This window comes from Lithobates pipiens, unplaced genomic scaffold, assembly GCF_037356315.1.
Source record: "Lithobates pipiens isolate NorthernLeopardFrog02 unplaced genomic scaffold, aLitPip1_a1.2 Scaffold_22, whole genome shotgun sequence".
Lineage (NCBI taxonomy): Eukaryota > Metazoa > Chordata > Amphibia > Anura > Ranidae > Lithobates > Lithobates pipiens.
The window spans coordinates 179,412,227-179,700,584 of record NW_027507784.1 but is presented as its reverse complement, the minus strand read 5'-3'; the positions used below and the strand labels follow the sequence as shown (position 1 = coordinate 179,700,584).

The window sequence follows — 288,358 nt, the reverse complement described above, 5'->3', positions numbered from 1 at the left end:
AGATTTAGAGATTTCTTCACAGATCTGTACCGCACAACTACAACAGACCCCACTGACCAGGGAATGACCTTCCTTCATGGTATCGCCCTTCCCCAACTGACGACTGACCAGATTGACCTTCTTGAGGCTCCCCTCACCACAGACGAAATAGCCTCGGCTATTGCCAGTTTTGCCAGATCCAAATCCCCTGGCTCAGACGGCCTCCCAATTGAGTTTTACTCCCAGTTCAGTGAATTTCTTACTCCAAAGTTGCTCATGCTATTTAACCACCTTTTTGACAACTTTTCTTTACCACCGTCCATGAGAGAGGCAGTAATAGTACTCATTCCCAAACCAGGGAAAGATCCGGGCTATCCAGAATCATATCACCCCATATCCCTACTCCAAACTGACATTAAAATCCTTGCTAAAGTACTGTCACTGAGATTGAATAAAATTATCCTTTCTCTAATACATGTTGACCAGGCGGGATTTATGCCAGGACGTAATACATCCTTCAACTTACGCAAGTTGTTTATTAACCTGCAAGCCGTGCATAGGGAGGCAGGATCACGGGTAGTAGTAACCTTGGACACGGCGAAAGCATTTGACTGCGTGGAGTGGGGGTACTTATGGAAATGTCTCAGGGGTTATGGCTTCGGGCCCAAATTTATTAAATGGGTGCAACTTCTATACCAATCACCCACAGCCAGGGTGTCGGTGAACGGATGGTCCTCCGAGCAGTTTGACCTCAGCAGAGGCACAAGGCAGGGCTGCCCCCTTTCGCCGTTGCTGTACGCCCTGGAGCCATTAGCCATATCCATCCAGGACAATCCGGCAATTAAGGGACTAGGCTCCGGTACTCTGATTGAGAAAATCAGTATGTACGCGGACGACACCTTGCTGTACCTGGCCGACCCAGGCCCCTCCTTGCGTGTGGCAATACACATAATTGAGCAATTTGGGACCTTTTCTGGGTTAAAAATTAATTGGGAGAAATCTCAGAGTCACAAGCCATGTTACCTCTTCAAAGAGTTAGTACCATTAAATACCTTGGGGTACAGGTGTCCAGAATATCGGCAGACTACATACATCTAAATATTGAACCCCTTATATCATACGTGAAAACTAAGCTCAGGATTTGGGCTCACCTGCCACTGGGAGTATGGGGGAGAATAAACTTAATTAAGATGATTCTACTTCCCAAAATTTTATATGTGATATGGCACTCCCCAACATACCTACCTTTGAAATATTTTAAGACTCTAGAAGCCCTCCTTAAACCGTTTGTCTGGGGTCCTAACAAACATACCGTATATACTCGAGTATAAGCCGAGATTTTCAGCCCCTTTTTTAGGGCTGAAAGTGCCCCCCCTCGGCTTATACTCGAGTCACCGCCGTCTGTCTACACGATCAGCGTGTCGTGCAGACAGACGGCGGCCATTCCATTATTCAAAAGCCGCGCCTCCCTGTCTGTGATAGGCGGAACACTCAATTTCCCAGCAGTCAGTGGTCCGCCTATCACAGACATCCGCTCATCCTCATACTACGGACGAGGATGAGAGGCTGTCCGTGATAGGCGGAACACTGACTGCTGGGAAATTGAGTGTTCCGCCTATCACAGACGGAGGCGCGGCTTTTGAACAGTGGAATGGCCGCCGTCTGTCACAGACGAGAAGAGGTGCGGCGATCCTGGCATGTTTTTACATGCAGATCGCTGCAGAAGGACAAAGGCACAGGACAAAGGCACAGGACAAAGGCACAGGTATGGACGGACACACAGGGATGGACGGACACACACACAGGGATGGACGGACACACACACAGGGATGGACGGACACACACACAGGGATGGACGGACACACACACAGGGATGGATGGACACACACACAGGGATGGACGGACACACAGGGATGGACGGACACACAGGGATGGATGGACACACAGGGATGGACAGGCATGTCTCACCCTCGGCTTATACACGAGTCAATAAGTTTTCCCGTTTTTTTGTGGTAAATTAGGGGCCTCGGCTTATATTCGGATCGACCTATACTCGAGTATATACGGTAAACTGGCATGGCAGGCACTCAAAAACCCTACAGACCTGGGAGGTATGGCATTGCCAGATCTCCACTTATATTATCTTGCGTCCCAATTGTCCCAATTGTACCACATAGACAAGACAGACAGAGAGCGGTTCCTCCAGCTGATGTGCCCCAAGTGGGCCAGATGCACGGAAGATTCATTGTATGTGATAACAGGCCCTGGAAATGCTGGCTTGCGGAGCGGGGAGAAGGCCCTATTGCGACAATACAGGCGTGTATGGGACATCGCTTCTGCCAAGCTGGGGATTCCCCAATATAATGATTTTACCCCATTATGGCACAACAGGACCCTACTTGAGTTCTGGGCACGTTTATCCACCTGTTATGGTCATGCCCCAAAGTACAGGGACTTTGGACACAGATAGTGATATTCCTTCATGACGATATGGGCTCTCCGGCCACGCTTGACCCAAAAATGTGCCTCCTAGGACTCATGCCAGACTCGACCGACAGGTACACAAAGGTATTTCTGCATGAGACGCTATTCATAGCGCGTAAGGTAATAGCTAGGAAATGGATGAGGACTTGCCCCCCGAACATAGCAGACTGGAAGGCAGAAATAAACAATACCCTCCCATATAAAAAAATGTATATACAGTGGTGTGAAAAAGTGTTTGCCCCCTTCCTCATTTCCTGTTCCTTTGCATGTTTGTCACACTTAAGTGTTTCGGAACATTAAACCAATTTAAACAATAGTCAAGGACAACACAAGTAAACACAAAATGCAATTTGTAAATGAAGGTGTTTATTATTAAAGGTGAAAAAAAATCCAAACCATCATGGCCCTGTGTGAAAAAGTGATTGCCCCCCTTGTTAAAACATACTATAACTGTGGTTGTCCACACCTGAGTTCAATTTCTCTAGCCACACCCAGGCCTGATTATTGCCACACCTGTTCACAATCAAGGCATCACTTAAATAGGAGCTGCTTGACACAGTAAGGTCCACCAGAAGATCCTTAAAAGCTACACATCATGCCGAGACCCAAAGAAATTCAGGAACAATTGAGAAAGAAAGTAATTGAGATCTATCAGTCTGGAAAGGGTTATAAAGCCATTTCCAAAGCTTTGGGAATCCAGCGAACCACAGTGAGAGCCATTATCCACAAATGGCGAAGACATGGAACAGTGGTGAACCTTCCCAGGAGTGGCCGGCCACCAAAAATTACCCCAAGAGCGCAGCGACGACTCATCCAAGAGGTCACAAAAGACCCCACAACAACGTCCAAGGAACTGCAGGCCTCACTTGCCTCAGTTAAGGTCAGCGTTCATGCCTCCACCATCAGGAAAAGACTGGGCAAAAATGGCCTGCATGGCAGAGTTCCAAGGAGAAAACCACTGCTGAGCAAAAAGAACATCAAAGCTCGTCTCAATTTCTCCACAACACATCTTGATGATCCCCAAGACTTTTGGGACAACATTCTGTGGACCGATGAGACAAAAGTGGAACTCTTTGGAAGGTGTGTGTCCAAGTATATCTGGCGTAGAAGGAACACTGCATTTCATAAAAAGAACATTATACCAACAGTAAAATATGGTGGTGGTAGTGTGATGGTCTGGGGCTGTTTTGCTGCTTCAGGACCTGGAAGACTTGTCGTGATAAAAGGAACTATGAATTCTGCTGTCTACCAAGAGATCCTGAAGGAGAATGTCCGACCATCTGTTCGTGTACTCAAGCTGAAACGACCTTGGGTTCTGCAGCAGGACAATGATCCTAAACACACCAGCAAGTCCACCACTGAATGGCTGAAGAAAAACAAAATGAAGACTTTGGAGTGGCCTAGCCAAAGTCCTGACCTGAATCCTATTGAGATGTTGTGGTATGACCTTAAAAAGGCCGTTCATGCTCGAAAACTCTCTAATGTAACTGAATTAGGACAATTCTGCAAAGATGAGTGGGCCAAAATTCCTCCAGGACGCTGTAAAAGCCTCATTGCACGTTATCGCAAACGCTTGGTTGCAGTTGTTGCTGCTAAGGGTGGCCCAACCAGTTATTAGGTTTAGGGGGCAATCACTTTTTCACACAGGGCCATGATGGTTTGGATTTTTTTTCACCTTTAATAATAAACACCTTCATTTACAAATTGCATTTTGTGTTTACTTGTGTTGTCCTTGACTATTGTTTAAATTGGTTAGATGTTCCGAAACACTTAAGTGTGACAAACATGCAAAGGAACAGGAAATGAGGAAGGGGGCAAACACTTTTTCACACCACTGTACACTAATAGAGGATGTCCTGTGAAATACTATAAAATCTGGGACAGGTGGCTGCAGGAGTCCAACACTTGCTTTTAACCTGACCTTTGCACTGCGCACAGGAAAGTAGATGACTCATGGATTACCAAGCCCATGGGTGACAAAGCGAGTCCCAATATACCGAAGGTCCATGTTCTTATTTATCCCAAGCATTTCCTGGATATGTTATGATGTGATGATAAAGATCTGAGCTGGAGACACAACTGTTACTTGAAGTCATGTATGATATGTACCGTGCCTGAAACTGTACACTATAACATGTATGCACTGTCAACTAAATAAAACCTGTTGATTTAAAAAAAAAGAGTTAGAAGTATTTCAGTTTATATTCTATTTATGGGGAATAAAAAATTACTATTATTTTTTTTTTCCACCTTTAGGGCCAAATCCTACTGATGACTGTATTCCATGGATAAAATTCTGCAAGGTATTTGCTTCTGTTGACTCCTTCCTCCCCTGTTTTCTGTAATTTGAGTGTTTCCCTTTATAAAAGAACACAACCTAAGGGCTTTACTGGTTTAATGTATTTCCTTTGCTGATTGAATGTTTTTCATTATTTCAATAAAAATTAAGCATCATAGCAATTTCCTATGATACTTGCCGTCATCTAGTATCCAAGTGCAATATTTTCTATTTTAAATCAATGAAAAACATTCAAGCAGCACAAAACATAGCCTATTAACATTCATTTTTTGCCCCATTCCCATAGAATGAATGTACACGCACTCACCATAGGCAAATATCTATGCTTTTTTTTTTTTTTTTTAATATAAATACACCCCTTTGTAAGTGCACTCTTGAGATTCTGACTTGATTGGTTTAGACAAAACTCATAATAAACTTTTTGTATATTGTCTATATTTATTGCGCTGTTGCAGTGTTTTTCTTTTTATCAAAAGTTGATCACTGGTAGGCTTAACTTAAACTAACTTAAATTGTATAATGAATATATGTGTGTAAGACATTGCAGCATCAACATTGCTCGATACACTCCTTGAAATTATTCAAAAAATATTTTTCTGTTATGAAGACTGACTGTTTTAATGTAATCCTATTGCTTTTAGGAAAATCTTAATGATAAGACTTTTCCATTTTGGCTTTGGATTGAGGGCATCTTGGAACTAATTAAAAAGCATCTATTATGCCTGTGGAATGATGGGTGAGTGATTGATTAATTATATATTCGTACCCCTTCTTGCAGTTATTTCAGATCTATAATAGTGATATATTAACATCAGTATAAACCCTATCCCAGGCATGTCCAAAGTCGTGACCATGGGCCAATCGCGGCCCGCATTCCGGTTTCGGACGGCCCGCCTGGTAATATATATCTTTCTCATATATTCACCGACCAACACAGCTCCTCTCTGTAACTAAATGGGTTTGTTAGCCTGCCACTAGGAGAACTAGGCAAAATTGTAACACAATACACAGAATTGTCAGTACCCCCCCAGGGGGCGGACCCTGTGCTAACAACCCTCCCCTCTGCCCCAGCAGTCTCAGGTTTATTTTGCCTAGTGAAGGAGAATGACCTAGGAACCATGCGGGCCCTTTGGTCCATTGTTTTTTTGATGCAGGATTTATATTTTTGTGCAAGATGAAAGATCCTGTGATCTTCTATCAAATGCCGGCTGGGTGACAGGCTGGTTGAGTTATCCTTGTAGTCCCCCCAGTCCGGCCATCGAGCGTGTGCAGGTCGCAGCTAAGGCTCGGCAGTCCACATCATACCTCAGCTCCAGAGGTGGTCAGTGAGCTTCAAGTCTCCGGGGTATACATATGACCGGCTACTGATGTCTGGATCACAGTATACCGGGCCAGCAGCCACCCTGTAACTGCACAGGAGTGGGTCTGCGATGGAATGTCTCCCAACTCTTCAGGACTGGTAAGTACGGCTCTCCCTGCTTCAGGGGGTTGAGCAGCTGGACATTCCCTGGGAGGTCAATTCGGGGGCCACCTCACCTCCTTCTCTTCTCTCCCACGTCCCTATCTTCCCTCCCCCCCATGTGCTGCAGGCGGTGTGTGTATGGGGTTCGCTAGGTCTCTCACCTGGCGGAGGTCTGTGCAGCTAGTGATGGTCCTGGTCCCAGTGTGGGGGGGTCCCAAAATGTGTCTGGAGGTATTTTTGCTGGTTGTATGCAGCGCTGTTCTATGATTTTTCTTGTCACCGCATGGCGCTGTGCGGCGGCCATTTTGGATGAGGGCAGAGCAGGTTCCCCTTGGGAGCCTCAGCGGGCATTTTCTATGAGATTTTCCTATTAGTAGCATTGGCGGCCATTTTTTTGCAAGCCCGAGCGATCTTTTCACTGCAGTTCTCTTATGAGAGCACTATCACATGTTGTTTCCTTTTCACCGCTCATTTCTACAGCTGCTGCCGACACAGTTTCTTCACTCTGCACTTGGGTAACCTCCTGGGGACTACAGGCACAGCTAGTAACCATCACAGAACGCCCCGGGGTGGTGAGTCTGGCGCTAGGAGCCCCCACCCCCCCCTCCCCCCAGGCGGCGGCAGCAGAAGGGTGGGACCTTCACTGTCCTAAGTCCCCCTTCAGGTGGCAGACAGGGTAGGGTCAGTATGCCTTCAGAAACTGGTGTTTCTTCCCCCGAAATCAAGGCTATTGCAACCGGGTCACCTGCGGATGGCGCTGTGCCCATGGACACCCTGACGGCAGTCCTTAACTCTTTCTTTGTAAAAATAGAGGCGGTGCGTGGAAGGAAAGGTGCGCGTAAAAGGCCCCCCCCCCCTGTCCTCTGGGGAGAGCTCTGATGCCCTGCCGACCAGGCATCCAAGAAAGCCCTGACGGATCTTCCCTTCCTGGGTAACCGGCTCTTTGGAGCCTCGTTAGATGACATTATTAAGAATGCCACGGGTGGTAAGAGTACACTACTCCCATAGGCCAGGAAGGCTAAGGAGCCACGCCGCAGGCAAGGGCGCTCTTTTTCCGCTTACAAGCGGCTTTTTCGTCCGCCCGGTGCTTCGGCAAAACGTCCCCAGCCCGACAGGACGCCCACGGACGGTCAAAAGTGTCCCTGGAACCGCAAGCCTAACAAGCTTGCGAACAAAAGTGCTACCGCATAAAGGTTTGCCCCCACCCACATCTCGGGTGGGGGGTCGCCTTCGGGAGTTTGCAGCCCGGTGGACCTCCCGGTTATGTGACCAATGGGTCAACGACCTGATTTCCTCAGGCTACAAGATAGAGTTTCTCTCTTGGCCGCCAAACAGATACCTCCATGGGATTTGAACCTGGTGTTGTCTGCACTTCAGAAGCCGCCATTCACCCTTTCACCGAAAGTGGTCTTCCTAGTGGCCATTACATCGGCCAGGAGGGTTTCAGAATTGACAGCCTTGTCCTGCAAGTCACCTTATCTGGTCATCCATAGGGATAAGGTGGTGTTACGTCCGCAACCGTCCTTTCTACCGAAGGTGGTCTCGGATTTTCATATCAATGAGGACATTGTATTACCATCGTTGTGTCCTAAGCCGAAGCACCCCAAAGAGGTGGTTCTTCACGCTCTCGACGTGGTTAGGGCTCTGAAAGTGTATTTGTCTGCAACGGCTCCCTTTCGGAAGTCAGACTCGCTGTTTGTTTCAGTGGCTGGTCCAAAGAAGGGTATGGCGGTTTCGTCTGCCACCATTTCCAGGTGGATCAGACAGATTGTAGTACAAGCCTATGCCTTGAAGGGGCAGGTTCCCCCCTTTTCTGGTCACGGCCCACTCTTCACCTGATACTGCATCTATCCCCCGCCGCATCTGTATTGAGAACTGAGTGATCAAACACTGCTGATCGCTCAGTCATCCCCCTTCACTCTGAGCAGATAGTGGTGGCTGTCAGTCACCGGCTCTCTGCTCTGCCCCTCTATCACTCATTGGAGTTCTGGGCTGGGGAGGGAACAGCTGTTTCATTCTCTCAGCCCCACAGCTGAGCAAGCTCTTGGTCCAGACATCTGGGTGTATCCTGACTATAAAGCGGGGACCTTTCCCCAGCCTGGACTGGCTGAGTGTTTGCTGAAAATGCATCACAGGAGTGCAGAACAAAACGCACTTCAATCCACGGGAGGATTAGGGCCAAAAAACCTTTGGCCTTACTTCTCCTTTAACTGCTGTTTACCAATTAATTTGTAAATACAAGCAACTAGATCAGTGATGGCGAACCTTGGCACCCCAGATGTTTTGGAACTACATTTCCCATGATGCTCATCCACTCTGCAGTGTAACGGAGCATCATGGGAACTGTAGTTCCAAAACATCTGGGGTGCCAAGGTTCGCCATCACCAAACTAGATCATTTTACACAGGGCTTCTTCAAACATATACTGCTATTAGACGTAAAGGAAATATCCTGTACTATTAATATTACAACTTGAAAAGTGAAAATGACCATCATTGTCAGTTCATGAATTCACTGGTGGTCAGCATTCTCTTCTCTTTTCACAGTTTCTAGCATAATCTGAGAACATACAGTATATGCTGACCATATCTTCCATATGGTACCATAACGTGTTGCAGGATGAGATACACTGGCTTAATCGTATCAATTCAGAGCTGATTCATATGAAGATAATATGTGTACATTTTGGGTGTTGCATAAAAGCAGCCCATTTACTTTAATTAGTACTTTAAATACTTTAATATCTATAATTAGTACATCTCTGCAAAACATACTAATTTGCTCATGTTATATCCCTTTACGGTACAAGAAAATACCTGTTAATCTGCTAGAATTGCACACCGTTTAATTTTCTCTTGTGAAATGACACAGCGTGCTTTTTTGGGGGACTGAAATCGCTAGACTTGGGAATGTATTTTAAAACCATTTTGTATAGCTATATGAGAAACAAATATGGGAATAAGGCTGGGTTCACACTGCTGCGGGGGGAGATCCGGATGTGATTCGCACCCGCACTGCAGTGCAAATCACATCCGATCTCCGTAGCGATGCGAGTTCAGCCATACAGATAGTATGGCTGAATTCGCATCGCTCCCGCAGCAAACTCGCACGGGACCCTTTTTTTGGTCCGCAACAGAATCGGATCGCATGGGGGTTCACACCATGCGATCCGTTTCCTGTGCGAGTCGGCAGATCGCACTGCGATATGCGGACGGATCTGGGGGTGTCATTAACATATCATTGACACTCCCAGCCGTCCGCATAGGGCAGTGTGAACTGCCGGCGGGAGTAATGCGATGCGGGAAAACGCCGCGGATTCGCGGCGTTCCCGCATCGCAGCGGTGTGAACCCGGCCTAATTCTTTATACTTACTTGCCGAAAAAACAGTTACGAGGTGTACCTGTTTTGCTTATACTGTATAGAGAAGTTGTAGACACATGGCCCGCCACCCTGATAGTATGGCTCTGATTTTTCCAAAGGAATAGCGTGTATTTACTTTAAAAGTGAATTCTCACTTATTTTAGTAAATGAGGTGAAACAAAGCAAAACTTGACTGTGCAAAAAGAAAATTCTATGAAGTCTCCACGGGTCTCCATAGGTCATAGAATTTTTGGAGCAAGTAGTTGTAGCTTTGAGATATATTTGTGTCAGGCTGCTGGAAGTTTTCCATCTCACCTTCCACATATGTCTCTTTCGTTTCTTTATTCCTGCATCATCCAGGTCCAAACCCCCTAGCTTGGCCTACGGTCCACCCGCATGAAGGTGCGTCCCCATTTCCAGAATTGGGGAACATTTGTTAACCTTTGAAGACATTTGGACAGATTGCATCTTAAATGCCTGGGTGTGGGGCTAAAGGGCTAAAGACTGGAGTTTTACCCCCTGCTCCTTCCTTGGTTTCTCAACTTCAGCCTTCTTGCGTCACCGCATAAGTTAGCAGATTTCCATCAAGCCTACTCGGATCTTCTGATTTAAGGTCCTGCTACAGAATGTTTTCAGGTTTTACTTCAACCTGTTGACTGCTCTCAAACCCAAAGAGGGCATTCGCCCTATCTTCATCTAAAACCAGTAAATGTGATCATTCAAACTCAGAAATTACAAATGGAATCCACCAGGTCAGTCATCACCTCCCTTGACCAAGTAGGCTTTCTATATTTGGTGGACATAAAGGATGTGTGGCTACATGTCCCCATCTTCCAGCGCATCGGTATTGGTCATTGGACACCCACACTTTCTCCAAAGTTCTGGCCCCAGTACTAGCCTTGCTGCACTCTTGTGGCATCCTTATTGTAGGATACTTAGACAAACTTCTGTTGAGGGAAAGTTGCTGCAGGCTCTGTCGGACAATATGCCTTTGATTGTCCAGACGCAACAGTGGTTCAGATAGAGCCTGAACCTTAGGGATCTATCTGGAACCAGCTAGTTATTTGAATTACATACTGTATATGGTTCTAGCCCTGGACAAAACACAGGCCATAATCCCCCACAGGTGAAACTTTCGGACTCTCCAATCCCTCTCTAGGTCAGTCTGCTATTGCATGAGAGTCTTGGGTCTGAGGGTAACCTTCTTTAAGGCAGTTCCACAAGCTTCCACCCTAGGAGTTTCTCTGTTTTCTTCCTACAGCTTGATCTGGACAAGACTTTGGCTATCGGCACTATCAAAAGTCAGGTTTCTGCCCTTTCTATCTTGTTTCAAAGACTGTTGGCCTTTCACTCCTTGATTAACATTCTTGTACAGGTAGTCTCCTATGTAGTTCTCCCTTTTCGATCCCCTGTGACTTCATGGAATCTGAATCAGTTTCTGTGTGCTTCAGAAACCAACATTAGAACCCATTAAAGATATTCCTTTTTCTACTCTTGCTCACAAAGTGGTACATCACATTTGCAAGCTTTATCCAATAAAGTGTTAAAGCCCAGGACTTCCTTCCTGCCTAGTTTCTGCCTTTTTCCTAGTAGTTTCTGCCTTTCACATCAACCAGAATATCTCTTTTCCGTCTCTGTCCAGTTCCAGTTCACCAAAAAGAAAGGAAATTTCCCTTCATTCTCTGGATGTGATTCTGGCCTTTGTTAGTCTATCTCTTAGCTACTGCTTCTTTCAAAAGAATGATTGCCTTTTTGTGATCATGGGTATTCCCTCTAGGGGTGCACCAACCTCTTGCTACCATCTCTAGGTGGCTTAGGCAGATCATCATCCAAGCTCATGGTCTCAAAGATCAGATTCCATCCTTTCCTATCAAGGAGCGCCACACTAGATCTGTGAGTACTTCTTATTTTGTTTTGTTTTTCGTAAGAAAGCATCTGTTTCCCAGATTTGCAAGGCTTTCATCTGGTCTTCTATTCCTATATTTTACCAGGTGAATGTTGCACGTCTCATTTGATGCCAGCCTCAGGTGTAAGGTCCTTCAGGTGGCTTTCTGAGGTTCAGGTATTCCCCAGTTTTCTGTTGTTTTCTTGGGCCTGTTAGCGTTTGTTTCCTGTGTTGCCCACCCCTCAGTTGGACTGCTTTTTGGAAGGTGAATGACTTCTCATGTCCCCCAATCTATACATGGACACATGGCCTACCCCTCTGTAATTCTGATCATGCTTTTGGTACTGCTTTACTGCAGAACTGGGGCATGCTTGGGAGTAAGAGGGTTCATCCTGAGCTAGCCCGCAATTTTTTGTTTGCTTCAGGATTCTATGGTGAGTACAAAAATCTTATGTTTATTGTGCTGTGATTGTCATAGATTTACTCGTAAACAACAATAATGCTTTTTCTTCTTGTAAACTTCCAGGTGTATTATGGGTTTTATAAGCAAAGAAAGAGAGCGTATGCTGCTAAAAGACAAAGAACCGGGTACATTTTTATTGAGGTTTAGTGAAAGCAGTAAAGAAGGAGCCATCACATTTACCTGGGTGGAGAGGTCACAAAATGGTAAGAAGGCTGCACATTCATAGGATGCAAACACTAATTTAAAGCAGAACTTCACTCATTTTTCATCTTTCCATCTATTAAATCCTCTGCCCTTGTTGTGTTAACTTTGGATGGTAAAATATATATTTTTTTCTGCCAGTAAATACCTTATACAGCCCACTTCCTGTTTCCTGTCTGTAAAAAAGCCTAGGCTTATGACATCCGCTCTCTCTCACTCTTCAGAGAGTTTGCCAGGAAGAGAGGGGGGGGGGACGGTGAGTCATAAGAGGGCCAATTAGAGTTGCAGAGTTGGAGGTGTGTATCTGTGTAAATCCAGCTTCAGCTGCCCACAGTTAAAATGGTTGCAGCCAGACTCAGTGGAGGGAGATTTCTGCAGCATATTTGGCAAGTACAGAATCACAGTATATATAAAACAATATGCAAAGTGGTTGGAGGGAAGCTTCAGAATGGCAAAGATGTTTTTATTACAAATTATGTGAGCAGACTGCAGTTCCTCTTTAACATAGAGTGGGTAAAATAAGTATTAAACACGTCACCATTTCTCTTATATTCACCGACCGACACAGCTCATCTCTGTACTAAATGGGTTGTATAGCCTGCCATTAGGAGAAACTAGGCAAAATAGTTACACAATACACAGAACTTTAAATCTGCCCCGGGGGGGCGGACCCCGTGCTATCAACCCTCCTCCTGCTGCTAGCAGCTTCAGTTTTTATTTTGCCTAACAAGGAGAATGACCTATGAAACCCTGCGGGCCTCTCAGTTCATATTTTTACTGCAGGTTTGCTGCTTTTTGCGCAAGATGAAAGATCCTGAGATCTTCTATCAACTGCCGGCTGGGTGACAGGCTGGTTAATGATATCCTTGTAGTCTCCCCAGTCCGGCCATCGAGCGTGAGCAGGCCACAGCTACAGCTCGGCAGGCCACGACATACCTCATGCTCCAGAGGTGGTCAGTGAGCTTCAATGCTCCGGAGTATACATATGACCGGGCTACTGATGTCTGGATCACAGTATACCGAGGCCAGCAGCTACCCTGTAACTGCGCAGGTCTAGCTCTGTGATGGAATGTCTCCCAGCTCTTCAGGACTGGTAAGTATGGCTCTCCCTGCTTCGGTGTGGTGAGCAGCTGGGCATTCCCTGGGGGGTCAATTCAGGGGCCACCTCACCTCCTTATCTTCTCTCCCAAGTCCCTATCACCCATCCTTCCCCCCTCTGAGGGGAGTGTCTGCATGCGCTGCGGGCGGTGTATGTGGGTCGCTGTTTCTCACCTGTGGGGGCTCTATGGGGCTGGCATTAGTCCTGGTCCAGGTCTGGGGGTCCCAAAAAGCCGTTTTTGTGGAGGTTGTCTGACTGTTAGCAGGCAGCTCGTTTTTATTTTTGCTCTGTTCACCGCATGGCGCTGTTTCCGGCGGCCATCTTGGATTTGGGAAAGTTATAGATTCCCCTGGTGAGCTTTAGCAGCCATTTTCCTTAGGATTCCTATTGATTACATTGGCGGCCATTTTATTAAAGCCTGAATGCTTTTTTCACAGCTGTCCTCTTGTGACAGCATGACATGTGCTTTCACTTGCTGCTTCCTGTGTCCACTGTGTGTGCAGGACGCTAGATGGCTCTGTGCTGAATGCTGAAGCTGTTCTGCAGATCGTTGCACCGCTGGTTGGCGCAGCTGCTGCTGACACAATTTTTCTCCTCTCTGCTACTGGGAACCTCCTAGGGATTGCAGGCACTGCTGTAGCTATCACAGAACGCCCCAGGGTGGTGAGTCTAGTGCTAGTAGCCCCCCATTCCCCCCACGTGGTGGCAGCAGGAGGGTGGGACCTTCACTGTCCTAAGTCCCCTTGCAGGTGGCAGACAGGCTAGGATCAGCATGGCTTCAGAAACTGGTGTTTCTTCCCCTGAAATCCAGGCTATAGCAACCGGGTCACCTGCAGTTAGCACGGTGCGCATGGACACCCTGACAGTGGTCCTTGACTCCTATGTTGTCCTCTGGGGAGAGCTCTGATGCAGACTCGAGCCGTGCTGTGGCTGGAGACCCCTGCTCTGACCTATCAGACGTGGCTGACCAGGACCATTCGGACAGTGAGGATTATTCCCCGTCCGGGTCCGGGCGCGACAAGGCGCTTGTTGGAGCACTTATCACAGCTGTGCGTGATACCCTGAAGATTCAGGAGCCAGCGGATTCCTCTACTGATGTTCCGGTCCCTTTTGGGTCCCGCAAGCCAGCACGTTCACCTAAGGTGTTCCCGTATTTGACTTATTTTGACAAATTCATCTACAGGGAATGGGGTCACCCACAACGGACCTTTTTGGTCCCCAAAAATTTGGCGGTGCGTTACCCCTTTGAGGAAAGCCTTCTCAAATTTGGTCGGCTCCTCCGGTCGTGGACCCCCCAGTATCTAGGTTAAATAAAGTTACCACGATCCCGGTTGAGGGGACTTCTGCATTCAAGGATCCCACCGACAGGAAGGCAGAGGCAGTGGCTCGTTCCTTGTTTACGGTTGTGGGGTCAGCCGTGCGACCTGCACTGGCATCCACACTGGTGTCACAGACACTGACTGAGTGGGCAAAACTTTTGCACCGTGGATTGGGAGAGCAGAACGCCTCCCCTGTCTGCGTGGAGCTAGCAGACCAACTAGTGCATGGCCTTAAGTACGTTTGTGACACAGCCCTGGACATTCTCCCCCTGTTGTCCAGGGCTTTAGTGTCAGCTCTGGTGCTGAGGCGCCTCGTTTGGCTGAAATGCTGGTCTGCTGACCAGGCAATCGAAGAAAGCCCTGATGGATCTTCCCTGCCTTGGTGACAGGCTCTTTGGAGCCTCGTTGGATGACATTATTAAGAATGCCACGGGTGGTAAGAGTACTCTACTCGCACAGGCCAGGAAGGCTAAGGAGCCACACCGCAGGCAATGGTCCTCTTCTTCCGCTCACAATCGGCTTTTTTGTCCGCCCGGTGCTTCGGCAAAATGCCCCCCAGCCCGACAGGACACCCACGGACGGTCAGAAGCGTCCCTGGAACCGCAAGCCTAACAAGCCTGCGAACAAAAGTGCTACCGCATGAAGGTTTGCCCCCACCTGTGTCCCGGGTGGGGGGTCACCTTTGGGAGTTTGCAGCCCGGTGGACCTCCTGGTTATCCAACCAATGGGTCTGTGATCTGATTTCAACGGGCTACAACATAGAGTTTCTCTCTTGGCCACCAAACAGATTCTTCGCCTCCAGCATACTTGTGTCCCATGTTCGCTGGGAGGCCCTGTTAGGGGTGGTGAGGGACTTGCTGTGTTATGGGGTGATTGTACCAGTTCCGGAATCGGAACGCTTCCAGGGGTTCTACTCAAATCTGTTTGTAGTTCCCAAGAAGGAAGGGGTACGTCCCATTGCCATCAGTATGTTTTGCAACAATAAGGTTAAGAGAGCTCTTTGCTTTTTCCCAGTATGAGATGTTTCTTGTGTGACACCTTGGTAATGAGACACCTTTTTTATAGGCCATCAGTTGAGACTAAACCAGCTGATATTTGCACTGACAAGGGGCAGGATTGCTTTCTAATTACTGATAGATTTCAACTGGTATCGTGGCTTTCCATGCCTATTTGCACCTTCCTTTCTTCATGTGTTCAATACTTTTTTTCCTGTGTCATTCCATTTTATTACACATAACTTAATTTCTGAATTTATTTGTTTTGGTTTCTTTGAATATATGGATTGCATGAGTTGTTACTGACATGGTGAAAATGTCATGTCAATAGCACCTTTAGAAATATATTTACCTAGAAAAATGGTGACGTCTTCAATACTTATTTTACCTGCTATATCTCCACCACTACAGGAACTGGCTGATTTTCAAGCCGTATATGGGCAGGCTGGTTGTACTGAAGTTGATCCATCCATTGACTTCAGTAAAATCAGCCTGTCTGAATTTTTCTTTTTTGGTCATCTATAGCTGCCGGCAGTGAGCATTGTATTCTGTCGGTGGGGAAGGCTGCATGAGTCATTCCCTCCAGTAACACTGACTGTGTTGATGGGAAAAGACTGTGTTAAAGGAAAGAAAGTTGCATATTGTATGGCCTGTCTTAGAAGACTGTAAAGCAGGCACAATGCCTGCATTCACACCTGAGTGTATCGTTTTCAGGTGGAAAGTCACGTGTTTTTTGCTACGATTTGGCACAGGTCAAAAGGTCACCAATGTAAAAAGAAAAAATGTCTGTAATCCACCTAAAAAGAAAATAATGTACTTTTTTGAGCTTCAGGCATTTTGCTTCAGGCGACAGAACACTCAGATGTGAACAAGAACCATTTAAATGAATGGGATTTTGCTTGTTGGGCGTTTTTGAACTTTTGAGATAAGCATTTTACGAGCTGAAAACTCTCAGGGGTGAATGCAGCCTTATGCCCTGTACACACGATGGAAAAGGTCCGATCAGATTATATTGTTGGAAAATCTGATTGTGTGTGGGCTCTATCAGACTTTTTCTGTCAGAAATTCCGACGGAAAAAATTTGAGAGCAGGATCTAAAATTTTCCGTCCAAAAAATCCAATCAGACTTTTTCCGATTGTTTGTAGAGAATTCCGACAGAAAATGTGCCACGCATGCACAGATAAAATTACGAGACCAAAGATATTGGCTACTAGCCTCTACATAGTCCGGCCGTATGCAACACCAGTTTCAGACAAAATCCTTTGGACAAAAATCCGACGGATGTTGTGGTCAGAATGTCCGGCCGTGTGTACAAGGCATTAGAGTTCCCTCCTACGCTTCACCTGTGATGCAAATGTTAGTTGGGTAAGCTCACTGTTCAATAGTTTGTATTTGCATATTAGAGCACTGCTTAGGTCAATCTCTATTAAAGAGCTCATGAAGAAATGTAAATGTGGAGGTGGGCTCCTCTTAGATTCCTGCTTTTCAAATTAATACTTGCCTTTTCTTTTTACTTCTGACTTGTCTTAACAATCAATAACAAGTTAGCACTAGGATAGCAATATATATAAATATCTTAATGATGATTCCAGCATTGTGAGGAAACTAGTCTCAGGTCACTTAAGATGACATGTAACCACTTAATGAAGTTGTACGAGAAGCAGTTCAAACTTAAACTGTGCAAGGGGTTCTTTACTGTTAGAGCGCTAAGGATGTGAAACTCCCTTCCACAGTTGGAAGCAGGAACGTGTTGCTAATTTAAACAAAAACCTTTAGATGGGCATCTTATTGAACACAATATAGAGGGATATGGAAGTGGTATCTTTATTCAACCTTACCAATTATGAAACCCTTTGACACTGTGAAACTTTGAATGGACACTATGCGGATCAGATCTTAAATCTATAAAAAAAATAAACTTGAAATACTATATTACCTTTAAATATATAACCTGAATAATAATGGTAACATGATCATATACCGTTGCATCAATGTCTGGTTCAGGGTTTCACTTCCATTTTCAATACAATGGGCACATTGAGATATGTAATGATAAACTATAAGATTGCTTTTCTATCCATTTATATCATTTCAGAGCCAGTATTTCATTCTGTGGAGCCTTATACAAAGAAGGAGCTTTCTGCTGTGACGTTTCCAGACATTATTCGCAACTATAAAGTAATGGCAGCTGAAAACATTCCTGAAAATCCACTGAAATTTTTATATCCAAACACGCCAAAAGATGGAGCATTTGGAAAATACTACTCCAGGCCTACAGATGGTATATATACACGAGTATATAATTTTTTTGTTTTTCAAGTGTCTCAGAAAAAGGTTTTCCCCCAAGCCACATATACTCACCTTGCATGTGATCTCCTCCCCTGTGACAGTGCTCAGGCCTGCACATTGTCACATGACAGAGAGTGCTGTTACCTCACCAGCACCATTCATTTTAGTGTTGGTTGAGGTAGGAGTAATGAGGCTGAGCAGAATTTCATGTATGTTTATTTGCATAGACATATTGCACCAGCCTGCCTGTGGGATCCATGAGGAAGCAAAAAATCATCGCTACTACAATAATCACCTCTATCTAGTGAACACGAGAGCTTGCTGGACACAGGCATCATTCACAGAACGCCTTGCATTTTTTTCAATGAATTCAAAGTGTTCTTTGAACAAGGTGAAGAGGCGTTGGACTTCATCCAATCAAATAACGATTTGTATTAATTTCAAAAGCTACAAGGAATTGAATAGCGCTCAGAAGATACTGGCAATTACTGTAGTAGTGGTGATTATCCACTTGCACAGGGATCCCACAGATATGGCCTATGCATACCTACATTGCTCCAAGTTGGACCAATGTTACTAAAAGGCCATGCCTGGGATTCAGCTTTAGGCTGGATTCACATCTATGCATTTTTAGTGCTTTTTGCATTGTGCAGATTTGCACTACAAAATGTGTTCCATAGGAAACCATGTTTAATAGAGTATAGTGCAAATCTGCAAAAAGCACAAAAATTCCCCAACAGTTCTGTTTCTGAATGTAGCCAAAAATGTCCATAGGTGGCTTAATGCTGCACCTGTTGCCCTTTGTATTGGTCCTCATTTAACATTCTGGTAAAAAAAGCTCTGGATACAGATAGCTGTGCCAAAGAAATCAGCAATGCATAAAACGGACATCAGCAATGTTGAAGAGGATAACGTTTGTGAAACTCCTCAGACATCTAAATAATTGTAATTCCTTTTATTTCATAGCTTCTGAACCAATGGATCTTGATGGACCTAAAGCAACAGGATACATCAAAACAGAATTAATATCAGTATCTGAAGTGTAAGTATAGTACTGATTATTTTTAAATTTAAAAGTATTTTTATAACATTAAGCTACTTGTTTTCTTCTTTGTCCTGATTATGCCTTCGGAAAATGAGTTACTGGCATAAAACAAATTGTTTTCATTCTATTTGTCCTATAGACACCCTTCAAGACTGACAACAGCCGATTCTCTGTTACCAATGTCTCCAGATGAATATGCTCATTTAGAAAGGCTAGTACCTGAAGGTTTGGTGAGTATAAATTCAGTGAATTTTGTAATGGCAGCAGCCTTGCTTTTTTGTCATCTCTTGGGGTAAACCACCTCTAGTAGGGTGTTTTTGTACAGATATCAACAGTCCACAAAGCAGTTAGGCTTCATAGTGTCTGCAACCAGATTTACTGTGCTTCCAGCCCCATAAAACACAATCAAATTATCCATAGTAATAAAACAGTCTTAGCCTGTCCAACTTTGTGCCAAAACCAAGAAATAGTAGTTTTTACTTGCAAAGCTGTCACCACAAAGTTTCTCACTGCAGAGCAATGTGTCCTGGGTTGGCAAGACTTTAAAGAAGAAGTCCAGCCTAAGCTTGTTTGGCTGGGCTTCTCCTATGGGTCCCAGGAGTGCAATTCGTTTTGCACTCCTGTGACCTGTTTTCTGCAGAGAGCGATCTGAAGTCCAAGCATCGAGTCATCACGACAATAAAGTCTGGATCCGCCAGGTGCCTGGACTGATGCCTGTCTCCTCTTCTCAGCAGCCGTTCCCTGTCTCTCCATAGCTCAGCTCTCCAATGAGCGTGGAGGAGCAGAGAGGAGAGCTGCTGACTGACAGCCAGCAGCTCTCTTCTTGGGGAGCTGAGAGAACCGAGCCATCAGCGGTGTTCGATCGCTTGGTTCTCAGTGCAGAGACGCCGGGGGACAGATGCAGCACCGGTCCAATGCTGCATCCACCTAAGTAAGTTAAAAAACATACTTCTCTTTTAAAAAAACTGTAAGGGCAGCTGCCTCCTATTTTCCTATATAAGGAAGCCACAGCACCCTTTCATAGCCAAAGTATTTTTTTCTTGCAAATCACCTCTCATATTGCTAAAACAGCACTCTAATTACTAAGTAATAATATAAATAGTTATGTCTGTGTGTGGTTTTGTTTTTGGATGCACTGTTTAAAAGATTCACAGACCTTTAGAGCCGGTTCACACAGGGGCAACACGACTTCCAACACGACTTTTGGAGGCAACTTGGACATGACTTGTCAACAAGACTTGGGGTGACTTACAACACGAATTTAAGTCGCCCCAGGCCAGGCGATTTTTGCCGTGGCCAATCAGAGAATGAGCTCTCAAGGGGGAACTCCATGGCAAGTGAAAAAAGCAAAAAACGGCATGGGTTCCCCCTCCAGGAGCATACCAGGCCCTTAGGTCTGGTATGGGTTTTAAGGGGAACCCCCTACGCCGAAAAAACAGCGTGGATCCATACCAAACCCTTATCCGAGCACGAAGCCTGGCTGGTCAGGAAGGGGGTGGGGATGAGTGAGCAGCCTCCCCCCCCCCCTGGACCGTACCAGGCCGTGTGCCCTCAACATGGGGGGTTGGTGCTTTGGGGAAGGGGGGCGCCCTGCGGCCCCCCCACCCCAAAGCACCTTGTCCCCATGTTGATGAGGACAAGGGCCTCTTCCCGACAACCCTGGCCGTTGGTTGTCGGGGGCTTATCAAAATCCGGGAGCCCCCTTTAATAAGGGGACCCCCAGATCCTGGCCCCCCACCCTATGTGAATGAGTAAGGGGTACATCGTACCCCTACCCATTCACCTGGGGGAAACATTTCAATAAAAACCACAGCACAAGTTTTAAAAGTCATTTATTAAGCAGCCACAGGGGTCTTCTTCCGACGTAGGGGGGGTCTTCTGACGACTTCTCCGCTCTGTTCGGCCTCTTCTCCCGGTGTCCGGCCTCTTCTCCCGCTCTCCGGCGTCTTCTCCCGGGCTCCTCCGCTGTCTTCTTGCAGCACTTTTACTAGCGGAAGAGCCCGGTCTCCTCCTTCTCTCTTCTTTCGATGTTGACCCGACGCTGTCTTCCACTGTACTGGCTTGTGCGACGTGCGCGGCGACTTATATAGGTATGGGGCGTGGTCACCGGATGATGTCACACGGTGACCCCGCCCCTTTATGACATCACAGTCCCGGGGTATGCTGGCGACCCTGTGTGAACCGCCTCTTACGCCATTTGCTGCTTATGAGTCTGACATGTTTACACCACCCTGGCTTTGTTTCTTATGTATACAACTAGACATTGCACATAGTGTAATCAAGTCAGCCAACCCTTCACTATACACACAATGCTCCATTTGGAAATGACCACACCAAAGATATGATGTACAGTATTTTTTCCAAACTAATGTTCTTCTAAAATAAAATGTATTTTGTACCTTCATTTACAGATGGATTCCTACAGCAATTAGTATCTTCAGTGGTGCCTATAACCATCCTTTGCAAGATCTTTCAGTATCAAGTTGCTTTTTTGAAATTATGTTACTGTAAGTTGTGTCCAGGTGGATGTTTAGTTCATCATTAATCATTTTTAGAAATCAGTGTGGTATCATCCTGCTGTCAATGAGAAATGTGAATATGCATGCCAGGCCTATAATTCCAGGAAAACTGAGGACCTCTAGGAGAATAGACCACAATTCTATCACCACCTCTTTCTCCTATAGTTCTAGTGGCCTGTAGGTGGCTTCCAATGTTGTAGGCAGAAGGATGCATTTGGTATTGGATTGCAAATGTAATCTGTTAATATCCAGACATGTTTGTCTTGGTCTAGAATATTAGTGGTTCATGACTGATGTTTAGAGCTACTGTAAATACTCTAGTATAAGCTGACCCGAATATAAGCCGAAGCACCTTTTTTTTAACACAAAAAACAGGGAAAACGTATTGGCTCGAGGCATAAGTCTAGGGTGGGAAATGCAGCAGCTACTGGGTAAACAATGCCCATCTGCAGCCTCACTGTGCCCACCTGTGCTTTTGACAGGCCGTCCACTGTAACAAAGCATCCGTGATAGACGAAACACTGATTCAGTTTCCCAGCATTGTAGTTGTGTTCAGTGTTCCATCTACCACAGACGAGAAGGAGGAGGGGGTTTGTTACAGTGGACGGCTGCCGAGCAGTTAGGACTGCATGACACAGCGGGAGACCCTCACTCGAGTATAAGTTGAGGGGTTTTTTCAGCATACAAAAATGTGCTGAAAAAGTTAGCTTATACTCGAGTATATACTGTAATTGGTTCATGTTTTGCTGTCACTAATGTTACTCTGCCAGTATGTTAGCCTTTTTCTTCTACAGTGATTGTTTTAGGAACAATGGATAGGCTGGCATGGTATGATATTAAGGGGTTGATTTACTAAAGGCAAATAGACTGTGCACTTTGCAACAGTGCAGTTGCACACTGCAAAAACAATTGCTCCAGGGCTTAGTAAGTGAGCAGAAGCTCTGCTGGCTTTCGTCATCCAATCATATGCAAGCAATAATGCTGTTTTTTTAATTTTCCTTGCACGTGAATAGGTATTCTTTGCAAAGTGAAGGTTTACCTCATTTACTATGCTCTGGAGCAACTGCACTTGTAGAATGCAACTGCAAAGTGCGCAGTCTATTTGCCTTTAGTAAATCAACCCAGTGTCATTGCATTCTGCTGAAGAACCACGCACAGGCAGCAGGTTGCAAAGCCTCTTATCTTGTCTTGAGTATAGTAGATGTAATCGTTGAACAGTTCCAAGTTGTGTAATAAATGCATTTTAAAAAAGTCAGTATTTAATGTATAGAATGTATGTTTGTCACAGAAATTTAAAGAATAAGTGCATTTTAAATACACATTTGCCTCTTTTATTATGTCCAGTCCAATCAAACAGTTTTTAAAATATAATCTGTTCTCTCCTGCACTCATTTTGGGGCTGCACTGCCATCATGCAGGGTCTTCAAATCTCCTTCAGCTTCCTGATAAAACAGTCTGCATACAATGACTTTTCTGCATATAGAATTAAATAAAGTCATCCTTGCATCCATTTAGATGTGTCTGTACTCAAGGCTTGGTCAGAATCAGCTGACAGAGATCTGTAGGCAAATTGTATGTCTAAAGCAGTGTTTGTCAACTTTATTCCAGTCAAAGCGCCCTTGAAAAGCATTTTCAGTCTCAAGGCACTCCAATCTAAGGCTTGGTTTACATTACTGTATATTGCGGGAACACGTGCAAAATCACACATGTTCCTGACATGCAGTGCTCTTTAGCAGACATGCAGGGGTGTCATGAATTTATAATGGTACTCTCACACATTGGCAAAATGCGGTGTGTTTTAGGTGGTGCTCGAGGACTATTTTCTCTGCATTTCTACAAATAGAGCACCCCATTGAAAGGAATGAGAGATGTGATTCAATGCTTTGTTCACATGTGAGGTAGGAGGGCAGTAAAACCATGAGGATGAGAAGTTTTTACCACCCCCCAACTACTCTTCCTTTAGCTACACAAGGCAGTAGCGGGGGTGTACACATGTTGTGGCAGCGGCTGGAAGTATATCCCCTGGTGAATGGGGCCGCACTGCATGTGGTTGTGGCATTAAGGGGGTTAAACAGGCAGCGAGGAGGGAGCATATTGCCTCTTAACGCCTGTCAAATGCCTTCTGAAAAGCGATCCACCTCGGATATATATAGCCACACCTGTGAACAAGCTCTTTGACAACTCTCACCAGAAAAAGCTTTCCTTCTGAGAGATTTCCCCTTTATTCATCACTTTCAGTCCCAGTGACAATGGTCACAACACAGTAAATATTGCAAACGGGGAGACAGACAGCAAATTAAACCTGACAGAAGTTTAAATACCCATACTAGAAGTGAAGTTTCATTTAATTGTTAAATGACACTTACCTTGGTGCTGTCCTTTCTGAGGAACAGCACTGAGAACTCTCTCTGAATATCAGTCCTTGCTGCTATTATGAAGAAGCCCTAAGAGCGCAGATCTGATCATACAGGATTAAGAACACATGCATACGTACATACACAAACACACATATACCTACAGTACACACACATATACCTACAGTATACACACTCATACCTACAGTACACACACTCATACCTACAGTACACACACTCATACCTACAGTACACACATACAGTACACACACATATACACTCATACATACAGTACACACACATATATACATAAGTAAACACACTCATACATACAGTACACACACACATACAGTACACACACATATATACATACAGTACACGCACTCCTACATACAGTACATACACAGTACACACTCTTGTACATACACACATACATACAGTACACACTCATACAGTACACACACACCCATAAACAGCCTTTAAAAATTGCAACACTTTAGCTTTACTCAAACAGCGAGATAGATAGTTCACTGTAGGGGAAGTCAGGGAGCTCAGCCGTGGGAAGATGCTTTGCCCTTCCAGTTCACTTTCCTAAGTGCATTCACTGTCTAACATAGCTCCGGTAGTGCTGATTTACAGTTTGGCTCAGGATCGCAAGTTCAGTGTAATCTGACAGCCTTTCTCTACCAGGATGCCATGGAACCCCTGACAACCTCAGGGGGTACCCCAGGGTGCCGTGACACCCCGATTGAGAAAGGTTGTGTGTTTTCGTTTTGCGTGTGTGTTCCTTTTGTACGTGTTTCAGGCATTGCAGTAATAATATAAGCTGTACAGAAACCATCGTTTTGTGGTTATCTTAACCAAATGATTCCGCCCTGCAATAAAAAACAATTAATTATCATTAAATCCAGCATAAACCAAACATGAAAGTTATATAAATAAAATAAAGTCCCAAAATGAAAAGTCCAGTGTGTATTAATATCAGTCCAAAAACATGCATTACAATTGTCTTCTGTGAATGCCACATCGTGATCCACACACATGAATTTCATGTTTGTTAATAAATTGGTGATTTTACAGAAAGTACTATAATATTTTTAAAACCTTTTTATTTTTGAGTACCATCTTTGGATTTTGGTGGATGGTAATTCGTTGGTTCAGTTGAACCGCGAGGATATCTTATTGCCAAGGAAAATATTGCCCTTAAAGGGACAGGCGCAATTTGACCTTTGCGCGTCATGAGATAAGGTGAACTGCTGCGGTGTTGGTGTGTGAATCACAAAGTGGCATTCACAGAGGACAATTGTAACACGTTTTTGGACTGATGTTAATACATACTGGACTTTTTTATTTATTTATATAACTTCCTCAATTGGTTTGGGCTGGATCTAATTTGGATTAATTGTTTTTTATTGCAGTGCTGAATAATTTTATTAAGATATTAGTCTATTGGTGTGTGGAGCACTTGAGATTCTGGCAGCAGCATTGGTTGACAAAATATCTGGTTATTTCACAGTCAATCACTATATATGTCATAGTGATTGCACAGGGGTATTTTATTTTTCATAGTTTTGTGATTGCTTTTATTTAATCAGTTCTAAGGAGTAACATAATTATATACTTGTTCTTTAACCACTTGCCGACCGCCTCACGCCGATGTACGTCGGCAGAATGGCACGGGCAGGCATAAGCACGTACATGTACGTGCTTTGCCTCCCGCGGGTCGGGGGCCCGATCGGGCCCCCGCCCGGTGCCTGCGGCGGTCGGTTTTCGTTCGGGAGCGATCCCGGACGAGGGGACGGCCATTCATTCATGGCCACCCCCTCGCGATCGCTCCCGACGAATGGAAATCCCCGGTGACATCACTTCCTCTCCTGTAATGTAAACACAGGAGAGGAAGTGATGTATTCTCTCCTCCGTGTCGGTATTTTTCGTTCCGACACGGAGGAGAGCAGATCAGTGAGTTGCACCAACACATCCCACACACAGTAGAACATGCCAGGCACACTCACACCCCCCCTTTACCCCCCGATCACCCCCCCAATTACCCCTGCCCCCCAGTCACAGTGACACCAATGTCATTTTTTTTTTTTTTTTTTTTTTTTTTGCATTGGTGTCATTTGTGACTGTAATAACTGTTAGGGCAGTTAGGGTTAGCCCCCTTTAGTTCTAATGTACCCCCCTAACCCCCCCAATAAAGGTTTAACCCCGTGATCACCCCCCGTCGCCAGTGTCACTAAGGCTGGGTTCACATTGCAGCGGTTTATGAGAACGAATGTGATTCGCACCGCACTGCAGTGCAAATCACATCCGATCTCTGTGCGATTCGAGTTCAGCCATTCGCCGCACCCGCCACACCCGCCGCACCCGCCGCAAATTCGCACGGGACCCTTTTTTTGGCCCGCAGCAGAATCGGATCGCATGGGTGTTCACACCATGCGATCCGAGTTTGCAGATCGCACTGCGATATGCGAACTGATCTGGGGGTGTCAGTAACATTTCACTGACACTCCCAGCAGTTCGCATAGGGCAGTGTGAACTGCCGCCGGGAGGCATGCGATGCGGGAACCCGCCGCGGATTCGCGGCGTTTCCGCATCGCTCCAGTGTGAACCCAGCCTAATAAGCGATCATTTTTCTGATCGCCGTATTAGTGTCACAGGTGACGCTAGTTAGGCAGGTAGGTATTTAGGTTCGCCGCAGCTTTTTATAGCGCTAGGGACCCCCATATACTACCGCATAAAGCCCCCTGATTGCCCCCTAGTTAACCCTTTCACCAGTGATCACCATATAACTGTTACAGGTGACGCTGGTTGGTTAGTTATTTTTTTATAGTTTCAGGGCACCCGCCATTTATTACCTAATAAAGGTTTAACCCCCTGATCACCCGGCAGGTGTCATTTGTGACTAATAACTGTTAGGGCAGTTAGGGTTAGCCCCCTTTAGTTCTAAGGTACCCCCCTAACCCCCCCAATAAAGGTTTAACCCCGTGATCACCCCCCGTCGCCAGTGTCACTAAGGCTGGGTTCACATTGCAGCGGTTTATGAGAACGGATGTGATTCGCACCGCACTGCAGTGCAAATCACATCCGATCTCTGTGCGATTCGAGTTCAGCTATACAGATAGTATGGCTGAATTCGTGTCGCACCCGCCGCACCCGCCGCAAACTCGCACGGGACCCTTTTTTTGGTCCGCAGCAGAATCGGATCGCATGGGTGTTCACACCATGCGATCCAAGTTTGCAGATCGCACTGCGATATGCGAACTGATCTGGGGGTGTCATTAACATTTCACTGACACTCCCAGCAGTTCGCATAGGGCAGTGTGAACTGCCGCCGGGAGGCATGCGATGCGGGAACCCGCCGCGCATTCGTGGCGTTCCCGCATCGCTCCAGTGTGAACCCAGCCTAATAAGCGATCGTTTTTCTGATCGCTGTATTAGTGTCACAGGTGACGCTAGTTAGGCAGGTAGGTATTTAGGTTCGCCGCAGCTTTTTATAGCGCCAGGGACCCCCATATACTACCGCATAAAGCCCCCTGATTGCCCCCTAGTTAACCCTTTCACCAGTGATCACCATATAACTGTTACAGGTGACGCTGGTTGGTTAGTTATTTTTTTATAGTTTCAGGGCACCCGCCATTTATTACCTAGTCTCACTAGTGTACCCCTAAATTTAGGGGTGTCTACTTTCTAAAATGGGGTCATTTGGGGGGGGGGGGTTTGTGCCATCTTGGCATTTTATGGCCTTCAAAACTGTAACGCCCTTAGAAAGCCTGAAGGCGGTGCTTGGTTTTTGGGGCCCCGTACGCGGCTAGGCTCCCAAAAAGTCCCACATATGTGGTATCCCCGTACTCAGGAGAAGCAGCAGAATTTATTTTGGGGTGTCATTTCACATATGCCCATGGCATGCGTGAGCAATATATCATTTAGTGACAACTTTGTGAAAAAAAAAAAAAGTTTGTAATTTTCCCGCAACTTGTGGCAAAATATAAAATATTCCATGGACTCAACATGCCTCTCAGCAAATAGCTTGGGGTGTCTACTTTCTAAAATGGGGTCATTTGTGGGGGTTTTGTGCCATCTTGGCATTTTATGGCCTTCAAAACTGTAATAGGTAGTGAGAAGTGAACTCAAAAAATTACGCCCTTAGAAAGCCTGAAGGCGGTGCTTGGTTTTCGGGGCCCCGTACGCGGCTAGGCTCCCAAAAAGTCCCACATATGTGGTATCCCCGTACTCAGGAGAAGCAGCAGAATTTATTTTGGGGTGTCATTTCACATATGCCCATGGCATGCATGAGCAATATATCATTTAGTGACAACTTTGTGAAAAAAAAAAAAAAAAAAAAAAAGTTTGTAATTTTCCCGCAACTTGTGGCAAAATATAAAATATTCCATGGACTCAACATGCCTCTCAGCAAATAGCTTGGGGTGTCTACTTTCTAAAATGGGGTCATTTGTGGGGGTTTTGTGCCATCTTGGCATTTTATGGCCTTCAAAACTGTAATAGGTAGTGAGGCGTGAAATCAAAAATTTACGCCCTTAGAAAGCCTGAAGGCGGTGCTTGGTTTTCGGGGCCCTGTACGCGGCTAGGCTCCCAAAAAGTCCCACATATGTGGTATCCCCGTACTCAGGAGAAGCAGCAGAATTTATTTTGGGGTGTCATTTCACATACGCCCATAGCATGTGTGAGCAATATATCATTTAGTGACAACTTTGTGTAAAAAAAAAAAAAAAAATTTTTTTTTGTCATTATTCAATCGCTTGAGGCAAAAAAATAAAATATTCAATGGGCTCAACATGCCTCTTATCAATTTCCTTAGGGGGTCTACTTTCCAAAATGGGGTCATTTGGGGGGGTTTTGTACTGCCCTGTCATTTTAGCACCTCAAGAAATGAGATAGACAGTCGTAAACTAAAAGCTGCGTAAATTCCAGAAAACGTACCTTAGTTTGTAGATGTGACAACTTTTGCGCAAACCAATAAATATACAATTATTGACTTTTTTTTTACCAAAGACATGTGGCTGAATACATTTTGGCCTAAATGTATGACTAAAATTGAGTTTATTGGATTTTTCTAATAACAAAAAGTAGAAAATATCATTTTTTTTCAAAATTTGCGGTCTTTTTACGTTTATATCGCAAAAAATAAAAATCGCAGAGGCAATCAAATACCATCAAAAGAAAGCTCTATTTGTGGGAAGAAAAGGACGCAAATTTTGTTTGGGTACAACATTGCATGACCGCGCAATTACCAGTTAAAGCAGCGCAGTGCCAAAGTGTAAAAAGACCTCTGGTCATTTACCAGCAAAATGGTCCGGTCTGAAAGTGGTTAAAGGACACCTGTACTGTTGAAAACATCCGGGACTCCATTGCCGACCTTCTCCTCTGAAAATGCTAGTTTCCTGAGTGTCTCTGGCTTTCTATGTCACTAACCTTGGACAAGCATTAAGCTAGTGAAGCTAGAGTAAACTTGTATCTCCTGATAAGCATGCTTGCTCCTTATTAGTCACTCAAAGTATTGAATCCATCTGATTAGCATCACAGACAGCCAACTAGCATTTTTTGAGGTAAGCGTTAGCAGCCTACATATGTTTCCCAATTACTGTTTTTTTTTTTATTAGCATGCCTAAGCGTATAGCTACTCTTCAATGGTTCTGAACTCCTCTGCATTAAATATAATAAACATATGTATAGTGTAAGCTTCTTTATTAATAAAACTGGTACAAACATTCTATATTGGCTTCCGCATCCTAAATTCCTTGAGAAAATGCCGGCTTTAACTGCTAAAAAATGAATATGGGCTAAAACATGCATGGGGAGATTTTCTAAAACCGGTGCACTCAGAGTCTGATGCAGTTGTGCATGGTAGCCAATCAGCTTCTAACTTCAGTTTGGTCAAGTAAGCTTTGACAATAAAACCTAGAAGTTGATTTCTATACATAGCTGCACCATGTTGTACACTCTCTAGGTTTAGTAAATACCGTATTTGCCGGTGTATAAGGCAACCCGGCATATAAGACGACCCCCTAATCTTATAGGACAAAAACGCTTTTAAAACTGTACTTACCGTATAAGACGACCCGGCTTTCGAGGCTTCCGAGGCTTCATATTTCTTCCTTCTTCCTGCATCTGCTGGAGCCAATCACGGCGAGCGATGTATTCTATTAATGAATACAAAGCCTGCTTGGATTGGCAGAGGCTGTAACATCATCAGCCCGCGCCTCTCTGACTCTCCAAGCCAATCCGAGCAGGCTACAGAGTAGCCTGCTCGGATTGGCAGAGGTCGTTACTCCAATCCGAGCAGGCTTTGTATTCATTTGAATACATCGCTCACCAGGATTGGCTCAGCGGTATATACTGTATGTAGCCGAAGCTACATACAGTATTACCGAACACCAAGCAGCCATCCGAGGGGCTGACCCGGCGTATAAGACGACCCCTGCTTTTTGGCCAATTTTTTTACATGTAAAAGGTCGTCTTATACGCCGGAAAATACGGTAACCCCCACAGTGTTCTGCTAATTTATTTTTTCCAGGAGTCATGTATGGCTAATTTAATCAGTACCCAGCTGTTATAGCTGGAGTTATAAAAGATGTTATTGTTCTTTGTGTGGGAAAATAAATCTAAATTCCAGGTGTGATTTTTCTTTTTTGTTCTTCCATATTTATAGCTACTGATTACTGTATAAACGTCACTGGCAGGGTAGGGGTTAACACTAGGGGGCTATCAAGGGGTTAACTGTGTTCCCTGCGTGTGTTCCAACTGTAGGGGTGATGGGCTATCTAGGACATGACAGAGATTACTGTTCCTGATGACTGGGAACAGAATACCTCTGACAGGTCACTAGGCAGAATGTGGAATTTCTTTGTTTACATAGGCAGTTCCCAGTTCTGCCTCTGTACACCGCAGTCACGGGTCGCCAGCGGAGATTGAGTCCTAAGGGACCCATGGGCACGCTCCCGCTAGCACAGATCGACCTACACCAACGGCGGTATGCGCAGGAAAGCCGTCCTGCCGCAGTTTAATGAGGTTAAAGCAAAAATTCAAGCAAAAGTTCATCATTTAATAGTAAAAAGTTCATCCAGATGCTTGAAAAAAGTTCGCAGAATACAATAAAAGGTGTTTCAGTGCTAAAAAGTTCTTAGGCCAAGGGGCCTCTTACCATACAGTGCATCAGGAAAGTATTCACAGCTCTTCATTTTTTTTTCAATTTTTTTTTATGTTACAGCCTTATTTCAAAATGGATTAAATTCATTATTTTCCTCAAAATTCTACAAACAATACCCCATAATGACTTTGTGAAAGAAGTTTGTTTGAAATCTTTACAAATTTACTAAAAATAAAAAAATCACACGTACATAAGTATTTTGCCATGACACTCAAAATTTAGCTCAGATGCATCCTGTTTGGACTGATTATCCTTGAGATGTTTCCACCTGTGGTAAATTCAATTGATTGGACATGATTTGGAAAGGCACACATCTGTTTATATAAGGTCTCACAGTTAACAGTGTATGTCAGAGCACAAACCAAGCCATGAAGTCCAAGGAATTATCTGTAGACATCCGTGACAGGATTGTATTGAGGCACAGATCTGGGGAAGGGTACAGAAAAATTTCTGTAGCATTGAAGATCCCAATAAGCACAGTGGCCATAAATGAAAGAAGTTTGGAACCACCAGGACTCTTCCTAGAGCAGGCCGCCTGGCCAAACTGAGCAATCAGAGGAGAAGGGCCCTAGTTGGGGAGGTGACCAAGAACCCGATGGTCACTCTGACAGAGCTCCAGCAGTTTTCTGTGGAGAGTAGTAAAGATCCTTCCAGAAGAACAACCCTCTCTGCAGCACTCCACCAATCAGGCCTGCATGTTAGAGTGCCCAGACTAAAGCCACTCCTCAGTAAAAGTCACATGACAGCCCACCTGGAGTTTGCCAAAAGGCACCTAAAGGACTGAAGCAATGTACAGAGACATCCATGATGAAAACCTGCTCCAGAGCGCTCTGGACCTCAGATTGGGTTGAAGGTTCATCTTCCAACAGGACAACCCTAAGCACACAACCCCAAGATAACAAAGGAGTGGCTACGGGACAACTGAATGTTCCTGAGTGGTCCAGCCAGAGCTCAGACTTGAACATCTCTGGAGAGATCTGAAAATGATTGTGCACCGACGCTCCCCATCCAACCTGATGGAGCTTGAGAGATCTTGCAAAGAAGAATGGGAGAAACTGCCCAAAAAAAAGGGTGCCAAGCTTGTAGCATCATACTCAATAAGACTTGAAACTGTAATTTGTGCCAAAGGTAATTCAACAAAGTATTAAAGGGGTTGTAAACCCTCTTGTTTTGCATAATCACTTTAAGCAAAGGCTATGAATACTTATTTATGATTTTTTTTTCGTTTTTAATAAATTTGCATGGATTTTAAACAAGCTTCTTTCACGTAGTCATTATGGGGTATTGTTTGTGGAATTTTGAGGAAAAAATTGTGAATTTAATCTATTTTGGGATAAGGCTGTAACATAACAAAATGTGGAAAAAGTGAAGTGTTGTGAATACTTTCCGGTGCACTGTATGATCTCACAGTAAGGAGATGGATAGCGATGTTACACTTGGCCTTTAATTCGCCATCAAACTCCAGTACAAAAGCAGAAGGAAGAACTCTCATAGTGTGTAGTGATAGTATTTTATTTTAAAAAAGATTGCACTTACAATCATGAGGTAACATTAAGTAGTTAAATTCTCCAGCACAGCCGTGATGAGTATCCCTGTGTGTGATGACATCACAATACTAGTAGGGTATCCTGATGTCACCGTTCTGCCACTCCACCATATCCAATCGGAGAATGTCTTGCACATAGCAGCCTAGAAGACAGTGGTGATCCTATAGTAGCATTGATTACTATGGTGATTTCCAGTTACCACACGGATCCTACTGGTATGGCATTTGCTTACTTACATTGGACCAATGTAACCAATCAAAAAATCCACACCTGGAGGTCAACTTTAAGGTTTCACATTTTGGTCAGCTTTATGGTTTTGCATTTTTAAATCATTTTGACTGAATTAAACTGTAATGGATCAGTGAATAACATTCATGAAAATGTACATACAAACTGGCAAATAAATGCAAGAACATGACTATATTAATCTGTGACACACACACATTCAGCCATGTGACTTTGTCACTACAGGGTTAAGCATCCCTTTTGCTCAGGACATCTACTTGAAACTCTGAGGCTGGGTATACACAGGCTGAATATCAGCTGGTTCAACAGACATTTCGTCAGTATGTACGGCTGTCGTTCCAACAGAAGCCAGACTGGCTTTTGTTCGAAGGGCCATGCTGGAAAACCAGCCTTCGATTGGTGCTCACAGCCAATGGCTGCCAGCACTGATCAGTGTGTTCTGGTGGGAGGCAGCCCCTCCCACAGTGGGGGAAATCGCCGCATTAATATTGTGTGTGTTAGTACGACAACCTGTCATGTTTATTTTGGTTTAACCCTCTAGGCTACATGCGTTCCAGGCTTATGACTCCTAGACTTTTCACACTCCTTATGATCAATACACACCAATTGTGATGTCTAGCAGTTAAAGGATTTACCCGTGTGACACAGAGTTTAATAAAACTTTAGGCTGGGTTGACATATGAGCACGCAGTAGCTCACAGCAGGAGTCCGATGCGTCCTCATTCACCGTTTCAGGTCCGAGTTCAGCCCTGAAACGGACCAAAAGACACACAGTGTTCCTGTGCAAGTCGCACCGGAGCTGCTGCAGAGATATGTGAACCGACTCCATAGAGAGCCAAACACAATCTCCTGCTACTGCGAATTGGATACGGTAAACCCACATCCAATTCGCACTAGTGTGAACCCAGCCTTAAACAAAAAGGTTTCTCACATCAGCAGTAAAGGGTCAATAGATGTGTAACTATCAAACACACTGTGTTTGTCAGAACATTAAAGTGGTAGTAAACCCGCAAATTTTTTTTATTTATTTTTTACCACTTGCAAAGCAAAAGGCATAATGAGCTAGTATGCACCGCATACTAGCTCATTATGAAATACTTACCTTAGAACAAGGCCCCAACATCTGGCCCAATCCACGCCGAGGGAGCTGACATGCTCCCTCTGCGTTTCTTCCGGGTATCGCGGCTCCGGCGCTGTGAGTGGCCGGAGCCGCGATATCGTCACTCCCGCGCATGCGCACGGGAGATTTAATCCCGGCCGGGTAAAAGTTTAAAAAATGAGTATACAACCACTTTAAATCATTCAAGGATTGATTTTGCGTTGCAGTATTTTAAAGGTTAGTAGACTGCAATACAAACAAAACATGCATATTACAAATAAAAGTTTTTTTTTTTTTACACAAGAATGTCTGATTTGCAAGCAGTTATGAAAATGAAAAGAGATTAAATACAGAAACCCAATCTGTCACCAGTAGAATGGTCAACAGTCAAAACAGCGCAATCTACAACTCCAATTCTCGGTTAATTTTTATTCTCATTTTTAATGTACGGTTAAGTCCCTGGAGCAGACATTTTTGCGCAGTGTAAGTATCTGGACTCGTCACATGAATGCAAACCAATTAGAAAGCATACAAGACCACAAAATGTATTTACTATGTCCACATAAAACAGTTCAGGCTTCAATATGACAGCTCCGGGCAAAGAGTCCTTCAGTTCTTATAGGTCAGTGATGGCGAACCTTGGCACCCCAGATGTTTTGGAACTACATTTCCCATGATGCTCCACTACACTGCATAGTGCAGGAGCATCATGGGAAATGTAGTTCCAAAACATCTGGGGTGCCAAGGTTCGCCATCACTGTTATAGGTAGTGCCCAGATGAGAACAGCGGTATCCCGTAGCTCTCCTATTAGATCCAGGATCTATCCATCCTTGTACATGTAAAAGAGCAAAGCAGCAAGGGCAGAGGATCAGTGAAGTCGAATAATTTTTGGGTAAAAAAAATACACTTACATCTGAACTGCCTGCAATTGGCCTGGAGAGCAGAAGGGGTGAATCATATAAATGGAGGCTTATCATCTCATCCACCTTGTTATCATCTTCCTCAGTGTTTGTACAAGTCACATCTTCTGCTCTCCAGGCCAATTACAGAGAGTTGATATAAGTGTGCTATGTTTTTTACCTAACAAACAATGCTGTTACACTGATCCTGCACTCTTGCTGCTTTGCTCTTTTCCAGAGTGGATACGAACTTGCAGCAAGAAATTTCATACTGGGAATTACTTGTGCAGCACTGAGCCTATTTATAATACATACACCTGTAGCACTACCCACCGAAGGAGCTGCTTATTTTTTTTGGGCCTGTACTCTGCTAGTGAACCCCCACTGACTCGGCTCAGTCCCTTTGACACAGCTGTTGTGCAAAGTTAGTGTGGAGCTAACGGTGAAGGATTAACCCACAATATGCAATATAATAACAGTATACCTTGGTTATTACCTGGGTATCCAATGGCTCCACTTGCTTGGAAAGGAACAACACTCCTGTCACGTACCTGGTGGAAGGAGCCCAAAGTGCAGGGAGCGGCCTCTCGTGGACCTCTGGCTCGAGATCCCCTGAGAGTGAGAACAGGGACTCTAGAGGTCAGAGGGCACAAGTGCCAAGTCCGTGATGGTTGGTAGGCCCTGGAGCTGGACTGCAGAGGAGGGTAACGGAACAGCTGAGAGGAGGTCAGCGGCTGGCAGCAGGTGCAGGACTGGAGCACAGGAACGGCTGGCTACAGGCAGCGGTGGTCACAGGAAACAACTGGATCAGCAGGCAAACAGAAGGGTCAAACACAGGCCGGGTCGTCAACAGGCAGGCAGCAGAGGTACCGAAGGAGAAGGCAGGAGCGTGGTCAGGAGGTCCGAAGGTCAGGGCTGGCAGCAAGCAGGAGTAAACAGGAACAAACCGGGTAGATCAGAGGCAGGAACAATCAGGTTACACAGAGACAAACTCACGGGAACGCTGTAGACTGGACAGCACCGGGAGACTGCAACAGGTTCCTTAAATAGCCCTTTGGGCGCCAAGAACGGTCGCACGGTCAGTCTGAGCGTGCCCGTGCAAGATCGTGCAGCCGTTCGTGCGCCCGCGCACCCGCGTGCGCCCGTTCGAGCCCTTGCGCACCCGCGTGCGCTCGTTCACCATACCGCGCACCCGCGTGCGCTCGTTCGTACCTAAACGTAAGCGTTCGTCAGCGCCAACGCGCGCCCATGGGTACCTATTGGCTCTAAACGAAGAGACAACGTGGGCAGGCCTACCACGAGTCACTGGGTTCTGGGAACGACCGTTACATTGCCCCCCCCCAAGGGGCAGCCTCCGGATGCCCAACTGTGCCATCTTCTCCGGATGAGATCTCTTAAAAGAAAGTATCAGCCTCCTGGCATGGATATTGGACTCAGGCTCCCACGAGTTTTCTTCAGGCCCGTACCCCTTCCATTTCACCAGAAATTGAATTTGATTGCGTCTTCGCCTGCAATCTACGATAGATTCTACCTCATACTCGACCTCCCCATCAATGATCACGGGTTCTGGTGGAGCCATCTTCCGACTGACAAAGGGATCAGGGACGGCCGGCTTGAGGAGAGCCACGTGGAAGACAGGGTGAATCCGGAAGGTTTCTGGCAACTTTAGCTCAAACGCCACATCATTCACCTTCTTAACTACAGGAAAAGGGCCCACAAATTTTGGACCCAATTTCTTGGAAGGGCATGCCAACTTCAGGTTTAGAGTGGATAGCCAGACCTGATCCCCGACTTTGAGGTTAAGTTCTCCCCTTCTTCTCTTGTCAAACACCTCCTTGTTGTACTTCTGAGTCTTAGTCATGGTTTCCTGTAGGAGCTTATTATTGGACCTAAAGAAGTCAAGGTTCTTCTGAACTGCAGGAACCGAGCATTCCGGAAACTCGTTAGACAGGAACAAGGGATGGAAACCGTAGTTCGCGAAGAACGGAGATTGTTTCGTAGCCGAGTGAACGGAGTTGTTATAAGCGAACTCGGCTAAGGGTAGTAAGGGGGCCCAATCATCCTGGGAGAACGAAGAGAAACAGCGCAGGTACTGTTCCAAAGTTTGGTTAGTTCGCTCAGTTTGTCCATTAGTTTGAGGATGGTAGGCGGAAGAAAAGCACAGATCGATTTTCAAGACTCCACAAAGAGCTCTCCAGAATCTGGATGTGAACTGCACTCCCCGGTCCGAAGTGATATTTGCAGGAATGCCATGCAGTCTTACAATTTCTTTGATAAAAATCCCGGCTGTTTCCGAGGCGGAAGGGGTGCCCTTCATTGGAAGGAAGTGGGCCATCTTTGATAATCTATCCACAACCACAAAGATTGTGGAAAAGCCTTCGGAAAGAGGAAGTTCTACAATGAAGTCCATTGATAACATCTGCCAAGGTCTATCAGGGACCGGAAGTGGCTTTAGCAAACCCCACGCCCTGGATCTGCTCCCCTTATTCTGAATACAGGTGATACATGCCTCCACATACTTTTTACAGTCCGGCCTTAATTGCGGCCACCAGAATGTCCGTTGGAGTAACTCCGAGGTCTTATGGACTCCGAAATGGCCTGCCAACGAGTGGTCATGACAAGAACTGAGGACGGGGACCCGCACTTCCTGAGGGACAAAGATCTTGTCTTGGTACCAGAGGAGTCCGTCCTTGGCCAGGAGGGTGATGCCGGGTGGCAGAATGGTGCTAGCAGATGCCTGCTTAATCTGGGACAACAAGCTCCCTTGAAGCAAGAGAAAATTCCCTGATGACAGGATGGTGTCCGGATGTGGGGAGGCTTCGGGTTCGTTAAACATACGGGACAAGGCATCCGGCTTCGTATTCTTTGATCCTGGCCGGTAGGTTATATGAAAAAAGAATCTAGAAAAAAAAAGTGCCCATCTGGCCTGACGGGGTTTTAACCTCTTGGCAGACTTCAAGTATTCCAGATTCTTATGGTCCGTGAAGATAAGAATTGGATGGGCTGCTCCCTCCAGCAGATAACGCCACTCCTCAAGGGCCACCTTGATGGCTAATAATTCCCGATCTCCAACATCGTAGTTGCTTTCTGCCTCGGAAAGCTTACGGGAAAAGAATGCCACCGGATGCAAAAGAGATCTTGGTCCATGTCTTTGGGAAAGCACCGCCCCGACCGCTATCTCGGAGGCATCAACCTCCAGGATGTATGGCAAGGTTGGATCGGGATGCTTAAGGATGGAGGCAGAAACGAACAGGTCCTTTAGTGTGGAAAAAGCCTTTTGGGCTTCGGGAGACCATTGGAATTTCAAGCCCTGTTTGGTCAGACTAGTAATAGGTGCAATGATGGTGGAGAATCCTTTAATAAATTTCCTGTAAAAGTTCGCAAAACCAATAAACCGTTGCACCCCTTTTCTGTCTGTGGGCGCCGGCCAATCTCGAATGGCTGCGATCTTCTGGGGATCCATCTCGATGCCGTCTACAGAAATGATCATACCAAGAAATTGGATACTGCGTTGTTCAAAGATGCATTTTTCTGGTTTAGCATATAGTCCATGAAGACGAAGACGGGACAGCACCTTTTTGACGTGTTCCCGATGTTCCGCCAGGGAGGGAGAAAAGATCAGGATGTCATCCAAATACACGATAACAAATAGGTCCAAATAGTCTCTCAAAACATCGTTTATAAAATGTTGAAACGTGGCGGGGGCGTTACAAAGGCCAAAAGGCATGACCAAGTACTCGAAGTGGCCGAAGCGAGTACGGAAAGCGGTCTTCCATTCATCTCCACTCCGAATACGAACAAGGTTGTAGGCCCCTCTAAGATCCAACTTGGAAAAGATGGCTGCAGACCCCAGCTTTTGGAATAGTTCAGGCACGAGTGGCAGGGGGTAACGATTCTTTATGGTGATTTTATTGAGAGCCCGATAGTCCACACAGGGGCGTAAAGATCGGTCCTTTTTCTCCACGAAAAAGATTCCTGCGCCAGCCGGGGAGGTAGAAGGGCGAATAAATCCCTTTCTCAGACTATCATCCAGATAGGTCTTCAAGGCTACCAACTCTGTCTCTGATAAAGGGAAAATTCTTCCAAAAGGAATCTCTGCACCTGGGAGCAGTTCAATTGGGCAATCGTATGGCCTGTGAGGGGGTAAGGCCTCAGCACCCTTCTTGCTGAAAACATCCAAAAAACTGTGGTAGGCTGGGGGCACAGCTTGACGGGCTTCTGCGTCTATCTCTAGACAGAGTAAAGAGGAAGAAGAGGCTTGGTTGGTTTCCGGCAAACAATGTTGGAGACAGTAGGGAGAGAGGAAAGTTACCTTTCCGGTAGTCCAATCAATCTGGGGGTTATGGGCCTTTAGCCAAGGTATGCCTAATATGACAGGAAATAAAGGGGATGTGATGACATCCAAGCTCAGTAATTCTTGGTGAATCCCGGCAATGGTGGTAAGTAACGGCAAGGTTTCTTGAACTACTGGGCCGGATTTGAGAGTTGACCCATCGGCCAGATGTACAGAAAGACCCTTTGCCCTGGGCCGAAGAGGGATGTTATGTCCTGTGGCAAAGGTCAGGTCAATGAATCCGCTGCAGGCTCCCGAATCAATAATTGCGTTGACTCGGATATTCCCTCCTGGGAGCTGCAAAAGAATGGGTAAAGTCAAATGAGAGGAACTACTTGAAAAGTCAACGGTGGGGACAGGGTACATGGAAAGGCACTTACGGAGTTTAGCTGGGCAAGTGCGCACGAAGTGTCCTGGTTCTCCGCAGTATAGGCAGAGATTTCCTGCCCGACGGCGCTGGCGTTCCTCAGGCGTCAAGGAGGGTCTGAGCAGACCCAGCTGCATGGGTTCAGGAAGATCCTGGGGCACTGTGGTAGAACTGGAAGAAGCTGGGTGAGAGGGGTTGGAAACCCGGGGTAACATCCACACTGGACGAGAGGAGGTAGTGGAGCGTTCCAAACGACGCTCTCTGATGCGTCTGTCAATTTGGATAGACAAGTCCACAAGCGCTTCCAAGGTCTCGGGGGTGCCTACTCGGGCTAACTCGTCCTTCAGGGGTTCTGAAAGTCCCATACGGAACTGGTAGCGGAGTGCTGCATTATTCCAGTCTGTGTCGGCACTCCAACGCCTAAATTCCGTTACATAGTCCTCCACGGGCCTACGGCCTTGTTGCAGCGAATGTAGAGCTGCTTCTGCGGTGGCAGATAATTGTGGATCCTCATAAAGTTGGGACATGGCCAGGAAAAAGGTGCTCAGAGTGTTAAGGGATGGATCCTTCTTCTCCAATAAACGGTGAGCCCAGGATTGGGGTTCGCCAGACAACAAGGAGATAACGAATCCCACCTTGGTGGATTCGAGGGAGAAGGTCCTTGGTTGAAGCCCAAAGTAAAGCTCACAGGAATTACGGAAAGCCCTGAAACTTCCCCGATGGCCGGAGAATCTCTCGGGAGTAGGTACCCTGGGTTCTGGTGGCAACATCATCACAGAAGGTGCAGCAGGAGTCCCGGAGACGGCTGGCGTGGAGGTAGACAGGGCCTGGACGCGTTCTTCCAACTGGCTGTAGCCTTCTTGTAGGCTCTTTACCGCCTGAGTAAGTCCTGCAAGATGGCGGCAGAGCTCGTCCATAGGAGAGGCTCCCTGCGAGGGCTCGGACATGGCTGTCCAGTACTGTCACGTACCTGGTGGAAGGAGCCCAAAGTGCAGGGAGCGGCCTCTCGTGGACCTCTGGCTCGAGATCCCCTGAGAGTGAGAACAGGGACTCTAGAGGTCAGAGGGCACAAGTGCCAAGTCCGTGATGGTTGGTAGGCCCTGGAGCTGGACTGCAGAGGAGGGTAACGGAACAGCTGAGAGGAGGTCAGCGGCTGGCAGCAGGTGCAGGACTGGAGCACAGGAACGGCTGGCTACAGGCAGCGGTGGTCACAGGAAACAACTGGATCAGCAGGCAAACAGAAGGGTCAAACACAGGCCGGGTCGTCAACAGGCAGGCAGCAGAGGTACCGAAGGAGAAGGCAGGAGCGTGGTCAGGAGGTCCGAAGGTCAGGGCTGGCAGCAAGCAGGAGTAAACAGGAACAAACCGGGTAGATCAGAGGCAGGAACAATCAGGTTACACAGAGACAAACTCACGGGAACGCTGTAGACTGGACAGCACCGGGAGACTGCAACAGGTTCCTTAAATAGCCCTTTGGGCGCCAAGAACGGTCGCACGGTCAGTCTGAGCGTGCCCGTGCAAGATCGTGCAGCCGTTCGTGCGCCCGCGCACCCGCGTGCGCCCGTTCGAGCCCTTGCGCACCCGCGTGCGCTCGTTCACCATACCGCGCACCCGCGTGCGCTCGTTCGTACCTAAACGTAAGCGTTCGTCAGCGCCAACGCGCGCCCATGGGTACCTATTGGCTCTAAACGAAGAGACAACGTGGGCAGGCCTACCACGAGTCACTGGGTTCTGGGAACGACCGTTACAACTCCACACCAATTGTACTTAACCAAGAACGTATATTTACTGAGGTTAGTGTAAAATAGTAATTACAGCATTTGCACTGTCACGCCAACGTAATGTGACAGCACAGTAGGAACACACAACAGCATGCACATGTACAGTTGTCTTGAGTGATCCCTGAGAATGTGTCTCCAATTGGGACTAGTGCTCAGAGCGACTACACCTTACTCTGGGAAACTTCCCACTTCCAGCACACTCTAGTAGCTATAGAAATACAGGATCAATAATGAATTACAACACAATCCCTAGGGAGCTCCCCCTACTTTAATAAGGTGCAGGGCCTTGCAATAAAGGATGCAGTCTTTGATCTTCTTCTGCTAGCAATAGTTGTAATGTAACAATTGTAATCCAACAATAACCCAACAGTGGAACAACAAGGGTTAACGTGAGATGAATATTAGAACTGTTCCTGTAGTGTGATACACCTGTAATTGCCTCTGGTATTACACAGTGTTAATAGTGAAGTTCAGGATAGGCTTGAGGCCTGCTTAAACTCAGTGGGTCTATTAGATTCTCCTCCGTGGGACTGCAGGCTCCAGCAACACTGTGTCAAAGACTAGGTGTATGCAAGTGCTTAAGAAACTGTGGGCAACAGCCCTCTCACCAAACTGGGTTTGAAGAATAAGTCAGTTCCACTCCGCTGGTCTTAGTCTATTTGATGCAGCCATGCCGTCATGCTGTTCTGCTTCACAAGGTCACCAGGAGCTCTCAGTTGCCTCCGTCAGGGTGCCTCTGGATCCTTCCCGATCCAACCACACTGCTGTCCCACCACACTGTGGTGTGAAGTTCTCTGGCTTTAGATTGCTGCTCCGCAGCCTGCAGTTCTCTGGAGAGGTCCTCACAGGCAGGCCATGTGTGCAGAAGAGAAAGAAAATGGCTGTGCAGGCCCTTATATAGCCTACCCAGCATGCAGTTCAGTAGAGGGTGATCATGGGTAGGTCACCAGGCATTCTGGGTAGATAAGGTAAAATAACAAAACTAAACAGTCACTTCCTGTCATCTTTCCAACACTATGAAAAGGAAAATAACTACAGTCCATTTCCAGTTTTGGTCACTAGATGGCGCCAAATACTAATGAATAACATTGTCCATAGATTTACATTGTATTCACATTAACATTGCATTAGTAGGCAAAAAAAATGTCAGTGCTACACACCATTCAGGCATAGCATTGAGATCACTGACAAGTGAAGTGGATAATAGACATGTGGGATATATGTTTCGTTCCAAATCGAAATGTAGACAAAAATTCCGTTATTCAGATGTATCCAAATTTCTGAATCACAATAGTAACGGATTTCAACGAACCCAAAATAAAGTAAAACAAAACGAATTATTCAAATTAAAAAATGTAATTGAATTTAAAATGGTAACATATTGCAATAAATACAGTAAGGTATAAAAGTGAAATAAGATGATGATTCCTACTGATTTATAGAATAGAAAATAATGCAATAGAATAGAAAATAAAATATTAGAATAGAATAAAACAGAATAGAATCAAAAAGAAAATAAAGGAATAGACTAAAATAGAAAATAAACAGAATAGAAAAGAAGGGAATAGAATGAATATAGCCGTCTTTTGCATTCCAAACAGATTTGAAAATAACGAATATACAAAATGAATAGGAATATATGAAACATATTCTGAAAACGAATCATTCTAACATAATGAAACAAAATTATTAACTTAATGAATTAACTTGAAAACAAACACATTTTTCCTGTTGTGAACATCTCTAATAAATAACACTGATATCTCCAGTGACACCTGAAAGTCAGTTGGTATATTAGGCAGAAAGTATACGCGTTTGCCCATGAAGTTGATGTGTTAAAAGCATTAAAAATGGACATTGCAGTTCGTTGAGTCTGGGGCTGTCTCGCCGCAGACCAGTTAGGGTGCCCATGCTGACCCATGTCCACAACCAAAAGCACCTACAATGGTCACGTGAGCATCAGAACTGAACCATGGAGGATGAAATAAGGTGGCCTGGTCTGATGAATCACATTGTCTTTTACATCATATAGAAGGCAAGCCAGGGGAGGCAGTGTGATGCTTTGCCCACTGTTCTGCTGGGAAACCTTGGGTCCTGACATGTGGATGCTACTTGTGACATGTACAATCTACCTAAAGATTATTGCTGACCAAGTACACCCCTTCATAGAAACGGTATTCCCTGAGGGCACTGGCCTCTTTCGGCAAGATAATGTGCCCTGCCACACTGCAAAAATGGTTTGAGGAACACAACAATAAGTTTAAAGTGTTGACGACCTGTCAATTCTCCAGATCTCAATCCAATCGAGCATCTGTGGGATCTGCTGGAAAAACAAGTCCGATATGTCATTACGTACAAGACTTAAAAGATCTGCTACTGACGGCTTGGTGCCAGATACTACAGCATACCTTGAGAGGTCTAATGGCGTCCATGCCGTGACGGATCAGAGCTATTATGGTGGCAAAAGGGGCTGTTTTAGCGGCAACAGGGGGCCCTACTCAATATTAAGAGGGTCATCAAAATGTTATGGCTGATTAGTGTATATATTTATAAATTTGTATTTTTATATACAATAATGCTTTTATACATGCTATATTCCATATTTACATTATGTCACTCAGTTTTCATAATCTGTTCTTTATTGGCATGGGATTGATTCCTAGAAGGTGAAGGGTAGTAGGAGAGATATGCTGCTGTTCCAATGCCTTATTCTCCTGTTTACTTTCTTTGAGCACAGTCGCAACCTGCTGCTCTCCTTCATGTCATCATTCTATGCTCTGGCAGCTTATTGTTTACATGTGCTGTGCTTCCCACAGGAAAGTACTCCTTATGTATCAGAGGCCTTCATCTACACAGAGGCCCCCATCACAGAGTTAGAAGCCCCCATTATGTCAGAGTATCCTTAAGCCCTTGTACACACGGTCGGACATTCCGACAACCAAATCCGTCGGATTTTGTCCGAAACTGTTGCATACACACAGTCGGACAAAGTTGTCAGAAAATCAGATCATACTTAACGCGATGACGTTATTTTGTTAGGACGGGACTACGTTCAGGCTAGTAGCCAATAGCTTTGGTCTAGGAATTTGATCTGAGCATGCGTGGCACTTTGTCTGATCGGAATTCTCTACACATGATTGGACAAAGTCCGATCGGATCATGTTTGTTGGAAAATTTTATAGCCCAGCTGGAAAACTTGGTCCGTCGGATACACCGACAGAAACAGTCCGATGGAGCCCACACACTGTCGGATTATCCGACAACACGGTCCTATCGGACATAGTCCATCGGAATGTCCGACCGTGTGTACAAGGGCTTATACATAGGAAACCTTAATCAACGAGTCCTCGTCTGGAAACTCTCATTCATCTCTGATCAAGGGCAAACTGGGTCTCGTGCTCGAGGCACCTTGAGGGAACCCAGAAAAGCACCCTGGTTGAGAATTTACTAAAACTGGCAAACGTAAAATCTGGTGCAGCTGTGCATGATAGCCAATCAGCTTCTAATGTCAGCTTGTTCAATTAAGCTTTGGTAATAAAACCTGGAAGCTGATTGGTTTCTATGCAGAGCTGCCCCAGATTTTTCACTCTCCGGTTTTGGTAAATCAACCCCTGTGTTAGATGCTTGCATTCTTCACTGTACACTGTGATTCCATCCACCAGTAGTAGTGAAAAAGGGGTCTGCAGATGGAACTACTGCACAAGGTGTGGAGGTGCAAACATTCAACTCACCAGGAAGTTTGATAGGTATGAAGATTCTGCCAGTGGGTTTGCTCTACAAGGAACCAAGATTTTGCAAGGTGGGACGGGTATGCACAAACAGCCTTCTTGCAATGAGCATTTTTTTTAAAGGCAACAGAATTGCATTGCATATTGGTAAAGTTGGCAACCAGGTGAGGATGAATAAAATGTCTCTTTATTTCATCCAAGGAGTACACACGTTCCAACAGAATTGTATTAACCTAATAGCTGTATAACGCATGCAATTAATTTAATTAAAGTGATTGTAATGCTGCGTATACACGATCAGAATTCTCGTTGGAAAAAGCTCTGATGGTTTTCCCGTTGGAATTCCAATGGAATTTCGCTCAAACGGTCTTACCTACACACGGTCACACCAAATTCTGATGGTCAATAACACCGCGACATACAACACATTCGACGGCAGTATAAAAGGGAAATTTAATGCTTCCGAGCATGCGTCGAATTGTTTCCGTCAGAATTTTGCGTGTCGGAATTGCATACACACGATCGAAAAACCTGATAGAAAGGTTTTCCGTCTTTAAAATTAAGAACAGGCTCTCAATCTAAAGACCTTCGGAAATGCCGACAGAAAAAGACCAAAGGGCATACACACGGTCGGAAAATCAGATGAATAGCTCCCATTGGACTGTTTCCATTGGAAATTCCGGACGTATGTACACGGCATAAGGGTTCGTTATATTTTTTTTTTTTTAAATAACAAACATATCATACTTACATCCACCGTGCAGCTCGTTTTGCACAGAGTGGCCCCAAACCTTCTCTTCTGGGGTCCCCCGGCTACTCTCACAGCTCCTCCCCACATTAGATAACCCCCTGGGAGAAGAGCTCTGCCAGGGGATTACCTTGTGGGTGCGCTCCTGAGTCCAGCATGTCCATAGAGGCAGAATGCAGGACTCTGCCCCGCCCCCCGATGTCATTGGATTTGCTTGACAGCAGCGGGAGCCAATGGCTGTGCTGCTATCAATCTATCCAATCAAGAGACGAGAACCCCGGGTAGAGAGACAGCGCATCCCAGTGGGTGAAGTTCCAGGGCTCAGGTAAGTAAAATGGGGGGGCTGCCAGGTGTTTTTTCACCTTAATGCATAGGATGCATTAACCAGTTCCCGACCAGCGCGCAACGATGTACGTCGGCAGAATGGCATGGGCAGGCATATTGGCGTACAGGTACGTCCATTTCTATATGCCGCCCTGCCATTGCATGCGCGCCGCCAGTCGGGACCCCCGTGAGTCTGGTCGCGGGTCCCGCGGACTCGATCGCCGCGGGGATACCTGCGATCGTCTCACGGGGAGGCTGAACGGGGAGATTGCGTTGTAAACAGCAACGCCCCGTTTTGCCTAGCAACAAGTGACGCTGATCTCTGCTCCATGTGATTGGAGAAGAGATCAGTGTTCACTAACACAAAGCCTAGCCCCCCACAGTTAGTATCACGCCCCTAAGAACACTTAACCCCTACACTGCCACCCCCTGGTTAACACCTTCACTGCCAGTGTCATTTACACAGGAATCAGTGCATTTGTATAGCACTGATTGCTGTATAAATGACAGTGGTCCTAAAAATGTGTCAAAAATGTCCGATGTGTCCGCCATAGTGTCGCAGTCACAATAAAAATCGCTGATCGGTGCCATTACTAGTAAAAAAAAAAATATTAATAAAAATGCCATATAACTATCCCCTATTTTGTAAACGCTATAACTTGCACAAACCAATCAATAATCGCTTATTGCAATTATTTTTACCAAAAATATGTAGAAGAATACGTATCGGCCTAAACTGAGGGTTTATTATATATTTTTGGGGGATATTTATTATAACAAAAAGTAAAAAATAATGCGTTTTTTTTCAAAATTTACACTCTATTTTTGTTTATAGCGCAAAAAAGAAAAACCGCAGAGGTGATCCAATATCACCAAAAGAAAGCTCTATTTGTGGGAAAAAAAAGGCGTCAATTTTGTTTGGGAGCCACGTCGCACCACCGCGCAATTGTCAGTTAAAGCAACGCAGTGCCGAATCGCAAAAAGTGGTCTGGTCTTAAGCCAGCAAAATGGTCCGGTCTGAAAGTGGTTAAGGTGAAAAAACACGTAGGTTTACAACCCCTTTAACATTGGAATAATGTGGTGAGCTAGGTGACCTCCCCTTCTTAACAAAATGCTATAATAAATATCCCAATTTAAAAAAAAAAAAAAAAACACACATTTTCTCCTCAGTTTAGGCCGATATGTAATTCTCTACATATTTTTGGTAAAAAAAAAATCAAAATAAGCGTATATTGATTGGTTTGCGCAAAAGTTATAGCACCTACAAAATAGGGGATAGGTTTATGGCATGTTTATTTTATTTTTTTACTAGTAATGGAGCCGATATGCGATTTTTATCATGACTGCGACATTGCGGCTGACAGATCAGGCACTTTTGACACTATTTTGGGACCACTGACAGTTATACAGCAATCAGTGCTATAAAAATGTACTGATTACTGTATAAATGTCACTGGCAGGAAAGGAGTTAACACTAGGGGGCGATCAAGGAATTAAATGTGTCACCTAAGGAGTGATTCTAACTGTAGGGGGAGGGGACTGACTAGGGGAGGAGACCAATCGGTGTTCCTATATACTAGGAACACACGATCTGTCTCCTCTCCCCAGACAGGCTGTGGATCTGTGTGTTTACACACACAGATCCACGGTCCTGCTCTGTAACAATCGATCGCGAGTGCCCGGCAGACATCGCGGGCGCCGGGCACGCTCATTGGCCCCTCACTGATGTGGCGGGCATGCGTGCCCACTATACTGCCGAGGACGTCATATGACGCCACCCAGGATGGGAGATCCAATCTGCGGACGTCATATGACAATGGGCGGGTAGGGAAGTGGTTAAAAAAAAGTTTAATGGTTTAGAATCACATACATTTTTCTACAGCAAACAATTCTGCCAAAGCCAGCAGAATATTAGCAAGCATTAAAAAGGGAATTTACTCCAGGGATAAAACGATAATCCTGCCACTTTATAAAACTCTGGTTCAGCGGCATTTTGAGTATTCCATCCAGTTCTGGTCACCAGCCCTCAGAAGGGACGTGGTGGAGCTGGAGAGAGTCCAAAGAAGGGCAACTAAAGTAATATGGGGACTGGAGGACCTCAATTATGAAGAATGACTACAAGCGCTAAGTTTGTTCTCACTGGAGAAGTGACACTTGAGAGGAGATATGATAGCAATATACAAATATATCAATGTGATCCCAGCGTAAGTAGGAAACTTTTCAGTCTCAGGGAGTGTAATGCCCCATACACACAATAGAATTTTCCAACGGAAAATGTTCAATGAGAGCTTGTTGTCGGAAATTCCGACTGTATGTAGGCTCCATCGGACATTTTCAATTGGAAATTTCTGACACACAAAATTTGAGATCTGGATCTAAAATTTTCCGACAACAAAATCCGTTCTCGTAAATTCCGATCATGTGTACACAATTCCATCGCATAAAGTTCCACGCATGCTCGGAATCAAGCAGAAGAGGCTATTGAACTTCATTTTTCTCAGCTTGTCATACCTGTTGTACGTCACCACGTTCTTGAAGTTCGGAATTTTCGACAAGATTTGTGTGACCATGTGTATACAAGACAAGTTTGACCCAACATTCGTCAGAAAAAAACACGGATTTTGTTGTCGGAATGTCCAATCGAGTGTACAGGGCATAAGAGGACACAGGGCTACACAATGAGACTGGAAGAGAAGCGGTTTAACCCTAAGCTGCGCAGGGGGTTTTTCACTATCAGGGTGGTAAGTATGTGGAACTCTCTTCCACAATCGGTGGTGTCGGCAATAAGCATGGATAGTTTTAAAAGACTCTTGGACGTGAAATTATTTTTCTACACACACACACACACACACACACACACACACACACCACAAGTTGAACTGGATGGAACTATTGTCTTTATTCAACCTTACCAACTATGTAATGTATTATAAACACTCACTGTGCCATTTTTTTCCACCACCACGATTACCCATAGCTGCACAGGAGTCCTTTCCTTAAAGTGATTGTAAACAATCACCTTGTAAAACAACCATTAGGTTTAAAATAGAAATAAAATGCAAAATATTTTTGTATAGATATCAAACATATATATAAATACCTTTTTTTTTTTATATTTGATCACAGCTGCATAAGAAATGGTGGGAGGAGAAGCAACAGTACACCGAGCTAGGTACACACGGCTCAAAGAAGGAGCTTACAGTCTAATGCCGCGTACACACGTATCAGACTATATGGCGGACTTAGTCTGGCGGACAAACCGCCGGACTTTCCAAAAGAGCTACCTGCCCACACACGGCACTTTTGCGGCGTCTGCCCACACACACGGAGGAAAGTCCGTTCATTTTGAGCGTGGCTCCAGGTAGCCGGGACCAGCGAAGGAGGCGTCCCTGGCCCTGTCACCTGGTATGGACTGAAAGGGGAATCCCTACGCCGAAAAAACGGCGTGGGGGTCCCCCCCAGGTCCATATAAGACCCTTATCCGAGCACGCTACCTGGCCGGCCAGGAAAGAGGGTGGGGACGAGCGAGCGCCCCCCCCCCTCCTGAGCCGTACCAGGCTGCGTGCCCTCAACATGGGGGTGCCTTGGGGAAGGGGGGCCGCGCGGCCCCCCCACCCCAAAGCACCTTGTCCCCATGTTGATGAGGACAAGGGCCTCTTCCCGACAACCCTGGCCCTTGGTTGTCGGGGGCTGTGGGCGGGGGGCTTATCGGAATCCGTGAGCCCCCTTTAATAAGGGGGCCCCCGGATCCCGGCCCCCCACCCTATGTGAATGAGTATGAGTACAATGTACCCCTACCCATTCACCTGTGAAAAAAAAAAACACAACACACAAGGGTTAAAATAGTTTATTGCACAGCTCCGGGGGTCTTCTTCCGTCTTCGGGGGTCTTCTCGCCGGACTCCTCCGCTATCTTCTGCTAGCTATCTGCTATCTTCGGGCACGCATCGTGGCGATCATTGTTGCGGGGTGTCAGTCTGACCCCCCGCAACTACGATCTCGGTAAAGAGTCTCCGACGGAGACTCTTTACCACGTGATCAGCCATATCCAATCACGGCTGATCACAGTGTAAATAGGAAGAGTCGGTGATCGGCTTTTCCTCACTCGCATCTGTCAGACGCGAGTAGAGGAGAGCCGATCGGCTGCTCCTCTGACGGGGGGTCTGTGCTGATCGATTATCAGCACAGCCCCCCCGAGGATGCCCACACTGGACCACCAGGGATGCCACCAGACCACCAGGGATGCCCAGCACCAGGTATACCACCGCTATACCACGCTAGACCACCAGGGATGCCAGTCAGTGCCCACAATGGATGCCAATCAGTGCCCACAATGGGCATCACTGATTGGCATGCATTATTGTTTGGCACTGATTGGCATCCATCAGTACAATGCAATGCCGCCTATCAGTGCCCATTCGTGCCACCTATCAGTGCCCATTCGTGCCACCTATCAGTGCCCACCCGTGCCAACTATCAGTGCCCATCCGTGCCAACTATCAGTGTCCATCCATGCCGCCTATCAGTGCCCATCCATGCCCATCTGTGCCGCCTAGCCATTACCATCTGTGCCGCCTATCCATGCCCATTCGTGCCGCCTATCCATGCCAATCCGTGCCAGCTATCCATGCCAATCCTTGCCAGCTATCAGTGCCAATTTGTGCCACCTATCAGTGTCCATCCGTGTCGCTCATCAGTGCCACGTATCAGTGCCATGTATCAGTGCCCATCAATGCCATTTCATTGGTGCCAACTCATCAGTGCCACCTTATCAGTGCCCCTCAGTGCTGCCCCACCAGTGCCCATCAGTGAAGGAGAAAACTTACTTATTTACAACCTTTTGAAACTGAAACAAAAAAAACATTTTTTTTCAAAGTTTTTGGTCTTTTTTATTTGTTTAGCAAAAAATAAAAACCGTAGAGGTGATCAAATACCACCAACAGAAAGCTCTATTTGTGGGAAAAAAATGATAAAAAGTTCATTTGGGTACAGTATAGCATTACCGCGCAATTGTCATTCGAATTGCGAAAGCGCAGAAAGCTCAAAATTGGTCTGGGCAGGAAGGTGTTTAAGTGCCGGTATTGATGTGGTTAAGAAATAGATATAAAAAAAAAAAAAATGATTGATAGTTTGTTCCAAGTGAGAAAACGGATTGGAAAGTTTAAAGAAAGTAATGATAGTATTTACATTCCAATTATCTACTTGACTATCATCTTTAACTATAGATTGATATAGTATTCTATCCTATGGGAGCAGAGGATTACATTAGAACAATCACTCTAGGTTGTGAAAATGTCCAAATTGGGTACAATTAGCCATTTTCCCTTCCCGGTGTCATGTGACTCGTCAGTGTTACAAGGTCTCAGGTGTGAATGGGGAGCAGGTGTGTTAAATTTGGTATTATCGCTCTCAAGCTCTCATACTGGTCACTGGAAGTTCAACATGGCACCTCATGGCAAAGAACTCTCTGAGGATATGAAAAAAAGAATTGTTGCTCTACATATTGATGGCCTAGGCTATAAGAAGATTGCCAAGACCCTGAAACTGAGCTGTAGCACGGTGGCCACGACCATACAGAGGTTTAACAGGTCGGGTTCCACTCAGAACAGGCCTCGCCATGATCGACCAAAGAAGTTGAGTGCACATGCTCAGCATTATATCCTGCGGTTTTCTTTGGAAAATACACATATGAGTGCTGCCAGTATTGCTGCAGAGGTTGAAGGGGTGGGGGGTCAGCATGTCAGTGCTCAGCCCATACGCTGCACACTGCATCAAATTGGTCTGCGTGGCTGTCGCCCCAGAAGGAAGCCTCTTCTAAATATGATGCACAAGAAAGCCTGCAAACAGTTTGCTGAAGGCAAGCGAGCTAAGGACATGGATTACTGGAACCATGTCCTGTGGTCTGATGAGACCATGATAAACTTATTTGGTTCAGATGGTATCAAGTGTATGTGGCAGCAGACAGGTGAGGAGTACAAAGACAAGTGTCTACAGTCAAGCATGGTGGTGGGAGTGTCATGGACTGGGGCTGCATGAGTGCTGCTGGCACTGGGGAACTACAGTTCATTAAGGGAACCATGAATGCCAACGTGTACTGTGACATACTGAAGCAGAGCATGATCTCCTCCCTTCAGAGACTGGACTGCAGGGAAGTATTCCAACATGATAATAACCCCAAACACACCTCCAAGATGACCACTGCCTTACTAAAGAAGCTGAAGGTAAAGGTGATGGACTGGCTAAGCATGTCTCCAGACCTAAACCCTATTGAGCATGTGTGGAGCATCTCCAAACAGAAGGTGGAGACGTGCAAGGTCTCTAACATCCACCAGCTCCATGATGTTGCCATAGAGGAGTGGAAAAAGACTCCAGTGGCAACCTGGGAAGCTCTGGTGAACTCCATGCCCAAGAGGCTTAAGGCAGTGCTGGAAAATAATGGTGGCCACACAAAATATTGACACTTTGGGCCCAATTTGGACATTTTCACTTAGGGGTGTACTCACTTTTGTTACCAGCGGTTTAGACATTAATAACTATGTATTTACTTATTTTGAGGGGACAAATTTACACTGTTAATAAAGCTGTACACTCACTACTTTACATTGTAGCAAAATGTCATTTCTTCAGTGTTGTCACATGAAAAGATATAATAAAATATTTACAAAAATGTGAGGGGTGTACTCACTTTTGTGAGATATTGTATGTTTAAGCTATTGAGGCAGCGCATTTCAGTGCAAAACTAGTTGAGTAGGAATTCCCCACCTTGGGCTGCAACGATCTCTGACCGATTGTCACCGTACAGATTTTCTACTAGTGTCATACTGTATATAATCATATCCTGTGTCAGGGAACCTAGCAAATACTATAGGTGTAATTGGTATATCCTTGTCAGAATATTTTGATACATATTTTGATACTGTTTGATTTTAAATGTATCTTTTGTTTTTATATATATATATATATATATATATACTGTACATTTCATAATAAAGATGTACAGATGTTTTAATCTAAATAATTGTGCCTGAAAAGTCAATGTTCTTCCTTGCAAAACTCATCATTAGCATTAAGAGGACGTTGCATAGTGTATCTTATTCAGGGCTTTTTTCCAACGGTAACGTGGGGGAACGCAGTAACTGCACCTCCAGCACTGAATGTATGAAATGGCAAGATAAATTGTTCTTGAAGATCTATTTTTGCATGGTGGTGTCTTATTGCTGGGGAGGTCTATTATTGTTGCTGGTGGGGGATATATTTTTGCTTGGGGGAGAGGGCATATGTTGCTGGAAGTGATCTACTTTTGAGGAGGGGTCTATTGTTGCTGGGGGATATATTGTTGCTGGAGGGTAGGGATGAGCCGAACACCCCCACCAGAACTTTCGAATGGAATGAAAATTCGTGCAAACTTTAGAACCCCATTGAAGTCTATGGGACTCGAACGTTCGAAATCAAAAGTGCTAATTTTAATGGCTAATATGCAAGATATTGTCCTAAAAAGGGTTTGGGGACCTGGCTCCTGTCCCAGTGGACATGGGTCAATGCCAATTTTTTTTTTTTAAATGCCCGTTTTTTCGGGAGCACTGATTTTTAATCATAATTAAAGTGAAAAAAAAGTGAAATATTCCTTTAAATATCGGGGCTGGGGGAAGTGGCACATGTTTTCCGTGTTTAGAACAGTCCCTGCACAAAATGGAATTTAACGGAATAAAAGTCATTTAAAACTGCTTGCGGTTTTAATGTAATATCTGGTTCCGGCAATATGGATGAAATTCATTGAGAATAATGGCATGGGTAGCCCCCCCTGCCCATTACCAGCCCCTTTGGGTCTTGTATGGATATTAAGGGGAACCCTGTACCCAAATAAAAAAAAGGAAAAGTGTGGGGCCCCCAGGCCCTATATACTCAGAACAGCAGTATACAGGCACTGCAAACAAGACAGGGACTGTGTAAGTTTGTTGTGTTAATTAGAATCTGTTTGTAATTTTAAACTGGTACATTTTTAAAGTGTAGCTCCAGTCAAAAAAATCTATTTTTAAGCTTTTTGGAAAACATAGGGAAGGGTTATCACCCCTGTAAAAAAAAAATTTGCCATGCGTCTTTTTTCATCTCACTTCCTGTTGTCTCCTTCTGTTTGCAAGTAGGAGACGTTTGTAAGTTGGATGTTTGAAAGTCCTATATACTCTAGTTGGTGTGCAGGAATGAGCCCTGCTGCAAAGAAATGCATCAAAATATGTATTACATGCCCCTGTTAAACAGGGACTGAAAAATTGGGCCTTAGGCACTGGTGCTGGTGCCACGACACTGCAACCTCTCCCATATACTCTAGTTGGAGTGCAGGAATGAGCCCTGCTGCAAAGCACTGCATCAAAAATTGTATTACAGGCCCCTGTTAAACAGGGGCTGAAAAATTGGGCCTTAGGCACTGTGTCAGGTCACCTTGAGGCCAGATGACAGACCGTAGGGATCAGGAGTGCACTGCAAGGTTGTGGACCTTACGGCTGACTGCTGCGGACGGGAGTCAAGGTGATAAGGAAGGCAGGGCCACCAGAACACCAAGACAGATCCCACCAGGGTTAGAGCGTAAGATTCCCTGGGGCGCGGAGTCTAAGAGCCAGCAGGTGTTCACCAGAGCCTCTAGTGGTGAGGATGGACTGGGCTGCAACTGGCTCCAGGTCGCGACCCCCAGCTCGCACCCACAGTAAGCAACAGGAGGATAGGGATAGTGAGGGATAAAGCCAAGGTCGGGGCCACAAGCAGACAGGGATAGTCAAGGACACGCCAAAGTCGGTAACGGAACAACAGAAGAGCACACGGCAGGTAACAGGAAGCCAAACACACAAAGGTTGATCAGCAGGGTTGGCCTGCAGTGCACAGGTTAATATAGAGTTCTCTGATAGGAGCTAGGGTGGAGCCATGCCAGAGGATGGATTACAAAAGCAGTCAGGTGAGGGTCAGCGGGTCTCTAGAGATGAACACATGGAAACAGGTAAGCAGACGAACTCTATTGCATAACCATGACACACTGGTGCTGGTGCCACGACACTGCAACCTCTCCCATATACTCTAGTTGGAGTGCAGGAATGAGCCCTGCTGCAAAGCATTGCATCAAAAATTGTAATTACACACCCCTGTTAAACAGGGGCTGAAAAATTGGGCTGGTGGCATCACTCAGAACCAAAAATGTTCTTCCAAGCTATCAGCAGGATCATTGAGGAGGAAGAGGATAGTCAGTCAACATAACAGGACAGTCACTCAGCATCAGCATAGGCAGTCTTGAAGAGATGTGACGTTTCAAAAAAAATTATTCAGTTACATCAGCTTCAGGTGCTTGGTAGCTGGTGGTGATCCAAGACTGATTCATCTTTATGAAGGTCAGTCGATCAACCGAGTTTGTGGACAGGCGCACCCTGTGATCGGTTACAAAGCCTCCAGCAGCACTGAAGGTGCGTTCCGAAAGAACGGTGGATGCAGGACAGGCCAGTAGCTCAATTGCATACTGTGCAAGCTCTGGCCAGTGATCCATCCTCAAGACCCAGTAAGCCAGAGGATTTTTGGTGGGAAAGATGTCCAAGTCTGACCTTGCCCCTAAGTATTCCGGCACCATGTAAATCAGACACTGGCGATGGTTGCTGGAACCGATCATACCTTGGGGCTGCGGACTAAAAAATTGTCTGAACGCATCCGTCAGATGGCCACCTTCTCCACCGCTCCTTCTGTGACTGACCGAAGCCTCAGCAACACGTTGTCCAGGACCAGGAGTTTGTAACCTCCCAGTCTCTGGGAATGCGTTGCACAGACCTTTCTGCAAGGCCTCCCGGAGATGTCTCATCCTCTGCTCCCTCTGCGACGGCAAGATAAGGTCTGCAAGCTTACCCTTGTGCCGTGGATCAAGGAGAGTGGCCAGCCAGTAATGGTCCCTCTCCTTGATCCAAAGAATACGAGGATCCTTCCGCAGGCTTTTCAGGATCAGGGAGGCCATGCAGCGTAGGTTAGCTGAGGCATTAGGTCCGGAGTCCTCTGGGTCACTAAGGACAAAATGATCCACAGCCACCTCCTCCCAGCCACGTAGAAGTCCACCATCCTCGTGGCCTCCTCAAATGGTGACAGGACAGTGCATGCATCCCTGTCCCTGATCATGCCCCACTGGCGTGGTAAAAAAAACGAGCTCCCCTGACCCTGTCCTAGTCGCACAGGTACTCATTGATGGCCCTCTGCTGCGTGTGCAGCCGCTGCAGCATGGCCAATGTTGCGTTCCACCTGGTGAGCATGTCACATATAAGGCGGTTCTCCTTTTGGAGCTCAGCCAGCTGAGCACTGGCATTAAATGATCGGCGGAAATGCACACAGACTCTCAGGACATCCTGTAAGCCCGGGTACCTTACCAAGAACTGCTGCACCACCAGGTTAAGGACGTGAGCCACACAGGGCACATGGGTCAGTTGTCCATGTCGGGGGGCGGAGAGGAGGTTGGTGCCACTGTCGCAAACCACCATTCCTGGCTTAAGCTGGCGTGGTGTCAACCACCTCTTGGCCTGCCCTGCAGAGCTGACAAAATATCTGCCCCAGTGTGGCTCCTGTCCCCCAAACAAACTAGCGCAAGCACGGCATGGCATCTTTTTGCCTGCGTACTTGCGTACCTCCTTGAACACCTACGGAGCACCACTGATTCCGAGGACAGAGCACTGGAAGAGGCCATGGAGGAAGAAGAAAAGGAGGGGGTGGAGGAGAGAGGTGTGTCACAACCAGTAGTAGCATTTTGGAGGCGTGGTGGCGGAACAACCTCCAACATTATTGTACCTTGTCCTGCATCCTTCCCAGCTGCCAGAACAGTGACCCAATGGGCCGTGAAAGATAGGTAACGTCCCTGTCCATGCCTGCTGGACCATGAGTCAGCGGTAATATGCACCTTACCACTGATGCCCTGTCCAGCAAGGCATGGACATTGCCTTCCACATGCCGAAAAAGAGAGCCGGAATCGCCTTTGAAATTTTCCTGCTACAATCGGACGTTGGTGTACTGCTAGCAGAGTGCCCGCAAGTACTTGGCTGTGACACACCTAATTCTACACCTTCATTCCTCTCAGTGCAGGTTTCAGAGAGGACTGAAGGTTTAGTGGGGTTGGAGATCCCAGCTGATGAGGAGCAAGGAGAGGTCCGCTTTGTTCTTTGGTGTGGGTCTTTAAGGTACGCTTGCCAACGAGCTGCATGGGGTGCCCAAGCGGCTGATGTTTTGGCCACGCGAGATATGCTTGAGACATATGTTGCAAATAGCAGCAGTGCGATCTGATGCACTCATCTCAAAAAAGGCCCACACCAAAGAACTTTTGTAATAAAGGACAGAGGCAGCGCCCTGCACAGGCGGAGCTCTGCAGTGTGATTCAGTCGGTGTGCTGCCCCTAAGCTGGCCCCCGGAGGGCATCCTGCCTCGTTGGAGATGTGCCTCCTCCTCTCTCCTATCAGGCACCCACGTGGAGTCACTGACCTCATCATCCCCTTCCTCTTCATCACTGGAGCACACCTGGCAGTATTCTGCAGCTGGTGGAACATGACTGCCAGATTGCTGTCCTTCTTGAGCATCCCCTCTCTCTGCGCTCACACTACTGGCTTCCTCTAGCTGGGTATCATCATCAGAGCCTTCAAAACGCTGGGCATCCTCCTGAAGCATGTACCCAACACTGTGCTCAAACAGTTTGGGGGACTCCTCAGGAGGACATGGTGGGTCTAGGGAAGGAGTGACTGATGACATTGAGACGAGGGAAGAGGACGTGTTGACAGCTGCTTTGCTAGTACCCTGAGCCTGGGTGAGAGAGGATGAGGAGGATGAGGAGGGCTTGGTCATCCACTCTACCAAGTCTTTGGCATGATGCGGCTCAACACGTCCAGCTGCCGAAAATAAGGACAAGCATGTCCCATGGCCACGTGCTGATGACGATGCACAGCATCCACGACCAGCACTGTTGTCTCTAGACACAGAGCCTGTTTGACACCTTTTATTGGCTCGTGACTGTCTGCCTCTCCTTGTTGGCCTTCCAGACATACTAATGGACTGCAGGGAGATGGGAAAACCAGCAATGGGGTAGTGTATATTGTGCTGGAGGCACACAACACCCACTTTAACTCCTGCAGATGCCTGTATTGGAGAACACCAGCAAAAAAGGGTAGCTACAGGTGTATACTGTACTGGAGGCACACAACACCCACTTTAACTCCTGCAGATGCCTGTATTAGAGAACACCAGCAATAAAGGGTAGATACAGGTGTATACTGTGCTGAAGGCACACAACACCCACTTTAACTCCTGCAGATGCCTGAGAAAAGAACACACTGTCCCTACCTATCCTTCTCTCCCTGCACGCCGGAACACACTACACAAGGCCGCCGTGCTGGCGGCCTTATATAGTGTGGGGCGTGTACTAAACCCCCTGAGCTATAATTGGCTATAGGCATCCTGCCTGTGGCCAATTATGGCTCTCCTCGCTGCCGGCGCTGTGATTGGCCAAGCATGCGAGGTCACAGTGCATGCTTGGCAAATCATGATCCAGCAATGCACTGCGATGGCACAGTGCATTGTGGGCCATGAGCGCCACACGAATTTGGCACGAACGGCCCATAACGTTCGGTGTTCGCCAAACGGGCGAACAGCCAGTGTTCGAGTCGAACATGCATTCGACTCGAACACCAAGCTCATCCCTACTGGAGGGCATATATCTTTGCGTGGCAGTCTATTGTTGCTGGTTGGGCTTATGTTGCTGGGTGGTCAATTGTTGCTGGAAGGGATCTACTGTTGAGGGAGAGGGTCTACTGTTGCTGGCCACTGGACAGTATATTGATGCTGGGCTGGCTGTTGGAAAATCTGTTGTTACTGCCGAGATCTATTGTCGTTGGTGTCCATTGTTGCTGGGGGAATCTATTGTTGCTGGGAAGGGTCTATTGCTGCTGGCTGCAGATTTACTTTACTGCTTTTCTTGTTGTTATTAACAAATTCCATACAAATTACATCACCACAAAATGATACTTGATTCTGTATTCTCTAAAAGGGGCAATACTGGGAGGTGGGTAGAGGGTGGAACCAAGGGATGGTGCTTGGAGGTGGGTAGGAGGCGGAGACAAGAAGTGACTCAAAAGGGGGGAGTTCCTGCTCCTGTTCTCTTAGAAAAAAAGACCTGATCTTATCTGAGAAAAAAAAGCCCTGATCTGATCCACAGTGCCACTCAGCGGTGATACCTTTTTTCTATAATTCGTGGCCATAGAGGTGATCCAGGACCAGGACGTCCCTGATCATCTTTATGGTCTAGAACAGTGGTCATCAACCCTGTCCTCGGGGCACACTAACAGGTCAGGTTTGCAAGATAACTGAAATACATCACAGGTGATATAATTTGCTGCTCAGTGCTCAGTGCAGTATTCTAGTCTGCACCTCCCCAATGTAATATATAAAACCTGGCCTGTTAGTGGGCCCTGAGGACAGGGTTGATGGCCACTGGTCTAGGAGACCGGAAGCGACAAGCATTTTGTCACTTCCAATTAAGGAAAATATAAACAGAGCTGTTTTTTTTCTGTAAAACATGTTTTTTTTTTGATCTGATGCTTTTAAGGGTACAGGAGAGATCTGCGGTTTTATATATCCCAGATGTCTACATAAAGAGGACCTGTCATGCTTTATTGCTATTACAGGGGATGTTTACATTTCTTGTGACAGCAATAAAAATAATTTAAAAAAAAATTAAATGTAATGTAATGGAAATTTGTAAGTTCTGTATATAATTGTATTCTATTTTGTATGTATTGCACAATGCCTTCACTGTGCACACGGCACTAATAATGTTTTCATTGCATGTTTGCATTCTTTCGAGTCCTGATTAGAATTAACCTGCCTATGTTACGCCCCTTGATATCATGAATGTACAATTGTAATATTAATGTGATACCTACGTAATCATGTGTATAAAAACCTTCAATTGCGTCAAAGCAGAACAGTTATTTGGAAAGATGCGGAGTGTATCTTTTGTGTATATTCCCTACTGCAGTAGTTATTATTAATTTGGAACCACTAATCAATATAGGAGTTGCCTATCTATAAATTGCCATGTCAGGGACAGTGCAAACATTTTTTTTATATATATAAAATAAATAATAATTAAAAAAAAGTTAAACTGACCCCTTCTCCGTGTGCAGAGGCGTACACATACGTTGGACACAAAGCTCATCCCTACTATATAATGTGTTTGGTAATGGCACCACAATTGAGACATTGAGGTGAACGTTGTATTAACATTATATTACTTTTTTTTAAAACAAAATTGGGTTATATAATGTGCTTATTAAAGTGTATCCCCCCCCCCAAAAAAAAATGCTGCACAAATACTGTATGGCATAAAAAATTGCAAGACCCACCATTTAGGGCATGGGTGTTCAACCTGTGGCCCTCCAGCTATTGCAAAACTACAAGTCCCATCATGCCTCTGCCTTTGGAAGTCATGTTTGTAACTCTCAGTAGCTTGCAATGCCTCATGGGACTTGTAGTTCTGCAACAGCTGCAGGGCCACAAGTTGAGCACCCATGATTTAGGGCCTCTATAAAAAAAAATGTTGGGGTTCTATGTAATTTTATAGCAAAAAAAAATATTTTTACATGTAGAAGTGTCAAAATAAGCCTAGTCTTCAAATGGTTAAAGAAAACATTGTAGAGCCAGGCATAGCCGTGCCATACTATCCAATACAGTACACACAGCCGACTTCTACTAACTAACCATAGGTACGCCTGGGAAACACTGAGGTTAGAACTACTTGCTGTGTTAAAACCAATACATGTACAGATTATCAGGAACTGCCAGATCACATTATAGGGACACACTTTACTTATATGTTATGTCACATGATCGACACATATGAAATTGCACCTGTCAGTCTTGTACCAGTAATAGCGCTTATCTAATAGATCGACACAGCTCCTCCCCCTCCTAATGATATCATGTCCGTCTCTGAAGCGGAAATGCGTTCCAGCGATCCGGAAATCCGCTTCAAGTGAAATGGTTAGGGACTCGTTTCCGGAGCTCGGCTGGGTATACACATCCGGGAAGATGGTTCCTAGTAGATGACAGTGCCCGTGTAGAGCCGCGTGGTAGTGTAGCCGTCCCCGATCCTGTAGTGTGTGAAGATGTCAGACGTAGGAGTGGAGGAGAGGGAGGATTGCAGGGGCTGGACTGACAAGCAGAAGGAGGAATTCTATACCAAGGTGAGCGGTATCCTTGTAGGAGATAAACCCCCTCTTCTCTGTTTATAGACTATTCGGATGTCAACTCCTTAACCACTTCAGCCCCGGACCATTTGGCTGGCCAAAAACCAGACCACTTTTTACGATTCGCCACTGCTTCGCTTTAACTGACAATTGCACGGTAGTACGATGTTGTACCCAAACAAAATTTACATGCTTTTTTCCCCACAAATAGAGCTTTCTTTTGGTGGTATTTGATCACCTCTACGTTTTTTATTTTTTGTGCTAAAAACAAAAAAATAGCGACAATTTGGAAAAAAACACATATTTTTTACTTTGCTATAATATCCCCCAAAAAAATATAATTTTTTTTTTTCCTTAGTTTAGGCAGATACATATTCTACATATTTTTGGTAAAAAAAATTGCAATAAGCGTTTATTGATTGGTTTGCGCAAACGTTATAGCGTACAAAATAGGGGATAGAGTTATGGCATTTTTACGAATAATTTTTTTTCTTTTTTTTTTTTTTTATTATTTAGTGATGGCGGTGATCAGCAAATTTTTTTTTTTTTTTTTTTTTTTTGTCGTGACTGCGACATTATGGCGGACGGATCAGACACTTATTTGATGTGGTTTTAGGACCATTCACATTTATACAGAGATCAGTGCAATTAAAAATGCATTGATTACTGTGTAAATGTGACTGGCAGTGAAGGGGTTAACTAGTAACTACTGTAGGGGTTTAGTGTGTCCTAGGGAGTGATTCTAACTGTGGGGGCTGTTTGTGACACTACACTGATCTCTGCTCCCGATCACAGGTAGCTGTGATCAGTGACACTGTCACTAGGCAGAACGGGGAAGTGCTTGTTACGTTAGCATTTCCCCATTTTTCCTCTCTATGAGACGATTGCGGGACATCGAGCCCACAGGACCTGCGCTCGCGAAGCTCCTGGCAGAGCAACATACAGAAGCAACCCGCCTCTTAAAGGGCAACGTAAAGGTATGTGATTCTCCCTGTACATGCCCTTCTGCCGCAGTATATCTGCGTGAGGTGGTCGGGAATCGGTTAAAATCGGTCTGAAATTGTATCATGGCATTTATTTTTAGCCTTTCGCCAAGTGAATTGTGGAGCAGACTTTGCACTATAAATGTACCCTTATTACATTCTTATTGGTTTTCAAGTTTCTTCTGTGATGAAGTTGATTTTCCTCACTTCCTGTTGTGTCCAGGAAGTGGAAGGAAATCTCTCCAAGTGGAACCTAAAAGGCAACACAAATCTGTCTCTGTCCAAAGCTCAAAACCAAGCTGTGTCCAGGGTTTTATTTTACATGCCAGACTGTCCTTTTCGGTGCACCTCAACTACCCCCAGCCACCTTTTATCCATCCAAATTCTTAATTTACTGAGCAAGAAAAGAGGAAGGATCTGGTATCTTGGATTACACTTTCCTTGCAGAAATCTGTGCACATTCAGTGTAAATACTGTCCACCAAATTAGGAGTAAAACTAAAGACATAACTTCTTCCTGTTAGGCTGTGCTCACACCTGAGCGTATCGTTTTCAGGCAGAAAGTCGTGCGATTTTTGCCACGATTTTGTAAAGGTCACTAATTTAAAAGCAGAAAAACGCCTGTATTCTGCCAAAAAAGAAGCTCCTGTACTTTTTTGATCGACAGGCGTTTTGTTTCAGGTGACAGAACGCTCAGGTGTGAACAGGGGCTATTGAAATGAATAGGATTTGTCTTGTTGGGCATTTTTAGAGCTGAGGCTTACAGCAGAAAAACGCCTAGGTGTGAATGGAGCCTTGGTTGTTTTTTGTTTTTTTTCCTCTTTGCCATCCATATCCCATTGGGGTGATTTCAGTTCACTTCCTGTCCTATAGTCAAAACAGGCAGCGAGAGGTAATTTGTTTCTCCCCTATTTCTGTCATGATGACTAACCAAAATTTTGGATTTTCTTTCACATCTGTGATAATGGTGAACAGACCAAATAGTGACGATGAATCTCCCTAACAGGGACATAGACTGCAATAAACTAAGACCCAACAGGTGTTCTAATCCCTCTCCATTCTGTCCAAAACTAAAAAAAAAAGAATCCGCTTACTCAGTGGGCGACAGGTGGATGACAGGTCCGCTCTACAATGCAGAGCAGACAAGGTCCTGCTTTTCTCTATGGGGAAAGCGGATGGAAACAAACCACCTGTCTGTTTCCATCTGATCCAATCAGCCGGAGGGATGGAAAATAGGACCACCATCTGTCTTTTTTTGGCAGATCGGATGGTGGTGGTCCGCTGACATCCGCCACTCCATAGGGTTGAATGGCTGGTCCGGCAGGCGGACCTGATCAGACAGCCTGTGTGAAAGGGGCCCAAGTCCTACTTTAAGCTTTCCTGTCTGAGGTCATTCTGTATTTGTAAACGGAAACAGGTAGTATTGTTGTGGAGAACGGGTCAGTGGAATGCTAGCTAAGCTGTGGCCCTAGTAAGGGAGGGACTTAAAGCGGAGTTCTGCTTAAAAAAAAAAAAAAAAAAAAATTTTTTATAAAATTCAGCAGCTACAAATACTGCAGCTGCTGACTTTTAATAACTGGACGCTTACCTGTTCCAGGGTCCAGCGATGTGGACAAACACCGCCATCACATGGGCGTACCCATGTGAATGAGGCCTATTAGTTCTCTGCTGTGTGTTTAGTCAGGTCAGGACTCAGGGCAGTACATGTAACATGCTTCTAATCACCCAAAGCTAATACCATACTAGTACATTTTTCACAGGTTAAATATAATGCTTGCTGCTAATATTTTTCTTGTTTTCCTTGTTCAGTATAGAGAACAGAAGGTTGTAGTTGAGGAATTATCCAGCCTGAAGAAAGATCGGGTAAGTTATAATAATAAAAAATATACAAGATTGTTTTTTTTTGGTTACTTCATCCTAAAACTGTCATCTCCCGTCACAGGTTAGAATGTAGACAAAATCGATGTTGTGAATAAAATGAACTTGCATGATGAAGAGTCCATTTAGTCAGTAATGTGTCGGTCTGCTTTTACAGAATAATGTGAAGTCAGGTTTACTTCTGGGTGGCTGGTAAAGTGAAACCATAAATAGTAGAATCAAAGGTGCCTATCTTTATATAGTGAGTTGTGTGAAGCTGCCCTCCGTTAACTACTTGCCGACCGACGGCTGTCAAATGACGGCCAGGCGGCGCAGCTTTTGTGGCAGGAGGTCGTCATATGACGTCCTCCCATTTAAACAGGGAATGTGAGCGATAGTGCGTGCGCATCCCTGTTCCTTCGGTGGCGTCGTGTCACTGAGACACTGCTCGCCACCAAGGGGGGTGAAATGCCATTGGGTATGGCTGTTTATCACGTGATCGGCCGAGATGAAATCACGGCCGATCACAGATGGATCCACCCCCCACTGTGCACGGCATGTGTGCGCGTGCACGCCGGTGGTGCTGTGTTCCCGGGAACACTGCTCGTCACCGACGCTGGTAAACAGCCATTAGCCGGCTGTTTACCCACGTGATCGGCTGTGATTGTTTCACAGCCGATCACTAAATGTAAACAAACCGCGGTAACAAGATGTTACCGGGTTCTCCTCCTCGCATACCGATCGTGTGTGAGGAGGAGATTGCGGTAACATCTCGTTATCACTTACGGTGAACACCAATCACACTGATTGCCTGCCCCCCCCCCCCCCCATAAAAAGTACCTGTCACAGGCCATCAGAGTACCTGAGTACCTGTCACCAGCCCATCAGAGTACCCGAGTACCTGTACCATAGTTTGTAGACTCTATAACTTTCACAAAGACCAAACAATATACACTAATTGGGGTTATTTTTACCAAAGATATGTAGCAGTATAAATTTTGGCCAAAATTCATGAGGAAAAATTACTAATTAGCAAAATTTTATGACGGAAACAAAGAAAAATATATTTTATATTATTTTATTTATAGCACAAAAAATAAAAAACCCACTAGTGATTAAATACCACTAAAAGAAAGCTCTATTTGTGTGGAAAAAAGGACGCAAGTTTTAAATGGGTACAGTGTTGCATGACTGAGTAATTGTCATTCAAACTGTGAGAGCGCTGAAAGCTGAAAATTGGTCTGGACAGGAAGGGGGTGTAAGTGCACTGTATTGAGGTGGTTGAGGTGAAAAATTCCACCTTCAATATGTGTAAAAAAAAAAAAGAAAAGGATATGGCATTAGCACAGACAAATAACCACAAAGCTATAAATTATATTAATATCCATAAAATTATACTTAATGGTCCCCACACCATTCAGAAAAATTCTTCTGTATTATGATAGGTGTTATTCCAGTAGTGCAACACCTTTCACCACCACCTTAAAAATGCGCACTCACCGCCAGTCCAGTGACCTCTAAATTAATAAAAGTAAACAAAATCTGTGGGATCGGACATATACACATCCAAAATCGATCACACCATTAATCAGTAGGTCTTCTGAGATAACGCACTATGCTCCATTATCGCTCCAGGAACACCACAATATCAAACCACCAAAAAGAGTACCAAGTGTAGGTTTTTTTTTTTTTTTTTTTTATTAAACCGGATTTACAACATATAAAAGTATTCCATTCACTTGGAAATGTGACCAACCTTGGCACCAATGTAAACCGCCTTTAAAGGCCAGCAGGGGTTCTCCCATTGAACAAAAAGGCAGGCAGTTGGTAGGGCTTAGCTGTAATGTTAGGAAATGTCAGGCTTTAATAATAAAGTGAAGCTATAGCGAATTGGAGCACAGAAGAAACCTTTCTGGCAAATAATTGTAATAATTGCCAACTTGTGGTGTTTATACGTTTTTTAAAATGGAATACTGGTGCACTTTAAAGTACCCCTGTACTGAGAAACATGCAGGCTGCTTTTTTTTTTTTTAAACTGTTAATTTTTCTGAATGGACAGCAATAGCTTGGGTGCCCCCATGGCAAAACTCTAGGGGGGGGGGGGGGGGGGGGGACAAGGCTTTACATTTCTGTAATGTGTTTTTTGTTTGTTTTTCAGAAGGTGTACAGACAGCAGCCCAATAGCAACATTTTCTTTCTTGCAGATAAGACTAAAACACTGAGTGAATGCAAAAGTGAGTCCAGATGTGTTTTTATGTTTTTATAGCTTTTATATAACAAAAAAATCTATCTATAGTTTTATCTAATCCTTGTCTACAGTACCACTAGTGTATACTATACGACACATCCTTTTTAAATATGGCATATCTGATCTATATTTGTTGTCAGTTGTGTTGACAGGGAGCATTCCTTTTTAGAAAACAAAATGAAATGGAGAATTAAATATTAGTCACTAGTCACCACCAAACAGCTTCAGTGGTTTTATTTGTTCTCTCAGCCATGTTATATGTTAAGAGCAATACCACTTTCAAATATGTCCTATCTGTCCGATCACCTTAGTTATAAGAATTTTGTTTTAACTACTTCACATTTGGGCCAACTCTATCTATATAATTTTTTTTTTTTTAGCAAACACCCTAGAGAATAAAATGTTGATTGTTGCAATTTTTAATGTCACGTGGTATTTGTGCAAAAAATTTTCAAACCCAATTTTTGGGGGAAAAATACACTTTAATGAATTTTAATGCAAAAAAACACCATCAATAATCCATTTTTTTTTTTGGTAAAATATGAAAGCTGATGTTGCACCGAGTAAATAAATAACAAACGTCGCACTTTAGAATTCCGCACAGTCGTGGAATGGCGCAAAACATTGATACTTAAAAATCTCCATAGGCAACACTTTAAAAATCTTTACATGTTACAATTTAGAGTTCTCTCTCTCCCTCTCCCTCTCTCCCCCTCTCCCCCCTCTCCCCCTCTCCCCCTCTCACATGTGTGGTCCGAAAGTTGTTTCCATATGCGAGCGCAACCTAAGTATGCGTTTGCTTCTGCGTGCTATCTTGAGGGGACGGGCGCTTTCAATTTTTTTATTTTATTTTTTAAACACTTTTATTACTATTACAAGAAATGTAAACATCCCTTCTATTAGGAATAAGGCGTGACAGGTCCTCTTTATGTAGACATCTGGGGTCAATAAGACCTCCGGTATCTTCTCTACCCTGGAAAGCATGAGATAAAAAAAGTTAATCTCTGCTTTCCAGGGTAAAAAAAAAATTGGCAGTTGTTTACATCTGCCAGTGCTGGAAGTGATATCATGGCAACACTTTTGGCCTCCTAGGATCTATCCGGTCCATGACCAGCTCTATGGTAATCTGCCGCTGGATCGGTTCTCCAGGTCCTCAATTGCACAGAAGGGCCCGGAGAGGCACCAGAGGCTGGCGGGAGGGGGGTGTGCCCTCCCGCTGCCTGTAAAAGCAATTCAGTGACTCATGATGACTTTTACAAGATACAAAATCGCTGGCTGAAAACAAAGATATCTGGATAATGCCTGTAGCTACAGGCATCATCCAGATATAATCACTTCAAGCCCAGGATGTTATATGACAGCCTTTTGTCAGGAAGTGGTTAAAGTGGTTGTAAAGGCTCAAGGTTTTTTCACCTTCATGTATTCTATGCATGAAGGAAAAATAATTGTGTACAGAAGCCTCTACCCCCCCCCCCCTCCCCAGCTCCCTCAAAAACCTACCTGTGCCCCATCTAGATCTAGCAATACATGAGAACCTAGGCTCTTCCAGGTCTCTCCCTCATTATTGGCTGAGACAGCAATGGTAGCCACCTGCTCCTGGTAATGTCCATCATAGCCAATGAGGAGAGAACGGGGTGGGGCCAAGCCATGCTGTGTGTGAAAATACACAGAGCAACATCTCGGTAGCAAGCCTGCTCTGGTGCCTGCATAGCAAGCTGCTTGATATGGGGGCGCTAGTTAAAAGGGTGGGGTCAGAAGTGCCGGTGGGGGACCCAAGAAGAGGAAGATCGGGGCTGCTCTGTGCAAAACTACTGCACAGAGCAGGTAAGTGTAACATGTTTGTTATTACAAAAACAAACCTTTAATATCACTTTAAAACATGTTTGTTTACAACATACTAAATGGGTACTACATGGAGTGTAAAATCCCCCCCCCCCCCTTAACCCAAGTCATATGTGGCAAAATCAATGTCAGGTCTATAAAATTCATTCAACCTCTGTAGTGCCAAGCCAGCACAATCTCATTCTACCCCACAGTTTTCTAATCACATTCTATTTACGTATGCAAAACATACTACTGGTTCTGGAAAATTTGCCAGTCCCTGCTTTCAGACAGCTGTTTTGTCATAATAAAGCACTATTTATACAGTATATTTGATGCTGTAAACATTCTTGTGTTTATATAAGCATTTATCATCATATAATCAAGTGTAATCACATGATGCAGAATTATTTTACATTGGTAATGCTGCAGGTTAAATACACATTTTCTTTGCATACTGAGGAAGCTTTTGCAATAGTTTCATTGTGGGGAAGAAAAAAAATTTCAGTGTCTAGTTACTATAACCAGGATCAATATAACAGCCCTTGAGCACAAACCTGTAAAATCTGTTTAGCAAATGGCAGCTCAGAAATACAGAATCAATAACCTAACTATACAAATGTTTGCTGTTTTCATTTTGAACAGAAACCCTGGATGACCTGACACGTACATATCAGATTTTCCAGAACTCTGAAAAGATACAAGACCAGAAATAAAGCCTTTGTGTGCTTTCCAAGATGTGTGGAATATGTTGTACTGTCAGTTTATGTGCCCATGTGGACACATCCCTTTATCAGGAAAACAAGAAGCTAATACGAAGAGGTCCTAATAGCAGCCAGCAGCTAATTAGAAGTGATCCCACTCACCATTACAGTTGCTTTTTCTCTGGGCATGTACTTCATCTAAGAGGAGAACTGACTCCACAGCCTCTGCAGGATGAAAACGGCAATGTTTTTCTTTGGAATGGAGAAGTTTTTGGAGGAATTGAAGTTTTATCTGCAGCTAATGATACCTTTGTAATGTTTCAGCATTTAACCTCTTGTGCCAATGAGCATGACCTATTGTCAGTCTTCTCTAAGGTGCAAGGCCCTTGGGCTTTTATTTTCTATCAAAGCAAAAATCACAGCCTCTGGTTCGGAAGAGATTTTTTTGGTCGGCGGAGTCTTTTATGGAAATTTAGTGATAATCTGGAAGAAATCTTGAGTCTGACTTCTGTGGCAGAATCCCTGACTGATGATGATCATTGGCAGGAAGTCCCAGCATCAGGGATTTTCAGGTGTGACCTGAGTACCTGTGCCCAGGTAAAATCTATATCGCTGACATGGTATCCATGGGTGTCTGTATCAGAAACGCAGCTCCTTGGAGCAACAGTACACGATGAGGAACAAAAATGGATTTTAAACACCCTCCCAAAATGTGTAACCCAACTAAATATTGGAAGTGATGGACTCCTTGTGCCAGTTTCTGCATTGAACACAGAAATTCCTGATACATTTTCAGAACAGAAATGCAAAACGTCTTTTAAGACTGTAAGTTTAGAAGAACTTCAAATGTTGATTTCTGATGAACACAAGAAAAATATTCAGTTGTTTGTAAATGTTTTAAGTAAAGCTGTGCTAAAACGAGTTCTGAACCTTCCACGCTTAAATCAGTCATTGTCTCCAGCACCTGAAAGGCAAGCAAATGTTGCCATACTTTTTTCTGGTGGGATTGACTCTATGATTTTAGCTGCACTTGCAGATCGCCATGTTCCACCTGAGGAACCCATTGACCTTTTAAATGTAGCTTTTATGATGAGGGCCCCAAAGCAGCAGAAGGCACCTTTGAAAAAATCCAGCCGAGGGAAAATTCCAAGTTCTGCGTTAACTGGAAATCCTGATGCTTTGCTGACAGATCCCTTTAATGTCCCTGATCGAATAACAGGCAGATCTGGTTTGGAGGAGCTTAAAGCCTTGAGTCCAACAAGAATATGGAATTTTGTAGAAATAAATGTCACTCTGGAGGAACTGACTCAAATGAGGCAAAAGTATATATCTCAGTTGATCTATCCATTGAACACAGTACTTGATGATAGTATTGGCTGTGCTGTTTGGTTCGCTTCTAGAGGAATGGGTATTCTGCAAAGTAATGGAGAAAAGAAACCCTACAACAGCACTTCTAAGGTAATTAGAAACTGTATAAGACTTATCCTGCAGTGTTTAAAGGAGCCGTGGAATATGGGCCTTACAACTATCTATGATAATTGATTTAAATGTGGGTATGGCTAAAAGCTTGTGGGGAAAAAAATTGTGTTAATGCAGGAATAAAATGCTGTGTATACCTGTTGTTTTTTTGTTTTTTTTTGTTGTGCAGATGTTTCTCAAATTCACACAACAAACATTTTATGCATAGCTCCCCAAGTCTTATTGGATGCAAGTAACAATACATAAAGTACTCCTGCATTAGAAACTGCCATTTGGAGTTGACGGACAGCTACATGTGCCTACAAAGCTGCATCATTTGCTTCTCCAGCTGCATTAAAGTGGTTGTAAACCTCAGAAATGAAAAATGAACAAACCATATCCCTCTATAGTGTGTGCCTGTCTCAATTAGGAGCACTAGGTGTAATTTCTGTCTGCTGCATTGTTCCTCTGCTTGTTGCATGAATTGTGTCTGCCATCTTTTCCTAATGCCAAGAGAAAAATGGTGACGGGAGATAACTCCAGCTCATTGACAGCCTCAGCTCTGTTCCTGTATGAATGGGGGTGTGTCCCTTCCCTCCAATCAGATGCCAGACCTCACTGCGCTCTGCCGAGTGTGACTTCAGCTCTCTGCCCCTTTTTTCTGACAGCTCAGACAAACTTTATAAATTCTTGACTTTGAACAGACGTAGAGGAGAAAAGATTGCAGATAAAAAGGTACAAGTTATGTAGGGGGATTTGCTTCATCCTTGTGTATCACATGAGGATATTCACTTCGTTGGGTATAGGTAAGGGTTTACAACCACTTTAATTCTCTTCTTCAGAGCAGCACAGGACCACAGTAAATCTGCTTGGGTCACTGGCTCTGGTGCATTTCCTGGCTCTGTCTATTAAAAGATAAGTTCACCTTTGGGAATATGTTACATGTTTCACTTGTTTTTAGGGTGGAACATGTAACATGTCCCTGCTGCTTTTTCTATTTGTGACAGCAGTACGGGAAGAAGTTTCCCAATCTAGCTCTCGCTTTTTGAAAACCGTACGGCCTCGTCCTTTATTCAGAGCTCTGTGTATGAATGAACTACAAGTCCCAACATCCTTTATGGCTGTCAGCTTGTAATGCTAAGTGAACTTCCATGGCGCTGTTGAGCGCTCTGATTAGTGGTGCAACGGATCGTCACTGATCCGTGATCTGAACGGGTCAACCCGTTCGGATCGGCACACCATGCAATCCGCGGAGCACTCCGCTGCCTTGGCCTTAGGAAAGGCCGCGGCTTCGGGCCTTGCTCCGAAGCGGCGGTCATCTTGGAACACTGGGCGGCTGTCTTTGGATATACAGTGCGGGTGTAACAACATATTTGACTACCCATCACAGTTTGCTACAGAAGTTATGTTCTGTCACCTCCATCTTGCTACACGCCACACTCGTCCACCCACAGTAAGGATGCACTAAGAAGGGAGAAAGCGGACATGTTACACCCACCGGAGTTTTGCATTTTACACATATTTATAACAGTAAACTGTTTTTTATATAGGGAAATGCAGGACTTAGAACTCCGTCTGACTGGTTAGATGTTGAATTTTAAAAGCAGCGAACTTCTGTCAGATTAGTTAACCTGTAAGGTGAGCAGGGATGCCACTGCTTTTAAAATTCAACATCTAACTAGTTAGAGTTGTAAGTCCTGTATTTCCCTATATAAATTCACTTTACTGTTATAAATACGTGTAAAATGCAAAACTCTGGTGGGTGTAACAAGATGCCCGCTTTCTCCCTTCTTAGTGTATCCTTACTGTGGACGAGTTTGGTGTGTAGCAAGATGGCGGTGACGGGACGTCCCTTCCGTAGAAAACTGCGATGGGTTGCCGAATATGTCGTTACACGCAAGATGACATGGATATTACAGCAGTGGGGGAGATTGTGGATATTACAGTGGGAGTCCTTTTTTTTTTTTTTTTTTTTTTTTTTTTTTTTTTTTCTTTGCTGATCCGAAAAAATTATCCGATCTGTGACTGATCCGAGGAGCGATCCAAACCATGAGTTTTTTGATCCGTTGCACCCCTAGCTCTGGTAGTTCCTTAATTCTTCCTGTCAGTGTGAACCTGCCAGTATGATGTACTGGGCAGACAGCTCACACTTGACAGGTCAGCAGGGGACTTGCATGGCACCAGCAATCTATTGATCGCTGGTGCAATGCTTTCCTGGCTCCTAAAAAAAGTGTTAAAGTAACAGAATTCCCACCAGAGAGTTCTGTTGTGCTATTGGTGGATGTTTTAAAGGATAAGTTTACCTTTGAGAACTCCTGCAGTGGCTCGTTGATCCAAGCCCTCTGTGTGACTGCAGTACGGGGAGAAGTACCCTATACCAGCTGTCACTTTTTTGAAAAGAGCGCAGCTGCATCATTCATTCATTCAGAGTTCTGTGAATGAATGGACTACAAGTACCGACATCCTTTGCGGATGTCGGCTTGTAGTTCTCAATAAACTTCCAGGGCGCTGTTGAGCATTGTGGTAGTTCATTGATTCTTCCTGTCATTGTGAACCTGCTTGGCTGTACGATGTACGGGGCTGACGGCTCACACTGACAGTCTGCAGGTGTCCTGAATGGCACCAGCAATCTGCTGTTCACTAGTGCAATCCTTTGCAGGCTAAAAAAAGGAAATGCACTTTTTTTTAATACCTGCAAGAAGGGGAACTTCTCGTTTAATGTGTAGGAAGAGAATACTCAGGAGCTGTGACATTTCTATGCATGATACAGAAAGTCGGTGAATTCTGGCGCATAAGTCCCAGCTATCTTTGTAAGAAAAGTTAAGGTGAGATGCATTCTGATGCCAGAAATTGTAGGACAGCTGAGTTTTTTTCTTTCTTCCTATTGGTCAGGGTTGTTACAGGTTTGTCTTAAAAGGGATAAGCTGGCAACCCATTCTATAGTAAAGCATTGTAGTGTTGCTTAATTTGCTCTTTATCCACACTTTAGGTTGTGCTGACTGGTATTGGTGCAGATGAACAACTTGGTGGTTACTCTCGTCATAGAGTCAGATTCAATATGTTGGGATACAAGGGTCTTCTTGATGAGCTGAGTATGGAATTGGGACGCATCTCATCTAGAAACCTTGGGCGAGATGACCGAGTTATTGGTGACCATGGCAAAGAAGCAAGGTAAGCCAAAGTATTTGTTTTTATTAACATTGCATCGCTGCAATTTAAAGCAAACCTGTTGCTCAAAAAAGCAAATTTTTTTGAAGCAAACAACTAGAATTTTAAAAGCAGGTCAGCACTGTAAGCCTCCATCAGTCTATCATGACAGAACTAATTTAAAAAACCTGTTGAGCCAAAAAAAAATCCCACAAGACCAGTTCTCTGCGATAGAAGCGCCTTTGGGCTGTGTTCACACTATGACGAGGAGCGGCTCACAGCAGGAGTCTGGTGCGTCTCCATTCACCATTTTCAGGTCTGATTTCAGCCCACCAGAAACCCGCATCCAATTTGCATAGGTGTGAACCCAGCCTTACACTTCTCTCCAGCCAGTATCTCCTACTTTCTCAGTTTCCTTGCTGCAGCCTTCATCAGTCGCTATAGTCTGACATTTTTGTGAGTGTTGGAATGCCTGTGCTCTCTGCTGCAGTTCCTTCCTCGTACCTTTTATATCACTGCTTTGTTTTGTATTCATGTAGGGGTCAGAGGAAGGAACAATGGTGCATGGTGATGGGCACAAGCATTCTGACACTTCCGGGAAGTGTCAGAATGCTTGTGCCCATCACCATGCACCATTGTTCCTTCCTCTGACCCCTACATGAATACAAAACAAAGCAGTGATATAAAGGTACGAGGAAGGAACTGCAGCAGAGAGCACAGGCATTCCAACACTCACAAAAATGTCAGACTATAGCGACTGATGAAGGCTGCAGCACTTGTTTGAAGAAAGTAGGAGACACAGACCAAAAGGTAAGGATAAAAGCATATCCATTGCAGAGAATGTGCAGGATATTTGTGAGATTCCTTATCTACCATTTTAAAGGAAACCTGTCATGAAACAAACATGTAATGGCATTGCTGCTATTATTATTTTTTTTGTCACCAGACTCCATTATATGTTGTATACTACTGGGACTTGGTGCTCATGTCCACTATTCCACAGTCTAATATGATGCTTTTGTATGAGCCACCCCATTAAATAATAGGGAGGAGGGCATACACAAGCAGTACCCATCTTTCCTGGCATATAACCAGGCATTCCTGTAGCCTATAGATGGCTAGGCTTGCCCCTCCTTGGTTACCAGCTGGGTTGGACACTTTCAGAGTCCGAATGTGTCTGAGCTATCCTGTTGGGACGATGTCAAAGCAGACAGCCAATCATAGGGAGTTGAGGGATTCTCTGCCCCACGGTTGCATGTATACACACATCTTGTATACAAAAACTGGGAAATTTAATAGCAAAATCCTAAAATATTTTAACACAGATGCCTTTAATTATTTATTTTTAACCAAGTTTCCACATACCTACACATGTGGTTGTTTTGTGCAAAAATGTGGATTCTGAGGTTTTATGAGCTATAATTACACCCTGGCCTTTTTTAGTAGCCAATTAAACCTAGGTGTGAGGTAATCAAGACTTCATAACTTGTACTGCCTAAGGCTTGTTATTTCACTTAACCCTGGGTCAAACCAGTGTGGCTTTGAAGTCGCACTACAATCTGATGTCAGTCAACTATCAGTGCGATTTCATGTGCGGCTTACAGACATCTGTGCAACTTCATTTAACAGAATGCAAGTTGCACTAAAATCGCACAGAAATGGTGCAGCAACCTTTTTCAAAGTTGCTGTGAATTGATTGCAGCAAATGGGGTGTGACTTTAAACTGTCAAATTGCATGACAAGTCGCTCTGGTGTGAAACAGGGCTAACTTTTCCTTTACACCTGATGTAAATTCTATACCAACTTGTCAAAACATTTTATTTGTGTCTGTGTCCGATTTTGAGTTGCTCCGCTCTTCCTGTCTGTTGACAACATGTGAGAAATTATGGGGAAAAAAACAGCAACATGGCTGTGTCTTTATGAGGGAGATATTTTGATTCCTTTTTTTTTAAGAAATGACAGAGATCAGGAAGAGAAATCTTTTTAAAACCTTAGGGCCAGTTCACACAACATGCAGTCAGTTCCAGAAAAAATGTAGAACATGCAAAAAATTTTTTTTTTTCCTGCACTGGACTGTACTGGAACACAGTAAAAGGCATCAAAAACACAACATAATGCACTAAAATGCATCAAAAATGTACCAGACCCCAGTACAGTGAAATGAAGACGACAAAAAGCATCTGGAAACATATCAAAAACGCACTGGAAGGCACCAAAATCACACATGCAAAAATGCATCCGAAACTGATCTGGAGTGCGTTTTTTGTGGTGTAAACCAGCCCTTAAAATCTGGTAAGGGGATTCACAAGCTAAAGCATTTTAAAATTTCGACAGAAAACAGGCAACTGTAAAAAAAAAATAAAAAAATAAAAAATATATAATAATAAAAAAAAAACTGACGCTGGGTTCAAATTATTCCTCATTCTATCAAAAGGCAAAAAGGCCGCTAGGCTTTTATCTGGATTGTCTGAAATACAAAGGTGTTTAATAAGGCATCTAGTTCAATTCATGCTATATCACTGTTAAACTAGATTATCAGAAAGCGTCTCTCTTTACAATGGCATTGCAGACCTTACCAACTTCTATTGCTGCTCCAAGCAGCTACTGAAACTGGAATCAAACCCGGGCATATAAATCAAGGACTAGAATTCATGTTTACATCCAGCGCTGAGCCTTGGCTCTGAATTTTTTTTAAGTCCTGTTTGATCATATTAATGTGATATTTTATTTATGTGTGTGCCTTCTTGTTAATGTTAACGATTTTTGATGGTGCATTTGGTCATATGAAATAAAAAAAATCAAAAGCCATATTCTGCAACGCAACTAAATTTAGATTTTTTAGCACAAGATTTTTTAAACAGAAGTTATTTAATTGCAATTTGGTCAATCTTTACTCAGAATTTTTAAGTCATTATTATAGCTTGTTCACTGCATGTAAGTGATATTGGAAAACCATCTGTCCTATTCCGTATGCAATATTTTGCTGCCTTTCATATCTTAATGTTCAGTATTGAAGTTGTTTTAACTATTTTATATTTACTCCTTTTTTTAATTTTTTTATTAAAGGTTTCCATTCCTTGATGAAAATGTGGTCTCATTTCTAAACTCTTTGCCAATCTCAGACAAAGTAGACTTAACATTGCCCAGAGGACTTGGTGAAAAATTAATTTTGCGCATGGCAGCTGTGAGTTTAGGACTTGCTAACTCCTCAGTCCTGCCAAAAAGAGCGATGCAGTTTGGATCCAGGATTGCAAAAATGGAAAACGGTAATGAAAAAGCTTCAGACAAATGCAACAGACTTCAGACAGAAATCATTGATTGAATAATCTTTTAGTTGTTTTACGGAAAGTTGCTGTAAGAACATATAGTATATTTTACATTTAAAATACTGCTAATAAAATTTCATTGAAAATTATGGAAAAAAAGGGAATGTTCATTTGGTGTATTACAGAAGAAATCCATTTGAATCTTCCATCCTGTGTTCTCATTCACGTTGCACAGACCCGTTACTGAAGATAGTTGGGTATATTTATCTTGTCCTTAAAGTATTCATTGCACTTTATATATGATTCTAAGTTTCCAACATCAAACCGACCAGATAATGGATGGCAGTACACTGGTTTTCTGATAAGAGAGGGAACAATTGATTATTATTATTATTATTATTTTATTTTTTTATTTTTTTCTGTGTGCGAATATTTGGAAGCTCGGAATCAAATTCTACTAATTGCCGTCTTCTTGCAAAATGTAGTGCAACTCTGCATAGTAACCAGTCAGCTTCCAGGTTTTATTGCCAAATCGTAATTGAACAAAATTTGAGTTAGAAGCTGATTGGCTACCATGCACAGCTGCAGCAGATTCTGAGTGCTTCATGCAAATTAAATAAAAAAAAAAAACAAACATGTTATCCTTGCCTGATCTGCGCAATGTTTTTGCACAGAGCAGCCTTGATCCTCCTCTTCTGGGGTCCCCTGGTGGCGCTCCTTCTCTTCAGCAAGGGCCCCCCTGGAAAGCCATTTTCCAGGGGCACACCTGTACGTGCTCACTCCCGAGTCCACGTGTCTATTGACAAAGAGCGGATGGCTTGGCCCCACCCCTTGCTTGGTAAAGCATTTGATTGCTATCAGGGAAGAGGGAGACAGCGGCGAAAGCCGCTTCTCTCATGCACTTCCCTGGATCAGATCGGGTTCAGGTAAGAATGGGGGGGGGGGTGAATCTGCAGAAGGTTTTTCAACTTAATGCATACTATTCATACTTTACAACCACTCTCTCAGTTTTAGTAAATCTCCCCCTGTGTGTAGCAAAGGTGCTCTTGGGCAACTGTAGTGCTCTGGGCATGTCCAGAATTGAGTAACTGAGCTTCCAGCAGTTGCCCCTTCAAGAATTGTACAAGTCTAGTGCCGATGTTACAGGGAGTAATAAAAGCTGCTTCTCTATACAAGAACAAAGTAAAAGTCTTGAAGGTAAATTTGGCATTTTCCTTTACATATCCTTTTAAAGCTAAACTACAGGCAAAAAAAAAGTTAATTTAAATAGCTCCTTATTAGTCACAAAGGCTATAGATCAACTTTTTGTACATCAATATCCTATCTATCTAAACACACACACACACACACACACACACACACACACACACACACACACACACACACCTTCTCTGTCTCTTCCTGTCTTTGATAAAAATTGTTCATCAATAATGACAGACTTCTCAAACATAGATTTAATTACCTTATTACAAGCCAGGATAGAAAAAGGCCCGGTGCATCTTTTTCACTGATTGGTGCATCCTGAAAGATATAATTTTACTTTGTGGTTTCTATATTATGTTGTATTGATTTCAAAAGAAAACTCCTACATTTACAGGACACATTTAATAGTCTTCGATAAGATTAAATATGGCATTTATAGTACCTTTATCAGTGAGGCCATTTATGTACAGTGACATGGTAGTACATTAGAAAAATAGTAAGAAAACATGTTGCACATAAAGCACCAATGTCATCTGTATGCCAAGGCTAAAGTAAACCTGTCCTGAGAGATATATGAAGGCTGTCATTACTGACCTCTTTCTGAAATTCTTGTTGGCTGTCCATTATTCTGACCCAATGGTTTCAATGCTTTTTGAATCGCTACACAATCACAACCAATGCAGGGAAAGAAAAGTCATATCTTTATCTGCATTCTTGTTCAGTATCACAGACAAATTATTGAAGCATGAAGACCAGCATCATAGCCAGGCAACTAGCATGTTCTGTAAGGGTGATTGCATGGGCATTCTTCTTAATGGAAAATGGAAATACATAGTCCATTACTAGCCATGACCATGCTGTAAATATGTGCATTTTGTGTATCTGCTGAGGTCTGTTTAAATCACCACAATGGAACTGATCTCTGACACTGCAGAACCAGAATAGCTAGTTCCTTGCATATGAGAAATATGAAATCCTCTAGATCAGTGGTTCTCAGCTCCTGTCTTCAGGACCCGCTAACAGGCCAGATTTTAAGTATTACCTTAGGGATATGCAGACTAGAATACTGCAAATTATATCATCTGTGATGTATTCAGTTATCTTGCAAACCTGGCCTGTTAGCTTGATTCACACCTATGCATTTGTTGTGCTTTTTTGCATTTTGAAGATTTGCACTACAGTCCATCTAACATGGTTTCCTATGGAATACGATCTGTAGTGCAAATCTGCAAATCTGCAAAATGCAAAAAGCACAAAAAATGCATAGGTGTGAATCCAGCCTTAGTGGGCCCTGAGGACAGGAGTTGAGAACCAATGCTCTAGATGTTTTTCACTATTTGTAAAGCTTATCATATACTTGAGCTATATACGGTATCTCACAAAAGTGAGTACACCCCTCACATTTGTGTAAATATTTCATCATCTTTTCATGTGACAACACTTAAAGTGGTTGTAAACCCAACCAACTTTGACCTACAGGTAAGCCTAGATTAAGGCTTACCTATAAGTCCAAGAAATATCTCTTAAACCTACACGGTTTAGGAGATGTTTGCCGAAAGACAGGCACCGCTGTCTACGGCGCATGCTCCGTAGACGGTGGCGCACTGAGCGCGCCGCGGTCAACGGCAATATGCCGCGAGTGGCGGCTACCGTGCGCATGCGCGGGAGTGACGTCATCGCGGCTTCGCCGAATGACAGCGGCGGAGCAGCGAGACCCACCGAGAAGATGGATGCGCCGGACTACAGGGGACAGCGGTGACTTCGCTGGCTCTTGTGTCAGGTAAGTGACACATAATGGACTACTATGCGATGCATAGTAGTCCCATTATGCTTCACCTTTGCAGGGAATGAAAGAGGAAGTAAACTCATCAGGGTTTACTTCCTCTTTAAGACTTACACTTTGCTACAATGTAAAGTAGTGAGTGTACAGCCTGTCTAACAGTGTAAATTTGCTGTCGCCTCAAAATAACTCAACACAAATTGGGCCCAATTAGCCATTTTCCCTCCCTGGTTACAGGGTCTCAGGTGTGAATGGGGAGCAGGTGTGTTAAATTTGGTTTTATCGCTCTCACTCTCTCATACTGGTCACTGGAAGTTAAACCTGGCATCTCATGGCAAAGAACTCTGAGGATCTGAAAAAAAGAATTGTTGCTCTACATAAAGATGGCCTAGGGCCAGTCATGGCGAACTTTGGCACCCTGGTTGTTAACGAACTACATTTCCCATGATGCTCATGCACTCTGCAGTGTAGTTGAGCATCATGGCAAATGTAGTTCCAAAACATCTGGGGTGCCAAGGTTCGCTATCAATAGTAGGCTATAAGAAGATTGCCAAGACCCTGAAACTGAGCTGCAGCTAGGAGGTGGCCAAGACCATACTGCGGTTTAACAGGACAGGTTCCACTCAGAACAGGCCTCTCCATGGTCGACCAAAGAAGATTAGTGCACATGTTTAGTGTCATATTTAGAGGTTGTCTTTGGGAAATATACATAGGAGTGCTGCCAGTTTTGCTACAGAGGTTGCAGGGGTGGGGGGGTCAGCCTGTCAGTGCTCAGACCATATGCTGCACACTGCAATAAATTGGTCTGCATGGCTGTCGTCCCGGAAGGAAGCCTCTTCTAAAGATGATGTACAAGAAAGCCCGCAAAAAGTTCAACCTTTCTAGTGCTGTTAACCCTTGTTAAAATTTCCCAAGTTGTTATTGTCATAGCCTGGGTTGTCAGCGCCCAAGGCAAGACAAGTAATTTGCGCACCTAAGCAGTAGACATTTAGTTCTCCCTGAGTCCCTCCACCAAACCCCTTATGGTACACTTTAGGATGTACCACTCTTTGTTCTCCTTTCTTTCTCTTTTATCTCTCTCTATCCTGATTTTCATGTTTTTTTTTTTCTGCAGCCATCTTTCTTGTTCTCTAATTCTTTTTCTTTGTTCCTCCCCTCTTTTCCTCACCTTTCCATGTATTCTCTATTTTTATTCCTTTTCTTGCTCCATGGTGGGGGGATTGAGATGAGTAGCAGTGCTGGCAGAGAGTTGGGATGAGTAGCAGTGCTGGTGGGGAGTTCTGATCAGCCAACTTAGGTGCTCTTGATCAAGGTCAGCTGCTGATCTGAGAATTGTAGTGAGGACTTTTAATGGCAACTAATCACATGTAGTGTGATTCACTGTGTCTCTGACTTTGTGGTGTCTTGTAGCGGTGACACCTATGTTGAAATCAGGAGATAGGGTCTCCTCCAGCCCCTCCCACTTTACATTCCTCACCAGTCAGCTCACCTCTAGTCTCTGCCTCAGCCATGCCATGAACTCAGTGGGTGGCTGCGGGCTCCAGGGAAAACCCTTCTGGGCAGCCGCAAAAAGGCTGGGAGAGCGGTGTGGTCTTCAGGAACAGCCTAAGCTACCGTGACCCCTGGCAAATCTTCATTTGACCCCCAGGTTGAGAACCACTGATGTAAAGACAGCTAAGGCAGACTACTTGTCACCTTGGGAAGCAATCCTATTGGCCATGTTCCATTGCCAGCAGAAAAGTACACATACTTCATTCATTGTGAAATTTCACATATATTTTCAGTGTGGTACGCCTATGTTCTGAACCTAGTTGCACTTATAACAAGAGGTCACTGGATTTACGTTAGTCAATATGGCTATGAGAACGCTTTAGGGTGAAATCTTGGTGATGGAGATACTTAGATGCTGATTGAGTTGTTTTTTTGTTTTGCCCCTGTGTTGCCTGGAATTACAAACAAATAGCAAAGATTTTACTAACATCTTATTTCTGGTCCAGGTAGTTGCAGTGGCCTTTTCTTAAAGTGGAACTTTAGTCACAAAATTAAGTCCTGCCAGATCACTTCAGGCTGGCCCCTTTTGCAGGTAAAACATTAAAAATAAGTGCCTATAATGTTTAACCACTTCCATAGCAGGCCTATTCTGGCACTCCTCTCCTACATGTAAAAATCTTTTTTTTTTTGCTAGAAAATTACTCAGAACCCCCAAACATTACATATGTTTTTTTAGAAGACACCCTAGGGAATAAAATAGCAGTCGTTGCAACTTTTTATGTCACACGGTATTTGCACAACAAATTTTCAAGCTCATTATTTTATGGAGAAAAATACTGTTTCGTGAATTAAAAAATAACAAAACAGTGAAGTTAGCCCAATTTGTTTTGTATAATGTGAAAGCTGATGTTACGGCGAGTACATAGATACCCAACATGTCACGCTTAAAAATTGCGCACACTTGTGGAATGGCACAAAACTTTGGTACCTTTAATATCTCTATAGGCGACACTTACAGGTTACTAGTTTAGAGTTACAGAGGAGGACGAGTGCTAGAATTGTTGCTCTCGCACGCACTCGGCAATATGACACATATGTGGTTTGAACAGTATTTACATATGTGGGTGGGACTTACATATGCATTTGCTTCTGTGCACTTTAATATATATATATATATATATATATATATATTATTTTACTTTATTTTTTAAACTTTCTTTCATTTTTTTAATCGCTTTTATTCCTATTACAAGGAATGTAAACATCACTTGTAATAGGAATGGTGTGTGACAGGTCCTCTTTATTGAGAGAGGTGGGGTCTATAAGATCCCACATCTCTCCTCCAGGCTGGAAAGCATCAGAACAAAAAATAAAAAAAAGAACAATCTGATGCTTTCTAGCCGAGATCTCTGCTTTGTTTACATCTGCAGCCCTGTCAATAACGTTATAACGTTGTGCCCGGGCCTCCGACAGTCATAGAGATCTCTATGCTCTTCATCCGCCAATGGTGGATTCTCTCTCTGGGTCACTGATGGCACGGGCGAGCCCAGGGAAGCACCAGAGGGCGGCGGGAGGGAGGATGTCCCTGCTGCCTGTAACAACGATCAAGCAGTTGAACTGCCGCTATGATCATTCTCACAAAGCACAGAATCGCTGGCAGAAAAAGAAGATATTTGGATGATGCCTGTAGCTGTAGGCATCATTCAGATACCACCACTGAAAGTCAAAGATGACATATGATGTCCTTGGGCTGGAAATGGTTAAAAATCCAGTAATACACTGTCTCGCCTTTCTCTGCACATGCTCAGTTGCTCTCTATTTTTAGACATTGCTAAATTTGTAGAAGCCAATTTGCTGTCAGCCTTAGACCTCATTCACACCAGAGTGGTGCAGAGACGTCAGTTTTTCTGCATGCGTTCTGCAAGGGCACAAAAATGTGCCCTGTTCACACCACTACACTGGTATCAAGTGCAGATTTTTTTCTGAAGGGGGGAAAAAAAACAGCCATGACATCAACATCGGTGCGAATAGGGCGCATGAAAATTGATTTGAAATTGATGTCAGTTTTCCCATCAGTTCAGTCAGTTTTCTTGCAGGTATGATGTGAACGAGCCCTGAAAGTGGAATTTAACCCTCCTATCCTTTACAGCCAAGGAAGCTGCTTCTGTTTGATCTGCAACTACCATGGTGCTGCACATGTGCTCAGTTATGACAACAACCATTTGATGGTTTGACAGTTTGGTTAGGACACAAGCAACTGTGACAGTCAGAAATCCCGGCATTCCAGAAATGTAACTGTTTTCTGAAACTGTTAAATTGATGGGTTTAGTTACGCTTTATGACTTACTGCTGTTCAGTGAGAGACAGGGATGAAACCCTGAGCTATCGTGCCTGTATCACAAGTGTAACGGAATGGAAGGCCCAGAAAATAGAATTTTTTCACACTTCCTCTGCCGATAAGGAATCACAGTCCCAGGAACATGTGAACAAGGTCCAGTGGAACTAGGTATTTCTAAATTTCACTTCTGCGCCGTTCGGTGTCAACCATGAGACTTTCCATGAAGTGTATTTCAGTGATCTTGGAGAGCCACAGTGCAGGGAAGGGGGAGCCTCCTGCTTCTAGAGGGCCAGGATGAAAGTCCTAGCGACATTTACTAAATGAGACAATCTAGTCTTTTTGTAGTGTATCCTTGGCAGGTGAGACACGTGTAGCAGGTATTTGGTATGTACCGTGATCAAAATCAGTCAACTGCTTGATAACAGTGGACCAAAAATTTTGAAGTTTATTCAATTTTCACAAAACATGTAGGAGAGTACCCAGCACTTTCTGGAATCTCCAACAGTTGCCAGTGGTTTGGGGGAATCTTTATGTAGAAGTGGCGGGACTCTGTACCACGGCACCAGGATCTTATACCCCAGTTCTTGATACCTGTTAGCTATAGATAAGGTACCCCAAGTGTGATTTCCATTTAAAGTAAAATGTGGCGGAGACTGCATGAGCTGACGACGATGAGAGCGCACATATGCTTTCAAAATACATTTCGGAGTTGAAGTGCATGCCACTCTTCACAAATGAAATGAGGTAGGGCGTAGTTGTCGGAGTCTCTGTCCACAGTCCTGATGGCCCGTACACACGATCCGAAAATCGGAAGAAAAATACTGCATTCGACGCGATTGTGCGATAATTGGATCGTTAGTACAGATCTTTCGAGAGCCGATCACGAAAATTCATCCGATATTATTTGATAGGACAAGCACGAAAAATTTCCTCGTGCAATACCAGAGATTGTACAATTTTCGTTTCGTCGGTAGTTGTCGTCCGAAAATACAATACAAATACATTACAACACATGACATCACTTCCGTTTTTTTTTTTCTGTTGTACGAAAGTTTTCATAATTTTAGTAACCTATTCAATTTCTACTTGCTATTAAGCAAAAAAAGTCGGATGATCTGTCGTGTGTACGGGCCATAAGGGGGGGGATCAACCATTTTCTGAATAGAGTGGGCAGTTTTCATGCCCATATCCCAAACAAAATCTGGCGATCTGTGATTCCAGGTGAAAACGCCAGGTTCCCAAGCATCAGAGCAGGTAAAAAGCCTGCAGGAGGATTCTGCCAGAATTATTAGCCTGAGAAAGGGCTTGCAGAGTAGCAAGGTCTTTGAACTTGAATGTGCACTCATATTGGGATATGATATGAGAGAACTAGGAGCCAATAAAGTGTGCAGTATACAGGTATGCTGACCAGGGGAGAGAGAAAGGACCTCATCATTCTACTGCTGTTCTCTCACTGTCCAATCACAGGCAGTGCCCTTAACTGCAGTGGAGAGAAGTCAGGTCACCAATATAACTTGCAGAGCAATGTAAGGCTGTGATCACACAGGAGTAGACAGCTGTCAGAGCTATACGTCTGTGGCAGCTGTCCTTTCATCACTGCGGTCGAGGGACTATTCAATGTATCACACACAGCTTTTTTTTTTTTTTTTGTACATGTGCCATGCGATTCTGTGCTGTGCAGCTCCAGGCTTCATTGCAGTGTAAATGGGATACACAAAAAATAAACAATTGTTTTCTGTGTGTCCTTGCAGTGACAGGTGTTTTACAATGCAGTAAACCCCCTGTCACCTCATTTAAGTGCAAGGTCAAAATGATAAATTCTTTGGCAAATAAACAGCTCTGTGCTACTGTGTATTTCACTGTGTGCCAAGAGTTCAGCTTTAGCTTGTTACCAATCTTTGCAATGCTCCCTAAAATATCAATGTGTACCCAATCTTTTTCTCACTGTGGAATGTGCCAATATTTAAAAAGCACTTATCTAGTTTTGAAGCGTACAGCCTTTACCTTATTTTCCATGAGAAACTCTTTCACAAGCGGTACCGTGTGTTTAGAGAAAACATAGAAACATGGGCACTAAAAAAAAGAAAAAAATGAATTATATCTGGAAAGCGGTTTAACATGAAATGCAGCTTAGGCCCCTTTCGTACTGGGGCGGTGGGTGCGCCAGCGGTAAAACGCTTTTATTTTTAGCAGAGCTTTACCGCCAATTTCGTGGTACTATTCGGTCGCTAGTGGGGCGCTTTTACCCCCCGCTAGCACCTGAGAATAGGTTAAAACCACGCAAAGCGTTGCAGCAGCAGCGCTATGCTGGTGGTATAGCCACGCTGCCCCATTGATTTCAATGGGTAAGAGCGGTGAAGGTGTGGTGTATACACCGCGCCTTTATTGCTCCAAAGATGCTGCTAGCAGGACTTTTTTTAGCATCCTGCCGACACCCCGCTCCAGTGTGAAAGGCCTTGGGGCTTTAACATTGGAGACACAGCAGCGGCTCTTTCAGGGCACTTTCCAGGCACTATTTTTAGCCTGTAGCGCCTGCAAAGTGCCCCAGTGTGAAAGGGGAAAATTGTATTGTTGATAAACCCCAAAAAATTTAGAAATAATGACTTATTTTCATCAGGCAAATGGAAAAAAAATATTACATTTTCATTAGCTTGAAAGACTCATTTACAATAGCAGCAGTCCTTGGCACCTCTTTAAAAAGTGATCTGTGGTGGAACACTTTGCAGCAGACAATATGTTGCCTCTTTACCTGTTTTAACCCTGAAATGCCAGCACCACTCAGTTGCAGAATGGCTGTGGAGTGGTCTCATTTACATGCAGATATACAGCCTGCCAAATATGGCCACTGTGGTAGATTAGGGGGCAGTTGGGGTGGTAAAACCACAGCTCAGCTGCTGACCCCCCACCCACAAGTGTGAAGGAGCCATTCAAGAGACCCTGTCTTTAGAACGTACACTGAACTGCACATGCACAGCTCAGTGTACACTCTCCACACTCCTCGGCAGAATGGCCAGCTGGCTGAGGATTCAGCATCCAGATGAAACCAGGGAGATGATGATGCCCAGCACCCGCAAGGGACATGGTGAGTGTCGCATTGTTTGAGCATAGGTACAGTATTTGCAAAGTTTAATTATGCTTTAAAGTGATTGTTAAAGCTGTTCTTTTTTTAATGAATTAAAACATTAAACATGTTATACGTACCTGCTCTGTGCAATGGTATTGTACAGAGCGGCCCAGATCCTCCCCCTGCCTTTGCCCCTCCTCTTCTGTGTCTGTCCCATAGCAAGAGGCTTGCTATGGGGCAGACGTGCAGGCTCGATCCTGAGCTGGGCTGTGTGCATCCATAGACACATACAGCGTGGCTCATCCTCAACCCAGATAACCTCTCACAGGATTTGACTGACAGCAGCAGGAGTCAATGGCTTGTGACAACAGGAGAGGAGAACTGAAGCTGGGACAGCTCTTGATCGATACAGCACTCAGGCAATCGTCTATCTGCTGGGGAGCGCCGCTATTATAAGGTTTTTTACCTTAATGCTTAGAAACACATTGAGGTAAAAAAAAAAAAGAAAACCTTTTGGCTTTACAGCTGCTTTAAAGAGGTTTTAAACCCCCCCCCCCCCCCAAATAACCTGTACCATTATAGCAGATTAAACAGCACAGTGCTTGTGCTGTCTAATCTGTCCCTCTCTATGACGTAAAAAAAACCTGGTTGATCCTGCTTGTTTCTGTGTCCCCCTCAGTTCTGACCACGGTAATCATGGCTGCTGATCCATAATACCATGGTCAGCATACACGCCTTCATCACCCCACTGCTCTCCTCCCTCCCCCTCCCTCCCTGCATGTGAGCTTATGTGTGTGTGAGCCACCTCCTCTGCCCATCCCCTCCTGACAGTAAAGTTAAAATAGATTACTGACGACCCCTATGTTCTACTAAGCTATGCTACCCTGTGTACATGTTTATACAAAATTGTGCCTGTAAATAATTTATTTCAGTTCATTTCTGGCTGGTCACGTGACCTCCGTCTGCTCTGCTCTCCTGATCGAAGGGCTGAGCGGATAGCACAGCAGTCACGTGACCTCCCAACTGACATAAGAGGGTCCTCTCGCTGTAGCCCTTGGATCAGAGGAGCAGGGCAGCCAGAGGTCATGTGACCGGCCAGAAACGATCCGAAAAAGGGTATTTACAGGCACAATTTTATAGAAACATGTACACAGTGTAGTATGGCTTAGTAGAATAGAAGGGCTGGCATTAATCTTTATATGAATTTACAACCAGTTTAAGTTGAAACTAAATTCTTCCTTGTATTGCTTTTGTCTTGGAAAAGCAAAAAAAAAAAAATTTAATACAAAAAAAACACACAATGGTCAAACATTTTAAATGCTTAGTTGCAGTGTTTTTCATTTCCATAAGAACCTATCCAAAATTGCGCATTGCAATAACATGCATTATGCTGCTTCACTTGAATGGGTTGGTAATGCACAGTAAGGCTCTATTTACAACAGATGCGTTGGGAGCACGCTGGGTGGTTATCTCAGCGCAGTCCCACCGCCTGTATGACCGATTCACACCACTGCATTGCATGGTGTGTGGGCATGGGGCGCTGAAAAAGAGTAGAGCATGCTCTACTTTTTTTCAGCTCACAGCCAATTGATCTTTATCTTAGGTGCAGTTAGTTGTAATAAAGTTTGTTGTAAAAAAACAAAACAAAAAAAAAAACAATGCAGTGATTCCCACTATAACACACTGCACACTAGACGCTGTGTTATAAAGCAGAGCTTGGTGTGAATAGACCCTTAAAAGGGCACCACAATGCACAGCAGTGCAAGATTTATTAGTGTGTAAACCTAGTCTAAATGTTTTTTTTTTTTTTTTTTCATTTCACTTGCACTTTGCCTTTATACCTGCTGAATTTGAGAGTCCATTCCCTTTGAACAGTCCTTTCCTTGTTGCACGTTATAGCCCTCTCCTGGGTGTCTAAATACACTCTGTGCTGGCCCAGCTATCCTCACCTCACTACATAACCATATACACAATGCATTCTTATATTTCTTCCTACTACAAATTACAGAATCTTTCTAAACTCTTTAGGCTTACTCTTTACTATGCCTGAGGTAAAGCTGTAGTATGCATAATGCACACTCTCTGGATTCTCACAACACTTAATAACTAATCACTACACAAAGATAGCTCACAGTATTTCATACTTCATGGTTATCAGATACAAATATTTGAGATCTTACGGCTAGTCTTGATGTTGTATCCGTGGGTGAAGGTTTTTCCAGTAAAGCTGTGATTTTTTGGTTTTCATCTGTTTCCAGAATTCCATATTTCCTTATTTCTGAATGAAATAGAAGTTGAATGTATACGTCTTATTGAGAAGCACTGTGTATAGTTTCAAAGTATTACATATGCAAACTAAAAAAAGAAAAGTTTCTCAACTGTAATAAAATCATGGCGTTAATATGCGTTCATTATTATTATAGAGGATTTATATAGCGCAGTTTACGCAGCGCTTTACAGCAGACTAGACAGAAAATAAAATGCATTTCACACAATAGAGGTGAATACAATGGCTTTCTGTAATGAACATTCCTACATACATACTAGGGGGAGTACAACTGGGGGAATCAATAGTGGAGAAGGATCTGGGGGTTTTGGTGGTTCATAAGCTTAATAATAGCATGCAATGCCAAGCTGCGGTTTCCAAAGCGAGCAAAGTCCTTTCTTGTTGTATTAAGAGAATTATGGACCTCATCTGGAATATGCAGTTCAGTTTTGGGCACCGATTCTCAAAAAGAATATCTGGGAACTGGAGAAAGTGCTGAGAAGGGCAACCAAACTGATAAGAGGCATGGAGGAGCTCAGCTATGAGGAAAGATTAGAGGAACTGAATTTATTCTCTCTTGAGAAGAGGAGATTAAGGGGCAATATGATCAACATGTATAAATGCATAAAGGGTCCATCTAGTGAACTTGGTGTTGAGTCATTCACTTTAAGATGATCAGAGAGGACAAGGAGGCACTCTTTACATCTGGAGAGCTGTGAAAATGTGGAATAGACTCCCTCAAGATCTGGTTCTGGTCAGATCCATAGATTGCTTTAAAAAAGGCATGGATTCTTACCTTAATGTACATAATATAACTGGATACTAACATTTATAGGTAAATGATCAAGGCAATATCCACTTGCCTTTGGGGGATCAGGAAGATTTTTTTTTCCCTGCTGGAGCAAATTGGATCATGCATAATTGGAGTTTTTTTTTGCCTTCCTCTGGATCAACTGTGGGTACAGGATAGTGTATATGGAGGATTTCTATTTGTGTGTGTTTTTTTTCTAAGTTGGGTGTACTGGGTGGACTTGTGTCTTTTTCAACCAGATTAACTATGTAACTATGAAAATCTTTAAGGGAGAGACAAGGATGCAGAATGCTCCATTTTTGGCTATGATCTTGTCTGAATACAGAAGATATTATAATCGATATTGCTAATCTTAGCCAAGTTCCTTTATGTACTGGGTATTTATATTTTTGTTCCTGCTGTCCAATTTGCGTGTTTTCCCTGCATCTGAGATCTGTTCAGAGAAACCCAACTCATGATATGTTGGTTATACACTAGCCATTTTAATAGAAACATGGTGTCTTTCTGCCTTCAAGTTTAGAAATGTTAATTGTGCCTAAACAGTACCCTGAAAATGTAAGTTTTGTCTGGAATTTCCCCTAAGAAAAAAACAGTGCACTCGCTAATACATGAATGTGCCTAGGCACTCCTGTGTCTACAAGAGGGGTCTCAAACTGGCTGCCCTGCAGATGTTGCAAAACTACAAGTCCCATGAGGCATTGCAAGGCTGACAGTTACAAGCATGACAGGCAGAGGCATGATGGGACTTGTAGTTTTGCAACGGCTGGCGGGCGCCAGTTTGAGACCCCTGGTCTACAGCCTCATAGCTGCATATCTGCTGTGTGAGATCTAAGGCACTGCTGTCTCTGACTGCTAGTTGCAGATCTGGAATGACATTTTGTGATGTAACTACTGTGTTGCTCAATGTTCACCTACATAAGGCTTTGTCATAAGAAAACAAAGTCCTGTCTCTATCAAATGGCCACCTTTACACATACACACACACACAAGGCATGGTAAGTCACAAATGGGGAAAGGTCAGCTGCAGGGATATCACAGGCAATGTGCCGTAGACAGCGGTGCCTGTCTTTTTGTAAATATCTCCTAAACCGTATAGGTTTAGGAGATATTTCTTGGACCTACAGGTAAGCTTTAATCTAGGCTTACCTGTAGGTCAAAGTGGTTTGTAAGGGTTTACAACCACTTTAAAGGCAATAGATATTTTTAATATATGTAGCAGAGGAAAATGTTACTTACCTTCTTCTCTGCAGCTGTATGATAATACTAAGTTTGCTTGGCTATTGCCTTTAAGAAGGGTTTCATATTTCTCTAAAACATCTTGCAGATGAAAATCTTCATAAAATAAGGTATCCCTGAAAAAAGGTATTATGTTTCTGCTTATTCCATGTTTCCTTGTATTGAATGTTGAGCAATGTAAAACTATAAGGGCTAATTCACATGAGTGGAGAGGGTCTATACAATGCGAAAAGACATGCTTATGTGGCCGGTAAGTGTCCAGGAGTGACCGGTTCTTGCATACAGCTGGCCGTACAAATCAAGGACAAGTGTGGCTGTACACCTTTCACCGCACATCCAAGCATTTGCATGTATACATGGATGAATTGGTGGACCTAGACACATTCTGTTTGCATCCACGGCAGCTCATCCATCCCTGTATGCATGCAAACGCACAGATGTGTGGTGAAAGGTGTATAACCGCAGCTTGTGTGTAGGACTGATAATACATTTATCATTGTTACTGTGTTCAATCACTAAGATTACAGAAAGATATTTGTCCACACATACATACATATATATATATATATATATATATATATATATATATTAAATATACAAAATTCAGTTTCGGTTCACACTAACTGACTCTATAGACGTGGGATTTTAAGTGTGACTTTGGAGTGACTTTGATACAACTGACACTCTCTGACACTAACGCCATATCAAAGTCGCATCAAAGTAGTGCAGACGCCTTTTCTGAGGTCGCAGGGACTTCAGTAGTGTCAATTGGAACATCTCTCATGGAGATACATGGCATTTCGCATGTCAGCGACTTTGGGTCTTACAAGTCGGATCCTAAGTGGCGGGAAAGTGAACCGAGCATCATAGTTAAGCCATAATCCTGAAATTAAATAACACTTACCCTCCAATAACAATGACATGATCATCTATCCTAAATCTCTCAATGACCAGTTGAAGGCAAGAGACGGCACCTAGACGCTCCTAAAGAGAAGACATTTGAGATAAAATAAATACATTACAAATTAGACGTAGGCTCAATTCCAGGAGCTTCAACACAATGATAAGGATGTTTATTTTAACCAGGTGACTATAATTTTCAATTCCCATTTGATTCAGCTGAAACAAAATGGCACTTATTTAAAGTAGTTCTAAAGTAAAAAAAAAAAATCTAAAATTTTTTTTTTTTTACCTTAAGGCCTTTTTCATACAGGGGGATTTCCAATGCATTCTCTGCGTTAAGGTAAGAAAACAACCCCCCCCCCCCCATCCCTAAATACTTACCTGTCTATACTCACAATCCAGTGCTGTCCCAGCTGCAGCCCTGCTCTTTTCTTTTCCTGGTCTCACAGGAGTCACTGAGGGCAATGGGAGCCATAGGTTCCTGCTGCTGTCAGTCAAACTCCTGTGAGGAGGGAAAGTGGGTGGGACTCACCAGGGCTATGTGTATCTATGGACGCACACAACCCAGATCAGAAGTGCACCTCAACACACGGCTTGCTAAGAGGGTACTTAGAGGAAGAAGGTAAAAACAGAGCTGGCGGGGGTCTCCAGGAGAGGAGGTAAGGAACCACTCTGTGCAATACCATTGCACACAGCAGGTAAGTGTAAACCTCTTTTTTTATTTTAATAAAGACCCTTATGTGTTGTGAGCCTTTTGTCTGTTATACAACAAAATAATTCAAGGGGCAGGGCAAAAGCTGCTGTGTACAACCAGCCATAGAAAGCAGTTACAGGATGCAACTGTAAACACCCACATAGACATACAAATCTGTGCGCAGACATTCTGCATCCAAAGTTGTACGTCTATTGCGCATTGCCTTTTGTGTACAACCACCTTTTAGTTCCTAATGGAAGAAAGGATTTCTTTAAAGTTGAACCCTGGGATTAGAAAATATTTTCTAAATACAAAAGCTTTGTGTATTCTCACTTTAGATTTAAATAGTGCAAACAGTTTTACAGTATAAAAAAGGAGACAGTACAGATATGATATAATACAATACAAGAGGGTTTGGAGGGCCCTACTCATAAGAGCTTATCATCTGATAGTTTATATTTTTTTTCCTTTTTACAGCACTGAATTTTATTTATTTAATATCTATCCACAATTTTTGTGCATTTTATATCCATATTAAGGAACGTTACCTATGCACCATGCTTTTCACACACCTTATATTTGCTTTGCATTTTCGGTTCTGCACCAACCTACCTCATTAGTGGACGTGCCATCATTTATTACTTTTACACAAGGGTAATTCTCGGCCCACTCCTTGAATTTACTGTAGTACAATTCATTCGTCTGGAAAAGAAATAAATACTGTATGTAAAGGTTTAGAATACATAACAGGGGAGTGACAGGCATAAATAGATTGGGAATGGCAAGTAGTGTGCAGAGCCAGGTGTATATACTATATGCTTTTAGACTCCAGCAAGATGAGCGTCATATTACCAATCAGCTAGGGGGATTAGGCAGGCTTTTATTGAGAAGCACAGTGTTGCCAATATATACAACAAAGTGAGTTGCATGCTACCAATGCAGTTTGAGAGTAGGTAGCATATACCAGAAAGTGGCCAGTTTTCATATACATTTACAGAATAGATAGTTACTTTACTACTAATAATGGAATTGAAATACTCTTATCCAGTAAAGAGTGGGAATGAACAACATATTAACCCAAGCCTGTGAGAGAGAATAATATTCCTATGGCACCCTGGGCAAGCACTAGAGATGAGAAGTGGACAACTCATCCCCAAAGGAGCCCAAGAGCAATGTCCAGTCTTTGGCTTGATAGTCATATCTTAAAGTGGTAGTAAACTCTGTTTTACCATTTATACCCACAGGTAAGCATCGTTATCTGATTTCTCTGCGTCCACTCACCTGTTTTTATATTTATATACCAATTTGTGTAAGTAACCAACTCTAACTAATGTTATGATGTCTGTTTGTTTGCACCAGAACATAACAAACAGACAAAAAATTTGGCCAGACACACGAACACCGTTAATGTCTATGAGACATGAACATGAAAAATCAGAAGTGCTAATTTTAAAGGCTTATATGCAAGTTATTGTCTTAAAAAGTGTTTGGGGACCCGGGTCCTGCCCCAGGGGACATCAATGCAATTTTTTTTTCAGACCGGACCATTTTGCAGGCCAAAGACCAGACCACTTTTTGCGATTTGGCACAGCGTCGCTTTAGCTAACAATTGTGCGGTCATGCGATGTGGCTCCCAAACAAAATTTACATCCTTTTTTTCCCACAAATAGAGCTTTCTTTTGGTGGTATTTGATCACCTCTGTTGTTTTTATTTTTGTGCTATAAACAAAAAAAGAGTGACAATTTTGAAAAAAAACACATTATTTTTTACTTTTTGCTATAATAAATATCCCCCACAAATATATATATTAAAACATTTTTTTCCTCAGTTTAGACCGATACATATTCTTCTACATATTTTTGGTAAAAAAAAACGCAAAAACCGATTGATTGGTTCGCGCAAAATTTATAGCGTTTACAAAATAGGGGATAGTTTTATGGCATTTTTATTAATATTTTTATTTTTTTACTAGTAATGGCAGCGACAATGTAATGTGATTGCGACATTATGGCGGACACATCGGACATTTTTGACACATTTTTGGGACCATTGTCATTTAAACAGCAATCAGTGCTATACAAATGCACTGATTCCTGTGTAAATGACACTGGCAGTGAAGGGGTTAACCAGGGGGTGGCAGTGTAGGGGTTAAGTGTGTCCTAGGGGCGTGTTACTAACTATGGGGGTGTGGCTGTGTGTTAGTGAACATTGATCTCTGCTCCAATCACAGGGAGCAGAGATCAGTGTCACTTGTTGCTAGGCAGAATGGAGAGATGCTGTTTACATTGGTATCTCCCCATTCTCCCTCCCTCCCCGTGCGATGATCGCAGGTATCCCTGATGGAGTCCGCGGGACCCGCGGTCAGACTCACGGGGGTCCCGACCGGCACTGCCAGCAGTGCGCATGCGATGGCATGGCGGCAATTTTAAATGGACGTACCTGTATGCCAGTTTGCCTGTCCGTGCCATTCTGCCGACGTACATCGTCGCGCGGCAGTCGGGAAGTGGTTAAAGACTAAGAGCAGTGATTTTCATCTTTTAAAGCCCCCCGCCCGCATACCCCCTCAACCACCAGGTAATGGTTGTGGGGATGAGGCCCTTGTCAGACCCCAAAAACACCCTCCCCATGTTGAGGGCATGTGGCCTGGTATGGTTCAGGTGGGGAGAGGGAGGGCGCTCTCTCGCCCCCCCCCCCTCTTTTTCTGCGGTCTGCCAGGTTGCATGCTTAGATAAGGGTCTGATATGGATTGAGGGGGACCCCTATGCCATTTTTTTAAAATTTGGCACAGGGTTCCCCTTAATTTCCATATCAGACATGAAGGGCCTGGTATGGATTTTAGGGGGACCCCATGCAATTTTTTTCAAATTTTGGTTCGGGGTTCCCCTTAAGATTCATAACATACCCAAAGGGTCTGGTAATGGACTGGGGGGGGAAACACATGCTCTTTTTTCCAATGAGTTTTATCTATGTTACCGAGACCCGTCAATTCATTACAGCCGCGATCAGTTTTAAATTACAAATTTTCCTTAGAAAAATTGTCATTTTGTCATTTTGCTATGGTACTGTTCTAAACACGGGAAAGATGCACCACTTTACAGGCATACTGTAGACAAACCCCATGCACGATATTTAAAGGAATATTTCATTTTTATTGTTTAAGCATTAAAAAAAAAATGTAAGACAAAAACAATTCCATAGCTCAACTCACCAACCAGTCTGCTGACCAACCAAATTAACCTGTTTAACCGTCTGTTAAAAACAGGGGTTTAGTTAGCACACATTTGCATGTGAAAGCTGCAAGGCCTCGTCACGGCACCCTGTGTTGCTTGCAGTCCTAACACTAAAAAATGTATAAGTGTCTCCACAGCCTAGATTAAGGCTTACCTGTAGGTCCAAGAAATATCTCCTAAACCTACACAGTTTAGAAGATATTTACTAAAAGACAGTCACTGCTGCGGTGCGCAGGCGCACTATCGCCGTTAGCAGCATGCCGCTGCTAACGGCGAAATGCCGCTAGTGGCGGTTCCCGTGCACCGTGAGTGGCCGGAGCAGCAATACCCGGAAGAAGATGAACGCTCCGTACTACAGGGGACAGCGGTGACATCACTGGCTCCTGTGTCAGGTAAGTGACACATAATGGGCCACTATGCTTTACCTTTGCAGGGAGACAAAGAAGAAGTAAACCCATCAGGGTTTATTTCCTCTTTAAAGGTAGCCATGTATGGCTTGGTTTTCTTTTGTTCATTTAAAAATAATCACTCATTTAATTCCTCTATCCATGCTAATATTGTAGTCAAGCAACTGCAGCCAAGCAAGCACTACCTGGGTCAACAAAAGTCAATTTAAAAATCGAATGAGCATAGCAACCAAAAACCAGTCACAAGGCAAAATCAATAACTTATTAGATAGATAATGTACAGTTTAAACATAATATATAGTAATAATAATGTTAAAGGGACACAATATAAAAATCTAACTTACCACTACAAAAATATTTTCTGTGTCCTCTCTTGATTTCAAGGCCTCCACCCAATAAGAAATTAGAGGAACTTTTCCAATCGGGAGTAATGGTTTGGGTACCCCTGCAAGTTTCGTATATTGCTCTTCTTTTGCTTCCTGTAAATCTTTAAGAAGTCTTGTGCCATAACCAGCAGCCAGGATCACCACTTTTATTTTAACCCTAAAGAACAGATTAATATGACTGGTAAGCATCTTTTTGAGATTATTTTCAAAAGCATCAGTGTTACTAAAGGCAAATGGGCAGTTCACTTTGCAAAATAAATTTCCCTTAGCTTAGTGAATGCGGTGAAAATTCACATTGAAAAAGATTACCCAATCACTTGCAAGGAAAATTTGAAAACAGTGTACTTTTGCTTGCCCGTGATTGGAAGATAGAAGTCCTCCCCATTCATTAAAGTGACTGTAAAGGAAAACATTTTATTAAAAAACAAAAAACAAAAACAAACATGTCATACTTACCTGCCCTGTGCAGTGGTTTTGCACAGAGCAACCCCGATCCTTCTCTTCTAGGCTCCCCCGGCAGCACTCTGGGCCCCTCCCTCTTGCCGAGTGCCCCCATAGTAAGCCGTTTTCTGTGGGGGCACTCATGAAAGCTTGCTCTCGAGATGGCTCTCTGCGTCTATAAGACACAGCGAGCGTGACTTAGCCCTGCCTCCCACTCCCTCCTCACTGGCTGTGATTGACAGCTGTGGGAGCCAATGGCCCCCGCTACTGTATCTCTGCCAGTCAGGAATTGCAAATGGAGATGCCCCAGGGATTGTACAGGCATAGGAAATAAACCAGATATACAAAAAGTATTATAAAGTAAAAAAGTACAAAATTTATTCAGATACACATAATAGTAGTTAGTACACAAATAAGAACACCTAAAAAAGAATCTGTTCCACTTTTTCCATCTGACCACAGAAAATCTGCAGATAATCTATAGGTGTATGGCCAGTCTTAATTCCTTCCTCAAGGGCTGAACTGAAGTATGCTGTTTTTTCTAATAGCAAAAGAAAAAAAAACAAATAATACATAGTACACAGTAAATATATGGACATAAATATAAAACACAGCAGTTTTTACAAAATAGCTTACACTGGCAATCAATGGAGATAGGTGGTACTCACATAGTTTGTGTCTTTTTACACATCAGAATGCATATGGAAGCGGGGCTTATGCTTCCGTGTTTTGCTAAGTCGCATTTGTGCACTAACTCTACTATTATGTGTTTCTAAATACAGTTTGTACTTTTTATACTTTATAATACTTTTTGTATATCTGGTCTATTTCCTAGGCCTGTACAATCCCTGGGGCATTGCCATTTGTAATTTCTGTAATTGGGATGTGGCATAGGTTTCCAGCTCTGACACTCATTAGTGGTTTCTCTTAATAATCTTTTTCCAGTTTTAGATAGTAGATACCCCTATAAGCCCTCCTCATTGAAACCTCTTTTTGAGTTCACAGCAGTTTTAACATGGCAGAATTTTGTGGTCAACCATGGGATGACTTTGCATGCAAACTAATCTCAAGAATCTGAACTAATTTTTCTGTTCTCTGGCCTTACCAAATGACTTGAGAAGAAGTCACTCATATACTGGTATATGAAGACTTTTGAGGAATATATCAGGGAGGATTTAAATTCCCTTGGGCTTTGCGTACAAATTTTTCCCTCTTTTGAGAATATTAATTCTACCTTCAAGACAACATAGGAGAGCAATTTAAAATCTTGCTCTACCAAAATGATGATTGTTCTCATTGACAAATATCAAAAGCGTCTAACTGATATAGACACCAATATAGAAAAAATATACTCACAAATTAAAATTACTACAAACCCATTCCTCTTTTCAGGAACTAAATGAAAAAAATGTAAATTCATATAGAGCTTTTCAATAAATCTATACTTTATAAGAAGGAAAGCATTTTTTTGATAGAAAAACAGGCCTTCCAAGAAGGAAGGGCCTACAAATGGCATCAAAAGACGAGTGGTGGGGGTCTCCAACGTGGTCCGACACAGCATCCAGGGCAGTCGGATATGTCGGACACCTCTTCTATGTCATCTAATGCTTCTCATTTTTCTTCCAAACAGTCTATGCACTAAATGCACTAGATGACCAAAGAGACGTAGTAATGGTGATAACCTTTTTGACGAATACTATGCCCAAACGTCCTCCCAAGCACAAGTCCCGAACCCCTTCCAGTAGTGCTGTGGGCGCGTCGGTGTAGACACCCAATGAGATGGTGGGTTCCAGAGCACCTTCAGCCATCGGAGCTGATACTTCTTCACTTTTTGTTACACCTAAAATTCCCACTATAGTTTTTCCAAAAAAACAGGGAAACTTTCCCGCTCCCCCCAATCCAAACATCCCCTTGAACACTCACCAACTTTCACTCCCACAACTTAACATAATGAACCTTTACTCTCACTCCCTCACAACTGATGAAACTTCACTTTTGCTAAAAGGCCTTACCTTTTGCCCTAATCACAAATTGGACAAATTTGAAGCAAAGATTTACATTTATATACACATAAGCTCGTATTAAGAAGCATGTTTGAAAAAGAAAAACTGGGATCTGAGGGATGCCGTACTTTCAGTGAACGCCAAGCCCTGGAGAATCTCAACTCCTTGTTAGAGGAAAGTGACTCTAGAGACCTGATCGATACTTTGGACCTAGAGTCCCTTTTAAAACAAGCAGATGATCCACCCACTGAGACTATTACCACTACCATTAAACCATCACTAAAGAAAAAATCATCTCTGTACCCTGTATCCAGCTTTAATCATGGAATAGCCACCTTTTTAAAATTGGCCTGCTAAGAAATAAAAGCCTTAAAATCTACACCTAATGATTCAGGAAATTTAACCATGAGTGAAAGGACAGCTTTGAAAAACGTATCCACGACTTATGATATTACTATTAAGCCCTCAGACAAGGGGTGCAACATTGTTCTGATGGACAATGAAAAATGCAGTCAGATGTGTACCAAAATCTTGAGTCACACTGACTGGTATCGTCCTGTAAGTCCTGATACTGTTGATACTATTAATAAGCAGTTTTATTTGCTTGTTGGCTATGCCTTTTATATAATAATAATGGTATAATGTAATTTCCAAACAATCATGAAACTCTGTTCGTACTCCTTTTCCTAGAACAGCTACCTTTTATTCAATTCCTAAAGTTCAATAAAATGCAATAGAACCCCCAGGCAGGCCCATCATATCTGGAAATGGTGCCATCACAGAGAATCTGTCCAGATTGGTGGATGAACACATCAGACCCTTTGTTCTTGCCCTTCCTTCCTATGTTCGTGACACTATCCATCTTCTACAAATTCTTGAGGGGGTCCAGGTAGCCCGAGAGTTCCATTCTACCCACCATTAATATAGATGCTCTCTACATTTTGATTCCACACTCCAGGGGGCTTGTATGTATCCACAGAGTGTTGTCCCAGATAAGGCATCATAAGGGATCTTTCAATAAGTTCATACTTCTTTCTTTTAAATTTATACTTAACCATACATTTTTTTCATTTGATGGTCAGTTTTTCCTCCAGGTACAGGGTGTGGCCGTGGGCACTTATTGTGCCCCTGGCTACACCAATTTGTACCTGGGGGAATGGGAATGTGCCATTTCTGAGGATGAGGGTCTCTCCATGTACCTGTACCACGCTGTCATGTGGCACAGGTACACAGATGACATCTTCATTGTATGAGACGGACCTGAGCAGATGCTCCTAGATTGTTTTGCAGCTCTGAATCAGAATGAATTTAATTTGAAGTTTACCATGTTCTTTTATGCCTCTGGAGTCACTTTTTGGGATTTTGAGATATACAAACATGCTACAAATATGCTCTCATGGAAACTATTCAGAAAACCCACTGCAGGCAACACCATCCTGCACTCATCCAGTTTTCATCCCAAACCTCTTGTCAACTTAATACCATATAGCCAATATATGTGAATCAAATGAAATTGTTCCGACTATGCAGATTACAAACAGGAAGCGAACAACCTCAAATGTTTGTTGGAAAGAGATTACAGCCACAAATGTCTTAAGAAGGCATTTAACCAGGGGAGCGCACTCGAGAACATCCGTGACTGCCGGGTCCTGTGCATCACGGCTCACTGTAAACGGCTGCTCATCGTGGCCGTTTACCACGTGATTTCTCCGTCAAATGACGGAGCGATCACTTGTAAACAAACTGGCGTCACGGCATGACGCCGGTTCCTCCCTCCCCTCTCTGTACCGATCGGTACAGTGCGAGGGGAGAGATCGGTGACAGCATCGCTGTGGGCACTACAGATCCAGAACACAGTCACTGCCAATTAATCCAGCAATTCCCTGCCAATATTCTGCAGTACCCTGCAATGCCCTACCAATACTCTGCAATACCCAGCAATGCCAAATGTTTGTTGGAAAGAGGTTACAGCCACAAAAGTCTTAAGAAGGCATTTAACCAGGGGCGCGCACTCGAGAACATCCGTGACCGCCGCGTCCTGTGCATCACGGCTCCCTGTAAACGGCTGCTCATCGTGGCCGTTTACCACGTGATCGCTCCGTCAAATGACGGAGCAATCACTTGTAAACAAACCGGCATCACGGCATAACGCCGGTTCCTCCCTCCCCTTTCTGTACCGATCGGTACAGTGCGAGGGGAGAGATCAGTGACAGCATCGCTGTGGGCACTACAGATCCAGCCCACAGTCACTGACAATTAATCCAGCAATTCCCTGCCAATACTCTGCAGTACCCTGCAATGCCCTGCCAATACTCTGTAATACCCAGCAATACCCTGCCAATACTCTGCAATACCCAGCAATGCCCTGCCAATACTCTGCAATGCCCTGCCAATACTCTGCCATACTCGGTGATACCCTGCAATAACCAGTCATGCTCGGTGATACTCTGCAATACCCAGCCATACTCTGCAATACCCAGCCATACTCGGCCATACCCTGCAATACCCAGCCATACTCGGTGATACCCTTCAATACTCAGCCATGCTCAGCCATGCTTGGCTTCACTCAGCCTCTGTATGTGGCCAGGCTGTGGAAGTCTCACACATGTGGTATCGCTGTACTCAGGAGGAGTAGGAGAATCTATTTTGGGGTGTCATTTTTGGTATGTACATGCTATGTGTTAGAAATATTGTATAAATGGACAACTTTGTGTTAAAAAAAATGCATTTAACCACTTTCCGCCCGCCGGCCGTCATATGACGTCCTTGACTTTGGATATCTGAATGGATATCTGAATGATGGGTGCAGCTACAGGCATCATTCAGATATCAGCTTTTTCAGCCGGCGATTCCCTATACCATAAGGACAATCATAGCGGCTGTTCCGCTGCTTGATCCTTCTTACAGGAGGTGAGAGGGGATAACCCCCTCCCACTGCCCTCCGGTTCTTCTACTGACTCACTGCAAAGATCAAAGCCAGAATCGATTTTTTTATTTTTTTTATTTTGGGCTTCCCAGCCTAGAGGTGAGATGTGGGGTCTTATTAACCCTATATCTCACTGTAAAGAGGACCTGTCATGCCATATTCATATTACAAGGGATGTATACATTCCTTGTAATAAGAAATAAAAGTGATCAAAAAAATTATTTTTGGAAGGAAAAAGTGTCAAACTAAAACAAATAAAGTAAAATGAACAATAAAAAAAAAAATGTTTTAAAGCACCCCTGTCCCCATGTGCTTGCATGCAGAAGCGAACGCATACGTAAGTCCCGCCCACATATGAAAACGGTGTTCAAACCACACACGTGAGGTATCGCTGCGAACGTTAGAGTGAGAGCAATAATTTTGGCACTAGACCTTGTCTGTAACTCAAAACATCTAGCCAGTAAAAAATTTTAAAGCGTCACCTATGGGGATTTTTAAGTAGCGAAGTTTGGTGCCATTCCACTAGTGTGTGCAATTTTGAAGGGTGACATGTTGGATATCTATTTACTCGGCGTAAATTCATCTTTCACATTATGCAAAAACACTGTGCTAACTTTACTGTTTTTTTTTTTTTAAAGCACGAAACTGTTTTTTTTCCCCCAATAAAACGTGTTAGAAAAATTGCTGCGCAAATACCGTGCGAAATAAAAAGTTGCAACGACCGCAATTGCATTCTCTAGGGTTTTTGCTAAAAAAACATATATAATGTTTTGGGGTTCTATGTAATTTTCGAGCAAAAAAATGATGATTTTTACATGTAGGAGAGAAATGTCAGAATTGGCCTGGGTGCTCCAGAACGCCTGATGTGGCCACACGGTGTAAAAGTCTCACACATGTGGTATCGCCATATTCAGGAGTAATAGCAGAATGTCTTTTGGGGTGTAATTTGTGGTATGCATATGCTGTGTGAGAGAAATAACCTGCTAATATGACAATTTTGTTAAAAAAAAAAATTTGCAAAGAATTGTGGGAAAAAAATGACAACTTCGAAAAACTCACCATGCCTCTTACTAAATACCTTGGAATGTCTTATTTCCAAAAAGGGGTCATTTGGGGGATATTTGTACTTTTCTGGCATGTTAGGTCTTCAAGAAATTAGATAGGCCATCAGTACTTCAGGTGTGATCCATTTTCAGTTATTGGCACCATAGCTTGTGGACTCTATAACTTTCATACAGACCAAATAACATACACCAATTTGTACTTATTTTTACAAAAGATATGTACTAGTATAAATTTTGGCCAAAATTTATGAAGAAAAATTACTAATTTGCAAAATTTTATAACAGAAACAAAGAAAACGTTATTTTTTTTTATTTTTTTACGGAATTTTTGGTCTTTTTTCTTTTATAGCACAAAAAATAAGAAACCCAGCGGTGATTAAATACCCCCAAACGAAAGCTATATTTGTGTGAAAAAAAGGACAAAAATATAGGTACAGTGTTGCATGACTGAGTAATTGTCATTCAAAATGTGAGAGCACCGAAAGCTGAAAATTGGTCTGGTTATTAAGGGGGTTTAAGTGCCCAGTGGTCAAGTGGTTAATCGTGTAGATGCAAAAAATAGACACGATCTCCTATTTCCTAAGAAGGTTAAACAATTGGAGAGTGAGAGTACCAGGATCATTACCACATATACCAATGATCACTCCAAAGAGAAAATGGAAAATTCCTATCAAAATACTTGCCGTAATTTTCCTTTCCTGATGGACTCCATGGCAGCAACGTGTGGGTTAAGTCCCGCCTCCACTACCCATAGGACACTACTCCCATAAATCTTTGCTCCCTGCCCCTGGCCGTGTTCGGTAACTAGCCTACTCCAGCCATTTGGGAGGGAACTCCTGCTGCCATGGAGTCCATCAGGAAAGGAAAATTACGGTAAGTATTTTGATAGGAATTTTCCATTTTCCTGACAGACTCCATGGCAGCAACGTGTGGGAAATAACTCGCCAAACACACCCGGGTGGGCAAAATGCTGAACAAAAGATTTATTTAACACTGTCGGCCGACAGGACTTTCAAACCAAAATCAACAGAGGATAAAGATGCTGGTTCAACACAATAGTGAGACATGAAAGTATGAATAGAAGACCCGGAGGCCGCTCTGCAGATTACATCAGGTGCAACGTGGCGCGAAGCCGCCCATGAGGTTGAGAGACTTCTGGTAGAGTGAGCTGTAACCGCCTCAGGAGGAGCCAAGCCCTTCTCTCTATAAGCCCATTGAATTGCCTGGACCACCCAAGCAGCGATGGATCTAACGGAGGCCTTGGCGCCTCTACTTTTCCCGTTAAATAGCACGAAGAGGAAGTCAGATTGACGAAAAGAAGCTGTAATATCCAGATATTGTTTTAGAGTAACTCCCAAATCGAGTGGATGTGGATCCTGACTTCCAGCAGAATTGAAGGTAGGAAGAGTGATTTCCTGGTTTTCATGGAAAACAGAGGTCACCTTGGGATTTGTCCCCAACATCGGAATTAGGACTACCCTATCTGGAAAGAAGATGAGAAAAGGTTCCTTTGCACCTAGAGACTGAATTTCGGAGATTCTCTTCGCCGAAGTTATGGCTACCAGAAAAGAGGTTTTAAGGGTTAATTCTCTGATTGAGAGCGTTTTGTCAAGTTGAGAGAAGAAATCTAGAACCAATGGAAGGTCCCATTTGGGGAATCTAGGCTTCCTTTGTGGCCTAAGCCTGACTGCTCCTTTGAAGAATTGTTGGACCAAGGGATGATTGGCCCATGCGACTCCAGAAAAAGCTGAAATTGCTGAAACCTGGACCCGGAGAGAACTAACCGAAAGGGAGATATCCAATCCTGATTGCAAAAAGCTTAAAACGTCCCGGACTGTCAGGGTATTACAGGAACTGGACCTTGAAGACAAGTGATCTGCAAACTTCGCCCAAATTCTCTCATATACCCGGTTAGTACTGCTTCTTCGAGCACTAAGAAGAGTGGGAATGACTTCTTCAGGACAGCCTAAAGCCTTCAACCGTCCCCTTTCAAAAACCAAGCCTTTAGGCGCAGGTGATCCGGGCAAGGATGTAATCTCGACCCTTGAGACAGAAGGTCTGGCCTGGATGGTAAAGGTATTGGATCCCTGACACTGAGGAGCATCAGAAGCGGAAACCAGGGTCTGTTGGGCCAATAAGGGATTATGGCTATCACTTCTGCTGTCTCTGACCTGAGTCTCCTCAGGAACTGATGAATAATAGGAGTTGGGGGAAAGGCATAGGCCTTGTGGAACCACCATTTCTCTGTCAAGGCATCCACCCCGTAGGCTTGAGGATCCCTGTACCTTGAATAGTACCTCTCCAAGTAAATTGAAAATGGCTTTCGCCCACGGAGAAGCGGAGATACTGCTGGTAATTTTCTGCAACTGGGACATGAAAATAGGCGTCCTTGAGGTCTATGGAGACCATTCAGTCCCCTGCTTGGACAGATTGTTGAATTGTGGATAATGACTCCATCTTGAATTTTTCTTTTTTGATAAAACTGTTCAAGTGGGTTAGATCTATGACCGGCCTCCAGGCCCCGCTCTTTTTCCGGACCATAAACAAAGGAGAGTAGATTCCCATGCCTCGCTGAATGACTGGAACATGGATAATGGCGCCTTGAGCCAACAAAGATTCCACGTAGGCTAGAAGAATTAGCCTTTTTTCGTCTGAGGCCGGGAGAGAGGTGGGGACCCATCTGAGTCTGGGAGATTCCTTGAAGGTCCAAACATGACCTGAGGAGACGGTCTTGACGGTCCAGAAGTCTTGGATCGAGGCCGCCCAGACATGGCGAAAGTGGAAAAGACGAGCCGCCACCTGCCCTGTCTGAGCGGGCCCAACCTCAATAGGATTTAGTTGGTTCCCTCTCTCCCTTCAAATCACTTTTTGTAGATTTTTTAAAAGAGGATTGTCTTGATTTCCAGGACCTGGAAAATTCACGGCCTGGTCTGTAACTGCGAGCTTCCCTGGCTCGTTCCTGGTACTGTCTCTTTGGAAAAGACCTTCTCTGGGCTTGCAAACGCCGGTCCTGGGGGAGGAACCCCGACTTCCCACCAGTGGCTCGGGTAATAGCCTCATCCAACTTATTTCCGAAAAGGGAGGACCCTTCAAAGGGGATGCGGCACCATACTTGTTTTGAGGCTGGGTCTGCCAGCCAAGGACGGAGCCAAAGAGCCCCTTTAGCCGTAACAGAAGAAAGCATCACCCGAGCCACCAGGCGTATGATGTCGATAGAGGCCTCCCCAAGAAAGGCGGAGGCCAGCCTAAGCTCTTGGATAGGCGAGCTCTTAGCTGTATCTTCAGAGATATTTCTAAGTGTCTCATCTACACTATCTGTCCATATCTCCATTGCTTTGGACATAGCGGCCAGAGCTAGCGCTGGCTTACAGGCCATTCCTGCTGTGAGATACACTCTCTTCAAATCAGCATCAATTCGTCTGTCCAGAACGTCCTTAAAAGACACGGTATCCTCTAAGGGAAGAGTGACATGTTTCACCAGCCTCATGACTGCTGCGTCTACCAATGGCGCTGACTCCAAATGCTTCACCTCTTCTTCATTGAAAGGATAGAGTTTCGAAACCTTCGATAGCATGGAATTTTTCTTCTCCACCTTGCCCCATTCATCTGTGATAATCTCACCTAGCTCAGAGATAAAAGGAAAATTAATCCGATCCTTCTTTAATTGCTTAAATAATTTTCTTTGTTTGGAAGGAGCAGCCACAGAATCTTCCCAGTTCAGTGTCTCTCTAACAGCTCTGACCAGAGGAGGCAGTAGAGCGAAATCAAAGCCCACACAGGGATCACTTTCATCAGAGTCACTGTCAGATATGGCAGCTGAGGGGTGGCTATGCGCAGAGGATTCCCAAGTATCCTGCAGCTGAGTCTCCCTTCCTGGAGAAAGTGGCGGCTCTGCCGGGGGAACATAGGACTGGCCCTCAATATTTCTGAGGGACTCCTTAACAACTTTTTCCACCAGGGTTTTAAGTTGTTGATCCGCGTCACCCCTTTCATTGGAAGCCTTGGCGTAGCAAGGATCGCATAAAGATTTTCCTGCCGGTACAAGAGCTCTGCACCCCCAACAGGCACTAGCTGAGTGACTAGATGGAGTCCTCGAGGAGTGCGATCTTTCTTCACTACGGTGTCCTGATCTTGAGGAGGAACCATAATGTTTAGATTTGGAAGAGGAGTGCCGGTGATGCGACTTGGAGGAGTCGCTCCCTCTATGAGAGCTGCGATGCTGTTCTGACCTGGAAGGGCTGAAACAAGAACAAGACAAGAAACCACAAGAGACAAGACATCAGGACAGAGCTAACAGATAATTACCCCTCCCCCACCAGACCTTCAGGTGAACATTAGAAATACCTTTTATGAGAGGGCTGGCCACAAACAGGCGGTAAAGAATCCATGTCCTCAGCGATATCCATACGCGCTGAAAAGATGACAAGGGATCAGTGCAAGGGACAGGGAAGGGATAGCCACCCTGTCCCAGAATGCCACTTACCAGTAGATGCAACACAGAGGCAGGGGGAAGTCACCGCAACAGCCCGCAAGCATTCCCAAAGCTTGCAGACTAATTCCCCGTTTAAATAGCCCGCCCCTGTGATGTCACCGCCGTGCCTGTGCGCATGCGCGAAACAGCGGCAATTTGCCGCTATCGCACATGCGCGAAACCAAGCCTCGATCTCAACCGCGTTCGCGCATGCGCAGTACGGCCGAAAACGCAAACCCGGAAGTAGAACGCCGGCTGGAACGCGGAAGAACCAGCCGCCATGCCTGCACATACAAACAAACAGAAACAAACGAAGACAGATAAAAAAAACAAAAACTGCTGCCATAAGAACTTTTAGAACCTCTCACCACTCCCACCACGATCGATCACTCGGCCGAAGATAAGGTAAGATGACACCGGACTTTCCAGGGGGCAAAACAGGTCACCTGCTAATAGCTGGCTATCCGACCAATGCGCAGCCTGCCTGCCAGTGGCCAGGACATGGGCTTCTTCACAGCGCCTCTTCCACTGCCCACTCCATACCCTGCTAATAGCTAGGGCTTAGCGGAGTAATGCGACTTTCCAGACCCAGAGTCGCAGACCGGCCGACCTCGATCGTGGCGATGATAAATCTTCAGGTAGAAAGACCACCTCTGGGTCCTTCGGAGGAGGACAAAAAAAGAACACGGTCAGGGGCAGGGAGCAAAGATTTATGGGAGTAGTGTCCTATGGGTAGTGGAGGCGGGACTTAACCCACACGTTGCTGCCATGGAGTCTGTCAGGAAATGTATTTTTGATACATACTGGCACCTTGTAATGTCTGATCCCACTGTGGGACCCTTTGTACCCCCTGCCCCCCTAGTCATCTATAGATGTACCACCTCTGTGGGTGACCTGTTAGTCAGGGGTGAGTTTTGGGGCTCCACCCATGGTGATCCTTGGAGGCTTACTGGGACATTTCCTTGTGGATCGTGTAATTACTGTAAATACATGGACTCTAGGAAGAACATACATCTATCCAATGGCAACTCCTTTTATCCCCAGACATTTTGTCAATTGTAGTCAAAGTCTTCAAGCGGGAAATGCGATACTCCTAAGAACCAAGGCCTGAGGTGTGCCTTGGCCTAGCTGGTCAGTATGCCTGAGAAGAGGGCATACCCTGAATGTAAGAATAAGAACAAAATACTATGAGAATGTATGAAAGTGGGGAGCGGGTGGGTGGGAACCCAGAAAACCTAACGACACTGGCCCTGACAGAGGAGGAGGTTTAAATAGCCCTCTCAGGCTCCTCCTACAAATACAGGCTGGCCTGCGGCCAGCCTTACAACTTGTAGTCAGAGTCTTCAAGCGGGAAATGCGATACTCCTAAGAACCAAGGCCTGAGGTGTGCCTTGGCCTAGCTGGTCAGTATGTCTGAGAAGAGGGCAAAAAGACACAAAATTTAGGTGAAGAAGGGAAGGTAATGAACCATCACAGATAAAAGGTGTGCTCCCGGACGGCAGCAGTACGTATCCAGCAAGTAACCGGAAAGTGTTCGCAGTGGCAAAAGAACACACCGACTCCTGACTTGGCGATGAGAAGGAACCCCCTAACGAACCTTTGACACTACCCTGAACCCAACTGAACATCCCCTGAAAGATTGAATTCAGCCGGATGCCCGTGACACCCAGACCCGAGAATGAACTGCTTGTGAAATGAGAGGATACGAGAGGGGAAAGGAAACAAGGCCTGGCCCGAGGAAACCCCTGAAAAGATGGCGAAATACCCCAAAGACCACCAGTGAAATAGCCCAGAGACATACCCCCCCAAGAGGGTGAGTGGCAAAAGACCACTAGCAGGAGTGTGAAAAGCTGGAAACCTGAAGGATGTGACGGAGTAAGCGGATAAGACCCATGCACCATGGCAATAATACTGTCAACCTGGAGAGACCATACTGGACGCAGGACCCAGGTCCCACCAGATACGATCGGCATGCTACAGCCTGAACCCAACAGCTGGGACAGAAACCTGAACCAAGGAGGGCCAGACTTCCTCCCGGGGAAATAATCCCCATGGCATGATAGACATACCCAAGCCCCCCCTACTAGGAACAAGCTGGGGATCGGAAAAGAAGACTGGACTGATGTCCCTAAGTGGAACTCCAGGCAATAAGTTCAAACAAGATCAGAGCCAAGAGTGGAATCCAAAACCATTATGACATCTGCCCAACCTACCCCACCCAAGGACCGTCACGGGGACGTGGCTTAACAAACACCCTGAGAGAGACTATACATCCCTGGGCAGTAACCAGGGCCTCAACACAACAGGACATCAACTGAAGGAAATTTTTTTGACTGCTTCTGACCCAAGGGTGAGCCCAGTGGTGAAAAGACATCAGCACCAATCAACTAGCCCCCAGCAATGGCCGGGCTGAAGGAAGTGATAGCAAGCATGGATGATATCGGTATGGATGCCAAGACGGCCCAACCTGAAACACAAACTAGAGAAATGACAGACAACCAGACATGAGAACAACAATACCCCCTGCCTAACTAAGAATGAAATATGAGCAGAAAAGTCAAGACCACTGCGCGTAAAAGAACCTGACGAACGGACCCCCCCACACACATGTAAGTGGTAAGTGAGCCCGAGTAACCTGCAGTGCAGAGACAGGTAATTAACTGAAAACTCGGGGCTAGTGTACCCACAGGCAATGGTGGATAGTCGTATAGATGTGGTGAATGAACATGCAACGTATGATGTATGGTATACGGGCGAGAAGATTGTGGACAACAATCAATTAATAACGAAACCTCAGCCCATATGGATCTATAGACGTGACAGATCCTGACATGTGAGCCCTAGCTACCTGACCCAGGTACAAAACATGACACAGACACAATGGGACATGACAATCAACAAAGACGAACGACTACCAGAGTATGCCATGAGTGAACAATAGAGGTCGACCGATATGGGTTTTTCTCTGGCCAATGCCGATGCCGATATTTAGAAATCATGGCGGCCGATGGCCGATATATGATGCCGATTTTTTTGGGCCGATATGTTAGGCCGATTTTTTTTTTTTATCCCCCTTCATCTCATAAAACCTAACAGACACCTTTCCCACTGGGGCATTTTTTTAGGCGCTTTTGGGCTAAAAATAGCGCCTGTAAAGTGCCTGCAAAACGGCTCCCCTGCAGTCTGTGTGAAAGACAGAGTGCTTTCACACTGAGGCAATGCAAGCAGCACGTTTGGAGTGGTGTATACCGCTTCTCCACCACTCCTGCCCACTGATATTAATGGGCACCACTGCCCAAGCGCATGCAATGCGATTTGGCAGCGGTGCTTCACGGGCGCATTTAACCTCTTCTTCGGCCGCTAGCTAGGATTATATGCGCCCCACTAGCAGCCGAATAGCACCGCTAAAATTATGGTAAAGCACTGCTAAAACTAGCAACATTTTACCATCAATGTCTGCCCGCTCCAGTGTGCAAGCAGCCTATAAAATAAAAACAAGTACTCAAAACTTTTGGACGAAAAAAAAAAATGGACTAACTTTACTGTTTTAGTTTTTTTTTTTTTTTTTTAAATCATTTAGTGTATTTTTTCCCCCCCAAAAAATGCATTTGAAAGACCGCAAATGCCGTGTGACATAAAATGTTGCAACAACCGCTATTTTATTCCCTAGGATCTCTGCTAAAAAAATATATATACTTTTTGGGGGGTCTAAGTGATTTTCTGGCAGAAAATACAGGACTTTTACTTGTAAGCAACAAGTGTCAGAAAAGATTTAGTCTTTAAATGGTTAAACTGAGAACTTCTACACACAGAGATGATTTCATTCATTCAAGTGTAAACATTGTATCTTTCTGTTCTTTTCTTGGCAGAGCCCAGAGAGGAGGAAAGACGTTTCTATGACGACTCAGGCAACTTGCACTGACTTCTATTACAGAAGTCATTTCCAAGTCCCGCTGTTCTAAATCGGCCTTTTTATCAGCTCAATCGGCCGATGCCGATTAATTAAAAAATGGCAAATATCGGCCAATATATCGGTGGACCTCTAGTGAACAACGCCCCTCTGAGAAACTCTGAGACTGAACACCAAGTCTGAAATACCATGACAGGCATGCTGGCAGCAACGCTGAGACAGGAAAACGCTGAGACAGAAACACAACATGCCATGATGAAAAAACACCATGACAAAAAACGCTGAAACTTAATGCTGATGCAGAAACGTAGTGACAGAAATCCTGGGCCAGAATGCTATAACAGAAAAACTGAGACAGCGACGCAACAGCAGAATCCTGGCCAGAAATGCAAAGCCCGAAAACACGCTGAGACAGAAATGCAAAGACAGAAATCCTGGTTCAGCACGCCATGACAGAAATCCTGGTTCAGAACACCACAGCAGTCCAGGGGCAGCACGCTATGACAGCAGTCCAGGGGCAGAACGCTATGACAGCAGTCCAGGGGCAGAACGCTATGACAGCAGTCCAGGGGCAGACAGAAGTCCAGGGGCAGAACGCTATGACAGAAGTCCTGGGGCAGAACGCTACGACAGACATGCCGGGGCAGAATGCTATGACAGGCATCCAGGGGCAGAAACGCTATGCCAGACGTGCTGGACAGAAACGCTATGACTGAAAAGCTGGACAGACCGCTATGACAGTAATGCTGGACAGACCGCTATGACAATAAAGCTGCACAGAAACGCTGTGACGGAAATGCTGCACAGAACGCTGTGACGGAAATGCTACACAGAACGCTGTGACGGAAATGCTGCACAGAACGCTGTGACGGAAATGCTGCATAGAACGCTGTGACGGAAATGCTGCACAGACCGCTGTGACGGAAATGCTGCACAGACCGCTGTGACGGAAATGCTGCACAGACCGCTGTGACGGAAATGCTGCACAGACCGCTGTGACGGAAATGCTGCACAGACCGCTGTGACTGAAATGCAGCGCAGAACGCTGTGAAGGAAATGCAGCGCAGAACGCTGTGACGGAAATGCAGCGCAGAACGCTGTGACGGAAAAGCCGCACAAAACGCTGTGACGGAAATGCTGGACAGAACACTGAGACAGAAACGCTGAGACAGAAACGCTGCGACAGAACGCTATGACAGAAATTCTGGACAGAACGCCGTGACAGAAATGCTAGACTGAGCGCTGTGACAGAAATGTCACGTGGAGCTCAGGCGGGGGGGAGACCCGCCATGTGGAGCTCAGGCGGGTGGAGAGACCCGCCACGTGGAGTTCAGGTGGGTGGGGGGGGGAACCCACCACATGGAGCACAGGCGGGGGGGGCCCACCACGTGGAGCTCAGGAGGCCCACCACGTGGAACTCAGGAGGGGGGGAGACCCACCACATGGAGCTCAGGAGGGGGGGAGACCCACGACGTGGTGCTCAGGAGGGGGGGGACCAACCACGTGGAGCTCAGGAGGGGGGGGACCAACCACGTGGAGCTCAGGAGGGGGGGGACCAACCACGTGGAGCTCAGGAGGGGGAGGAAAGACCCACCACATGGAGCTCAGGAGGGGGGGAAAGACCCACCACGTAGAGCTCAGGAGGGGGGGAAGACCCACCACGTGGAGCTCAGGAGGGGGGGAAGACCCACCACGTGGAGCTCAGGAGGGGGGGGGAAGACCCACCACGTGGAGCTCAGGAGGGGGGGGGAAGACCCACCACGTGGAGCTCAGGAGGGGGGGGAAGACCCACCACGTGGAGCTCAGGAGGGGGGAGAGACCCATCACGTGGAGCTCAGGAAGGGGAGGAAAGACCCACCACATGGAGCTCAGGAGGGGAGGAAAGACCCACCACATGGAGCTCAGGAGGGGGGGAAAGACCCACCACGTGGAGCTCAGGAGGGGGGGGAAGACCCACCACGTGGAGCTCAGGAGGGGGGGGAGACCCACCACGTGGAGCTCAGGAGGGGGGGGGGCCACCCCGTGGAGCTCAGGAGGGGGGGGGGACAACCTACTCCATGCCCTTACACATAACATTAAATAAATCCCTGAAAGTTATCAGCTTCTAAAGCGCCAAGATCTACCAAGACCAAGGTGGAAATGACAGAAGCTATGGACTCTCACTAGCTATTTGCCCCGATAAGTTACTCAAAACAGAAAAGGATTATCTAGTTATTGGAAAGACAATCCTGTTTTTAAGAAACCACCAGGAAGTGGTTCACTCTGCTCAGGTTGCAACGTTCTTAAATATTCCATAATTCCATTTGTTTATATCATAAAAGTGCTAAACATTAACCACTTGCTCCTTGTAATTTTTTCCCCATATGTGTGTGAAGCAATGCTGAATGGAGAAAGTGGTTATACAATCTAGGATTTACATATGATCTGCTTTGTGTCAAAAAATGAAAAAATCCAAACAATGAGCATTAAACTCCAAAGAATAATGAAGATGGTGATCTGTACAGGCTAACCCAGAGAGTGAATTGGAGCAGCTGACACAAAGGTCAGAAAAAAGCACTGCTAGTGCGAGCAATGGTATAAATGCATATCCCGATGAAGGATCCTCTTCCAAGTCTAATCAGCCAGTACAGACATCTTATTTTGCTGTTTTTAATCATGCCAGTGCATAGGGATCATTTGTAACTCAATGCCGATTTTGGGTTCACTGTGTCTACTACCGGACGAAAAAACGCCTATGTGAGGGGGAGCTGGCGCAGCCGATCCCCCTCCCCCTCCCCCCCACGAGGAGAAATGGCGGACGCTCCGTACCTGCGAGGGGAGAAGGGGAGCCGGCGGCGGCCGACTACCTCCACCTCCCCTCACCAGGAGAATCGGCCGCCCTGCATATGTGAGGGGGGAGGGGGAGCTGGCGCGGCCGAACACCCCCCCCCCATGAGGAGAAACAGCGGGCGCTCAGTACCCAGTACTCAATGTTATGTCTCTTCCTTAATTGCTTAGTTGCTAATTATTTAACCGCCTGCGCCATGGCCGAATGACAGCTACAGCACGTCTCGATAACTCTGGGAGGGCATACATTGACGTCCTCCCAGAATCCCACGATATACGGATCACGGTAAATGGCCACTCATATCATTTACCACGTGATCGCTCTGTGAAATGACAGTGTGATCACTTCTAAACAAACCAGCGTCACGTCCGGTTCCTCTCTCCCCTCTCTTTGCAGATCGGTACAGTGCAAGGGGAGAGATCAGTGGCAGTAGCGCTGTGGCCTGGATGTGTAGTGCCCACAGAGCTGCCCTTGCCCACTCCAGCCATCCATCTATATTCAGCCATCCATGCTCAGCATACCCATCCATACTCAGCATACTCATTCATGCTCAGCCATCCATACTCAGGATACTCATCCATCCATCCATCCATACTCAGCAATCCATGCTCAGCATACCCATCCATACTCAGCATACTCATTCATCCATCCACGTTTAGCAATCCATGCTCAGCATACCCATCCATGCTCACCCATCCATACTCATCTATTCACATTCAGTATACCCATCCATACTCAGCATACTCATCCATCCACCTATGCTCAGCCATCCCATCGACATTCAGCCACGCCCAGCCATGCTTGGTCATCTCATCCATACATCCATACCCATCCATCGCTCATCCATCCAAATTCATGTCACATCAGTGCCTCACAAAAGTATAATATGTAGTCACATTAGATTTGAAACTTATGCCCCTAGAACACCTGATGGTGCTCCCAGCATGTTGGGCCTCTCTATGTGGCCAGGCTGTGTAAAAGTCTCCCACATGTGGTATCGCCATACTCAGGAGGAGGAGGAGGATCTATTTTGGAGTGTCATTTTTGGTATGTACATGCTATGTGTTAGAAACAATGGACAACATTGTGTAAAAAAATAAATAAATATATGTGTGTTCATTTTCTTTACACATTTTCCAAAAACTTGTAGAAAAAAAATTACATGTTCAAAAGACTCATTATGCCTCATAGATTATACATTGGGTGTTTTCTTTCCAAATGGGGTTATTTGTGGGGCATTTCCATTGTCCTGGTTCTCCAGGGCCTTCAAAAGGTATAAGAGGTAGTCAAGAAATTATATGTGTAAATTATGCTCCAAGAACGCCTGATGGCGCTCCCTGCATGTTGCTCCTCTGTATGTGGCAACACTGTGTAAAAGTCTCACACATGTGGTATCGCCGTAGGAGTTGTAGAGTCTCAAGAAATGAGATAGGCCATCAGTACATCAGGTGTGATCAATTTTCAGAGATTGGCACTCTCTAACTTTCACAAAGACCAAATAATATACACTGATTTGGGTTATTTTTACCAAAGATATATAGTAGTATAAAATATATGAAGAAAAAATACTAAATTTGCAAAATTTTATAACAGAAACAAAGAAAAATGCATTTTTTACAGAATTTTCGGTCTTTTTTCTTTTATAGCGCCAAAAAAAAAAAAAAAAAACCCCAGTGGTGATTAAATATCACCAAAATAAAGCTCTATTTGTGTGAAAAAAGGACAAAAATTTCACATAGGTACAGTGTTGCATGACTGAGTAATTGTCATTCAAATTGTGAGAGCACCAAAAGCTGAAAATTGGTCTGGTTAGGAAGAGGGTTTAAGTGCCCAGTGGGTAAGTGGTTAAATGACATGCCTAAATATTCTCTCTGGATTATCTATGGATTTTCCATTCCTTGCATTGTTTTTCCTTGTTTTTTTGTCGGTTCTCCAGTAATACAGAATGCTAATTGTTTTCAAAGCAATTTCTACATTCTGTATGGCCCCTAAAAATGTACTTTAGCTCTATGCAGTTACAGCAAGTTTTTTTTTCTCCTTTTGGGATAAACAGTTTACATAAATGAATAAAAGATAATCATTGTAAGCACCCCTGTTAGTAGTAAATGGTTTGTTCCAACCCTCTAACTGCTATATCTGAAAGACAGCTTGTTCTGTTAAATGAAGTAGAAAAACAACAGAATTACTGGCTGAATCAGCAGGTGAAAATAAAGGAAAAAGCCTGAAAAAATAAAACAAAACGAATGCACCCACTACATCTAATAATTGATAAGCTGCAACTTAATTTTTTATTTTGAGTTTAACCACTTTCAGACCGGACCATTTTGCTGGTAAATGACCAGAGGTCTTTTTACACTTTTGGCACTGCGCTGCTTTAACTGGTAATTGCGCGGTCATGCAATGTTGTACCCAAACAAAATTTGCGTCCTTTTCTTCCCACAAATAGAGCTTTCTTTTGATGGTATTTGATTGCCTCTGCGATTTTTATTTTTTGCGATATAAACGTAAAAAGACCGCAAATTTTGAAAAAAAATGATATTTTCTACTTTTTGTTATTAGAAAAATCCAATAAACTCAATTTTAGTCATACATTTAGGCCAAAATGTATTCAGCCACATGTCTTTGGTAAAAAAAAAGTCAATAATTGTATATTTATTGGTTTGCGCAAAAGTTGTCACATCTACAAACTAAGGTACGTTTTCTGCAATTTACGCAGCTTTTAGTTTACGACTGCCTATCTCATTTCTTGAGGTGCTAAAATGGCAGGGCAGTACAAAACCCCCCCAAATGACCCCATTTTGGAAAGTAGACCCCCTAAGGAAATTGATAAGAGGCATGTTGAGCCCATTGAATATTTTATTTTTTTGCCTCAAGCGATTGAATAATGACAAAAAAAAAAATTTTTTTTTTTTTTACACAAAGTTGTCACTAAATGATATATTGCTCACACATGCTATGGGCGTATGTGAAATAACACCCCAAAATAAATTCTGCTGCTTCTCCTGAGTACGGGGATACCACATATGTGGGACTTTTTGGGAGCCTAGCCGCGTACGGGGCCCCGAAAACCAAGCACCGCCTTCAGGCTTTCTAAGGGCGTAAATTTTTGAGTTCACTTCTCACTACCTATTACAGTTTTGAAGGCCATAAAATGCCAAGATGGCACAAAACCCCCACAAATGACCCCATTTTAGAAAGTAGACACCCCAAGCTATTTGCTGAGAGGCATGTTGAGTTCATGGAATATTTTATATTTTGCCACAAGTTGCGGGAAAATTACAAACTTTTTTTTTTTTTTTTTTTTTTCACAAAGTTGTCACTAAATGATATATTGCTCACACATGCCATGGGCATATGTGAAATGACACCCCAAAATAAATTTTGCTGCTTCTCCTGAGTACGGGGATACCACATATGTGGGACTTTTTGGGAGCCTAGCCGCGTACGGGGCCCCGAAAACCAAGCACCGCCTTCAGGCTTTCTAAGGGCGTACATTTTTGAGTTCACTTCTCACTACCTATTACAGTTTTGAAGGCCATAAAATGCCAAGATGGCACAAAACCCCCACAAATGACCCCATTTTAGAAAGTAGACACCCCAAGCTATTTGCTGAGAGGCATGTTGAGTCCATGGAATATTTTATATTTTGCCACAAGTTGCGGGAAAATTACAAACTTTTTTTTTTTTTTTTTTTTTTTCACAAAGTTGTCACTAAATGATATATTGCTCACGCATGCCATGGGCATATGTGAAATGACACCCCAAAATAAATTCTGCTGCTTCTCCTGAGTACGGGGATACCACATATGTGGGACTTTTTGGGAGCCTAGCCGCGTACGGGGCCCCGAAAACCAAGCACCGCCTTCAGGCTTTCTAAGGGCGTTACAGTTTTGAAGGCCATAAAATGCCAAGATGGCACAAACCCCCCCCAAATGACCCCATTTTGGAAAGTAGACACCCCTAAATTTAGGGGTACACTAGTGAGACTAGGTAATAAATGGCGGGTGCCCTGAAACTATAAAAAAATAACTAACCAACCAGCGTCACCTGTAACAGTTATATGGTGATCACTGGTGAAAGGGTTAACTAGGGGGCAATCAGGGGGCTTTATGCGGTAGTATATGGGGGTCCCTGGCGCTATAAAAAGCTGCGGCGAACCTAAATACCTACCTGCCTAACTAGCGTCACCTGTGACACTAATACAGCGATCAGAAAAACGAACGCTTATTAGGCTGGGTTCACACTGGAGCGATGCGGGAACGCCACGAATGCGCGGCGGGTTCCCGCATCGCATGCCTCCCGGCGGCAGTTCACACTGCCCTATGCGAACTGCTGGGAGTGTCAGTGAAATGTTACTGACACCCCCAGATCAGTTCGCATATCGCAGTGCGATCTGCAAACTCGGATCGCATGGTGTGAACACCCATGCGATCCGATTCTGCTGCGGGCCAAAAAAAGGGTCCCGTGCGAATTTGCGGCGGGTGCGGCGGGTGTGGCGGGTGCGGCGAATGGCTGAACTCGAATCGCACAGAGATCGGATGTGATTTGCACTGCAGTGCGGTGCGAATCACATCCGTTCTCATAAACCGCTGCAATGTGAACCCAGCCTTAGTGACACTGGCGACGGGGGTGATCACGGGGTTAAACCTTTATTGGGGGGGTTAGGGGGGTACCTTAGAACTAAAGGGGGCTAACCCTAACTGCCCTAACAGTTATTAGTCACAAATGACACCCGCCGGGTGATCAGGGGGTTAAACCTTTATTAGGTAATAAATGGCGGGTGCCCTGAAACTATAAAAAATAACTAACCAACCAGCGTCACCTGTAACAGTTATATGGTGATCACTGGTGAAAGGGTTAACTAGGGGGCAATCAGGGGGCTTTATGCGGTAGTATATGGGGGTCCCCGGCGCTATAAAAAGCTGCGGCGAACCTAAATACCTACCTGCCTAACTAGCGTCACCTGTGACACTAATACGGCGATCAGAAAAATGATCGCTTATTAGGCTGGGTTCACACTGGAGCGATGCGGAAACGCCGCAAATCCGCGGCGGGTTCCCGCATCGCATGCCTCCCGGCGGCAGTTCACACTGCCCTATGCGAACTGCTGGGAGTGTCAGTGAAATGTTACTGACACCCCCAGATCAGTTCGCATATCGCAGTGCGATCTGCAAACTCGGATCGCATGGTGTGAACACCCATGCGATCCGATTCTGCTGCGAGCCAAAAAAAGGGTCCCGTGCGAATTTGCGGTGGGTGCGGCGGGTGTGGCGGGTGCGGCGGGTGCGGCGAATGGCTGAACTCGAATCGCACAGAGATCGGATGTGATTTGCACTGCAGTGCGGTGCGAATCACATTCGTTCTCATAAACCGCTGCAATGTGAACCCAGCCTTAGTGACACTGGCGACGGGGGGTGATCACGGGGTTAAACCTTTATTGGGGGGGTTAGGGGGGTACATTAGAACTAAAGGGGGCTAACTCTAACTGCCCTAACAGTTATTACAGTCACAAATGACACCAATGCAAAAAAAAAAAAAAAAAATGACATTGGTGTCACTGTGACTGGGGGGCAGGGGTAATTGGGGGGGTGATCGGGGGGTAAAGGGGGGGTGTGAGTGTGCCTGGCATGTTCTACTGTGTGTGTAGAGTGTTGGTGCAACTCACCGATCCGCTCTCCTCCGTGTCGGAACGAAAAATACCGACACGGAGGAGAGAATACATCACTTCCTCTCCTGTGTTTACATTACAGGAGAGGAAGTGATGTCACGGGGGATTCCTATTCGTCGGGAGCGATCGCGAGGGGGTGGCCATGAACGAATGGCCGTCCCCTCGTCCGGGATCGCTCCCGCACGAATACCGACCGCCGCAGGCACCGGGCGGGGGCCCGATCGGGCCCCCGACCCGCGGGAGGCAAGGGACGTACATGTACGCCAATATGCCTGCCCGTGCCATGCTATCGACGTACATCGTCGTGCGGCGGTCGGCAACTGGTTAAAGTGGGGTACCCCCTAAAAAAAAAAATTTAAAGTCAGCAGCTACAAATACTGCAGCTGCTGGCTTTTAATAATCGGACACTTACCTGCCCCAGGGTCCAGCGATGCGGGGGAACGAAGCCGCCCCCTCGCTCCCCGCTCCGCCGTCATGCATACTGTGGGCACCCGGCTGTGGCTTCACAGCCGGGCACCCACTGCGCATGCGCGAGCGGCGCAGGGCGCCGTGATACGCCGTACAGTCACCTGGGACACATGACAGGTCCCAGGTGAATGTGCGGCGCGAGGGGAAGTGATGTCACCAGCCCGGGCAATGAAGAAGGCAGACTACGAGGGACCCCCTAGCAACCGGTATTTAGAGGTGAGTAAAAATTTTTTTTTTTGCCAATTATTTTTTTTTTATTTTTTTTACGAATTTTAAGTAGTTTTATTTTTTTGGTGGCAACACCACTTTAATTCTGCTTTAAGATAAACTTTCATTTAGTGTTGAATCTTCTCTGCCCACTATTACAAAGTGCAGAATAGTCCACTGATTATTTTTGAGATATGTGATGGAAAAAAAAACTGTAAATATGTTCTACTGTATTCAAAGTGTTATGCATGTACGGTAGTGTTTTTTATGCCAGTTGATTAGCAGTCTCCCCTGGCAGGAGACAGAAACAACGCTAATACCAACAAAATCATTCCACGTAATTCACAAACATCCAAATAAATACCACCAGATCACGTGAGCCACAAGTTTGAAATAACATATTTACATAACATATAGTATATGTAGAGTGCTAGTTCTTCAGTGCAGTAACCCATGGCAACCAATTAGAACTGACTTAATCAACGTCAGACCAGGACAGGATTTTTCATTAGATGTTATAGGTTACTGTTCCTATACTGTAACATGAATTAGGAAAATGTCCCTTCCCCCAGATCTACATAATAATAATATATAATAATACGGAATAATGTAGAATGTGTCCTTATATAATCTGTAAAGGACAACTCTTGTGATTGATATGGCTGATGTATGACATTTTGTGCTGTTATAATACTGGGGTCTGGAGATCAAATGCAAAAGGTAAGTAAATAATCTGCAATAGTACTGCACTGGTATTTGCTGGCATCATGCACTGGGATTATTTATGTATATAGACATCAGTTCATCACAGGATGTATAAAACAAAAGAAATACCTACATTTTCTTTCTGAAAGCACCCGAAGCACCGGAGAGCATTCAAGAGTTCCACATAAAGAATGTCTTCTTCCCTTCCAGCTACATACAGCATAAGAACTGTCCGCACTATAGGAGCCATCTTTGTGAAGACCAGGAAGTGACCTGCAGCCACGCTCTCTCGGGTTACTTAGCAACAGAGTAACAAGCAGGGCTGAGCATAGGACTGAGGAGAATCTGCACAATTCCTGAGGACTGGAAGTGGCGGGTTTTGGTGTCTTTGGAAGAAACTGAAGGAAGGTGATAGTCTAGGTAATGTATGGATTCTGTGCATTACTGTCTCTGTTACTATAATCCAGGGGTGGGCAACCTTTTGAGTGCCGAAAAATGTTTTCAAAGAAATTCAGAGTGACGATTTTTTAACAAAAAAATGTCAACACTACTTTAGTAGTGAGAAATTAACCACTTAAGCCCCAGAGGATTTGGCTGGCCAAAGACCAGAGCACGTTTTGCAATTCGGCACTGCGTAGTTTTAACTGACAATTGTGCGACGTGGATCCCAAACACAATTGATGTCCTTCTTTCCCCACAAATTATTATTATTTTGGTTACTTATATAGCGCCATCAATTTATGCAGCGCTTTTACATATACATTCACATCAGTCCCTACCCTCAAGGAGCTTACAATCTAAGGTCCCTAACTCACATTCATATACTAGGGACAATTTAGACAGGATCTAATTAACCTACCAGCATGTCTTTTGGAGTGTGGGAGGAAACCCACGCAGGCACAGGGAGAACATGCAAACTCCAGGCAGGTAGTGTCGTGGTTGGGATTCGAACCAGCGACCCTTCTTACTGCTAGGCAAAAGTGCTAACCACTACACCACAAATAGAGGTTTCTTTTGATGGTATTTGATCACCTCTGCGGTTTTTATTTTTTGTGCTATAAACAAAAAAAAGAGCAACAATTTTGAAAAAAAATGCATTATTTTTTACTTTTTGCTATAATAAATCTCCCCAAAAAATATATACAAAGTTTAGGCCGATACATATTCTTCTACATATTTTTTGGTTAAAAAAAATCACAATAAGTGTTTATTGATTGGTTTGCGCAAAAGTTATAGCGTCTACAAAATAGGGCATAGTTTTATGGCTTTTTTATTTTTATTTATTTTACTAGTAATGAAGGCGATCTGCGATTTTTATCATGACTGCGACATTATGACGGACAGATCGGACACTTTTGGCACTATTTTGGGATCATTCACATTTATACAGCGATCAGTGCGATTAAAAATGCACTGATTACTGTTTAAATGTGACTGGCAGTGAAGGGGTTAACACTAGGTGGCGCTGTAGGGGTTAAGGGTTCCCTGGGGAGTGATTCTAACTGTGGGGGGCTGGGCTGTGTGTGACACATCACTGATCAGCGCTCCCGATCACAGGGAGAGCTGATCAGTGACACTCCCACTAGGAATAACAAATATAAACAAGCATCTACCCGTTCTTCCTCTCCGTGAGGCGATCGCGGGTATACCCGCGGACATCGAGTCCACGGGACCCACTGTCAGACTCACAGAGCTCGCGGCGGGCACGCGTGCGTGCCCACTAGACAAGCCTCGCGAGATCATGTACAATAACACGATTTTGCGGAGCCAGCCTGCCGCAGTAAAACTGTGGTGGCGAGTCCGCAAGCGGTTAACATCCTGCAACTCCACACCTCAGATCAGCCCCAATTCCTGCAGCTCCACACCTCAGATCACTGTCCATCCTGCAAATCTGTTTCACCATTGTACCCCCCTGCACATCTTCCCCACCACTGTAACCCTATACACATCTGCCCCACCACCGTAACCCCCTGCACATCTGCCCCACCACCGTAACCCCCTGCACATCTGCCCCACCACCGTAACCCCCTGCTCATCTGCCCCACCACCGTAACCCCTGCTCATCTGCCCCACTACCGTAACCCCCTGCACATCTGCCCCACCACCGTAACCCCCTGCTCATCTGCCCCACCACCGAAACCCCCTGCACATCTGCCCCACCACCGTAACCCCCTGCACATCTGCCCCACCACCGTAACCCCCTGCACATCTGCCCCACCACCGTAACCCCCTGCTCATCTGCCCCACCACCGTAACCCCTGCTCATCTGCCCCACCACTTTAACCCCCTGCTCATCTGCCCCACCACTTTAACCCCCTGCTCATCTGCCCCACCACTTTAACCCCCTGCTCATCTGCCCCACCACTGTAACCCCCTGCTCATCTGCCCTACCACTGTAACCCCCTGTCCATCTGCTCTTCTGTCTCAACAATGAACCATCTTCTCATCTGTCTTAATACTGAACTTATCTGCTCACCTGCCCTACAACTGTAACCCCTTTCTCATCTGCCCCACCACTGTACCTCCTGCACATCTGCCCCACCACTGTAACCCCCTGCTCATGTGTTCCAATGATGTACCTCCTTTCTCCTCTGCACATCTGCCCCTCCTCTGTACCACCCTGCTCCTCTGCCCCACTGCTGTAACCCCCTGCTCATCTGTTCCACCGCTGTACCTCCTTTCTCCTCTGCCCCAGCACTGAACCCCCCCGCTCATCTTTTTCACCACTGTAACCCCCTTCTCATCTGGCCAAACACTGAACCCCCCTGCTCATCTGTCCCACTGCTGAACCCCCTTCTCATCTCTCCACCACTGTACCTTTCTGTATATCTGCTCCACCGCTGTATCCTCTTCTCCTCTATGATATGCGTGATCTGCAGAGTGGTGAAAGGAAGAAGAGAGGAGGCACATCCTACCTGTCCTGGCACACACATCCTGCTGATCCACCTCTCACACCCAGCTCACATGCTTGTATGTGATGTTTGGTATGTATGTGATGTATGTGATATATGTGATGTTTGGGATTTATGTGATGTCACATACAAGCATCTGGAATGGATGCGCAATGATGAGCTCAGGTCAGGGACATTTTCTGAAAGCAGTGGGCCAGTGTGCAGGATCATAAGTTGGGCCCCCACAGCTGAGAAAGTGCGGCACTCAGCGCCACAGGAAAAGTTGGGTGTCATTTTCATTGCTCTGAATACTGGCTGTGGCTTAAAGGGACACAGAGTGCTGGGGTCCAGAAATAAGTGACGCAAAGGTCCAGGAATAATTTCAACAAAGTTCCCAGAAGCTCAACAGTAATTCCTCAAACTGTCACCTACCTGTGGTTTTGTCAGTCACAGTGAAATCCCTTCTTTCTGAGATTGGTAGTGGCAACCAAGCGAGTCATCTTCCTCCAGATGGTGGGCGGTGCTAGCGGGACCATGATTGGCTTTAGCAGCTTTAGCAGTGGCCAATGACAGTCCTCCTCCTCCTGGAAACAGGGACCCCCCCCAGCAGAACTTCACCCAATCTCTTCCTCATCACAAACGCTGCCTATCGCACCTACAGCACAGTTAGAGAACCAAACAATGTTTCCCATCTTTTACAATGTGTAGGATGCAGTGCCTCCCCCTCAGTGCAGGTGCGGTGTGGGGAATTCTGAAATTGCAATTCATTAGTGTCTAACTGACACTTCCCTGCGCTGCTCTGCTGATGGGGGGGGGAGTCAAGTGCTGGCAAAAGAGGCTTCAAGTGGCGCTTGTGGCACCGGTGCCGAGGGTTGCCTACCCCTGCTATAGTCCATTCATCCAAATATCACTGAGGAGTAAAGCCATACATAGGTGAGGGCTGCTCTGGAGCTCTTACGTTATTGTATAGATTTGGAACGTAAATGTTCATTCATCCCCTTGTGTACTGGTGGTTTACTAATAGTATCTGCAGCTGAACGTGTCCGTTGTACCCAAGGAGCGCCTCATTCCCCTTCCTACACCGCACAGAAATGCACATGAGGGAAATAAACGATCTGTATAAATTGTAAGCGTAGCATTTAGATAAGGTCGAGTTGATGAGAACACAAAATCACGTGGTGGCAGCTGTCTCACAGGTTTGCAATTGCTAAAACATCAAATGACATTGCACTCAATATTTGATGCTTCTGCGGTAAACACAAATGTCACCCAGTGAGAAAATGACTTAGAACACCCAGTCTAGAGTCAGTCTAGAGTCAGAGGCCCTGTAAAATAAAATAGTGGTTGTTGCAATTTTTTTATGTCTTACAATACTTGCACAGCTATTTATTAAACTATAAAAACAAATGGCAGCCACCTCAACCTATAACTAGCCTTTGCAGCAAGGAGCTATATTTTTGGGGGATATTTGTTATAGCAAAAAGTAAAAAATAATGCGTTTTTTTCAGAATTGTTGCTCTATTTTTGTTTATAGCACAAAAAATAAAATCCGCAGGGGTGATGAAATACCACCAAAAGAAAGCTCTATTTGTGAAGAAAAAAGAGCGTCAATTTTGTTTGGAAGCCACGTCGTACGACCGTGCAATTGTCAGTTAAAGTGACGCAGTGCCGAATCGCAAAAAGTGGTCTGGTCTTAAAGGGGTTGTAAAGGTAAATGTTTTTTCACCTTAATGCATTCTATGCATTAAGGTGAAAAAACATCTGACAGTGCCGGCGCCCCCAGCCCCTCCATTTTACTTACCTCACCCCTCGAAAGTCCCGCGCTCATCCCCCGACGTCCTTTCCACCGTTCAGCCTGGCCGCTGATTGGCTGGAGTGGATGGATGGAAAGCAGCACAGCCATTGGCTCGCGCTGCTGTCAATCACATCCACTGTCGCGGAGCGCCGGGGGGGGTGGGGCCGTGTGATACAGCGAGCGGCTATAGCCGCCGGCTGTATCACAGGAGCGCGCCCGCGGATGCTTCTCACCATGTGATAGAGCTCGCATGAACGTGAGAAGCACCTGCGGGAGGAAGCTGAGACAGCCGCCGAGGGACCCCAGAAGAGCAGGTTCGGGGCCACTCTATGCAAAACGAGCTGCACAGTGGAGGTAAGTATAACATGTTTGTTATTTAAAAAAAAAAAAATTCACTTTACAATCCCTTTAAGCCAGCAAAATGGTCTGGTCTGAAAGTGGTTACACTCCCTTCCTAACCAGACAAATTTTCAGCTTTCGGTGCTCCCACATTTTGAATGACAATTACTCATGCAATGCTGTACCTATATGACATTTTTGCCCTTTTTTTCACACAAATAGAGCTTTCTTTTGGTTGTGTTTAATCACTGCTGGGTTTTTTATTTTTTTGCGCTATAAAAGAAAAAAGACCGAAATTCTGTAAAAAAAAATGAATTTTTCTTTGTTTCTGTTATAACATTTAGCAAATTACTAATTTTTCTTCATACATTTTGGCCAACATTTTATACTGCTACATATCTTTGGTAAAAATAAGTACAAATTGGTGTATATTATTTGGTCTTTGTGAAAGTTATAGAGTCCACAAGCTATGGTGCCAATATCTGAAAATTGATCACACCTGAAGTACTGACGGCCTATCTCATTTCTTGAGACCCTAACATGCCAGAAAAGTACAAATACCCCCCAAATGACCCTTTTTGGAAAGAAGACATTCCAAGGTATTTAGAAAGAGGCATGGTGAGGTTTTTGAAGTTGTCATTTTTTCCCACAATTCTTTGCAACATCAAGATTTTTTTTTTTTTACAAAATTGTCATATTATCAGTTTATTTCTCACACACAGCATATGCATACCACAAATTACTCCCCAAAACACATTCTGCTATTACTCCCGAGTATGGCAATACCACATGTGTGAGACTTTTACACAGTGTGGCCGCATACAGAGGCGTTCTGGTGCACTCTGTCCAATTCTGACATTTCTCTCCTACATGTAAAAATCATCATTTATTTGCTAGAAAATTAAATAGAACCCCAAAACATGATATATGTTTTTTTTAGCAAAGACCCTAATAAATAAATGGCGGTTGTTGCAACTTTTTATCTCGCACGGTATTTGCGCAGCAATTTTTCAAACGTATTTTTTTTTTTTTTTTTTTTATTCTTTATTTCTTCGCAAGAACAAAAGAATATATAGGTTATCAACAACCGTTATACATAAGAAACACTTTCTCATAACCGTATCTTGCCATTTTTATAAACAAAACAACACAGTATTCGTATGATCTCAATACCGCATCAATTCCCCTCAACGATTCCCAACCCTCTCCTTAGAGAGAGAAAAAAAAAAAAAAGGGGGGGGGGGGGGGGAAGAAGAAATAAAGCAGAAAGAGGATTGGGAGGAGGGGGAGGAAAAGGAGGAATCCGACATCACCCTTCCAATAGGTAGGGTTTACATCACTCAACCATTTAATTTAATCCTCAGTTTCCTCTCCAATCAACCTCCTCCCTTCCTCTGACTGTAAAAATATTTCCCATGGAGCCCAGACTTGCACTATAGCCTCCCTTTCCTCGAGAGGCATCGGGATCAGACTCTCTAAGATCCCAATTTTCCTAACTTTATTTAACCATTGAGAAATTCGTGGAGAGCTCGTTTCTTTCCAACATGTGGTGATGCAGCTTTTAGCTGCATTCACCAAGTGGCACAGCATTGAGTTTTTGTATCTCTCTAGTGGGATATATGTACTTTGTAGTAGAAAAAAGGCCGGATCTTCCTCAAGATGATATTCAGTAAACATCTGAGAAATTTTCCGAACCTCTTCCCAAAACTGTCTAATCACTGGGCATTGCCAGAAAATATGGACAATAGTGCCTCTCTCCTTGCCGCACCTCCAGCACCTATCCGATAACTCTGAAAAGAACGCATGCATTCGTGATGGAGTATAATACCAACGCATTAATACTTTATAATTTAATTCCTGTATCTTAACACATCTGGATGATTTAAAAGTCAAATGTATTATTTTCTTACGTTGGGCCGGGGTAAAGGTTTTTCCAAGATCTCTTTCCCATTTATCAAAACTCCTTATATCAATATCCTCCGAAGGAGAGACTAGTAAAACATATATTTTAGAAATAATATGAGAGAGGGGCTCCTTCCTCTCACAATACTCCTCAAACTTAGTAAGGGGTCGCTCAAAATCCTCAGATGAGCCCAGAGTATCCAAAAAGTGCTTAACCTGTAACGCCTGCCATAGGGGTAGTTCATATTGTCCTCCTACTTCCATTAACATTTCTATTGTTAGCCATTTTTTAAATTTCAGGAAATGTGATGCCTGAAAGCATCCCCTCTCTCTTAATTTCCCAAATATTCCTGATTCCAGACCGGGTAAAAAAAGTGGATTCCCAAGAATGGGAAGTAATGGAGATTTTATTGTTGAAATTCTGGGGATGCGTACGGCTTTATCCCCCATCTGGAGCGTAGGTCCTATTAAAGGATGGGCTCTTAATAACGGAGGTATAGCTGTACAACACCACATGGCTCTATCTAAGGGAATAGAACTTACTTGTTGTTCCATGACAACCCGCCTTTTACTGTCTCTATGTCGGCACCAGTCCAAAATTCTACCAAGCTGAGTAGCCTGGTAATATTTGTATAAATCTGGTGCTGCGATTCCACCTGCCTTTTTAGGCATTGTTGATAACTTCCTGTTAATCCTAGGGCGCTTACTTGCCCATATGAACTTTGTAAAAATTGTTCGGGTTTTACTAAAGAAGGCTTGTGGAATCCGGATTGGTAGTGCCTGAAACAAATAAAGAAACTTGGGGACTATATTCATTTTCAAAATATTACTTCTCCCGAACCAGGAATGTGAGGATTTACTCCATTCAGTCAACGTTGTACTAATTACCCTTAGTAAGGGTGGGAAGTTCAATGCATATGCATCTGTTAACTTAGGTGGAATCTGTATCCCTAAATAATTCAGCGCTGTAGCTGTCCATTTAAACTTAAAGTTGTCCTCTAAATTTTTTTGAATGGAACCCTCCAGTGATATCCCCATCGCCTCTGACTTGCTATAGTTTATTTTAAAACTAGACAAAGCTCCGTAGCGCTCTATTTCCTCTAGTAAATTAGGTAGTGATATTTGTGGATTAGAGAGTGAAAATAATAAATCATCAGCATATGCTGAGAGTTTATATTCCTGGTCCCCTAAGGGAATACCTTTAATATCAGGATTCTGTCTAATTCTATTTAACAGAGGTTCTAATGACAATGCAAATAGAAGAGGCGACAGGGGACATCCCTGACGGGTCCCATTGGATATCGAAAAATTTTCAGAGTTTAACCCATTGACCCTCACCAATGCTTGTGGCTTTGAATACAATCCTTCTATCCAATCCAACATTCGATCACCAAAGCCCATTTGTTTTAAAACTCCTAACATAAAGGGCCAATTGACCCTATCAAAGGCCTTTTCTGCATCTGTATTGACAAAGATACTCGACAGCTTCCTATGATTTGCATATTGGATTAAATTCAGGACCTTAATTGTACTATCCCTAGCTTCCCGTGTGGGAACAAACCCCACTTGGTCCAAGTGGATCAGCTGCGTCATAAATGACTGTAGGCGAGATGCGAGTATCTTTGTGAATATTTTATAATCAGTATTTAATAATGATATTGGACGGTAGTTACTACATATTGATTGATCCTTTCCTTCTTTTGAGATAAGTACAATATGTGCCTTTAATGCTTCTACAGGTGGAGGCTCGGTTTTTCCTTGTATATTAAATGTTTTAACCATATAGGGGACTAGTTGTGATTGAAAACTTTTAAAATATTGCATCCGGGCCGGGAGCCTTTCCTTGCTTTAACATCTTTATTGCCCGAGTAACTTCTTCTACTGTTATTGGTAACTCAAGCTTATTTCGCGCTGGAGATGACAGTCTTATTAAGTTTGAGGATTTGAGATATTCTTCTAATAGTGAGGAGGGATAGGAGGGAGCTGAAAGATTGTATAATGACATATAATATTGTCTAAATTCCTCTGCTATATCTTTCGGAAGTGAACATTTGAGATTTCCTTTTGTTCTAATATAGGGTATGTATGAACGGAGTTGTTGCTTTTTTACTTTCCTTGCTAATAGTTTACCACATTTATCTCCAGATTCATATGTTATTCTTCTCTCTTGTTGTAAAATAGCCCTTGCCTTATACCGTAGGATATCAGATACCTGTCTTCTTAAATGTGCTAATTCAATCCCTGTATCCCTATCCATTAACCTCTTATGTTGTATCTCTATCTCTCTTATCTTCTCCAATAATCTACCTGTTTCCTCTTCTCTGGCTCTCTTTATTCGGGACCCATGTTTTATCAGAATTCCTCTAATTACTACTTTATGGGCTTCCCACACTGTTCCTATTTTAGTCTCTCCGTTATCATTCGTTTCAAAATACGAATCGATTTCCTTTGCCACCTCTTCTCTAATTTCAGGACGTTGCAAAAGACTTTCATTCAGTTTCCAGTTCCAATCAGTCTTATATTTAGCTTCCTTCAAAAAAATATTAATCGTAACTGGCGCATGGTCAGACCATGTTATATTTCCATTACTTATGTCCTGTACTAGTGATAGTGATTGTTGAGGTAGCAGAAAGAAATCGATGCGTGAGTACCGTTGATGGGGGTTTGAAAAAAATGTATAGTCCCTTTCGTCTGCATGAAAAACCCTCCATACATCAACCAATTGAAATTCATTTAATTTACGTAAGATATTTTCCTGATTTTTTTCAGAGACAGACGATGTCCCATTTGAAGTATCTAGTTTTGAATCTAGGGGGACGTTAAAATCCCCCCGATAATAAGAATCCCTTCCTTAAATTCCATTAATTTTGATAAGGTTTTGTTCAAGAACTGATCTTGATGTATGTTTGGGGCATAAACTGTAGCGAGAGTTACTTTAACCTTTCCTATAAGTCCTTTAAGAAATAAATATCTTCCCCCTGGTTCTTGACATTTATCCAACAAAGACCATGTTATTCGATTAGAGATCAGAATGGCCACTCCCTTGGTTTTAGCTTCATGATTTATGGCATGATAAACATTTGGAAAGTTTCTATTTTGAAGGTAGGGACATTTTCCCTCCTTTAAATGTGTTTCTTGTATCATGCCAATGTCCGTTTTGGAGCGTTTTAAATCATTTAATAACATTTTACGTTTTTCGGGAACGTTGAGTCCTCTAGTATTAAGCGACGTTACTCGTAGTGCCGTCATCGTGCCTGGGCTAGAATGGGAAGAAAGAAAAAAAAAAAAAAAAAAAGGGGAGAGGGCCGAACCCCCTTAGGGAATATCAAGTTTCCCCCACACCTACCTATGGGTTCTTAGTTTCCTGTAGGTGTAAGGTATGGGAGGGTGGCTAGCAGATACAGAGCACATGCAGTGCCACTCCCCCTCCAGGTAATCCCTTTGTATTCACATCTGTTCCCGCAGCTTCAGTAATTTTTTTTCCTCTCGTCAATTCCCTTTCCCTTTACTCAATACTATACCACCGGCCATATATATAGTTTTCCCCTACCCTTATCATAACTATTAAAGGACAAAACTCATTTCCTGTCGCCTACCCCAAAAAAAAAAATATATAATTTCTTTTCATTTTTATCAAATACTCATAATCCTGATCCCCTTAACCGAACAGTGAGTATATATTTTTAATGTGTACATTCTAGTGTATATTCTAATGTATTATAATTGTGATTTTTATATCTCCCTCCCACCCACCCATTTCCCCTCCTTACTCCCCGCCCTACCCGCCCCCATCCTTTTACCCCTAAATCTTCTATTAATCCAAATACCTATGAGTTCTAAATCAGTGATGTCAATTCCCCATATTTTATTGTGAGAAAAAAAAAAAAAAATTTGGGAGGGGTATCCTGATATTCATATGCATATTATTTTATATCGTCCTATATGTATATACTATAAAGTATATTATCCAGGGACATATTATACCTTGATCCTTAATAATGAGGAGCATATCTCCCCCATATATATATCTAGGCCTTATTCTCTTATGACATTTTTACCAAGGAGAAAATAAAATTTAGGGCAAAGAGCCCGCATCAGCTATTTGCTGTGCAGGTATTTCTTTGCTCCCCATCGGGACTTTTTCCACATCTGTCCTTGAAACTCCCACTTTTTCACGTCTTTTCTTTATTGGCTGGAGCCAGTCCTGCACCTCGCACCCATCAGTTTCCAAAAAAGCAAATAGTGCCGGGATATCTTGTAGAGATGAAAGCACAAAAGAGGCCCCTTCCCTTTTAACTATCAGGGAGATTGGGTATCCCCATCGATAAGAGCCCCCCGAAGATTTTATTTTCTCTAATATTGGCCGTAGTTGAGCTCTCCACTGTAAGGTAGCTTTTGATAGGTCTGGTAGGATACTAATCTTGGCACCCTCATAAGTTATCGGGCCTACTTCCCATGCTTTCCGACTGATTGTCTCCCTGTGAGCGTATCTATGTAAACATCCGATTACATCTCTCGGTCTGGATAAGTCTGTAGAGCGTGGGCCTAGGGCTCTATGAAGTCGGTCAAATTCAATTTCCCCTGGTATCATATTAACCCCCAGGTTGTGGCAGATAGAGATCACGGTCCTGTGTAGATGTTCCTCCCCAATACTTTCTGGGATGCCTCTAAATCTGAGATTATTTCTCCTACTTCGGTCTTCAGCCGCTTCAAATTTTAGTTGTGTGATACATGTTTGAGCTGTCTGCTCTCTTTCTAATTTAGACACCCTTTCCTCTATACTCTTAAAGGTTGATGCTTCCACATTTACTTTTTCTGTTAAAGCCTGAACCTCTGTACGTATTGCTTGCATTTCCCTTCTGTGTCCCTCCTCCAAACGGGACACTAATGCTTCCATTTCTTGGCGGGTTGGGAGGGCCTGCATAATTGTTCTCAAGGCCTCTATTTCTTGGTGAGTTGGAAGGGCTTGCATCATTGATCTTAGATCCATACCACCTGAGGGTTCCCCCGTTGTATCCCAACATCCTGCCCCTGACCCTATTTCAGATCTTACACGGGCCTGATTTATGTCCAATACTACTTCTGGTGATAACGGGAGACTCATACGAGGTGCTGCCATTGGAATCTCGACTCCAGCTGTTTCCCTTGTCTCTAATGTGGATGCACGAGCTGTTGCTGCTCGAGTATTCGGAAAAAAAACTCTAATCTCCTGTTGGGATAATTCTTTTTGCACGATTTTTTCCTCTCTTTTTCTCCTTATATTGTGCATCCCCAATGAGGGAACAAAGTCCAAACTTAGAGGAAAAAAAAAAAAAGAAGGAGGCAGTTTCCTGTATAGGTCCTGTAATCTCAATCAGTTTCAGTATCTGCCCTATAATAAAGTAATGTAGATAGTATAGGTATAGCGCTCTCCAACACTCTCCAACTGTTATTTAGCACAGGCTTCACTGTAGATTTCTTTAACACTTTAAACAGTTTTTAACAGTCTTATCTCAATCTATGAGACAATATAAATTCAGCACAACTCCAGCATTTATACATAGGCTCACTTCTCCATATACTATATGCTTTCCTCCAGCTATATAATTCAGCAAATCGGCATATTTGTTCCAACTGTACTAACTGCTGCTGTTACTTCTATGGCGGTTTCTCATAGTAATACAATCAAATCCGTATTTACCTCCACATTCTCTTATATCTTCTCAAGTCTACTCCTCCATTACCTCCGATCCCATTTCCATTACATGTGCTGCTGCACTATTCATCCACTCACCACGTTGCTCATCCACTCGTCTGCTCACCGTACAGCCAGGTTGGTTCCTTAGCTGGAGAGAGAGAGGCAGCGCAGCACAGCTCAGCGTGAGCGCTTAAGAGCACAGCGGGTCCGGTGGTGGTATCGACAACGATCGTTCGACAAAGACAGAGGACAGAGCTCGGCAGGGACCCGGCGGGTCCAGTGACGGTATCGATAACAGTCGTTAAGCAAGAACGGAGCTCGGCAGGGGCACAGCAGGTCCGGTGGTGATATAGATAAGGAACGTTCAACAAGGACGGAGCTCGGCAGAGACACAGCGGGTCCAGTGGTGGTATCGGTTATATCGGTGACGATCGTTCAACAAGAACGGAGCCCGGCAGGGACACAGCGGGTCCGACGATGGCTTCGACAACAGTCGTCTAACAAGGTCAGAGCTCGACAGGGACACGGTAGGGAAACAGAGTTTGCCGCTGTTACATGCTGAACGGGACGCTGGAGGGGGGAGGTCAGCGCTCACACACTACGCCGCCATCCGCTAAGCCACGCCTTCCAGAAGAGCCTCCTCTCAAACATATTTTTTTATTTTTTTTAAAAAACTGTTTTGTGCTTTTAAAAAAAAAAAAAACAGTAAAGTTAGCCCAATGTTTTTGCATAATGTGAAAGATGAGGTTATGCCGAGTAACTAGAGTCTGTCACCCTTCAAAATAGCACACACTCGTGGAATGGTGCCAAGCTTCGCTACTTAAAAATACCCATAGGTGACGCTTTAAAATTTTGTACTGGTTACATATTTTGAGTTACAGAGGAGGTCTAGGGCCAAAATTATTGCTCTTGCTCTAACGTTCACAGCAATACCTCATATGTGTGGTTTGAACACCGTTTTCATATGTGGGCGGGACTTACTTCTTTTTTATTCTTCATTTTACTTTATTTATTTTATTTTGACACTTTTTCCCCAAAAAATACATTTTTTGATGACTTTTATTTCTATTACAAGGAATATGGCATGACAGGTCCTCTTTACAGTAAGATATGGGGTCAATAAGACCCCACATTTCACCTCTAGGTTGGGAAGCCTGAAATAAAAAAAATAAAAAACCGATCCTGGCTTTGATCGTATCGGCGAGTCGGTAGAAGCACCGGAGGGCAGCGGGAGGGGGGGACATCCCCTCTTGCCTCCCATAAGAATGATCAAGCAGCGGAACAGCCACTATGATCGTTCTTTTAGGGAATCGCCGGCTGAAAAAGCTGCTAAAGGCATCATTCAGATATCCCTGCACAAATTTAAGGACGTCATATGATGCCCAGCGGGTGGGAAGTGGTTAAAATGCTTTTTTTTTTTTTTAACACAAAGTTGTCCATTTATACAATATTTCTAACACATAGTATGTACATACCAAAAATGACACGCCAAAATAGATTCTCCTACTCCTGAGTACGGCGATACCACATGAGTCTTACACAGCCTGGCCACATACAGAGGCCGAGTACGGCTGACAATGGCTGGGTATGGCTGAGTATGGCTGGGTACAGTTGGGTATCGCCGAGCATGGCTGGGTACAGCTGGGTATCGCCGAGTATGGCTGGGTATTACCGAGTATTGCAGAGTATGGCTGGGTATCACCAAATATTGCAGAGTAGGGGTGCACCGAATGGGTTTTTTGGTGCCGAAACCGATACCGAAAATGAAAAATACACTAGGCCGAAAACCGAAACCGATACCGAAATTGCACTGATACCGAAACATATATATATATTTTTTTGAAAATATTTTTTATTGAGTTTTAGACAGACAAACAAACATTCAACGAAGAACAGTGACATGCCACAGTATTATGGTTAGACCCACGCAGGGGCCATCAAGCGATTCCAACAGTATAAATCGACAACTGTAGCACATCCACAACAACAACAACTAACTTAGTGCTAGGTTGGCTCCCACTCCATATAAACAACTTGGGACCAAATTCTGCAGTCGGGCGGCAAGGGACACCAGAAGAAGTGAACTAGACTCATAATAGTGGCTACACTGAATAATATAAGACAGTGAAGTGGAGCAATATCAGGGACCCACCCCAACCACACTCCCATCCTCCCTCAGAATGACATCCCGGACATGTTAATCTGTAGTCACTGTGGAGGCTTCAGCCAGCCACTTAGACCACACTCTCGTGTATTTTTTGGGGCAACCCCTATTATGATATGTTTCCTTATAATGTGGTAAGACTTTATTGACATGGGATTTCCACAGTAGTAATGACGGCGGGGCCTGCTTTTTCCAGCATAAAGTGATCATTTTTCTGGCATAAAAGAGTAGAAGTCCTATCAGGGTTCTGTCTGCTATCCTGGGGGCCACCCCCTCCACCAATCCCAGAAGGCATATCCGCGGGGTCTGGGCTACATCTATTCCCACCACTTCATGAATTACGGATAGTATCTGTGACCAATAACGCTGAATTACCGGGCAGGACCAGAAGATGTGTATAAAGTCACCCGGATCCCCAGTGCATCTCCAGCATTCCAAGGACAGGGAGGTTCTCATTTTATGTAATCTATACGGGGTAATATATGCCCGGTGTAGAATTTTTTTATTGTATGAGACGGTCTCGAAGGGAGACCAGGATGGTGAAGGGAAAGTCCCATATGTCCTCCCAGTCCTCGGAATCCAGGTCCGGTATGTCTTGAGTCCATCTCTGTCGGAGCTTTGACAGATCTGGAAATGAGACCCTAAGAAGGTGCGCATAGAGGATCGAAGTCGGCTTCCTAGTACATTCAGATCTTGTAACCTTTTCCAGGGCGGATTGCACAATTTGCGTGGTATTGGGCACCACTTGGGCCTTGAAAGCATGGGATAGCTGCAGATAGCGGAATAGATGCGAGGGGGGCACATTATTGCGAGATACCAGGTGATTAAAGGGGTGTATAGTCGTACCGGATGTGAGGTCAGATATGAGTTTTATGCCACATCTGGCCCAAATTTTGGGGTCTGGTAGTGAGTAGAGGTGAGGTAAGGTAGGATTGTTCCATAGGGGGGTGTGTGGGGAGATCGCAGTCCCCGGAAACCCCTCCAGTCCCAGTCCCGCCCACCAGGCCCTTAGAGTTGTGTGCATGGAGGGTGTCAGGTCATAGGGGGCTTTGGGACCCCGCAGGGGTAAGTGTGTCAGGGCCTCCACGGATCGGACCACCGCAGCCTCCAGAACCGCCGCAGGGTTGGACATGTCTGGTGCCATCCACCAGACTACCGTAACTAACTGTGCTGCCAGAAAATATTTCTGGCAGTCAGGAAACGCCAACCCCCCCCGCAGCACCGGACGCATCAGCGTGGATAGTTTAAACCGATGGGGGCCGGAGCCCCAGAGGAAGGAAGAGAACAAACGATTCAATTTCGTAAAAAATGAGGAAGGAGAACTTTCCTGCATATTTGGTGGTCCTGCCCCATGTTGGTCCCTTTCTGGACAGAAGTTTGCAACATAACTACCCAGGTCACTACATACAACATTGAACCTTCCCCAGCTCAGTGTTTACTGCATATCTTTCCCGGATCTCACAACACTTACCATAAATCACTAGCTATGTTCATGATAAACGCAGCAAAACAATGTATTCCGACCAAATGGAAATCCACCCAGGTACCCACCATTAAAGAATGGTTTTGCAGAATCAATCACTCGGCAACGATGGAAGAGCTGATCCACATTGCTCGTGATACTCCTTCAAAATTTAGTTCGAAATGGGCCTGCTGGACTCACTTCAAAACCACTCCATCCTACACTAATCTCATGAATAGTCGTTCCTGAACACTGCAAATGCAATAGACACAAAGATCGTTCTACCTTCTCCTGTAACAGTTAAAAACACAACTCCCCTCTTAGGAACAATTGACTACTCGAAACAATCCCGGGAGGCAAACTCACTTACCTTGCCTTTCTTTCTTCTATATATGCTTTTTCTCTCTCATTTTCTCTATAGCCTCTGACTACCCTTTCCCTTCTTCCCCACTCCCCCCCTCCTGATCCCTCTCTTCTGAACTTATGATCCCCCTTTTGATACACGTTCATGCTCTTCACCAGCCATCATCCTTTGTAAGACCCCACACTCCTGGATGGTTTCCACTGCAGCGCAGGACCCGGCTCACCCCAAATCGGGCGACTTTAGTCCATTATCTCTACGTAAGATACAGATAACGCTTTTCCCATAATCTATTAGACACATGATTCAAGGGTTTTCCTATTGGTCTCTGAGAATATGTATGGATATATACCCCTTGAATCCACATTATATATATATGTTGATATGTACACAAAGCTTATTATTCCTAGGGGACATAGCCTTTGGATTAGAGCTCGATTCCCCAGTCAAACTACTTACATCGGGTCCGCTAGGTACAATCCTAGAAAATTCAGTCAGTACTCGCAGCGCTCCTCTAAGAGAGGGGTCCATGTCATTCAGAAAAAGCAGGAGGTCGTCAGCATACAGTGCCACCCTCTCCATTTTCAGTCCTTTTATATGGGGCGAGACCCGCAATGCCTCCGCCACTGGTTCCATAGCAATGGCGAAAAGTGCTGGAGAGAGAGGGCAGCCCTGCCTGGTACCCCTGGACAACGGGAAGGGAGCAGAAACATCCCCCGCCAGCCTGATGGCCGCCTTCGGGGATCTGTACAGAGTCTGTAGCCACCCAATAAAAACCAACGGAAACCCCATCCTCCGCAGAACTTCCCAAAGATAAGGCCATTCGATCGAATCAAATGCCTTCTCGATATCAAAGGAGGCAACCGTTCTAGTGCCCACATTATCATGTTTGGCATGCAGATTAGTGAAAAGTCTGCGGAGGTTGATATCCGTCGATTTCTGGGCCATGAACCCAGTCTGGTCAGGGTCTATAACGGATGGCAGAAGGGGGTTAAGTCTAACCGTGATTAATTTAGATAAAATTTTAAAGTCAGTGTTAAGAAGAGCAATGGGTCTATATGAGGCGCATTGTTTGGGATCTTTATTGGGCTTGAGAATTAGAATGACATGAGCATCTGCCATGGAGGGTGGGAGCGCTCCCCCCTCCAGACACTGGGTATACAGGTCAGCCAGCAGAGGGGCCAGAAGATCCGCGTGGGATCGGTAGAACTCGACGGGCAGACCGTCCGTCCCAGCTGCGAGCGAGTTAATAACAGCATGCACTTCCTCCGCAGTAATAGGTCGGACCAGACGGGACCTCTCCTCATCTGAGAGCCACCCCAAGGCCAGGGGGTCCAGGAGAGGCGCCATCTCGCCCGGATCCACAGCAGGAGGGAGCGTGGAAGTGTATAGTGTCTGATAGAAGGCCCGAAACTCCCTTAGGATGCCCTCCCGGGATGTATATAGAGTCCCCGGTAGGAGAAACCAATTCGGGAATCAGGGTCATAGGGGTATCATGGTGAGACATCATTGCCGGTAGCCTACCATTCCTATCACCCTGTTCAAAAAACTTTTGTTTAGAGTGAAAAACCTCCAAAGGGGTAATCTCAGAGAGGTGGAGGTGGAGACACCGTTTTGTGGAATGAAGCCGATCGAAGTTGGAGACCGAGGGGTCAGACCCATAGTCAGCAGCTGCCTCCTCGATCTCTCCCTCCAACTGGGTTTTTGTGGCCTGTTGATTTACCTTGACCGCCTGAATTTCTGACATATATTGCCCTCTAGTGTATGCCTTAAAGGCATCCCAAACTGTGGGAGGAGAGGCTGACCCCGTATTACGTTCCCAGTATTCTCGCAGTGCATGTGGGATTCGCCCCGCTATCTCTTCATGGGAGATCCACTGCACCCCGAGGCGCCACAGGGATCTGTTGCGCAGCTCCGTCGCCCGCATAGTAATTTTGAGGGGGGAATGATCAGACAGCCCACTAAGCAGGTATGTCGCCTCTACCACGTCCGGTAACATAAGTTGATTTGCGAACGCATAATCTATTCTAGAGGAGGTTTTGTAGGACGTAGAGAAGCATGAGTAAGCCTTAGTGTGTGGGTGTAGCCATCTCCACACCTCCGTAACCCCCGCCGCGTCTGTCCACCCCATCAGGTCTCCCCTAGAGGATTGCGATGGAGTGGGCCTATCTAGATCAGGGGAGAGGGTGTTATTAAAGTCCCCCAGGATTAGTAATTTAGCTGGACAATACGGGGTAATCCTCTCCAAAATAGTGTACAACACTTCCGGTCTAAAAGGTGGCGGAATATACACCCCTACCAAAATATACCTTTGTTGCCAGGCCGTGAATACCACAATTACAAATTTGCCATGAGGGTCCGTGTGAACAGCTTCCACTGTGCACATAAAGGATTTGTTTATCAGGATGGAGACCCCCCTGGCATATGAGGAATACGTGGCATGAAAAGTCTTCTGAACCCAATGTTTTTTCAGGGTCCACAACTTACTCCCCATCAGGTGGGTCTCCTGTAGGACCAATATGTGTGGATTGTGCGTCTTGATATACTGGAACATCAGTGCCCTTTTAAACTTAGAGTTGAGGCCCCTGACATTCCAGGATACCACTGACCAAGTACCCAGATCACGTGACGCCATGATTCCAGGGGGGAGAGTCTAGCAATCGGATGATCGAGTCCCACCTGAGACCCACCCGACAAGCAGTGAGAGAGCACGAGCCAATCCGCACATAACATATACAAACCATACAAAACTATACAACTTCCCAAGCACTGGGTGCTTTTCCTACCGGTACCCGGTGCCCCCCAAAAACACTGGGGGTGGACCAGGAACCGGTCTATACCCAAAACTAACCGTAACATTGTGGAGTGAGAACCCAAACTCTAGGCCACACTACAGTCCTCCGCAGAACCGCGGATTCAACCTTTAAGGCGTGTGTTCGGTACCAGCACACTGATGTTCACGTGAACCATGGAAGTCCTCTGAAGGGCCAGAACAGCCCCCCTTTGGCATACAGAGGCCCCCTAACGTGGGGTGGGGGGGGAGTAGTAACCTTCCACGGCAAAAGAGTTCAGTGAGAATGCCTCCAAGTGGGTGGAGAGCAGTTGGTTCCCAACTTCGTGTAGATGAACCCAATCGTAGGGGGTTCAATGGGGGTCACCTATTCAAGTACCTGTGAGGTGGCTCCGGTACTAAGAGGAGGTTGCGCCAAGAAGAACAAGCAAGGTCCAGGGTCACTCTGCGCACCAGAGACCTTCACGAGGATAGGCCATCAATGCAGGGTGGTCAGCCAGTCGTCCGCTGGGTTATCAAAGAATCGGAGTGTGCCATCATGTTGGACACGCAGGCGGCTAGGGTACAGCATACTATATTTTATGTTCTTGTCCCGGAGCCGTCTACGAACATCATTGAATGTTTTTCTCTTCCGCTGTAAGTCAGCCGAGAAGTCAGGGAAAAGATGAATGGATGCGTTTCCATATGTGAGAGTAGGATGCTTGCGGGCCTCCGATAGAATTCTGTCTCTGTCTCGATAATTAAGGAAGAGGACCAAGAAAGGCCTGGGGTGGTTCCCAGGGATGGCACGTCCGGAGGGCACCCGATGGGCCCTTTCAACCACATAGGTAGGAGGGACATCGGTGAGATCCAGGAGATTTTTAAAGAACTCTTCCGTGAAGACAGCCGGGTGGTCCCCTTCTTCTTTCTCAGGAAGCCCCAGGACTCTAACATTATTCCGTCTGAGCCGGTTTTCGGCGTCATCTGACTTCGCGACAAGGGACTGTACTGTGCGCTGCAGCTCAGCAATGGAGGAGGTATGTGCAGCGGTAAGATCCTCCGTGACGGAGACTCTGGTCTCAGTTTCAGTCATTCTCCCTCTGATTTTATCAAGGTCATTCCTGATAAAGTTGCACTCCTCTGCCAGGTGGTCAATACGCACAAGCAGTGACGTTCTGCTCTGCTCGATTGCAGCAAGAATGGTGGCCGTGCTGTCCTGCGGCGGGGGGGGGCGGCCCCGTGGCTGCCGGAGCCTCCGTAGTGCCCATCTCCATCTCAGACAGCAAACCGAAACATATTTTAAAATTTATTTTTTATACAGGAGATGGTCAGAGACTGGGGACATGGTACAGGAGATGGTCAGAGACAGAGAAAATGGTACAGGAGATGATCAGAGACTGGGGACATGGTACAGGAGATGGTCAGACTGGGGACATGGTACAGGAGATGGTCAGAGACTGGGGACATGGTACAGGAGATGGTCAGAGACTGGGGACATGGTACAGGAGATGGTCAGAGACTGGGGACATGGTACAGGTGATGGTCAGAGACAGAGGAAATGGTACAGGAGATGATCAGAGACTGGGGACATGGTACAGGAGATGGTCAGACTGGGGACATGGTACAGAAGAGTGTCAGAGACTGCAGACATGGTACAGGAGATGGTCAGAGACTGGGGACATGGTACAAGAGATGGTCAGAGACGGAGGACATGGTACAGGAGATTGTCAGAAAGGGCACACATGATACAAGAGATCAATGCAGCCTCACCAGTGCCCGTCAGATGCAGCCAGCCAGTGTGTCCCCCATTTGGCAGCCAGCGTGTCCCGCATTTTGCAGCCAGCATGTCCCGCATTTTGCAGCCAGTGTGTCCCCTATTTTGCAGCCAGCGTGTCCCCCATTTTGGAGCCAGCGTGTCCCCCATTTTGCAGCCAGTGTGTCCCCTCTATTGCAGCCAGTGTGCCCCCTCTATTGCAGCCAGCCTGTGAAGGGAAGAAAGGAGAGCCACCTCCGCCGCCTGTTCGATCACAGTGCCGGGAACATCACATCTTTCATTTCAATAACTGTGTGTTCCCGGCCGCGTGCCGTCACACACAGCTCCTCCCCCTTGTCCGGGCACTTTGATAGACAGATCATCTGTCCAATCATGCAGCATATGGCAGGGTATTGCAGAATATGTCTGGGTATTGCAGAGTATGTCTGGGTATTGCAGAGTATGTCTGGGTATTGCAGGGTATGGCTGGGTATGGCAGAGTATTGCAGGGTATGGCAGAGTATGGCTGGGTATTGCAGGGTATTGCAGAGTATTGCAGAGTATGGCTGGGTATTGCAGGGTATTGCAGAGTATTGCAGAGTATGGCTGGGTATTGCAGGGTATTGCAGAGTATTGCAGAGTATGGCTGGGTATTGCAGGGTATTGCAGAGTATTGCTGGGTATGGCAGAGTATTGGCAGGGTATGGCAGGGTATTGCAGAGTATGGAGGGATGTCTGAGCATGGATGGATGGATCCATGGATGTGACTGCAATTGTCACTGAGCAGCGCTGTGGGCACTACAGATCCAGCCCACAGCGCTGCTGCCTTCCGTTCTCTCCCCTCCAATGTACAGATCAGTACACAGAGGGGAGAGAGAAACCGGCGTCATGACATGACGGCAGTTTGTTTACAAGTTATCACTCCTTCATTTGAGGGAGGGATCACATGGTAGACGGCCACGATCAGTTTACTGTCATGCGTACCTGGCAGTCATGGATGTTCTCGGGTGCGCGCTCTTGAACCATAACAGGCCACATGCCCTGCAGTAAGAAGAAAAAATAGCACAGGGTTCCCATTAAAATCCATACTAGAGCCTTCCTAGATAGGGATATGATTTGGATTTTTATATATAAAGCCCACAGTAGCTTACGATGATGGATACCGGGAAGAATGCTCCTTAAATTCATGGTCATTGGGAATAAATCTGTAAATTACAGATACCTAAAATCATTGTCATGTCAGTAGTTACTCATTTGAGAGGCAGAGGTTGTTCAAGAAATCTTGGTTGAGAAAAGCTGATCTAATGCATTGTTGGGTATGTACATGTTTTTCCTTTCCGAACATTGGATAATTCTCTGTATTGTTTATCACCCTATAGTTAGGGTTGCAACTTTTTCTTCAAGCCAAACCCGAACACTTTAGCGACGCACAGCAAAAATATATATTTTTTAGCATACACTATAGGATTGTAACAGACCTGGAACACCTTTGGGCGCTCCAAAGAGAATAGTAATGTGGCATGCATTGTGCCCCCTCACCCTCCTATGGGGCCCTGTTCTGAGCCACATTCCTGTCTGAATATTGTGTCCAGGTTTAAGGTGGACTGAAACCTGAACATATGATTCAAAACCCAAACTGTCTGGGTGAATCCCAGACAGGTGGCAACCCCACCAAAGTGCAATCACAGCATTGCTCCTCTCACAAAAGTTGGCAATATCTTAATACATAATCTTATTATTCCAATCCTATGTAATACAATATCATTGTTGCATATCGTATAGCATTGTTTTGAGAAGTCCATTGGTGCCATGGCAATATGGTCATAAAATTATAAGCTAGATTTTTTTTGGGCTACTGTCTATGCAAAAAGTTAATTTGAATTAATAACCTGATCCCAATTTACTCTCTCCTATGCCTCCTTGCCTGCTGAAGCCAACTTTGAGTTTAGGGCTGTTTTATTTCTATTAAATAGGTTGCTAGGGATCACATGGAGCATCATTGATCAAATATGGCCATAATCACACTTGGTCAGTGACCTCACCCAGGATCCTGCAATTACAGCAATTCAGTCATATGTGATTTACATCAGGGGACTTTGTTTACATTTGTATTTTTTCTGTGATTTTTTAAAAGGATTTTTATGGTGTCAATGTGTTTATTTACTTTTTTTTTTTTTTTTTTATAATTAATGTTTATTAAAGAAGAGAAGCGTGTACAAAGCATAACGATCAATACATAAACCAATATCAAGGGCAGCAACATTATATCGTTAGTTACAATGGAACAGTCAAATACACCCACCTCTTCTATTATGAAAGAGGGAATATAGTGGACAGAAATAGAGGGAGAGTAAAGGAAAGGGAAAATAAACAGAAAGAGAGAGAAAAAGAGAACGAAGGGGGGGGGGGGGATGTGGGAGACGGGGGGGGGGGGGGGGGGGAGGAGGGCAGACCACCCTCAGATAAACAATTGCAAAATTACAGTAGAGATAGTAAGAACAAGAGTTATGATCACATCACACTGGTTGAGACATTATGGCTGCATAACTAGATGAATATTTAAAGGCAACCCAACAGGCCCAGATCTTCGTTGCCAACTCAGATTTACCCCGGAGGGAGAGAGTCATGTCCTCCATGTAATATGTGGTATCCACGTTGAGTAACCAACGCCGGAGCGTGGGGATCGTCTTCAGCTTCCAAAACTGAGGAATGAGGGTTTTGGCAGCGTTTAAGAGGTGTGGTGTAATCGACCTCTTATAGGGGCCCGTCGGCCTCCCCGTGCAATGGAACAGAACATACCACGGGTCATTAGGTACCTCCCACCCCTGGATTTCTTTAATCGTGTAGAAAATCGCCAGCCAGAATGGGCGGATCCTCGGGCAGTACCACCAAATATGAGCATGAGTGGCTACCTCCCCGCACTCCCGCCAACAGAGTGGGGAGGACTGAGGAGAAAACCTATGTAAAACAACCGGTGTGTAGTGCCATCTGGTCAAAAGTTTATACGCCATTTCTGATGTCTTAGAGGATCCAGAGGAGGTATGAGCCAGGGTTAGGATTTGTGACTGCTGGGACGGAGACAGAGCCGTATGCAGTTCCCTTTCCCAGTACCGTAGGAAGGAGGGAGTACCCGTAGAAGTGAGGGACAACAATGCCTGGTAAAAGTACGAAACCGGCCGCTCAATCGGGCCAGGTTCGGCAAATGCGGTTTCCACAGGTGTAAGCTCCGCCAAGGTGCGCAAGGGCTTTGGGAGCATGCGAACAAAGTTCAATAGTTGATGATGTTTCCAGCGATCCATGTAGGATATGGGGGAGTCACCCATGATGGAAGAAAGAGGCAACACTCCGGATGGGCCGGTGAACTGATGTAGACATGTGTTAGTGCCCAGCCGCCACGGGTGAATCTGAGGGTCCATGTTACCCGGGGGGAAAAAATCGTGACCCACCAAGGGCATCAGGGGGGAGTTATACAACCAGCCATACATCTTACAGATAGAGTCCCACACCATCAAGGAGGAGTGTGTAAGCGGTGACGTGGTAGGCAAAAGAGTCCGGAACTTCCTCGGGATCCACATCAGTGTGGAAGGTTCAGCGCCACAGAGGTCCGTTTCTAAGTTTACCCAGAGTTTCGTGTCCTTGCAATACTTCAAGTCAGAGAGCCTAGTCAGCACAACGGCCCTGTAGTAAAGCTTAAAGTCTGGTACAGCTAAACCCCCGCTACACTTAGGGCGGATGAGGAGAGATCTATTCAGCCTGGGTCTTCTCCTATTCCATATGTACCGGTATACCAAAGATGTCAAGATTGTAAAAAACCCCACCGGTATCCCAAACGGGACCATCTGAAGCATGAAGAGCACCCTGGGCAGCAAGTTCATCTTAACCAGACCAATTCTGCCCAGCCAAGAATGTCGTAGCTGGGACCACTTTTGGATATCTGACCTAAGTGTGTTGAGCAAAGGCAGAAAGTTAGCGCGGAACAGGGACGATAGGGAGGGCGTAAGTTGAATGCCCAAATATTTCATGGAGCTCAACTGCCAGGTAAAGGGATAGTTCTTTTTCAGGTGAGATACCTGTTTGGCGGGGACAGAGATGTTTAACATTTCCGATTTGGACATATTGATTTTAAAATTTGACACCGCGCCGTAGGCCGAAAACTCGGACATGAGATTTGGAAGGGTGATCAGAGGCTGTTGCACATAAAACAAAATATCGTCCGCGTAAGCCGCGTATTTGTGTTCCGTCGTACCTATTGTTACGCCACGTATATTCAGGTTTCGCCTAATAAGGGATAAAAATGGTTCCAGGGAGATCGCAAATAAAATCGGCGAGAACGGGCAACCCTGGCGGGTGCCGTTGTATAGGGTGAAGGGGTCACTAAGGGTACCGTTAATCCGTATCTGAGCTGTGGGGCAGTGGTACAACGCCGCTATTTTGGAGCGCAAAGTGGGTCCTATACCCAAGTGTGCCAGCGTAGCCATAAGGAAGTCCCAGGCCAACCTGTCAAACGCCTTCTCAGCATCCGTGGAAAGTAACAGGGTGGGCTGGGAAGTCCGCCGCACATAAGCCATCAAGGAAAGTGTGCGGAGAGAATTATCCCGCGCTTCCCTCCCGGGGATAATTCCTGTCTGATCCCGTGAAATCCACTGTGGCACCAAGGGGAGCAGCCTATTCGCTATGGCTTTAGCATAAAACTTCGCATCAATATTCAAGAGCGAAATAGGGCGGTAGCTCGCGCAGTCACTAGGGTCCTTGCCCTCCTTGGGTAATACCGTGATGTGGGCATGAGTGGTCTCCGGGCGAAGGTCCCCGCCGTCCGAGGTCACGTTAGCGTATCTGGTCAAATACGGCAACAGTATGTCAGCGTACGTTCTATAATAAGATACCGTGAGGCCGTCTGGTCCCAGTGCCTTACCGCGCGCCATAGCTCTCATGGCGCCCAGAAGCTCCGCAGCCGTAAACTCCCCCTCCAAGGAAGCCAAAACCTCCTCAGAGAGCTTCGGGAGGGCGGCACGGGCCAGATAGTCCCCAATAAGGCGTCCCCGAGCCTCTCTATCATGGACACCCTGGTGCACCTGATACAGACGCTGATAAAAGTCCCTGAATGTCTTGGCTATACGGGGGGTCTCGAACACCAGGTCTCCCGAGGGGGTCTTAACTTTGGCAATAAACGCCGCGTTTTTACGCTGTCGCACCGAGTTGGCCAACAGCCTACTGGGCTTATCTCCCCACTCATAAAATCGGTGAGCTACTATCTGCGAGCGTCGCTTTTGATCTAAATGAAGGAGGGACTTCAGGGTCTCCCGTTTTTCCGTTAAGGCGTGGGAAAGGGCCGGAGTCTGGTTCAGCTTATGCCGGCGTTCTAAGTCTGTAATGTCACGTAACAAGTCGGACTGTTGTAGTAAGCGCTCTCTCTTTTTCCTAGAACCCAATTCCATGAACTTTCCCCTAATGTACACCTTGTGGGCCTCCCATAGCACTCCCGGCGAAACTTCAGGACTGACATTAGTCTTAAAATAAAACTCCAAACTGTCACCCATCACCTTTTTATCCGCCTCTTCGGCTATAAGTTCCTCGTTCAACTTCCAGTTAGTGGATTTCAGGGGTACGGACGCCACTCTAATGGTTAAGGAAATCGGAGCATGGTCCGAAATGGGGGATGAGTCAATGCTTGACTTCACTATGAGCGGGAGGTGCTGGTGATCAATGAAGCATAAATCAATTCTAGAGTATGTTTGGTGCACCGGAGAGTAGTAGGTAAAGTCCCTTTCCCACGGGTGATTAATTCTCCAGACATCCATCAACTGTAGGTCATGGAGTCGAGAACGTATATACCTCACTCCCCTGCCGGAAAGCGAGGAACCACCTCTAGAGGTGTCCAAAGTAGGTTCCAGGGGAACATTAAAATCGCCCGCTAGTAGAATGCATCCACGTGCAAAATTCCGTAGGGAGGTGAGTGTGGAAGCCAGGAAACGCACCTGGTTTTTGTTAGGGGAGTATAAGGTGGCCAAAGTACACTGCATGCTGCCCAGGGTGCCCCGCAGAAACAGAAAACGTCCCGCAGGATCACACAACATTTCCTCAAACGTGAACGCGGTTCCCCTACGAATCCCAATGGCCACACCTTTTGCTTTAGAAATGTCGGAGAGGCTGTAGTACCACGTGGGGTACTTCGGTGAGTGCAGTCTAACTCGAGTCGTCTACGTGAGGTGGGTCTCCTGGAGGAAGACCACGTCCCCCCGCAAACGGTCCAGCTCCCTATATAAGTTGTGTCTCTTCCCCGGGGCGTGAAGGCCCCGTACATTAAAAGATACAAGGTTCACAGTAGCCATGGGGTCTCAGGAGGAGGAACCGCGATCACCACAACATTACCGATGCAATACAGAGGCGGTCTGCCGCTAAATAGGGGGGAGGGGATCAGAGGAGGTGGAGGCAATAGACAAGAGAGGTGAAAGAGAAAAGGAAAGGAGAAGGAAAGGAGACAAGAAAATGAAAGGCCCCACCTTAGTGGGAAAAACAAAATGAACCAAAAAAGGTGCTGTCGAAGAACAGCTAGTAGTGCACGCATTTCCATGCCGTGCGCGAGCGGGCTGCGTGACCGCCACAGGGCCCCCACTCCCGCCACCCCAGCAGGGGAACGGACGCCAGGGCCCCGCGCCGGGCAGCCCCCACTCAAAAAGGGGGGGACGGGACTCGGGCAGCCGGGCGCAAACCACACCATAAAGGTCCAAAGTAGCGCCCTGCGGTCCGGTGCCGACACCAAGGCATAAAAATCTAGAGATAACATCATCCAAAACATAAAACGGTAAAACGCCTGTAAAGAACAATATGGGTATGAAGCTAAGGCGGTAAGATACATAATGGGGGGGGGGGTACCGCGAGTCAGTCACGCTCCAAAGGCACAGAGAGGGAGAGGGAAAAATAACACGCCATTAAATAAGGCAAAAGAACAGCAACGTTCACCTCCAGACTGAGGCCCCCAAGGAGGTACCGGGGTGTGGGCCACACGGCCAAAGGTGACTCAGCCGTGGCCTTGCAAAAACTCGTTGCCGCCAGAGGCGGTCAGCTTCCTCGCACAAACTTGGTAAGGGAGCCCCCCCAATTGCGTTCAGGCGGTATGTCCCACAAATGCAAGTAGACATCCTGAACAGGTAAACAAGCTAAAGGGCAGGTTGCCATTTCAAGGGCGGTAATCAGGTGCAGAAGTGCGGCGGGCACGGCTCACTCTTTGCCAGCCCTGGTCGGCCCCAGCGGGCAGGGGCGGGATGCCGTCCTGCCATCCAGGCAGCTCCGGGATAGGAACGGACATGTCCGTGCAGAATTTGGGCAGCTCCTCCGGGAATCGAAGTATTGTGGTTCTGCCATCTCTAGAGGCGATCAAGGCCGCAGGGAAGCCCCACTTATATTTAATGGACGCCGCCCGAAGCAGTTCCGTGAGGGGTCGTAGGGCCCTGCGTCGATCCAAGGTTTCCTTAGCTAGGTCCGGGAAAAAGGATAACATTGCTCCATGAAAATCAAACGGAGTAGCTCCCCTAGCTTTCTGCATAATCAGTTCCTTTTCAGGATAATGGTGGATCCGGCAAATGATGTCCCGTGGGACGTCTGTAGCAAGATTGCGTGGTCGGAGTGCCCTGTGCACCCGGTCAATCTTCAAGGGGCGTCAGCTGCTCGGCCCAGAAGACTGTTGAAAATGCCCCGAACGGACGGTAACAGGTCGTCGTCCCCAGTCGCTTCGGGAAGTCCCCTAATCCGAACGTTATTACGTCTGTTACGATTCTCTTGATCTTCGATCTTGTAAACGGTCATACGATGCGAAATGGCAAGTTGTCGTGTAGTCGCCTGTAAGGATCGGATAGCGTTCGCATGGCGATCTAGACGTTGCTCCGACTCTTCGACACGAACCAATACTTGCGAGAGATCCGAACGAACTGCGGAGACCTCCTTCTTAATGACCCGCTCGAGGTTCAGTAGCATGGAGGCGAGATCGGAGGTGGTAGGGAGACCGCTCACTCTCGGCGCCGATCCGGCTGAAGGATGTTGCTCCCCTTCATCGCCCGAGCCCGCCGAGGACTCGGGCGAGCGCGACCTCCGGTCCGGCCCATCGCGGGAGGCGAGATCTACTCCACCCCGCGGCTTGCGGCCTAGGTTGTCCTGCTCTTCCACCTCGTCCGGTTCCACGGAAAGGAATCGTTTAATTGACCCCGTCGAGGCACCTTTCTTGGGCAGAGACTTGCCCGTCCGCCGGCCCATCGTCCAGGTAGCAAAAATATTGTTTTTTGGATGATTTTAAGTACTTTTCTCGGTGTCGGCCTCGGAGCTCACAGAGCACACGTCTGCTCTAGCACATCACCAGGCCACGCCCCTGTTTATTTACTTTTTTACACTTTTTTGAAAAGTGTGCCTTCCCTTTCTGGGTCACACCAGGCCACATGCCCTCAACGTTGGGGTGGGAGAGAACCTTGGAAGTGGGAGAAGCCAAACTTTCTCCCTTCCCTTACAAGGCACCTGATCCCTCTGTTGAGGGACAAGCACCTCTCCCCACATCTGGTCCCCCAAGAAGTATGTAGGGGAAGTGAAGTGTTGAAAGGAATGTCACCTGGTCATGTTAAGAAAATGGGGGTTGCACACCTACTGCCCTCCCTTTCCTGGCTACCCAAAATTGCTGGATAACGGTCTTGTTGAAACTTTAAAGTGAACTTCATGTTGTATTTTGCCCTCTTCTTTTTTTTTTTTTTTTCTCTCACTTTTAAAGAACTATATACATGGTACTGTTCCGCCGTAACAGCATTTGAAGCTTTAAGACATTATTAAAACATGCTATTTAAAGGGTTTGTGTATCTTTAATTTTGCCCCTAAGCCACATGAAAAGACTGTTTCCACTGAACTGTATATTTTAGTAATCATCGTATTTTTGCACCCCCAAGGCAGTACTTAGCTACCCATGCCTTCGTCTGACTTGTTTATTCCAGGCTAGGTTTGCTCTTCCCAACCCATGAGCATTCAAAAAAAATTAAATCACATACACGCTACCATCACCTTTTAGGCCTTCCTACCAGTCAGTGATGCCGCGAACACACGAGCAGAATGTCCGATAGAAAAAGTCAGACGGAAGCTTTTCATCGTATATTCCGATCGTGTGTATGCCTCATTTTTTTTCGAAAATTCTGACGGACGTAGAAATAGAACATGTTTTAAATATTTCCGAAGGAACCAATTCCTATTGGTTCGTCTGTATGCTGTTCCGATGGACCAAAAATGGCACATGCTCTGAAGCAAGTACAAGATGGAGGTTATTGGCTACTGGCTATTGAACTTCCTTTTTCTAGTCCCATCGTATGTGTTGGACGTTACTGCATTCTTGACGATCGGACTTTAGTCTGATCATGTGTGCGCAAGACAGTTTCAGCGGAACTCCGCCTGAAAAACATTCAGAGTTTATTCCGATGGGAAAACCTGTCGTGTGTATGCGGCATGAGGATGTCCAGTACGTTAAAGCACCTATATGGGGCCTGGAGAGGTGAGGCTCGATCCAATGTATAGAAACTGTATGCATAGAAATTCAGCTGCCTATAGCTCTGATTTACTAGTCAGTTTTACATGCAGCTGTCATTGAAGGTAACCTCAGATTATACATTTATTCCCAATGCAAGAACCTTTGCTATGGTGTTTGGAAAAAAACAATATATTTTTCTATTTTGCTTCATATTCTTTTCTTATTCAGTTTAGCAACATATATGAATTAAACATATATATGGTTTTGTTTTTCAGATTCATTTAAAGATGGATAAAAAAGCAATTATTAAACACTTTATGTTATTTTTATTGGATAGGCCTTCTAGTGAATGAATGCCTTCAGTTTACATTGATGGATATCACTGTGCTTACATCACTACAGCAATTCCTTTAGTATATGACTGTATAAGCATCTAAAAATGTTAAGGACAGTCAAGAAAAACATAAAAAGCCCAGTGCAAGATGAAGACTTTATGGCTGAAATGACAGTTCAGAGAAATGCAAATGCATTCTTTGACAAATTTGATCGAAGTGAATTACAAGAACTTTTGGCCCATACTATGTCCAGCTGGCTTGTGTCTGTGGATGATGTTCAACTACCTCTCCAACTTCCCAGTGGTTTGATAACTCAGCTGAAAAATATCACCAATCCAAATGTTCTTCTCTTAGTTCCAGTTGACAATGATATCCCATTGGACTGTCGTGAGGTTCACCAGATACTAAGGGAGCTTGTTTTTGGAATTTATTGCTTTCATCAAGTGCCATCAATCTCTCTTGATGCCAACTACGACAGCAGTACATCATGCCAATTACCCCCTGCATACTTTGACACAAGAGTTGGGCAAATAATGATCAGCGTGGATTACATGATAAAGGCTCTATGGCATGGTGCCTATATGTCAAAAGACAAAAGGACAAGATTCTTGGAATTTTGGAGATCTGTCATGGACATTGACGCAAATGGACTTCCTCAGACTAAGAAAAACATTTTTTCAGAGTTCTCATTAGCGGGTAAGCATTTTCTATGGGCTAATTAAAGCTATGTTACTGTCACTATTTTAAATAATCTAATGTAGACCAATGGTGTAGCAATGTTTCTTTTACAATTTAATAGAAACTCAGATTTATATTGGTAAAATAAGAAGAACTTGTAGTGGTAAGCTGTTAAAAATTAGGAAAACTGAACCCCAGCCATAAAATTTCTACTGCTCCCTTTCATTTTGATTATTTTGTTGTGACTAAAAGCCACAAAATCAAAAGTCACTGCTGTATATGAAACTGTATACTACAGACAACCTTTCAGATATACTGGAGCTCTAATAACCGCTATATGCCTATTTACATAATTTTATTTCATACATTTTCTTAAGGATATTGCCTGCCACAGCAGTAGTATACAGGGTTGTCTAACAGGATGAAATGTAGTTTGCTAAAGCACTGTGTATCTCAGAAAAGTGTTTTATCCTTCTCATAAAATGCGTTTTTCATTTATTTATTTTTTCAGCTACTTTCTGTTTACTCACTCCATTGTGGGGGGCTAACCTTTGCTTAAAATATGATAATAGGTGCAAACAAAAGCTGTCAAAGGCTAATGCCCCGTACACGCGATCGGACTTTCCGACAACAAAACGTCCAATTTTGTTTGAAGATTGTTGGCTCCAACTTTTTTTGCACACACACGGTCACACAAATGTTGGCCAACAATTGGGAACGTGATGACGTACAAAACATATGATGAGCCTAGAAAAAGGAAGTTCAACAGCCAGTGCGGCTCCTTCTGCTTGATTCCGAGCATGCTTGAACTTTTGTGCGTTGGACAAATTTTGTTGGCGGAAAATTTGAGAACCTGCTAGCCAACATTTGGTGGCGGAAAGTCCGACAGCAAATGTTCGATGGCGCATACACATGGTCGGACTTTCAGCCAACAAGCTCACATCCAACATTTGTTGTCGGAAAATCTGATCGTGTGTACGGGGCATTACAGTTTATTTAGAAAGCCTCCACATCCCGAGCAGAAACATCTGTCCCCCACCTGCATGCCGTAGAGATGGAATCTTGCTGTCTGTGTGGAGGCACAGATGGATGGGGCTAGCTGTCACTGTGGAGGGATTCATGTGGGGGGGGGGGGCGACTCTGCAGCAGACTCAGTAGCCCAGTAGGGGATAAGGCTTCCTGTGGGAGCTGCAGGCAACTGTGAGGGATGGGGTCTCTGGAGGAAACTGGGGGTTTTGCAGGGAACTGGACAACATTGCATAGGCTGCAGGGGACACTGGAACATTGTTGGGGGCACTATGGGGGCCAGGGGCTCTGCAGCAAGCTAGGGGACTGGAGGCATTGTGGGATGTGGACTGAGGACTCTTAAAGCAGTAGTAGACTGCCCAAAAAAAAGGGTCCTCTGCAGGTTTTTGACATAGCAGGTTATTTACCAAAGCTGGAGAGTGCAAAATCTGGTGCAGGTCTGCATAGTAACCAATCAGCTTCCAGATTTTATTGCCAAAGCTTAATTGAACAAGCTGAAGAAGCTGATTGGCTGTTATGCACAGCTGTACCAGGTTGTGAGTGCTCCAGTTTTAGTAAATCGACCCCATAATGTACTGTACTAGTATGCACCGCATACTAGCACATTATGACAGACATTCCTGCAAACAGAGCTCTCCAGTGCAGCGCTGTCATGGCTCCCCCAGTGCTTCCATCTTCACCTGGTCTTCCTTCCAGGTTTGTGGGCTCTGGGTGTTTGAATGTCTGGGGCTGCTTCAAAGCAGCACAGAGCTTTGCTCTGAACAGCATACTGTATGTCCTAAAGGCAGGGCATCACTGCGCATGCATGGGTGACTTCATTGGATATTGCAGATGTGAATATCTCCTAAATGCTGTACGTTTAGGAGATATTAATTGTACCTACAGGTAAGCTTGATTGTAAGCTTACCTATAGGTACAAGTTTAAATACAGACTTTACTACCACTTTAAGTGGCCTGGGGGCACTGCGAGAGGTTGTGGGGCACTGTTGGCCGCTATGGGAGGTTGGTTGGCACTATGGGAGCTGGGAGGTATTGTGAGAGGTTAAGGGATTGGCAGCTAGCTGATGGCTTGGGAAGAAGGAAGTTGTGGGCCAGCAGTGGGTCACAACCTGGTGTTTGAGAACCATTGTTCTAAAATTCATGAGAATTTGTTAGCATATTTATCAAAGGAACAATTCACAAAATGATTGTTAGGTTCCTGAAAGTGTATCTGAAAAAAAAAAATCCTGTAGCAGGACAGTTCATCTAACTCATTGTTTATTGGACAGGTCTAATCGATATTTCCAGTGATTCAGACTTTGATGGTATATACTCACAGAGCTTTGACTTGGACCCCACTTATGAACCAAATAAACAAGAAGAGAAAAATCTCTTTATGCGGTATGTAAACAAAATGACAATAAAGATGACCTGCTCTACTGTTCAGGTGCAGCAGTACAAGAACTTGTTTGTATATGATGCCTCATACACGTTGTCTAATGTAATAAGGCTGACAGAGGAGTATATGGATTCTGTAACACATCAGCAGCTCCAGCAGAGGCTAACTATTCATCGGAAGCTTGTGGAAGAAAATCTAGAGAAGAAAGCAGAAATACGCAAAAACATTGCCTACCTCAAACTCATCAGTTTTCTTGTGCCATTTCTGCTGGGATTGAAAAAGAAGATGAAAGTGCCAGATTTCAGTTGCCTTCTACAACCATTTTCTGGTGAGTTATTTTTACAAATAAAATATATAAATAGTATTTGATGTGTAAAATTTACCATATTATGCTGACAACACTCAAATCTACTGTGTCTTTCTGCCCCTCAGCTCACCCCCTCAGCATCTTCACAAGTCATTCATTTACTAACTGACATATCAGTATGGATGTTACATCGCTTCCTCAAACTCAATCTATGCAAAACTGAGCACATAATATTTCATCCCCACGTACCCTTTCCCCTATGATTGATGGTACAACTATCAGTCCTTTCCCAAATGCCAGAATGTTAGGTGTAATCCTGGACTCTGAGCTCCACATCCAATCACTGTCCAAATTTTGCTGTCTCCACCTCCACAACATCTCAAAAATATGCCCCTTTTTAACCAATAACATCACAAAGCTTCTAATTCACTCTCTGATATCTCTTGCCTCAACTATTGCAACTCCTTCCTCATTGGCTTACCTTTACATAGGCTATCCCACCTTCAGTCCATGTTGCTACCAGACTCAGCCACCTTACTAACCATTCAGTGACTCCTACCTCTCTCTACTAATGCCTCCAATGGCATTCTCTCATCCAACAAATATAAAATTAAAAATACTAACAACAATTTATAAAGCCATCCACAACTCTGTCCCTAGCTGCATCACTAACCTAGTCTCAAAATACCAACCAAATAATTCTCTTTATTCCTCCCAAGATCTCCTGCTCTCTAGTTCCCTTGTCACCTTTTCCCATGACCACCTGCAGGACTTCTCCAGAGCCTCTCCCATCCTCTGGAATTCCTTACCTCAATCGGCCCGAATCTCTTCAACTCTATACAAATTTATGCCGTGTACACACGAACAGACTTTCTGGCAGACTAGGTCCGACGGTCTTCCCGACTGACTTTCGGCAAACTTCCGACGGACTTTCCAAATGAACGGACTTGGCCACACACAATCACACCAAAGTCCGACGGATTCGAACGTGATGATGTATGACCGGACTAGAATAAGGAGGTTCATAGCCAGTAGCCAATAGCTACCCTAGCGTCCGTTTTTCGTCCGTCGGACTAGCATACAGATGATCAGATTTTTCGACCGGACTCAAGTCCGTCGGAAACATTTGAAACATGTTCTAAATCTAAAGTCCATCTGATTTTTTCGACAGCAAAGGGCCGATGAAGCCCACACGCGGTCGAATTGTTCGACAGATTCATTCCATCGGACCTTTGCTGTCAAAGTCTGGCTTTGTGTACATGGCATTAGGCGATTCCTGAAAAGCCATCTCTTTAGAGAAGCCTATCCTGGATCCACCTAAAAAAAAAAAAAAAAAAATTATTTTCTCTATCAGCTCATCCCCACAATAATGACCTTTTGTATCACTTGACCCTCCCTCTTAGATTTTAAACTCTGACTAGCAGAGTCCTCTGATTCCTCTTGTATTGAATTGTATTGTTACTGTACTGTCTGTCCTCACCTTGTAAAGTTCTGCACAAACTGTTGGCATTATATAAATCATGTATTATAATAATCTTCTGTTTTGTGGAATGGCAGGGTGATAGTACTCTGACTGTCACTTACATTGCTTCTTTCACTGCAAGCAGGGACTCATAGTATCTGCAGCCTGCTAACAATTTGTGGCACAACTAGCTTGCTGCATAGTATATATGTGAACCTTTATCTTGTAAAACAAGCCTTTCAATTTAAAATAGAAAGTCAAAACGTTTGTGTATACATTTAAAAACACTTTTTAGAAGTGATCAATGTGACCTCTGTTCTCAGTTGCATAATGAGCTCAGAGAGCTAGAGGAGGAGAAACAGCAGTACACTGGTCTTCCCAGTAAATGGCTGTGCATGGGAGGAGGGCATGTAAGCAGAAATCTGATCATTGGAGGCGAGCAGGCTGAGTTCCCAGCACAGCCAGAAAACCAACCAGCTGCGCTCTCATGCCCAGTTTGGTCAGTTTTTAATAGGAAAGCAGAGTGACTGGCAGGATCATCAGGGATTTCACACAAAGGAAGCAATACAAAAAGAAAAAGGTTATGAAATATTGGGGTAACATATTCTGTAACAGTAACAGTAAACTCTTTTGATCTCTGATTCCCGGTAATGCTCTCTGCACACATACAGTAATTGCCTTTCTCTGATGTCAATGCAGAAGCTGTGACCCAACCAAAAAGAAAATTGCTCCATCATGTTGACAGGCATTCTGCTCAGCATGGCAGGAGAAAGAAGGCGCTGAGCACCAAATTTAGTGTTTTGGTGTAATGCGATTTGAAAAAAAAAGGTATATGCTCTACTTTAGTACAACGTCTTTGCATTGGGCAGTCCATTCAAATGAACAGGCCACTCAACACCACGTACATAAAATACACATCTATGTACATGCGTTGCTGCACTGCATAGATGTGAACCTAGACTTAAAGTCTTAAAATCCTATTTGAATATACAGTATGATGTGTATATATAAAAGTGATACATTTTGTATTTCCTAAACATTCTTTTGGGTGCAAACGTTAATAAATGATCAATTTTTTTTTTTTGCAGATGATAAAGTAAAGACTGAGCGTGAATTTCCTCCACTAATGCAGGGGCAAGATTTTAAGTGCCAGCATTTTCAGTATACATCAAATGAGTATTTTCACCTTCATGGAGGTATCGATTTTGACCTAGGCACACCGCCTCTTCAAAGCGTGTCCGAAGAAATAAAGGTCTGAAAAGTCAGTTTATTATTTTTTTCATTTTAGACATTTTGTCAATTTAAACCAACTCTGTTGCCTGAAAAAACATTCTAAAATGTGGCTGGAAAAAAATATTAATCTCCAGAGGACTGCAACTTCTAAGTTTGCTCCCTTAAATAGCTATGATGGCTGAATAATCTTCAGTACCCAATACACTTCCAGGCTGTGTATAGGATGTAGTAGTGACATAGCGGCTGGTGGAAAGAACCATAGCACATAGTGGGGACCAGGCATCCAGCACACCTAGATGTGCGACAGATGCTGAAGTTAGTAGTATTTAGTCACATTCAACTGGACTTGTTCTGCAATGTTTACTATTTATCCAAGTCATTTCTTCCATGTACTCAATAAAGTGGAACTAAACCCTCCTATCCTTTACAGCCTTCTCAGCCTCTGTTTGATCTGCAGTTGCCTTGTTGTTGCACGTTTGATCAGCTATGATACCAGCCATTTAATGGCTTTGACAGTTCAGTTGAGAGCAAAAGCAACTGTGGCAGTTATCGATCTCAGTATGCCTTAAATGTAATTGTTTGGGAAAACCGTTAAATCGATGGGTTTGATTCTGCCTTAAGGGTCCATTCACACTATTGCTTTGCAGTAACACAAAGCAGTAGACCTTATATCTGTTGGTGCAATGCAGTGCCATTCATTCTGAATGGCACCTTAACGCACCTTGCAGACAAACATGGATTGCGGTTCACTGCACTTCCACACATGCTACATGCAATGTTTTGGTGCATGAGCTCATTTAAATAAATGACCTCCTTAATGCAACATTAACCGGCAGCATGGTACATATTAACACACCACAATAAATGAAAGCTTTACAAGGTATAAAAAAAATTTAGGTCAGCAAATGAAGCTGGCCATACACTGTCAGTTTTTTTTTTTATTTAGCCAGCGGGCCAAACAAAAAAAAAACTAACAGATTCTGCTTAATGGAGTGAATGAAGGGACATTGTATTCTGATAGTAGCACATGCCGCTGCCGGAATACACTTGATTGCCTTCTGCAGCCACTGCTGGAGAAGTCATTTCCATCGATCAAATGACCAACTTCCCACCTAAAAGGGATGGCCACACACTGATCGAAATTTGGCTAGTCCTTGATGAACTGGTTGAATTTCGATCTATGGCCAGGTTAAGTCATGGAGTTACTGTCTGGTTAGTTGACACATGCTGATGCTGCTAAATTTGGTCTGCACATATAGGCATCAATAAGCAGTTTATTTTGTTTAGGAGGCTTATGAAGACATGCTGGACATGGCAACAAAGCACATGAATGACCTGCTTGATCTCGATACAACTTACAGGGAACATTATCCCCTTCCTGTCAAGAATTTTAATGGAAAGAGGCAAGTGACCTTTTCTTATATTTGCATTAGACATGAATACTGAAAATGGGGCTCCCTTTATCTTTATTCATAAATAAATTGTTATCCATACTCTACTTCTTAGGTGATTCTATTTCAAACTGGTTATATTGGCTGTCATTAACGTATAACTAAAGACAAAACGTTTTCTTTAGATTTGGAGTGATGCAAGGTTAGACCGCTTGTCAGGATTTTATTGCTGTCTGTGTCCCCAGTTGTCCTAATCACCAATCTCACCAGCAATCAAAGTGAGGATGAATCCAAAATTTTTATTTCCACAAAAACAGGACCAGTGGGGAAATCTTTTAATGGGGACACTTGTTGCTATGACAACTGTCTAAGCCCTTGTACACACGGTCGGACATTCCGACGGAAAATCTGACTGTGTGTGGGCTCAATCGGACTGTTTCCGTCTGAATATCCGACGGACAAAGTTTTAGAGCTGGGCTATAAAACTTTCTGACAACATGATCCGATCAGACTTTGTCCGATTGTGTGTAGAGAATTCCGATCGGACAAAGTGCCACGCATGCTCAAATCAAATTCCTAGACTAAAGCTATTGGCTACTAGCCTGAACGTAGTCCCGTCGTAACGAAATAACGGCATCACGTTACGTACGATCGGATTTTCCGTCAACTTTGCCCGACCGTGTGTATGCAACACAAGTTTCGGACAAAATCCGTCGGACAAAATCTGACGGATTTTGTTGTCGGAATGTCCGACCGTGTGTACAAGGGCTAAGAATGCATTTCCCTCACACTTCCTATTGAATCTACAGTACAGGAAGTGATGTGAGATCTCTCCCATGAGACAAAAATGGAGAAAAAAGTGACAGCAGTTTCAACCTTTTCTTACTCTTTCAAAACTGAAAAAAAAATGTTGGCTTAAACTTTTAGAATGAAATAAAATGAATGTATAGAGGCTTACCAGAGTTCCATGACCTCCTAAAATTATAGAAAGGCCTTTAAAAAAAAGGGTAAATAAGACCCCCCGGGCTGTTTGAACATCCATGCGATCCGATTCTGCTGCGGACCAAAAATAGGGTCATGTGTGAGTTTGATCCAAATGCGATGCAAATTCAACCATACTATCTGTATGGCTGAGTTTGCATTGCACAGACATCGCATTTGATTTGCACAGAGTTCCAGCAAGATTGCTGCTGCTATTTGTTTTCTTTTATTTGCAGGTGGAATATTGTGCAGAACCCCTATCTGCATCAAAGATGGCCCAATGACTCCCTTCAGTACTCCATCTATATATTCTTATACTGTACTTGACCATTCAGGCATGAGTTTTGGACACACAATGGTAGTATTAAAACTGGAAATACACTAGTAGAATTGTATTCAAATTTGTTATTCTAAAGCCGCGTACACACGGGCGAATTGTATGGCCTACTTAGTCCGCCGAAACACATTTCAGCGGACAGTCCGCTCGTGTGTGGGCTTCAGCGGACTTTTTCAGCGTGCAGTCTAGCGTACTAAGTATTTCGGAATTTCCGTAATATTGTCCGTCATACTTTGGTTTCAGCGGACAATCCGCTCGTGAGTAGGCTAGTTCGACGGACTAAGAATGGCGCATGCTCAGAAAGGATTTACACGGCGGAAGGGTGCATTGCTGTGTATTGGACTTCCTATTTCTAGTCCCGTCGTACGTGCTGTACACGTCATCGCGCAAGCTTTCAACGGACTGTTTGTGCATCCGTGTGTGGTCAAGTCCGTTCATTCGAAAGTATGACGGACTGTCCGTCGGATTGTATGACGGACTAAGTAGGCCATACAATCCGCCCGTGTGTACACGGCTTTAGAACATTTGTTTGGTTTTTTAATCATTAGTGGGGTCAAATCGATGTTTATTTTCTACCACTGAGAATTTCCATATGAATGTTTGTGTGACATTTTGTACCAACGTTCGTTTAAAAATCTACTAGTGTATGTCCAGCATACTGTAAGTTTCAAATCTCACGAAGCACTACATGATCAAGCATTGTGCATCAGTGGCGTCACTATGGTTGGTGTCACCCGATGTGGTAAAACATGGTGTCACCTCCCCCTCCAGTAGCTATAGTCCTCCCCTCAGTACAGACCCCACTCTTCACCAAGTGTTGACCCCCCTCAGACTGCACATGTATGGACCCCTTCAGTACAGACTCCCCTCCATCAGTATAGACCCCCCTCCATCAGTACAGACCCCCCTCCATCAGTACAGACCCCCCTCCATCAATATAGCCCCTCCTCATTACAGACCCCCCTCCATCAGTATAGACCCCCCCAGTATAGACCTACCCCTCAGTACAGACCCCCCCATCCATCAGTATAGACCCCTCCATCAGTATAGAACCCCCTCAGTATAGACCCACCCCCCAGTATAGACCCAGCTCAGTATAGACCCCCCCTCCATCAGTTCAGACCTCCCTCCATCAGTGTCCAGCTGTCACCTGGAGAGTTGATTGCTCAGACACTCTCTCCAGGCAGCGGGCTTCTGTATTGGAAGTGACAGAACGCAGCCACAGTGGCAGTGAGAATGAGACTGAAAAGTCTCACTCAGGGGTAGTGCGGCACAGGCATTGTTCCGGCTAAAAAAAGCCCTGCTTTTGGGAACTGAGACCCTTATCTAGACGCCACCATCTGGATGGTGTCACCCCTCTGCAGGTGTCTACCGGGCATGGGCCGCACCCCCCACACCCTCATAGCGACGCCAGTGTCCTGCATTATTTTATTCCTTTTTAAAATACATAGGATTACTAAATTAAAGATTCATTTTAGGCATAACTTAAAAGAGAAGTATGGGTTTGGGGTTTCCCCCCCCCCCCCCCCTCCATCATACTTACCTAGGTGGATGCAGCATTGGTCTGATGCTGCATCTGTCCCCCCGGCGACTCTACACTGAGAACCGAGCGATTGAGCATCGCTGATGGCTTGGGTCTCACAGCACCCTTTTAATCAGCAGCTCTCCACTCTGCTCCTCCGCGCTTATTGGAGCGCTGAGCTGTGGAGGGGCGGGGAGCAACCGTCTCTGGCTCTCAGCGGTCCAGGCACCTGGCGGATCCAGACTTTATTATCGGGATGACGCGGTGCCTGGACTAATTCCAGTGACATCAGTCGAGAGCGGACTTCAGACTGCTCTCTGGTGAAAACGGGTCACAGGAGTGCAAGGCGAATTGCACTCCTGTGACCCATAGGAGAAACTCAGTCAAACTTAAGCTGGACTTCTTAAAAAAAACAAAACAATGAATGCAATTAGAAGATTTGACCTAAAAAATTGAAACCACTGACATACAGAATTTTTATGACAGAAGAGACCATATTAGCCTCTTCTGTCATAGATGCCTCTCTCTGCTTGTTAGCGGTAATGTACACTGAGCTGTACGCTGTTCCCACATGCGTGGGAGTGATGTCACCGTGTCCAGGCCATTCAAGTGGTTCAACAGAGCAAACCCAGAAGGAATACCGGGAGAAGATGGAGGCACCTGTGACCAGTGGGAATGCTGACAGCACATCACTGGAGGTCATCGCTTGACAGGTAAGTCTGTCATAATGTACTAATGTGCCAAGCATACTAGCACATTATGGCATAAAGCTCCTGTGGGTCTATTTATTAAACAAAAAAAGCAAAGTTTAATTCTGCTTTCAATGCAGCCTTTTGTTATGTAGCAGATGTCAGACTGTGAGAGGGAGAACTTACTCTAGGACACAATTATAATCTGTGTGGAGGCATCACATCTTGGTTTTTATGTTTTTTCTTTGTCTTTTTTATAGTTACAATGTAATTGCAATCCAGCTTGAAGACTTTTATCAAACAATGCAAAAAAAGCAGTGGTGGGGAGCGGTCAATGGAATAATAAGCACACTGAGGCCCAAAAGGCTTCCACTAACAGACATTCATCTCCATGAGCAACTGAAGAAAAGGTTTGGCTATAAAAAGGCACTAAAGTGCAAGGTATGTTACAAGGAGTTTTTGTATATGCGTGATTTTCAAAAGACCTAAAGCATGTGTATAGGCAACCCCAAAAGTATCGGGAATTTCAAACTTAGACAGTTGTAACCTGGACAGATGTCACTATTTGACTTTCCACTTATCTTTCTGTATTGGTGACAGTAGTCAGAAGGACACATACAGGGATAAAATTCCCCAACAGGGACAAAGACAGCTATAAAAGGTTGGCTTACTGTAGGGTCTCCCCTTCCTCTCTCTATCCAAGTTAAAAAAAATGCATTTACATTCACTTTAAAGTTTGATGTCATAATGTAGAGTATAAGATTTCCTATCATCTGAGCCCAGTCTTGCCACAAAGAGTTAATCCAGCTCTGAGTAATTCTCTTTTATTGTTCAGTGAGATAAATCTTGACAAACAGAGAAAAACATTGTCAAATCCTCCCCCTTGCTGTGAGTGACAGGTGATTTACATATCTTGTGCACTAGCCTAAGAGACATGCATTCTTTTTTAATTCCCTCCCACTCCTTTCTTCTACTGCTCTGCAAGGATTGGCTGTTCCACACCTCAGCATGATTTGGCATGCTGAAGTCATGTGGGGACTTTGCCTGGATGTTAGTGATCATAGCAGAAGTTCAGTGTAAGAAATACACAGGAGAAAATGCATGTTGATAAGGGGAGTGTAGAGGTGGGCGAGGAGTCTACTGACATCACAACTCCACCCACCAAGCCCTGGAAAACAGACCCACCCACAAAATCTGCAGTTTTTCAGGTCTCATAGCAGACAGAGGGGAGACATTTGACAGAAGAGTATACATGCAGAAGGCATATATATCTAGATAACCAATATTGCAGTAGTTTAGAAAGGATGAGAGTGGGTTTACATTCACTTTAAAGAAGAATTCTACCCAAAACGTCATCTAAATTATTGCTACTGTTATCTGCCTAATTTTTTTTTCATTGATATCACATGCACATATTACATTCACCTTAAGTCTAAAAATCCTTTTTATTTCAATACTGGCACAAACAAATGGACTGTAAAAACAAAGGAAAACATGCTGTTATTTGAACATATCTAACTTAAGATTTGTAGACCTTGATCCTTTATTTTTTTTAAGACTGTTTTATGGTAACTATTCTGTTGTCAGCTATCTATGATTTGTAAATAGAAGTGTACTAGTAATTGAAGCAAAACCAGAATAATAATCCTGTGTTTGCTACTTATTATTATAAGCTAAGAAAATTGGATTATTATTCTGTTTCTGTATGCGGCCCCCTGGCGCTTTTTGTGCAGCTCTTGGGACCTCTGCAGATAGTTGTCTGTGTTTTTCTATTGCCCTGTAATTGCTGTGATCTTGAGTAGTCTGATGTAATTTGTCCCTAGTCTATGACTGCCTTCTGAGGCATAAAACCATAAGCTCTGCAGGATGTCTACATTCTCTGAATTATTTTAGTAGCATGCTTGTAGTTTTTGACCATCTCCTGTTGTGTGGGTCAGCAGGTTCTAAAAGGTTTATGTAACATTATATATGTTGAATATTATGTGTGGCCCTTAAAGCCTCATGCACATACAACTTCAAAACACCTCTCCATATTTATATTTTGATGCGGAGACCACGGGTGTCCTTAACAACCAGTGATTAGCTGGTTGTTAAGGAGTGGGGCGAGAAGCTCCCCCGATCCATACCAGGGCACATGCCCTTAATATGGGGGAGTGCTTTGGGGTGGAGGGCTCTGCCCCCCCCCCCACCTCAAAGCACTTTGTCCCCATGTTTATTCAGGACAAGGCCACTCTTCCCCACAACCCTGGGCGGTGGTTGTGGGGGTCTGTGGGCAGGGGGCTTATCAGAATCTGGAAGCCCCTAGATCCTGGTCTGCCCCATGTGAATGAGTATGGGGTACATTGCACCCCTACTGATTCACCATTAAAAAAGTGTCAAAAAGAAATAAAAACACACACAGTTTTTGACAATTCCTTTAAAAAAAACAAAAAAAAACAATGTCCCCCAATGTGGATCCATCATCAGTCGTGATGCCTGCCGCACCGCCGGACCCAAAAAAGAAAAAAAAAATCTCCGCCCACAAGAAGGCTACCACCGTCTGCCTGCTCTGCCATGTGCCAGTTCTTAAATAGGTAAGGGGGGAGCCACCTGGTGACATCACCTGGTGGCACCGTCCCCTGTGACATCACCGACAGCTTCATGCTTGGTCAGTGTTACCAGGTGATGTCGCTTGGTGGCCTGCCCCTTATCTATTTAAGAACTGTAACATGGCGGAGCAGGCACACACCAGTAGCCTTCGTCGCAGGTGGAGCTTTTTTTAAATGTTTTTGGGTCCAGTGGTGTGGCAGGCATCAATTGATGATAGATCTAAATCAGGGGATTTTGTTTTTTCATTTTTAATAAGAGAATTGTCCAAAACTGCGTGCGTGTTTTTCTTTCTTTTTCACACTTTTTTTTGAGAATCAGTATAGGTACAATGTACCCCATACTTATTCATATGGGGGGGGCAGTAGGTACAATGTACCCCATACTTATTCACATGGAGGGGCAGGTCTGGGGACCCCCTTGTTAAAGGGGGCTCCCAGATTCCGATAAGCCCCCTGCCTGCAGGCCCCCACAGTCATCGTCCAGGGAAAGAAGCCCTTGTCCCCATCAAAATGGAGACAAGGTGCTTTGGGGCAGGGCGGCAGAGCCCACTGCCCCAAAGAACTCCCACATATTGAGGGGATGTGGCCTGATATAATTTAGTTCCCCTTTCTTTCCTGGCCTGCCAGGCTGCATCCTGGAATAAGGGTCTGGTATGGATTTTTTTTATTTTGGCTTGGGGTTCCCCTTAAAGCCCATACCAGACCCAAAGGGCCTGGTATGGTTTGGGGGGGACCCCCACGCTTTTTTTCACATTTTTGTATTGCTGACAGCTAATGACTCATCCGTTGTTAAGGACGCAGTGGCCAGCCATTCATTGGTAGTTAAGGATGCCGGCAGCCCCGCTCCTTAACGATGTAGCTACTAAACGTAGCTTACACACTAGGCTAGACACTGCTAAATGCTGGGGCAAAAAAACACGAAACAATTAGCATTTTTTCAATCAGCGTTTCTACAGTAGATGTTGGCTTTCTAGTGTGCATAAGGGCTTAATGTCAGGCCGCACTTGAGGCCCACTATAACAGGAGCGTCAACCACCACTGCTGTACATAGTGATACATTTTTTATATGTTAACAGAGGACATAAGCAAGAGAATCATTTGAGCTATTAAGTCATGATGTGATAGATCTGATTTGGTATTTCCCTCTTTTAGAACATATCATTTGGATTAAAAGCTGCTGCAGAGAGAGGACTAACTGCCATCTTTTACACTTTTTGCCGTAAAACTCCTATTTCTGGGCTGAATATTCTTGATGATGCCGGCTATTCTATTTTACACCACGCTGCTTTACATAACAGAGTTTCAGTTGTTTCTCAGTTAGCAAAAGCTGGTGTGGATTTAAACCAACAACGAAGTAGTCATTTTGGTACACAAGGTGAATTTTCCACTGTTGAAGATTGCTTCAATTCACAATGTAACATGTAATCACTTGTTTATCCTAAACAGATTGGTTGCTAATGTATGCAAACATATATGTGTAGAAATGTCCTTAACTGCATTATTTAACAATATAAAGCTGGACTTCAGGCATATATAAAAAAGAGCATGTAATGCAATTGTGTATTCCTCCCATTACCACCATCCTTCAATTTTTGATAGTGTGTTAAGGGGATGGACATCTCATCATATTATGTGGAAAAAAGTTTACTTATTTTTACTAGTAATTTTCTATTTTTGTTATTGTTGCCCACCCCTCAGTTGGTTTACTTTTGGACACCCCACTTGTCTCAGAATGACTGAATCCTGGGTCATTTAATGAATGAGAAAAAAAACAGGATTTTTGTACTTATCATAAAATTAGTTTCTTGGAGTTCAAGTAGTAACATTGATCCCACCCCTCTGTATTTGTGATCTACTTCTAGTTTTGCTTTTCCACTTAAATGAAGCATGATGAGAATAGGAGGGGTTATACCTAGGTGGCTACTGCTTTTTTGTTAGCTAATGTCCGATTCCTCTTGAGGGTGGTAGTATAATTCAATTGTCTTCTTAGAATAACTGAATTCTGTCCCATAATAAATAAGAACGAAAACAAATTTGTACTTGGGCTTCTTTTACACTGAGGCAGTTTTCTGGTGTTTTAGCGCTAAAAATAGCGCCTGTAAAGCACCAGCAAACTGCCTCCCATGCTGCCCGAAAGTGAAAGCCCGAGTGCTTTTACACTGGTGCAGTGCGCTTGCAGGATGTTAGCAAAAGTCCTGCAAGCAGCACCTTTGGGGCGGTTTAAAATGAATGATTGAAATGAATGGGCAGCGCCTGGAGTTGTCTTGTATATGCCAGGCTAGATGTAGGGAAGATAGACCTTCGGAGCCGAGTGTGGGTAAGGTAAGTCCTAGTCAAAACTCCAAAGTGCTCTAATAGGGTGAGGTCATGGAACCAGCCCAAATAATTTTTTCAATTTTGTATAGAAAAAAGGTAACATGGAACCTTAAAGATCTAATGTAATACAAGAAGAGGAAAAGACAAGAGCGTAAGAGAAAGAAGAGGAGTAGGAGGTGGGGGAAGGAGAGGAACAGGGTAGGGGAAGAGAGAGGGGGGAGAGGTTTGGTATTTCTAAAATACCAAGTGGAGTCAGGGTCCTAGTAAGGTAGATTTAGTCAGCAGAGTCACAGTCTAGGAGGGTTCTACCTTCATCAGAGAAGACGAACATGTTCCAGAGCGACCAAGTCTTGGAGTAGTGTTCTTGTTGGTGGTGTGCAGAGAGAATGAGGTCTTCCAGCTTATTTATTTCCTTCACCTTTTTAAGCCTCATCCCGATGGTCGGAGGCTGTGGGGATTTCCATTTAAGAGGATCGTTGTCAAGGAAATACCGAATGATTGATTTTTTTGTATATTCTCCCAGGGGTACTAGAAGCATGGAGGAGGGAAAAGGCTGGGTCATCCGGTATCGGGCTCACCGTGAATTTTTGGGCAATGCGTTTGACCTCCATCCAATAGTGTGTTATCCAACCAAAAGAACTCGCTGCTCCAGGTGAGACAGGAAGCCTAATGATATCACGGGTGCCCGCCTCGGCTCGCCTCTGCATGCGATCAACACTAAAAAAAATGGCTGCACTCCAAGATCCATCAAAATTCTTATTTAATAAATGAACATCCCAAGTGTTACAAACAGTTACCAATGAATAAGCGCACCTGTTAGTGTGTGAAACGCGTCTACCATTTGAACTGTTTGTAACACTTGGGATGTTCATTTATTAAATAAGAATTTTGATGGATCTTGGAGTTCAGCCATTTCTGTGTGACAATGGTGTCTTAGTTTGAGACAAGTCCAAAAAATATGGAGAATGGTGCCCCGGTCTTCCTGGAATCTCCTGCAATAACCATAAGTTGCAGGAAATTTTTTTTGTAACCTCACCAGCGTTTTATACCACCTGGTTAAAATTTTAAAGTTAGTTTCTTGCACCTTTGTGCAGATAGAGGATTTGTTCGTAAATCGGAGGTTATGTTGTCTTTGTGGGCTAAACAAGTTAGCAAGATCCCACTCCCACTTGTGGAGGTAGCCTAGGGAGTGGGGTTCCGAAGGTGTGATCAGTAGAGTTGTAGTTGGCATCAATTCCAAATCCGAGCAATATTCCTCAAAAGTTGTGAGGGGTCTACTGAAGTTGTTCAGTGACAAGAGGAATCTTAGAAAATGAGTGAGTTGAAGAGCCCTCCAAAATCCCAAACAGAAGCTACCAGCCAGATTGACGAGAGCTGAGATTAACGGCCAGCACCCCTTAGTCAAGAAGTGAGAGGTCTGCAAACGCCCTGACCTCATCAAGTCCCGAAAGGTTGGATCCTGGTATTCCAGGGTAAAAAGTGGATTTCTCAATATTGGGAATAATGGCGAGGTCAGGGAGGAGAGAGTGTGCATAAGCAAAGACGAACAGAGTTTTGCAGTTTGGCCAATCAGAGGATGGCTTTTTACTTCACTCGGCAGAGAGACATAGCACCAAGGTGCTTTACAGAAGGGTATGGCAATTTGAGCTTGTTCTACCCGAACATATAAATTTGAAGTCGCCATGCCTATTCAAATCAAGAAGTCTACTTAGGTGTACAGCTTGGTAGTATTTGCGTAGGTCTGGCACCGTTGTTTAGGTAGTGTGAGCTGGCTGCGTTTCAATTGTGGGCATTTTATGGGCCCATATGAATGCAAAAATCATCCCTTGGATCTGTTTGAAGTAGCTAGATGGGATATAGGAACTTGGGAAGGATACTCATTTTGAGAATGTTGCAGTGGGCAAACCATGAGTGAAGTCCAGTGTTCTATTTGTCCAGAAGAGCTCTGACTTTTTTTCAATAGTGGGGGAAAAATTTAATTCTAATATCTTGGATATGTTGGAATGAATAAGCGTGCCTAAGTACGTCAGCGCCGTGCTATTCCATTTTAATTTAAATTTGCTCTGGAGTTGTCAGCTGCGGGAGGTTAATTCCCATTGCTTCAGATTTGGTAACATTTATTTGGAGTTGGATAGGGCTCCAAAGCTCTCAAATTCCTTTATCAGATTCAGGAGCAAGATCAAAGGGTCGGTAAGGGAGAGTAACATTTCATCCGTGTAGGCTAAGACCTTTTGTTGGGTATTTCCAACAGTTATGCCAGTTACATCTGGGTTTAAACGTATTGCACATAAAAAAAGGTTCCAGTGACAGGGTTGCATTTTTGTAATTTTAAAGGGTTACAACAGGCCCCATTGACTCGAACTTGAGCTGAGGGGTGAGAGTAAATTGTGAAAATTCACTGAAGCATATTGGTGTCAAAGCCAGCGTACTTGAAAACTGAAAGCATGGAGCTCCATTTCACCCTGTCGAAGGCCCTTTCCGCATCGGTACTAAGGAACATACATTGGGTGCGGAATTTGTTGGCTACATATAGCAAATTTAGGACCTTGGTGGTATTGTCTCTAGCTTCTCAGGTGAGGATGAAGCCTACTTGATCTAAATGGACTAGGTTTGGAAGATGGTGTTGAATCCTATTTGCCAAGATTTTCATGAAGAGTTTGAGGTCTAGATTAAGCAACGAGATCGGCCCATAGCTCACATGAGGTCTTTGCCCTCCTTAGGGAGCAATGATATATAGGCCTGTAAAGTGTCTACAGCAAATGATGCTGTAGAGCCTATCGCGTTAAACAGTTTGACCATGAATGGGGCAAGAGAAGTTAGTAAGACCTTATAATATTGTATAGTAAGGCCATCTGGGCCTGGCGCCTTCTCCGGTTTAGTGGCCCCTATGGCTCCCTGGAGTTCCTCTATGGTGATGGGATCCTCCAAGGCTTCCCTGTCTGCACTCAATAGTTGTGGCATGAGGGAGGAAGACAGGTAAGGATTTATGTGTTTCTGTGGGGGGGACCTATTTTTCAGGTTGCATAGGGAGTTATAACATTTCTGGAACTCCTGTGCTACATCGTGAGGCATTGTAACTTTGGGTTCCACGTGGTGGTATCAGATAAGGCACATATGTCATCAATTTCTGTTCTCTCAGGGATCTAGCTAGCATCCTGCCGCATATATTTCCAGACTCGTACGATATTTTCCAACAGATCTGCAGCGCCGCTTTGGCTTTACATTGCAGGATATCTGTAATTTGTGTACAACAGGTGAGGAGATCTTTCTCTAGGAAAGGAGACAATGCCTGTTTATGATGGGCTTCTAAGGCCTTCAAGTCCTCCAACAATGGCGTTAACTGCTTAGTACGTTGTCACTTGAGCCTCGACCCAGGCTTGATAAGGACACCGAGAATGACTGCTTTGTGTGCCTCCCAAACAATACTGGGGTCACAGTATGACGTATCGTTGGTTCTGAAGTAAAAGTCTAGTTCCCTAGTGACATCCGCAAACACTTCATTGTCCTGCAGGAGGCTTTCATTTAGCCTCCAGCTCATGGATCTGGATGTCATGGAGTCAGTGAAAGCGTAGGAATGGAACACCGGAGAATGGTCAGACCATGTAATAGAGCCTATGGTGGAGGCGCGCACTGCATGTAGTTGAGCGTGGGGTATTAAAAAGTAGTCAATGTGCGAGTATACCTTGTGGGGTAGGGAATAGAAAGTGAAATCCCTTTCTGTGGGGTGTAAAAGGCGCCACCCATCAATTAGTTGGCTCTTATGCAAAGAATGGGAAATGCGTTTATGAGAGCCAGGGGAAACGGAAGACATACCTGAGGAGGTATCCTCAGATGGGATCAAGGGGACGTTCATGTCTCCGCTCATTGAGGAGATTTTTTTTAGCTCTCCAAACATGCTCCAAAGATGCTGCTTGCAGGGGTTTTTTCATCGATTTTAATGGGAGGAAGTTTTCGTGAGCCTTTCCGGCGCTTTTTTTTTTAACACAAAAGCGCTTGAAAAAACTCCTCAGTGTGAAAGGGGTCTAAGTAAAAAAAAATCTTGTTTTTAAATACAGCTACCTAATATTAGTACCTGAATCATTTTATCACCTCTGCCTTCCCTTGCACAGCAGCAGTTAGCCTGGGAGAGGGAGGGTCAGTACTACAACCTAACAAGGCTTTGCTGCTTGCATATATGCTAGCAGGGAACAAGCAGGAGGAGAGACCAGAGTGAACACAGTTGTTGATTTATGTGTGTGTGATACTGCTCCTGCACTGCCCAATCAGTGGGCTGCAGGTGACACCACTGGTATACCTTACCTAAAAAGTACTTGGGAAAGTGGCGTCACCCTTTTAGATGTGATGTTTGGCAAAATGTATATGAATCACAAAGTGTCTGAGTTCACTGTAATACAGGAAAAGCTGCATACATCATAGATTGTGCTTCATTTTAATAAATGTATTTCTTTATTACATAGGGAAGATGAGCCTCCAGAATCTGGAAACCGTCATTGAAAAAACAGGTATGGTCACTTGTTTTTGTTTTTTCTCCTCTTCACCTTCTCCCTACATATGAGGGGCAGGTGTATGGGAATTACCAAATACCAAATATATTAGCTTATACCTAAGCAGTGTAGGAGACTACATAGGTAGTCACCTGGACAGCTAATGCCATGTACACATGATTGGACTTTTTGCCAGACAATTCGATCGTGTGTGGGCTTCATCAGACCTTTGCTGTCTAAGAATCAGACGGACTTTACAGTTAGAACATGTTTCAAATCTTTCTGACGGACTCGAGTCCGGTCGAAAAATCCGTTCGTCTGTATGCTAGTCCGATGGGTGAAAACCGACACTAGGGCAGCTATTGGCTACTGGCTATGAGCTTCCTTATTCTAGTCCAGTCGTACGTCATCATGTTCGAATCCGTCAGACTTTGGTGTGATTATGTGTGGCCAAGTCCGTTCGTATGGAAAGTCCGTCAGAACTCCACTGAGCCCCCCTCCTCCCCCGTCATACACAGATGATGAAAGGTCTTTCTGGGAGATATGCTGATCACCCGTCCAGCACACTGGATGGAGCCCAGGCCAACATGGATGAGTGCGTGGCCTGCAGCTTGGTCATGGTGAGTGAGAGGACCCCATCCCCCACACACCATTACTTACCCCCTCCATTTCCCCCTGGGGGCAAGGGCCCCTTCTAACGTGGGGACAGGGACTCCCATCTCCCCTGGGGACAGGGACCCCTTCTCACCTGGGGGCAGTAACTTCATCTGCCCTGGAGAAAAGGACCTCATCTCTTCTGAGGACGGGGGCCCCATCCTACCTAGGGACAGTCCCCCAATGGGGCACCTAAAAATAAAAAAAAAAACAAATAAAAAAAAACCCACTGATGCCAGTGGTGGAACTACAGGGCTCACAAAGGTCATACCTGTGACCACGCCCTGGAGTTCCACTGCCGGACTCGGAGGAAAGGGCCCTGGCTGGGGTTCAGGGAGGCCCTTCATGGTTTCTTGCATCGGGGCCCTGAAGGTTCTAGTTACGCCACTGGATAGAAGTCATTTTGTAATGGTAAACTGATTTAATTAAAAATTGAAATAAAAATGTAAGATGATTTTCAGTAATACCGTATATACTCGAGTATAAGCCGAGATTTTCAGCCTCTTTTTTGAGGCTGAAAGTGCCCCCCTCGGCTTATACTCGAGTCATCGCTGTCTGTCTGCCCGATCAGCGTGTCGAGCAGACAGACAGCGGCCATTCTAGGATTCAAAGGCCGCGCCTCCGTCGGTGATAGGCGGAACACTGAATTTCCCAGCAGTGTGTGTTCCGCCTATCACGGACATCCTCTCATCCTCGTCCGTAGTATGAGGATGAGCGGACGTCCATGATAGGCGGACCACTGACTGCTGGGAAATTGAGTGTTCCGCCTATCACGGACATCCGATAGGCGGAACACTCAATTTCCCAGCAGTCAGTGGGAAATTGAGTGTTCCGCCTATCACCGACGGAGGCGCGGCTTTTGAATCCTAGAATGGCCGCCGACGAAGAGCTGAAGGACGGAGGCTCGGCTCGGGACGGGCCGGGACGGGACGCAGGCTGGACGGGACGCAGGCTGGACGGGACGCAGGCTGGACGGGACGCAGGCTGGACGGACACAGGCTGGACGGACACAGGCAGGCTGGACACAGGTAGGCTGCACGGACACACACACACACACACACACACACACACACACACACACACACACACACACACACACACGGATGGATGGACACACACACACACGGATGCATGGACACACACACACACACACACACACACACACACACGGATGCATGGACACACACACACTCACACGGATGCATGGACACACACACACACACACACACACACGGATGCATGGACACACACACACACACACGGATGCATGGACACACACAGGGATGGATGGACCCACAGGGATGGACGGACACACAGGGATGGACAGGCATGTCTCACCCTCGGCTTATACACGAGTCAATAATTTTTTCCAGTTTTTTGGGGGTAAATTGGGGGCCTCGGCTTATATTCGGGTCGGCCTATACTCGAGTATATACGGTAAATGAAAACTAAAATGTATTGGTGTTATTCTTTATTTGTATAAAACACTACCATACAAGAAAGCTAACAGTAGGCAACATTATCCCTTTCATGACTAAGCCTATGTTTGACATGTGGTGTTTACAAGGTAAAATCCATATTTTTGCTAGAAAATTACTTGGAACCCCCAAACACTATATATATTTTTTTAGCAGAGACTCTAGAGAATAAAACGGCGATTGTTGCAATATTTTATGTTACACGGTATTTGCGTAGCGGTGTTTTAAATGCAACTTTTTGGGGAAAAGGGACACTTTCATGAGTTTTTAAAAAACGAAAACAGTAAAATTAGCCCAATTTTTGTGCATAATGTGAAAGATAATGTTATGCTGAGTAAATAGATACCAAACATGTCATTTTTCCGGTTACCAGGTTAGAGTTACAGAGGAGGTCTAGTGCTAGAATTATTGTTTTCGCTCTGACGATCGCGGCGATACCTCACATGTGTGATTTGAACACCGTTTACATATGTGGGCGCGACTTCAATATGCGTTTTCTTTGCTGCGTGAGCTTGCGGGGACGGGGGGGACACTTTAAAAAAAAAAATTCTTATTTATTTTATTTATTTTAAAATTAATAAATTGTTTAAAAAAAATAAAAATGTAATCACTATGCTCAAAAGTGGGTTTTCCCAATGGACATATAATCAGATACACCATTTTCTGACTTCCAAGCCCCACTCCCTAGCTGGAGTTCGAACCTTAACCTCCTTTGAACAAACATGTACACTGATCGAACCACAAAGACACCTCATCTCCTTTTCGTATAATATACTGTTCCCACAACAGACCAGCAATGAATGTTGGTCTACCAAAGCCTGGAATAGAGACCTGCCATCACCCTTAAATCCCAAGGATTGGGAAGATACATATTCTGTCATACATAAAGGCTCCCGAAATGTCTGTGTTCAGGAGAATGCATTTAAATTATTATCCAGGTGGTACAATACACCTCTAAAACTGCATCGTATCTTCCCATCTGTCTCCCCGCAATGTTGGAGATGTCAGGCCAGTCTTGGCACCCTGGAACATATTTGGTGGTCATGTCCCATCGTCCAGCCATTTTGGCAAGAAGTCCATAGAATCACCCAGAAATTTTCTACCCGCCCAATACAGTTTTCCCCTGCTCAACTTCTTTTTCATGTCTCCACACAATCCAAAAAAGCCTACATGGGATCCCTAACCATGCATATGATCATGGCGGCGAATATGTGCATCCCAGCCAACTGGAAATCCAAACATCCCCCCTCTTTACTGGAGTGGTTCAATCGCATTAACAAAACAGCTGAGATGGAGAACCTGATACATCAAGCCAATGATACCCCTTCTACATTCACATGCATATGGTCGAGTTGGTTGCTTTTCAGTACATCCCCAGAATATCTTTCACTGCTCCCCTAAAGCACTAAATATGTCAGTGATCTGAGAAAATGACTGGCTGGACCAGTTCCCCTTCCTTTAACGAACATCCCTTAGTGCATTACGCACTAGTTCTCTACACTGGAGATTACCACTTACTGTACTTCTCTGAATTCATCTGCACATACCATTGCCACACCAACATACTATTGCCAACAATTGCATCTATCTACTAAGAGATAATGACTCTGTATTGGATTTTGTCTCTTTCAAATAAGCACAGTGCCTGTTCTGCTCACTTAACATCTTATAAATCACAGTTAGGCACTGTACTTACGACTATAACACTGTACCTATCAGGTAACCTCATTTTATACTATTATAAGCGTACAAATGTTTACTCTCCGGTTCTTCTTATGTTAACTGTTGCATCTACTATTTGAGGCATTGTAACATTTTTTTCTTTTTGCTCTGTACCCTAACGTTTGACTTTACTGTTTTTGTTATACACTAAACTTCAATAAAATGTCTTTAAACAAAAATGTAATCACTTTTATTGCTGTCACAAGGAATGTAAACATCCCTTGTGACAGTAATAGGTGGTGACAGGTACTCTTTATGGAGGGATCGGGGGTCTAAAAGACCCCCGATCCCTCCTTTACACTTCACAGTATTCAAATCGCCGTTTTCAGCGATTCTGAATACTGTATATATTTTTAAATGCGGCGCCATTGTCAGCCGAGTCATGACGTCGCTTCCGTGTTTACGTCAAGGAGACTGGAATGAAGCCCCTTACGGCTTCATTCCAGTCCCTCCCTAGCTGCCAGAGGGGGGGGGGGACGTCCCACATAACAGCTGAGCGGCTTTTAGCCACATCGGTTTTTATGGCTGGAAAGCCAATCGGCCGCTCTAAAAAACTGTACCGGGATGATGCCTGCAGGTGCAGGCATCATCCCGGTATAACCCCCGGAAGCCGAGTACGCACATCTGCGTACGCTCGGCGGCAAGGGGTTATAAAACTGCCATATAAAACAGAATCATCACAGGGCAGATAGCATCAGTGAAGATGACAATCCTTCCAAAATTACTATACCTCTTCCAAACCCTGCCCATCCCAGTGCCCTACGGACACTTAAGAAAACTTCAGACTGACTTATTCCAATTTACCTGGAACTATAAAAGACACAGAATCCCACGCTTGGTGTTACAGGCGTCGCGAACAGACAGCGGCCTAGCCTACCCCAATCTTATCAAGTACTATCAGGCAGCCCAACTGCGGGCAATAGCCTCTTGGTTCACCCTAAACTCATATAACAAATGTACTGAAATAGAAAAATTATGGCTAGCTCCGGTACACCCTAACAACTTACTGTGGAATGCAAACCCAGCTTAGACGGATGTGGCGAAAACTATCACAACGTCACAAGTTGTCCTCAGACAGATCGCTCCTGACCTCATTTGCCTGCAACCCCAAGGTGCCAGATAGTTTAACCCACCGAATGTCTTTTCCTTGGACCTCGAGGAATCTCTTCCACTACGGGACTCTAGTGGATCCCCGGACCCACAGGCTGCGCTCATTTGCAGATCTACAAGCGAAATTTGACCTACCGCGCCAAGAGTTCTATGGCTACCTCCAAATCCACCATTATGCCTTGACATTTTCACCGAACCTACAATTTTCCCCCCCAACCCCATTCGAAAATCTTATCCTAGCGGGCTCCGCCCAGAGGGGGTTGATTTCAGATATATATAAAATATTGAATGCAAGACCTATAGAAATGATGGACAAACATGCCTATATGCTTAAGTGGGAAAAGGCACTGGCGGAGGAGATACCCATGGAACAGTGGAGGGTCATTTGGACACAAGCGGCGAAAAGCTTGCTCTGCACACTCTATAAAGAAAACGCATACAAAATCCTATACTTCTGGTATATGACTCCAGATGTACTCCACACCATTTATCCTACTAGTTCAGACCGCTGCTGGTGCTGCTTGGGGGGCCAGGAGAACCCTTTTACACATATACTGGGATTGCCCACAGATCGCCACCTTCTGGAACTCGGTCCAGAACGTATTTTCAATTTAAAGGTCCAGTCCATCCAAAAGCTTTAATTATATGTAGCGCTGGCTCCTGATGAGCAGGCGCTATGTTTTTTTTTTTCTAAAATTAATTTGCCTGAAACCACAGTTGGGTTTCAGGACTATTCTCTAAATTTCTGGTTCCAGTACCAATCCAGCTGGGTTGCACTGGTTTCCCCTTGGCCGCAGGTGTTGCTGTCACCGCTAGCAAGAGTAGGAACGCAGTTTAGTTGGGTGTATTGAATGCCACCGTTCTCTCCAAACCAGCCCAGTGGGAGTGTTCTCCTGCTGTGCATTCTGGGGGTGGTATTTAAGGTACCTACACCACAAGGTTCGGGGTTCCATCTTTGATTTTCTGTCTGTTTGCTTCTGGTGGTCCTCCTGACCCAGCCCTTGGCCCTCCTGGCCTGGGGCGCAGAACCATGCATTCCGAGTCTCAGGCCGGCTGGCCCGAGGCAACGAAACTGCAGGGACAGGCCCGATTGGATTTTGGCCCTATTGATCCAAGGGTGGTCCGGTGCCGTCTCATCTGAAGGGAGAGGCCCAGCAACTGAAGAACCCCAGGAGAGGACACTTCAGGAGAAGGCCGTGCGCAACGCTGACTTCTCTGAAGGAGCCTGGAGGCTTAGTTGAAGGACACAACCTGCATCTACACTCATACGGTATCGCTGGATCGGCTGAGAGAACCTGGTACCGTATGATAGCTCTTTAACTTTATCTATGTCCCTCAGTAACGCTCAACTGTACAGTGCCTTGCGAAAGTATTCACCCCCCCTTGAACTTTTCAACCTTTTGCCACAGGCTTCAAACATAAAGATATAAAATTTTAATTTTTTGTGAAGAATCACCAACAAGTGGGACACAATTGTGAAGTGGAACGAAATCTATTGGATATTTTAAACTTTTTTAGCAAATAAAAAACTGAAAAGTGGTGCATGCTAAATTATTCTGCCCCTTTACTTTCAGTGCAGCAAACTCAATCCAGAAGTTCAGCGAGGATCTCTGAATGATCCAGTGTTGTCCTAAATGACTGATGGTGATAAATAGAATCCACCTGTGTGTAATCAAGTCTCTGTATAAATGCACCTGCTCTGTGATAGTCTCAGGGTTCTGTTGAAAGCGCAGAGAGCATCATGAAGACCAAGGAACACACCAGGCAGGTCTGTAATACTGTTGTGGAGAAGTTTAAAGCCGGATTTGGATACAAAAAGGTTTCCCAAGCTTTAAACATCCCAAGGAGCACTGTGCAAGCGATCATTTTGAAATGGAAGGAGTATCAGACCACTGCAAATCTACCAAGACCTGGCCGTCCCTCTAAACTTTCAGCTTAGACAAGGAGAAGACTGGTCAGAGATGCAGCCAAGAGGCCCATGATCCCTCTGGATGAACTGCAGACAACTACAGCTGAGGTGGGAGAGTCTGTCCATAGGACAACAATCAGTCGTACACTGCACAAATCTGGCCTTTATGGAAGAGTGGCAAGAAGAAAGCCATAAAAAGTCTCGTCTAAAGTTTGCCACAAGCCACCTGGGAGACACACCAAACATGTGGAAGAAGGTGCTCTGGTCAGATGAAACCAAAATCGAACTTTTTGCCCACAATGCAAAACGATATGTTTGGCGTAAAAGCAACACAGCTCATCACCCTCAACACACCATCCCCACTGTCAAACATGATGGTGGCAGCATCATGGTTTGGGCCTGCTTTTCTTCAGCAGGGACAGGGAAGATGGTTAAAATTGAGGGGAAGATGGATGCAGCCAAATACAGGACCATTCTGGATGAAAACCTGTTGGAGTCTGCAAAAGACCTGAAACTGGGACAGAGATTTATTTTCCAACAAGACAATGATCCCAAACATACAGCAAAATCTACAAAGGAATGGTTCACAAATAAACGTATCCAGGTGTTAGAATGGCCAAGTCAAAGTCCAGACCTGAATCCAATCGAGAATCTGTGGAAAGAGCTGAAAACTGCTGTTCACAAACGCTCTGAGCTCGAGCTGTTTTGCAAGGAAGAATGGGCAAGAATTTCAGTCTCTCGATGTGCAAAACTGATAGAGACATACCCCAAGCAACTTTCAGCTGTAATCGCAGCAAAAGGTGGCTCTACAAGTATTAACGCAAGGGGGCCAAATAATTTTGCACACCCCACTTTTCATTTTTTTATTAACTAAAAAAGTTTCAAAAATCCAATAGATTTCGTTCCACTTCACAATTGTGTCCCACTTGTTGGTGATTCTTCACAAAAAATAAAAATGTTATATCTTTATGTTTGAAGCCTGAAATGTGGCAAAAGGTTGAAAAGTTTAAGGGGGGCGAATACTTTCACAAGGCACTGTACATCACAAGTCTGTGGCAGAGACTTTGTCAAGCACCCTACCGACTATGCCTAGTGAGAGGAGGTCTATCCGGGGGTTGTAAAATCCAGTTGTGAAATGGTCTTTATTCTCTGGATTTACTACAAGGACTTCCTTTAATATTTGCAACCTATGTACCTGAACTTACTCCTAACCCTCTACCCTCTATTGAAACACTCTGTTTCTATTACAAATAAATAACCCAAAAGAAGATCCAGTGTCAGTTTCCACATTCTTTGGACCATCTACCACGGGAATCCCTAGACGGCAAAGCAAACAAGGAAGTAACGGTAAGCCCAATAAAACCAGCAGCTCCTTCGGGGGTCAGTGCTACATATACATGAATCTTGTGGATCTGAGTGATAAGATTTCCCAATTTTCCTGTTGTTGGATGCAGGAAATGGTTTAATAATGGTGATCTGCACAGAAGAGTAGTGGAAAAGTGGCTTAAGAATAAGAAGAAAGAAAGATAGGGGATGGATTTAAAAAAAGCTAAATGCTTAATTTAGGTTATAATAGCTGGTATAGAAAGAGGCAAGTGCATGGAAGATAAAAGTCAACAACAACTGGTTGCTCATTTTGTGGAAGTTTAGGGAGAATATTTAGCTAAAAGAGGTCTAAGAAAATGATTTGTTCCTCTGGTATATTGACAGCTGAGTGTGTAAAGTAGCGGCCACGGCTCTTTGCCCATATGCTCGGCTGTGTCCAATCACATGTAAACAAGGATGTGCCGTTTACCGGCTCTCCTCGCCTCACACTGGTACAGTTTTAGTTTTTTTAGCAAAAAATAAAAAACCCAGCGGTCATTAAATACCACCAAAAGAAAGCTCTATTTCTGTGAAGAAAATTATTAAAAATGTATTTGGGTACAGTGTTGCATGACTGCGCAATTGTCATTCAAAAATACAACATCGCTGAAAGCTGAAAAATGGCCTGGGCAGGGAGGGGATAAAAGTGCCCAGTACAGGAAGATATACAATAACAATTTTGGTGCAAATTTTTAGATTTCTTACAACTTTCAAAGCATAAAAAAGTAATCTGTCCCAAATGTGGAAACAATATTACTATTAATTAAACACTAGTTATTTTTATCTCCATTGTTGTTTCAAATTCAGTTAAATTGTCAGTTAAAGCGATGCAGTGCCAAATTGTAAAAAGTGCTCTGGTCAGGAAGGAGGTAAAATCTTCCGGGGCTGAAGTCGTTAATTCAACATGGTTGAACTGACATCCACAGATTTATCACATTTGTGCACAATGATTATACATCACCCTGTCCATATTGATTTTTCTATCTCAGCCTCTTGTTCAATCACAACTACAATATACAAATCTTGGAAACTTCTAGGAACAGAACCAATTCCTCCTATATTAAGGAAAAATGTAAAAATCATTAGTGTTGTATTCTAGAATATTACACTTCATGTGGTGGAGATTTTGAAATCCATAATTATATGAAGGAGTTCCAAGGGAACCATTGCAAGGGCTCTAATTGAATTGCCATGCCCCATCGAATGTGTATATATATGTGTGTGTGTGTGTGTGTATATGTGTGTATATATATATGTGCAATGTTTATGTGTGTGTATGTAGGTAGAGGTTTTTACTGGAAGACATATATATATATAATATGGTTTGTGATATCATGATAAATTACCTTTTAGAAATACAATTTCTCCTATCTCATGGGAACCATTGAATGTCCCCAGGTGTTAATTGAATTCCCTTTTGTTTTACCAATCGTCTTTGCAGACATCAGGGCTCCAACTCTCCAGGGGTCGTTGATGTGCAAATAACGGAACTGTTTGGGCTAGGGGATCAAATGAAATTGTTCATTAATTCATAGACTGGCACCAGAATTTTAAGACCTGAAGCATGGACATTTTAGGAGACTTCAGAAGTAGCCAATAAGAAGGTCATGCAACTCGGAACCAATGAATGTGTTCCATCCGTTTAATTGGTGGAGAATGCATATAAAATAGGGGGAGAGCTAGCTGGTCTGTCTGTCCAGCTCCAGACCATTGAGATGACAAAATGTCTGTGTAAATGATACTAGTATCTTTCTTTACTATTTTTCCCTAACCATTTCTAGTCTAGGAATTGTCTTATAATATTGACAGACTGTGTATTTCAATGTAACCATATTTAAGTTTGGCCTAAATTATTTTGATAGCCTGACAACACTGTACTTGTAACACCACTTGAAATATTTGATCATTTCTAATTATTTTAACTTTTCTGTATGAATAAATGTAATTGTTTATCTTTTCCCACCGCTATCGTTCATTTTTATTCTTATATAGACAAAGGTTTAATCACTTATTTTTGTATCGTTAATCATTTAAGTGAGATATAAACTTTGCCAACACATTCATTACAATTACCAATAAAAAACGTTACAAGTAGATACACATGTTCATCTCCAGTGTGATCATTCGCTATTGTTCCACTATTGTGTTGACATGAATTGTGCTGATAGGGACAAAAAGCAGTTTTACAGAGGGATGAGTTCATTGCTATCAGGGCTGGCGTCACCATTAGGTGGGAGAGCACCTAGAGCACCGGGATGAAGGAAGCGGTAAGCGGTAAAATCCTTTGCCGATACAGTGACCCTGCACTGCTCGCTGCTATCACACACCCCACTGCACCAAGCAGATTGGAGCTCTATTGCAGGATGTGGGGTGATGAGCCAGGTGGGGATGAGGATAAACAAGAGCCGGCAGAGCAGGGGGCAGAGTCTGTGTGGCCAGCTGCTGGAGGTGCGTCTTCTTCCCCAGGCACCATGACCGTACAGTATGAAGATCGAGAGTGGCTATTCTCCTCTAGCTCCGGCGCTCCACAGCCTCTGGCATCCTATCACAGTGACACAGTGAGAGTGGGGAAAGCTAGCTTGTGCAGGAGTCAGGCTGTGTCTTGTCTCCACTGTCCTCCTAACCTCTCCCTCACTCAGCTGCTTGTCTAATCCGATACTCCGCCTCTCATTTGTGCTCGCCCAGCCCCGCGCACACTCCAGCCACATGCATGCCATGCACTGTACTGTGCTGTGAGAGTTGGGCAGCTGGGTGGCACTTTTCAAACAATAGCTGCCACTGAGGGAGACCAGCCTGAATGGGAGAGCTTAATTGGTGAGTGAGACCCCCAGTATAACCCCCCTTTGTGCTTTGCACCTTCTTCCCTCCTCCCCCTCTCTTCCTCCTTCTCACCTTCCTCCCTCTCCCCCCCCCCCCACCCCAGGGGTCCTAGCCTGTCTGTATAACGTCCTAACCTATCTGTATACCATCCTAACCTGTCTGTATACCGTCCTAGCCTCCCTGTATATCACCCTAGCCTGTCTGTATACCGTCCTAGCCTGTCTGTATACCGTCCTAGCCTGCCTGGATACCATCCTAGCCTGTGTGTATACTGTCCTAGCCTGTGTGTATACTGTCCTAGCCTGTGTGTATACTGTCCAAGCCTGTCTGTATACCATCCTAGCCTGTCTGTATACTATCCTAGCCTGTTCATATACCTGCGGACCGTGGCTGGCGTGAGGAACGAGCTGGTGCTGCCACTATTTGTCTTCAGGCCAGGTCCAGAAGTGCAGGTGAGGGCAGCAAAAACTCATGGAGAGGCACTGCAAACATCTCCCCCGCCACCTTCACCGTATACATGGGCATGGCAAAGGGGGTGGAGTCAGGGGCATCAAAATTAGGTTTCAAAAATCCTTTCACCAGCCCTGATTTCTTTGCTGCTTCTCCTTTCACTACCCAGTCACAGGCTGTGGAGGGTCCAAGATGAGAAGTTGGTTAAATGATTTTGGCCATCAAGCTGAGGACATCTAGGGACAGAAAAAAGTAGCGTGGGGGAAATCTTTGGATAGAATGTGAATTTTGTAGCAAAGGCTAGTTGTCTTATTTTATTTTTAAGAGACATTTATTTTGATCTTGTTTCACAACAATACACACCTAATAATGTACAACAAAACATACAAGTATACTCATTCTCAGTAAATAAAGGTTAATATTAATAGAAAGGGGGCAATTTTATCAACTCAATTTTAAAACAAAATCCTGCTTTAAATTGCATTGGCAGTTTTCTGTAATGTCTTTAATCTGTCTGTCTGTAAATTATCCATATGTCCCTATTTAGGACCCACTGCATTACACTTGGCAGCTCAGTGTGGCTCACTTGAAGTTCTATCCTGCCTGCTGGCATTAAATTCAGATTACAAGTTATGTGACAAACGAGGCTGGATGGCTATACATGTTGCTGCATTCTTTGGCACAATTCCTTGTATCAGAGCGTTATACAGGAAAGACCCGGATCTTCTAGAGGCAGAAACTACAGCTGAGTGAGTACATGCAACCAACTATATACTGTATTTGGTCTAATTACACCAATAAAAATGCTGGCATTGTAGCTGTGTATTCTTTGATTAAATTGACGTAAAATGATCTTCAGTTAAACCTAAAATTGTTTAAGGCGTCGTACAATTGTCCTTATAGCACAGAGCTCCCAGGTTTTACTTGGACCAGAAGCTACAGGTAAATAGAACCTACATCAGTTACCTGTTGATTAAATTTGGTATCTTTGAGATCAATTAAATATGAAACAATGTAAATAAGACAGGAATAGGGTAGGGGGACTTGGCTTTTTATAGTGGGGCCGTAAAGTCTGTGTGTACCTCCATGTTAAGCAAATAGGGAATTTCCCCTGTATAGTGAATGTAAAATATTTGTTTCAATACACAAATGTGGTGAAAAGCAAACCTGCGAAAACAGATGCTAAAATCTTATTATAATGCTATTATAATGCTTGTATGCTAAGTTTGGCCATACTCGACCTAGTATTCACTTGTAGAGAGTGAGTGATTACAACACTGACCATCATATAGGGTAGAATTTGATCTGTGCTGTTTACAAAGCTGGACTTCAGAACGTCAAACATTTATCTGCAAACAGTCTTATTGTACAATCGTGTGTTTTGTAGGAAAATGTATCTGTTTTGGCTTAGGATAATTTAAAAACATTTCTTAGTAAGAAGGTATGTTTAGCTGGATTTTAGCACTGCTGTAAAAACATGTGGCGGCCCACCCATTAGGGGTGCACGAGCACCGCCCCCCATCCATGCATCTGGTCCCCTGACCTACATACAGGGCGCCACACTATGGATTCCAATCGGGGTGGGTGTTTTATTGAAGCACGTGATTAGAGCCAGAGGCTCTAATAGGCTTCAAAAAAGGGTGGGCTCAGGGAGCACAGCACTGTGCCCCAATCCCACCCAGTTGTGTGTCAACAGAGAATAAATATTCGCTATTTTCACACTAAATCTCCTCCCCGTCAATCAGGAAGTGGGTCGTGAGACCCGTTTCCCGATTGGCCAAAACGTCAGATGATCCTATTGTACACCTAGCACCTAGGAGGAAGAGAGAGGAGACGCACTGCAACTTGCAGGGCAGAACCTGCCATGCTGGAGGAGAGGACACCGGAGCTGCTGCCCACCACCTAGATAGTGTAAGTGCCGGACCGACCGGCAGACAGTGGGTGGGGGGAAGGGGATATTAGTGATTGTTTGCAACTCCCCAAAAATAAAAAACCCACCAGCTGCCACTGGTTTGGATATTGTCTGAAAGTGTGAAGTAGTATGGACTGTCTTTGTCTGTAACCGTGGAGCAGTGGTAACAGTCTCTGTAACCGACATTAAAGTGATTGTAAACCCACTTCACAAAAAAAAAACCTACAAGACAAAAGGCATAATGAGCTAGTATGCATAGCATACTAGCTCATTATGAAATACTCACCTTAGATCGAAGCCCCCGCAGCAGTCCCTGTACACTGGTCTGGCCGGTGACATAGCTCCCGAAGTTATTTCCGGGTATCGTGGGCTCCAGCATTGTGATTGGCCGGAGCTGTGATGACGTCACTCCCGCACGTGTGCGCGGGAGCCGCCAGTAGCGACATGTCAGCTGAAGCAACGTCACAAACGAGCTGTTGCTTCAGTGCACATCGGCACATGCTGACACAGGGTATATCTCCTTAACTGTCCAGGTTTAGGAGATATCCAGGGTTGCTACTGGTAAGCCTTATTATACTACTGGTAAGCCTTACAACCACTTTAACATGTTAAAGCTCTAAGCCCCATACCATTCGGCTGGCTTCTGTTTGACGTGCATGACGGAAAACCAGCAACCGACCGACTCTCCAATGGCAGAGAGCACTGATCGGAGTGTTCTGGTGTGGGGGGGGGGGGGGGGGGGAAGCGTATACCTGACTGGATATAATTGAATGTGTTTGTTTTTTTTAGGCAGACATCTACATTACATACATAACTGTTGACATATTTTGTAGATTGGACAGTTCAAATCTGAAACCCTAGCGTTGACAGTAAAACATTGCTAGTTTTAGCGGCGATTTACTGTTGTTTTAGCGGCATGCTTTTAACCCCCGCTAGCGGCCAAATGATGGGTTAAATGCACCTGTGTAGCTTCGGCAGTGGTGTCCATTCATTGCAGTATGCAGGAGCAGTGGAGGAGCGGTGTATACACAACGCTCCTTCACCGCTGCAGAGATGCTGCTTGCAGGACTTTTTTTAACATCCTGCCAGCGCAGCACCCAAGTGTGAAAGTACACCGGCTTTCATACTGGGACTGCAGGGGAGGCATTTTACAGGTGCTATTTTTAGCTCAAACGCGCCTGAAAAACGCCTCAGTGTGAAAGGGGTCTTAACGTTGCAGTCAGGGGCATATCATGAGATCAGTAGGCCCTTGTGCAAGACCAAAAGTGGGCCCTAAACATTGATAAATAAATGCAGCGTGCATAGCTCAGCACAGTGAAAAGTGGGTAGTATGTGCAGGAAGGGAAGTGTGGAGTGTACAGGGGTGGGTAGTATGTGCAGGAAGGGGAGTGCGGAGTGTACGGCGGTGGGTAGTATGTGCAGAAAAGGGGAGTGCGGAGTGTACGGCAGTGGGAAGTATGTGCATTAGAGGAGTGTGGAGTGTATGGCAGAGTGTAGTATGTGCAGGAGAGGAGTATGGGGTGTATGGTGGTGGGTATTATGTGCAGAAGTGTGGAGTGTACAGCAGTGGGTAGTATGTGCAGGTAAAGAGTGCGGAGTGTAAGCCAGTGGGTAATATGTGCAGGGAGAGGAGTGTGGGGTGTATGGCAGTGGGTAGTATGTTCATGAGAAGAGTGTGGAGTGTATGGCAGTGGGTAGTATGTGCAGGAGAGGAGTATGGGGTGTATGGCGGTGGCTAGTATGTGCAGGAGAGGAGTATGGGGTGTATGGCGGTGGCTAGTATGTGCAGGAGAGGAGTATGGGGTGTATGGCGGTGGGTAGTATGTGCAGGTGAAGAGTGTGGAGTGTACGGTGGTGGGTAGTATGTGCAGGTGAAGAGTGCGGAGTGTACGGTGGTGGGTAGTATGTGCAGGTGAAGAGTGCAGAGTGTAAGGCGGTGGGTAGTATGTGCAGGGAAAGGAGTGCATAGTGTATGGCAGTGGGTCATATGTGCAGAAGCGGAGTATGGAGTGTATGGCGGCAACTAGTATGTGCAGGAGAGGAGTGCAGGAGAAGAGTGCAGAGTGTATGGTGGTGGGTATTATGTGCAGGTGAGGAGTGTGGAGTGTATAGCAGTGGGTAGTATGTGCAGGATGATGTCAGCAGGGCAGTGGACAGTGTCAGTAGTTCTTTATTTTTTTTACATTTTAACTTTTTTATAATTTTTTTTAGGGTTGCACCAGTATCTGTGATGATACTAAGCATTTGCACGCGTATCGGTACTCATGCAAATGCTTTGATACCTGAAACCAATACTTGCAGGCTCTGTTTTTTCATCTGTCAGCAGGATTTCTCCACTGACAGCTGCAATGTAAAAAAAAAGCCGGTTGTTAAGGAGCGGGGCCGCCGCATCCTTTACAACAATGACTCATTCAACTGTCAGTGGGGTTCCCCTATTAGCAGCTAAAGTGCAAAGTCCTGGCAATTGGAGCTGTTAAAAAAAAAAAAAGGCAGTGGGCAATATTTATCAACAACATTGCTCAGCCACTGAAACAGATAAAAGAAACATTGTTTGTTTCTTTTTGTTTATACATCTAAAGATCAAAGGGTTGAACTTTGGTCTGCAGATGCAGATGGTTAGTTTAACCACTTCAGCCCCGGAAGGCTTTACCCACTTCTAGACCAGGCCAAATTTCGCGATACGGCACTGAGTTACTTTAATTGACAATTGTGTGGTTGTGCGACGCTGTACCCAAATAAAATTTATGTCCTTTTTTTCCCACAAATAGAGCTTTCTTTTGGTGGTAAAAAAAATAGTGACAATTTTGAAAAAAAAAAAAACAATATTTTTTACTTTCTGCTATAAAACATATCCAATAAAAACTGAAAAAAGTTTCTTTCAAGTTTCTTCATCAATTTAGGCCAATATGTATTCTGCTACATATTTTTGGTAAAAAAAAAATCCCAATAAGCGCATATGCCTCTACAAACTATGGGATCATTTTATGGAATTTTTATTTTTTTTACTAGTAATGGCTGCGATCAGTGATTTTTAGCAGGATTGCAACATGGGGGTGGACAAATCGGACACCTAACTGACATTTTTGACACGTTTTTGGGAACCAGTGACACTAATACAGTGATCAGTGCTAAAAATATGCATTGTTACTGTGCTAATGACACTGGCAGGGAAGGGATTAACATCAATAGTGCTCAAAGGGTTAAGTGTGTCCCTAGGGGATGCTTTCTAACTGTGTAGGCGATAAACTGACTGGGAGAACACAGAGATCCGTGTTCCTGCTTAGCAGGAACACAAGATCACTGTGTACCTCCCTGTCAGAACAGCGATCTGCCTTGTTTACATAGGCAGATCACCGTTCTGTCTCTCTCTCTCTCTCTCACGGATCTGCTGATTGCCTCCTACTCTGACCTCTCACACACACCCCACAGGTATGTCGTTTTGCGCAATAGAGCCACTTTGCCACAGTATATCTGCAGTGGGCAGTCTTTAATAGTTAAAGCGACCTGTCGAGAAAAAAAAAAGATTCGATTTTTTTATCAAATTGCTCCTCTGTTTTAACCCCTTGTTAACCCTTAATTTACTCTAATCAGCCTTATTAACTCCTTATTCTCCTTTTCCATTTAATTATTATTTTCCTGCTGATTTATGTTTTTTTGTGCATTTCTATTTTATAAACTACACATTGAAAAAAGCACAGAAGAAAAAATGTATTTAATTTGTTAATAACTTTTCAGTGCTTTGTACCATTGCTGACAGCTGAAGTGTAAACAAAAAAGTTGCCGTAGGTATCGATAATTGGTATCGGTGAGTACTAAAAAAAAGACTATCGGGACTCGTACTCGTTGTAAAGAGAATGGAATCGTGCATTCTTAATTCTTTTACAATTAAATATTTTATTATGTATTGCATTTCTTTTTTTTTTAGCAATGTTGGAGGGCTTTGGTGAGATATCAGGGGTCTTTTGAGAGAGAGAAAGGGACTGAGGACACAGATTCCCCAGTCCCTTTCTGTGCAGCCTCAGCTGCAGTGAAGATGAATGAACAGAGACAGATGCTCCTGTTCATTCATAAACTGAAGCATTGCAAACAAAGTTTATGATGTGTCAGTTATGAATGGACAGAGTCAGTGATCACTGATTTTGTTCAACCAGAAAAGTAAGGGCTGGTAAATTACATATTTACAGGCCCCTTCCTCCCCGCAGCAACTGGCGCGAGAAGAGAGGAGGGAAGTCGGCAGTGCTGCGCGGGGTAAGGAGGGGGGGGCAGGGGGCCAGAGGAGATCGGTGCCTGTAACTGCTCCCACCACCACACTGATCATCCCCGACTGTCAGCCATGGAGGAATCAGCCATGAGTGAAGTGTGCGTCAGAGCATAGTGGGCCCCCATGTTCATGAACACCCTGTACCCATGAATGACAAACCACTGGCTGCAGTGCCTTGTCTTATGCAACATTCTCACTGATATAAACCTGCACACTTTTCTAGCTCAAGATGCAATTTTTTTGTCTTGTAGAATTATTACCAACAACCGTCTAGGCTTACATTTGAGTATTTGCTGTTTTACAGGTACAAGACTACTGTATTGCTGCTCACTGCAATATCTGGAACCCTTGATGCCCTCCAATATCTTCTATCATTAGGGGCAAACTGGAAAAAAATGGACAGCATGAAAAACAACATAATCCATTTAGCTGTGCTTTACTTTCATACGCACATACTGAAATACATAATAGAACTAAATATTCCAGAACTCAATGTATGGCAGCATCTTGTAGGTAAGGATAATCACATATTTTGAATACTGCTATTAAATTAAATTCTTTGACTCATTTGTACCGGTTGTATTGCTACTATATTACTCTAGCATTCAAAACCCAGTGTTCTGCATCAATATTAGGAGTAGAAAGCAAAAAAGGCTAAAATGCTATCAAGATTTTTTTTATTTAATAGCATACATACCAATGTAATAAACAACTTAACCCAGTGTTTCGTAAACTTTTTTCCGTCAAGGCAACCTTTAAAAATATGCACAGTCTTGGGGCACATGGGTGTACTTAGGTGTATACCTGTGCAAGGGGTGCATTCTGTGTGACAAAGAAGTAAGGGGTTAGGAGTGCATAAGTCGCAGAGTGCAGGGCTCAGGAGTGGTTTTCACACAAAATACAAAATGCTATTGCACAGCATACAGGGTGCGGATGTGCACAGATTGCAGGGATCAGAGGTTTGTAACACACAGCCTAGTGTAAAAAATACAACCAAACATTACTTCTCATCTTAGTGATTTCCACAATGGCTCTAACTCCCCATCCAGTACAGTTTTCCCCCTCAGACCTAAACTCCTCTTAGTACAGACCCCCTTCACAGCCTTCCCTATAGTGCTGACCCCATTTCTAGCCCTCACTACAGACCCCTCCAGTAGACACAGCCCTCTCACTCCAATCCCTCAGTACAGACCACCACACCCAGCCCCTTCTAAGTATGGGCCACCCCTTCAGGACAGACCCCCCTCCATTATAGGCCCCCTCCCTCCCTACCAGTACAGACCCCACCCCCCCTTCCCCCAAACGCACTCATCAGACGCAAAGAAAACCAGACCAGAGGCCAAGTGAAAAGTCAAAAATAAAAATTTAATGTAGCTGTGACTGCTACTGTCCAAAACTCATAGACAAATAAGGACAGAAGATATAATCAAAGGGATGAACAGCGCTGATCAGCAGACATAAATAGTACCCTCAGAGGCAAAGTAAAAACTTTTTATTATTGTTTAAAAAAATAATAAAATGTTCACCAAGGCATACAGCAGTCAATTGATGGTCATATTGAGACTTGGATTAAAAAATTGACAGTACCTGGAGGCTGGAGCTGCATGGATGACACAGGGGCTTAGGGAAACCCAGCATAAAGCTGTTGGACAAAGAACACAGGAGCACCACTGTTGGGGGGCCCGTCCAGGACCGTAAGGCCAGGGGTCAGATGAAGGGGGAACCAAACTGCAGACATAGGAACTGTTGGGGTCAGTATACAGCGGCCACTCGCACTGTGTTTGAAGCCCGGAAGTGATGTCACAGCCTGGCGTATGTCTGCCAAAGGAATCCAAAGAGTATGGGTAAACCCTGCTGCTGGGGCCAATTAGGAACTGCAGATGCCAAGGAAGCAAAGAGAGTCACAAATCGCCAACTGGAGACACTACATGTTTCGGGGACACGCCCCTTCTTCAGGACAATACTAGGATAACCTAGGAGGGTCCTATTTATGTCGTATGATCAGCGCTGTTCACCCCTTTTATTATATCTTTCATTTTATATATATCCTATCCTTTGCTTCTATAATGTGTAATTTCAGTAACCTTCTCATTAATGTGGGATCCCTAGGTGGCTGCCACAACAAGGGTATCAAGCATTTCCTTGCTATAAGAGAGCACATATAGGAACCAACACATGGGGAGGGGAGGGGGGGGTAGCATGAAATAGAACAACTAGCAGGTTGTTTGGTTTCTGTTGTTGGGTAGCTTTCTTAGTTAAGCCCTTAATCACCATTCAGAAAGGTGCTATGACTGGGTATTCCCACCACAATTGCTTACATTATAGGGATTTGCCTGAGATTCCTTCTCTAGAAGTATTTGGTAAATTGTGGAGGTTGAATGAGTTAGACTTAGATGATGATGCAATGATGATGATGCAATTTTCTTTCCTGCAACCACACTTGATTCCCCCATCAACACAGGCAGTGTTGATGGCAGAATCCCTACCACGGAGCCATTGGGTTCTCCTAGTGGGGTGGGGGTGCTGGGAGCCATCCCTGCAATGAGAACAGTGATTATTGCTAGCGGCTATAGCCGCTGACAATAATCGCATGTAGAAATCCACAGATGGTTAGAATTTCAGCTGGTTCCTGCCAAACTGGCCAAGATTCAAACCACCTATAGGCAGCTTTACATCCGTGATGAATGTAGTTTGGCCACATGTAAAAAAAAAGATCTGCTCAAACGTTTCCCATTCATCCTTCTTGCAATTCTCATCCCACAGTGGGTGCCAGCCCATCTAGGAGCACGTCTCACTCCATGGAAGAATTACGATAGCAAAATTGGGGGGCGCACACCACACAGATCAACCACATCTGCTGGTAAGCTAACAGAGGCATCAACAACATTCCCTGCATCTTGGCCATGTCCTGCTGATGCTTTGACCTCTATGAGTGAGCCCAATCAGAGTGAAAAGCATTATAGGGGTGTGGCCAAAATGGGGGACTGTAGCTAAAACCTCTGTTAGCTTACCAGCAGATGTCATTGATCTGTGGGGCGTGCACTCCTGAGTTTTACTATCATGATGAATGCATGTTTATGCTTAACATATATCATACAATTCAGCATTTCAGTTCATCTGTGTATACTTAAATCTTCATTTTATTTGTTTCAGAAATGTTGAAATCTAATGAGTCTCACAGAAAGGAAATGGCTGCCAGATGCTTGGAGGTTCTTTGCATTTTAAAAGAACAATTCTGGAAGGACGTTTATGAAGCAGGTCTTAAATTTAGTTAATAATTTGTACAATACTTTACAGCCTTTTAACAGCTCATAAATAGATGCTCATTTTGCCTGTTTTTGCTGTTATATAACAATACGATGAATAAAGGCAGCCATACCAATTTACTTAATGTTTCTACAAAGCGGTTTCTTTACAAAGGACAAGTGTACCTTTGTACATTTGCCCTTTAATACATTTCCCCCACATTCCCATCCCCCTGAATACATCTCATTAGGACACATACCATCAGCCCAGATTCCATGTTCTTTACTGTACACCCCTGCTCCCATATTGTGCTGTAATTGTAACCCATAGCCACCAATCAGTGATTGCCATTTTATTGTACAACAGTCATAATGCTGTGATCAATAGCAACCACTGAATACCAATCATAAGTGTACAGCAGCAAAACTTACTGCAGTGTTAAGCAGTTATAATTTTCTGATGTAACTCATAGCAACCAATCACTTATTTTGCCATCACAATATTATAACCTATAGTAGTCATCAATGCCCTCTTATCAGTATACAGCAGAGGTCAGCAAACTTTATAAAATGTCCTGGCATCAATTGGAGTAAACAATGCCCCATCATTGGTGTCAGTGAGAGAAATTGTGCCCATCATTGGGAGGAATTGTGCCCCATCGCTGGTGTCATTGGGAGGAACTGTGCCCCATTGTTGGTGTCAGTGATGCACTGATGGGAAACCAGGCTTAAAGAAAATATCTATTGACCCTTCTATGAAGGTCCTTGTTTATGTACTTCTCATTATATGATGACAATTTTTTCCCAGCTGTGCTTCTACACCCTGTCACATGCATCCCTGATTGAAACTACAGACAACAGTGTTAACAGATCATGCAGGCATGTTTTAGGAGACCCATTTTGAGCAATAATGTCCAGCCAATGCTAGAGCAAGTGCATGTAGACAGTAAGTGGCTAAAAAAAGAGATCAGAAGTACTGAGGTGTGGAAAAAGGTAAAAAAGTGTTTACTTAAAAATTGCCAATTTTTTTATGATATGCAGTGCTTTAGTGAACAAAATGTCGTCCAGGTAGGGTTTTATCTACTTCACGGTGTCAGATTGCTATTGAAACTAAAAAAAATACTACAATTTTACTATTGTATTCTAAATATGCATTTGTTAAAAAGAGACTGTGTATGTCTTTATTCTAGGAACAATTCCTTGCCTTGTCAACCTTTTGGAAAGTAAGCAAGTTAATCTGGAATGTTTGGCTGCAGGGATTTTAAGCAATATCTCCAGTAACGTTCCTGTTGTAAAATGTCTAGTGGAGGCAGAAGCCATACCCATACTTATTACATTGCTGCAGTCCAAATATCCTGAGCTTCAGTCTCGATGTTCAGTTATTTTATATGACATTGCCCAGGTCGATGGTAATCAGGATAGCATTGCACAAATGGTAAGCAAAGGAGGTAAAGTTATGAAATTAAGCCAATAGCTTTCGTCTCGTAATTTATTCTGAGCATGCGTGGCACTTTGTCCATCGGAATTCTCTACAAACAATCGGAAAAAGTCAGATCGGATTTTGTTGTGGGAAAATTTTAGATCCAGCTCTCAAACTTTTTCTGTCTGAATTTCCAACGGAAAAAGTCCGATAGAGCCCACACATGATTGGATTTTCCAACAACATAATCCAATCGGACCGTTTCAGTCGGAATTTCCGACCGTGTGTACAGGGCATAAGACCCCAAATCTCTTCTCTACCCTGGAAAGCATGAGATTAAAAAAATAAAACACTAATAGTAGGTAGGGATCACTTCCTCATGTTTATTTATTTCTTTTTTTCTTTTTCCCTCCCTCCTTCTTCTCTTCCCTGAGCTAATCTTTTTATTTATTGAATTTTTTTTTTTAGGCTCTCTCTCTATATTTGGAAGGGATAAAATGATTAAGTAATGAAAAATGCATATGAAGGCCGAAGGGTAGTAAATTTAGTTCAGTAGCTTCAGTTACCCCCTCAATAGGGACCTTACCTTTGGTAAGGCAGACTAATATAGTCATTGATAGGGGATAAGAGGTGTCACAGGGGTGGGTAGGGAATATATGGGGGTGTAAGTGATAGAGTGAATGCGTGGAATGGACGGGGAGGGATAAGGAAGTAGACTGGAAGGTATTTATTGATAATTGTGTAACTGTAGTAAGACTTTTTTTTTTCTCTCTTGCTTTTATTATTGTTCTTTTAATGTAAGAGGTCTAAAGTCCCCCTCTAAAAGAAATCAAATATTAAATTTTCTGCATAAACAAAAAATAGACATTGTGCTATTTCAAGAAATCAAGAAATGGATACATGATACATTCCCATATTCTAAATCAAAAGGCGTATCGATTGCGTTCCATAGGGATCTACCATTCCAAATAATACAAAAACATGAAGGTAAAGATGGTAGATTATTAATAATAAAACGTAATATATATGGAAAAAAAATGACAATAATTAATTTATACCTTCCTAATTATGGACAGATAGAGACTGGAGTGAGGGCCCTATCGGACACAATGGAGAAAGCAGAGGGAATAGTAATAGTGGGTGGAGATCTTAATTTTTTTATGGATTTAAAAAGGGACACTACAAATACCCAAATGCAAAAAAAAAAAAAGAACAATACTAAAATAAAGGAATTTAAAAAGGTATTGAGAAAATACCAATTAACTGATATATGGAGGGCTCAACACCAAATGGAAAAAAACTTTACATATTATTCAAATATTCATAACTCATACCATAGACTAGATTACTTTTTTGTAAACAGAGATGGTTTGATGATGAAACCAATATCAGAAATAGGGGTATTTTTGTGGTCAGATCATACTCCAATTTATGTAGAACTTACAGTAATTGAAACAAAGAAAAGTAATAAGATATGGAGACTGAATGATAATCTAATTAAAGATAAAAAATGTGAATTAGAGATACAACAAGTTATAAAAGAATTTCTAATAATTCATGAAGGAGATGAAACGACACCCCCAATTCAATGGGAAACATTAAAATGTGTGTTGAGGGGAATATTCATCAAGCATGGTGCAAGAATAAAAAAAGAAAGAATACAAAAAAAAATCTCAATTGGAATTAGAGATTAGAGAATTAGAGAGGATACACAAGATGAGTATGATCACGCATGATAGAATAAGTTTAAAGGAAAAACAAATGGAAATGCAATCATTGCTTGATGAAGAGTCCCTTCAGATAAGAGATAAAAATAGAGCACAGTGGTATAAATTTGGAAATAAATCAGGGAAAGTATTGGCCCGAACATTAAAAAGACAGCAATCCCTAAGTCATATAGAAAAATTTGTAAAACCAAATGGGGAAGTGACATATGACCCAGAGGAACTATCTGAAACCTTTCATACGTACTACTCTAATTTATACAATATAAAAGAATGTCAGGAATATAAGGAGAAAGGGGATAAGGAAGAGGAGATAAGAAATTATGTAAGGGGAACGGCCATACCTAAATTCTCAAAATAAAAGCTTGAGGATTTGGAGCAGGAAATATCAGAAGAGATACAACAGGCAATGGCAGAGTTAGCTTTGGGAAAAAGTCCAGGCCCAGATGGGTATACCGCTAGATTCTATAAGACATTTAAGGGTTTAATTACACCTATACTCAAGAAAACATATAACTCCATATCTCTAACACAACCATTTGCGATACAAAGTACGGAGGCCCATATAGTATTAATTTTAAAGCCTGAAAAGGATCAATCAATATGTAAAAATTATAGACCTATATCTTTGACAAATATAGATACAAGAGTATACTCAAAGATTATAGCTAAACGAATAACGCTGATTATATCAGATCATATAAATCTGGAACAAACGAGATTTATGAAAGGGAGAGAAACAAGGGATAATATTATTAAGACATGCACGCTGATGGAATACGCTCAGAGAACTGCCATCCCAGCCTGCCTATTGGCTATAGATGCCGAAAAGGCATTTGATAGGGTGGGATGGCAGTTCTTAGAGGAAGTATTGAAGCAAACAGGAATGGGGCCTATAATGCTAGGTAGGATTGTTGCATTATATAAAAACTCAAGAGCTAAAGTGAGAACAAATGGGATATTGTCGGAATATATAAAGATATCAAATGGAACCAGACAGGGGTGTCCCTTGTCCCCACTTTTATATGTTATGATAATGGAACATCTTATGGAAGCTATAAGGGGAAATAAGGATATTAAAGGGATAAAGGTCAAAGGTAAAGAATACAAGATGGCTGCTTATGCAGATGATCTTATATTGTATATAACTAACCCTATAATTACAATACCTAACTTAATAAAAGAACTAAAAAGATTTGGGAAATTAAGTAATTTTAAAGTAAATTATGATAAATCTGAGTTAATGAATATTACACTGGAGGAAAGAATTCAAATGACACTACAAAAGGATTTCCCCTTTCAAATGGAAAAAAGATGCGATTAAATACCTTGGGATATTTATTCCAAGAGATTTGAAGCTTATACAAGATATGAACTATAATATGGCAGTTCATAAGGTAAAAAAACTTTTGGAAAAGTATGATAAAATAACTTATTCCTGGTTAGGGAAAATAAATAATGTAAAAATGGAGATACTACCAATTATGTTATATATTTTTCAAACTGTTCCTATCATACCATCAAAAAACATTATGAAGGACCTAAGGGAAGCTGTAGAAAGTTTTATATGGTCGCATAAGACCCCTAGAGTAGGAAGAGAAGTATTAATAAGAACACAAAAAAATGGAGGATTGGCAATGCCTGACTTTTTTAAATATCTTCAAGCAGCATCAGTAATGAGAATCATAGATTGGCAGCATAATGCAAAAAATAAACAATGGGTAAATCTAGAGGAAGATATATTAGGGGTTAAAATAAAATACCAGCCATGGATAAAACCTAACTTAAGACCGGAAGAAAAGGAGATGCCTATTTTTGTAAAAACAACATAAAAAATCTGGGATGATATAATAAAAAAAGGAAATCTCTCTTCTTTGATTGGCCCTATGACCCCACTATTTGCCAATCCTGAACTCAGGCCAGCTCTAAAAGGTAAAACTTTTCTAAAATGGAATATGGATGAGCATGAACGAATAATACAAATCCTGCTTGAAGGAAAATTGCCAACTCTACAGGAAATGGGACAAGAACATAAAAATAAATGGCTACAATATTGTCAGTTGAAAACATATATAGATCCAATAATGACATTGATTAATAGACAATTAACCACATTTGAACAAATAGCAATAAATAAGGACAAAGCGAACAATAAGATATCTAAGATATATAATTTATTACTCCCTTCTGTGGATATCAAAAAAATAGCGGGAGTGAGAAAATGGGAGGAAGAAACAGGGAATGTGATGACTGAGAAAGAATGGGAAGAGATTTTTGGAAGAAGTCATAAATTATCTTTGGCAACTAAACATCAAGAAAAAAATTATAAAATAGTGATGAGATGGTATAGAAGCCCAGTTGTAATGAATAGAATAAACAAAAGGAATTCTGAAATCTGCTGGAGATGCAAGGTAGGAAGGGGAACTTTGGAACATATGTGGTATGGTTGCTATAATTTAAGAGTATTTTGGGGAACGATAATAGAAATATATCAGAGGGTGACAGGTATAGGGATAAAGCTTGATATAAATATAGTATTATTCTCTCATACATCCAAATTATTAAAACCGAAGGAGTTAGAGTTTTTGCATTGTATGTCCGCGGTAGCAAAGGAAGTAATAGCACGAAATTGGAAAAAGGACAACACTCCAACAATAGTGGAATAGTGGAAATGTGAAATGAGCGAAGTATATTATATGGAGAAAAAAATAAGAGAAAAAGGATATATGGAGAATCAGATCTCAAAATATTGGAAAAAATGGGAGGAGTTTTGTACCTCAGGGAATCTGAAAGAATTTTTGTAAGAGAAGGGGGAGGGGGTGGGTGGGGGTAGATATTTGATGAGGGTTTTTTTTAGTTTTGTTGTAGTATGATGGGGTATTATATGGTTGTTGATATGTATGTTTTAATATATAAAAGAAAAATAAAGAGAGATTTGAAACAAAAAAATAAAACAATGATCTCTGCTTTCCAGGGAAAAAAAGGCACTGTTTACATCTGCCAAAGTCAGAAGTGACGTGGTTTCCGGCATTCCAGGATCATAGAGATGGCCGGAGACCATTTGGTCTTCGGCCAACTCTGTGGTAACCCACTGCCAAATTGGATCTCGGGCTCTTCGATTATTTGATTACGTGGGAGAGCCTGGATATATGCCAATGGGCAGTGGGGGGGGGGGGGACCCCCCTCCTGCTGCCTGTAAAAGCAATCCAGCAGCTAATCAGCCGCAGGGATGGATTTTACGTTAGAGGGAATCGCAGATTGAAAAGAAAGGTATCTGGATGATGCCTGCAGCTACTCTTCAAGTCCAGGACAACATACGATGTTTTACGGGCAGGAAGTGGTTAAAGTGAGACAGTGTCACATTAATGTGAGCCATAGAAGATATGATTTTCTTCCTTGCAACCACGGGTTGCGAGAAAGAAAATCGATTGATTCCCCCATCAGCACACTCAGTGTTGATGGAGAATCCCTCCCATGAAGCTATTGTGTTCTCCCAATGGGTTTGCAGAAAGCCGTCCCTGCCGGGAGAACACAGTGATTGTTGCTAGCGACTACTGCTACGGGTTGTACAATCAGCCTGCCCATAGATGGTTTGAATCTCGGCCCATAGGTGGTCTTGAATTGCTGAACCGGCCAGTGAAAAAAGTCCTGCAGGTAGCATCTTTGGAGCATGTTTGGAGCGCTTAAAAAAAGCAGCGCAAAATGGTTCTTTTTTCTTTTGTTTCAGGTCACCTTAAGCACCTTTAAGCACCCCAGTCAGTGTGAAAGGGGTCTAACACATTTGTATTGGTATTAGAAAATAATTTTGATCTATTTTTAGTGAAAAGATAATTTGGTATGTATGTTCATCATACCAGGACAGCATTCATTAACACTGGCGTAACCTGCACTCTTGAATCTGTTCCAAGCAGTAAATCACAGTGCACATCTATTTGTTATATCATATGCTTACATGAGTCTTTTTAAGCACGGTTAGGCACTCCCATTAGACTGTATATAAGCAAAAAACTGTATTGAACTGAACTATATTGTAATTGTGTTGTCCCCCCTATACATTGTAAAGCAATGTGTAAACTGTTGGCGCTATATATAAATCGTGTATAATAATAATAAAAACCCAAAAGGTGTTCTCATCCACTCACACTCTAGTTCAAAACTAGAAAATAATATTTTGGCTATACATGCACTTTAAATGTGGCATCAGATATCAATAGGATCAAACTAAACACAGCTAAAAGTATGGGTTTACTATCATAATATGGAAATCAAGATACAAAAAATACTTCTGTGACAGATTCCTTGTATCTCAAAAACAGCAGTTAAAAGTAATCCATGTACATACATGTCATCTAAATTTACATTTCCAGTGGATTTTTTGCCAAGCTGATGATCCATCCTTAGCATCTTTTCCTGGTCACTGAAAAAAATGTATACATTATTTTATGGTTATACTGTATTTTCTTTTTATTTTTAGAATGGAATCTCACCTTTGGTTAATCTGCTGCATGAAGATTTTGAAGATGTATTGGTAAATGCTATTAACTGCATCCAAGCCTTATGCATTAAAAACCCAGCCAACCAGAAGGCTGTCAAAGATCTAGGAGGCATCCCACTACTTGTAGACTTTCTATCTGTTAAATCTGGTAAGTAAGCCTGATGCCGCCTACACACGATCAAACAATCCAGTGGAAAAGTCCGGCGGACAATCCCCCCGTGTGTAGGCTCTGGTGGACTTTTTTTGCCCAAAAGTACGGTGGACTAAGAAAGTAGTTTTGCACCAAAATATGTTCAATACGGCCGTGTGTGTGCTAGTCAGCCTTACTTTTGAAACGAAGTGACTTTTCCCGCACGGAGAAAAGTCTGTTCATTTTGAGCGCGGCTCCAGGTAGCTGGGACTAGCGAAAGAAGCGTCGCTGGCCCCGTCACCTGGTATGGAGTTAAAGGGGAAGCCATACGGCCCCCTCTAGGTCCATATCAGACCCTTAACCGAGCACGCTACCCGACCGGTCAGGAAAGGGAGCGGGGACGAGCGATCGCCCCCCCCTTCTGAGCCTTACCAGGCCGCGTGCCCTCAAAATGGGGGGGTGCTTTGGGGAAGGGGGCCACACGGCCCCCCACGCCAAAGCACCTTGTCCCCATGTTAATGAGGACAAGGGCCTCTTCCCGACAACTTATTAAAGGGGGCTCTCGGATTCCGATAAGCCCCCCACCCGCAGACCCTGACAACCAACAGCCAGGGTTGTCAGGAAGAGGCCCTTGTCCTCACCAACATGGGGACAAGGTGCTTTGGGGTGGGGGGGCAGCGCGGCCCCCCCTTCCCCAAAGCACCCCCCATGTTGAGGGCACGCGGCCTGGTACGGCTCAGAAGGGGGGGGTGCTCGCTTGTCCCCACCCCCTTTTCTGACTGGCCGGGTAGCGTGCTCTGATAAGGGTCTGATATGGACCTAGAGGGGGACCCCCACACTGTTTTTTCGGCGTAGGGCTTCCCCTTTAACTCCATACCAGGTGACGGGGCCGGCGAGGCTTCCTTCGCTGGTCCCATCTACCTGGAGCCGCGTTCAAAATGAACAGACTTTCCTTCGTGTGTGTGTGGGCAAGTCCGTTCATTTCAAAAGTACGGCGGATAGAATGCCGCAAGAGTACCGTGCGTGGGCAGGTGTGCTCGTTCGGACAGTCCGGCGGTTTGTCCTCCAGACTAAGTCCGCCGGATAGTCTGATCGTATGTACGCGGCATTACATTTCCTGAAGAATAAGACAAATTCTCCATGTTTGCATAGGATAAGTTTGGCAATTTTGATTAATTTACTGAACAGTCAAATCCCACAATTGTGATGATCCTCCCTTACCTAAACTACTATTACAATACAAATAAATGTGTTTCTAGTAGTATTGTGCTTTATAAAAGACAATTTGTTGATTTTAATAAACATTAACTATTAAGCAAAACCATGAGCTTGTGATAATCATTTCTCTCAACATTTTGTTTCAAATCCTGTTTATATTCATTAATTTTTGTTTCTTTGAAGACGTGCTGATAAGCGCATCTTCAGCTGCTATTGCAGAGCTTGCTCGAGGAAACAAACTGGTCCAGGATGCTATAGTAAAGGAAAATGCAATTGTTCCTCTTATTAATATAATTAGACTAAAGAAACTCAGTAACCAGGTGAAAGCTGCCATGGCTATAGAAGCACTTGCGGATCATAATCCTGCTATACAAAAAGAGTTTCTGGACAGATCAACATCAAGGCACATATCAAAGCTCCTCAAGGCAAGAATTTTTTTAACACTGGATATCGTTTTTTTTTTTATATACTTCCTATCTAAAACTTATAACCAAAAAATGTTATCATGTTTCCTTTTTGCTTAGGTTTTTCATCTAGAGGTTAAAGAACAAGGCTGCATGACACTTTGGGCATTGGCTGGGCAGACATGGAAACATAAGAAAAAAATGGCAGAACAGATTGGCTATACGTCTATCATTGACATGCTGTTATCACCATCTGACAAGATGCAGTATGTTGGTAAGTTTTCTGCATTCTTCTATCCAGTATTTTGAAAAAGGCAACTACTGTACTTATATAGTTATGGATGTTTCTTGTAGATATTTTAAAGGAGGTAAACAGAGTTTTGTTATGAGTTCCCTGTATTAGGGATGAGCACACATTGTCTTCCAATTATACAAATGTTTGCTTTGCTTCTACAGGTGGTCAAGCAATTATAGCTTTATGTAAAAATAGCAAACATCACCAAGACCAAATATGTGAAGGTAATGGTGTTGGTCCTTTGGTGCGACTGTTACGAAACCCCAGAGTAGCGGAGGGAACACTTCTGAGCATTGTTACAGCGCTGGGGACAATGTGTGTTGGTATGTGTTATTTTTCTTCCTTCTTCATTATACATTTGCCATACAGGTATGCTGTTGCGTTTTGAGGCTTGTTCAGTGTACTTAAATTCCTCAGTTATTTAAGAATCTAAACCACAGAACATGGCCCCCGACCATACTGTATGATACTATAGTGAACCTTGCAGGTCCTCTTTTTACATCAGCCCCTTTCCCCATACCAGTTTGGTGCAATAAAATGTAAATAACCTACGGGAAAAAATTTTTTTAACACCTAAACCACTTAGACTAGCAACCACAAACTCCCATTCCCTTTTAACCATAGACTGAAGAAATAGACACTGGTGGTACTCGTGCCAATTACAAACTACTTTGCAGCTGGATAGGCATACAGACCGGGGGGTTGATTTACTACATGGAAATAAACTGTGAATGTTACACGGGAGTTTTCTACATGAGGTAAATGAGGTGAGGCTTCACTTTGAAAAGAATACCCAATCACATGCAAGGAAAATATAAAAATGAAAAAAAAAAAAAACATTTTCCCTTGCACATGATTAGACTATGGAATTCAGCAGAGCTTCCCCTCATTTACTAAACTCTGGAGCAAATTCTCTTGCAGAGTGTGACTGCATTTGCATAGTGAAAATCTATTTGCCTTTATCAATTCCAATATGTCTTGAATATGATACATATTATCAGTAAATGTTTATTAAAAGAAATCAAAATAAGCAGGCAAAGAAACTTTGAACAAGAAATTACTATTACATAAAAGCAGGGCTAGATTAACATATCATGATGCTATATGTGCAGACTACCAAATGCATTAATCCTACCACTTTATAATATACTGTAGCTCCTCATGTGCTGCTAATAACACAAACTGTAAGTTATTCTGAAATAAAGATACTTCACATGGGGTGTGCTATTTATTATTGAATATGTATGCACTGCATATATGTACTATTATGAATAGGCATGTGATACACAGTTTATAGAAGATACTCTGAAGAAGGGATCATATACAGTATGTATTTATACTATGACAACAGTACCTTACTATGTAAAGAATGTGATACACTGCATAGGATATATATATATATATATATATATATATATATATATATATATATATATATATATATATATATACTACATATGACAGTAATAGCCCAAACAGTCTTTTAAAATACCAAAACCTAAGTGCTAACAAAAGAGAGCCATTAAACATTGCACGTATGTATAGTAAATATCAGTACTACATTCCCCAAGACAAATTTTCAGTTGTGCATGTTGCCCAAGGTGCCTTTTATACAAGATCTACGACTCTCAAGCTCTGCCAACCCACTGCTGATGCCCTTTTTACCTCTGTGTGCTTCCTCTTCATGGTTATGGCCCCTCTCCAGCCTGTACGTCTCTGCACCCGCATTTAAGAATATAGCTAGCCTATATGGTTCTTACTACAAACTATGATTGGCTGACAGTCACTCCACAATGTTCTTCTGTTGTACCTTCAATGTGTGAAGGAACTAAATTTGTGCATGAATAGAGGCAGGAAAATTGTCTTAGAAGGAAACAGAGGCACGTAAAGGAGTTGTAAAGGCAGAAGGTTTTTTGTTTATCTTAATTCATTCTATGCATTAAGATAAAAAACCTTTTGTGTGTAGCCTCCTCCCCAGCACCCCCTGATTACTAAGACCCATCTCTCTCCAGCGATATCTACGAATGTCTAAGCCATCCGGGACACTCCTCCTGATTGGCTGAGACACAGCAGCGGCTGCATTGGCTTCCTCGGCTGTCAATCAAAGTCAGTGAGCAAATTAGGGGAGAGAGGGGGTGGGGCCGGATCAGGGCTCTGTGTCTGTGTCTGGCTGTGACTCGGCTCAGCTGCCCCCATGGGAAGCTGCTGACTGTGGGGGCACTCGATAGGAGGGAGGGATCAAGAGCAGCAAAGAGGTACCTTAGAAGAGGAGGATCCAGGCTGCTCTGTGCGAAACCAACTGCACAGAGGAGGTAAGTATAACATGTTTGTTATTTAAATAAATAAATAATAAAAGAAAAGAGATTTTACAATCACTTTTAACCACTTGCCAACCACCTCATACCGATATACGTCAGCAGAATGTCTCTCCTGCGCAAAGTAATGTACCTGAACGTCAGTCTGCAAAAGCTGCGTATCGGCCGCGGCAGGTGATTGCGGTGAGGAGAGGCAGAACAGGGAACTGCCTATGTAAACAAGGCATTTCCCTGTTCTGCCTAGTGACATGACAGAAATCTTCTGTTCCGTGTCATCGGGAACAGTGATCTCTATCATGCCAGTGGTAGCCTGTCCCCCCTACAGTTAGAACACACTGAGGGAACACACTTAACCCCTTGATCGCCCCTAGTGTTTAACTTCCCTGCCAGTGACATTTATACAGTAATCAGTAGATATTTTTAGTTCAGAAGTGTCCAGTCTGTCTGCCACAATGTCGCAGTCCTGATAAAAATCGCAGATCACCGCCATTACTAATAAAAAAAAAAATTATAATAATATACCATAATCTATCCCTTTTTTGTAGACACTATAACTTTTGTGCAAACCAATCAATATTTCAATAAAAAAACTTTTTTTTTTTTTACCAAAAATATGTAGAAGAATACATATCGGGCTAAATTGAGGAAGATATTTTATTTTTATATATTTTTGGGGGATATTTAATATAGCAAAAAGTAAAAAATATTGTTTTTTTTTTTTCAAAATTGTCTGTCTTTTTTTGTTTATATTGCAAAAAATAAAAACTGCAGAGGTGATCAAATACCACCAAAAGAAAGTTCTATTTGTGGTAAAAAAAAGTCAATTTTGTTTGGGTACAGCAGCGCGTGCAATTGTCAGTTAAAACAATGCAGTGCAATATCGCAAAAAATGCTCTGGTCATTAAGAGGGTCCGAGGCTGCCATAAATGGTATGAAAATCAGCCAGGGAGCTGTCAGGATTTTCCTGAACAATTATCAGTGTGCCGACTTTAGCCAGCAACACTGATCATTGTATCCTGCTGGCAGGGAAGGCTTCCCACTGACAGCGCTGTGGGAAGGATTCCCCCATTGGCACAGAGTATCTTAATTCGGGAATCAGCACATGTTTTTTTTTTTTCTTTTTCATTCAACCAGCTGGTTAAAGAAGTGCCAGAGAGTGAGATAACTGGGCAGTGATGGAAGTTAGTAAATGCTTGAATATGAAAATATGGGGGAATTTTCTTATTATACCCATATCCGTATGTTCTGCCACTTATATGCTGATCATAAAAAGAACATTACACTTTTATATTGTTAAACAGGTGTAGCTCTTATAAATAATCCAGTCACGCAGGAGAAGATAGTGGAGGAGCAAGCACTAACAACGCTCGTTCAGCTTCTGAAAACTCACAGTTCTCTGAAAATTAAGGTAGTCCAATAGTTAACAGTAAATGTCTTCAGCAACTGTATTTGTTTTTGTTTTTTTTGTTTTTTTGTGATTTTTTTTTTTTGAAAAATGTTTTTTTGGTTTTACAAACAAAAATCACAAAACATAGCCGCACAGTTTTACAGATACATATTTCTGCACAATAAACAGCCAACAATAGAGTACCAATAGACCTCTTGTATTGTGTTACTCGGACCTGAAAGGGTCCTAAAAATTCAAACGACCTAAGTATACCAGCTAAACGATTCCACTTCGCAGCCCTTGGGTGATTATCTTCTATAGTGGGTGAGACGAATGGAGAGAAAAAATAGCACAGTTAAAGGTCCATGTTGTCAAGGAGGCTTAAAGTTAGCCGGATCCCCACGGGAAAGTAGTTTAAGTCTACCCAGAGATCCAGTTAGGTTGTGTTGAAGATACCATTCCGTGAAGTGAAACGGTTGCATGGCCATCTGAATGTCAGAGCGTGTCAGTGTGGCCTCCATATATTTGCGCCACCTCGCAAAAAAGTGGTGGGTAGGTTTAGGATTCCTGGTAATGGTATCCTATCTCTCCAGGTAGAAGAGCGATTCGATAGCCTTTTGTAACATGGGTAGTGTAGGTGGTGTCTTGGAAATCCAGGATTGCATAATGGTCCTGCGAGCAACAAGAAGGGCTAGCTGAGCCCATTGAGAAACTGGGGTCCAGCTTCCACCTCCCGACGGTGGGGTTTGAGGAACATAGCCAAAAAGACAAAGCATAATATCCTTCGGAATCTGTTGGTGAGATATCGAGCCAACATAGGTAGTTACTGCGTCCCAGTAGCTTTCAATGGCAGGACATTCCCACAGTCGATGGATTAGCGTGGGGTGAGGCACAGAGCACCATGGACATATTTTCAAGTTACCATTATTTTTATCTACGTACGCGGGGTAGTAGGCTCTGTGAAGTATCCTAAATTGCGTTTCGCGCCATGTTTCAGAAAGCGTGAGTTTCCTTATTCGCCTGTATCCATCCAATATTTTGTCAGGAATAGCTTCATCTCGTAGAAGGGTTGCCCATTTCTGGAATGGGGTGAGATGGTATTTGTCAGTTTGGTGTTGGATAAGATAGGAATAGAGGTTGGTTATCGAATATTCCCCCGAGTTCAATACGGTGTCTATGAAAGACTGCTGGAAAGGGTCCGTCTGCGGACCGCATTGGGAGCTCAAGTAAGCGATCAGCTGACCATAGTAAAAGAGATGGGTCGGTGAGAGTGAAAATTCTTGAGATAAGACTTCAAACGATTTAAATTTGCGAGAGCCAGATTGATATAAAGCTTTTGTGGACGTGAGACCTTTTACTTTCCATTGCTCATAGATTGCGTGTAGAGTGGACGGGATAAACATGGGATTCCCTTGTATAGGAAGATGACTCGAGATGGTGGCCGGTAAACCCAGTAGTTTGCGGGTTTCTCTCCAGGCAATGACAGTGTCTCTGACCAGCAAATTAGATTTAAGATGAGGTGGCAATGCGTGCAAATGGGAATGAAGAATTGCTGCCAGCGAGTATGGAGAAGCCATAGCTCCTTCTAGTCGTACATTGCAATATCTAGATTTGCCCGAGATCCAGTCCAGACCCTGACGTAGTAGGCATGCAAGGTTATAAAAACTAATGTTGGGCAACCCAGCACCGCCCTCGGTCTTCGGGAGGCATAATTTATGGAGAGCTATACGTGCTCTCTTACGAGACCACAGAAAGGCTGATAGTGCCTTGTATATTTTCTGGATATCTGCGTGTTTTAGCAGAAGGGGTATGGTCTGCATGGGGTATAGTAGTCTAGCAAAGGATATCATTTTAAACAAATGGCATCTCCCGAAGAGCGATATAGGCAGGGCTGTCCATAGATCTACTTCCTGTACTATCTTCAAAATAAGGAGGGGGTAATTCAACCCGTACAATGAGGTCGGTTCTTGCCCTATGCGTATGCCTAGGTACGTGATGTGGTGTTTGGCTATGGTAAATGGGGACTGATGCGTCCATTTGTGGGACAGTCTGGGATTCAGGGATAATATCTCACTCTTGTCAAAATTAATTTGAAAACCTGAGCAGCTTTGAAAAGTGGCAAAGATGCCCTGTAACTTAGCAAAGTCGGAGATGGGGTCAGTGGTGAACAACAGGATATCGTCCGCAAACAGAGCGGATCGCAGCGTGTGCTGACCTATTGGTAGACCACTGATCCCATCCCGCGAATTAAGCAATCTAGATAGAGATTCAATCGCTAGGTTAAATAATAGCGGCGTCAGTGGGCACCCCTGCCTGGTACCCTTGGACAAAGGTATTGAATCTGACATGAAGTCAGGGGTGACCAGTCGAGCTGTGGGGGACAAGTACATCTGTTGGATAAATTGCATAAACGGGCCTTGAAAACCAAACTGCTTCAGTACTCTGAACAGCCAAGGTGGACTAACGTTATCAAAAGCTTTTTCCGCATCTAGTGATATTATTGCTACGTCTTGGGTGGGATGGTTTTTGGCATAGTGTAGGGCCAGTAGGACTTTACGAATATTAAGGGTAGCTGAGCGCCCAGTCACAAAACCTGATTGGGCCGGGTGGAGTAGCGAGGGGAGAAATTTGCCTAGCCTAGCGGCAATTATTTTGGATAAAATTTTAGAGTCCACATTAATGAGAGAAATTGGGCGATATGATCCAGGCATAGTGGGATCTTTACCTTTTTTAGAAATAAGTTTTATGAAGGCATGTGAACCTGTGGGCAGATAAGGCCCACCCTGCCACATGCCAGCATAAACGAGTTGAAGGGTATCCGGTATGTACTCCACAGTAGATTTATAGAATTCCGCTGAGTAGCCATCCGGCCCTGGCGCTTTGGCCGTGGACATGAACGAGATAGTTTGTTTAATCTCCTCCATGGGAGGAGTAATGGGAGCATTAAGTAAAGTGAGGTGTTCGTCTTGCAGCGTCGGTAAATTGATAGCGGACAGAAAGGCGTCCGCCGAGCTCATGTCAGTTGGGTCAGCTTTGTACAGGTTCGTGTAATAATTGGTGATAATGTCATTGATCCTCTCTTTGGCTAAGATCACCGAGCCGTCGACATCCCTCATGGAATGTATGCGAGTGGGTCTTCTGGGCCCTGCGCATAGTTTCGCCAGGAGTTTGCCCGATTTGTTTCCGTATCTGTGAAAATATAGTTTAGAGTAGGCCAGTTGGGCCAGCTCCTGCTGCTCAGCCCAGAGGTCAAACGCCCCTTTAGCTCGAGTCCAGCTTTGTATATTTTCTGGCGTACGGTTCAGAAGCAAACGCTCGTGGGCCGCACTAAGCGTTTTACTAGTATCGTTATACTGACTCCTATTATGTATTTTCAATTGCGTGGTGTATGATATTATCCTGCCTCTCATAAAGGCTTTTCCCGTTTCCCAAAACAAGTTAGGATCCGAGATATGTTCGCTATTGGTGGTCGTATAGTCAGTCCATGCAGTCCGAAGCATGTTCTGGAAGTCTGGGCTGTCAGCTAGGTAGGAGGGGTACCTCCATGTTTTCGGCGCATGAGGGGCCGCCGATAGCGATAAATGCACTACTACCGGACTATGGTCCGATATCCTGGCATCTAGTATGTCCGAATCTATTATGGAGGGCATTAGGGCGGGGGAGGCAAAAAAATAATCTATGCGCGAAAAGGATTGGTGCGGTGGAGAGAAAAAGGTGTATTCTTGGCTAGTCGAGTGTTGCAGTCGCCATATATCAGTGAAATGTATGGAGGTTAGGGCTTGGGCTAATGGAGTAGGTTTGGGTGCAGTGGTGGTCAGAGGAGTTACACTACGAGTATCAGTCTTTGAATGGTCAGTTATGGTGGACATCACTGAGTTAAAGTCTCCCCCAACTAGATGTTTTGATTCAGGGAAGGCTAAAATCCACTGGATTACTTCCTGAAAAAAAGGCGTGCTCGGCGAGTTAGGGGCATAAACATTGGTGATGGCCATGGGGGTTGAGTCTAGTAATATCTGCACTGTCACCTTACGTCCCTCTGTGTCAGCTCTAATAGACACCATTTCATGCAGTAGGTTTTTATGTACTAATATGGCAACACCAGCCTTGCGTCCAGCTGCTGGTGAGCCATAAACCTTGCCAACCCATAGTTTACGTAGTCGTTGCAGGTCATCCGTTGTAAGGTGAGTCTCCTGCAGTAAAGCTATGTCTGTTCGGAGGCGCTTCAAGTGTCTCAGTACAGCCATACGTTTACATGGAGATCGAAGCCCCTTGACATTCCATGAGACAACATTCAAGTCATGCCCACCAATTGGTGATGACACAATAAAGTTAGCTGGGCAAGAATACTAGTGGTCAGTGCCGGGACAGCCTTGCTGTGCTCAAGTGTCCCCGCGGGTATATGTCTCCACAAATAGGCCTCAGTCCCCAAGGGTACTACAGCTATCTTAGGTACCTGTATCTGGTATACAATTGCATAAACTACATAACTGAGCATATATATAAAACACAATGTGTGTAATAACATAACAGCATATATGGACTTTCCTTTTTTCCACATGAGTCACAACTTTCAGACTCGGCTACCAGCCCCGTCCCGCCCCTCCTCTGATGGCAGTGAAGGGGCCATAAGGGGAGACGTATCAAATTAGAGAAAAGAGAGGAGAATAAAGAAGATAGAAAAATAAAACAAAAATAGTTATACTGGGCAGCGGGTAAAACCTAGTAACCCTGCAGGGGTACATGGGTGGATTCGACGGGGGATAACAACAAAGGACCCCGACTCCAGTGAGGTTCTATATGCTGGTGACTAAGACCCACCTGCATGGGGGAAATGGATAGGGTGGGTGAGCCGAGTTGAAAGCTGCAAACCCCAAGTAGGTAATACTCGAAACCATTTAGCAGAAAACCTTGTAGAAAAAAAATAAAAATAAAAAGGCAACCTGTATAGAACATAGTAACTGCTTATAGAAGCAAAAGGAGGGCCGGTGTCATAGTGCTACGTTTGGGAGGCCGGGCATCCTGTCATCGATCCTTGGGGACCCATATTTTAGGCCAGTGGTATTCAGAAGGACCGGAGAGAGAGAGAGGGAGATCCCAAACTAAAGTATATCCTCACCCCCTGGTTGTCCGTAAGGCTTTGGAAAGATAAATTTGTCAGCGGTGTCCTGAACGATCGTCCTTGGGCGTGACTCTGATGCGCTTGTGCAGAGGGTTAGTGGGACTGCGGTGAGACTTAGAAGGCATAGCCGATTTGCCCGCGGAGTGTGAAGACGACACGTCGGTCACGGCCGAATGTTCCATAGCAGAGCCCATGGATTTGACGTATCGTTCTGCTTCTCCCGGCGTGGTGAAGGTGAGCTGGTCCCCTTCGTTCGTTTGGAGGCGTAGCGTGGCCGGATAAGACAAGGAGAATTTGATACGGTTGTTGTATAGGGCGGTGCACACCGGGGAGAAGGCCTTGCGTCTGTTCATAAGCTCCACTGAGTAGTCAGCAAAAAGGAGCAGTTTAGCCCCATCAATCATCAAAGAATGTGAGCTGCGAAACTTTTGCATGATTGCCGTTTTATCAGCATAGTTTAGATACTTAACAATGACATGCCGGCTTGGAGCGCGATTCGGACGGCTGTCCGATACGATGAGCCCGTTCGATCGTGCATGGCGTGCGGAGGCCCAGTTGTTCCGGGATCATTATGGCGCATAGCGCTGATAGCTGGGCTGAGGTAACCGATTCCGGGAGACCTATAATGCGGAGATTGTTCCTCCTTGATCTATTCTTCAAATCGTCCAGTTTCTCCCAGATCTCTTTATGGGTGGTAAGGACCCTAGCTATCGTGGCAGACGTACCTGCAGATTCGTCTTCCAGAGCCGAAATGCGGTCCTCTGTCTGTTGCAGTCTCTGTGCCTGGGCCCGTACTTCCAGGTGCAGTTGCTCCAGCCCTCTATTGACTGCTGCGTCTACTGTAGCAGCGAGTGTGGGACCCAACAAGAGCACAACCGTGTGTGCTATGCCCTCGGGCGACACAGGGTCTGTCTGTATAGGCGCCGCTGGATTCGGTGGTTCCGGAGGTGGCGGGGCCTGATCCTGAAGGTGCGGCGCGGCCGCCATGTTGGCCGCGTGTGTCTCTCCCGTGGGAGGGAGGCCCGCCGAGGCCGCTTTAGCGTATGATCGCTCTATGAAGCGATCCATGATGGTTCACCCATCTGCCGGGGTAAGAGAGGTTCTCCCCGAGGCCTGTGCCGGTTATTTAGGCAAGATTTGCGAGGAAGGACGCGGGAGCTGAGGGCGATCACCTCCTCCTCATGTGGCGCCGGAACCGGAAGTCTGCAACTGTATTTGTTAACAGCCTTGCTTTTTCTTTTCTACTTCAGTGTAGATTGGTTGCACTTTCCATTTTTATTTTTTTAGCATAGGTCAAAAATCAAATCCAAGGTAAATAATGGAAATTGTTAAAAAAAAAAATCATGGTAAAACTATTTTCCTTGACCTCTAACATTAACCTGAGCTTTAGACAACCACCTCAGCCCAGCATCAGAGGCTTCCAAGAGGCACAGGTGACCACTACCTCCAGAAAGAGCTGAGCACTCAAAATCCTACAAAAATCTCCTCCAACCTATTGTAAAGGCACATTTGTAGGAGATTTTGTGCCTATGTGAGTTGCTACATGTACTTTGTGCTTGAGGATATTCTCCCCGTTGGTGATTTACATGCTCATCAGAGCCATCAGTCTATTCTGATGAAGCCTAGTCAGCTGAAACATTACTATCCAAAGATTGGTTATCTGGTTCAGGAAAGACTGTGTGATGCTTTAAAACCACTCAGTGGGTCATTCATTGGTGAGCATACAGGTGGATCAAATTATGTTTCATGCCTTCTTACTGGTTCCTTTGGCTCTGATGTCACTGTTGAATCCAAGAACCGATTCTCCTTTTTTCTCCTTTTGGAAGGGGGTTATTTGCATTGTTGTGCCTTTTAAGGACAGTTTCCCGCACAGTATTTATTAAGTAATTTTTAACGAAGATATTTTTAAGATACAAAATCAATCTATATGACACAGTCTATACATGTGAAACTTATTCACGGAGACAAGTGATCATACAAAATAGTTATTTTTATTGGTTGACAAAAGACAAATATTTACATGAAATTAAAATATTGATTGCGTCACATAAACACCTTGACAATTAATGGAAACACCCACAAAATGGGAGTATAGTACTTTGGACTTAATATCACCATTTATAACTTCTCGGTAGAATCAATAACCTTTTGATAATTGACAATTAAACAGAACGTCTGTATTTCACACGTCCAACCGTTACTATAGTGCAGGTAAGTAAGTGGTTAACAATGTGAAATAAATTAGACGTTTGTCAAGAAAATTGGCAACTATGCAAAAAGAAATTTATAATGAGAAATTGAATTTAGAGAAAAATCGAAAAGGCGGTTATTGATTCGGGAGAATGATTTTCAATAATAGAATATTCAATACATCAATATTTAAGAGAACATGCAAAATATAATCAACATGGCATATTTACCCATTCCAAAATGGCTATTAGTGTGGATTGCTGGTTCCCAGGATTTAAGATGGCGGTTCAGGAATTTGATGAATGTTAAAATATGTATTCATGCATGGTGCATGAGAGTCAGTCTGTCTGGGAGTGTGTGTAACTCCCAGTGTCCCCCCAGGGTGGGTCCCTGAGCTCCCTCCCCCCTATCTTTCTTGCTTCTTAAATATCCTCTTAAACAATAAGATCATAAAATTATACTAAGTTCTGCCCAAAAGGTATGTGTTCCCTCCTCATTGGCAGGCAACATGTAATGATTCCCTTTCCCATGAGTCTAATGATTTTAAGGTAATAGCACCTTCAACCACCAGGTGTCTCACATGTGTTTGGTGTTTATCTCTTTAAGTTAATATTTTTTATTTTTATAATATGCATTCGTTTTTATATATGTTCTAACGAATATATCTCTAGTGTTCAGAAATGATAGTAACCAATATAATAGAAAATACGCTTAACATAATTTTGAATAATCCCCATTGTATAAAATAGTTATATATATGTATATCAATGTATATCTATTAAATCAAGTCTATTTAGAAAGGACACAGGTTATATATATCAATCAAAATCACATAAAATTATTAGCTATATGGATACATGTACAATTCGGGTATCCAATCAATATTTGTTTATCTAAACATAGGTTCAATACTTATAATCACGATGCTAATTTGTTGCTAAAACCCTTCTACTTATAATCACACTTTCATAAATATTTTCTTTATGACAAAGTTCTTTAGATCATTAGATACTAAAATTATAATATCTATTTTATGACCTACAGATATCACATATAATTTGAATGACTTGAAGTACTTTTAAAATATGTCTGACTTGCATATTCCTCTAACACCATGTTTTGAGATGGACTTTGAGCAGTCCAATAAATGTTTAGATAGCTTAGCTGTGTCCTCAAGTTCCTAAAAATTCACACAATAGGTTTTGTTGGACAAGGTGTCAGCTATTGAATTTTGTCTTCATGGTTGTATATTGTCCAAACAGTCTTCACTTGAGCACAATGGGGTTTTCTAGTAAAGGGTTATTTCCATGTGATCATTCCCTATGCAAGTTTGGTCTTCTCAATCTAACCAACAAAATAAGTACACATCTTTTTGTTTGGTGACAAAAGCTACCATTGTTCCAGTCTCTTGTTTCAACACAGGGTTTGTAAAAGTTGCAGATAACTAATCCCCTGCACATTTGGAAAAACAAAAAGTATGAGATCATGTATTTTGTTTTAAAGATCTCCAAAAGGGTAACAGTTCAATAATATCAAAATTATAGTTCATCCACTTTTTGAGGCCTACTGAAATCTCTCATCTCTGCCAGTGAATATTAAATGTATTTCTTCATGAATTCACAACAGCATGCATCATAATACCAAGATTTTTACCTGCTCACTAACCTAAAAAAAAAAAAACTTTGCATGTTTTACGTAATTTTATTTTTTTGTGTGTCTTCTTGGACAGGTTGAAGCTGCTTGTACTATAGCTTGTGTTGTCCTGAAAAATTCTAGCCTGCAGAGTCTCTTGCATGAAAAAGAAGGATTTAAATATACTGATGTTCTTAATCTCCTCCATGCCAATGATAAGGTACTTCTTACTCTGCCATTTTGTACCAGTTATAAATATTTTAAACTGTATTAAATAGTGTCCTGGCTTTATCATATTGCTAGCTTCAAAGATATCCTTAATGAAACACTATTTCATTATACTCATTGTTAGACTAAGCACAAATTATGAATAAAATGTGTACGCACAACATTTGTCCTGTTGGTGATTTCTGTGGACGTCTCGGAGAAACTGTCACATATGTTGAATTGAAAGTGGGAAGTCTTTACAATTGTCAAATTGAACTCTTAGCAGGAGCAGAAATACAGTTTAGGCAGATTTTTCCCCTTTCCAAAGCCTGGAAAAACTTTGCCAATACATTTCAGAGAATTTGGCAAAAGGTTTCATCTGCCCAGCAACATCCCCTGTTGGACAATTTCTTTGTCAAGAAGGAGAAGAAGGACCATCCTCTCTGTCCTTGCATGTAATACCAAAAGCTTAACAGAATTACAATCAAGAAAATGTACCCTCTCCCTTTGGTCCCTGCACTGGACTTATAATCTAGTCCATATTGTTGGGGTAGTATTTAGAACCTGTTTTAGGCATTTTGAATATATGGTTGGTCACACCAATTGACATTCTCACTATTTTGATATCTTCTAGGACTTTCTTTTTAGTCTGTACATATCACCATCACTTCTCCCCTCTCCTTACTACTGCACTCATCACCTCTTTCTAACTCTAAACCCACTTGCTAACAAACACCCCAGGGTACTGGAGCATGTCCCCTCATACAAATCCTACTTTCATATTACCTCCCTTAATTTTCTACTTCTGCTAACCGCTGGAGATATTTCCCCTAACCCTGGGCCTCCCTTATTTAACTGTACCCAACACACCCATCACCCTACACCCTCTGGTAGTCGCAATCTATGCAATTTAGTCTCGATTCCTCTTCTTCCCAAAACCAGCTTCCCCTCTCCTGCGCCCTCTGGAACGCTCGCTCTGTCTGCAACAAACTCACGGCTGTTCATGACCTCTTTGTCACTAATTCCTTTAATATACTTGCTCTCACAGAAACCTGGCTCCACGAATCTGATACCCCTTCTCCTGTTTCTCTCTCGCAGGGTGGCCTTCACTGGACTCACTCCGCTAGGCCTAATGGATGCAAGGGAGGTGGAGTGGGACTCCTCCTATCCCCCCCAATGCACCTTCCAGGTTATTCACTCCCCTCCCTCTCTTTCCCTCTCATCATTTGAAGCTCACTGTATTCGTCTAGTCTCTCCTACTTCCCTAAGAATTGCTGTGATCTACCGGCCTCCTGGACCATTATCAACTTTCCTTGATGAGTTCTCTGCCTGGCTACCCTACTTTCTGTCTTCAGAAATTCCCACAATCCTTCTTGGTGATTTCAACATCCCTGCTAATACAAACACTCCTGCTACTTCTAAACTTCTTAGTCTAGCCTCTTCATTTGACCTGAAGCAATGGGTACAGGCTTCTACTCATTCTGATGGCAACACCCTTGACCTTGTATTCTCCTACCTTTGCTCTCCATGCAACTTCTCAAATAATCCTTCTCCTCTTTCCGACCATCACCTAATTAATTTCTCTCTCTCCCTGTCTTCCAACACCTTTCCCTCCAATCGCCTAACCATCACCTGTAGAAACTTTCGCAACTTCAACTCTTCTCTCCTCTATTCTGCTGCTGACCACCTCTATGACAAAATCTCTCCCCTGTTCTGCCCCAACCAAGCCACTTCCATCTACAATAAAACTCTGTCCTCCACCCTGGACAAGCTCGCTCCAATCACTACACGCAGAATCAGACCTCGACCCCTACAACCCTGGCAAACAGATGACACTAGAATTCTCAAAAAAACGTAGTCCCACTCTTGAGCATCTGTGGCACAAGACCAAGTCTCTCAAAGACTTCAACCAATACAAATCTGCCCTCCAAAAATACTACTCTCTCCTCCACACTGCCAAGCAGACCTACTTTACAACTCTTATTAACACCTTCTCGTCCAGTCCCCGTAAACTTTTCTCCACGTTTAACTCTCTACTCCGTCCTCCGCCGCCTCCACCCACTGACTCACTCACTGCCCAGGAGATTGCTAATCACTTCAAAAACAAGATTGATACAATCCGTGATGAAATCTCCACTCCACAGGTATCTCCCCCAGTTAAGACCCCACTACAACAGGTACTCTCAACACTCCCCTTATTCAAAACTACTACTACAGACAAAGTTGCTAAACTCCTTTCTAACGCCCACCTAACCACCTGCCCCCTGGATCCTATTCCCTCTCAAACACTACGTTCGCCATCTGACTCTATACTACACTCTCTAACCCACATCTTCAATCTCTCCCTCACCTCTGGCATTTTCCCCAATGCTCTAAAACATGCACTGGTCACCCCCATACTTAAAAAGCCATCCTTGGACCCTACCAATCCTAACAACCTACGCCCTATCTCCTTGCTCCCATTTTCCTCTAAACTACTTGAGCGCCTGGTTTACAACCAACTGAGTGACTACCTCATTAAAAACAACCTTCTTGATCCCCTTCAATCTGGATTTCGCCCTCAACACTCAACAGAAACTGCTCTTTTAAAACTCACAAATAACCTACTAACTGCAAAAACCGGACACTATTCTGTACTCCTACTTCTGGACCTTTCAGCTGCCTTTCACACATTTGACTGACCACCCTCTCCTCCTCAAAAAACTTTACTCCCTTGGTCTCCGTGACGGTGCTCTTCAGTGGCTCTCATCCTATCTATCCCAACGCACCTTCAGTGTCACTTACAATTCTACTTCCTCCACTCCTCTTTCCTTCTCTGTCGGAGTCCCCCAAGGTTCTGTTCTTGGACCTCTTTTATTTTCAATCTACACCTCTTCCCTGGGTCAGCTGATAGCCTCTCACGGCTTTCAATATCATTTCTACGCTAGCGACACACAAATCTATCTCTCCACCCCTCAACTCACTCAATCAGTCTCCTCACACATCACCAACTTACTAACAGACATATCTGTATGGATGTCACAACACTTCCTTAAACTCAACTTGTCCAAAACCGAACTTATAATATTTCCTCCCTCCCGCGCCTCTTCCCCTGACTTCTCTGTCAAGAGTAATGGCACAACCATCCACCCATCCCCACATGTCAGGGTGCTAGGTGTTATCCTGGACTCTGAACTCTCCTTTCAGCCCCACATCCAATCACTTTCCAAAGCTTGCCGCCTCAACCTCCGCAACATCTCTAAACTACGTCCCTTTCTAACCAATGAAACCACAAAGCTCCTGATTCACTACCTGGTTATCTCTCGCCTTGACTACTGCAACTCCCTCCTCATTGGTTCACCTTTAAATAGACTATCCCCCCTTCAGTCCATTATGAATGCTGCTGCCAGACTCATACACCTTACAAACCGCACAGTGTCTGCTACCCCTCTCTGCCAATCCCTCCATTGGCTGCCACTTGCCCAACAAATTAAATTCAAAATACTAACACTTACTTACAAAGCCATCCACAACTCTGCCCCCAGCTACATCACTAGCCTAGTCTCAAAATACCAACCTAATCGCCCACTTCGTTCCTCCCAAGAACTCCTGCTCTCTGGCTCCCTCATCATCACCTTCCATATCCGCCTACAGGACTTCTCCCGAGCCTCGTCCATCCTCTGGAACTCACTACCCCAATCTGTCAGACTGTCTCCAAATTTATCCACTTTTAGGCGATCCCTGAAAACTTTCCTCTTCAGAGAAGCCTATCCTGCCTCCATCTAACAACTTCACTATTGTCTCCATTAGCTCATCCCCCACAGCTATTACCCTTTTGTATAACTTGACCCTCCCTCCTAGATTGTAAGCTCTAATGAGCAGGGCCCTCTGATTCCCCTTGTCTTGAATTGTATTGTATTGTAATGTCTACCCCAATGTTGTAAAGCGCTGCGTAAACTGTCGGCGCTATATAAATCCTGTATAATAATAATAATAATAGTTGTATACTTGGATAATATCTTCTCCCCCTCCCTGGAGCTTCATCATGTCCAAGTCAAGATTATTGAATAAACTAACAGCAAATAGACTTAATGCCAAAACAGACAAATGTGTATTGTAGAAACATGAAATCTCAGTATTAGGTTTCATGATATTTGCGTAAGGGTTTGCCATTGCTTACCAAAAGGTTAATGCCATCCTGGATAGGCCTGCTGCAGCTGATAGAAAGTGAATGCAAAGGTTTGTGGGTTTTGCCAACTTCTACAGGAAATTTATCAAGGGCTTTTCAGCTATCATCTGTCCCATCACACAACTCAGAAAGCAATACATCCGGTTTTGGTGGTAATTGGAGGTTTAAGGAGCATTTGATAAGCTGAAACTGCTCTTTACATCCAATCCCAGACCTGTTGCATCCAGACCCAGAGTTGCTGTATGTCTTCGAATTAGATGCCTCAGAGAACATCATTGGGCCATCCCGTCCCAGAGGCAAGGCTCTACATTATTTATGTATCCTCTGGCTTTTTTCTCCAGTAAGCTGAATTCTCTGAGAGAAATTATGTTCTTTCTGGTTGTTCAAAATACTTGGCTTGGAGGTGGAGTTATACAGGGGCTCTAAAGTTTATTGTGTGCCAATATCCCAATTTTTTGTGTTATTGGCCCCGTTTACTGCTTGTTCACAAAACTGAGGCATGAAGGCTGGATGTGGGGTACACAGAAGCTGTCTTAATGAGTTTTTTTTTGCCAGTGTCCCAACCTTCTAAAGGGGCAGTATAACTACCCTCCTGTGTCCTTCAAAAGACTCCAAGAAAAAACTTTTTATCGTAAATACAAAAATATTATTTTTAGAAGACCAAGAGCTCACTTCAGTCAGCACTATTTTTTTTTTTTATAGCTTTATAGTGTTGCTCAGTAACAAATAAATTCAAAAACAATATCAATATGCAGCTTTGAATTTGAGGATTCTTTAGACTATATAAGTGGGCACAAATCTTTGGGCCCACCTATATAGGATTCTGGCTGCTATCCACCCTATTTAGTTGTTTTTTAGATATGTTTAGGTTTATAGAAATAGTGTTTTGTGTGCACTTTGCTGTGTGGACTTCCAGTCAATAGGAATTCTTGACATTTTCTGGAATGTCCTGGACCCTATGTAAGCTTTAGAGGGAAATGCTTTTCCTCACAACGGACCTCTTGTATCAAGAAAGCTTCCTCCTACGCCCATCGCAGGTACTTTATGAGGTTATCCGCCACCTTGGATTACCAAAGTGGTTGTTGTAATTGCTGTAAAATTTAAGCTTGAGTTATAAAACTGAGCAATTGGTTATGTTATTATTGAAATGTTTTGTATGTGTACAATTAACAAGCAATTTTTGCTAATACCAATAAAGTGCAGTGGCCTTTTCCATCCCATTTAATATGTTCTGGTCTTTATTTATTTGATATGTATTGTATGGGTTTGGTGGGTTGGGGCCTGCTGTCCCATAACCCGTACACATCAAAAAACTTAAATTTTTTTTTCTTTTTAGATATCATTATAATGCTGAAGTATATAATACTACCTTTAATTTGTTTCAGGATATATGTTTACGGGCTGGCCATGCATTAGCTCTTTTTGCTTACAACAATACCTTACAGCAGTTCTATCTTCTGCAAAATGGAGGTGTGGAAATAGCCATCTATGAACATTTCCTTCAGTCTGAAAATAATGAAGACAAAGCATATGCTGCATTCCAGGTACAATAAGACAAGTCAAAAAGTTCCCCATCACCTAGTTATCTGTAAGTTATTGAACATTACTGTTTACATAATATTTTATTGTACATTGTTGTTTTTTTACAGCCCCCATTCCCAAAAAGTTGGGACGCTGTGTAAAATGCATAAAAACAGAACGCAATGATTTTCAAATCTCAAAAACCCATGTTTTATTCACAATATAAAACATCAAAGGTTTAAACTGAGAAAATGTACCATTTTAAGAAAAAAATAAGGTACTTTTGAAATCGATGGCAGCAACACATCTCAGGAAAGTTGGGACAGGGCAACAAAACGCTGTCTAAGCCCTTGTACACACGGTCGGAGAATCCATCGGAATATGTCCTATCGGACTGTGTCGTCGGATAATCCGACTGTGTGTGGTATGCATCGGCCTGATTCCGTCGGAATATCCGTCGGACCCAATTTTCCAACATGTTGGAAATATTTCCCGACCAACTGTACAGGGGCTTAGTGTCACTAACAAGGAAGAGCTGGAAGGACATTTTGCAACTAATTAAGTTAATTGACAACAGGTCAGTAACATGATTGGGTATAAAAAGAGCATTTTAGTCTAGGTTCACATCAATGTGGCTGTGCTTGATGCATTTTTCAGGCACATTTTGCAGTGCATTTTGCATTTTTAAAACCAAGTTTTTAAATGTATTTTTGCATGCAGTTTTTTTCTCTTTAAACACACTATATATAGCTGGTTGCTAAGGTGATGGCCGAGAAGCCGTCTGCCCTGTCCTTAACAACCGATGAGTCATCAGCTGTCATCGGCTTCCCTGCTGAAGCTGAATGTAAAGAAAAAAAATGCCGGAAAAATAGTTCACGAAAAAAAGGCGCGGGGTACCCCCCCAAGTCTCCAATGACGTCGCCCAGAGAGCCCGTCCCTTGTAAAATTACAAGTGGCGGGCTCTCCAGTCAACGTCATTGGATAGCCACACCCGTGTCTCTATAAGAGGTGCCAGACAGTGGGGATATCACAGATAACGGAGGAAGACAGCTTCAGGGCAAGACCGTTTTTTCCCGTTTTTAGCGGGTAACCGGCGGCGGGGAAGAGCACAGTGATAGCGAGGAAGAAGGCAGTGGCGGTGAGGAAGAACACAGCTCCGCAGAAGACAGCACAAGAAGAAGACAACGACACTGCGAGATGACGGCCTCGGGAGATGATGGCTCCAGGAGAAGATGGTTTCGGGCTTCTAATGTAATAAAGGACTTGTCAAAAACCAGCTCTTGTATTTTGTTAACATTTTACTGCTTTTTTGGGTGAATGGGTAGGGGTACGATTCACATGGGGGGGTGGAATCTGGGGTCAGATTGCTGGTGCGATGCAGGTCTCCTGTAGATCTGTCACTGTATCTGTGTTCCCATACATCCCATTTGGACAGGCAGATACAATCTGACATGAAGAATCAATGAATGTGGAGTTCTGTGGTAGTTCATTAAGAAGTATATAAAATGGGTTGGATTCTTGCAAGCATTGAGAATTACAAGCCAACAGCCACAAAGGATTGTGAAAAAAACAATCAGTGTCAAAATAAATTACTTTCTCCTATAACAGGGTAAATGTGTGAAATCACCAATATATGTGACTGCACAGCTGCTGAATACTTAGCCCCTGTACACACGGTCGGAGATTCTGCCAACCAAATCTGTCGAATTTTGTCTGACGGATTGTGTCCGAAACTGTTGCATACACACGGTCGGGCCAAGTTGTCTGATTTAGCGGTTGCCAAGAACGCGGTGACGTAAGCCGTGTACGGCGGGACTAGAAAAAGGAAGTTCAGCTCCACGTCCGGCACCCTTTGGGCTCCTTCTGCTGATCTTGTGTCTATCGCGTGTTAGTAGAAGTTTGGTGAGAGACGATTCACGCTTTTCAGATTTATGATTCAGATCGCTACAGCTCTTCAGTTTGTGCTTGTCTTTGCGTATCTGATAATCGGTGCGTGCAGTCAGTAAGTATTTGTTGATCATTGTGGACTATATCTTGGTATAGTACGCTTTGAAAGGCATTTCTTATTGTCTGCTTGCTTCTGCTATTCAGGTCGTTCTTTCAGGCCTTGCTGTTTATCTGTGCTTTCTGGTGTCCGTTCTGACCAGCCGACCGTTTTCAAACCATGTTTCCTCTACGTACTCGTCGTAGAGTTTCTGCTGTGCAGGGGCTTCGTGTTGGGGTTGTTACTTTGACACAAGCCCGGTCCATGAACAGGGAGGGGAGGCGTTTGTGGACCAAGAATTGGTTGCGCCAGCGTGACCAGTTCTCGCACATGCCTTTGCTCCGTGAGATCCAGGAGAATAATCCTGATGGTTTCAGGAATTATCTCCGGATGACGGACCCCGTTTTTCACCGTCTGCTGGCTTTGCTGACCCCTTATATCACCAGGCAGGATACCTGCATGCGGCAAGCCATCACTCCGGAGCAGAGGCTCATCGCCACGTTGCGCTACTTGGCGACTGGGAGAAGCCTTTAGGACCTCAAGTTCTCTACAGGCATCTCCCCCCAGGCTCTGGGGCTCATTATTCCAGAGACCTGTTCTGCCATCATTCAGGTCCTGCAGAAGGACTATATGAAGGTAAGTTTTATCCTTTAACATCACATTCTATGTATTTCATGATTACCATCATTGCAATATGCTCTAATTCATATACTTTGCCCTTTTGTCCTCATGCAGATTTGCCTCACTAACTTCCCCACCATGCTCTTCTTGGCCCATAAAACTATAGTCTAGTCACTTAACAATGTCTTTTGGCAGCTCCATAGTATTGCTTTCCCCTAAAATGTCTACAAATATGATGTGTGTGCTTCAATTCATGCAGAGTGTTTGTTTTTCTTGGGGGGGGGGGGGGGGGTTGTGCCAAACTCATTAGGAACCCCCCTCCCCCCAACTGCTAGCTCAGTTGATAGCAATCCTCTATCTGCTGACTTTACCAAACTCAATACACACTATACCTACCTTTTTGATGCTCACATCTATGGATGAATTCACCTAAGCATGTAGTGCAAGGGCCTGCCTCAATACTTTCAAATGCTTTTTTTTTGGTTTTAACCTATTAATTATCTGGATATGTAATAGCAGAATGTCAAAAAGTGCTTACATTTTGGTTAATTTTTGTTATTATGACACTTCTTACCTGTCCCGTGGGCTGCCAATAGTGTAACTAAGGAGGGGCTTCCCAAAGTAGCACACATTATTTAGCCATTCAGCTCTCAATCAAGTGGAGAGGGTTACCTGTCCTAAACATCCCCCCCTCATTTTTTAGCAAGGGCCCATCAGATGGGGGGGATGGGGGGGTGATGACTCTCATAAGGGGACATTAGACTTTAGGCTTTAAATACTCAGTTCCCAAAATGTTTGACTAATTTTGTCACAAAATGTTTGTGTGTAATCTGCTTGTAATGTTGATTGGTCAAATTAATAATTTTTGTTCTTGTTTCACTCCACAGTGTCCTTCAACGCCACAGGAATGGCAGACTGTGGCCTCCCACTTTGCCAGTCGTTGGGACTTTTCCAATTGTGGAGGAGCAGTAGATGGGAAGCACGTCCGCATCGTCCCACCACCCAACTCGGGGTCGTACTATTATAATTATAAGGGGTTTCATAGTATCGTGATGTTGGCGGTGGTGTCTGCGACATATGAGTTTTTGTATGTGGACGTGGGGCAAAATGGACGGATGTCGAATGGTGGAGTCTTCGCACGGACGGAGTTCTACTGGCGTCTTCATAGTGGCAGTCTGGGCTTGCCACCCCCAGAGGAGAATCAGAAAGGACTCCCGTTCATCTTCGTCGCGGATGAGGCGTTTTCCCTGGCGAACCATCTGATGCGGCCTTTCCCCATGAGGACCCTCACCCCAGACCAGAGTATTTTTAATTTCCTCCTGTCCAGAGCCCGAAGAGTGGTGGAGAACACTTTTGGTATACTGGCCAGCCGGTTCCGCCTTTTTCTTACGCCTATTCACATGGCGGAATACAAACTGAATCACATAGTGCTGGCGTGCTGTGTTCTTCACAATTATTTGAAAAAAGTTTCTGTGAACTATGCGGTCTCAGTTGGCCAACAAGAAGCAGACTTGACGGAAAATGCAGATAACCTCACGGGACTTCAACATGCTCATCCTGGCTTGCCCCCCCAAAGCGCCCATGAGGTTAGAACACAATACATGGACTACTTTGTGGGTAGGGGGGCCATTGATATGCCAGACAATGTCTGAGCGGCATTTTAAAAATACATTTTGATCTGAAACTTCTTCATTTACTGCTTGGCTTGGTTTTAGGTGCCTCCTAGGTATAATTAGGTTTTTTCAAGTTGTGCCTTTTTTCACCAACAGTGCAAACCCAAGTTCAGAGCGAGATGAGGGGACAGTCTCTTCTTAAGATAATGTTATTATGTTGTGGGTCTGCTACACACACACCTTCTTTTTTGGTAACTAATGTATGTAGTGCATTACTGACCAAAATCGTGCTCATTTTCAGCACCATGGCAGGAAAATGGCATGATTGTAAAAATTTACACATCACTGTGGGTGTTTTTTTATTAAAGGCACATCCACTATGTCCTCCAAGTGCACTGCAAAAGTACACCTGAAACTGCACTTGGTGTGCAAAGTGGAGTTGACTTTAGTAAATCACACTCCTTCTCAGCACAAACTCAAATTGTACTCCAAATACATTTTTGTTGCCATGAAAAAGGAAGCCACACATTGTTGATAATTAAACTTTTTAATCCAAGCACATTCACATGTGCGTTTTGAAAATGTTTATACAACCAACCAAGAAATAGTGTGTTTCTAAAACAGAGTTTAATAAAAATTTGGGTTACTTGGTGTTTTTGGGTAAACAGGCATGTATCTAACTGTAAAATACACAACACAGGAACTTACAAAGTTCAACTTTGAAAAGTGAAGACAATATCAGACATGAGTATGTACAAACTGGGCTGATATTGCCTTCATCACATGGGGTGTGACCCCTGAAAAATCCAAATTTGGAGGATGCACACAGTGTGTCAACATGTGCTATCTCCCATCATGGGGGATCAATGTACATGCTTTGGGGCTGCAACCCCTTCATCTCAGACACTTTACACAAAACACGTACATTGATCCCCCATGATGGGAGATAATGCATGTTTACACACTCTGTGCATCTTACAAATGTAGAAAATGTATTGATTTTAAAATTTCCAAAAAAAGACCCTATCTAGTTTTGGGTGTTTCACACTCTCCCCAAAACATCAATGACGTTCTTAAATTTTTGAGTTACATCATTGATGTTTTGCAGGATATGTTCCCAATCCGGAATTGCACACCATTATCTCCACGATCTGGGCACTTTCACTGGTAAAACGGGAATCTTCTTCCACATCACCTACAAAACAAAGCAAAAAAAAAACACCATGTAATATAAATATGGTGACATACATTGATGAGCTTACCGGAAGCTGTGTTCTCCCACACTCACCTGTTGTGGGGAAAATTTGCCCAACCTCCACGATCTCTCCTTCCTCCTCCTCCTGCTCCTCTGTTTGTGCTTTTGGAAGTTGTCCTTCTTTGTGAGGGGTGGGGTCCCTGGTGTCCTCATACTTGCCGAGTCTTCTCTCCCCTATGAGATTGGAAAAAAAATAAAGAATTAGCACACAGAGGGCAGATTTAACAATATGAAACATTGTTTGGAAGTGTTGTTCAATTGTTTATTTTGGCCAAGCTTCAAGGTCATAACATTATTGGGGACACTGTGTTCAGCTGGAATACTTACCGGAAGAACGATGTTTCCTACAAACGAATGAAACCATGAACTTGAAAGTGGCCATTTTAAAATGCACAACATGAACTCAAAGCACATGGAGCAGTATGCAAGCAATAATAATCATATGAACACACGACAACTACTTACTTTTGTCAAGAACACGCTTGATCCTTATGTACTGCTCGTGCTCCCTCAGTTTCAGGTCTGACCAGTGTTTTCTCAGTTGATCCATGGATCCAACTTTATTCATGATCTTGGCCTTTCTGATATTTGGGTTTGGATAAGGTCCATACTTTCCATCATAGTCTATCCTGTTCAATATGTCCACCATCTCCAACATCTCTCCAAAAGACATATTTGAGGCCTTAAATCTTGTCTTCCTGGATTGGGACATTTCAGGCTCCGGGCTTTCCTCACCCTCCTCCTCGTTAGTGTAATTATTAGTGCGCACCTGTGTTCTCTCTGCCATGTGCTCTCCCCACTGCGCCAGAAGCGAAGGGGCGGGGAATAGTCTGGAAAGAACGTCAGGGGCGGCCGGAGTTTGACGCATGCGCACTGTATATAAAACGCAACACGCGTGTGTCGTCCGTACGATCTGTGAACAGAGGGAGAAGCTGAGGCGACGAACGCGCAAACGAAGGTAAAATTTTGAACTTGGTACATCACTAGGCTACACTGCTTCTAGATTGAGGCCTGCATTAGTGGAGTTTAGCCTGACATTAGGGTTTGTCTTGTGTTGTGTCTTGCAGACATTATGGATGGGTTTAATGACTATAGCTTCCTCCCTCTGTTCATCGATAAATACTGAGACATGCCCATCCTGTGGCAAGCAACACACCCTCTGTATAGTAACAGACAGAGGAAGGCAGCACTGTTGGAACTGGTTGAGTTTGTGAAGCCGGTGGTCCCCAGGGCAGATGACAAATATATCAAAAAGAAAATTGGGAACCTCAGGAGTGCATATCTGAAGGAGAGGAAGAAGGTGCTGAAGTCCATGAAATCTGGAGCTTCAGCAGCTGAGGTTTATGTCCCCAGCCTGTGGTATTATGACAGGATGCATTTTCTGGCAGACCAGGCTGAGGCCAGAGAATCCCTCTCTACTCTTCCTTCCACGCGTCCTTATATGCTACATTCCACACCTGCTGAGTCTTCCGACGCCCAACCCGGGCCTTCCACTCAGGAAGAACTGGAGGAGCCCAGCTTGAGCCAGGTATAGTATTGTTGTACATATTTGTGTAGTCAAAATGAATGATGTTAACTTGATTTCTGCTCCCTAATTGGTGAGTTTATAAAGTGTTTCACATATCAATAGACAGTAGTGGCCAAAACCTTTGGGACAGGAAAGAAAAATGCTGGGCTCAGAATGATAGTCTTTTCGATTAGTTAACAATTTGCAACAGTGTTGATGTGAAAATTGTGTGTGTTTGATGAACCAAAAACTAAAACTATGTCCCTTTTTCATACACAGGAAGAACTCAGCCAGGACCAGGAGGGTGTGGAATTCAGCAGCCAGGAGGTGGCTGTGGAAAGTGGCAGCCAGGAGGAGGCGGGGTAAATGGCAGCCAGGCGGTGGGCAGCCAAAGGAGCCTCACCGAATGCCAGGTCCCTCCCCTCCGCCTTCCACGCAGAAGGGCGAGAAAGGGGGGGAATGTTGAGGAGTCGGCCCTGAGGCTGATTGGTGAGGCTTCTGCGGCACTCCAAGCCAAACCCACCTACCAAGAGGCCTTTGCCGCCATGGTTGTGTGCAAGCTTGATAAAATGGAGCAGGGGCAACAGATCTTGTGTGAGCAGGTTATTCTACAAACCCTCAACACGGGTCTGTTGGGCCAAATGACACCAGAAACACACTTGTGTCGTTTGGCCCATGCCCCTGCTCCTCCTCCTCCTCCTTCTGCCTCACCTCCAGCACCACAACCACAGCCTGGAAGGAAGCGTGGAAGGAAGACCAGAGAGTGATGACCTGGGTTCAGTCTGGTCTGACAGAAGATGCAGCCTGTTGTAGTACCACAGCCTGGGAACTTAGATGTCATCTGCTGCTGTTCCGGGTTTCATGGACTTCAGGACCAGACTTATCTCCCTCAGATATGTATTCCTCAGGCCACCAATTTTTGCGTTTAAATAGCTGATGTGTGCCCTGGGGGCCCAAGGCTTCACGAATCTCCCCAGTTTCGACATTGCTGCCTCCCTCTTTATCTGTTACTGACACCGAAATAAAGGTATTTTTTTGTTTGGATGAAATACTTGCGTATGTGTTTTCCTTCCAAAAGGACAGTTTATTTGTGAGCAGGCAGGTACATTTCCAAAAAACAAAGTGAAATAAATAACAAGGGGTGCCAACACTAAAAAACCCCCTGTAGATTAAAAAAGAAAAACAAAATCTAAGGCCGCGTACACACGCGGGGACTGTTCGCTGAAACTGTCCGCTGAAACCAAGTTTCAGCGGACAGTCCGCTCGTGTGTGGGCTTTCAGCGGACAGTTTCAGCGAACAGTCCGCTGAACAAGGTTTTTCGGAAATTCCGAAAAACTGTCCGCTGAAACCTTGTTTCAGCGAACAGTCCCCTCGTGTGTAGGCTTGTTCGTCAAACTAAGTTCCGCGCATGCTCAGAAAGGATTTACACGGCGAAAGTTATAATGCAGTGTATAGGACGTCGTATTTTTCGTCCCGTCGTACGTGCCGTTCACGTCATCGCGCACGGTTTCAGCAAACTGTTCGTCCGTCGTGTGTGGCCATGTCCGTCCATGCTAATTTTGAGCGGACTGTTTGCCGAAACTGTTTGACGGACAAAGTTGGGCGAACAGTCCCCGCGTGTGTACGCGGCCTAAAAAATAGAATAATGTTGTTGTAAGTTTACACACAAAGAAAAAAAAATTGAGAAATGAGCAAACTGTCTTTAAAGGAGATTTTTAGAAAAAATCCCAAAAACATCCAAAAAAGAAAAAACCTAATCTAAAATTGTGTAGATGTGACGCAAACTAAAATTGTATTGCTGAAATGGTTAAAAAAGAGTAATAAAATCCGTTCGGGAGAAGTGTGTGTGACTATGAGCATCAAAAGAAGTTTGTTCTTGCAGCATTGTAAAGAACAAGAGAATGCGCTTGATGAAAGAATTTTTAACATTGCAGCGTGACGAATGTGCTATATCGCTTTACGAGCAGTAGTTTTACCTGAACGAGCACTTCCGTGTCGGAATTTGAATGTGAGCATGCGTGGCACTTGGTCCGATCAAAATTCTCTACACATGATCGGATTAGGTCCGACCGGCCCAGTTGGTCGGGAAATATTTCCAATATGTTGGAAAATTGGGTCCGACGGATATTCCGACGGAATCAGTCCGATGCATACCACACACAGTCGGATTATCCAACGACACGGTCCAATAGGACACATTCCGACGTATTCTCCGACCGTGTGTACAAGGGCTTACAGTGATACACCACACCAAATTCAATATTGTTTTCTAAATAGTGCAGCGCTGTGTCTCATTAAATAATGTGCATACAAAATTTATATTAAACATTTCATGATCAAAAAAATATTTTAAATAAAAAAAAGTCAAAAAATTAGAAAAAAAAAGTTCATCTGTGTCAATGCTTCCAAAACAATCACCGCTGTGTGTGTTCGTCCTCAAAAGGACCAATATCCAGTACACACCTCCACCAGCTAAAGTGCCTGCTCACCTCAAAGATGAATGTTAAAGCATGGACAAATCACTCTTCTACTGATGAAGGCCAATAAGATGCCAACACGCGTTAAGAGGGGAGGAGCCGAATCTGTGAAGCTTTGTGAGTGTAGATTTGCGGTGAATGAAGTGATGATTTGAGACATGCTATTTTAAAGTTTTTATCTTGTAAGTGAATTTGTTTTGGGGGCTTTTAATAAACATGCAAACAGAGTACACTATGGCACTTGTGTTTGTTGTTTCATGTCTATAACCCACGGAAGTAATAGTGTGATTGAGCACTTATGAGAAAGTGAAGGAAGGTTTGTCTGACGGCAATACAAACGCTGATTACCCACACAGAGGAGCAGTCTGGAGACTGTAGGATTACCATTGGAGAGTGAAAGTTGATCCATTGTGGTGGACACAAAGTGTGATTTGTCTATGCTTTTAAATTCATCTTTGAGGTGAGCAGGCACTTTAGCTGGTGGAGGTGTGTACTGGATATTGGTCCTTTTGAGGACGAACACACACAGCGGTGATTGTTTTGGAAGCATTGACACAGGTGAACTGTTTTTTTTAAATTTTTGGACATTTTCATTTTTTTTATTTAAAATATTTTTTTGATCATGAAATGTTTAATATAAATTTTGTATGCACATTTTTTAATTAAACACAGCGCTGCACTATTTAGAAGCTGCAAAGGATGTTGGGGCTTGTAGTTCATTCATACACAGAGCTGTGTAAATGAATGACGAGGCCGTGTGAGCAAAGCCCTGCACGGCCACACTGATTTTAAAAAGTGACAGCTAGTACAAGAAACCTCTCCCTATACTGCTGTCAGAAGAAGGGGGGCAGCGGGCAGTGTCTGCAGCATTGGGAGCGTGTTACATGTTCAACCCTAAAAACGGGTGGAACATGTAATATGTTCCCAAATGTGAAATGTGCCTTTAACTCTCCTGCCTGCAGTCCAGACCTTTCACCAATTGCAAATATTTGGCACATCTTGAAACAAAAAAAAGACAAAGAAGACCCAGGACTGTTGAGCAGTTAGAATCCTATATCAGGCTAGAATGGGACAACATTCCTCTCCTAAAACTCCAGCAACTGGTCTCAGATCCCAGACATTTAGACCCCTTTCACACTGGGTCGTTTTCCAGGCACTACAGCGCTAAAAATAGTGCCTGAAAACTGACCTGAAACAGCCGCTGCTGTGGAGCGGTGCGCTAGCAGGAGAGTAAAAAATTTCCTGCTAGCAGCATCTTATTTTAACAACACTCTCTAAGCCCTTGTACACATGGTCGGACATTCTGACAACCAAATCCGTTGGATTTTGTCCGACAGATTTTGTCCGAAACTGTTGCATACACACGGTCGGACAAAGTTGTCGGAAAATCCGATCGTTCAGAACGTGATGACGTTATTTCATTACGACGGGACTACATTCAGGCTAGTAGCCAATAGCTTTGGTCTAGGAATTTGATCTGAGCATGCGTGGCACTTTGTCCGATCGGAATTCTCTACACATGATCGGACAAAGTCCGATCGGATCATGTTGTCGGAAAATTTTATAGCCCAGCTGGAAAAATTGGTCCGTCAGATACTCCGATGGAAACAGTCCGATGGAGCCCACACACTGTCGGATTATCCGACAACACGGTCCTATCGGACATTGTCCATCGGAATGTCCGACCATGTGTACAAGGGCTAAGGCCCCTTTCACACTGGGGCGGGAGGTGCGTCGATGGTAAAGTGCCGCTATTTTTAGCCTGGGATACGGTATACACACACCGCTCCTTCACCGCTCCTGCACTTTGAAATCAATGGGGCAGCGAGGCTATACCGCCGGCAAATCGCCTATGCAGAGGTGCTTTGCGGTGGTTTTTAACCCTTTCTCACCACTAGCGGGGGTAAAACCGCCCTGCTAGCGGCCGAATAGTGCAGCTAATCCGATGGTAAGACGCAGCTAAAAATAGCGGCACTTTACTGCCAGCGCACCTCCCGCCCCAGTGTGAAAGGGGCCTTAGAGAATGTTGTTAAAATAAGAGGGGATGCTGTCCAAATTTAGGACTAACTACGATCCGACATGCCCTAAATGCGGTGATCCCCAGGCGACGTTCTACCGTCTCCTTTGGTCCTGTCCTGAGCTGCAGGTTTACTGGAAACAGGTTGTTGACTTCCTCCACGACCAAATGGGCTCCCCGCTGACGCTCTGTCCCCGCCAGTGTTTGCTGGGGATTCTCCTTGTACCTGTATTTTTTTTTAAACATTTGATGTTTTCTATTGTGAATAAAGTATGGGTTTATGAGATTTGCAAATCATTGCATTCTGTTTTTATGTAGATTTTACACAGCGTCCCAACTTTTCTGGAATTCTAAATGTTGATACTCGTCCCTTGTACCTTGCTGCCAAGCCACAAGACCATAAATGCTGCACGAAAAGTTTTACGGTGTAAACATCTTCAAAATTAAATAAAAGATGATTTTTATGTGGAAAGGGCAAGTGTTAACGTATATACCCATTTCATCCAAATTTTCTATAGATTGTTGTTTTGTCCAGAATTGTTGTGGATATGGATCAAGTCACACTTTCTGCTCAAGGTGTGACAATATTGTCAGAGCTCTTACAAGCAAGGAAGTCAGCCACAATTGTGCTAGCAGGTAGGGTGCATTGATTTATGCTTTAATTATATATTTTTTAGTTTGTATGTTGTGTAATTATAGTAATTCACACTCTAAATGAACATGTAATGATAATGGTCCAGCCAGAAATATTTAAATCTAAGGCTGGCCATAGACAGAGCAAATTTTCTAACTACACTTAAGTGTTTGTGAACAAGTTTAAATTATCAAGGCAAAACTTATGTTGTTATTGCTGTCTGTGTCCCCGGGAGATTCACCTTCTCTATTTGTCCTGTTTACAGTTACCATTAAAAATGAAAGGTTGTCCCCAGAAAAATAATAGAGGGCAGATCTTCCAGTGGGGAAGCTAGTTCTGGTTACCTAGGGGGACGGGGGGTTCAAGGGGTTCCCCTAATTTTTAGGGCTTTCCTCTAATTTCTTGTTTTGGCTATGGGACAAGAAGTTAAGGTAAATCTTCGCAATGGGACTCAGATGACAAAAATGATCTTGATTATTCCTTTACTCTGTCTAAAATGAAATAAAGTTTTGCCTATAGTTCTACTTTTAATATTACTATTGTAAAATTGTAAGTGTTAAAAGTGATCGCTTATTCGGAAACAGATTTCCTTAAAAATGTTTTACTGCGCCAACCATTTGTGCTAGAGATGTAAGCAATTGTACATGTTACATAACACCGAAGTCTGCCATTCTGTTTAAAGATGGCCATACATTATGCACTTTTCTTATTCAATTTCCTTTAGATTTACCTTCAACTATGTAGTACCTGATTACATATAAATTGAAAGTGTTTAGGTTTAACCTCATATTATGTGGTTTTAGGAAATCTGAGGGGAAATTGTACAAGAAATTTATGGCCAGCCTAACTGTTTCTACTTTCAAGGATACAGAAAGTGGGACTTTTAAGGTGCCAATTATAAATAATAAACAATATATTTAAAAATATATACATTTTATTTGAATAACAATATGTTTAAAAATACATTCAATAATCAATTGTATGCATTTCATACACCATTGCAGCCACTTGTACTCAACATGTTTCGCTCTGAAAGAGCTTCTTCAGGAAATGTATAGTGCTGCGTGAAGTATAATACTGCAAAGAGAATACATGATATTAACATTTGATAACATTGAAATATTATTACAATATAGTTACAGTAGTTATTCATTTTTACATTTAAAAAAAAATCACATGTAAATTATTATCAGGCCAAGAGGAAAATTTACCAATCTAAAATCAATTCTTGAGATGATCAGACAAATCTTCCAAAACCTGGGTCAAGGCAAAACGTTGCAACCATAGGGAGAGAAGACTTCTTTAAAGCTATATAAAAGACGTATTTTAAATAACGCTAGATGAGATGTTGCTAATACCTAATATAAACACATCCAATTTGTCCAAATGTAGAAAGTTACTTTACTCATTTGGCTATTTAGATCTGACCAATGGATTTCCTCATTCCAGCAAAGCAGTCCTACAAAAGGAAAGCAGAAAAAGAGTTGTATATAATGTGTGTATTATATAGTATCTTGTAATTGTAATAATAATAATCATTTTATAAGGCATAAGCAAGCCACAGATTACTCAAAAAGAAGGGCCAGGCAAACAATCCATCCTCCCCCAGGGAGAGGGCTGGCTTTTTTTTTCAAATATAAATTTTTATTGCTTTTTAAAAAAGGGAAGTACAGAAAAGGTACAGTATAACCGTGGCCATAACAGGCAATCAAACACACATGTTGGCCTTCAAGAGAGGGCCCAATTTCCATCTATAATGTTGACCATATAAGTTGTCACAATAGGCAGACAAAACAGTATTGTGCTTATACAAGTTTAACAGTAACTATTCCTGATCCTATGTATTTATATATGTGCTGTTGTCTTGGGTACTGTTCTGTATGTTAAGTCGGATTGTCTGTGCCCCGACCATAATAGCAAAAAATGGAAAGGACAGAAGGTACTAAGGTTTCTAGAGGTAGGAAAAAGATATAGAGACACTCCCCATGGGATTTTTCAGTGGCAAATGAGAGACATTGATAAAAAGTTTCAAAATGTTTTATTATTATTAAACACTAAGTGATGGGTATATCACAGTGAATTAGATTAAAAAATCTGAGCTCTGGTGTAGCAATACAGATCTGTAAATCTCTATACAATATTGTGCAATTCAACAATTGTTCATGGATAAAACATATCTCCATCCGAAAATCTACTTTTAAGTTCCCACATTCTTGTTTTTACATATCATAGAAAGGCCACTTAGTGTGAGGAAATACCCCAATGCATTTCGACTTAGAACTGGTCGCAGTCTTCCTCAGGGGGTTTCTTTATTTCTACCAACATAATAAGTGGACAATTAATATTAAAAGCAGTATCATTCAATGGGCAATTATACAGACTTCTCTATATATTTACCCTTTCTGTGAGATACAAATGTATAGACCAGAGACTCTCATGTTAGTATCCAAATTCAATGAAGGCAGACCCGGACTGTCTCCACCCCACTATTCATATCCACCGAATCTCCCAGAAGGGGGAGAGAGGAGAGGGGGGGAGAGGAGAGATGTTTTTTTACATAAAGCGGGGATCCTTAGGACCTACAGGCAGTCACAAAACTTTTGACGCTTCCACCATCCAAGCGAAGGAACAGAGGATTTTTCCTGAGGAAAAATTATTTTATTTATTTGTTTGAAAAATGATAAATCATTTTTATATCTACTATGTAAGGATAAAGCATATTGAATATCTAATATGCAGGGAGGAGGAAAGGAAAATAGTGATGAAATAATAAATTTATGTGACTTGGTACTCTGCCTATATGTGTGTGTGCGTATATTATACATGATCCGTATATTCAACAGATGATCAACCATATTCATGCAGTGAGACATGTATGTGTGTGTATAAACATGTATGAAATAATAAATACATACAAATAATAATAATAATAAAAAAAAAATATATAGAATTAAAAATGAATAAATGTAAAACTAATGTGTGTGTGTGTGTATGTATGTCTGTGCTGAAAATAATGCAAGTGATATTGGATACTCTTTTACCATGCATGTGAATCAAAAATAATAATAAAAATTAAAATAAAAACCCTATACCCCATGTGTGAAGTGAAGTGACTAGCATAAAGGAAAGAAAAATAGATAATAAATAATAATGTGTAGGTTAAGAGTGCATAATAAATAATAATGTGTAGATTAAAAGTGCATAATAGCATAAATACCTGTCAGTTTAATATTTTAGGGCACTTAGAGATCCTTGTGAAAGGAGAGGCCACTCATCTAGATAAAGAATTATTATTATATCAAATTATATACTATAAAGTCCTAGAGATAGAACCAACAGTTGAGGAAATAGAAGATAAACAAAGTGGAGGAAGGGGAGGGTAGGGGGTTTTGTTCAACACGGGCGTGATGGATGTAGTGATGGTGTTACTATTCAGTTGGCCAGTTCTGGGATATCTGTTAAGAGTTAGCAGGGACTGTCCTTCATTAGAGAATATGAACATGTTCCACAGCCTCCAGACTTTGTTGTGCTGTAAGCACTAGATCTTCTAGGTTTTTAATGTCTTCTACTTTACACAGCCATAATCCAATGGATGTAGCTGGAATGCAAGATTTTTCAGCATTGAGTAAGTGTCGTACAATATATTTCTTATACGACTGCGCCGGGATTGTGGTGGGGTGCAGCAAGAAGCTGGGTCTTTCTGAGTTGTGTGATCTGTGCATTTTTGTATGACCGTCTCTGGTGTTGTCCAAAAGTGTAGTAGTAGTGGGCAGGACCAGAAGATATGGAGAAGTGTCCTCTTGTCTGTTTGGCATCTCCAGCATTTATCCGTTGTGGTAGGGAAGAATCTATGTAGCAACTGAGGTGTATAATACCGCCTTAGGATCTTGTCGTTTGTTTCTTGTATCCTTGTGCAAATGGACAATTTTAGAGAGAATCTGAGAATGTTTTGTTTCTGCATGTCAGTAAAAGTACGTTGCAGGTCGCATTCCTATTTTGCAAGAACACCAAATCAGGTTGTTCCGATGGGGTGTTAAGTAAAGTGCATGTTTTTGACAGTACTTGGGGTAATATTCCCTCGTCTCTACATTAGTCCTCAAATGTTGTCAAATTGCACTTGAATTCTACTGGGTGTGGTAATGAATGAATGAAGTGCTGTAAACGGATTGCCTTCCAAAATGAGAGCTGGAAGCCCCTGGTGTTGCTCATCAGTGATTGGATCGATGTCCATTGATCCCTGTTTACGTAATGTAAAGCACAGTCTTTACCTGCTGTCAAAAGCGTCTCATACTCTGATCGGTCTAGTCCTGGCATAAACGATGGGTTGCCTAGAATTGGAAGTATTGGGGAATGTCTCGATGTTAGGGAGGTTGTGTTTATCATTATTGAACCTATGCGTAATGCGGCTCCTTGATAGGATGTGTTGTCATGTCTTGAGGGAGTTGGTAATAGCACCATATCATAAAAAAAGGGGGGTTTTCCAGCGCTCCGAATGATGTGATGTCTAGGTGGATGGTGCAATGGTAGCTTTAATAGCACATTTAAAACAGTCAGTGTTATTTAAAATATTGAGGCAGCCATCCTCAGAGGGTGTCCATTACCTCTATTAGCAAAGAAAGTAAAGGAAAGGGGGTGTGGAGGCACCAACTGTAATAGTTCTATTATGTATCGGGGTGTTAAAATCCGCTCATAGGCAATTCTGCAGCGTCCACTGGATGGAAAAGCTCCACTCTCCAGAGAGTGGTTATCGCTGAGCTTTTCCATCCAGTGGATGCCGCAGAATTGACTATGACCGGATTCAACACCTCAACGGCCGAAGGAACGTGACCATAACCGGCAATGCAGCACCAGTACAACCCAGGACGCCTCCACATTTGAAGGGCATCACCACCCTGCGAACTAGTAAGTGTATATTCTACACTAATATTTAATTACATAATAGGACTATTACAGTTGGCGCCTCCACGCCCCCCTTTCCTTTTCATAGCACCATATCTCTCCCTTTAGTGGGACACTCACCTGGGCGCATTCTATTTGCGTCCATAATTTGGTTTGTTCAAGTCTGTTCCAATCGATAATTCTCCCTAGGTGTACTGCTTGGTAGTAGTTTTTTATGTCAGGAAGGGCTCCTCGAACAGCATTCTTGCCTTTGTCAACATTGGGGGAAAAGTGAGTTCAAATGTGCGTGTCAAGTCACAGGGGATATTGGTCTTTAGATAGATAAGATGTCTATCTGACCATTTGAAATTAAATGTAGTTTTCATAGAGGTTAGTTTGTCTGGTGTAATGTTGATGCCCTTAGCTGCAGACTTGTCAAAGTTAATTTTTAGACTAGATATGTTCCCATACCTCTTAAATTCTTTAATAAGGTTTGGGAGGGACACTACAGGGTTAGTAAGGGAAAACAAAAGATCATTCGCATATGCAGAGATCTTGTATTGGGCCCGGTCTATGGTAATTCCCATTATATCCGGATTCCGACGTACTGTGTATAAGAAGGGCTCTAGTACTAGGGCGAAGAGAAGGGGTGACAGAGGACAGCCCTGCCTGGTACCATTTGAGATGGTGAAGGAGTCAGAAAGGACTCCATTGGCTTTGACCTGGGCCGTCGGTATAGAGTAAATGTTGAAGATCCGGTGTAGCATATTATTACCGAGTCTTATGTGTTTAAGAACAGAGGAAATAAATTCCCAACCCACCCAGTCAAATGCTTTTTCAGCATCTGTGCTGAGAAAAACGCATGGAGTTTTGGTATGTATTAGATTAAAGTATGTAAACCCGAATTTTTTTTTTTTTGATGTCATAAAGTATTGAGTATACGATTTCCTATCATAAGCTTTTATTTCAGTGTCACCAGTATGCTGTTTTGGGAGATTGTAGGAAGAATAGTAGACCTGGAATTCCCATGCAACTTGTGTAGGCATGACTTTCTTGTGTCCCGAGGGTGAAATGATTTGGGGTATATATGCGTGTAATCTCTGTTGTCTAACTGCTTTGGCCAGTAGTTTCCCACACTTGTTACCTGATTTGTAGGAGAGTTTCCTACAGAATTGTAATGCCGCTTTGGCTTTGTACTGTAAAATATCTACTGTTTGTCTTCTGAGAGTCAGCAGTTCTGCTTCTAGTGAGGGTGTTGGGTTGCTTTTGTGTTTAGTTTCTAAGTTATGTATCTTCTTTAGAAGTAGATGTAGCTGCTTCCCGTTCTCATTTGATATGTGCTCCATGTTTGATCAGGACCCCCTGATTACGGACTTGTGAGCTTCCCATAATATCCCTGGGTCACAGTCAGCAACATCATTGGTTTGGAAATAACGTTTCAGTTCATTTGTAATGTCTGTCAGCACTATAGGGGTCTGCAGTAGGCTATCATTCAGTTTCCAAAACTTTTCTCAAGTCGTCAAGGTCAGTGAGAGGCTGTAGCGCATGGTAATGGGACCATGGTCTGACCAAGTGATATTACCTATAACTGGGTCTTGTGCTGCGTGGTATCAGAAAATAGTTGATACATGAGTATATTTTGTGGGGGGGGGGGGGGGTGTATAGAAGGTGTAGTCCTTTTCCCCTGCGTGGTGAAGTCTCTATATGTCTATCAGCTGGGCTTCATGGAGATTTCGAGTGATGCATTTGTGTACACTGGTTTGCACGGATGAGGTACCAGAGGATGTGCCTACTGTTGAGGCTAGGGGTACATTAAAATCACCTCCTAGAATCAGATGTCCCTCGGTGAAGTCCATCAGGAGGGACAGTGTATTATGTATGAAGGTATCCTGTCTAGCATTTGGTGCATAGATAGTGGCTAGTGTAGACCTAGCACTTCCCCTATTAGCCCTTTCATGAACACATACCGTCCCTCGGGGTCTACCTTAGTGTTGCGGCAGGTCCAGGGTACCTTTCCCGCAAGGAGTATAGATACTCCTTTGGATTTGGCTGTAGGATTTGTGGCATGGTAGGCTATCAGAAAGTACCTGTTCTTCAGGCATGGTGGCATGCCTGTTTTGAAATGAGTTTCCTGTATGAACGCTATATCTGCTCAAGCTCTTTTAAGATCATTCAACAGTATATGGCGTTTCTCAGGTACATTCAACCCTTTGATGTTCAGCGAGAGTTTAGTAACCTGATCAATCACGCCTCTGTTAAGGGGGGGGGTGGTGGGAGTGGTGTGGGGAGGGGGGGGGGTTGGTGTGATTAAGTAAAGGTTGGGGGGATTAGAGAAGGGAAGGGGGGTAGGAATGAAAGAGCGAGGATAGCTCAAGAGAGAGTAAAGCGGAAAAACACTATAGATTGTCTTGTCTAGTACAAATTGTCAAGAAACAATCTTATGCAAAAGTCTGCAATGAAACACACTTTGGTTGTCACTGGGTATGGTGGGGAGGAGGTTAGACTACGACTGGGGAAGTCTATCCGGACTTGTCCAGACCTCCCAGCCCTAGGGTATAACCTTGGCATGCACTCTGAGAGAATCAAAAAAACAAGAAATAAGTAAGTGAATAAACAAGTAACAATATATACACATTCAGATGTGTAACCGTATAGAATCCCAGATTCAGATAATTTAATGTAGAAATTACCTTAAAACTGTGGTTGGCAGAACTAGTGCCTAACAGAGATATTGACCCTTGGCCTCTGTCTAGTCTACCTTACCAAGTCGGTGTTTCTTTAATTCCCCTGTCGGTGCCCTCCGACAAACTGTTGTGGGGTGGGCAAGCTTGAGATATGTCTACCGCCAGTGCGGTCGTGTTCCCATGCAATAAGGGACCACGCCCGTCCCTGTCAGCATCAGCCCATGTCCCCTAAAAATGGACTGGGGGAAGCATAGAAAAATGGTATGTCACTTCACAGTCCCTGAGGTCAAGTCAGCCCCTCAGTTGAGGAATGCTTCCCTTCTGCTCAGAACCCTGTGTAAGATGAGCCCTGGAAGATGTGAGTGGTCTCTGTCTTTCATTAGTACAGCCTAGGAGCTCGCCCTTTCCATACATATTAAATTTACTAGCTTAGTATCTGGTAATATTGACCACAGTGCAGTATCATCTGGTTGGCCCACTGTGGGGGGGGGGGGGGGGGGGATTGTGAACTCGTTGAAAATACATCAGGAATGTAGATGGGCGGCTATGGTTGTCCACCTCCACCACACCTGATGGGTAGGCGGGGGGTTGCCGTGTTTACAGAAAAAATTAAGGTCTTAAAACCTTTGTGAGGCATGTCTCATGGTCCAATCCACCTTAGTCCCCCATAGCGGCCAGACCCTGGTAATGCACAACAGCAGCCTGTAGGGAATAAAACATTTGTTAGGTGATATTGTTTCTGTGAACTCTGTTGCTCCTATGAGGATCATGGAACTTCCCCAAGTACATGCAGGCTCGTAAATTACAGGACCAGAATTCCCTTGTCAGTGGGAGTGTGTCCCCATCTGCCATCACTTCCGTTAACCCTCATCTCCCCACAAAGTATTCCTTTCAAGATCACATTTGGTTCCTGTATGTAATAGTGTCGCCAGTATTGTGACAGATTCAGAGTTCTAGTTCAGGAGTTCCAGTGTGTGTCATTTGGAGTTCATGGTGGGGAGGGGGGTAGTTTCCTATAAGTGGCAGTCTCAGGGGCCGGTTTCAAGTGGCCATACCATAATACTGGGGGGGGGGGGTTCAGGATCAATTACAGGCCCCATTTCCTACTCCAATCCCTGGTGACCAACCCCCTCCCACCATCCATCACCCACCCCAAATGCCAAATCAGTGGCTTGAGAGTTAACTAAGGAGTAAGGATTGTGACGGGTTTTTATCAGGAAGAAGGTTCTACCTGGTATAGGTGGCCTCACATTGGGGAAAGGTGTCAGGGGGCTCCAACATGGGGGGTATAACAAGGGGGTAAAACAAGAGGGACATTAGGGCCGAGGCACTAGTGGTGGTATTGGTCTGTGTAAAATCTCACCACTATGGCAGCTGCCGCTAGATTTCCCTGGATTCCTCTGGTGGGTTTATGAGGGATCTACGCCGGCTTCTCTGTGGTCTCGGTGAGCGAGTTCTCTTTTGATTGATTTAATACACCTGGGCGGGGAGTAAAGCGTGGGATAACCTGGAGCCAATCTGGAACTTCTACCGGGTCTGTTTCCAGGAAATCAAACAGAGCAGGTAGTTCTGATGGCAGATGTAGGGTGAAAGATTGTGATTGTTTCTTGAATGTCACCGCAATGGGGAAGCCCCATCTGTAGGTAATGCCGGAGTGCTGTGCGATTTCCAGTACAAGCTTTAGCATTGCCCTCCGTTGCAAGGTGGCTCGTGAGAGATCCGGCAGGATCTGGATAACCGCCCCATCGAATTCAGTGTCTCTTACCTCCAATGCCTTCTGTAGGATGATATCCTTATGTGCATATTGGTGGACCCGGCAGATCACATCTCTCGGCGATTCAGATCTGTGGATCGTGGCCTCCGGGCTCTGTGGATCCGGTTGAAAGGCTTAAGCTGGGAAGGTGTCTCCTGTTATGTTTCTGCATATGGCTAGCGTGGTTGCTGCCAGATCTTCAGTCCCAGTGGCTTCGGGTAATCCCCGGAGTTGCAGGTTGTTCCTCTGCCTGTGTGGCTTGAGAGTCTTCCACCTGCCGCAATCTCCTCTCCAGTGCCATCACTGTAGCCTCCCCTGCTTTCATCCATTCTGTTAGTGAGGTGATGTCCGTGCGTACCGCCACTATGTCTTTTTGATGGAAAGGCTCTAGCCTGCTGGAAAGGGATTCTATGTCGGTTCTCGTAGGCAGGGCCTGCAGCAGCACGCTCAGCTCCGCATCCGCCCGTAGGGTGAGAGGTGTCAGGTGTGGGTGGATCAAATGTTGGGAGTCGAGGCGGAACATGGGTGATGTCTGTGAGTCACACTGTATTGAACTCACATGTCCGCCATGCCTCGTGGTGTCCGCCATCTTAGGGGCCGGAGATGACTCCTGAGAGCTGGGGAAGTATCGTTGAATTTCTCTGCTTGCGTGTGGTCTGGGAAGCGGCTTTTTCTGTTTTTCCCTCTTCACTTCCTAGCAGAGTACATGCCATGTTTTCTGATTTATATTGCTGAAATTAGGGCTGGAAAGGCCAGGATGGACCAGGAGCTCCGCAAGAACAAATCCTTACTCCGCCATGTCCAGACCACGCCCCCAGGGCTGGCTTTTTGTTGCTCCTGGGGGAGGATGGATTGTTTGCCTGGACTGTTGCCTTGCTAATGTAGGGCAATGTGACTGTGTCTCTGAAAGAGGAACCCCCTAACCCCTCATACAGTAAATGGGTTCTAAATATCTATTGATAAGTAAAGAATTTAATCATATAATATTGAATATACAATTCAGGTCTATTAAATTGACATATAAAATGTATTGACCTTTTATCTGACTATTCTGTTGTGCTAAATACTCTTTATATTTATTGGTGCTTTTCAAGTGACAGTAGTGTCCTAAAAACATTACTCATCTAACTTTTTTTTTTATTTCCTATCCCTAAAGTATCCAATTTTTTAATCCTTTGAAAATCTGTTATTATGGCAACATTTCTTTTTGACAGGGGAGTTGCTAGCTTGTTTGGCTCACACAAGGGCCGGCATACCAGAAGCCATAACTACGCTGGGAACTGTGGAGTGCCTTTGTAACCATTTAAAGTCTGAAGAAGAAGAAGTAACTAGTAGATTTATCAATATGTTTTTTTATCACGTCTTTTTTTTTCTTTTTTGCTTACAGAATTACACTGATCTACAGTAATTTTATTTGCCAATCTCGGTGGAGGAAAAGGCTTCCTCGTCCTTTTTTTCCTTTGCATACCTTCCCTTACTTGCATGTTTTTTTTTTTAATCAGTTTGGAGTCAAGCTTATATGTAAAATATTTAGAATGTATTTATAGACCACCGTACAGATCAACTTTTCCCTAAACATACAGTAACTAGTCTGAATTGCAATACTTAAAACTGGAATCATTACCCACAACACTATACTGATTGGCTTTTGTCTAATGCAGGTTTTAAAACAACATCTGATTGGTTGCTATCTGAAATTCTTCCATTTTATTTTCTTAAATCTTCTATAAGACCCACTGACTTTCTCACATGCCTTTTATGTACCCCATGCTTAAGATTTTAAGTAAAAAAAGAAATCTCAACATATTTAAAAAATAATATTTTAACTTATAATAACTGACTATCATGTCCAAAGGTTCGTGTAGCCTGTGCTGATGCATTGGGTTATTTATCATTCAACCGTACTGCCTATCGTCAACTTTTAATGGAGTGCAGGAATCAACCAGAACTGTATGATCTGCTCATCAACAACCTCAGCAAAGATGGAAAAATCTCCAAAGACTTTATAGAAGAATTTGATACACAGAGGAGAATAGGACTTCCCACCCTCAGGTAAGTAGCATCAATTTTATTTGGTAAAGGTTTAAGTTTGAACACAAAGGTGTTTATTTGTGTTGCCAGTCTGTGGACAGGCATCTTGCACTGCAGACATCTTCAAAACAAACAGCCCAAAAATAGTATTTCTCCTTCGTTCATTGACAGATACAGCTCCTTTAAATCTTGATCGTAGGGCCACCTTCAGGAGAGGACTAGGCAGAAGATGTAATACATGTGAAAAGAACAGTTTTGCCCAAGGGGCGTTCCCTCTGGCTATAACCCCTCAGCCTGCTTCCTGCAACTCAGTTTTTTTCTGCCTAGTGAAGGAGAAGGACCTAGGCTCCCTGCCGCGACCTTCGGTCCTGGGGATTTATTTTCTGGAATTTTTGCCTTTTGCGCAAGATATTGATCTTTCGATCTGCTATCAACAGCCGGCTGGGTGACAAGCTGGATAAATATAGATCCTTGTAATCTCCCCAGCCCGGGCCATCGAGCGTGAGCAGGTCCTAGCTACGCGCTGGGTCCACCATGATATGCCCCTCAGGCTCCAGGGGCGGCTGGTGAGCTACATGCTCCGGAGCACACATATGACAGACTACTGATGTCTTTGTCACAGTGCCATGGCCAGCAGCCACCCCATATTGCTCGGGTGTGGGTCTGTGATGGGATTCCTCCAGCTCGTCCGGACGAGTACAGCTCTTCCTGTCTTGGCAGGAGAGAGCAGCTGGGCATTCCCTGGGAGGTCGATTAGGGGGTCCCTCTTCTCCCTTTCCTCTCTCCCTGTCCCTGTGTTCCCTCCCCCCTGCAGGGGGCACTGCATGGCTGAGCTGTGGTGTGGTGTATGTACCAGGGCTGGGGGGGGGGCCCTGACCCTTAGCTGGGGGCTGCGCTGACTGTCCGTGTCCATGTGCTGTCATCTGTTTCTCTGCTGGGGTCTGCGGGCTCTGCATGTGCTACCGCCATGGTGGTGGCCGCCGCCATTTTCTGTAGTCTCTGTGTACAGCATGGCTGTCGGCCATTTTCTCGAAGTCCGACAGCCATTTTTCTAGTGTTTTTTCCTATACAAGAATGGCTGGTGGCCATTTTCCTGTAGCCTCAGTGTAGTTTTTCTACCCAGCGCTGGTTTCTGTGCCTCAAAACAGCACGGTTTTTACTCCTGGACACTTGTGGCTGACACAGGACACAGTGACAGCACGACGCAACACTCGGTCAGGGTGGCAAGTCCTGCGGTGGGGCCCCTCAGTCTGTTAGCAGCTAGGAGGGTGAGATTGAGCACCTTGTCCTAAGTCCCCAAGGGTGGCAGACAGGGTGGGTCAGCATGGCGTCAAGCTGGTGTTTCTTCCCCAGATCTCCCTGCAATTGCAACCGGCTCACCTGCAAACAGTGCAGTGCCTTGGACGCTTTGTTGGCGATCCTGAAAATGTTTGTTGCCAGGGTGGAGGCTTTGTGCAGGCGCAAGGGGGGTAAAAACATCCCCTGCCCCCCCGTCCTCCGGGGAGAGCTCTGATTCAGACTCGGGCCCCGTGGTGACTGGTGGCCCCTGTTCTGATGTGTCAGAGGATGCTGACCAGGACCGGACAGTGAGGATGATTCCGGGTCCACGCAGGAAAAAGTGCTAGTTGGAGCATTTATCACCACTGTGCGGGATACCCTGAAAATACAGGATGCAGCAGGATCCTCTGCTGAGGTGTCAGTCCCGTAAACCGGCCCGTACACCTAAGGTGTTTCTGTATCTGACTTATTTTGATAAGTTCATATACAAGGAATGGGGAAGCCCGCAGCGGACCTTTTCAGTTCCAAAAAGGATGGCAGTGCATTACCCCTTTGAAGAGAGCCTCCTTAAAAAATGGTCGGCTCCCCCAGTCGTTGACTCCCCAGTATCCAGGTTAAATAAAGTAACCACAATCCCAGTAGAAGGGGCTCCTGCATTTAAGGACCCTACCTGCAGGAGAGCCGAGACAGTGGCTCGGTCCATGTTTACGGTAGTGGGCTCAGCGCTACGACCAGTATTGACCACGGCATTGGTGTCGCAGACCCTTACTGAGTGGGCAAAACTATTGCTCTGTGAGCTGGAGAAGCAACAGTCTCCTCCAGTCTGCGTAGAACTAGCAGACCAGCTGGTGCATGGCCCCAAGTATGTCTGTGATGTGGCCCTGGATACACTTCCCCTCCTCTCCAGAGCATCGGTATCAGCTGTGGTGCTAAGGCGCCTGATCTAGATGAAATGCTGGTCTTCAGACCAGACATCTAAAAAAGCTCTGAAGGATTTGCCCTTCTTTGGTGAGCGGCTATTTGGAGCTTTGCTGGATGAGATTATTAAAAATGTCACAGGTGGGAAGAGCATGTTGCTCCCACAGTCCAAGGAGGGTAAGGAGCCACGCCGTAGGCAAGGGCCCTGCTTTTCCACTCAAAATAGGCTTTTTCATCCGCCCGGGACATCAGGTAAGCGCTCCAAGTCCAACAGGGTGTCTGCTGAGGGACAAACTCGTCCCTGGTCTCGCAAGCCTGTGAGCAAAAGTACTACCGCATGAAGGTTTGCCCCCGTCTGATACTCGGGTGGGGAGTCCCTTTCGGGAGTTTGCAGCTCGGTGGGCCTTTCGGCTGTCCGACCAATGCGAACTGATTTCATCGGGCTACAAGATAAAGTTCCTCTCTTGGCCACCAAACAGATTTTTTTCCCTCCAGCAAACCTTTAATCCCAGCTCGCCGGGAGGCCCTGTTTGGGGCAATGAGGGACCTGCTCAGCACGGGGTGATAGTACCTGTTCCAAAGCTTCAAGGTTTCAGGGATTTTACTCCAATCTGTTTGTAGTCCCCAAAAAGGAATGGGTATATTGAATTCTAGACCTAAAAGCCCTCAACTGCTTTGTGAAAGTACAAAGGTTCAGAATGGAATAAGTTTGCTCCGTAGTCGCTGCACTCTATCAGTGGGACTCCCTGGCATCTCTGGATATCCAGGACGCGTACTTGCATATAGCCATATGCCTTAGGCATCAGAGGTTTCTGCGGTTTGCAGTAGGGGAAGAGCACTACCAGTTTGTGGCTCTCCCCTTTGGTCTGGCATCACCCCCCCCCCGAGTCTTTATCAAAGTATTGGCTCCAATTTTGGCGTTGTTGCGACAACGTGGGATCGCAATCGTGTGTTACCTAGACGACCTCCTTCTGAGGGCAGCTTCTGCCTCAGAATTAAGGGAGGATGTGGCGATCACCATGCAAACTCTACAGGAGTTTGGGTGGGTGTTGAACTTCTGGTGCCGACTCTCTGAGCCGTGGTGAAGTTCTTGATGAACCGCAGGTGTTCGTCGTTGCGTTTCTGCTTACGAGTTCTGGGCACCATGGTAGCCTCCTTCGAGGTGGTACCGTACACCCAATTTCACACCAGAGTCTTGCAGAGGGATATACTGTCGAAATGGGACAAATCTCCGTTATCCCTGGATTGACAGATTCGGGTGAGCCAATTAGTCAGGGACTCTCTTCTCTGGTGGCTGAGGTCTCTGACCCTACGGTCTGGAAAATCGTTCCTGCCTCTTCATCGGACAGTGATAACAACCGGCGCCAGCCTGACTGGCTGGGGTGGAGTGCTGGGGTGGAGTGCTGGGGGTGCAGTCGAGCCAGGGCCTCTGGTCACAGGAGGAATCCCAGTTGCCGATCAATGTGCTCGAGCTTTGAGCGATCGGGCTATCTCTCTCCCCATGGTCAATGAGGTTACGAGGGCGTCCGATCAGGATCCAGTAAGACAACGCCATGGCGGTGGCAAATGTCAACCATCAAGGAGGAACAAGGAGCTTGGCTGCAGCACGAGAGGTCGCTCACATCCTCCGGTGGGCAGAGCGACATGTACCGGCCCTGTCGGCGATATACATACCGAGAGTAGAAAACTGGCATGCGGACTACTTAAGTCACCAGATGTTGGACCCAGGAGAATGGTCGTTGCATCCGGAGGTGTTCAGGCTTCTTTGCTTATTGTGGGGCACACCAGATCTCATCTCAATTGAAAGGTGCGGAGGTTCATGTCCAGGACAAGAGATCCTTGGGTGGACACGGCAGACGCATTGATGGCTCCATGCCAGCAGTACCGGCTGATTTACGCCTTCCCTCGGCTCAAACTGTTGCCACGTCTGCTTCGCAGAGTGGAGGCCGAAGGGTTTCCAGTGATACTGATCGCCCGAGATTGGCCCCGGCATCCCTGGTACACCGACCTAGTACACCTGGTGGCAGATGCTCCTTGGCAGTTGCCCGATGCGAGAAGACTGTCACATACTCCATCCTGCTTTACCGTTGCTGGTTTTAACGGCATAGCATGAAAGCTAGGGTACCGAGGTCTGTCGGCCTCGGTAATCTCCACTATGCTGAGGGCACGAAAATCTTCTTCTTGTAAGATATACCATCGTAAGTGGAAGGCTTATTTCTCCATGTGGGAGGAGATGAGGTGGCGTCCGCGCGCCTATACCATTACCAGGATCCTGCTGTTCTTACAGCGATGAGTGGACCAGAAACTGGCTTTAAGCACCATCAAGGGACAGATATCAGCCTTGGCTGTCTTTTTCCAATGACCCCTGGCGTCTCACTCATTGGTAAGCACCTTTTTGCAAGGGGTTCGGCATGTAGTCCCTCCGGGCCCTAAGGGTATAACTGACCGCCACGGCTCCCTTCTGGAAGTCAGACTCTCTCTTCGTTCCGGTCTCTGGTCTGAAAAAATGGCTGGTGGTCTCGTCGACCACCATTTCACGATGGATCAGACAGATCGTGTTCCAGGCTTACACCTTGAAGGGGCAGGTGCCCCCCTTTCCCATCACGGCCCATTCCACCAGGGCAATAGGGACTTCCTGGGCTTTCCGACATCAAGTGTCTGTCTCCCAGGTGTGTAAGGCGGCTACTTGGTCATCCGTTCACACTTTCACAAAGTTCTACAAAGTGGATGTAAGTGCATCTTCAGATGCTTGTTTTGGCCACAAAGTTTTGCAGGTGGCTATGTAAACATTGCAATTTACACTCTTGCATTTTGGTTGTAAATGCATTCTGATGCATACGTTGGCTGCAAGTTCTGATGCGGTCATTTCAGATGGCAACTCCTCTGTTGAGTAGCGCCTCTGGCTGCGGGTGAAGTTATGTTTGCTGTTTCCACCCCTCATTCTGACACTGCTTGGGGACGTCCCTACGGTCAAGATTTAAAGGAGCTGTGTACGTCAATGAACGAAAGAGAAAATAGGATTTTTTGTATTCACCGTAAAATCCTTTTCCCTGAAGTTCATTGACGGACACAGCACCCACCCCTCCTAATATTTTACGTTATACTGCTTGTTGACATACTGAGTTGCAGGAAGCAGGCTGAGGGATTATAGCCAGAGGGACCGCCCCCTGGGGGCATGATAACCCTATGGTCAAGATTTAAAGGAGCTGTGTCCGTCAATGAACTTCAGAGAAAAGGATTTTACGGTGAGTACAAAAATCCTATTTTTCTAGTCTAGAAGAAGCACATGGATGAAAGTCAAGCTTCACTGAGAAAGATACGAAAGTCCGCTGGGTGGGGGTTGGCTCTTGCCAAAATGCGCAACCATGCACACTTGCCTCCTAGTGTGCCCTCCACCAGCAATGGCAGGTCCATCTACCCCTCTACTTCTGGGTCCTCCATCATGCCTCTTTTGCCATTTGGTGGGCCACTGACGAAGTAAATTCTATGACTTTGAATGTCTCTTCACCCTCAACTTCCAGAAATTTTTATTGCAGGTTTAATGTGCCACAAAACGTATGCATAGAATAGGAAATGTTTATAATCCCTGACTTATTTTTTTGCCTCACTTTCTATCTGGGAGACAGAATAGCAATAGATAAGAAATCTCTCCATTGTGAGGGAAAAAACAATTGTCACTGGTACCAGTGCTCCCACTGGAAATTGTCTCCTAACCCATGATCTGTTGTCAACTTTAAAATGTGGGATTTGCCATCACTTCTATTCAGTGGCAATAGTTAACAGCACATTTAGAGGATGAATCATCCTATCGAAGGCAGACAGCAATAAAAAACAGGCATGTGTTCTCTTTTCAAATCTACCCAAACCGAAAAAAAAGTCTTGGCTTTAGAGGAACCCCTGAATAAAGCTCTCACTGACCTTATAGCTGCAGGCACCGAGTACCGAGTCATCCTCAACCCCAAAGTTCACAACAGAAATAGTGAAGATGTTGAAGTCTGTTCATAGCAATTTGCTCTCTCCTCCTCCCAATGCGCTGCTCTGTGTCTTGCATTATAGATTAGAAGGCTGAAAGGCTGCCAAGTTACTTACGTTTTGGAGGAGCAGAATATGCTAAACTTCTGAAAATAAAAGTGCCTCTGCTGTAAACTTCAAGGATTTACTCCACAGTGCCTGCTACAAGTAAGGGAAAAAAGTATTTAATCCCCTGCTGATTTTGTACTTTTGTCCACTGACTAAAAGATGATCAGTCTATAATTTTAATGGCAGGTTGATTTTAACAGTAAGAGACAGAATAACAACAAACATAAAAAGGCATTTCAAAAAAGTTGATTTGCATAGTAAAATAAGTATTTGATCCCCTATCATCCCCGATCATGAGACTGGTGAGGAATCATCCCAAAACTACATGAGAGAATCTTGTCAGTGATCTCGAGGCAGCTGGGACCATAGTCACGAAGAAAACAATTGGTAACACACTACGCCACAAAGTACTGAAATCCTGCTGTCGTAAGTTTGCTAATGAACATCTAACTGATTCAGAGGAGAACTGGGTGAAAGTGTTGTGGTCAGATGAGACCAAAATCGAGCTCTTTGGCATCAACTCAACTCGCTGTGTCAAGGCAAAAAAGGAGTGGCTCAAGAAGAAGCACATTAAGGTCCTGGAGTGGCCTAGCCAGTCTCCAGACCTTAATCCCATAGAAAATATGTGGAGAGAGCTAAAAGTTCGAGTTACCAAACATCAGCCTCAACACCTTATTGACTTGGAGAGGATCTGCAAAGAGGAGTGGGACAAAAATCCCTCCTGAGATGTGTGCAAACCTGGTGACCAACTACAAGAAACGTCCGATCTCTGTGATTGCCAACAAGGGATTTGCCACCAAGTACTAAGTCATGTTTTGTGAAGGGGTCAAATGCATATATCATTCACTAAAATGCAAATCAATGCATGCCTTTTTTTATTTTTTATTCTTTATTCTGTCTCTCACTGTTAAAAGTAGGATTTTTATTACACAGAGCCTAAGTAATTACTGGGTTATGGGCCACCTTCAGGTGTTGACACTGATATACCCAATCAAGGAAGTTCATTCCCTATATAACCCCTCCTCGTTCCAGTAGAACATCAGTTTTTGTAGCAAAACAATATATTTAAATCCCAAAAGAAGGGAGGGACCTCTGTGTCAGGTAAGCTGTAATAGAAATCCTATTTTCTTTATCGTACATCATGGGACGCCTTAATGAGGCGCTTACTTATAATGGCTTTCCAGAAGGATAAATCCAAAGAGATAAAAGCATCCTTATGTTAATTTCTTCATCATAATTGTATAGCCAAAGATTAACAAGCCAATGCTATAGCAATCAATATGAAAAACCGTCCTTCAAATTCCATATAAAGAATTCTTCAAATATATTGAATACAAAGTGCAAAATAATCTACAAACAGCAATAAATCCAATGTGCAAAGTAATCGGTGCAAATGAGCAAGCATAAAATGCAAAAATCTGCAATCAGTGCAAAAATAGCAATATGTGTAAAATAGCAATAAGCAAATAGTGCAAACCAGCAATTTGTGCAAAATAACACATAAAGTGAAAAAATCTGCACTTTCCATTACTGTTTGGTGTGAGAACACTCTTATGTTGGCCGCTACATTGTTAGGTTGATTTCTCATTTCCCTGTGTGGCTTGCGCATTAGTTCCTCCTATTTGTATAATTACTTAATGAGATATCCCATAGCAACGCTACTTGAGGGGGAGAGACAACCCGCAGGGTACCCCCAGACTTGAGTACTTATGCTTTGGGTTTCTGCCTGCAGCACACTGCGCCCAAAGGCAATATTCTCATACCTCCTTACATCCACCTGATAACATTTTTGTGAATGTATGCACTGAAGACCCAGTTGTAGCCTTACAGATCTGCACCATGGAGGCCTGGTGACGCACTGCCCAAGTAGTACTAACCGCCCTGGTAGAGTGCGCCTTAACTTGAAAAGGGGGGAATCTTACCACTTAAATTATACGTTTGAATTATAACTTGCCGAATCCACTTAAGCCCCGTACACACGACCAGACTTATGTCCGACAGACTTCCGAAGGAGTTCTGCCAGAGTTCCGACAGAGTTCTGACGGACTTTTCGAATGAGCGGACTTGGCCACACACAATCACACCAAACTCCGACGGATTCGAACGTGATGACGTACGACTGGACTCGAATAAGGAAGTTCATAGCCAGTAGCCAATAGCTGCCCTAGCGTCGGTTTTAGTCCGTCGGAATAGCATACACACGAGCGAATTTTTCGGTAGGAACTGGGTCCGGCGGAGTTCCATCGGAAAAATTTGAAGCATGTTCCATTTTCTAAAGTCTGTCAGACTTTTGTGAATCAAAAGTCCGTTGCAGCCCACACACGATCGAATAGTCTGACGGAATCATTCCGTCAGACTTTGGATGTTGAAAAGTCCGCTCGTGTGTACAGGGCTTTAGTGATTTTTCGAATGCTTTTTTTTGGAAAAAAAACTGTTTTGTGCTTAAAAAAAAAAAACAGTAAAGTTAGCCCAATTTTTGCATAATGTGAAAGATGAAGTTACGCTGAGTAAATAGATACCTAATATGTCACTCTTCAAAATTGCACACGCTTGTGGAATGGCGCCAAACGTCGCTACTTAAAAATCCCCATAGGCGACGATTTAAATTTTTTTTACTGGTTATATGTTTTGAGTTACAGAGGAGGTCTAGGGCTAGAATTATTGCTCTCGCTCTAACGTTCGCAGCGATACCTCACATGTGTGGTTTGAACACCGTTTTCATACGTGGGCGGGACTTACGTATGCGTTCGCTTCTGCATGCGAGCACATGGGGACAGGGGCGCTTTAAAAAAAACATTTTTTTTTATTGTTCATTTTACTTTATTTATTTTAGTTTGACATTTTTTTCCCCAAAAATAATTTTTTTGATCACTTTTATTCCTATTACAAGGAATGTAAACATCCCTTGTAATAGGAATATGGCATGACAGGTCCTCTTTACAGTGAGATGTGGGGTCAATAAGACCCCACATCTCACCTCTAAGCTGGGAAGCCTGAAAAAAAAAAAAAAGATTCTGGCTTTGATCGTATTAGCGATTCAGTAGAAGCACCGGAGGGCAGCGGGATGGGGGGGTGGGTGGAATGTCTATGGCTGGGTATTGCAGGGTATCACCGACTATGGCTGGGTATCTCAGAGTATGGCTGGGTATCTCAGAGTATGGCGTTGCAGAGTATTGCATTGCAGAGCATTGCAAGGTATTGGCGGGTGTTGCAGAGCATTGCAGAGTGTTGCAGGGTATTGGCGGGTGTTGCAGAGCATTGCAGAGTGTTGCAGGGTATTGGCGGGTGTTGCAGAGCATTGCAGAGTGTTGCAGAGTATTGCAGAGTGTTGCAGAGCATTGCAGAATGTTGCAGAGTGTTGCAGGGTATTGCAGAGTGTTGCAGGGTTTTGCGGAGTGTTGCGGAGTGTTGCAGGGTATTGCAGGGTATTGCAGAGTGTTGCGGAGTGTTGCGGAGTATTGCGGAGTGTTGCAGGGTATTGCAGAGCATTGCAGAGCGTTGCAGGGTATTGGCGGGTGTTGCAGAGTGTTGCAGGGTATTGCAGAGTGTTGCAGAGTGTTGCAGGGTATTGCAGAGTGTTGCAGGGTATTGCGGAGTGTTGCGGAGTGTTGCAGGTTATTGCAGAGTGTTGCAGGGTATTGCAGAGTGTTGCAGAGTATTGCAGAGTGTTGCAGAGTGTTGCAGGGTATTGCAGAGTGTTGCAGGGTATTGCAGAGTGTTGGCAGGGAATTGAGGGGTTAATTTTCGGTGAGCAGCGATGTGGACATTGCAGATGCAGCCCACATCGCTGCTGACACCGATCTCTTCCCCCTCCGCTGTACCGATCGGTACAGAGAGTTTGAGTTTGTTTACAAGTGATCACTCCATCATTTGACGAAGCGATCACGTGGTAAACGGCCACGATGAGCGGCCGTTTACCGTGATTCGTGATGCGCCGGGTCCACTGGACCCAGCGGTCACGGATGCTCTCGTGTGTGCGCCCCAGGGGGCACGCGAGAGCAGGATTCTGGGAGGCCGTTAATTAACGGCCTCTCAGAGTTAAACAACCGCCCTGAAGCCGTTAATCGGCAATGGGCGGTTGTTAAGTGGTTAAATAGATTCTCACCACATCAAGACAATGTGTGACTTTTCTTCCCTGGAACATGGTTTTGGAAAAAACTATGGCAGGACAATATCTTGATTCAGGTGAAAACCTGAAACCACTTTTGGCAAAAAGTCTGGACGAGGGCGTAACACCACTCTGTCCTCACGAATAATCAAATATGGCTCTTTACAAGAAAGAGCAGCCAATTCCGAAACCCTCCTTGCTGAGGATATAGCAACCAAAAATACCAGCTTCCTTGTCAGAAGGACTAACGAAATATGCTGTACCGTTCAAATGGCTGTTTTTGTAACCCTCACAAAACTAAGTTAAAGTCCCAAGGGCTTAAAGGTGATTTAACTGGCGGATTAATCCGTATCACCGATTGCATAAAACCCCAGACTAAGAATGCGTAGCAAGCGGTCTTTGACTTGGCCTTTAATAGTACTCAAGGCCAACTTCATCTCTACGTCTAATTGTAGAAAGGCAAGAATTCTACCTATGATATATCTCTGTGGGTGCCAACCCTTGGATTCACACCAGCAAGCATAAGCCTTCCAGACTCTATAATGTATAATTCTGGAAGCTGGTTTCCTTGCATTAATTAAAGTAGAGATAACTGACCCGGAAAGCCCACATTTCTTCAGAATGTGGGTTTCAATAGCCAGGCCATTAAATTTAGCATTTGTAAAGTAGGATGGAATATCGGCCTCTGTCAAAAGCATAGATCAGTGAGAACTGATCCCACGGTATCACCAAAGCATCTGTTCTGCATGCAAATGGATCCTTTGTTCTGGACACAAAGTTGACTAAGTTTATGTTGAACTGGATGCTAGAAAATCTACGTCCGGAGTCCCCCATCTTTGACAAACAGTCCGAAAATATGTCGGGGGAAGAAACCATTCCCCTGGGAATAATCTGGTGATTTAAGTAGTCCGCCTGCCTATTCTCTATTCCCGAAATGAAGACTGCCGATAGGCATGGAATATTTCTTTCTGCCCAAGTTAGAATATGGTTCACTTCTCTCTGTGCTGAGAGACTTTTAGTACCCGCTTAGTGATTGATATAGGCCACAGTCGTGGAAGTCCAGGCTTTCAGAGCCAGACGCACTGCCCGAATCTCTAGGATGTTGATGGGCAAGGCTCTTTCGGTTCTTGAACACTGTCCTTGGACAGTTTTCTTCTCTGTCGTTACCACTTTCCAGATAACTGGTCTGAAGGATTTAACTTTTAGTAGATTTTTTAGTAACCACCAATTGAGACTTTGGGACACCCTTGGGGACAGCCGCATTGGCAAGTCCAAAGCTTAGATCTTTCCTGACAAGAAATCATTTGGATGTATTTGACCAAATCCTCCCCAAATAGTCGCTCCCCATGAAAAGGGAAACTAGTCAGAAGCTTTTTTGCAAGATGCTTCGGGTGACCAACTTTTTAACCACAGGGTCCTACGCATGTGTTTTAGCACAAGCGCAAGGCAGGACACTTAGTGAATAGAGTCTTTCATGGCGTCTATGGCAAAACATAGCGCCTTTGGTAGTTCGGATTACTCATGGGCCTGTTGTGTAGGGACCTCTCTAAGGGCCTCTTTGAATTGGTCCTTTAGGGACTGACAGATGCCTAATGCAGCGACTGCAGGCTGGGAAACGGCACCTGCCAGAAAAAAGAGGATTTTAACAAAAATTCCTACTTCTTATCTGTTGGATCCTTAAGCATTTGTGCATTGTCTACTGCACAAGTTACATTTTTATTGATACTGGAAATCGCAGCATCTACTGCTGGTACTTTCCATCTTTTGTTAATTTCTCCTCCTTGGGATAGAGAACTGAGAAACTCTTTGGAGGGAGAAAATGCTTATACAGATGATCCCATTCAGCATGAATAAGCTTTTCTAGTAATGCATGGACCGGAAACGCATGAAAAGGCTGTAAAGGATTTAAAGAACCCAAGGAAGGGACCAAACTTTTAGCTGACACTGTAAGGGGTAGCCTGACAGTGGAACGAACCAATCTCTCAAACTGTGAGGTTGCATAAGGTTCATCAACTGTTGTTTCCTCTGCAGAGGAAAAATCAGCTTGTTTTTCTACGTGATCGCCTGAGAGTAATACCTCATCCTGTGTCCACTGTTCCCTTGGTAAAGGGTTTGAGGTGGGGAAGGGGGATCTAGCACGCTTCCTACACCCTTAGATGCAGAATGCGATTAAAGCCGTTAATCTTCCTTCTAAGCCCTGCAGGGCAGAGGAAAATGCATCTTCAGTCACGTATACAGGGGCTGAAGTGTGAGAAGCAGTTGCACCACCAATAGGTTCCAATGACTCACCCTGGCTTGCCATATCTGGTATCTCCATTTTTGGCACCCTTGTGGTAGCTCTGGAGGTCACAATGCTAAGCTCAAACTCAAAGGTAGTTTAAGACAAATATACTATTTTGTGAGCAATAGTCTAGCAATAATGTTACCATACATATCAATTTCTGATGCTGAGTAACAATTGTATTTCCTGTACTAGAAATGCCCGTATACACCGTTTACGTGAGCCAGCGCTCCTGTGTCCTGTGTGATAAAAAAAGGAACTTGTTGCGCTAATTAAATGAACATATATGGATAGCGGTTAACACAATATTGTTGGGTGCATCGCTTAAAAAATGGAACCTAATGGAAAAAACAAAAAGTTCATATAAAATAAATCCAATAATATAAGGATGATCTAATGTTCGCAGTATAGTCCATCTGAAGAGTTCTATAGAGTGAAGAAAGAAGACCGTCACCAACACCCGATATAACTGACTCTTACCATCAGTACATAGGATATATGCAATATACAAATCACTGTATGGTCAGATCCACGGTTCCTCCTATTTATCAACCCGATCTACTACTTAAACAAGAGATCTTTCTTCAAATGACCCACCAGATATTGAATAACTTAATATTAGCACAATCTTGGCTTGGGAAGCATGCTCCAGAGATATGGTACAGTGGTCACATATATGGAAAATGAAAGAGAAATCAAATAGAGGGGTACATTTATTCCATTAACCACTTGAGGTCCGGGCCATAGCCGAATGATGGCTACAGCACGGACCTCAATTTCTGGGAGGCCGTCATAGGACGTCCTCCCCTGTTCACGCACCCCATGTGCGCCCTATGATCACCAAGTCACTGAGACTCGGCAGAGACCCTTACCATGTGATCAGCTGTTAGCCAGTGACAGCTGATCACATGATGTAAACAAAAGCTTGGTGATCATTTTTTTTTCTCCTCACGCTGACAGCGTGAGGAGAACAAAAGGCCGATCACTGCCTTATGTTAAAGGGACATCGGTCCTGAAGAGGAAACAGGCACATCTGCCTCCTCTGTGCCATTCAGTACCCCCTGCCAGTGCCACCTGTGATTGTCACCTACCAGTGCCCATGAGTGCCACCTATCAGTGCCCACAAGTGCCACCTATCAATGCTCACCAGTGGTGCCAATCAGTGCCACCTAGCAGTGTTGCCTATCAGTGTAAGCAATCGGTGCCCATCACTGCTACCCATCAGTGCCCATCACTGCCACCCATCGATGCCCATCACTGCCGCCTCATCAGTGTACATCAATGAAGGAGAAAAATTACCTGTTTGCAAAATTTTATAACAAAATATAAAAAAATAAAAAAATGTATTTAAAAATTCAGTCTTTTTCAATTTTTTTAACAAAAAAAAAAAATCGCAGAGGTAATCAAATGCCACCAAAAGAAAGCTCTATTTGTGGGAAAAAAATGCTAAAAATTTAATTTGGGTAGAGTGTTGCATGACCGGGTAATTGTCATTCAAAGTGCGACAGCGCTGAAAGCTGAAAATCTGGACAGGAGGGAGGTTTAAGTGCCCAGTAAGCAAGTGGTTAAAAACTATGTATCAAAACTCACATGTAATATATGCAAAAACAGACATAAGGGAAAGCGTCCAGCTCTTCCTACCAACAAGATGGAGGCAACTCCTCTGTCCACACTGCTATGTCACTCATCCCTTGCTCAACCCAACATTTCATTACAAACGTGCATCTTTATATATATATATATATATATAACTAGCAGTTGAAACTTATATTCTTATAGTATAAATCAGTTTAGGGCGTGGCCAGGATGGTTGACTAAGCAGACGTGTTTTTTGAGCTCTGCTGGAGGAGAATCCGCTTATTGATCCGATTTTGGACATAATTTCCCCTATTGTGGACTGACTGCCCTTGCATGCCTTCTAGATGCTTTGGGGGCCCGCAAAAAGCTGAAATTTCCACCTAACTTTGAGGCTGCAGAGGCTCCGTCCCTGACTCCACGGCCTACACCTCTGCACCTCAGCAGCATGGTGTCCCAGACTGACCACGAGGAGGCCGCTCCACCTAGAATACCAGAGGTAATGGTGGCCATTACTTTGTGCCAGTCAGCACTTACAACTAAAATTAAAGCCGTTCAGTTGGATGTCGGACTGCTGAGACAGGATCTAGATAAGACACACGGAGACACACAGAGGACACAGTGACTGATCATGAAGCCTCCATTAGAGCTCTTCAAACTCCGGTCAAAGCTCTAGAATACTGGGCGGAAGATGCTGAGAATCTGAGCCGAAGGAATAACCTTCATATTGTCAGGCTCCCGGAGGGGGTTGAGGGTCGGAATTCCTCGATCTTTGCGGAGGACCTGCTGCGGTCGGCCCTTCCCGCTGCTCAGCTATCGCCTTACTTCACAGTGGAGAGAGCCCACCGAGTACCACCAAGGCCCGGACTGGAGGGTGCACCCCCACATATGCTGATCCTGCGCCTGCTAAATTTTCGAGACAGGGATGAACTCCTGAGAGCAGCTTGTGACGCAGGAGACATCCATTACCGTAACACCAAGCTCATGCTGTTTCCATGCATACACAATGGAGACGCAGAGGCAGCGCTGGTCCTTTGACGCTGTGAAAGTGGCTCTCCATGCTAAAGGTATCCGGTACAGTATACTATTCCCGGCCAAGCTGAGAGTGGTTAACGGAGAAACGGTGAGGATCTTCACTAGCCCTAAGGATGCTGGCGCCTGGATGGAGACCCTGCCTCCGTAGGATCACCTTGTATCTCAAGCCCTTCTTCGATTGCCCTTGCTTTTTAATTGAATTGGCTGCAGCTATGGTCGAGACTCTGCACTGCGGAGGTAAGGGTGCTGTTTTCTTCAACATGACCCTGGTTTCTATGAGCCTGAGACTAACTTGAGGATGCAATACCCCATTCTGCTCATCCTGAACTTGGTCTCTGACTTTCTATGGCCCTTCCTGTTTTGTGCCCGGAGCTGCTGTCCAAATGTCATTTCTACATATTAGCCCTTATCTATGGGCAGTTCTCTCCTATTTTTCGTTTATTTTCTTTTGTTTGACCCTCCAGTAACTCAACTCAAGCGAGTGACATTTTCCTTTTATTTTTTCTCGGTTCCTGATAATTGTTTTTGTACGTGTTGGGAAGTTTTAATCGGGCCCAGGCCTCCCGATTTAATCCCTTGAACTCTGTTCAATAACTTGTGGAAGAGCATGTGCTCTCCGCTGTTTGGGGATGCATGGGGTGGGGGGGTTGGATGGCCGTTGCCGTCCCCAGGTTTGGTTATTTCACTTATCATAATTTCCATGGTTCACATGGTTGGTCTATGCATGATCTTTTCTAATGTACATGTCAGGTGGTCGCTCGGGGGAGTGCAGTCACCACACCGCAAGAGGCAAGCGGGCTCAGTGCAGCGTAAGCTGGTGGGGGGCTGCACACCTTCAGCTGAGCAGGCAATCATTCAATGCACTATTATCTTCATTTTATGGCTGAACAGGCACTATGGCTAATTTTACAGTGCTATTGTGGAATGTCAGGGGCCTTAACTCGGCCATAAAACGATCCCTTGTGTTTTAAATACCTACAGCAATATAACCCCAAGATTTGTATTTTGCAAGAAACACACCTGATGGGTTCCAGAATCCTGGGGTTGAAGAGGGCCTTGGTTGGTGCTCATTATCACGCTTCATACTTCAGGGGAGTGAGTGTATTAGTGCATAAGTCCCTGGCCTTTCAACTGGTAGCACTTAAAACTGATCCTGCTGAACGATATGTCCTGGTACATGCGTTGATAGCTGACTGTCATTGTGGGAGTCTATTTGCCCCCCCGCTGATGTTGCTCTGCTACATATGCTGATGCAAAGTGTTATACAATGTGATGTGGATAGGGTGCTGTTCGTAGGAGACTTTAATCTAGTAATGTCAAATGTATTGGATAGGCTCCACTCCTCTTCTTTTTCTAACATTGGGTTGTCCCAATGGGCGACCTTCTTTCATTTAACAGACCTCTGGCGCCATTTTCACCCCTCTGATGCTCAGTTTACTTGCCTGTCCACTACATATAGGACGTTGTCCCGTTCAGACATGGCCTTTCCACTGAGATTCTCTCCCGCGGCATTTCAGATCATACACCGTTGATGGTCACGGTACAGGCGGAACCATCTGGGGGTCAGAGGTTGTGGAGGCTGTCCAAGTACTGCATAATGGAGCTGAACATCCAAGAGGAGATGCCTGAGGGATTATGCAATTTCTGGCTGAATAATATGGATTCCACTAGCCCCTTCATTACATGGGATGCGTTTAAGGCCTAGGTAAGGGGAGAATACATTAAAAAAAATAGCCAAAAAAAGAGGGAATCTGTGCGGTCTCTCCGGCAGTTGGAGGTACAATCTCAGGAAAAATATAGCCAGTATGTCAGCAATCCGAACTACGATAGCTATGTCTCCTGGCAATGCACCATTAGGGAACTCTCGCTGTTGCGATTGGACCTAACCAAGAAATCCATGCTGGCCAGTGCCCAGAGGGTGTTCAAATTTTGGGACAAAAATGGCAGGCTCCTAGCCTGGTTGGCTAAAGGGCAATTTGCAACGACTCGTATAGGGAGGCTGAGGGACACGGATGGTTCCCTCCTGACCACCCCTGCAACAATCAGTAATAGACTTCTGCAATTTTTCCAGGAGCTGTACTCCTCTAGGGTTGATTACACGGCTGCTGACCTGTCCAAATACTAAGACCATATATCCTTCCCTACCCTAGACCTAGCCCAAAGTAGGGCCCTGGATGGGGACATAACACTGGAGGAGGTTCAGGTGGCCATGGGTTGCATGCAGGCAGGAAAGTCCCCTGGATCGGATGGCATACCTATTGAGTTTTACTGGATCCATCAAGAACTGTTGGCCCCCAGGTTAGTCTCTTTACTCTCGCAGTTCTCTACTCTTGAATCACTCCCCGACTCTATGGTCGAAGCGGTGGTGGTGCTGGTGCCCAAAGCTGGCAGGGACCCTGAAAACTGTGCCTCGTATAGGCCTATATCGTTAATCAATGCAGACGCAAACAGATAGTTTTCTTGTATGTATCACAAACAGATAGTTTTCTTGTATGAGGTATAAACGAGCCTCGAGCTCGATTGCGTCACTTCTGGTAGCGATCGAGCTCGAGGCTCGTTTATACCTCATACAAGAAAACTATCTGTTTGTGAGTACTTAATCCGTTTTTTATGAATAAACTTCAATACTGTTAAAAAATTACTACACTATGGGGCTCCCTTCCTCCTCATTTGTTTAACCCCTTACATAAACACCCACCGCCGAGGTACCCCCCCACGCTGAAGTACTGCTGAGTGACCACATAAAGAGTTCAATACGGCACAATAGGCAGGAGACGCCAGGATCCGGGGACATAGGAACAGGACCTCGAGGGATAACGATCACCAGGAACCCCGAGGACACATATATCATATGCTGTTACCTTACAGCTGTAAGGTAAGGGCACACCCATATTTAGATCACACAGGACCACGTGGGATACATCCACCATCACCATTACCACCACCGTTTAAACTGTTAGTTTATAGTGCACATATATCTAAAGCACCAGCACTGTATGCGATTGCCTCGTTACATGCAATTTTCGGGATAATCGCCACCGGTTGTCGCACAAGTTGAATGGACATTTTTTAACAAAGATCATTGTTCAATTTTCTTTTAGTCACAAAGTTTTTAAATATTGTGCACACCTCCTTCTTTTTGGACTATTTCCAGAGGGTTTTTTCCCTCCCCCCAACACCAAGATTTCTTATGCGTTTTTTTGCTTTGTTTTTGATTTAATATATTTTTTGTTCTATGTTATTATCTAGCTGTTCACTGCATTGATACTATTTTCTACGGCATAGGACACTTGCACATATTCACTCTTTTTAACCCTCCCTTGGCATTGACACTTTATGCGATTCCTTCAGTCACAAGTCAATCATTATTTGCACTATTGTTTTATTTAGTTAGTGACTGTTTTTTTGTATACTGTTATCTATATATTTTGGTGTAGTAGATATTCTCACGGACCTATTTATTGTCCAGCACCGGCACCTTTATGCGATTTTGTCAGTTTTAACAAATCGCATTGGGAATCACTATATATCTCGTCGACTGTTTTATATATATTATTTAAGTCACTTTATGATGTAGTAGTTATCTTCACGGATCTTCTTCATATCCAGCACTGTCACTTTATGCAACTTTGTTAATCTTATAAAATCGCATTGGGAATCACTAGCTCTAACTATTGGAATTTTCCTATATCCACTTGATCTTTACTCAAAATACTACTACGGTATAGCAGTGAGAGCTCCTCACTATTCCCTAAACACGTATAGTGTTTTTTATGTTTTTATACATTACCTTTTAGTTTGGTCGATAGTATATTTATCACCTAACCATTTGAGTGCCTATTGAATCTATTAACCTGTTCTGGCCAGACTCTTCACCATAGTACTGCGCATCACTACTTCTCTGCCCTCTTTTTTCTTTAATTGGGGTTCTAGTACCCCATCCCAGTGTGTGCAGCGGTACAACAATTAGACTTCTTTCTGATTAGGCGCAGGAATAATTCCTCTTACACTTCTTCTCTGACCATTTCCTCACTGCAGGATACTGCTGAAACAGACAGATCCAAACTACACCCATCACGGCGGGCAGCGTTAGTAAACCTTCAAAGACTGGGTCCCTTTTAATAGGGGTTCCACTCCTTTGGACCTGTATAGCACTCCTCAGAAACAACTTTAGGTAATGTAGCAAGAACAAAAGAGTCCTAGTTCCTAGGGTCCAGCCCTCAAAGAGAAGTGTTGCAGGCAAAACCTTGTTCTTCTATCGGCCTGGGTACTATCCGTGGATGGATCTGGTTGTGGAGGTTTTTTTAATTCAGCATGGATCCTTCCTGGAGCTTCTCAGAGCACATCTTCACTCGTGACCAACACCTTAGACACTGGCGAAAAAACTGATGTGCTCCTGGAAGGAGGAGGGGTTATATAGGGTGTGAACTTCCTTGATTGAGTATACCATGTACAAAATCAGCATGGGATCAAATACTTTTTTCCCTCACTGCTACACAAGTAATTGAAGGCTTGTATTAGAGTTAATGTATTGCTTGTTAAAATACTTAAATCTTTTAATGTCTATAGCCTGGGCACAGTTGCACTTTTTGTTTTTTAGATTTCCATAAAAAAAATATTTCCTAATATACGGTATTGATTAGGCAGATTTTAACGCAAAATAGTTATCTTTCTAAAGCTCACTACATTTTTCATATTCGTGTATGGAGGTTCTAAAGATGTTTGGTGTGTTTTAAAATTTACTATAATTCCAGCGGTGTCCCCCTACCCTCCAATTTCCTTTCTCCCCTGCTTCTCTTATTTTCTTTCTAAATCCACCCCTGCTGCTTTTTTTGATTAGAGCACTGTAGGGTCAGTGTTTACTTTGCAAAGGCATAGCATGTTGTCTTCATTAGGGAATTCATATGCTAACATTTGCAATTACTTAATATATCTGTATATAAAATGCATGGACATCATTATGACTAAAAAACAGTACTGATCTCTACTGAATATGCTGCAAGGCCCTTGCCTTTATTCTCCAAGTGCAATTATGCGTTTTAGGAGGTTTGAGTCTTTATATGTGTCCATGATTATTGGTTTAAGAAAAAAAACATCCCAAAAGTAATGGTAACTAACAATAACAATACAAGTTGATACGTGTGTTTTCTATTGATTAATCAAGCACTACCTATAATTACAAGTAACTTGTTTTTTTTAGCATTTGGATGCTTATTGTGTCTGGGTTTTTTTTCTTATAGTTTAATTAAAAATGGTGGCCCTCCTATACACCCAACATCATTGAAAGGTAGGATTATCTTAGACTGCTGTCTTATTACATTTAGATTTTTGCACGGAATGATCAAGTTGATATTTGATTGGGATACAGTAAAATGTGTAACTTTTAGATAATTCATTTATTTACAAATTAAGAAGAACATTTAAATGTAATGGAAGCGACACTACGAAAATTACACTCACAAAACACATTAAGCATACACACTGGTATCTTCATGGCAAGATGGCGTACAGGTGTGCAATTTGAATGCAAACCCATGTTCCTTTCATGTGCCTGCCCCCCTCACAAAACAACATCCTATTAAAGGTACAATGGGATTTTCTGGGCCTCTGTGTCTTTAAGCTGTTCATTCTTTGATTGCTGTAAACAGGCACAGGGGGGTTTGGAACCCTCCTCCAAAACTTTAGCTCTTTACCAGTTCACTGGAAAGGTAAGTTGCTCATCACTCATAACCTGGGACAGGTAGGTAGCACATATAATATTTCTACTTTTGGGATTTAGGCACCTTCCTCTATGTACTGGATGTGTGCAAGAATCCAAGGTACTTCTTGAAACCCCAGATGGATGCCCTCTAGCCTTAATGCTATATAGATACCCATCAGTTTGCTGGTGTGTTGCACCTATAGTCCTGAGCAGATAAACTTTTTGGCTGTTCTAGAAGAAGATTTAGTGTAGTACTGCCCCTCTCACCCTATAAATAAGCAGTGCTGGTCCCAACTGACAATGGACAAGGCAAAGTAAACACCATGCCTGCATTCCTGGTAGTGTACATTCTACCTTTTGAGTACCTTACTTCTGGTAAAGTATATCAAATTACTTTTCAGACCGCAGTTGGTAGGGGCACTTGGTGCCATGTGCCCTCAGAAGAAGGTACCTGTGATCAATAAAACAAGATGGGACACCTGGAACATCTCCAGTCTACTAAAGCCTACCACACTGCAAGCTGAATGATGGGTTTTCACCAACTTTAGGCATCACAACTTAGAAATTGTCTTACGGTTGTTACAAGTATCAGTGCACATGCTGTTATGCTTAAAGGGATTGTAAAGTCAGAAGGTCTTTTTATCTTAATGCAGTCTATTGTCAGATGGTTATACTGAAATATTAACAGTATTATATTTATGGAAATATGTAAAAAATCTATAGATAAGAAGATTGTCACATCTTTCCACAAATCGACCAAATAATTCAAATTTGTTTATCCATGCTAGTTTGAAGACAAAAATGAATACAGCGATGTGCTAATATATATGTATATAAATATCTATTAACTAAAAGTTCAGTGCAAAATAATATCAAATATAACTGGTGATGATACAAAGAAGTATAAATTCAAATATAAAATATAATGGGTTGGTGATACAAATGATGAGGAAATTACCCACAAGCTCTTGTTAAAAAAAATACCATATCTCATGACGGCTTAGTAAATAGCTTTCCATGGCTTTACAGACTATGAAAACAAACTAGATGTGGATTCAAACACGTTGCAATTTCTTCTCAAACAAATAGACATTTAAGCTTACACTTTAAAAATGCATGGACAAAACCCGACCAGGGCACACAATCTGGAGCTCGGGCATTGGGCAGAGTCTGCGGCTCTGGAGGAGGTCTGGCGATGGAAACATCCTGGTGAGACAGGTTACTCCTGTCTTTCCCATGTCAGTACTGCCTCCTCCCGAATTGATTTGGCGTTTGCGAATCCTGTGTTGTTGCCCCATATCTCAGAGGTCGGTCACGTGGCTGGGGGTCTGTCTGACCACACCCTCTTGCAGATGACATTGACTCTTGGTGCGGGTGGCCACAGAGGGTCCTGGAGGTTGCACCCTGGATGGGTAATTGAGCCCTCGGTTGAGGTCCTGGTTTCGCCTCATTTACAGGAATATTTGGAACATAATGAGGGCTCGACGGGGGGACCTGTAGTGTGGGACGGGTTCAAAGCATCCACTAGAGCGGCATATATATCGGCCATTAAAGCTGCACGGGTTGAGAAAAACTCCAAGTCCGATGAACTCCAGGCTCATGAAACACAGTATGCTAAGGCACATGCCGAGACACCCTCCACATCCTCCCTAAATGAATTGCAGATTGGCTAGAAAGGCCCTATTAGTACACTTCCAAAACCTCACTCAATGTAATTGCAGAAACAGGGTTGAAGAACTATTTGATAAAGGGGACAAAGATGGGAAGCTGTTGGCGTACCTGACTGCAGAAACACAGACACATGCAGCTATACCTTGTGTTTATTCCTCAGAGGGTAACATAGTGAGTGATAGGGAGGGCATCATGCGGGCTTTTGTAGCATACTATGCGGACCTTTATTCTGCTATCCCACCGTATGACCAACAGGTACAGGCTGACCTGCTGGGCCTCCTCCAGATCCCAGTATTGCCCAATGAGGAGGTGGCCAGTCTTGAGGCCCCCTTCACGGACAAAGAATTGGCGACAGCTTTTGCATCCTTTGCTAACAGGAAATCGCCAGGACCGGATGGGCTCCCAGCAGAGTGGTACAAGCAATACTTAGATGTATTGTCGCCCAGACTTCTCAGACTTTACATGGACTGTTTTGAACAAGGGGGTTTACCAACTTCCTTTTATGAGGCACGTGTAGTGTTACCCAAACCTGACAAAGACCTGCTCTGCTGTTCTTCATACAGACCCATAGCCCTGCTGAACACAGACTTAAAAATACTCACCAAAATTCTTGCCAACAGACTGATGAAGATTATACACCACTTAGTATCGCCTGACCAGACAGGATATATGCCCAAAAAAGGCACAGATATCAACATATGGAGAGTATAGAGTCATCTTCTGGGGGGCACTGGTGTTTTTTGACCTGGAAAAGGCCTTTTGATTCTATTGACTGGAGCTATATGACTCATATACTGCAATGCATGGGGTTTGGCCCTCACTTCCTCAAATGTATGAGCGCCCGGTAGCAGCCCGCCTTGTCCCCTGGTCTTTTTGCATTGGTAATGGAGCCCTTGGCGATTGCATTGCGTTCCTCCCCCCAAATCCAGGGCAGTAAGGTAGGCACCCTAACTGAAACCACAGCACTTTATGCGGACGACTTGGTTCTGTTTGTCAGTGACACCAGACCTCCTCTGCAGGCTGCGTTGGCACTCTTAGACAGATTCCCATTAGTCTCTGGGCTCAGGGTCAACTGGTCTAAATCCAAAATACTCCCCTTGCGCTCCCATCCTATTCTGGAACAAGCTGACCCCACCATTTCCCTCCAATGGGTGTCCCGAATCAAATACTTAGGACTACAGATTACTAACTTAGTGTCTGACTTCATTAATCTCAATATTTCCCTGCTGCTTGTTATAATGACCAAGAAGTTTCAGGCCTGGAAAATCCTCCCTCTGTCTCTCATTGGGAAGATAAACTTGATAAAAATGAAAATTCTACCCCTTTTATTGTACAACCTTAGGAATTCTCAGATTTGGATCCCCAAGTCCATCTTTCAATCAATAGATGCCATGATCTCCTTTTTGTGGCAGGGAGGAATCCCCAGTCTCCAATTAGCAATACTACAACAGCCTTGGGGGGAGGGGGCCACGCTGCTCCACAAATACTTCCTGGCTGCACAGTTGACAGTGGCCCACTGCTGGTTGACTACTCCTCCTGATGATGCCTCTGTATCCCTGGAGGTGGCCTGTGTGGGCTCCTACAAAGCGCTGTCTTATTTGGTATACAGGGGTCTAAAAGCCACATACCCACTGACATCCTCCATGCGCTCAGTAATGAAGGCATGGGTCATGGCCCAGGGAGGGCGAATGCTTAGCCCAACCAGACTTTCTCATAATACCCCACTGTGGACGAACCCCAATTTAACCCACTTCTTCGGTTACCCGGGTCCAGTGGTATGGACCAAATATGGTATTAAAATCTTGCTCCACATTGTATCAACACAAGCTTTATTGTCATTCGATTAATTAAAACTAAAATACGATTTGCCAAACTCACATTTCTTTAGGTACGTTCAATTGCGGCATGCTTTTTTGCCCCTTGACCACAGCGACCTAGAGCTACTGAGCCACAGTGAATCACTGCAAAAAACAGTTTCCTGCTTATATAAAGATTTATTCCATGAAACAACCCTTCTGTTGGGGCCTTGCAGGAGAGCTTGGGCAGCCATGGCTCCAGGACTGGACAGAGACAATTGGGAGGATAGGTGGGGGACTGAATTCCAGTATTTAGTATCTAGTAGAGATAGATTAATCCACTACAAGTTCTTACACAGAATCTACCTCAGCCCGGCTAGACTGGCAAGGATGTTTGGAACCCAGCACTCCCTGTGCTGGAGATGCGCTGCACACTTAGCTAATTTTATGCATATTTTCTGGGAATGCCCATCAATTAAAGCTTATTGGCAAGCCATTGCCTCCTGTATAAGGTTGGTCACTTCAGTCTCTATCCCTGTGTCCATTGAGGTGTGTCTTCTACACTTAGTGGAGCCTCTGGCCACTACCAGGGCCATTCGGGCCCTTCTTATCCTGTTACTGGTTTATGCTAAAAAAACGCATTATCTTTTCATGGAAGAGCTCTGTGTCACCAACTTTGGAGTCTTGGAAAACATTGGTCAACAAGGCAGTACCCTTTTACAAGGCTACATACTTGAGCAGAGGGGCTCTGAACAAGGGGAATGGATGGTAATTTAACCAATACTTATTTACAGTAAAGATAATTCTCAAATAAATTTTATGTTTAATCATATATCATAACAAAACCATTGATAAGACTTTAAAGTCAGTTTTTGTTGAGATATACAACAATGTGAATTTCATTATATTTGAAACAGAATTATTTTGTACTGTAGTTAGTATTGAAATTGTTTTATTTCTATGCTACAAAGTTTAAATGGTTTAGTAATGTATATGTTAAACAATTCAATACCAAAAGATAAAATAGAAAATTAATACTTTAGTGGAGATCTAAGAAACTTTTGTTTTGGGAGATATCAGCTGAGTATCCCCAAAGGATTTCTGTACCATTCCTACATTTTTCTATTCTGTTTTCCTCCTGCTCTCTTCTTCCATTGTTCCAATTTTCCTCTGGATCGCACTCACTGTTATCTGTCCACGCTCTATCTTTAACCCAGGAAGGGGTGTGGAAATGCCTTTTATGTCATACGTGACATCAAACATGCATAATTTCTTGCCCAAAACCTATAAGGACGATCTTGGACCCTCGTATTCACAGTGGTCAACAGGGGGCAGTGTTTTATTGCTTAACATACCAAATTTAATTCCTGAATAACCTTTTAACTTAAGCTTAAAAGAAGAACATCAATTTGATATGGATGTATTTATAATGGCATTCATGTCAAACTTTCTAGACTTATTGGCTCTCCATGAGATATATGTGTTTGAGAAAATATACCCCACACAATGACTTAACTCTCACATATCTTGGTAGTTAGGTAATACAGCACTAAAACCTCATGTATTATTTCACGAGAATTCTTACTCTCAGAGACTCCATACATTTATACTTTTTATAATGTTACAAACATGCTATGTCCATATGAATAAAGATATACCAATATATTTTTATGAATATATCCACATAATATATTATGAATATATCCACATAATATATTATGAATATATCCACATAATATATTATGAATATATCCACATAATATATTATGAATATATTTTGGAAAAAATCAAAAAAATATATATATAAATCAAAATGGGTAACATTGTTCAATTAATTATTCATATCATTACTCCAATATAATGTAATAATATTATAATGAGAATTATTGCTAATATAATAATTTGTTATAAGTAGTAAGGTTTGTTTAAAAGGCAGTTTTAAATAAACCTTATTTTGGTTTCTCATTACCGAAAAAAACAATTACGTCTGTAAGCTCAGGGTTCCCTTATCTTGTTTATTTGAGAAAGACTCTTCAAGATTTATAACTTGGGAGAATGTGCACTGAGTCCTTTAAGAGAAAAAAAAAAAAAACTCTAGTAACAGTGTCTATTCATCAGCCATTAACTAATTTTTTTTCATTTATTTAGAGAAAAATTAAATATCACAAAAATGGCTTCTCGTGTCCACAAAAATATATGTAAAATAATATGATTTTGGCCTTCTAAATTAATCCTTTTAACCTCAATATTTCTGACACTATGCATTAAAATAGACTTTTGTGTCCAGCAGCCCCCCATCTCTGTCTAGCGATGTCCATGAGTGTCTCAGCCACCCCAGATTCTCCCTCCTGATTGGCTGAGACACAACAGCAGTGCCATTGGCTCCTGCTGCTGTCAAAGTCAGCTAGCCAATCAGATGAGAGAGGGGGCAGGGCCGGAGTTCCATGTCTGAATGGACACAGGGAGCAGTGACTCAGCTCGGGTGCCCCCATAGTAAGCTGCTTACTGTGGGAGCACTCAACAGGAGGGAGGGGCCAGAAGCACAGAAGAGGGACTCGACAAAAGGTAGATCCGGGCTGCTCTGTGCAAATTGAATTTAACAGAGCAGGTAAGTATAACATGTTTGTTATTTTTATAAGAAAACAAGACTTTACATTCACTTTCAGATATTTATGTTATGTATTACTGTTTTTAGGAATCCAAGACGATCCCGACTTAAAAGTTACACACCTGAGTAGGCGTTTCCAGTCTAAGTCTGCAATGGTTCGCATGCCACAGAAACCTAGGACAGCTGACCCTACCAGTGAGAGAATCTCTGTTTCGGCTGTTACAAGACCCAAGACTGCTCACCTGGGAAATGTGAAACCTTTTCAACAGAAGGCATCTAAATAAAATACATTTCAATGAATTTCATTATTTTGAATAAGTTCACCAATGCTTTTTTGATAAAAAGGTATTCTGTGTTGTATATTCTAAAAATATGTTAAAAAGAGATGATTTCCCAGCACTTCCTGTCCTAGTGTCAAGGGGAAAATAAAGAGATCTCTTTAAAGAGGAAGTAAACCCTGATGAGTTTACTTCCTCTTTCATTCCCTGCAAAGGTAAAGCATAATGAACTACTATGCATCGCATAGTAGTCCATTATGTGTCACTTACCTGACACAGGAGCCAGCGAAATCACCGTTGTCCCCTGTAGTCCGGCGCATCCATCTTCTCGGTGGGTCTCGCTGCTGCATCGCTGTCATTTGGCGAAGCCGCGATGACGTCACTCCCGTGCATGTGCACGGGAGCCGCCACTCACGGCATATCACCGTTGACCGCTGTGTGCTCAGTGTCTTTCGCCAAATATCTCCTAAACCGTGTAGGTTTAGGAGATATTTTTTTGGACCTACAGGTAAGCCTTAATCTAGGCTTAGCTGTAGGTCAAAGTTGGTTGTAAGGGTTTACAACCACTTTAACCATTTGCTGACTGGGGCAATTTTTTTACACGTTAAAATCTGTATTTTTAGCCAAAAAATTACTTAGAACCCACAAACATTATAAATTCTCTAAAAGCACAGGCCCTGGAGAATAAAATGGTGGCTGTTGCAATTTTTTATCACACGATATTTATGCAACTTTTATCAAACAGAAATTTTTAGAATAAAATTAATTTTAGTCCACACAAACACAGTAAAATACACAATTTTTGGTAAAAAAATAAAAGATGATCTTGTGTCAAGTAAACAGATACAAAACACGGCAATACTTAGAAATGCATGCCCCTGAGAAATGGTGACAAGCTACTACCTACAATTTTTCATAGGTGATGCCAGATGATTGCCTGAGAATTATTGCTCTCACTCTGACATTTGCAGCTATACCTCGCACAGTGCAATTGCTGTTTATATATGCACGCGGGACCTATGTGCATGCTTGCATTTGTGTGTAAATGCTTTTACATTTATTTAACAGGCCTCCATGTGATAGCTTTGGACAGGTAACAGGCACTCTTTATGGAGACATCAGGCGTCTATTAGAGCCCCCCCCCCCCCCGATGTCTCCCCTACCTTCTAAAGCAGCCAATCAAGCACAGATCATTCTTGATTAGCTAACAGAAAGTAAATGACCACTCTGAAACCGGAAGTGACAAAGTCTCTGCTTCGATCTTCATTTGTCACAAAGGAGATGGGGGAACAGATGTTCCCTCCATCTTCGCTGTGTTTACTTATCCTGGGTGTTTACCGTGGTTCCAGTCTCCCTGGAAGAATTGGAGAGCTAGGAACCATCGTTGTTGGTGACAGGAGGGGGTAGTTCTTCTCAGCATTGTAAATGTGATCACTTTCACTAAACAGCCAATAACTAGCTGTAAAAAAAAATAACAAGATCAGGGCTGCAGCTATGATCTTGGTGTAAACACTTGCTGACTGTCCTGTGTATGTTGTTCAGCAAATGGTTAATAGGGACATAGTGACATTGACAGCTTTAAAAAAAAAAAAATAGTGTTTTTATTGTTCTTTGGGCCCCTATTAAGGAGACCTACTTCTTGCCTGCCTCATCAACACAACATAAAAGGAGAGGAATTTTCCTATACAGTACCACAAATAAGAATAAAAAATCTGGGAGGCAGTTCCAACATTTCCCCACTGTGCAAAACTAAAATAAAACTAGATCTCTCTCTTTATAAAGTGCTTCTAAACTAAAAAAGTTATAGATTTGCTATCTGTGGTAATTGTGCGCCCTGAAAAATGTACAGTTTATGAAATTTACAAAAAAAAAGGCTCTTAGCCTGCCACCTCATAGCTGTATACTGTATCTGTGTGAGAAACATTGCTGCCTGTGACTGCTAATCCCATGGGATTTTAAGTGAGATTTGGGGATGTCCCTGCTGTGCTGCCAACCTTTCTCTTTGCTGGAGATTAAGTTGTACTTGAGGACCTGCAGTGCAAATCTCCCTGCTTCTACTTGATTTATTCTGTAAATCTATTCTTCTGCCCTCTCCCCTGCTGTTTTATTGCTACCTCACCAAGTCATCATTGAAGCATCTCTGACATGAGGAAGCAAAGTCCTGCTCCTCTGCCAAGATGGCAATTACAGAGCGATACATTGCAGTTCATAAAGAGGACAGAATGAGCTGCAGGGAAACCAAAGGCAATACTAGCGATGAGTTCTTGCCTACTGCTTGGACACATCTTCCACAATATAAGTCCTCTTAAACATTGTGGAACATGTTCTTGGTATGTATGAAAGGCAACAGATGGGAAAAAAAGTCTTGAGAAAAAAAAAAAGCCTAAAAATGCTATTTTCTGATAAAAGCAGCCTTGCGCTGGTTTACATGTCACAGATCATGCTGGGAAAAGGCTGCTTGTGCCAGCACCATCTTACACAGCTGTTTTGTGTCCTATCAGTCCATTTAAAGCTGATCTCCACATTTAACTTCAATTTTTAACATTTTTACAAAGAAGTGTTTAAAATACAATACTGTATTGACATCCAGCTGTAATAAATGGCTACAATGGCCAAATCATAAATAAAATCACAAACCATAATAGGAAATGATATAAAAACATATAGAACTTCCCCTGGAGATCTCCCGGCTCTATTTACATTCCTGGACGCTGACCCTGTTAATCTCCCGAACTGGCTGATGTTTCTCCCTCCAACGGGGGGGAGATCCGGGCTACAGTCCTCATGGAGGTCGGCCCCGCCGAGGCCTCAGAGACGCCGCTGCGGATCCCGAGCGCCCACGCCGGAGGGGGCGCGTGAGTTGTGAGATGGGCCTCCAGCACTTTATCATCCTGAATTCTGGTATGCTCCTGCTGCTATCTACCCTGTTTTGTTCTACCCCTCTGGGCCCCGCACGTTGATGTCCGGAGAGGAGACCCTCCTTGACTGCTCCCTAGACTGGTAATGGTGACGGACCGCTGAGGGGTGGTGGGGTGGGCTAATGTATTTTTTGGTTTGCTTGCCCGGGGAGCCCTGGGGAATCTGGTGGGGGGTTTATAATACTCCGATATATGGAGCCTGCTGACTTGGAGTGGCTTCCCGGGAGGGTGGGTTAGTTTTCCTTCCTGCCCGCCCCCCCTTCATGTTCACTTATTTTACTGTGTTTTTCCTTTTTTCTTTTGGCCCCGGGGATTGCCCTGCGGGGCCCCCCCTGACTGTGGGATGTTGCCCCCCCGCCTCCGGCGCTTCGGGGGTCTGCCGGACTACATGTGACTGAGGTGACGCTCCGGATGCTGGATTTGCGGTTCCACTGAGGGGTCGCCCTGACTTTTTCTCTGTTTGTGTGGGGTGCCCGGGGTGGGGATTCCTCCCCCCTGCCTTTTGGGGGGAGGCTGCCCTCCTGGGGTGGTGGGGAGGGGGTCACCCGTGCTCTCCTCTCCTTGTTCTGGCTGGGGTGGTGGCCCCCCCCGGCTGGTGGGGGTCGCAGATACTTTGATGCTGATGCTACCCTGGTCGCCTGGCTGTTAGGGATGCATACCTACTGTTATTATATTATGTTTGTTCTTTCTGTTTTAATTCTGCTTGCATGAGTTTCTGCTGGGTTCTGGTTACATATGTATACACACCTGGGGCATGCCGTCTGCTGCGCTTTATATGATTGGGGGAAATTGTCGCCGGGCCATATTCCCCCATTGGGCGGAGTGGCGGGTGTACATACGGGTGCTTTGCGCCTGATACCCGCCACGCTGCTACAAGTTGCCTGCCTCCCCTACCCGCTAGGGGACCTCTCGGTTGCTGGGGTGGGATGTTTTATTAGGGGAGCGGGTGGTGGGGAACCTGCTGGGATCCTTTATTTGCCCGGGGACATTACCTCGGTTGGCTCTGATGCGATTAGCCCCGGGGCCACGTGCCCCCCCTTTTTTAGGGGACGGGGTTGGTTGTTTCTGGGGCGTGGACCTCGAGGCGGCTCCTGATGTGTGCCCTCCCCTCCCCCCCGTCAACCCCTCTTGGGGTCGGGGGGGGCGGGATGGAGGGAGCGTGCGGCTGCTGACGACCCATGCTCGTACAGCTCCATGGGTTCCGTGAGGTCGGGGGGAGTCGGGAGCTCCCACTCCTTGGCTGTCCCAGGTCGCTTCCCCACATAGGCCGGCACGCTCTCGGCCACTTTTGGTAGAGACGTGCCACGCAAGCATTTTGCTTGTCCTTAGTTTCTACCCTCCCCTTGTCCCCTATTGTCCCGTCCCTACCTTCCTATACCTCTCCTGGCAGCATTTTTTGTTTTTGGGCTTAAGGGACACCCTGCTGTGAGGATAGTGGGGGCCCCCGTTGGCGGCTTACTTTGATTCCTTCCCTCTGCCTCCCCCCCTTCCCTTTTCCCCGTCGTGTCTTAGTCTTTCCCTATCCCACTCTTAACCCCCCCCCCCTTCTCTTCCTTTTTCCCTCCCTTCCTCCCCCCTTTTTTTTTTTTCTCCCTCTCTCCCCTTCTGGTTGAGGATGGACAGCCTGTCACTGTACTCCTTAAAAGCGAAAGGGCTTAACACCCCGGAGAATGTTGATGCACGACCTAAAAAGAGCGAAAATTGATATAGCCTATATCCAGGAAACTCACTTTAAAGAGGATAGGTTGCCAGTCCTTAAGAACAGATTCTTTCCTGTGACGTACCACTCCACTAATAAAACTAAATCTCGAGGTGCCTCCATCCTCATCTCCTGTAATGTACCTTGGACTCTCACGGGTTCCAAGATAGACCCGGAAGGACGTTATGTCTTTCTCAAAGGACTGGTGGGGGGTGTACGGTTGACGCTAGCAAATGTCTACGCCCCTAACGAAGGCCAGGGCGCGTTTGTGCGGCGCCTTTTGACCAAGTTGACTGCCTTTCAGGAGGGCCAACTGATTCTGGGCGGAGACTGGAATGTACCTCTGGCCCCCTACGTGGATACTTCGGCGGGCTCGTCCTCCTTACCTATTAGTGCCCGTAAGCGTATCGTCGCGTGTCTCCATGAGTCACAATTAGTTGATATCTGGCGCTTACAGCACCCGAGTGAGACTATACCTTCTACTCTCCTCCACACAAAATTTACACAAGAATTGATTACTTTCTTATACCCCATAGCCAATTGCATGCGGTCCAGGCCTCCTCTATAGGTCAAAAGACATGGTCGGATCATGCCCCCATTATGCTGACTTACAAGCTATCTGCCACTCCTTCCCGGCGGACACGTTTCTGGCGTCTCAATGACAGCTTGCTACAGCGACCTGAGATACTGGAAGAGGTGACTAGGGAGCTTACTCTTTACTTTCAGACAAACACTACGGCTGACTCCTCCCCGGGGGCGGTGTGGGAAGCACACAAAACGGTTATTCGGGGTGTCCTGATTAAACACGGCTCGCGCATCAAAAAAGAGACTGGGAAACAATTGGACTCGCTTCTAGCCAAACTCCAGGTTTTGGAGTCGAAACACAAGGCCTCCCTGGATCCATCCGTGGAGGCTGAACTTTCCTCTCTTTGCAGCCAAGTCAATGACCTCCTTGGCTACAAAGCCAAGGCGGCGTTACAAAAAATGCAGACTCGTGGCCTATGAATCGGGAAATAAGTGCGGGCGTATTCTGGCGCGGGCGGTCCGAGACATTAAGAGACAGACATATGTCCCTCGAATTAGGTCGGAAGCGAACGTGGATGTCGGCCTCCCGCATCAGATAGCGGCTGCATTCAAAAACTTTTACAATACCCTCTACAATTTACCACTCCCTCCGGGAGGACGACCTCTGATGGAGGCGTATGTGAGTTCTAGTCAGATCCCTACATTATCACCTGACAGTGTAGCTGAATTGGAGGCCCCGATAACTCCTGAGGAGTTGGAGTCGGCGCTTAACGCGGCTAAACCTGGGAGGGCACCTGGACCGGATGGCTTCACTCTCCCGTATTATAAGACGTTATTCCCCATCCTTAGCCCTCATATGGTGACCTTTTTTAATGACATAGGGAACACAACCACCTTTGTCACTGATACCACTCGGGCCCATATCACGGTCATCCCCAAGGAAGGCAAAGACCCCTTGGCCTGTAGTAGCTACAGACCAATCTCATTGTTAAATACGGATCTTAAATTATTCACCAAGATATTAGCGACCCGATTGGCCAGACATGTACAGTCCCTAGTCCATCAGGATCAGGTGGGCTTCATTCCCACGAGGGAAGACAGAGACAGCACAACCAAGGTATTGAATTTGATCCACGTTGCGAACCAGGGCCCCACTCCTTCCATTTTCCTAAATACAGACGCTGAAAAAGCCTTTGACAGGGTTAACTGGGCGTATATGTTCACTGTCCTCCACCACATAGGCTTAGGTGAGAAAATGATTAGGTGGATAGCCCAATTATACGCTACCCCGACGGCACAAATTAAAGTGAATGGGATACTGTCGGAGCCCCTGCTGATTAAAAATGGAACCAGGCAGGGCTGCCCATTGTCACCCCTTCTTTTTGCCCTTTCCTTAGAGCCCTTTCTATGTAGAGTTAGGAATAACCCCGATATCCAAGGCATAGTTGCGGGTGATGCTCACTTCAAGGTCTCAGCGTATGCGGATGACTTGCTGTTCTCCCTTTCCAATCCAGTGATATCCCTCCCGAATCTCCTCTGGGAATTCGAGGAATACGGGCAAGTCTCTAATCTAAAGATTAACTACACTAAATCGGAAGCCATGGGAGTAGCACTGTCGCAAGCGACCATGCGGGGGCTTCGGTCCAGCTTTAATTTTAAATGGACGTCCACGGCGCTGTCGTACCTGGGGACTTTTGTCCCGGCAAATCTAAATCACGTCTTTAAACTCAATTTCCCTCCCCTGCTGGCCAGAACCAGGACTCTTCTGGAATCCTGGAATAAAGGCCTTCATTCATGGTTTGGCAGGTGTAACCTGCTTAAGATGTGCATCCTGCCCAAATTTTAATATCTGCTGCAGGCACTCCCTATTTCGGTCCCCACGTTATATTTTCGACAGGTTCACGGTTTGTTTACTGGCTTTATTTGGGCATATAGGAAGCCGAGATTGGCCCGGAATTTGCTCTCCATGCCCAAACTCTTCGGCGGCCTTGCCGTTCCGGATGTAAAGAAATACTATCAGTCGGTACACCTCGGTAGAATTGTAGACTGGTGCCGACACCGGGATCTGAAGCTGTGGATCCAGTTGGAGCAGGCCCAGGTCCGGGTGCCGTTATCAGGGGCTGCCTGGTGTTATAGACACCTCCCGGCCCACATGAAGAGGCATCCCCTGATAGGGACGACGCTACGGGTGGGGTCACAGATTTGCTCAAAGGGGTCGCTATCCACGCCTAACTCCCCGCTATTTCCTATTATGGGGAACCCGCAATTCTCCCCTGGTATGGACCCCCATCTTCTGCAGGCCATGTCCAGTAGCAGGTGCACACAAGCACGATGTTTCCGGACAGGTGGGGACTGGCCGTCCATAGAGGCGCTCTGTAATACATCGGGACCCTATAAACTAGCCTTTTGGACTGCTGTCCAACTTAGACACTTTTTTCGAGCCCTCCCATCCCCCCTTCAATTTGACGGACCATTGACTGCCTTTAAGGAATGTTTCTCTAGCAACGGGGTGCTTCCAAGAACGCTGTCTACAATGTACAATCTTCTTATCACACCCGGGGATGACGCTCATTTGACCTTCCTGACAAAATGGGAGAGGGACTTGAACTGTACGTTTACTCCGAGCCAGACTCAAAACATTGTAGCATTGGCCCTGAAATCTACCATCTGTACGACCATACAGGAAACAAACTATAAAATTCTTACGAGATGGTACTTAACTCCTCAGGCTTTGCATTCTTTCTACCCGACCACCTCTGCGCTTTGTTGGAGATGCGGACTGGAACAGGGCACGTTGTTGCATGTGTTTTGGTCATGTTCGAAGTTGTCTCACTTTTGGTCCACTGTTAGGACCGTTATTCAAAAATTTACGGAGTATAATGTCCCCAATGACCCGGCCTTCTTCCTCCTGCACGTAAACGCCATGTCCACTAAAAAGTACAAAAAATCCATTCTATGCCATCTGGTAAATGCCGCAAGAGCATGTATACCGCTCCACTGGAAAAGCCAGGCCCCTCCATCGGTGGCGTCCTGGGTTCGTAGGGTGGAGGAAATTAGTAGACTGGAGGACCTGGTGCTTACGGGGAGGCAACAGCAGGAAAGATTTAGGAAAACATGGGCACTCTGGCACCAATTTATCTTCTCGCCCGAAGGGGTATCTCTGAGGACCTTGTAATATGATCAGCGATATATACTGCATGTGGGGTAGGGTAGTCCTGAATCAACCAGAAATCCCCCCCTTCCCCCCTCAGTCTCCCCTGTCAGTGTCCCTTCCCCTTCCCTCAATGGTCTCTGCCCTTGGTACTGGGTTTTTACCGGGGTATCGAGGTTCTGACGAGAGCCGGAGATAGGGGGAACTGAAGGGATTTAGGCTCCCGAGTACGCTTCTGACATGGAGGTGTTATGGGTGGGCCATGTACAATGTTTTCTATGATCCTATCTCTCCCTTGATCTCGGCAATATGTTCGATATGTGCTTCCCTTTTCCTCCCTCCCCTTTTTGTATCCCACTTCTATGTTGTATGACATGTCCATGCCCATGTTGGGCATTGTTTGAAAATTAATAAAATTTATATTTGAAAAAAAAACAAAAAAACATATAGAACACAAGTGTTAGAACACTACCCTAATGAACCCCTCCACTGCTATATTGATCATTAAATACTGATTCAGGAAGTATTTACAGAGAGGCAGTGGAAAACTTTGTACCCCTTGTTGCTACAACTTGGGTGGTAGTATATCTACATCCATTGATCAAAAAGTACTGTATGTTGTGGGTGAGTTTCAAAGTCACAACCCGTTTCAGCTTCTTCTGGAGAGGGGTGTTCAAGAACGTGTAGAAATAGGAGGATTCAATACTTTACCATACTGCACCACCCAGGATACATAAAATGGATCCACTCAAAAGCATTAGACAAGGAAAAAATAACATTAAGCCAGCCAGCAAAATATATACCCTATCCGGGCCTCAGTGATTAAATACCATGTAGTCTTTTCAGCAGGCATGTGATATCTCCAGAAGGATAAACAACTCTATGACATGGAGCTGGCCCTAATCCTCCTGCTGTCTGCTACAGATTCTGGATACAGGCAAAGTATCATGTAGTGAGGTCCTCAATTGTAGCAAGTTTTTCAATGAAAGAACAATAGCATATAGTATTCACAGCGCTTCACTTTTTCCACATTTTGTTATGTTACAGCCTTATTCCAAAATGGATTAAATTCATTATTTTCCTCAAAATTATACAAACAATACCCCATAATGACAATGTGAAAAAAAAAAAGTTTATTTAAAATATTTTCAAATTTGTTAAAAAAAAAAAGTAAAAAAAAATAAAAAAATAAAAAAAAACAGCCTTTGCTCAATACTTTGTTGAAGCACCTTTGGCACCAATTACAGCCTAAAGTCTCTTTTTGAGTATGACGCTACATGCTAGGCACACCTAATTTTGCCCAGTTTCTCCCATTCTTCTTTGCAGGACCTCTCAAGCTCCATCAGGTTGGATGGAGAGCATTAGTGCACAGCCATCTTCACATCTCTCCATAGATTTTAAATCGGGTTCAAATCTTGTCTCTGGCTGGGCCACCCAAGGACATTCACAGAGTTGTCCCGTAGCCACTCCTTTTTTATCTTGGCTGTGTGCTTAGGGTCGTTGTCCTGTTGGAAGATTAATCTTTGCCCAAGTCCGAGGTACAAAACACTCTGGAGCAAGTTTTCATCGAGGATGTCCCTGTACATTGCTGCATTCATCTTTCCCTTGATCCTGACTAGCCTTCCAATTCCTGCTGCTGAAATACATCCCCACAGCATGATGCTGCCACCACCACCGTGCTTCACTGTAGGGATGGTATTGGCCGGGTGATGAGCAGTGCCTTTTCTCCAGACATGACACTTTACACTCAGGCCAAAGAGTTCAATCTTTGTTTCATCAGAACAGAGACTTTTTTTTCTCATGGTTTGAGAGTATTTCAGGTGCCTTTTGGCAAACTCCAGGTTGGCTGTCATGTGATTTTTACTTAGAAGTTAAGTAGGCTGTGGTCTGGCCACTCTACCATACAGGACTGATTGGTGAAGTGCTGCAGAGATGGTTGTTCTTCTGAAAGGTTCCCCTCTCTCTCTATAGAGAAACGTTGGATCTCTTTCAGTGACCATCGGGTTCTGGGTCACCTCCCTGACTAAGGCCCTTATCTCCCGATTGCTCAGTTTGGCCAAACGGCTTGATCTAGGAAGGAGTTCTGATGGTTCCAAGCTTCTTTCATTTAGATATGAGGGAGGCCACTGTTTATATAGACAGGTGGGTGCCTTTCCAAATCATGTCCAATCAACTGAAGTTACCACAGGTAGACTCCAATCAAGTTGTAGAAACATCAAGGATAATCAGTGGAAACAGGATTGCACCTTTTTGAGTGTCACTGCAAAGGCTGTGAATACTTATTTATATGATTTTTTTTTCTTTTTAACCACTTCGCATCCAGGCCAATTCTGACATTTCTCTCCTACATGTAAAATTCATCATTTTTTTGCTAGAAAATTAACCCCCAAACATTATATATGTTTTTTTAGTAAAGACCCTAGAGAATACAATGGCGGTTGTTGCAACTTTTTATCTCGCACGGTATTTGCGCAGCAATTTTCCGAACACGTTTTTTTCAGAAAAAAAACAGTTTTGTGCTTAAAAAAAAAAAAAACAGTAAAGTTAGCCCAATTTTTTTGCAAAATGTGATAGATGAAGATACGCCGAGTAAATGGATACCCAACATGTCACGCTTCAAAATTGCATGCGCTCGTGGAATGGCACCAAACTTTGGTATTTAAAAATCCCCATAGGCGACGCTTTAATTTTTTTTACTGGTTACATGTTTTGCGTTACAGAGGAGGTCTAGTGCTAGAATTACAGTGCCTTGCGAAAGTATTCGGCCCCCTTGAACTTTTCAACCTTTTGCCACATTTCAGGCTTCAAACATAAAGATATAACATTTTTCTTTTTTGTGAAGAATCACCAACAAGTGGGACACAATTGTGAAGTGGAACGAAATCTATTGGATTTTTGAAACTTTTTTAACTAATAAAAAAAATGAAAAGTGGGGCGTGCAAAATTATTCGGCCCCCTTGCGTTAATACTTTGTAGAGCCACCTTTTGCTGCGATTACAGCTGCAAGTCGCTTGGGGTATGTCTCTATCAGTTTTGCACATCGAGAGACTGAAATTCTTGCCCATTCTTCCTTGCAAAACAGCTCGAGCTCAGTGAGGTTGGATGGAGAGCGTTTGTGAACAGCAGTTTTCAGCTCTATCCACAGATTCTCGATTGGATTCAGGTCTGGACTTTGACTTGGCCATTCTAACACATGGATATGTTTATTTGTGAACCATTCCTTTGTAGATTTTGCTGTATGTTTGGGATCATTGTCTTGTTGGAAGAAAAATCTCCGTCCCAGTTTCAGGTCTTTTGCAGACTCCAACAGGTTTTCATCCAGAATGGTCCTGTATTTGGCTGCATCCATCTTCCCCTGAAGCAGGCCCAAACCATGATGCTGCCACCACCATGTTTGACAGTGGGGATGGTGTGTTGAGGGCGATGAGCTGTGTTGCTTTTACGCCAAACATATAGTTTTGCATTGTGGGCAAAAAGTTCAATTTTGGTTTCATCTGACCAGAGCAGACTGTTTGATGTGTCTCCCAGGTGGCTTGTGGCAAACTTTAGACGAGACTTTTTATGGATATCTTTGAGACATGGCTTTCTTCTTGCCACTCTTCCATAAAGGCCAGATTTGTACGACTGATTGTTGTCCTATGGACAGACTCTCCCACCTCAGCTGTAGTTCTCTGCAGTTCATCCACAGTGATCATGGGCCTCTTGGCTGCATCTCTGATCAGTCTTCTCCTTGTCTGAGCTGAAAGTTTAGAGGGACGGCCAGGTCTTGGTAGATTTGCAGTGGTCTGATACTCCTTCCATTTCAAAATGATCGCTTGCACAGTGCTCCTTGGGATGTTTAAAGCTTGGGAAATCTTTTTGTATCCAAATCCGGCTTTAAACTTCTCCACAACAGTATTACGGACCTGCCTGGGGTGTTCCTTGGTCTTCATGATGCTCTCTGCGCTTTCAACAGAACCCTGAGACTATCACAGAGCAGGTGCATTTATACAGAGACTTGATTACACACAGGTGGATTCTATTTATCACCATCAGTCATTTAGGACAACATTGGATCATTCAGAGATCCTCGCTGAACTTCTGGAGTGAGTTTGCTGCACTGAAAGTAAAGGGGCCGAATAATTTTGCACGCACCACTTTTCAGTTTTTTATTTGCTAAAAAACTTTAAATTATCCAATAGATTTCGTTCCACTTCACAACTGTGTCCCACTTGTTGGTGATTCTTCACAAAAAATGAAAATTTTATATCTTTATGTTTGAAGCCTGAAATGTGGCAAAAGGTTGAAAAGTTCAAGGGGGCCGAATACTTTCGCAAGGCACTGTATTGCTCTCGCTCCAACGTTCGCGGCGATACCTCACATGTGTGGTTTGCACACCATTTTCATATGTGGGCGGGACTTGCGTATGCGTTCGCTTCTGCGTACGAGCTCACGGGGACAGGGGCGCTTTAATTTTTAAATTTTTTTTATTGTTAATTTTACTTTCATTTTTTTAGTTTGACACTTAAAAAAAATAAAAATAACTTGATTACTTTTATTCCTATTACAAGGAATGTAAACATCCCTTGTAATAGAAATATGGCACAATCGGACCTATTTACAGTGAGATATGGGGTCAATAAGACCCCATATCTCACCTCTAGGCTGGGAAGCCTAAAATAAAAAAAACGATCCTGGCTTCCTAGCCAAATCGGCGCCGTTATTTTGAATGCAGAGGCCGGGCGTGACGTCATAACATCGCGCCCGGCCTCCAAACGATCATAGAGACTCCGGGGACAATCTGGTCTGCCGGAAATCTCTATGGTATTATCTGGGGGCCAGCCGATCCTGTGACCGACTCACCGATGGAAGCAGTGAGTCAGTAGAAGCACCAGAGGGCGGCGGGAGGGGGGGAACGTCCCCTCCCGCAAGAACGTTCAAGCGGCGGAAGAGCCGCTATGATTGTTCTTATGGTGCAGGGAATCGCCGGCTGAAAATGCCGATATCTGAATGATGTCTGTGGCCTCAGGCATCATTCAGATATACCCCCGGAAAGTCAAGGACGTCCCTGGACATACCTTGGGCGGGAAGTGGTTAATAAATTTACAAAGATTGCAAGCAAACTTCTTTCACTTTGTCATTATGGGGTATTGTTTGTAGAATTTTGATGAACATATAATCCATTTTGGAATAAGGCTGTAACATAACAAAATGTGGAAAAAGTAAAGCGCTGTGAATACTTTCTGGATTCACTGTATGTGGGGAGGGAACTGTGTCCTTCAATTGACTCAGAGAAAAGGATTTTAGGGCGGTTATAAAAATCCTAATTCATCTCTTGTCCATTGAGGGACACAGCCCAGTGAGCTGAACAAAAAAACTAAGGCGCTCACTCTGCTAACTGTGCAATGTTAATACAGTGATCTCCCACTGTGCTATTATGTTCTGACAGAGGACCACATCCCCCCAGGCCAGAACACACCAGTCAGTGCTCACTATTGGCTGTGAGCACTGAACAAATGCCGATAAGCTGCTGGTTTTTCAGTATACCCATCAAGAGAAGCCAGATGTTGGGCTGGCTTCTTTGTGCTAGGCTAGCCCAAAAACCCAACGGGTCCACTTATAAAAAGTGCATAAGGTGGCTGGAAAATCTATTTTTGGATGCACAGGTGATACGTCTGCCTAAAAGAAGCAGTGGTCAAAACATTCTGATGGCCCTCACCAAATCCAGGAAATGGAAGAGGATCTTCTTGGGGTGAACTGGTGCTAGACACTGGGAAGGTAACATAATATTCTCATTAAGGTAAAAACGCCTTTATAAAAAATTAGGTAATTGGTTTCAAGATAACATTCTATGCATTAACCACTTCAGCCCCGGAAGGATTTGCCCCCTTAACCCTTTCATGACTACACCTATTTTTGACATTTGGTGTTTACAAGTTAAAATCCATATTTTTTGCTAGAAAATTACTTGGAATCCCCAAACATTATATATATATATTTAGCAGAGACTCTAGAGAATAAAACAGCGATTGTTGCAATATTTTATGTCACACGGTATTTGTGCAGCGGTGTTTTAAATGCAACTTTTTGGGAAAAGGGACACTTTCATTAATTAAAAAAAAAACTAAACAGTAAAATTAGCCCAATTTTTTTTCAGAATGTGTAAGATAATGTTACGCCGACTAAATGGATACCAAACATGTCACACTTTATAATTGCACGCACTCGTGGAATGATGACAAACTACGGTACCTAAAAATCTCAATAGGCGATGGTTTAAAATTTTTTTCTGGTTACCAGGTTAAAGTTACAGAGGTCTAGTACTAGAATTATTGCTCTCGCTCTGACGATCACGGCGATACCTCACATGTGTGATTCGAACACCGTTTACATATGCAGGCGCGACTTCCGTATGCATTTTCTTTGATGCGCGAGCTCGCGGGGGCGCTTTAAAAAAAAAAAAACATTTTCTTATTTAAAAAAAAAAAATTTTTATCACTTTTATTGCTGTCACAAGGAATGTAAACATCCCTTGTGACAGTAATAGGTGGTGACAGGTACTCTTTATGGAGGGATCGGGGGTCTAAAAGACCCTTGATCCCTCCTTTACACTTCAAAGTATTCAGATCGCCATTTTCGGCAATTCTGAAAACTCTATATGTTTTTAAATCCGGCACCATTGGCAGCCGAGTAAACCCGGAAGTGGCATGACATCGCTTCCGTATTTACAATTAGGAGACTGGAATGAAGCCACTTCCGGCTTCATTCCAGTCCCTCCCTAGCTGCCAGAGGCATCGGATTGTGCATCGGTGCTCCCGATTGAACGGGAGCCCTGGTAAGAGTGGCAGGAGGCGGTGGGAGGGGGGGCGTGCCCTCCCGCTCCTCCGGCATAACAGCCGAGCAGCTTTTAGCCACATCAGTTGTTATGGCTGGAAAGCCAATCGCTCGCTCTAAAAATCAGTACCAGGATGATGCCTGCAGCTGCGGGCATCATCCCGATATAACCCCCGGAAGCCGAGTACGCACATCTGCGTATGCTCGGCGGCAAGGGGTTAATGACCAGGCCATTTAGTGCGATGCGGCACTACATCGCTTTAACTGACAATTGCATGTTTGTACCATGCTGTACCCAAACAAATCTGACGTCCTTTTTTCCCCACAAATAGAGCTTTCTTTGAGTGGTATTTGATTTATATAAAAAAATATATAAAATTTTTGGTACAAAAAAAAAAAAAAAAATCGCAATAGGCATATATTGATTGATTTGCGCAAAAGTTATGCGTCTAAAAACTATGGGATGGACTTTTATTTTTTTAAATTGTTTTTACTAATAATGGTGGCGATCTGCGATTTTAAGTGGGACTGCGAGATTGCGTCAGACAAATCTGACCCCAAATGACACTTTTTGGGGACCAGTGACATTATTACATTGATCAGTGCTATAAAAATGCACTGGTCAATGTAAAAATGACACTGGCAAGGAAGGGGTTAACACTGGGGGCGATCAAGGGGTTAAGTGTGTTCCCTAGGTATGTTCTAACTGTAGGGAGGATGAGTTCACTGGGACATGAACAGAGATCACCGTTTCCAATCATTGGGAACAGACG

The 288,358-nt window shown here is 44.1% G+C and overlaps 4 protein-coding genes across 5 annotated transcripts in view; 3 read left to right on the top strand and 1 right to left on the bottom strand.

The window, feature by feature from the left end:
* Window positions 1-22,910, top strand: part of STAT1 (signal transducer and activator of transcription 1) — a 137,671-nt gene extending 114,761 nt beyond the window's left edge. Inside the window, exons 18-24 of the mRNA XM_077448694.1 lie at window positions 4,720-4,766; window positions 5,404-5,498; window positions 11,996-12,135; window positions 17,643-17,828; window positions 18,803-18,878; window positions 19,021-19,111; window positions 21,293-22,910. Coding sequence (XP_077304820.1) covers window positions 4,720-4,766; window positions 5,404-5,498; window positions 11,996-12,135; window positions 17,643-17,828; window positions 18,803-18,878; window positions 19,021-19,111; window positions 21,293-21,313 — 656 coding nt within the window. The 3' untranslated portion in view covers window positions 21,314-22,910. The remainder of the gene's footprint in view (window positions 1-4,719; window positions 4,767-5,403; window positions 5,499-11,995; window positions 12,136-17,642; window positions 17,829-18,802; window positions 18,879-19,020; window positions 19,112-21,292) is intronic.
* Window positions 22,911-61,037: 38,127 nt separating this feature from the next.
* On the top strand, window positions 61,038-76,872 carry ASNSD1 (asparagine synthetase domain containing 1). Its single transcript, XM_077448690.1, has 6 exons — window positions 61,038-61,227; window positions 64,022-64,075; window positions 66,228-66,303; window positions 68,784-70,300; window positions 73,290-73,471; window positions 76,514-76,872. Exons 4-6 carry the CDS (start codon window positions 68,876-68,878, stop codon window positions 76,767-76,769), a joined length of 1,863 nt encoding a protein of 620 aa, XP_077304816.1. The 5' UTR covers window positions 61,038-61,227; window positions 64,022-64,075; window positions 66,228-66,303; window positions 68,784-68,875; the 3' UTR covers window positions 76,770-76,872.
* LOC143924395 (uncharacterized) lies at window positions 76,759-121,488 on the bottom strand. Of its 2 annotated transcripts, XM_077448691.1 has the most exons (9): window positions 121,347-121,488; window positions 96,482-96,680; window positions 93,112-93,201; window positions 91,807-91,886; window positions 90,903-91,018; window positions 88,770-88,867; window positions 85,530-85,598; window positions 78,176-78,234; window positions 76,759-77,071 (listed from the first exon to the last, which is right to left on the bottom strand). In XM_077448691.1, exons 1-9 carry the CDS (start codon window positions 121,382-121,384, stop codon window positions 76,954-76,956), a joined length of 867 nt encoding a protein of 288 aa, XP_077304817.1. In that variant the 5' UTR covers window positions 121,385-121,488; the 3' UTR covers window positions 76,759-76,953. The 2 variants fall into 2 exon arrangements, with proteins under 2 accessions (XP_077304817.1, XP_077304818.1); XM_077448692.1 differs by lacking the exon at window positions 85,530-85,598.
* ANKAR (ankyrin and armadillo repeat containing) lies at window positions 121,460-272,501 on the top strand. Its single transcript, XM_077448693.1, has 24 exons — window positions 121,460-121,633; window positions 152,093-152,848; window positions 155,125-155,562; window positions 158,092-158,255; window positions 159,524-159,639; window positions 163,417-163,597; window positions 166,897-167,119; window positions 172,518-172,562; window positions 184,600-184,801; window positions 190,530-190,738; window positions 193,379-193,483; window positions 194,661-194,905; window positions 201,089-201,257; window positions 202,641-202,882; window positions 202,982-203,135; window positions 203,318-203,479; window positions 206,773-206,879; window positions 215,897-216,019; window positions 221,560-221,718; window positions 233,689-233,806; window positions 244,334-244,443; window positions 244,975-245,171; window positions 265,666-265,712; window positions 272,289-272,501. The coding sequence occupies exons 2-24, from the start codon at window positions 152,257-152,259 to the stop codon at window positions 272,483-272,485; spliced, it is 4,305 nt and encodes a 1,434-aa protein (XP_077304819.1). The 5' UTR covers window positions 121,460-121,633; window positions 152,093-152,256; the 3' UTR covers window positions 272,486-272,501.
* Window positions 272,502-288,358: the final 15,857 nt, after the last annotated feature.

Bases quoted from the DNA above. Each gene is read 5' to 3' on its own strand.
- ASNSD1 (XM_077448690.1), top strand. From the start codon at position 68,876: ATGTGTGGAATATGTTGTACTGTCAGTTTATGTGCCCATGTGGACACA. The intron at 70,301-73,289 runs GTAATTAGAAAC...TCCACACTTTAG, and splicing joins CCTACAACAGCACTTCTAAG to GTTGTGCTGACTGGTATTGG. The intron at 73,472-76,513 runs GTAAGCCAAAGT...TTTTTATTAAAG, and splicing joins GACCATGGCAAAGAAGCAAG to GTTTCCATTCCTTGATGAAA.
- LOC143924395 (XM_077448691.1), bottom strand. From the start codon at position 121,384: ATGCTCTCCGGTGCTTCGGGTGCTTTCAGAAAGAAAAT. The intron at 91,019-91,806 runs GTAAGTGTTATT...ACCTTTTTTCAG, and splicing joins CATGTCATTGTTATTGGAGG to GGATACCTTATTTTATGAAG. The intron at 88,868-90,902 runs GTAAGTAACATT...TATTTCATTCAG, and splicing joins ATACAGCTGCAGAGAAGAAG to AAATAAGGAAATATGGAATT.
- ANKAR (XM_077448693.1), top strand. From the start codon at position 152,257: ATGTTAAGGACAGTCAAGAAAAACATAAAAAGCCCAGTGCAAGATGAA. The intron at 158,256-159,523 runs GTCTGAAAAGTC...TATTTTGTTTAG, and splicing joins GCGTGTCCGAAGAAATAAAG to GAGGCTTATGAAGACATGCT. The intron at 202,883-202,981 runs GCAAGAATTTTT...CTTTTTGCTTAG, and splicing joins ACATATCAAAGCTCCTCAAG to GTTTTTCATCTAGAGGTTAA.